The sequence below is a fragment of the Hemicordylus capensis genome, chromosome 11 (genome assembly GCF_027244095.1).
Source record: "Hemicordylus capensis ecotype Gifberg chromosome 11, rHemCap1.1.pri, whole genome shotgun sequence".
NCBI classification, from domain to species: Eukaryota; Metazoa; Chordata; class Lepidosauria; order Squamata; family Cordylidae; genus Hemicordylus; species Hemicordylus capensis.
In genome coordinates this window covers 13,480,120-13,760,531 of record NC_069667.1, presented here as the reverse complement: position 1 = coordinate 13,760,531, position 280,412 = coordinate 13,480,120, and the positions used below count along the sequence as shown (strand labels likewise).

General features: G+C 46.7%; 10 protein-coding genes and 1 long non-coding RNA gene across 29 annotated transcripts; 7 read left to right on the top strand and 4 right to left on the bottom strand.

Annotated features, from left to right (window-relative positions):
* The first annotated feature begins 7,371 nt into the window (after positions 1-7,371).
* Positions 7,372-20,103, top strand: FUNDC2 (FUN14 domain containing 2). Its single transcript, XM_053273561.1, has 5 exons — positions 7,372-7,597; positions 10,843-10,990; positions 12,233-12,308; positions 13,982-14,119; positions 16,495-20,103. The coding sequence occupies exons 1-5, from the start codon at positions 7,411-7,413 to the stop codon at positions 16,570-16,572; spliced, it is 627 nt and encodes a 208-aa protein (XP_053129536.1). The 5' UTR covers positions 7,372-7,410; the 3' UTR covers positions 16,573-20,103.
* A 1,373-nt stretch (positions 20,104-21,476) lies between these two features.
* CMC4 (C-X9-C motif containing 4) lies at positions 21,477-30,885 on the bottom strand. 3 transcript variants are annotated; one of them, XM_053273574.1, is made up of 3 exons: positions 30,755-30,885; positions 24,414-24,481; positions 21,477-22,659 (listed from the first exon to the last, which is right to left on the bottom strand). In XM_053273574.1, the coding sequence occupies exons 2-3, from the start codon at positions 24,469-24,471 to the stop codon at positions 22,493-22,495; spliced, it is 225 nt and encodes a 74-aa protein (XP_053129549.1). In that variant the 5' UTR covers positions 24,472-24,481; positions 30,755-30,885; the 3' UTR covers positions 21,477-22,492. The 3 variants fall into 3 exon arrangements, with proteins under 3 accessions (XP_053129549.1, XP_053129548.1, XP_053129547.1); XM_053273573.1 differs by lacking the exon at positions 30,755-30,885 and adding an exon at positions 30,618-30,741; XM_053273572.1 differs by lacking the exon at positions 30,755-30,885 and adding an exon at positions 26,221-26,355.
* MTCP1 (mature T cell proliferation 1) lies at positions 26,269-30,891 on the bottom strand. Of its 8 annotated transcripts, none has more exons than XM_053273566.1 (5): positions 30,755-30,891; positions 26,953-27,213; positions 26,672-26,842; positions 26,507-26,560; positions 26,269-26,407 (listed from the first exon to the last, which is right to left on the bottom strand). In XM_053273566.1, the coding sequence occupies exons 2-4, from the start codon at positions 27,067-27,069 to the stop codon at positions 26,513-26,515; spliced, it is 336 nt and encodes a 111-aa protein (XP_053129541.1). In that variant the 5' UTR covers positions 27,070-27,213; positions 30,755-30,891; the 3' UTR covers positions 26,269-26,407; positions 26,507-26,512. The 8 variants fall into 8 exon arrangements, with proteins under 8 accessions (XP_053129541.1, XP_053129545.1, XP_053129539.1 ...); XM_053273570.1 differs by having other exon boundaries at positions 26,953-27,133; positions 30,755-30,809; XM_053273564.1 differs by lacking the exon at positions 30,755-30,891 and adding an exon at positions 30,618-30,750 and having other exon boundaries at positions 26,953-27,133.
* Positions 30,892-30,947: 56 nt separating this feature from the next.
* Positions 30,948-38,535, top strand: BRCC3 (BRCA1/BRCA2-containing complex subunit 3). The gene is made up of 8 exons (XM_053273560.1): positions 30,948-31,084; positions 32,982-33,102; positions 33,316-33,402; positions 34,215-34,303; positions 35,697-35,752; positions 36,430-36,561; positions 36,852-36,895; positions 37,943-38,535. The coding sequence occupies exons 1-8, from the start codon at positions 30,980-30,982 to the stop codon at positions 38,092-38,094; spliced, it is 786 nt and encodes a 261-aa protein (XP_053129535.1). The 5' UTR covers positions 30,948-30,979; the 3' UTR covers positions 38,095-38,535.
* Positions 38,536-45,899: 7,364 nt separating this feature from the next.
* LOC128335742 (transmembrane protein 47-like) lies at positions 45,900-58,239 on the top strand. The gene is made up of 3 exons (XM_053274454.1): positions 45,900-46,569; positions 53,550-53,690; positions 57,488-58,239. The coding sequence occupies exons 1-3, from the start codon at positions 46,368-46,370 to the stop codon at positions 57,667-57,669; spliced, it is 525 nt and encodes a 174-aa protein (XP_053130429.1). The 5' UTR covers positions 45,900-46,367; the 3' UTR covers positions 57,670-58,239.
* A 4,258-nt stretch (positions 58,240-62,497) lies between these two features.
* On the top strand, positions 62,498-105,102 carry FAAH2 (fatty acid amide hydrolase 2). The gene is made up of 11 exons (XM_053274043.1): positions 62,498-62,915; positions 76,697-76,779; positions 82,346-82,482; positions 89,527-89,736; positions 94,933-95,052; positions 96,064-96,199; positions 97,512-97,629; positions 101,460-101,579; positions 102,167-102,278; positions 103,015-103,209; positions 103,950-105,102. The coding sequence occupies exons 1-11, from the start codon at positions 62,499-62,501 to the stop codon at positions 104,123-104,125; spliced, it is 1,824 nt and encodes a 607-aa protein (XP_053130018.1). The 5' UTR covers position 62,498; the 3' UTR covers positions 104,126-105,102.
* Positions 71,648-74,387, top strand: LOC128335549 (uncharacterized). Its single transcript, XM_053274044.1, has 2 exons — positions 71,648-73,745; positions 74,206-74,387. Exons 1-2 carry the CDS (start codon positions 72,994-72,996, stop codon positions 74,294-74,296), a joined length of 843 nt encoding a protein of 280 aa, XP_053130019.1. The 5' UTR covers positions 71,648-72,993; the 3' UTR covers positions 74,297-74,387.
* A 17,765-nt stretch (positions 105,103-122,867) lies between the features above and the next one.
* Positions 122,868-142,833, bottom strand: CLIC2 (chloride intracellular channel 2). 2 transcript variants are annotated; one of them, XM_053273920.1, is made up of 7 exons: positions 142,420-142,833; positions 138,389-138,509; positions 135,885-135,994; positions 131,461-131,586; positions 128,973-129,079; positions 127,331-127,512; positions 122,868-126,632 (listed from the first exon to the last, which is right to left on the bottom strand). In XM_053273920.1, the coding sequence occupies exons 3-7, from the start codon at positions 135,938-135,940 to the stop codon at positions 126,471-126,473; spliced, it is 633 nt and encodes a 210-aa protein (XP_053129895.1). In that variant the 5' UTR covers positions 135,941-135,994; positions 138,389-138,509; positions 142,420-142,833; the 3' UTR covers positions 122,868-126,470. The 2 variants fall into 2 exon arrangements, with proteins under 2 accessions (XP_053129895.1, XP_053129894.1); XM_053273919.1 differs by lacking the exon at positions 138,389-138,509.
* A 6,449-nt stretch (positions 142,834-149,282) lies between these two features.
* On the top strand, positions 149,283-163,856 carry LOC128335364 (protein eva-1 homolog C-like). Of its 2 annotated transcripts, XM_053273451.1 has the most exons (8): positions 149,283-149,420; positions 152,578-152,777; positions 154,889-155,012; positions 156,948-157,100; positions 157,247-157,390; positions 158,142-158,216; positions 159,806-159,895; positions 161,861-163,856. In XM_053273451.1, exons 1-8 carry the CDS (start codon positions 149,327-149,329, stop codon positions 162,244-162,246), a joined length of 1,266 nt encoding a protein of 421 aa, XP_053129426.1. In that variant the 5' UTR covers positions 149,283-149,326; the 3' UTR covers positions 162,247-163,856. The 2 variants fall into 2 exon arrangements, with proteins under 2 accessions (XP_053129426.1, XP_053129427.1); XM_053273452.1 differs by lacking the exon at positions 159,806-159,895.
* Positions 149,388-272,827, bottom strand: NHSL2 (NHS like 2). Of its 8 annotated transcripts, none has more exons than XM_053273448.1 (8): positions 246,234-246,829; positions 202,787-202,933; positions 199,670-199,806; positions 198,669-198,864; positions 192,643-192,774; positions 189,077-191,308; positions 187,057-187,189; positions 149,388-149,520 (listed from the first exon to the last, which is right to left on the bottom strand). In XM_053273448.1, exons 1-8 carry the CDS (start codon positions 246,358-246,360, stop codon positions 149,496-149,498), a joined length of 3,129 nt encoding a protein of 1,042 aa, XP_053129423.1. In that variant the 5' UTR covers positions 246,361-246,829; the 3' UTR covers positions 149,388-149,495. The 8 variants fall into 8 exon arrangements, with proteins under 8 accessions (XP_053129423.1, XP_053129424.1, XP_053129422.1 ...); XM_053273447.1 differs by lacking the exon at positions 149,388-149,520 and adding an exon at positions 166,422-169,150; XM_053273443.1 differs by lacking the exons at positions 149,388-149,520; positions 246,234-246,829 and adding exons at positions 183,971-186,102; positions 272,689-272,827.
* On the top strand, positions 219,379-232,356 carry LOC128335365 (uncharacterized). Its single transcript, XR_008311580.1, has 3 exons — positions 219,379-219,654; positions 220,680-220,788; positions 232,187-232,356. It is a non-coding gene; the product is annotated as an uncharacterized LOC128335365 (long non-coding RNA).
* Positions 272,828-280,412: the final 7,585 nt, after the last annotated feature.

Here is a 280,412-nt window from a genome sequence, read left to right as displayed (position 1 = left end):
ATGGCATCTTGTGAAGCAGGTTGTCATACAAAGAATTACCTGCCCATTGTATGAATTTGGCAGCCTGAAACATAAAAAGTATCATATTTACCCAAATAGAAGATGACACTGCATTTAAGACGACCTCCTTGAAAAATAGAGGTTAAATACAGTGTTTACCCAAAGAGAAGACAACTCTGGATTTAAGATGCCACACACACACACCCCTCTTATTTCAAATATCGAAAACCTGGAAAACACCTAATCTTGGATTCAGATAAATACAGTGGTGCCTTAAAATTTCACTGTTTGAAATTCAGCTGAGGGATATTTTTAGACATCTGTCTCAGTGTCAAGGGACCAATGTCTCAAAGACTCCCTCCGCTAAATTTCAAAAAGTGAAATTTAAACATTTTAAGATTTTCAACTTGGCTGAAATCACATTTGTGATTTGGCAGGGGGTGGGGAGGATTTTGAATATTTACCAAAATAATGTAATTTCTGCTGAGTCCTACCTGCCACAGGCCTCCATGTTTCTTCAATGTAAAGCACTAAACCCTTCTATTTTAATTTTTAATGTTTACATTTATACCCTGCTTTTCCTCCAAGGATTCCAGAACAGAATATATGGTTATGTTTATCTACACAACAATCTTGTGAGGTAGGTTAGACTGAGAGAGAAGTGACTGGCCAGTGTCATGAGGCTCTTCTCATGATTAGTTGCTTTTCAGCCTCCCAGTCGGGAGTCTCCATGTGAGTAGCCACAGTACAGAGCCACGCCTCACCACGGCAACTCACGAGCAGAAAAACTGGGTTTGCGGAGCGCTCGCTCTTGTGAAGCAGGGGGCTCGCTCCACAAACCCAGTTTAAGGGGATAGGTAGTTTGCCTGCAAGCCCGGTGGTTCACACGGTCAGGCGAAATCAGGCTAGGCTCCCCTAGCCCAATTTCACCTGATCGTGGAAACAGCCTCAATGAGTTTCATGGCTGAAGAGGGATTTGCACTCGGATCTCCCTGCTCCTCGTCCAACACGCTATCTGTCCCTCTACACCATCACAGCATCCCAGAAGAGTAGGCAAAAGGCCAGGCAGTTAGAGACATCAGAACTGGTAGCATAGCCATTTCTTGCACGTGATTCTGTTTCTTTTGGCACAAGGGCTAAGTGTGTGAGGAGAAAAGTCTTTAAGCAGCACTTACAGCCAAAAGAGCGAAAGTCCCTAGACAACATGTGAAACTGGACTAAACAGACATTGTTTCCAGAAAATGGGGGGAGTGACAGAGAAGAAGAGAGAGAGAGAGAGAGAGAGAGAGAGAGTTTTTCTTGTTCTTTCTTGGTTGGTTCTGCAATTTTCAATTTCATGTGTCTCAGAAGCTTTTCTGGCAAACCACGGAATAGGGAAACCACAGAATAGGGGCTGCCCCTAATAGGATGAGTAAGAAAGACAGAACTGGTCAAACCAAGAAGGGGAATTCAGTCAGTACTGGGGAAGCTACTAATACCCGGGAGTGAAGCAGAATCCTAGTCATAGACACCAGAGCATCGTGAAAGCAGTGAATGCACCAGAACGCGGGCACACTCAAGCCACGATCGCCTCCAGGACTTCAGCACACATGGACCTTGCTTGCGGCTTCTCCTCTGAACTAGCAGGGAGCAACCTGAAGGATGCCCTGGTCAAGGAAGGAGCATGATCCAAGGACAGTGTTACCTCTTTTAAAATTCTGCTTTCTCTACTATCTCACTTTCTGGGGATGGATGGAGAACTATTGCTGGCGGCATGTTAGAAAAGCCATCAGTTGTTTTTATCTGAGATCCAGTCTGCAAAAAAACCTCTGCATTATTCCTGTTTGTTGTGCATGCATTGGCACACCTGCTTCAGCCTGCGCTGGTCTCCATCTGTAATGGGAAGCATTGAAAGAGCCTGTGAATTAGCCATGGGTGTATTTTAAGCTAGCTGCCTTTGGCCTCTTCCTTTCCCCCAGAGGAGGAAATTATATGTGTCTCTTCCATGCAGATAATCACGCAGCTCTCTCTTATGTTTTTCTGTTGTTGCAGCAGGAAGGAAGGCGCAACCCACAGCGCTTGCGAGGATCTGTGGCTGAGCATGTGGGCAAACAGGTGCACTGGCACTTCCTCTTTGGATGCAGTGTGTCTCGTAGCATCATGGTACCAAGAGGAGCTCAGGGCAGAGGGACTGGGCACAGTCTTTGCTTCACCTGGTGGTTCTAAATTGGGACTGCACCCCCCAAAACATACTCCCAGTTTTGCCTTTGCAGCCTTATAATGCTTTTCTGGGCATCATTAAAAGGCTAGATGGAAAACTAATGGAGGTTTGGGGTGGATCTGTCTAGCCTATAACTAGGGGCATGGAATTGCTCACAGACTGGCATACTGAGAGGGGTCGGCTGCATTGCTATGTAGGTCTTTGTAGAGCATTTGAGAAATTGTCCTTCCTGTACAGGCTGACAACTCTGCATGAAGCTGTTCCTGGAGATGTTAGTACCTGAACCAGCTGGGGTGGTCTGTACCATCAGAGGATATGGCTGCTCATTGTGATTTCTGACAAGGTCTGCACCCCTAAAGATGATAACCTTGCAATACTTCCGGCTTTCAGTGTGTTCTCATGCTTTGGTTGTCCTGGCCATTAGGCCTGCAGCGGCCCCATTTGCAATGATAATCTAAAACCTTTAAAACATTTTTTTTAAAAACACAAACCACTATAAAATGTTATCAGTGTTGTCAGAGGACTGGAAATGAAAATTGGAAGGAATGTTCTCCAAAGATTACTCCATGGAGTGAGTACAACCATTTGTTCTTTCTTACCTTAACCTTTTGCTCTGTGCAAAAATGGTTGCAATTTTATCCTAACACCCTAAGAAAGGTGTGTCATCACCCCTTTTTTAAAGGGGTGATAGCACAGAGAAAACTGTAAGTGCAACAATATTATCCCTAATTTCCATCTCTAGGGGGATCAAGGTAAAGTGTGCCGTAAATTGACTCCTGGCGCCCACAGAGCCTTGTGGTTTTCTTTGGTAGAATACAGGAGGGGGTTTACCATTGCCTCCTCCTGCGCAGTATGAGATGATGCCTTTCAGCATCTTCCTATATCGCTGCTGCCCAATATAGTACCAGCAGGGATTCAAACTGGCAACCTTCTCCTTGTTAGTCAAGCGTTCCCCCGCTGCACCATTTAAGGTGGCTTCTAGGGGGATGGAGCTACCAAAAATCACCATGAGCATTCATCCCTTGAGATGGTACCGATTGCCAAAATACTGTTTACTGTTACTGTTAAACAGATTGCCAAAATGTATGGGTCTGTTTCATGAACTAAATTTCTCCCCCTTGCCACCCCCCACCCCCCACCCCCCTGCTAATTTGTCACCAGATCAAGCTATTGAACTCTCTACGATTGAGTTCATGGAGATTCCAGGCCAATGCTGGTGGGTTGGCTACTCTTGGGGATTTATCCCAACAGGAGGGCCCTTTATTGAAACTGCATGAGGGAGCAGAGCAGAATCCAGCCCTGCAGTGTGCTGGAGATTCTAGAACAGGCCTGTTCAACTTCAGCCCTCCTGCAGATGTTGGCCTACAACTCCCATAATCCCTGGCCATTGGCCACTGTGGCTGGGGATTATGCGAGTTGTAGTCCAAACACAGCTGGGGGTGGCAAGGTTGAGCAGGCCTGCTCTAGAAACAGCTTAGGCCGTGCACTTTTTAATTAAGATTCTAAATAAGCATCTCACTTCAGATGTGTATCTACCAACCTGTGCGTGTAGTATTCATGTGTGTGTGTGTGTGTGTGTGTGTGTACACATACACACACTTTAGCCATGCCTCAGTTAAAATCCAGCATATTTTAGCTGAGTTCTTCTAGGCAGTGGGTAATTTCAGCAGAGGAATGAACCAGATTGCCTGTTTCATCTTCTGAAAGCAGAATTTGTAAACGGTTGACGTAAGATGCCAGCTTTTTGCAGACGTAGACTCAATGCTGCAGAACAGGCCAGAATGCAACAAGCATTTTCAACAGGGTGACAAACTGCCGAGGAAAACTGTATCTGTTGAGATTTTGCCTGTTCTACAGCCCTTCCCTTCATCAGTAATAGCCTGGGTTGAAAAAAACTCCAGTTGCGAAGGAGACAAAAACTTCATTTACTTGGAAGTGTGACATCTGGGAATTCTTGATTACATGCAAATATGCTTAGAATTAAATAGCTCCTGTTTTAAGAATGACACCCCCCCCCTGCTTGATTTTCGCAAGTTGTGGTCCATTTCTTATTATGCCATGTCTCCCATTCCCAGGGAGAGGGAATCCCATTGACCATCTGGGGTTAATCCTTCATCGAGACTGTCTCTTTTTTCTGCAGAGAGATGCACAAAAGCGCTCAAGATCCGATGTGAACGGGCTGCTCAGTAGTTGGTGTAGGATCTGTCTGATAATACCAACAGCTACATCTGATTACTGGGTCTCCTGTGGCATCAGGGATTGCAACTATTGGCGCCACCCAATGGAAAAGACTGGAACTGCAATGTGTCCAGGCACAAACCAAATTCCTGGATGAGCCTTGAGTAGATGGCTACAGCCAAAAGTACCAGTTCCTTCCAAGAGCTTGTCAGAGCAACTATTATGTAGGCTAGTCTATCTATGCCAACTTACTTGGAAGTAAATCCCATCCAGTTCTGTAGTCCCAAGAATTCGTGTGTAGAATTGGGACCTTAAACTGTGTTCATAAAAACCAGAAAAGTAGGAACCTGCCATCAGCTGTATCAGATAATTGGTCCATCTAGTTCAATATTGTATACTCTGACTGGCAGTGGCTCTCCAGGGCTTCAGGTAGGACTTTTTCTCAGTCTTACTTGGAGATGCTGCCAGGAATTGAACCAGGGACTTTCTGCAGGCCAAGCAGATGGTCTCCCACTGAGCTACAACCCCATCTCCCAACTGAAACCAACAAATAATAAAGCCATTTCTTTTGCTAGTTAGCTCAATAATAAATAAATCATCTATCGTTAGCTAAACCAACTAGAAATAAAGTGTTAGTCAACTGCTTACTGCCTGATGGTATGCCTAGAGAGGTGATGTATTAATTGCTTTAGTCACTGCATAGCTCAAAAAACTATAGAAGCAGGGTTCAGAGAGTTTTGACCCATTGTCAAATTCTTCAGGGCTTCTCAGTTTGTTGTGCCTTTAACAGCTACTTGACCTGTCAAGTTTTTCAGATGTTGTTGGGTGAAGCTTTTCCTAGCATGGGATTAAAATTAGATGAGGCTTTTCCTGCTAAATATCTGCATGCCAGGCAGCTAGTAAAACACAGGAGCACTGCCAGAACAACCAAAAACAGCAATCCTAGAACATCATATTTTAATTTTAAGCTACTTTGGGGATTTATCTTGGCTGGCAAACAAGCCAGCCAGCCAACAAAAGAAGATATCTGCTTTGCACCCAAGACTCATACCTAAAAAGGCAATGTCTATTGTTGCTTAAAAGTAAAGTTGTAATCTGAAACTGTATTTGTTTGTATGCATGCTTATGTTTCCACACCCTCACTGGTCCAGCAGACAGCTCCTTACTCTGAGCCTTATTCTAAAATCAACTGTCCAGGATTTTGCTAGTCAGGCAGAATTTAATCCTCATGGCTGTTTTCATGAACAAAAGTATCTACATCCAGAAAACTCAAAACACATGTCAGTGCAGGTATTTTAGGGGTCTAGTTACATCTAACCACACAGGGGTGCAGATCCTGCCTAAGCATTTGAGGCAGGGGCATTGCTAGGTACTTAAAAGACCCAGAACCCAATTTTGAGAATTAAATTCAGTAATACCAACACCCTGCCCCCCAGAGAAAAATTACTTTTAAAAAAGTCTCTAATATTATAATACAGCACGTATGAAGATAGAATCAGCAGAGAAGCAGGTGAGGCTAGGAGCTTTTTCCTCTGCTCTGTGCAAGTGTGTCCATGGCTGTAGTTCCTTTCTGGAAGAGTTCATAGAGCAGGGGTGTGGCTGAGATTTGGGGCTCTGAGCAATTCACTGAGGGCCAGTGCCCCATGGGCCACTTCCTAATGATGCACTTGATTTGAGTTCATTCTCCCCTCATTTTACCAAACTTCCCCCACAACAGTCTTTCCTCTCCCATCAAAAAAATTAAATGAGAAGTTGCTCCTCAAGCTTTTCCTCTGTCTGCACCCCTATGCAACATTTCTATATATAATGGCCCTATCCACGCCCAGCACAGTACTTCCAGTGACTGTTGCTGGTGTATATCTTATGTTTCTTTTTAGATTGTGAGCCCTTTGGGGACAGGGATCCATCTTATTTATTTGTTATTTCTCTGTGTAAGCAGACCTGAGCCATTTTTGGAAGCTATTTGGAATTGAATAAATAATTATAATTATAATTATTAATGTGGCTTGGGTGGGACCACTTCACTCACTCAGGAATTTCCAGACCAGTCCACAAAAGATAGAAACGTGCCATTTTCACAGATAGGTTCCAGACCTTGTCCACACTACCAATAATAATAAAAATTAAAAAGCCCAGGAAAATTCATTAATTTCCCAGTAAACATGGGGAAACTCTCCCACTGGAAAAGAATGGGAATGATGCCTTCCAGCAAACTTTTGCAGTGTTCTTTTAGAGCCAGGAAGTTCATATTTTCACAGAATGATAAAGAAACAAACAAGCAATATTGTTTCAATTCACTGGATTGTTCTCCGTGTCAGATTTTCATAAAATGCAATTAAGAAATAGAAAAACACAAAAAAAGTTTGCACTAGATATTTTTGCTCAACTATCTCATTCATTCTCCTAGAATTTGCCTTTTTAGGAGTTCTTGGCAGTGACACTATTACTTGCTCAAAACAAAGCAGCTCATGAACTCCTCCCTGTGAATGGGAGAGTGCATGGCACGGGCCCTGTTGTGGTACAGCAGCAGGAATGCTTGCAAACTGCTAGCCCGCTTTACTAGGATGAACATAGGAGCAAAGCTTCAAATTGTATTTCATCTTTCAAAATGAGCATTCTTTCACAACTGCCTCCCTTGCGGCTTCCCCTCCTACTAGCACACCTGAGGTTCCGAAGTTGGCGAGCGACCTTTGGTCTCAAAAAAAGAGGAATTGAAGAAGAGGAATTGGCCGCCTGTGTTTTGGAGTCACGAATAATATTTATTACTCTGCACGTGTTCAAATGCACTATGTCCTTAGCCAGGCTAAAACAAACAAACAAACGCTGTCTGCTTGTGCTCAGAGGCACGTGCTTCAGAATTTGCACCCCACCCCCGGCCGAGGTTGCTAGGACCAAGAAGCACCTTGGTCCCGCCCGCCATGCGTTTCCTTGGCGATAAGCCCCGCCCCCTCCCCGCCCCTGTGACATAGAGGAGTGGGCGGGAGGCAACAAGCACCTGCAGGTGGCCGTCGGGCCCGCGCTGAGAAACACGCATGCGCATGGGGACGGAGACGCACTGGCCGCCTGCTAACATGGAGGACGAAGAGGAGGAAGAGGAGGGGCCTCTTGTGCCGTCGCCACGCGCCTCCGCGACTCACTCGTGCTCCTCCCTCATCCGCCTGAAGCAGGAGGCCAAGCGCAAGCGGCAGGGGAAGCAGCGCAAGGCCGTAGCTATGCCAGGTGAGGGCCGCCGTTCCAACCCCCCCCCGCGCGCGCGTGTTGCGTCATCCTGCTCGGTGGGGGTGTCTGCTAGCCCCGCCCCTATTAGAAAGGCCCCGCCCGCTCCACCCACTGCTTTATCAGCAGCTCTCTTGTGCTGGGTATTGACCTTGGAGTAAAGCCCCCGGAGTTTGATCCTGCTGCTTTCCCGGGATCTGTACAAGGCCGGGGCCCTCAATCTTGGGCCCCCAGATACGCTTGGACTGCAACTCCCAGCATCCCTAGTCGCAATGGCTGAGTGCTGAGGATGTTGGGAGCTGTAATCCAGCAACACCTTGGGGGACCCTGGCTTCCGAACCTCCGGTGCAAGGGGGTGGAGCCCTTGTATTCCCAGTGTGCTCTTTCCTGGGGGCTGTGGGTGCATAAAACCATTTGCTTGATATTTGCTTGATATTGCCAACGGACAATCACTGGAGCAAAGACCAGCGACTGTGCCAACCCCACTTACCAATAGTGCCCACATGGCCTTTGTTGTTGCCAAGTCAGGGCTGGAAGCGGGGGGGGGCGTGCTCTTGGCATTTTGTTGCTAGGGCTTTGGTGCTTGGGCTTCCCGCTGGATTTGATGGTGCTTGCTTCCAGGTAACTCCCTGGACTCCTGCCCTGAGGGCTCTGGATGTCTCATGACACTTGCTTAGATTAGAGGATTAGGCGAATTCATGCAGGAGAAGAGAGGTCTGTACCTAGTTTGGAGCTACAGGCTTGTAGTTTCCAAGCTATCTTGGTAACACACTTTGGACGTGCGCAGGGCTGTTAAGATTTACCTCCATTGCATGAAGAACATTAGAGTTACAGAGTCATTCTTTGTTTCATTTTACATCAGCTCTCTGGGGCACAAGGTTTCTAAATCAACCCTAGCTATGTGGATTTGTCAGTGTATAGATGTGGCCTATACCTCTACAGGTCTCCCTTCCCTTAGGGGTGTTACAGCCCACTTCACCAGGAATTCCGCTACTTCTGCCACCCTGTCTACCCTGGCGCCACTCACTGACATCTGCATGTGGACATTAATCTCTGCTTGTGTGAGATAAAGTGCCCTCAAGTCGATTTCAACTCCTGGTGCCATAGAGCCCATAGAGTTTACCATTGCCTCCCCCCCACCCACCCCCGTGCAGTCTGAGATGATGCCTTTCAGCATCATCCTATACCGCTGCTGTCTGATTCTAGTACCAGTGGAGATTCGAACCAGCAACCTTCTGCTTGTTATTTCCCCGCTTGACTGCCCTGAGCCATTTTTGGAAGGGTGGTATAGAAATCAAATAAGTAAGTAAAACTATTGTAAATAAAATTTGAAAACATCAAAACATAATCATAAACTAAAAGCCTGATGACACAGGGGTATTTTCAAAAGGCATTTAAAAACAACCAGAGATGAGGAGATTCTAATTTCATTTGGGAGGGTGTTCCAGAGCCTCAGGGCAACTCTAGAGAATGCCTGGTTTGGGGTCTTCTGTTAACAGTGCCTTGCTTTTTACATTGTCTTTATTTGGATTAGATGTGTTGTGTTGCACTTCTAACTTCAAATGGGTGTGACCTTCAACATGCTGTGGAAAAATAATGTAAAGATGGGGGGTGGAGTTTTTGTTCTTTTTTAAAAAAATTGTAGTCTAGCACCTTGTTCTTTTGTTGGACCAGGGAGAGAGAGCCATCCTCACTGGCTGCATGCTTAAAGATCCTTGTCAGTGAAATGTCTTGAACAGCCAAGTGTTGTCTCTGTTTTAGATCCCCTCTGGTTATCTCGGTATCAGAATTGTATATACGAACTCCCAGTTTACATATTCAGCAGAGTCTTTCCCTGACTGAATAACATTGCAGTCAGGGGGAGAGCTGAGGGAATGCCCTGAGGGAATAGGACCACAGCTCAGTGGAAGAGCATCTGCATTCTTGCGTACAGAATGTCCCAGGTTCACTTTCTGGCATCTCCTGTTTTGGTCTAGCTTGGTATAAGGCAGCTTCCTATGTTCCTGCATTAAGCTGCATGTGGAAAGATTGCTGCCTGGCATGCTCACCATGAACAAAACTTCCTGTGTATAGAGACACAGCATCTCAAGAAAAATGTTTGTTTTAGCCTTCTCACCTATGCGCTGTTTTTCTGTGTTCAGGGAGGCTTTATTCATGGAGAGTGTTCAGATGTGTAAATCCTCCCTTGCAGCCTGATATAGTACAGTCCAGGAAGAGCTGTGGAACCTCTTGATTTTTCTGAATATATAACCTGGGCTTCTGCCATGGCTGGATCCTGGGTATCAGTTGCACTACATGTGGCCTTGCTGAAATGTGTCAACCTTCAAAACTGTCCGTTGTACTCAGGGCTCTTAGCAGCCAGAGCTTGCCAAGTGAAGATCGAGGTTTCTGGTTCTTGTTGCTTTCGCTGGGCCTGTAGCCTCTAGGTGTGCTCAGTTAAAACCTCCGTTGTCTGATAAGGAAAATCCAAATAGTTGGTTTGGGTCAGATGTTCTGCACTTAGTTTCTCTTTTGCTTTCCCTTTTGTGGTCGGAATAAACACCTAATATGTTTTTAGACCATAATAATTGTGTGTGTTTCATTGAAACAGAAACAGCCATATTAGGAATTTAAAGTGCCTCTGAGAGCAGTCTTGCAAAAAAGTCCACAAACGTTCCTGGGAATTTTACTAGCACCCCCCTCTCATTGAATTGTTGTCCATGGTCAAAGAGACAGAAACCCAGCAAATCTGTCTGTGTGAGGCCATTTCATATGATACTTTTATTCTTGTAGCATAAAGTACAATGCAGATAAAGGAAGAAAGCTGGTCTTGTGGTAGCAAGCCTGAATTCTCCCCTTTGCTAAGCGGAGTCCACCCTGGTTTGCATTTGTATGGGATACTACATGTGAACACATGTCCCCTAAGGGGATGAGGCTGCTCTGGGAAGAGCACTTGCATGTGGAAGGCTCCAAGTTCCTTTCCTGGCATATCCAGATAGGGCTGGGAGAGATTCCTGCCTCCATCCCTGGAAAAGCTGCTGCCAGCCCGTATAGACAATACTGAGTTAGATGGGCCAGTGGCCTGACTCAGTATATGACAGCTTCCTACGTTCCTATAAACTTAAATATCTGGGTATGTGGTGAGGTATTCAACTGGAGCAATGAAGGATTGCATGCCTGATGTGTTGGTGGGTGACCCTTGTGTTTCCCACTCCTCTTTGGACTCCTGTGTTGATTACTTCCAGTAAATCTGATAAACTTCCTTCCAGTGACCTCAGACAGCGATGACATCCTGGACCTGGCCAAGTTCACTAAGAAGCAGCCCTGGTGGCGCAAGCTGTTCGGGTCCACCTCTGGATCCAACGAGGAAAAGTACAACGTAGCAACCCAGCTGGCCATTGGAGGCGCCATCGGATGGTGAGGCAGTGCTGCATGTCAGCTGTGTTTGGGATAGAGGACAGTGGAGTGGTGGTTTGGAGCCACTGGGGTGCCACAGCCCCTATGCTTCAAGCTGCCTTTTCTTCCTTTTCTGCCTGAAAAGTGTGGCTAGAGAGTCAGGATTCCCACTGCCACTGGGCCAGCTGAGACTGGGAAGGAACAGTGTGGCAGGTAGGGATGTGCACAGAACCGGTTCAAAGGCCGGGGAGATTCGTATTCCCACGGGAAGCGCGTTCCAAAGAAGTTGCCTGTGCGCGCTGCCATGGGCGCACGTACATCATGCACGCATGTGACTTCCGGTCATATCTGGAAGACGAGGGTGGCAGGGAGGTACGCTGCCGCCCCGATGGGCATTAGTAAACATGGATGCCGGCGAGGGGAAAGTGGTAGGAGGGGTAAGTGCACCCTCCCCCGCTCTTAAAGGGAGACCCCCGCCGCCTTTGAACCACCCCACCGTGGTTTCGTGCACAAGTGGCTGGTGCCATTGATACGGGCAAAGGAGCAGGGCAACTCCCTCAAGCTCTCTCTGAGCTTTTTACTGCCCTTAAGCCAATTGTCTCTGGGAAATCTTTGACCAAACCCCTGGTCTGTATTCTGTATTGCAGCAGTTCCGATCCTTGGGTCTCCAGATGTTGTTGAACTACAACTCCCATAATCCATCATTTCATGGTCATGTAGAGCTGGTTTTATGGTAGTGAGCATGAATTGTCCCCTTGGCTAAACAGGGTATGCCTTGGTTTGCATTTGGATGGAAGACGACATGTGAGCTTTGTAGGATATTCCCTTTGGGGGATGGGGCCATAGCCCATTGGAAGAGCTGCTCCTTGCATGCAGAAGCTCCCAGGTTCAATCCCTGGCAGCATCTCCAGGTGGGGCTGGGAAAGACTCGTGCCTGAAACCTTGGAGGGCCACTGTCAGTCAGTGCAGACAATCCTGAGCTAGTTGGACCAATGATCTGACTCGGAATAAGGCAGCTTCCTATGTTCCCAACATCATCTGGAAACCCAGAGATACAGTAACTAAGCCAAAGTACATGTAGGTGAAATAACTGTAGATTCTTCCCCAGCTTATTCCTGATTCCACTTCCCTGTCCTTCCTTGTTGTCTCCCTTAAATTGTTAGCCTACTAGGGCAGGGACCTGTCTTCTCTTTACTTGTAAAGCAATGTGCATTATATGCATAACAGAGATGCTTTCTTGCCCTCTCCCTGTTTAATGTGCAGGTGCACCGGCTTCATCTTCCAGAAGGTTGGAAAACTGGCAGCAACTGCAGTGGGAGGAGGCTTCTTCCTCCTTCAGGTCGGTAATCCCTTCCAGGGCTCGGGAGTGGTTGGCAGGAGATCTCTGCTGTCTTTATTCCCTGCTGTTGCGAGTCATGTTTTGCGGGGCTGATGGCTTAATGGGTTGATTGTGTAGTGTCCACAGTCCAACCCCACCTGGGCTTCGTTTGGCTGTACAACAGCTTCAGGTCTAAGTATTCAGAATATCTTTTTGTCATGCAGAGTCTTGGTAGAGCTTTAATATTCTTTGGGAGTGGCAGCATCAAGTTACATGTCGCTGTGTCTCGTGCTGTCCCTTTAGTACCAAAGCAGGACTTAACACATTTTCTTTGGATGCAGGAGCCAACCCAAAAATTTAGGAGCCTGGCAATGGCCCTTGACAAAATTGCCTGACTTGGTGATGGACATCGGAGGGGGTGGGGGATAGATAGGCTTCTGTTTATCCCCTTTATAAGTAACGGAGCAGAAACAGAGTTGCCTAGGACAATTAAAGATTTAATTAATTGATAAAGAATTGATCATTCTTCCTCTAAATATTCTAGTCTAGGCACCATAATTAAATTTCTAGGCTCTCTGGCACCTGGGATTTATCAAGCCCTGCTCTAAATACTTTGCTGCGTTTATAGATGGAAGTCCTGGGCCCTTGAGAATGCAGATGGAAGCACAAGTATGCATGGAGAATGAGGAGAGTGTAGTGTGCCTGGGGACGATGGGAGTTGAGGTTCAACAACAGCTGGTGAGCCAAAGTTGCCTACCCAGGTTTAGTGGGTAAAGTGCAGGGGTGGCCACCTTGAGACTCTTGTTGGACTACAACTTCCATCATCCTTAGCTTTTGTGGCTGGGGATGATGTGAGTTTTAGTCCAACAGCAGCTAGAGAGTTTTGCAGGAAGGCTTGGGTTCAAATCCCTGATCAGCTGTAAAATTTGCTGGGTGATCTTGGTCTTGAGGAGAATCATGTAAGCCACCTGGAAAGCTTGCTTGCTTGCCCTGCACTGTGATCCATGTTGATGAATGCATTCTAGAGTCACTGTCTGAGCTGCTGTGGGCAAGGCCAGTCAGGAAGGCCTGGATAGTTAGAGGCATGTAGTATATGAGCCAGTTAGGATGACTGGTATCATCTGGGGGGACAAAAGCTTTTTGTGGTGTGTGGTTTTTTTTTAACCAAGTTCTGGACCCTAGAGATGGGGGAAAGGTGATAGCATTGCAATACTTTCAGCTTTCAGTGTGTTGTCGTGTTTTTATTGTCCTGACCACCAGGCCTGCAACAGCCACATTTGTGATGCAGTTTAATTAAAGGCTTTAAAAGTTCTTAAAACACAAAAAATACTATAAATGTTCGTCAATGTTGTCAGACTAATGGAAATGAAAGTTGGCAGGAATGTCCTCCAGAGATTGGAGAGTAACAATTTGTTCATTCTTACCTTAATGCTGAACCTAACCCATTTCTCTGTGCAAGAATGAGGGCAATTTTACTCTAATTATTGGGGGTAGGGATGAAGAAGGGGCGATAACACACAGAAAGCTGTAAGTGCAACAATGATGTTGTCTATTCTCCGTCTCTAGGGGGGTAGACATTGCCAAAACCACTATGAGCATTTGTCCCCTGAAACGGTACCCATGGCCAAGGTTTGTGGGTCTGGCTCATGGACTAATGCCGGGTATGGCTTGAGGAAACCTTTCCCCCACTGCAGATGGCGAACCACACGGGATACATCAAAATTGACTGGAAGATGGTTGAGCGGGACGTGAGCAAGGCCAAGGAGCAGCTGACACTCCAAGGGGGCTCCTCCAAGCAGCTGGCACCAGAGGTGAAGAACCGAGTGAATGAGGTGAGGCAGGCTTCCAGGAGAGCCTTGTACTGCCTGGGGTGTTGGCACGAACTGTGTGCAGTGGAGGGGAGAGAGAAAAAGCATTCAGTGAACGTAGGGAGCTGCTTTCTACCGAGTCAAACCCTTGGTCCATTTAGATCAGTACTGTCTACACTGACTGGTAGTGGCTCTCCAAGGTTACAGGCAGGGATCTCTTCCAGCCCTACCTGGAGATGCTGCCAAGGATTGAATCTGGGGCATTCTGTGTGCAAGCAGATGCTCCACCACTGAGTGATGGCTCCATTGCCTAAGGGGAATATCTTGCAAGGCTCACATGTAGTCTCCTATCTACATGCAAACCCTGCTTAGCAGAGAGGACAACTCATGTTTGGTACCACCAGGCCAGCTGTCTCTTGAAGCAGAGTAGAGAGGGAGCCATCTGGGCACAACTGGCTTGGTTGCAAAGGGTCATACGAACCCCAAGCTGAGAGCCGCTGCAGTATAATAGAGTAGGGATGCACAACTTTGGCCTCCAGCTGTTGTTGGACTTCAACTCCCATCCTCCCTGACTATTGGCCACTGTGGTTGGGAATGATGGGAGTTGCAGTCCAACCACACCTGGAAGGAGATTAGATGAAGAGAACAGGATTTAGCCATGAAGCTTAGTCAGTGAAGTTGGGCCAGTCATGAACTTCAGCCTGACCTACCTCTTGAGGGTGTAGTAAGGATAAAATGAAGAGGTTGGGGGAACCTGGTTCTGCTGCCCTGAGCTCCTTAGAGGAAGGGTGGAAATAGAACCATTAGCAATAAAGTTGTTGAGTGAAAAGGGATCCGCATTATCCATGAAATCTAGAGTCCTCTGTGAACAGTGGAGGCTGAATAGAAACTGCTGAAAGAAAGCTGTGACTCAGTGAAGTTGTCAAAGGGCTTGGTCTGGTCTGATGGTACATTACCAGGGGCTCCCAGCCGGTGATACTCCCAGATGTTAGTTTGTTTTGAAATGTTTATATCCCACCCCTCCAGTCCACTACTGCTCGGGCTGGCTCAAAACACTAATAAAACAGATACAATATAAAATAAGAAGCTGATAAAATTAAACTAAGTTAAACATTTTAAAAGCCCAGGTTAATACAATTACAGGTTTTTTTTAAAAAAAATCTTTCAAAATTATTTTAAAAGCTAAAAATTGAGAGCTATAAAAATTAAAGAACCTACCAGATACAAACAGCTGATAAAACATTTAAGCCTCTTTTTAAAAGATGTGTGTGAAATTGTTTTTTAAAACACTGCGCGGAGGGAACATGGCATTCCAAAACTGAGGAGCCACAACTGAAAAGGCCCTGTCTCTAGTCCCATCCAACCGGATCTCTGTTAGTGGTGGGGTCATGAGCAGCATCTGAGCTGATGAATGGAGGGCCCTGGCAGGGTCATATTGGTGAATGCAGTCTGATGGGTACCCCAGCCCCAAGGCTTTAAAAATCAAGACCAGCACCTTGAATCTAGCCTGGAAGCAGACTGATAACCAGTGAAGATACTGCAGGATGGATGTCACACCATGAAGCAACTTGAGCCATGAGCATCCTTGCTGCTGAAGCTTCTGAGCTGTCTTCAAGGGCAGCCCCATGTCAAGCACAATGCAGTAGTCCAATCTGGATGATACCAAAGCATGTTGTTAAACTACAACTTCAGTCACCCCAGCTACTGTCTATTGTAGATGATGGGAGTTGTAGTTCAGCAACGTCTGCAGTGCCACTTGTTGAGACCCCCTGGTATCTACCAAGGGTTCCCAATCTTGAGTCCTCAGATGTTGGACTACAACTCCTATCATCCACAACCACAATGGCCTTCAGCCAACAACATCTGAGGACCCAAAGTTGGGAACCCCTGGTATATGAGACCAAGCATAACGTCTGGCTCTTTGAATATATGCTGTCCACTAGTGCCTTCTGTGTTCGTCAGGCACTTGGGACACTCCAGGGTTGTGTGTGACCTTTTTGTTGTTGTTTTTTTGTGGGGGGTGGGTATGAGCCCCCAGACAAGACACCTGCAGGCAGTCTCTCAGTAAAAACACCCTGCTTGCTCACTCCTATGATCTCTAGCCCATCTTCCCTATGTGTCTTCCCAGAGTGGATTAGGGGATTGCACTGGCTCAGTGGACCCTTTGACCGGCCATGGGCTCTGAGGAGCTCTCCAGCCAGGCTGGCACTGGCCATATTTGCCAGTTTAGTCCTGCAGGTTGTTAAAAGAGAGCGATGTTTACTCTGGTGCTCAGCCTCGCTTTTCACCACTTTCCCAAGGGAGAGAAACTGTACAGGCATTTGTGTCCACCAATTGTAACAGCAGAAATAGTTGCGCTCAGGCTCCAGATAACAGAAGCCTCTCCTTTCTCTGCCCAGGTGGTTGCCTTTCTGAAGACGAACGTCGTCCTGGCTGGAGGATTTGCAGGTGGTTTCCTGCTTGGCATGGCCTCTTAAGATCCCCCACGTCTGACTGCTCTGCCTTTCCCTGTGCTGCCATCACCTCTTCTTCACTAACTGTTGGCCTCCTCGTTTGGCTGACTTGGCTGCTGGAACATTCCCCTTTCCAGCTTGCCCTCCTCCTTGTACGTACATCAAGGCCTCCAGAAACACTGCTGCTGGCTCCTTTTCTCCCTTCTTAATTCACTTAGCTGATGGGAAGCAGGATTGGTGCAAGAGAGCCAGCTTCCATCAGATTATGTTTTGTCCTTCTCCTGACATGTCTGGCTCTGTAGAATTCCACCGTCCCACCCCTTATGGCCTACACCAATGACCTATACCACTGTAGTCCCCAGGGTAGGAAATCGCCTTTCCTTGCATGCACCATTTGCATTGTGGTGGTTTCCCTCTTGGATGCCAGGCAGCAAGCCTGCACTTCCAACGGAAAAGAGCACAGAAACTCAAAAGGAGAGCTCAGCTGGGCAGGGAATAGCGATGGCAGAGCACATCCCAAAATAACTGGGGCCTAGAATTGGCTCCTTCTGGCTTATACAAACAGATCCTCCTGGCATTTCCTGCCTGGTTTATTTATATTTCTTGCTGGAACCACTGAGCTGGGACAGCCTGTGGAAAATCTGACTGCCGTGTGGGATGCTCTGCCACTCTTCTCCGACTGAAGGTGATAGAAAGGCATCAGAATCCCACTACTCTATAGCTACGTCTCTCGAATACTCTCTGTACTAGTGACAGTTAAAGCTACACGTTGCTTTGCAGGGCGGGCATAGTTCTGAAGCTGGAATTGGCAACGCTGTGTAGGTGAATCTGGTGCCTGGCTTCTGGCAGCAAAGAGTGAATGCTGGGAATGGAACAGTGTGTTCCTTCTCCTCCTCTGTCTTGTGTAGGATTCCAGCCCTAGATGGAAGGCAGAAAGCTATTTCAGGGCTACGTGGTTGGAGATTGGCCTGCTTCTGCAGAAGCTGCCCACTGGACACTGCCCTGTCTCCAGCACCTTTTCCCTCCTGAGCAAGATTCCTCCCCTTGCAAATTCTGGAAGGATAAACGTGATGGTCTTTTCCCGCAAACATGAACTTTCTGCTTTAAAGACTAGCAGGTTTATTGTGGTATACACTTGTATTTGTTTGGTTTGTTAAAAGTTTATGAACTGCCTGTCTGTGTTTGCAGGCATTCAAGATGGTGCACAAGTAGAGGAAAAATAGGGAAAAAAACCAGCCACTCTTGTGGTTGCATTCAGTGCAAGCGGCTTATGCCATTATAAACCTGTTTCTTCAAGGTGTCACAGGACCCTCTCCTGTCTAGTCTTAAATAAGCAGTTGGTAAAGTGGCCTTGGAGCTCCAAAGGGAGCCTGAGCAAGTTGGGTATCCCAAAGAATGGTCCTCCAGCTTTCCTCTTGCCCCTTCCCCCACACACCTGCAGGAAGAGGCCATGGAGGCAAGAACAGCACAGGGGTGCACAACTTTGGCCCTCCTGCAGATGTTGGACTACAGCTCCCATCATTCTTTACTATTGGCTTCTGTAGCTGGGGATCATGGGAGTGGTAGTCCAAAAGCAGCTGGAGGACCAAAGTCGTGCAGGCCTGTTCTAGTAGTGTGGCAGGAACGGTCCTCCCTTTGCTGCCAGGTCATACCCTCTTCCTTTCCCCCCACTGTCTTCTGCAGGCCTTGCTCATGAAGTGGTGGCCGGATACCTTTTAGTGGTTCCTTGGTGGCAGTGTTGGGCTAGAAAAGTGGGCAGGCAGCCAAGCAAGGTCTCAGTCCAGGCAGATGTGACACAGTAGCCTTGCTGAAGCTAGCAGGTCTGGCCAGCCCCTGGATGGGAGACTGCTTGAGGCCCCTGTGTATATTTCCTTAAACTCCATGGTGGAAGAAAGGCAGGATAGAAACTGCTACTTATTCATTCACCTAATCCTGAAGCAAAGGGGGCCTCTTTATTTATTATGTGGGATAGCTAAAAATCACCCTAACCAGGCCGTTCAATATTGGCTATGGGCTAGTCAGTATTCAGCAGTATGGATATTTGGATATTTGGCTAGCCGCCTTTCAACTTTCTGTGTGGCTGAGTAGTTGGAGAACAAGGATCAAGAATTCTGGCCAGCCTTGTTGGTTGCCTTTTATGAGGCAAAGGGCTTACCTAGGTCAATGGCGCTTCACTTAGGCAGCATCTCTTGCACGAGAGTGCATTTTATTTACATATTTAGACCCTGACCAATCCAGTCAACATATCTGAAAGAAGAAAGCTAAGTGGCAAGTCTGTTGTGCTACTGAAGCTTGTACCCGCAAAGGTCCTCAAACTTGTAGTCCAACCACATCTGATCCAGTATACCCACCCACAATGGGAACCTAAGTTTGAGCTCAGCACTCCTCACATAAAATCAGTTATCACCTTCATCTTTAGGGAAGTTGGATTCTTGGCCCTGTGGAGCTATTTCTGTCGGAAATAAGAAAGGTTTCTTGCCGTGTAGACACGGATGTAGTAGAAACAGCATTGTAGAGTTTGTTAATCAGACTGCGCTCAGGCACTGAAACACAGAAAGCTGCCTCTTACTGTGTCAGACCATTAGTCCATCCAGCTCTGTGCTGTCTGCATGGACTAGGAGCAGCTCCCCAACCTTTCAGGCAGGGGTCTTTTCCAGCCCTCCTTGGAGATGCTGCCAGGAATTGAACCTGGAGATTTCTGCATGCAAGCAGATGCTTGACCACTGAGCTATGGCCCCTTAGATGAATATAGCACAGCAGATAGTGTACACATGTCACCCATCCCAGTGCCAAGTAGAGCAGACCCCACTTAGCAAAGGGAACCATTTAAGCTTGCTACTGCAAGACCAGCTCTCCCTGAGGAAAGACATTTGGAGTAGGGAAAGCTTTCTCTAGCATATTGAAATGGCTCCTTTTGCAGGCATTTCCTGCTCCCCAGAAAAATGTCTCCTTTGATAACAGGCGCTTGCTGCTGAAGGTCTCTCTCCTGCCCTTCCAGAAAATGCCCTTTTCTTACAGCATTAAAAACTGGCAACATGTGTGAGCAAAAGCTTACACAAGTGGATAAGAAGAGATGTTTCATGCTTTCTCTTCCCCAGTACCCTGTGGAAATGCTTTTCAGTTTGCAGAAAAAGCTGCTACCAGGCCTTGACACTTGCCCACCAGGTTGATCTCACTTATCCAAAGGATTTGATTACATATAGGAGATGCTTAAAATAGCCACTCTGTGAAGTCAGTCACCACCAGAGGGAGCTGACCCTAGCAAACGCCTCTGGGTTGGAAACAAAAGGTGTGCATTCCCCCCCCCTTTCTTTTTGGCAAAAGGTAGAAAATGCTGCAATAAGAACTATGAACTTTAGAGAAGTACTTTCTTAGAAGAGACTTGGAACATGAACCAAAGTACAGTGCTAATCATGAGTGAGGGTGGGGTTGCAGGAAAACCCTGGCTGCCACCTACACCTGGGCTTGGAAAAGTGCTAAGGATTTTAAATGTTTTTATATGGTATTTAAATGTGTGTTTGAGGTGAGAGTTTAAAATAAACAATTTTTGCTGTATCTCTGGTGACAACAAATATTTACTTACCACTTTCAACAAAAGTTCCCAAATCGGTTTACACAGAGAAATAAAAATAAATAAAATGGCTGTCAGTCTAAAAAGAAACCGACACCAGCAGCCACTGGAGGGATGCTGTGCTGGTGGATGGATAGGGCCAGTTGCTCTCCCCTGCTCAAAGAGAATTGCCACTTTTAAAAGGTGCCTCTTTGCTCAGTTAGAGGTGGTAGTGGGGCTTTGTTTATGCACACTAACCACAGCACTTATGCCCCAAGCATGGATGGGCAATCCTAGTTATAGTAGAGATACATATTTGAAGCAGCAGGCTGTTCCGCCCACTTCTACCACTATTTATATACTGCTTTTCAACAAAAGTTCTCAAAGCAGTTTACATAGGAAAATTAAGTAATAAGTATGACTGTACCCAAAGGGCTCACAGTCTAAAAAGAAATATAAAGTAGGCAACGACCACTGATACTGTACTGAGGTTGGATAGGTCCAGTTGCTCTTCCCCTTCTAAATAGAAGAGAACTGCCATTTTGAAAAGGTGCCTCTTTGCTTAATTAAGAGGAGTCAAACAAATTCTGTCGCAAATCCTAGGTTGGGAGATTGTTCTGAGTAAGAACGTAATAGGTACCTGTGTTAGAATTGGCCTGTTTGCCCAGTCCCAAACTATTTTACTAAACTTTACATAAAAAGCTACCTTATTTCAAGTCATTTTCTGAATGCATGAAGCCTAGTCTCTGTTGCCTGACTGATTGTGACTTCCCAAGGGCTAAGTCACAGCTCTCTCCAGCTCTGCTATCCTTTCACTGGAGATACTTGATCTGGGATTTTCTGTAAGCAAAGCAAAGCTGCTGCCACTAAGCTGCAACCCCCTCCCTTTCAAATCATTACAACAGTAGTGCTTGTGTGTACCTTCTTGAGCTCTTTGGGGAAAGGACAAGATAATATAATGCAACATTGCGGATACATTATCGGCTGACTGGCAGAGATACTGACTTGCCTAAGGCCCTATAACAGGGCTACTCAGCTGGAGATGCTGGGAGCTGTAGTCCAAAAACATCTAGAGGGCTGCAGCTGAGTGGCCCTGCCCTAGAATATGTTTGTGGCAGAGCCAGCATCTTAACTAGGGACATCCTAGTTCACAGCCACCATGACACACTCGGTCTAGAGCAGGGGTAGGCTCTTGGCGTTCCAGCTGTTGCTGAACTACAACTCCCATCATCCCCAGCTACAGTCACCAAACACCTGGGGACCCAAGGTCAAGAACCCCTGTTCTAAAGCTCATTTTAAAGTGAGCTATCTTCTAAAATAAGACCTGATGTTTTTGCCCCATGTATCTTAATGACTACACAGACGGGTTTTTCCCCAATTTCTTCAGATCACATATTTTTTAATTTTTCTCTCTTGCAGCATGGTATTTCAAAAGATTTAACACAGATTAACTTCCACTGACTTTGGTGATACCTGTTTACAATGCACATAGAACATTGCAGTGGCCTTACTCCAACACTGAGAGGTACTAGATTGAACACAAGAGTAGTAAAGAATGCACAAAATCTCCCTGGGGTGTGTACAGCAGGGTCAACTGTGGGAAAGGGGTGCTACAGCCAGATTCCAATTCCCTTCACTGAAATGAGGCTTCACTCACATATTGCAGTGTGTGGGATTTTAAGATCACATCAGTAGCTCTCTGGCTTTCCATAAAGTGACTATTGCTTTAAAAAAAAAAAAAACACCCACACACACACACACACCAACCACCATAGCTATCCCTGAAATCAGCTGCTTTTTCATAACAGCATTCATATTGGTATTGTGCAATTGGATTAGAGTGCTAATAAATCTACAGTTTGGAGGGTGGGTGGTCTTTCTGTTTTGCAAATGAGGAAACTGAGGCACACAGGTAAACTAAGGTGTATTGTCCAGCCGAGAGAGATCACCCTCCCCAAATTCTGAGGCATTAATTGCCCGTGGATTATCTCTACACTGCAAAAGGCAGGGAGGACTCCTCCTGAACAGGCTGACTTCATGGAGAGAACCCTTTCTGCAGCTGAATGATGGACTTATTTACACATAGTGTCTGACAGATTGTCTTAAACTGAATTTGCAGCAAACTGTCCTATAAAAAGACTGCTTGGCTTTCACCTTGCAGTGGAATATTGCTACTCTGGACAATAGATTAGAGAATGTCAAACATTAAACATCAAATTATTCTACCCAAAATCAGATCCACAGTAAGGCGATACTAGTGACACATTTTGATAGCAGAAATGCCAACAGTCTCGTTTCTGGGCATGGTCTCCAGTGCGAGCGGCACATATGAGGTATAGCACAGCTATGTAGTTTTCAGGAGAGGCCTGTGCACACCCAGAGGTGAATGCTTCCTTAGGGCTGTGGGGCACGAGTTCCATGCGAAGCTGATTTCTGCTTCTGCCTCTCTTCCTCCAACTCAAATCCTGAACAACTGGTGGAATGGCCCTTGGGATACCGGGCACAGCATCTTCTCATCTCCTGGATGACAGCTTCACATTTAGATTCCAAATAGTTGTTGGCTGGAAAAAACAGCAGAGCAGATGGTGAGCAAGCCACACAACTGGCAGGTAAACACACATTTGCATCCTGCCAGAGATGAACGAGCCAGGTTTTAAGAGTGAGTGCCTTGGGTCTTTTCTCTGGATCTGCCTACTATATGTTTCAAAGCAACATCTGGAGGGCTGTTGCATAGGAAGGGGAACACACTTGTTCTCTGTTGCTCCTGAGGGCAGGTTGGGAACCAAAGGGTTAGATCAGGCTAGATTGTGGATCAGGCTAGATTGTAGCAGGAATTTCCTTCCTACAAGAGCTGCTCAATAGGGGAACAGTCTGCCTTGTACAGTGGTGGGCTCTCTTTTGCTGGAGGTTTCCAAACAGAGGCTGGATGACCATGTCAGGGATGCTGGAGCAGATTCCTATACTGAGCAATGGGTTTTAAGTCCAAGAGCCAGACCCACAAATTTTGGCCAGAGGTAACATCTCTGGGGACGAATGCTCACAGGGATTTTTGGCAATATCTCCCTTCGAGATGGAAAATAGGCAATAGCATTGTTGAACTTACAGCTTTCTGTGTTTTATCACCCTTCCTTTATCCCTACTTGCAAACAATTAGGGTAAAACTGGGTTATTGAGGACAATCTTTTAGAGGACATTCTGCCTATTTTCATTTTAGTCCGTGAGCAAGTGTACAAAAAGCACATCCTGTGGGATCCATGATGGTACAAGTATAAGAAAGGTATCATTCTTTTTGTTAGAGCATGGAGAATCCAGTTCTGAATGGTGATGGGCACCAAACCCTGGCAGATAAAAGTTATTGCGGTTGGGGGGCAAAATGGAACAAAATGGCAGACAACCCCTGTAAGCAAATGTACATCAGTGGGATCCATGACGGTTAGTCGGATACCATCACCATACATAACTGGATGCTCCATGCTCTAACAAAAAGAATGGTACCCTGCGTATCATCATGGACCCCAAGGATGTACATTTCCTTACAGTCTATTTCCTTTCCTCTGACATTAATAAAATTATACAGTGGTTTTTTGTGTTTTTAATTTTTTAAAAAGCTTTTAGAATACCACTGCAGGTCCAGTGGTCAGGACAATCAAAGCATCATAAGACTCTGAAAGCTGGAAGTACTGCAATGTGGTCATCTCTTTTCCATCTCTAGGGATGTAGACCTTGTCAAAAATCACAATGAGCATTCATTCCCCACCCCCATCAGGGGTGGGCAAACTTGGCCTTCCAGCTGGTGTTGAACTACAACTCCCATCTTCCCCAGTCACAATAAATTGTTGCTGGGGATGATGGGAGTTCTAGTTCAACAACAGCTGGAAGGCCAAGTTTGCTCACCCCTGCCTTGTCCCAGATAGTACTGAACGCCACAGCTTACTCATGTACTAGTTACTAGAAGACTTTGCCTTCAGTTCTTGAGGGCAGCCCTCTACCCTCATCACTGGAGATTAGATAGCTGACTCCTGGAAAGAGGGCCCTCTGGCTCTGTCTGGAATTCCTTCACAGGGAAATCTGCCTGGCACCATCACCTTCACCTTCACGGCGGCTAAGTCTGTTCTGTTCACCCGAGTTGTCATGATTTTAAATAGTATTTTGTAAATTGCTACCACTGTATTCACTTTGCTAAACGTTTTAAAAACTGCTATTCTTGCAGGCCACTTTTAAAACTTTCATGAGGTGGAAAAGACAGACTCGGGTATTTTTTTGTTTTTATTGTTTAAAGAAAGCAAGCCAACAAACACCAGATGATAGAGCATACCTTGCAAGCATTTCTGGATCTCACAGGCAAATTTCTGGCAGGGATCTTTCTGAGGCATCTCCAGAGAACTAAAGAAATAGGAACAGATTACTGTGGTGAGAGTTGGCAGGGCATTTTCTTAGCTCCTTAAAGCTCCTAGAAGTTCCACCCACCCACCACCCACCCACCCCCAAATTACAGTAGTGCAGACTGGAAAAATTAATAAAAATTAAAATTTAAAACTTTATACCCTAAAGTGATAAAATAGGTATTTCCTCCCATCTTCTGCCAAGACTCACTTCTCTCAGAAACATGGGAAGCTGCCTTATACCAAGTCAGACCATTGGTCCATCTACCTTAGTATTAGGAGTGGCTTGCCAAAGTTTCAGACAGCAGACTCTCCCAGCCCTACCTGAAGATGCTGCCAGGGATTGATCCTGGGACCTTCTGATGCAAATAAGATATTCTACCGTGGAGCTACGGCCCCATCCCTTAAGGCAGGGGTTCTCAAACTTTGGTCCCCAGATGTTGTGGGACTAAAATTCCCATCATCCCCAGCCACAATGGCCAAAGAGCTGGAGATGGAGGTTGTAGTCCAACGACATATGTAGGCACAGCAGACAGCACTCACATATAGTAATCCACCCAAATGCAAGCAAGCTTGGACCCTCCTCACCCAAGGGGACAATTCATGCTTGCTTCCCTTCTCATTCAACAAGACCAGCACTCCTCTCTCTTGCAGCACAAGGGGAGACTCCTTTTCAAGCAGAGCCCCCTGGAAATATCCCTCTGCCCCTCCAGAAGGTGTGGCATGGGTGCCTCCTCCCTCTCCCTCCCCTCTTCGCATGCTTAAGTTCCAGCAAAAGATAATACAGGGACAATAAAATGTCTGGAAAGGCTTGTGCAGAGAAATGTCTCTGCACACTGGGGTTCAGTTTGTTTTTCATCCAGCAAACTCCAGCTTCCTTGGAATAATGCTTAGGACACCACAATGATCTATTTGACAACGTTCCCCCTTTGAAAACACCTCCCTGCGCTCCTGCCTCGTAGAAGAACTGACACATTTAAGGGGACTGGATCTGATTGGGAGCAGCAGCTGGCGGTAAACTTTATTAAGGAAGATCCTTTGTGATATAACAGCAGTATGAAGAGTGACACCTTGAAAATCAATTAGGGGGAAACCCTGAAAGAGCGACCTCCCAAAACGGAAGTATTGATGATGATCAGAGACAGGGCTCTCCACTGAGTCAGTGCTCTGTACAACCTGGAAGTGCTGGTTGTAACTCATTGAAGTCCTGCAACAGACTGAATAGGCTAACAAGCTGAACTGGCAGCACTCTGGAAGATTAAACAGCATGGTGCTTTTCAAGAAATCTGGTGCTATAAGATAACTGCTTTGCTAGATTAGACCAAGAGTCTATCTCAGGGCTGCAGTTTCCAGCCCTCCCGTTGGACTCCCATCAGCTCTATTGGCCACTGTGTCCAGGAATGATGGGGGTTGTAGTCCAACAATAGCTGGCACATCCATGTTCAGGCATCCTCCTCCTCCAACACTGACCACCCAGATGCTTCCTATTACTAACAACAGGGAGTGCAGAATAGGGAGTGCAGAACAGGAAGTTCAAACGTTTTCAACAAATGTTCTCAAAGGGGTTCATATAGTAGATAGAACAACAAATACATAAAGAAGATGCTTCCCTGTCCCCAAAGGGCTCACAATCTAGAGTTCTGGGGAGTTCTCAAGGAGAGCTTGCTGGTGACCCTCCGCATCTGGCCATTGGGATTCTGACCAGTTTTCCAATTGGGGGGGAAATGCCAGTCCGCCTACCTAAAACTCCCCCTGTGATTTCAAGTGGCCATGGCTTCTTCACTGCCTGTCCTAAGCTCTTGGGTGCTGCTGCTGTGGGTTGTTAAGAGAGCTGCCTGCCATGATCCACCTCAGAGGCAGCTGCATTTTGGTGCTGAGAGTTACCACATAAAAAACAAACAGGGACATCATCCCAGAGTCACAGCTCCTGAAAGACAAAAGCCAGCATTAAGGAACCACCATGAGCGGACGTGTGAGCACAAGGAGAAAGGGGGGGGGCAGGGTAGTGGGAAACAACAACACTCACTCAGATTTAATCACTTGGCAGGAGTTTCAGGAGCAGCTCCTCCACCCCTGTGATCTGTGACAAACAAAAGAAGCATTCAGCACATCCCAGGAAATACTAGGCCAGTGGTGCCAGTTTTCTTCTAATTCTGCTCAACAAAAGTCTAGGTTTACATGCAAGCCTTACCATTAAATGGTGTTCAATGTCCCAGATGCGGGAGTTGCTGTCCCGGTACCGCTGTCCCTCTGAAAGCTGCCACATGTGGGGCAGCTGGGATGCAGGGAGGTGGCTGGGGCGCACCGCCTCACCCAGGGGGACCCGGACTTTTCGGATCCGGGCCTTCAGTGTACCTGCCTCCTGGAAGGCACGCAATCGGACAAAACAAAACAAAAATCGTGAGCTGTTGCCCAAAGGCCAGTGCTAGCCAAAGCATCAGAACAACAATTGCTAGGAATGTTCTTACTTGCCTCTTCGGATGCCACCAGCCATGTTTTCTGATTCTCATCACAATAAACGCCTATTCGTCGCACCCAGAGGCGGACAGGTGGGCCTCTGGCATCGCCACTGTCTTCTCCTTCTGCCATGCCCTACGACCTGCCTAGGAAGGCCCTCCCTTGGCTCCCATTTTATACATGGTCCCCTTTGTCTCTGAACAAAGATACGGAACGAACTGTTAGTTCTCCAAGGAACCAGTGTTGGGCGCAGGAGCCAGGTGTTATGCCGTTTCCCTGCACCGGGCAAACATGAAAAGGGAGGGGGAAATCAAATTTAGAAGACATATGACTGCCATAGTAGCCTTGTGAGGTTCTCAAGATGAAGTGGACCCCACTGAAAAGGCACATAACACAGGAGCCAGCTGGGGTGTCAGTAGCATCTGGGGTGCCAAATGCTCATTGCGCTCTTTCCAGGGAGTAGTCTTTGAAGGACATTCCTGCCAATTTTCATTTCCCGTTCTCTGGCAACATCAATAACATTTTATAGTAGTTTGTGTGTTTTAAAAGCTTTTAAAGCATAATTGCAAATGCAAGGCCTAACCATCAGGACAATCAAAGCATGATAACACAATGAAAGCTGGAAGTCTTGCAATCACCTCTTTCCAATCTCTAGGGATGTAGATCTTGTCAAAAATCACAGTGGGCATTCTTCCCTCCAGTTGGCTCCGACCACCCCAACTGGCTCACGGACTATGTTCTATTCTGCATCTCACATCTGGTGGCATTGTAATCTAATCCGTCTGAAACCCTGCATTTAGTTGAGACCTTCCCAATATAAGAAGGGGACAACTGACAAAATAGGAGACCTAGGAAACCTAGCCATGGGAAAGTACAGCGCCCAGAAAATGGAACTCCATCCTGCCAATGTTCTGGTTTCACACAGGCCATAGCAGACAGTTGGAGAAAGCACAACTCAGGTCAATAAAATGATTATTTGGTAGTTTAAGAGGAGAAGCCAGAAAGGGTGTGGAAGGAGAGGACCTGTTTTAAGGAAGAAAACACACAATATCTGTGCACTAGAAACACTCTCTTCTCAATGAATTCAACCGTTCAAATACAATGTTTTCTAAACTACTAGGAAGACAAAGGCAGATTCACATGCCAACAGCTGGGAGTATAAAGATAAGGCAGAGGAAAGGGGAAACTGTATGGTTAACCACTTCATTGTCAGCTCCCAAGAGAAAGATCTAGTGTCAGATCACTGCAGAAGCAATAGGACAATGACGAACCTAGGAGGTCCCTTTTCAGAAACGGTCTGGCTAGGAAAAGGCGACACTTAACCAGCACTTTACAGGCCCCTCAGGAATTAAAATTGCTAAGCCTGCTATATACTGTAGGGGGCTCAAACTAGATGGACCAAAAGTCAGCACATAGTAATGCCATGCAATCAGTTTCCAGACAGGAAGCAGCACTCATATCATAAAGATGCAATTTCCACCCTCCCTCAACCCTCATGTTGGGATGCAATCAGGCTATCAACAGAATCAGCCTACCACTGTAAATTCCAACATTTATAGCCTATTTATGGCCAGGAGTACCCAAACCTTTGTTTACAGCAGTAAACTCTGCAGAGCACCCCTTTCCACTTCAGGGCTACATTTGGACTTGACTCAGAGGTAGGGTTGCCATATTTTGGATTTCCAAATCCAGGTGCCTAATTTGCATATTATGTAAATTGTCTTGAAAATAATTTTTCAGCAGAATAGTGACTGCACATTTTGCTCCATAACTCCGCTTCTACAAGGGCTTAGCTTTTTTTTTTTTTTTTTAATGAAAGCTGAAATCCAGGCAAATCTGGGTGGGCTAAGCAATCTGGGTGAAATGCTTAAAATCCAGGTGAAACCCGGAATTTCAAGGGGTATGGCAACTCTACTCAGAGGGGAGAGCACTGTCAACTCATTTTGTTCCAGCATTTTTCCAGTCTAGGCCTTCTCAAGAGGCCTTCTATCCATGCAGTCAGAATCACAGTGCAAAACCAGTGCTGCACCAGAATCACAGTGCTGCACCACTTCCCACAAATGCTATTAATATGATTGGCTCCGCTGTTAGCAATTTTCTTACAAAGAGAATGTGGCTTAAAGATTTCATAGACTTCCTGTTATGCAGAGGAAAAGAGTTGTGGAGAGCAGGCAGTCAACGTTATCACTTCACCACCAAAGTACCCCAGATCTGTGATTTCTATTGCTGTAACACACTCCCACAGGGGATCTCTAATGAAGGTAGCCACGTCTAGAACTGGAAACAGTGCGTCATTTTCCCTAATATTATCATCTCTTGAATCCTACTCAATACAGGAAGCAAGAGTGGTCAAATAGATAGCACAGTGGAATCCTGAGTATGAGACACTGTGCCCCAAAACCATCTCACTGCCTGGAACCTTCAGAAATAACCACTGTTTCGGTGCCAAAAGGTGACTTTGACCTGTAACTATGTCTGTCTTAAGTCTGTTCTGAGGCTCATCTTTTGACAACTTTGATTCTCCCTCCAATCCCCATTTTTCAGGTCCTAACAGTAACTACCAGCATGTAGATCTACCAGTACAGACACATATTTATATCTATATAAAAATGCAGAAAACATATTTTAGAAGAAAAAACATCAGTGATGAGAATGAGGGCAGTAAAGAAATATCTCTGTGAACTGCACTGAAAACCTTGAAGCTACTGCCATAGGAGCAGTTCCCGGCTCCTATAGAGATTAATTATTATAAGTCACATCAAACCAATTGCTAACAAAAAGGAGCACCACAAATGAGGAATAGTCTTCCCTTTTGTTACTGCTCCTGTCCTAAACCATGAAAACAACACCTAGCCTGAAATGTATAAAATTAAAGGCATCTTTCATCCTAACTAGCTTGAGTAGAAAAGTGCCAGAAGGCACTTTCAGGCTCAGAGAGATGCAGAGTCACCCAGCCTGCTACTGAAGCTTGTTCATTATTCTGGATGCCTGAGGAGGGGAAATGGCTCTGTCTGAGCAGCCTAGGATTGGGAAAGAGGATTTGGGGGTCCTCAGGGAGGTGAAGCTCACAGAACAGAACAGGTTTCATCAAGAAAAACGGGGCAGCATTTTCTCAGCACAATGTCAGAGTTAAGAAGGCAGCCCAGGTCTTTGAGAAAGGGCCCTCAATTTGTATTTCCACTGGTAGGACTCCTACATCAACAAATGCAAAAACAGGCAGAAATCCAAAAGACAAATCCTTCTCCATCACTGCAGCCCCATTCTGGGAGAAGCTACATCGGCTGAGCTTCTGCTTAAGTGTGAAGGGCAGGGGAAAGGTGGCCCTAGAGGTGGCGTCTGAACGTGTACCCCCCTCTCCAACTCTCTGCGTTTCAAGCTGCACGCTCCTAATGACGTTCCCCACGCGTTCCCTACAGCAAAAGCAGCTCTAGGAGGTATCGGAAAGAAATTCAACAGGTGCAGTATTCCTTGGGACAAAGGGGGTGTGCCTGCTAAATTTCTGCCTGCAGCTGTACAACGGCACAGGAAAAAGGTCGGAAATCCGCCCCCTCTCCAACACCGGCTCACCAAAAGCCCCCTGTATCCCCCTCCCAATCCTGGAAACGTCTCCATAGCAACAAGCCAGCCCTCTCCCCACTGTAGGGGGCGAATAAGCATTTCCACCGAGAAGGAGGACCCACCCCCTGGCTGAAGAAGGCCCAAGCACCGACGGGCTGCCAGGGAGGGGCCTTTCAGCTCCCTCCTCAGTGGGTCTTTCGTCCCACCCCACCGCTGGCTACACGCAGCACAGCCCAACCCTCCCCCGGGCGGAACCGACCTGGCCCAGCGCTGCTGGCGGAACCTAAGTGCGCTTCGGTCAGCGTCTAGCCGGGCACTTCGGGGAACGGACCGGAAGCTGGCGTTGTCCCGGAGACGCAGGGCCCGGCGGAAGGGTGGCTGGATCTGGCTGGGTCGAGTGTCAGGCCGAGGATCGCTCTTTATTCTTTGTCTCCGAAGCAGCGGCTGCCGCTGCAGTCCTTCCTGAGAAACCGAGCGGTTCAGGATGGCGGTGCAGGCTGCGCACCTGGAGGCCGACGCCTTCCTGGTCTGCCTGAATCACGCGCTGAGCACCGAGAAGGAGGAGGTCATGGGGCTGTGCATTGGGGAGGTAGGCAGGCGGAAGACGCGCGGGGGCGGGGGCGAGGGCGAGCGGGCAGTCGAGGGCAGGGAGGGGTCGGCTGCCCTCCAGCCGCGATGGGCCCAGCCTTCACTTCACTTATTCACCCAAATGGAAGGCTTCGTGCGCCATACCTTTTAACGTAATAAGTATCTGTATAGAATTGTATGCAAAGAACACAATGCTTCTAAAGCGATACCAACACAACCTTTGTGCCATTAATTGTACTAGCACAGGCCGCAGAACCTGGCGTCCTTCTGCTGTGAATGCCCTGAAGCTTTCGTTGCAGGCAGGATACAAATGTACCTTTGAAAAATGAGAGCCCTCTCCCCCCCCCCCCCGCCGCCAATACTGCAACGCTCTGCTGAAAAGCATCCCAGGGCTGCTTGCAAATCTTGCAGAGCCTCCATGGCGCCTAAGCGCATCGTCATCACTGTAGGCCACGATTCCCCCTGGGAGCTGCGTCACTTTAGTGATGACGCGGTGTTCGGGAGGCACGGAGGCTCTGCGCGTTTGCAAGCAGCACCAGCGTGCCTTTTAGCAGGACGTTGCAGCGTGGTGGGGGCTTCTCGCATAGACGCATGTCAGGCTGTGCTGTACATCAGCCAGTGTGAGTACTACTCAGAATCATTTTGGGTGCCACTTTTGGCATGTGTGCCCTGGGCTGCTGACCCTGGTCTTAAGACTCACCTGGCTAAAGGAATTGTAATCAATTAATTCGATTAAATAAGATGACCAGAATCGGATCATCTATGAATGATTTAGCACCAGGTTCCCCACAAACATGCCATGCACTACTGGCAAGAAGTGGCCCCCTTCCGGCTGCACTTGACTCACAAGGCAGATGGCTCTCTGCACTGGGCCAAATGACCCAGCTATCTGAGGCCAACCAAGGCCCCACAGGACTGCTGTATCATTATGTTTAGGGGGGATTCTGACTTCTCAAAATTCAGCAGCTCGACTGGTCTCTGGGATGACCCGGAGAGACCATATTATACCTGTTTTAAAACCGTTGCACTGGCTGCCTATATTTTCTGGGCAAAATACAAAGTGCTGGTTATTACCTTTAAAGCCCTGAATGGCTTAGGTCCAGGTTACCTTAGAGAGTGTCTTCTTCTGCATGATCCCCACTGCACATTAAGGTAATCTGAGGAGGTCCGTCTCCAGTTACCACCAGTACGTCTGATGGCGACTCAGAGGCAGGCCTTCTCTGCAGCTGCCCTTGGACTATGGAATGCACTCCTTGCAGAAATCTGTAGTTTGAGTTCATTGTTGGCCTTCAAGAGAGCCCTTAAACCCTATCTGTTTGAACTGACCTTCCAGGGTTTTTTTAAACTGTTTTAAATATTTTAATTATTAATTGTTTTAAATTGTTTAAAAAATTGTTTTGTATTGATTGTTTTTAAAATGACCGATACACAGTTGTGGTTTTTGCTGCTGTGCAGAGCCGTTTTGGATGGGGCGGTATATACATGTAATAAATAAATAAATAATAAATAAATAAATAAGAGGCGTCCCCATCCCCTCCCCCCGCTTGCTTGCTCTCGCTCTCTCTTGCATGTACACATGGACACACACAGTGCATTATGAATAGTGTATAGTGCAAAATACAAAGTGCTGGTTATTACCTTAAAAAACCCTTAATGTTTTGGGTCCAGGGTATTTAAGAGAACACTTTCTCTGTCATGAACCCTGCTGCCCATTGAGGTCCGATTCCAGTTGCCACCACAGTTTATTTGGTGGTGACTTGGGGCTGGGTGAATGGCAGTCTTACAAGATTTGAAAGCAAGGTTTTAGAAGTTTTTTGCAAGTGCAAGCATACCTGAAATGAATTTTGAAAAGGAAATGAAATGAGTCGCATACCAAGTGACTCTTCCTTTATCCACAGGTTGATACAAGCCGAATTGTTCACATTCACTCTGTGATCATCCTACGCCGCTCAGATAAAAGAAAAGATCGTGTGGAGATTTCTCCAGAGCAGCTTTCAGCTGCTTCAACAGAAGCAGAGATATCCTTTGGGAGAGGTTATGAGAGAATATTGAGTGGGTGGTTTCATGGCACTCCTGAAATGATATAAGTTTTGCAAATGTGACTTTTATCTCTTCGCAAATGTTGGCCTGAAAGGGAAACTTCTTGCAGAGGATCCCTGACCACGGAATATGGTTCCTGTCCACTTAGTGGGAGTTTTTTCTATGTTTTGGAGAAACCTTAACTAGCAAACAGATTGGCTGAACTAACTGGACGGCCCATGAGAGTTGTGGGCTGGTATCACTCTCACCCCCACATAACAGTCTGGCCATCACATGTAGGTAAGAGCTTTATTCAGGGTGAGAAGTATTTCTGTGATCCTGCATGTGCTGGTTTGGAAGTTCTGAAGTAATGCTTAAGATAGTGCTCCTCAAACTGTGAGGTGGACCCCCTTTGGAGGATATGAAACTTCTATGGCAGAGGAATGTAAAGTTCCATGGAGGGATAAGATGAGTGGGGTCTTCCTCCCAGCAGCATTGAATTGAACTCTCCCCGGCTCTCATTAGATTTGTTGGGACTATGTCTCCACTACCCCATTGTTACAGTCTTCTTTGGGAAGAAGAAAACACAAGAAGAAATGGTGCTTCTTTCTAAAATTATACAGAAGGACTTCTGTTCTAGACGTTGGAGAGATCCTCTTGAATGCCACATCCATGGCATTGTACCTGAGAATCTCCACGTACTCATTTGTGGAGCAAATTGTTTGGCAGTCGGGGCAAAGTAGTGGGAGGCTGTAAGGCCTGTAAGTTCAAAAAGTATGAGGAGCAGTGGCTTAAGATATTTATATTCATCTTAGATCTAAGGTTCTCAAGATCACAAGATTGGAACTAGATAAGAAAATATCTCCCAGGACTCTCTTGGCTTGTTTGTAATACTGCTTTTACTGGCTTATAATGTTGCATTATGTTAACCCTTATTTTAGTTTTCAAATGTTGTACATTAGGTCTACTTCTCTCTGGGGCGGCTGCTGCTGGAGAAGAAGGATCTGCATGTTATCTCCTATTCCGGCTTGGAATCTAGTGCTGATGGTCCTGCAGGCATGATCTCTGAAATCCTGACTCTGTCACTCATTTCAACAATGTTTTGTCTACAGATGTTCGCACGCAAGCAATGTATCAGATGATGGACCAAGGTTTTGTGGGACTTATCTTCTCCTGTTTCATTGAAGATAAAAACACAAAGGTAAATTATGCACCAACAAAGGGCACCTTTCCTTATGTCAGGGCAGGTTTCTCGCTATCTGTCCCAATCTGAAATGAGCATTATACTCTTGGGGCAGAATTATACAGACCAGCAGCTGTGCGTTTATGTTTTATGACATGAGTTTGATGCCTATCAGTGCTGTGGTTGGGACCTCAATATCATCAGAGAGGCTTAGTGCTCAGGGACATGGCATTAGAAACAGAATGAGGACTCTGTCTTGCAAAGCCTAGTGCTGCTGCTCTTATTTGTGATCTTGTTTTCAATGGATAAGTAGTGAGGTGAAACAAATACACAAAAAAGGCTTTGCTGGAGCTGATAACTAAAATCCTAGTACTCTGCTCAGCTGCTTGGTATTTGTGTATCAGGAATTCAGATTCCCTAGAAGAACCAAAATAGATTGTGCAAATCAACTGCAGAACTCTGTTTTTGGGAGGCATTGATGTGGGGGACTTAAAGATTTGGAGAGGAGAACTGGTCTTGCGGTATTGAGCATAAATTGCTGGCCAATGCAAGCCAGTGCCTGCCCTGGTTTGCATGTGTTTGGATGACTACATGTGAGTACTGTCTTGTGTAAGATGTTCCCCTTAAGGGATGGGGCCATAGCTCATTCGAGCATCTGTCTGCAATGTAGAAAGTCCCAGCTTCACTCCCTGGCCTGTCCAAGTAGGGCTGGGACAGACTCCTGCTTGAAACTCTGGAGAGCCACAGGCAGTCAGTGTAGAAAGGCAAGATGGACCAATGGTCTGACTCTGTAGAAGGCAGCTTCCCATGTTTCTCTGAGGTTGTGAGAGCACACTGAGGGACAGGGTGATTCACACACCACTTCTCTGTGCTGACTAAGCACAGGCTGGGGTTATGCTGCGGAGACCTCATGCCCTTGTCCAGCCCCTCTAGTTGTTTGGTTTTAGTGGGTACAAAAGTATTTCTGAAGGAGTTTGGCTATAGTTGTTTGCAACCTAAAGAAACCTGAAATGAGAAGTTTGATATGCACCTAATTGTCTAAGGAGGACTTGAGAAGGGAATAAAAGAAAGAGCTTTGTTGTCTAAAATCTCCTCCTGCCTCAGATCAGTCTATAAGATGCCACAGGGTTCTTTGTCCTTTCCCCCTGCCATCAGAGAAATATAGGTGCTCTTTGGGGAATTGGAACTTTAAAGTTAACTATGTTGGACCCCAATTAAAGTTTTCCTCCCACCGTATAGGGGAGCTTCCTGTAGTGGGGTCATGGCACCCACTTGCTCCTGTCAGACAGGCTTATATGAACTTGAGCTTTTTCCAAGACCCCCTGAGAATAGCTCTTCCCAGTTCTGGTCCTGTCTTGCTCCAGACTAAGCCACACTGTCATATCTAACGTGTATCTGCTGATTGCTTCAGACAGGTCGGATTCTATACACCTGTTTCCAGTCCATTCAAGCCCAAAAGAGTTCAGAGTAAGTGCTCTATTGAACAAGAGTGTTCAGCAAGCCCAGTTTCGGGTGAGAATTGCTGAGTGAGTCTCTGTCATTTTTCTTTATTAAACTCTTTCCTCAGTGTTTACTTTTCACATGAAATAGTGCTATTGTGTATTGGTTTTCAGTCTTCATCTTTGGACAGTTGGCAGGGGGAGGAAGTGTTCCAGGGCCTGGCATGAGAGACTTCTCTCTCAGTAAATTGCTGACCACCTCCCGGGCCCCAAACTAAGTCCTCTACCTCTTCCTTATTGCTTGCCAATATCCCATGGGTATGGCCCTTCCTTTTCTTGATATTGTTCTCCTGCAGATTAGCCAGGCTGCCTGCTGGCTATCTGTCTGATGAGTGTACAGATGCTAGAAGCGTCTGTAATACAATCATAGCCTTACTATGCACTTACGATCTTGCCCAGAGGCCATTAATGATCACGTACTGTGATGACTTTTTCAAGGCTGCATTTCTCCGTTGACAAAGATACTTGTGTATGCAGAATGTAACAGATTGCCTCCCTCTGACCTTCTGCTCCAGCTCACTTGTCCAGCCCTGCAGTCGGAATGTGGCTTGTCATGTAAAAAGTGCAGGTTGTGCAGGAATAGGGTTTGTATCTGCAGTTCTCAGTGTGCCAAACAAAAAACCTTGCATATCGTTCCTGTTGTAGGTACGAAAGGATTGAAATCCCTATTCACGTGGTTCCTCACAACACCATTGGGAAAGTATGTTTGGAATCGGCTGTGGAGCTGCCCAAAATCCTGTGTCAAGAGGAGCAAGATGCCTACAGGAAAATCCATAGGTCAGTGACCTTCGCAATTTTTCAGGCAGGGGCCACTTTGGCAAAAGATCTTCCCTGTGAGAGCCATTTCCCACTGTGCTGACCTCCGCACACCTTTTCTTAGTGCTGGAAGGGCCCTTTAAGAGAGACAGAACCCTCTCTTAAGAGCTCCGTGGGGAAAATGCAAGGATGGGCTGCACTTCCTAGCACTCCACTCATGCCTTCTACAGTCATGCAGGCACTCAAGAGGGCTCCTTAGAGGATTTTGTTCATTCCATTTGATAGTTGAGATTGCTCTCTCCCTTCTTTAGCCTTACACATCTGGACTCCATAACCAAGATTCACAATGGCTCAGGTAAGAACTTCCAGACCAAGAGCACAGAACTGAGACATTTGCAAAAGGTGGCCATAGGTGACTGCCCTAAACTGATGGTTCTCAAAGCATACATGAGCCTCTTGGTTGACATGTGAACACTTGCCAGGGGAGCGGAATGATTCTCAGTTTCATCAATTTTCTCTGTGTAGTTTGTCCTTTATACTGGTGATTAGCCAGAGCACTCTGGTGTAACTTTGCACTCTGCAATACAAGTGTCTGCATGTTCTATCCCTTGTAGTGCTCTGCTAGTTATGGAAGTCAGTGAGCCAGCCTCTTTGGCTGTCCCCTGGGCACCTTGAATCAAACTATGTGGATTATCTTTTATTTCCCTTTGATATGCTTGTCCCTGCAGGTCTTACAGCCGGTCCTTATGAAGAGTTAGGCACTCCTAAGCCCATTCATTTCAAAGTCCTATGGTATTCCTAACTCTACATAAGAACAGCCCTGCTGGATCAGGCCCGAGGCCTATCTAGTCCAGCATCCTGTCTCCCACAGTCGTCCCAGATGCCTCTGGGAAGCCAGCAGGCAAGAGATGAAGACATGCCCCTTCTCCTGCTGCTGCTCTCCTGCAACTGCAACCTGGAGGCCATCAAGACTAGTTGCCATTGATAGACCTGTCCTCCATGAATTTGTCTAAGCCCCACTTAAAGCCATCCAAGCTGGTGGCCATCACCCCATGGCAGATAATTCCACTAGTTAAAGTACTTCCTTTTGTCAGTCCTAAATTTCCTGGCAATCAGTTTCATGAGATGACCCTTGGTTCTAGTGTTGTGAGAGAGGGAGAGAAAAAATATCTGTCCACTCTTTCCACACCATACATCATTGTCTAGACCTCTCCTTTGTCATCATTTTGCTCAGCTAAAAAGCCTGCTGAGGATCAGAGTGTTCGCCATTCTCTGAGAGGATAGCAGTGTGCCAGGCCCAAGGCTAGCCTTGTAGGAACGCTGGCCCTCTGCTGCTAGGGTGTGGTGGGAGAGGTGGTGTTCTTTCTTGCTGACTCTGGTCTTGTTTTCCTTCCCATGCCAGTGTTCACGAAGAACCTCTGCAGCCAGATGTCTGCCATCAGTGGCCCTCTGCTGCAGTGGCTGGAAGACCGCCTGGAGCAGAACAAGCAGAGGATGCAGGAGCTGCAGCGGGAGAAAGAAGAACTCCTGGAGGAACTTGCTGCCCTGGAGTGACCTCATGGCCTAGAAAGTGAAGCAAGAGCTACATGTTCAAAAGCTTGGCCCTGTTCTGTGTTGCTGCTGCTTCCCTCCTTCTCCCATCTTGCAGTCAGTGCTGCTAGAAAATGGGAGGAGCCCTGGGCACAAACACGAAGTTGTCAGAGGGGTGGGGAAGAGCAGCAGACCCTGGAGAAGGTTGCAAGGTCCCTTTTGGAGATGGACTTGTTTTTTTCGCACAACAGCCTGGGGAATGAGTAGGGGGTGGGGGTAGAGGTGGGTACCATTGGGACAGATGCCCTTTCCTTGTCACTTACCTGGTAAAAACCAACTAACCCACACTTGTTGGGAAACGCACACTGGCAGGGTTACAGAAATGCATTTCCATGTTTTTTGTCTGAATGAAAAACTGATTTGTGTAATAAAACAATCTACCTAGTGGATGCTTACAGAACAAGAGTTATTGTGCCTGTCGTCTTTGAAACTAAATAAAGTCAAGGGAAAGAGCAGCTGCTTTTGCATTTCTGAGCTCTTCCTCACCTAGTACTCACTGGCACATGTGCTGTCTGCCTGATTTTTTATTATTTATTTATTTAACATATTTTTATAGTGCCCAAAACTTAGTCTCTGGGCGGTTTTCAACAAAAACAGAAAATTTAAAACATTAGTTAAAACAGAAAAATGACAATGAAATTAAAACATTGGTTAAAATAAATGACAACAAAAAGTTTAAAAATTACAACAATTTAAAACCTTAAAACGAGGTTAAAACTATTAAAACGGTATTTAATTAAAAGCCTAGGTGAACAAATGTATCTTTAAAGATTTTTTTTTAAATTGTCAGAGATGGGGAAGCTCTTATTTCAGCAGGGAGCACGTTCCAAAGCATCGGGGCAGCAACGGAGAAGGTCTGTCCCCAAGTAGCCACCGGATGAGCCAGTGGCAACTGCAGACGGACCTCTCCTGATGATCTCAATAGGCGGTGGGGTTCATGCTGAAGAAGACGTTCTCTTAAATACCCAGGGCCCAAGCTGTTTAGGGCTTTATGGGTTCTGACCAGCACTTTGTATTTTGCCCGTACACTTATCGGCAGCCAGTGTAGCTCTTTCTATAAAAGAGTAATATGGTCTCTTCGAGGTGACCCGGAGACCAATCTGGCTGCCGCATTCTGAACCAGCTGTAGTTTCCGAACTGCATACAAAGGCAGACCCGTATAGAATGCATTGCAGTAATACAGTCTGGAGGTGACCAGCATATGTACCACTGTCCTGAGGTCATTTATCTCAAGAAATGGCATACTTCTAATAACAGCATACCTCTCTTCTTTGGACTTACTAAATGATGATCTGACAGATAAATATGGAGAGAAGGCAGAAACAGTTCATAGTATTTAATATCCATAACAATTTGAAACATGCCTTCTGAATAAGATCATCTCCTGAGGCTCTTCTGTTCCTTTTAAGGAGAGATTGAACTTTATGTTCCATGGAGAAAAAAATTTTTAATAGAGGAAGAGCTCTTAAAGCGTTGGGAAGAAAATGATTTGTTCTGGATTAGAGTGAGAATGTTGTAGGCCTAATCAGACACTATGTTGTTCAAGTTTACAGATGTCTGTACTCTCGTACATGTTTTTATGTGAATGACAAAAAGTGTTCATAAGAACATAGGAAGCTGCCATATACTGAGTCAGACCATAGGTCCATTTAGCTTTGTATTGTCTGCACAGACTGGCAGCAGTTTTCCCAAGATTGCAGGCAGGAATCTCTCAGCCCTATCTTGGAGAAGCCAGGGTGGGAACTTGAAACCTTCTGCTCTTCCCAGAGCAGCTCCATCCCCTAAGAAGAATATCTTACAGTGCTCACACTTCTAGTCAGAGCTGTAGTCCAAAAACAGCTGGGGGTGGGGTGGCCTGAGCAGGCCTGCATTAAGGCAGGGATGGGCATAGTTGGCCTTCCAAGTAGTTGTTTGAACTACAACTCCCATCACCCCCAGTCATAATTCTAGGGATGATGGGAGTTGTAGTTCAGCAGCAGTTAGAGGGCCAACTTTACCCAACCTGCTCTAAGGGGATATCTTAGTCCTCACATACAATTTCCTATCTGAATACAAGCCTACAGAACAAACTGAACAATTCATGCTTGCTACCACAAGACCAGCTATCCTCCCTGGAGAGTCTGAGTACAGGTCTTCAGAAATGCAGATACAGATAGGAAGTGTACTGCTGTACCTGAATTCAACGTAACATGTGAAACTACGTGTATACAGATCTGTGCCTGTGTACACTTGCATAGGTGTTGACTGTAGTGTTAATAGGGCATGTGTCACTCTCATATGTTCCTGTCACATATCTCATCCTTGTTTTAGGTATCTTTGATGGGTGTGGCATTCCCAACATCCAATGGCCCAGGTTCACACGTAACTGAACTTCACGGGTCAGGAGAGTGAACATAAGTTCTGAAGAAATGCAGGCTTGCACTCTCGCCTGCTCTTTCATGTGGGAGGAGAGTGATTTATTCCTAAAATGAAAGCAAAAGCTTCCACCTTCCTCTTGTGCCTGAAGGAGAAGGAGCACACAAGCCTGTGGCTCATTCTTCTACAGCAGTGGCCCCCAAGTTTTGTTGGAGATCTTACCCCACCCCGGGACCTCAGACAGACGAAACAACATTCTGGCTGGGATGGTGGGAACTGTAGTCCAGCAACATCTGAGGACCTAAGTTGGAGGACCCCTGCCTTAAGGGGTTGCAAGAAGGGGTTGTTTATCCTTCCCTTTAGTGGGAGACTCAGCCTGCTTACGCTGCTGTTGAGCACTTAACTGAAAGTCCTTCAGGAGCAACTGAAATGATCTCTTTGACCTTCCTTTGTGGCCACCTGCTTCTTGCAGATAAGAGGCTGGTTGACTGTGTCTGGAAAGAGCTGCTGTGGCTGCAATTTCTCAAGGGGAGCAGCATCTCTGACAAGACAGCTCGTGGTGTCTGCTAAACCCTCTTCTGATCCTTTGGGAACTCCTGAAGTGCATCCAAGGCTGGCCAGACTGCCTGTTCTCGGGCTGTTTCGCCCTTTTCTCTGTTTAAATGTGTGTGTGAGTGTGAGAGAGAGCGTGCGCGCTTGTGAATGAAACAACAATCAGTCTTTCTGAAGGTCTTAGAAGTTAACTGATGTACAGCAGTCGCTTCTGTCTCCATCTTCAGGATCAATTCAGTACTTTTCCATTGCAGATGTCAAGAAAACAGTTCATGGATGAGTGATAGGAGACCTGAAAATGGTAAAGCTGCAGCCAATGATGTTCTTTGCAAAGCAAAAACCTGAAATCACCCACAAGGAAGACAGATAAAATAGTGTAGCTCACCCCCTTGGCCACACCTGGAAATTACCTAACCATACAAATAGGGCAGACAAGTGTTAGATAGATAGATAGATAGATAGATAGATAGATAGATAGATAGATAGATAGATAGAGCTTTTCAACAAAAGTTTCCAAAGCAGTTTACAGAGGAAAATAATAAATAAGATGGATTCATGTCCCCAAAGAGTTCACAATCTAAAAAGAAACATAAGATAGACACCAACAGTAGTCACTGGAAGTACTATGCTAGGGGTGGATAGGGCCAGTTACTTTCCTGCTAAATAAAGAGAATCACCATGTTAAAAAGGTGCCTCTTTGCCAGGTTAGCAGGGTTAAGAAGATTGGGCTCAATTGCAAGTTATGGGCTAAGGCAGGGGTTCCTAATCTTTGGTCCCTAAGCAGTGTTGGACTACATCATCCAAAGGCCATTATGACCGGGGGGGTGATGAGAATTGTAGTCCAGCATCAACCTATTGAGCTAATTTGGACCAGTTATTGCTTTCTATGTTTACAAGTTCAGTTTTGCTTCTGGTTCAAGGCTACCAAGGTATGTTAACTTTGTGTTTGGTTCCATTGGCCAGAAAAACATTTCTGAACTGGTTTTGGGGGGTCAGGCTTGGGTTGACTCCCTGCCTGTGAGACAGTAAGGCAGGGGTCTGCAACCTTGGCTCTTCAGGTACTGCTGTTGCTCTACAACTCCCATCATCATCTTCATGGCAGAGCATTCTGAGCATATACCTGTGCCTGAACTGGGCTTCTCAGGGACTAAAGAATTGTTGTCAGCTAGAGGTGACGAGAGATAACGTTCTAAACCATCTGGAAAAATTAAAAATCAACAAATCGCCAGGGCCAGATGGCATCCACCCAAGAGTCCTTAACTCAAATGTGATATTGCCAATCTCCTTGCAAAAATATATAATATCCCTACAATCAGGTGCTGTACTGGAAGAGTGGAATGTAGCCAATGTAACACTGATTTTCAAAAAGGGATCTGGGGCGATCTGGAAAATTACGATCTACCAATGCATGGTGTGGAGAAAGTTTACAGAAATTTTTCTCCCTCTCTCATAACTCTAGAACCAGGGGTCATCCCACAAAACTGATTGCCAAAAAAATTATAATAATAATTATTATTTATTACAAAAAGTAGTACTATGGAATTCTCTGCCACAAGATGTCATAACAGCCAACAGCCGGGATGGGTTTAAGAGGGGTTTAGATAAATTAATGCAGGACAGGTCTATTAATGGCTATTAGTCTGGGGGCTATAGGCCACCTCCAGCCTCAGAGGCATGATGCAGTTTGCAGCGGAGTAGCAGTAGGAGAGAGGGCATGTCCTCAGCTCTTGTCTGTGGGCTTCCCAGAGGCATCAGGTGGGCCGCTGTGTGAAGAAGGATGCCAGACTATAGGCCTTGGTCCTGATCCAGCAGGGCTTTTCTTATATCTTCCATCAATTTATTGTGGCTGGGGATGATGGATTGTAGTTCAACAATAGCTTAGAAGCCAAGGTTGCCTACGCCTGTAGGGAGGGAGGCCTCTAGATCAGTATGTAGAAGATTTTGCTCTGTAGCTGAAGCTTGACCAAGGGTGGGAGAAGGGTAGCCGCCCATTTCCCATGAAGGTCCAGATATAAGCTTCCCTATATCAGGGTAATGTGAGTAGAAATTCTTTCCATTGGAAACTGGATTCTATGATCGGGGTAGAAACTTTATGAGTTTCATAAAGCTGGAACAGCTGGAACTGATGGGAATCCTGTCCTCACCCTTGAGGTCCATTCAACAGGTGACCTCCAGAAATGCACAGGCCTTGTAGTAATCCATCACTTGACAAAATCTGATTAGTTAACTCGAATCTGATGGGTTAATCAAATCATCCCCCCATTTCATTAACTCATCAAATTGATTCATTAACATTTGCTGACAAATGTGTGTAAAACACAGGAAAGGGCATAAGAATGACATGTGCCACTTTTAAAAATAAGGACAGCAGTGAATTTTAGCATGCACAGTGGCCATAAAATTTAAATTGCTAGCACCTATGTTTGGTAGCATAATTGTACTCTTAAAGTGCAGGTAGCACCAAAACCAGTGAAACAGTTTTGTTGGTGAACAGGATTGACCAAGGTGGTCCCAGGGTAAACCATACTTCAGCATTTCTGTCCAGTAAATAAATTGCTATGTTTACTGGGCATAAAAACATGTGCTTTACTCTGGGACCACCTTGCCCAGCCTTTGTCTCAGAAAGGCAAAGACAGAAAAATAGTTTGCAGGCATCTCCTTTTAATCATAGGAAGTGGCAATGATGGGTATGGAATCTCCATTTCTATTCAGTTTCATTGTTTTAGCCATTGTAACAAATTTCACTTCCTAATGACTGTGGATGCTGCTCATTCTCCTCTCTGGTTTCTGAGATGCAACTAAGCACAGCCCTGTTCACATTTTGTATTTTTCCCCATTCACGAGGACTAGAAACTTACTTTTAAAACAATAATAGCCCAGAGCTGAATTCTTCATTCAGTACCAATTTCTGTATTGGTATTGGTGAAATCAGATAATCTAATCAAATATTTATTACAGCCATAGACCAGCATAAAGTATAAGGGGTGATTACATATTAAGAGTAGATGTTAAAAGTCTAGGGGTGCACAATATACTGTAAGACCATTATAAAAGACTATAAAAATCAGAAACAGAAGTAAAATCTAAAATAAAACTATGGCTGTCTAAAACAAAGCAAGACCACAAACTAAATGACCCTTAATGACCAAGGCCTCAAAATTGCAGTTAGCGGTAGTTAAGAATGGTTAAAAATGGGTATAAAGATTTATAAAAGGCATCATAAAGACATCATTTTTTAAAAGGCATAAAAGAGAGAAGCAAGAATTCATTATAAAGTTATATGAAAAATTTGGAGATATAGAAGGACATAAAATCATACAAGGGCTTACTATATACATATACATAATAAGAATTTTATCAATTTAGGGCAAAATAAAAAGCCAAGAAGCTGTAGAGCTGTAGGAACATTGTGCTACCATGGAGCCCTCTGAGGCAGCAGGCAAAAGTGTGCTTGAGTTAGACCATCAAGTTGAGATCAGAGAATCCACACACTCCTGAATTCTTGCCTATACTGAGGGGATGGTCTGCAACCATCACCCTGCCTTCCCCCCCCCCTTGCTCAAAGGAAGAATTTGTTTCCTACACATATGATTGATATCAGCTGGTACGCAGTTGGAAGAACCTGCATTCCAATCTTCTGCCTTCCTGGATAATGTTTCCATAAGTTCATTGAGTTCATGGCTCTTTGGCAGCTGGCTGGGCTATTTATAGAGAGGAGGGCTGAAGGGAGGAAATGGCTAGTGCATAAGACAAGGCAAAGGAGTGCATGTCCTACAATGCAAAGCTAGGATCACACCTGTGTTCCAGAATATTGGCAGCAACTGAGGCATTTGCATTGAGGAAGGGCTATAGCTTAGTTGCAGAGCATCTGCTTTAGCTGCAGAAATTCTTAGCTAGGTTTAGTCTTTAAAGAGCCACTGCCAGTCAGAGCAAATAAGGTTTAACTAGATCGACCAGTAGTCTGACTCAGTATAAGGTGGCTTTGTATGTTCAGAATTAGAAAAATACAGAGCAAGGGAGAAGGTTGGTGAGAAACCTTCTTAAAATATGTGATGACAAAGAACAAACCCAAACTGTTGTTTTTCTGTTTTTGTTTAAACGTATATATACATTATGCCTTCTTTTCCTGAGGTTATGCCTTCTGCTGAACTAAATGGCACGGTAAAATATTAACAGTGAGCTTCCAAACACCTGGCTGCTTTTTAACCATGCAGGTGTTCAGCATTAAAAAAAAGGGATGGCATGGCCAATATATGGTTTAGGTGACTGCAGTTCTCTTGCAAGCACAGGAAGCTGCCTTATATCCTTGGTCCATCTAGTTCAGTATTGTCTACACTGACTGTCAGTAGCTTTCCAAGTTTCAGACAGGAATCTCCCAGCCCAACCAGAAGGTGAACTTGGGACTTTCTGCCTGGAAAGCAGCCGATGCTCTGCCACTGAGGTATGGCCCTCCTCACTGCTCTGCTACTACACATCCATTCCAGCACAGCCCAATCTGATATATATTTCCTTGGGAGTAAATCTCAGTGAATCCAGTAGGACTTGCTTCCTAGTGAGCGTCCGTAGATTTGCATCCTGACTGAGATGATGCTGGAGAAGCAATTGGAATACTTCTCATGTTGACCAGTTGCTAATGTCCTCTTCCTGGGTAAAATGCTTTGAGTCGAGGGTTGCTTGCAACTCCAGACACTTGTAGATGATACTGATCTACATCAGGGGTGGCCAACCTCTGAGGCTTTCCCAGCCATTGTTGGACTACAACTCCCATCATCGCTAGCTGCAAAGGCTATGATGGCTAGGGATGATGATGGGCGTTGTAATCCCACCACGCTTGGAGAGCCGCCCCTCGGGTAGGTTGGGAACTCCTGGTCCAGATCGGCAGTCGCCAACCTGAAGGTCTCCAGCCGCCTGCTGGCCAGGAAGACTACAACTCCCATCATTCCCAGCCACAATAACGCGTGCAGGAGTCTGGGATGATGGGAGTTGCAATCCAACACCATTCGGGCGGGAGTCGGACCCAAAGCTGAGGGAACCTCTGCTTAGGGGGACTGCAGGGCAGCTTCAGCCCCGCCTCCTGGAAAGACCCGGCTGCCTCTAGGATCCGGAGGGTGTCCTCTCGGGCAGTGTGCGGGAAGGCTCTGCCCCTCTGGAGCCCAGCAGGACACGTGCGGCGGCGGCTGCGCTCGCAGGGCAAACTTTGTAGGCTGCAGCCACAGACAACGCGGGGCGGCGCCGGCTGCTTTGCCGGTGCAGACGTGGCTGCTGCCGGCCGGTGCCCACAACCTGCCGCTCGGCGTCTTCTCGGCTGCTGCCAGCCTCCGTTGGGGAAGATGTCGGCCGTGGACGAGCGCAGCGCGCTGCTGCGCCCCTTCAAGCTGATCGCGCTGCTCTGCGCCTTCATCGCGTTCGCTTTGGACGTGGCCGCCTTGCTGAGCCCCGCCTGGATCACGTCGGAGCGCTACTCGCTCCACCTCTGGGAGACCTGCAGCCCAGCGCCGGATGCCTGGCAGTGCCCCGCGGCGCTCCAGACTGGTGAGGACGGGACGGGTGGTCGGGATCGGGGCGCCGCCCCGCCCATGGGTGCATCGGCGGTCCTCAAGCTGGGCTCTCCAGCTAGCCTTGGACTACCGTTCCCAGCATCCCCAGCACTCGGCCACTGTGTCTGGGGAGGAACTATTGAACTTGTAGTCCAACAACATCTGGGGACCCACGCTTGAGGAGCCCTGGGTCCTGGATGTCTCGGTCATGAGCTAGGGCGGTAGGTCCTCAACCTTGGGTCCCAGTCCAGATGTTGTGGAACTGCAACCCCGATCACCTCCAGCCACAAATGTCTAATGCTAGGGGTGTGGTCGTCCAACAGCAGCTGGGAACCTGAAGTTGAGAAGCTCTGAGCTAGGGAACCCTTTGCTACTCTGGGCAGTTTATAGGAAGAGAGATGATGGGTGTTCATCTGTGCTGTGATAAGGTTGTCCCCCGCCCCAACAGCTGGAAAAGCCTCAGCTAATGGATTTCTGCCTGTTAACAATGCAGCTGTTGACAATGTTATGCAACTGTTACATTCACAGGTAAGGGGCTTTCAGCTAAATGTTTGTCTCCATGGCCAGGGGCATGCTGTCTGAATGCCAGTTGTAAGTGGGCAAGGAAGAACATTCAGGCTTTGCTTCTAAAGCCCCTAGAAGCATCAAGCTGCTTTTATGGCAAACTAGAGGGACATGGGTCTGATCCAGCAGGGCTGTTATAATAAAGCTGAGGGCTCTCAAACTGGGGTCCCCAGATCTTGTTGGACTACAACTCCCATCATCCCCAGCGACCATGGCCAGCAAAAGTTGGCATTCTTTGCACTACCACAAGCTCTGTTTTATTGGCAGGAGAGCAGGACATAATAGCCCTGGGGAGGCAGCTGCAGGCCCAGAACAACCACAACAAAAACCCCTTTCCTTTTGCTTTTTGTCAGCAGCAACTCAAGCGTGCCAATCTGAAGGGAGCTGGAAGTCTGTGTCCATTTGTCTTGTGCAGGGAGGACTGTTTAGTCTTTGGAGGAGGGGAGCAACAGATGCGTAGCATTTGCTGCCCGGGCCCCATTCTCAGAGCTCGGGTCTGGGTTTGTGATTTATGGCCGGCTCTGCAGACAACCACCTGCTTCCAAAAATCTTCCACCGACTCCAGACGGAAGCGTGGGAGATTTAGTGGAATTGGCTTCGGAACATAGAAAGTTGCTTTTTACTGAATCAGACCATTGGTCCATCTCGCTCAGTATTGTCTACACTGACTGGTAGCAGCTCTCCAAGGTTCCAAGCAGGAGTCTCTCCCAGCCCTACCTGGAGATGCCGCCAGGGATTGAACCTGGGACCTTCTGCCTGCAAAGCAGAGTCTCTTCCTACAGCCCCATCCCCAAAAGCCATTTGAGCCACGCCCATAGGAAGCTGCCTTGTACCACTGAGCCATCCCTTCCAGTACACCCCTCTTGACAGCTCCTTTCTTAGGAGGTCAGCGCTCTGAGCTACAGCCAAGCTGTATTACGAAGGACTCCTTCACACATGCATTTACATCAGCGTTGTCTTATGGATAGCTTGCGGCAGTATGTTTGAGGTGTATGTATTTATTTTATTTATTGGTTGCATTTATATACTACCCTATATAAAATCTCAGGTTGGTTAACCATTTAAACAATCAGCAACTAAAATCTAAAAATAATACAAAACAGATTAAAATGGCCATAAATAAAACTTTAAAACATATCTGTAAGTCTTTCTGCCTCGAGCTGAGGCTGAAAGGGCGTTTGGGCCACTCTCAAGTATTTGGTCAGTGGTGACTCTTACACATGTGCTAGTTGATGCTGATGCTGCAGTTATCAAGTGATGAATGCAGTTATCAAGGTGATGTTGATGCTGCAGTTATCAAGTGATGAATGTGCTTGTTTGAACTGGTCCAGATTTCTCTCTGTGTGTGAGGGAAATAATATACTGATGGTTTTACAGTGTTTGTGCTGTTATCCTGTAGCAGATGTGCGCAGTGATGTAGTTGCCAATTCAGAAGTGCAGAAGGCGCTCTTCATGACAGCCGCCATGGCCATGCTCACCACCCCAACAGCCAGAGAAGAAGTACCGGTGCTCCGTCCCTGCACATCCCACCTCCAGCACACCCCTGGGTGTGTGTCTCCCTCTGTGTACACACACGTGGCACATGTGTGGATTACATTATGTCAATAGATCATCATGATCTAGTGCAGGGGTGGCAGACCTGAGGCTTAGTCACTCATTTATTGTGATGGGGGATGATGAGTGTTGTAGTCCAACAGTTGCATCTGGGGATGCAGTGAAACAACAGCTGGCTCCTCGGAAAGTCTGAAAGATCTTTTGCCCTGTCTGCATCCTCATTTGGATGGAGACCACATGGCCGATGGGTGCTTGAGGTGAGCTTGATGCTTCTCCCTTGTTTTGATTTATTTCATAGAAGCATAGAATCTTCAAGGTTGAAGGTTCTTTCAGTCTCCAAGGTTGAAAGGGACCTTAGAGGCCTTCTAGTCCAACCCCTTGCTCAGGGATGGAATCTGCTGCAGCATCCTTGGCAGATGGGTGTCTAGCCTGTTTGAAAACCGACACAAATATATGTTTTATGGAGCAGAGCTGGTCTTGTGGAAGCAAACATGAATTGTCCCCTTTGCTAAGCAAGGTATACCTTGGTTTGAATTGGGATGGGTGACTACATGTCAGTCAGGGAGATGGGGCCTTAAGTCAGTGGAAGAGCATCTGCAGGCTTGCATGCATGCAGAAGGCCCCAGGGTCAATCCCTGGCAGCATCTCCAGGTAGGGCTGGGAAAGGACTCCTGCCTGAAACCTTAGAAAGCCTCTGCCAGTCGGTGCAGATAATTCTGAGCTAGATGGACCAATGGTCTGACTTGGTATAAGGCAGCTTCCAGAAACATGCTGGTTGGACATCCTGCCTTGTCTAACCCTAGTTTGCTAACAAATTGTAAATCCTCAATAACATGGACTTGTGGTTTGTTCTTTAAAGTGAACGTGGAAGCATCCATGATCCCCTTGCAGATGATGGGGGCGGAGGAAGGTCCATGCCTGCAGCTCCCTAGAGCTCCCTCACACAGCATGCTGAACACTTATACCCCGCCTCTCAGTTCGAAAAACCTCCCCAAGGTGGCTCTGAGGTGAAGTTCTGGATGCTGCCTTGCCACATCATCCTTGGTTGTGTGTGTCATGTCTCGCTCCGAAATGGAGTCTTGCAAGCGATGAGCTCGACCAGTGGCCCCCTGCCCTGGCTTGATGTGTGGGCCACTGCACAATGTCATAGGCAAGGGGGTGTGGCCACCGGGCAAGTTGGTTGCGCTGCCCTGTTTCACGTTGGACTCGGTGCTTTGCTCCTGTGCTGTTGGGGTCGGAGCAAGTGCGCTCTTTCTCTGCCTGGCTTCGAGCGGAGAGAGAATGCATTTGCCTCAGCCCCAATGGCACAGAAGTGAAGCGCCGTCCAACACGCAAGAGGGCAGCCCTGAGCACACCAGTCTACGGCGAGCCTGGGGGCCCGAAGGTGTGTGTAGGGGAGCTTCTGTCAGCCCCTGGGAGTGCCCGGTGCTGTGGCAGCTGCAGGAAACCACGTGGCTACTTGTGAGCTTTGAAAGTGGCAGTGGGGCCGGGAGAAAGGAAGTCTTCTCTCCTTGTGCTTCTTGTAAGTGTTGCGAGAAGAGAAGAGGAGAGAAGAGAAGAGAAGCTTGCCCTGATGGCACCCCAGTAACCTGCTGCCTGAGGTGACTGCCTCACCTTGCCTCACGAAAGGGGTAATAGCAGCATGTGGGCACACTGTAAACTTGGAGCACACGGTAAACTTGTACTTGGAGTCAAATATCACAGCAGGAACAGAAGATAATGCCAATGTCTCAGCCAGCTTGGACTTGATGCCTCCAGTAGTAACAACTGAGTCCACCCTTCCCCGAACTGAAAAGTACACCTCTTCCTTTTGGCATCCAAAGCGTGACTCTGTCTCCTTTTGGGATGAAGGACGCCTTGTTCTTTCAGTGGCTGGCAAAATGGTGAGAAGTGCTCTGTTTATTCAGGAGCTCTCTGCTGTGACCTTATTTTATGGATCTTGGATCAATTTGGGTCTCCCCTGGCAGAACAGACTAGCAGCTGGGTGGCTGAACCGGCGACTCCGTTCTGCCCTGGGCCAACAGTTCCTGGGAACTTTCCAACAAGATCGGAATGTGCATAATACACGTGATTCAAACAAGAGTCCATTGGGGGAAAGGAGGGGGAGAAGGAATGCAGAGAGGTCTTGTAAACAAAGGACAAGCTTGCCAGAGATCTGGAACTGGGGAGAGGAGCAAAGCTGTTTCATTCCTTGGAAAGCACCCCCTGATGTGCAGGTTTCATTTGGGGGAAACCTGGACTTCATTGTTAGAAAAGTCACTCCTGCAAAAAGCGGGCTCGAGTCAGTGTTGTTTTAAAAAGCAGGGGAGAAATTATAAATATGTAATACATTGGACCAGACTAGAACATGCCATGGCATGAGCAGAAAACCAGCTTGCTCGCCTCAAAAGTAATGCCCCTCTCCCCTTGTCTTGCAGATGTCCGTAAATCCTTGCCTTGCTGTGCCATCTGAGTCAGACACAATTAATTGCTGATTGATAGGAGCTGGGGAAAGTCCTTTGTTATCACAATAGGCAATGAGTGAAAAGGCCAGTGATTCCAGATGCTTCACTTTGTTTGTGGCTCCCAAAAGCCAGAGCTAGTCTAGAATAATTCTGATACTCTCTGTGTGTCTGCACAGAAATCTGTTATTGGCTCTCCTCTGATTTCTGCTTGTGTGGATGAGTGGGCAGACTTATTTTCTGATGAACTTTGGAACATAAGCAGTGGTGTAGTGCTGTAGAGATGCAGTCCCAGTACTTTTTTCCTCTAGGGTTCCAGCAGGGACACAAAGTCCTTCTGCTTTCTAAATGGAAATAATCTTCTACTCTTGCTGTTGCAATAGAATTGTTGCATAATTGAATATTGGACTGCAATTGACTTTATTACCCTTCTTCCTGTCTTCTGTTCCGAGGAGTAGCATCCTGCACACTTCGTGGCTGACAGTCTAGGCTGCTCTTCTGGGTGAAGAACCACATGAGGTTCAAGCTCTGTAGGATTAGGAAACTATCCTTGACTTCTTGTAACAGAATCCCGCAAATGATTGCATTTAACTGGTGTGTGGCTGTCAGGATGGGCGTGGCAGTAGAGGCTGTCATGGAGAGTGGCTGCCCTTCTGAATATGTGGCTATAGCACTGAACAGAAGAGAAGCCCGGCTGGGTCAGGTCCAGGCCCATCCAGTCCAGCTTTCTGCCTCGTTCAGTGGCCAGCCAGGTGCATCTAGGAAGCCCGCAAGTGGGGAAGAGAGGGCAGCAGCCCCCTCCGGTTGGTGTTTCCTAGCCCCTGGTGTTCAGGGGCATGCCCCTCCTCTTCCTGATGGAAGCCACTGATAGCCCTTTCCTCCATGAGGTTGTCCAATCCCCCTTTAAAACTGTCTAGATTGGTGCCACTACCACTTCAGACAGCAACACATTCCGTAGTTTAGCTACACATTGTAAATAAGTACTTCCTTTTTTCTGTCTCGAATCTCCTAGCATTTAGCTTCAATGGGTGACCCTGGGTTCTAATATGAGTGAGTTTAAAAAACAACAACTTCTTTGTATCCACTTGATCCACTTGTACCATCCAGACATGATACACCTGTATTATGTCTCCCCTTACCTGCCTTCTTTCTAACTAAAAAGGCCTAAATGTTGTTGTCTTTTCTCATAGGAGAGTCATGCCAACCTCAAATCATTTTGGTTGCCGACTATAGCCTCTGAAAGTTTTGGCTACTGTGTTAAGTATTTAAGATGCAGCAGAACACTGCGGCCTCTACTCTGAAAGTTGAAGTAAGAAGTGTTCTAGGTTGCCGGCATCTCCCAAGAAAGCAAATAAGCTGCCCAGGGGTTTTCTTTTCACTTGGCCATATGCTGCCTTTTGGGATACCCCTTGGGGTGTTTTTCACACTCCTCTCCAGGGGAACAAAGGATCACAGTGGGCTCTTGCAAGTTGATGGCACTGCCAGCACCTGAAACAAGAGTCCATGGAAAGCAGCACTGAGCAGAGGGCAGCATGCAGGAAACTTTGAAGTGGGGACCCAGTTTGGGGGTAGGAAAATGCAGGAAAACTAGAAGCATGTTAGGAAATATTTCTATTTGGATTTTACTCAGCTTTATCTGATTTCCATCTAAGCCTTAATTGGTATTAGCTGTGTTCAGTGGTGAAGAAGGGTCTCCCAGTAAGGAATATTGAACACCAGGTCCACAGCTGTTGGTTGGATACTGCACATTCAAATGTGGTTTTGTCCACAAACATTTGATCTAAAATGGTGTGTTCTCTCCCTCCCTCTGGGTTCTGCAAGAAATCACCTTGGCAGCTTCTGCCTTGTTCATTAGCTTGCTTCAGACAGGATGTCTTGGTAGAACTCTAGAAAATGTCCATAGCTAGGAACCACTCCATTTGCATGCCCATGCAGGACAAAACTAGGTGCTGCACAGCTTGTTGGCCAGTATAAACAGAAGTTTTCTGCACAAATCTAGCGATTATTTATTCAGTTCCCAGATGTAAATTGCCGCAGTACTGATACTTCTTTGGAATCTGAAACATCACATATCTGGAAACCAGGTTATTGGTTTCCCTTACAGCAGAGGTTCTGAAACTTGGGTCCCCCAGATGATGTTGGACTAGAAGTTCCACTATCCCCTGCAACAAGGGGCTGTTGCATGGGATGATGGGACTTGTAATGCAGCAGCATCTGGGGGTTCAGGTTTTAGAACCTATGCCTTACAGTGAACTGTATTATTGCAAAATGGCAGCAGCTCCAGAGACATGGAAGCGTAGAAATGTTGCTTTCCCTTAATAATGGACATTGAAATAATGGAAAATAAGGAATGAGGCTCTCCCCAGGAACCTTCTTTACTGACAACATCTTGAAGTTCTTCCTTTTACTTTTTCAGACTGGCAAGTAGCTACGTTGGTGTTGATCCTGACTGCAGCCACCATTACTCTATTGTCGTTTCTTATGTCGCTGATTTCCTTCTGCCTAGGAACCTACAAGCGCTATTACCGGATTGTTGCCATCCTCCTCTTTGCGGCAGGTATGCATCCTCTTTTTCACGCCCCCCCTCCTCCCCCACAGTGTGAAATGTGGCTTCTCCGTATACAAAAGTCTCTGGTGATTTTTGAAATTTTTCTGCAATGTCATTGACATTGGGAGAAGGTGGGATGAATGTGGAAGATTGTTTATTTCATAGGAACATAAGGAAGCTGTCAGACCCCTGGTCCCTCTAGCTCAGCATTGTCTACACTGATGAGCAGCAGCTCTTCGATGTTTCAGGCAGGTCTTTCCCAGCCCTACCTGGAGATGCTGCCAGGAATTGAATTAGGGGCCTTCTGCATGCAAATCAGGTGCTCGCCCATTGAGAGAGAGCCCCATTGGGGAGAGTCCCATCCCCAAAAGCCCTTTGAGTAGTGTACTTAGAAAGCTGCCTTATGCCAAGTCAGACCATTGGTCCATCTGTCACCAGCCTACCATCGGGTTAAGGTTGGTTTCGTGGCCACAACCCACCTCTTCAGAGCTGCAGGACCTATTAGGATGGTCCACCCAAGAATGCTATTGAATCCTATAGGTTTCCTCCAAGAGGCCTTGGAGGGTTTTAGAGTTGGTTCTGCTGATGATTCTGTTGATGCCTTGGTGGAGACCTGGAATAGGGAGCTTACCAGAGCAGCTATCGCCTCTAAGCACCTTCTCCATTCTGCTTCAAAACTGGCTCTATGGTATACTGAAGAGCTACGGGAGCTGAAGCGGCAAGGGAGAAGACTAGAGCCTAAGTGGAGGAAGACGCGACTGGAATCTGATAAGATATGGCACAAAGCCCATATGAAGGCTTATTCTGTGGCAATACGTGCAGCAAAGAAGTGACTCTATCCTGCACGTATTGCGTCCACAAGTTCGCGTCCAACAGAGTTGTGAGGGGATTGACTCAGGTTTCCTCTCTCTGAACTTAGACCTGGATTTCTCATTTTCCCACTGTGATGCTTTAAACAACTTTTTTGCTGATAAAATATCATACGAGCCAACTTGGACTCCCAATGATATGGCGGGATCAATTGTAGAGGTGTCCAGTAACCCCTCTAGCTCAATTTGAATAGATTGGTTTCAATTTGTGACTCCTGAGGATGTGGACAAGCTCCTTGGAGCTGCTCCACCTACCTTTTGACCTTTGGACCCATGCCCAACATGGCTTATAACATCTAGCAGGGAGGCTGTTAGAGATGGCTGAGTTGCCATCATGGATGCCTCCATGTTTGAAGGAAGCAATTGTGAGACCTTTTCTTAAGAAGCCTGCCTTAGAACCCTCAGTGATGGATAATTATAGGCCAGTCTCCAGACGCCCCTGGATGGGCAAGATAACTGAGAGGGTGATGGCTGATCAACTCCAGGCAGTTTTGGAAGATCCTGATTATCTAGATCCATTTCAAACTGGTTTTAGAGCAGGCTATGGGGTGGAGACAGCCTTGGTTGGCCTGATGGATGATCTCTACCAGGGAATGGACAGTGTTGGTTCTTTTGGACCTTTCTGCGGCTTTCAGTATTATAGACCAGGGATGCTCAGCTTCAGCCCTCCTGCAGATGTTGGCCTACAATTCCCATAATCCCTGGCTATTGGCCACTGTGGCTGGGGTTATGGGAGATGATGATGATGATTAATTCGATTTCTATACCGCTCTTCCAAAAAATGGCTCAGGGTGGTTTACACAGAGAAATAATAAGAGGGACCCCTATCCCCAAAGGGCTCACATTCTAAAAAGAAACGTAAGATAGACACCAGCAACCGTCACTGGAGGTACTGTGCTGGGGGTGGATAGGGCCAGTTACTCTCCCCCTGCTAAATAAAGAGAATCACCACGTTAAAAGGTGCCTCTTTGCCCAGTTAGCAGGAGATGTCATTCAAAAACAGCTGGGGGGGAGGGGCTAAGTTGAGCAGGCCTGCTATAAACTATGGTATTCTTCTGGATAGTCTGGGGGGATTTGGGAATAGGTGACACTGCTTTGCAGTGGTTCCGTTTCAATCTCTCTGGTAGATTCCAGATGGTGTCACTTGAGATAGCTGCTCTGTGAAATATGAGCTATTGTATGGTGTCCCTCAGGGGTCCATCCTATCTCCAATGCTATTCATTCATTCATTCATTCATTCATTCATTCATTCATTCAATTTCTATACCACCTTTCCAAAAATGGCTCAGGGCAGTTTATACAGAGAAATAATAAACAAGATGGATCCCTGTCCCCAAAGGGCTCACAGTCTAAAAAGAAACATAAGATAGTTAGTTAGTTAGTTGTTTATTTACGATCTTAGATCAAACATCAATAGACACAGAATATACACAGTAAAGAGAGAAAAGAAAAACGGAAACAAAATCTAAAATGTTATCAAGTACATAAAATCAGGAACCTTTGACAGTAACCGCTTGCTGTGCTCTAGCTTCTCTTAGTTTGGTCAAAACATAAGATAGACACCAGCAACAGTCACTGGAGGTACTGTGCGGTGGGTGGATAGAGCCAGTTTCTCTCCCCCTGCTAAATAAAGGAGAATCACCATGTTAAAAGGTGCCTCTTTGCCAAGTTAGCAGGGGTTTTTAACATCTACATGAAACTGCTGGGTGAGATCATCAGGAGATGACATAGCCCCCCTGCCTACAGGCAGTAATGGACTGGATGAGGGATAATAAATTGAAGCTGAATCCAAGCAAGACGGAGGTACTCATTTTAAGGGGTCATACTTCAAGGGATGTGACAGATCTTCCTGTTCTGCATAGGTTTGCACTTCCCCCAAAGGAACAGGTATGTAGCTTGGGAGTGCTTCCAGACCCAGGCCCCACGCTGGTTTCTCAGGTTGAGGTTGAGGCTATGGCCAGGAACACTTTCTGTCAACTTTGGTTGATATGACAGCTGTGTCCATTCCTTGAAGATAGTAATCTTGGAACTGTGGTGCACCCTTTGGTAACCTCTAGGCTTGACTACTGCAATGCGCTCTACGTGGGGCTACCTTTGTATGTAATTCAGAAACTTCAGTTGGTTCAAAATGCAGCGGCTAGATTGGTTTCCGGGGTGTCTCTGAGATATCATATTCTGCCTGTTTTAAAGCAATTGCATTGGCTACCAATAGGTTTCTGGGCAAAATACAAAGTGCTCATGATTACCGTTAAAGCCCTTAATGGCTTAGGACCGGGTTGCCTGGGAGGGTGCTTTCTTCTTCTGCATGATCCGCACCACACATTGAGATAATCAAGAGAGGTCCATCTCTGTATGCTGCTGGGTTGTCTGGTGGTGACTCAGGAGGGGGCCTTCTCTGTAGTCGCTCCTAGGCTGTGGAATATGCTCCCTATAGACATTCGTGATTTAACATCTTTGCCAGCCTTCAAAAAAGCCCTTAAGATGCATTTTTTCAGCCAGGCTTTTAGTAAACTTTGAATGTTTTAAATGATTAAATTGCTGTTTTTAACAGCTTGTTTTGTTTTTCTTGTTTTTATTTTTGTGAACTGCCTAGAGTCTTTGGAGTCAGACAGTATATTGAATAAATAAATAAAATCTTGGTACTGTCTGAGCTTTCCCAAAGTTTCAGGTAGGTCTTTCTCAGCCCTGCTGGAACCTTCTGCATGCAAAGCAGGCTCTACCATTGATCTATGGCCCCATCCCCAAAGGTGGCATACATGAGTCTCCCTTCCAGACCTGACCACACCTGCTTAGCTTCAGAGAACAGGTCCCTGCCCAAAGAGGCTTTCAGTCTAGACCAGATGGCACTCCAGTGTGGCAAATTAGACCTCATGTTGGGTGTGTGACAAGCTTCTCTTCTTGATTCTGGTGGCTTAACAGACCTCTTCCTTGTCCCAGTGGTTCTGCAGGTTTGCGCCTTGATTCTCTATCCCATCAAATTCATTGACAGTAACATGCTGAAGAGCTACCACGAGTTCAACTGGGGATACGGCTTGGGATGGGGCTCCGCCATCTTCATGCTGGGGGCGTCCATCCTTTACTGCCTGCGTACAGATGTGCATGAAGATGCCTACTACTGAGGGAGGCAAGGGGGCATTGGACTGGATTGCTGGACTGATGGGACCACATTAGTAGAGAGAGAGATATTGTGTGGACCACTGGATTCACCAGGGATTATTGGTGTATTTGGTCCTACCAGATATGCAAGACTCCAGCCAATCTTTTGGAAAAAGGACGATGTGAAGATCTCAAGTCTGGATTCTCTTAGTTAGAGGAACTATAGCTATGGATGAGCTATGTTTCTCACCAGAATAACAAGTTTGTGGTCCTTCTCATGTTTCTTTCTCCCTTGTTTTCTATGCAGGAAAAGATTTGTCTTGATTTTTTTAAGAGAAGAGCTCCTACACTTTAGAGAGGCTTGGTTTGCCTTTATGTTGAGGTGTCAAGACCGTAACACAACGAAGGCTTGCAAGGGTTGAGATGAAATGTGTATATATAAATATATTGATGGTAAATCCACTTGATCTTTGGTAAATCAGCCTTTTTAGATTAAAGCACACAGAGGATGGTGGGCATCCCCATTTCTGTCACTGCTTTCCACAGGGGGTGTGTGAATGCCGAGAAGAATAAACCAACCAATTGAAACAAAATCATTGTGTCACATGTTTGTATATGAAGGTTTTGAACCGTTCGGTAATAGACACACTTACTGGAAAAATCAGGGTTAGGGTGACTGCAGGTTTATTTATTTCAGTGAGAAATTGTCAGTGCACAGAGACTGTGCACTGCAGCTTTGTCAGCAGATCTGTGACACTAAATGGATTGAAATCCATGAGATTCATACATTGCAGTCCTATGCGTGTTTACTCAGAAGTAAGCCCCACTGTGTAAATTGAAGCCTACACTTAGGTAAGTATGTAAAGGATTGCAGCCAGGGTGTGTTGATAGCAAAGCAAATGGCTGGTTTTTAGGAATGCAAACTCTCTGCAGGCCTAATTATTACTATTTTAAACAAAGCAACCAGTTACGGTAAATATTCTGAAAGCTGTTTTTAATAGAGCATGTTACCTGTTTTTGTGGGCACAGAAGAACATGTAAAAATGCATTTCCATTAAAGGTGTGGTTAAAGCAGACACAACAACTGCATCACCTCGAAATGTGTATATAGTTCACATTATATCCCTCCAGCTGTTGTTGGAGTACAAATCCCTCTAGCTGCTGTTGGAGTTCAATCTGACTATTGGCCACAGTAGCCAATAGTCAGGGATTTGTAGTTCAACATTGCAGGCTGGCTGGCCAGAGTTGTGCAGCCCTGGGTTAAAGCAAAGGAATCTTGCTCTTTCTGTGCCCTGTAAAACAGTGGGAAAGAAAGGGAAGAGCCAAGTTAATGATGAACCAACCAGCTGCCCTTCTCCAGAAAAGTGCATCCCTTCAGCTATTAAATACTTCACTGTCGTGAAACCAGAGGAGCATTCAGAGGAGCTATTGTGTGTATGGAGCAGTTTTTCCAGTTGATGGCAGTGCTATGAAGCTTCTAACTTACCTACTGTCTACCTACTAAAATTGACACAAATCTGACATTAAAAAACGACAGCTTTCAGAAACTCAGTGGTGAACTGGGTCAGGATAATCTGCTGCTGATTTGAGAGTTGCCATTATTTTATTTATTTTTTGATTTGATTTGATTTATATGCCGCCCTTCCAAAAATGGCTCATTATTAAGCAAGGTTTTATATAGAATGGTCTCAGACTGTATCTTTTGTGTTTCACACATTTTAAAAACTATATCTGTGCTATAATCATGCACACACCCCTACCTCTGTCAAGCTAGGGTAATACTTCATACATCTGGAAGTGGCCTGTAGTTTATGAAAAGAATTTGGTGGTCTTTAAGAAGACTCTTTATCTTTGCTGCAGCAGACATGGCTATCCCTCTGAGGTGCCCCTACCTGAAAAAAATAGATCTGTGCTACTCCAGAAGTTGCTGCCATACTAACATGGTAGATTCCACAAAATCTATAATCCTTAAACTGCTGATTCCTACCCTTGACTTTTGAAATTGGCTCTGTAATCACGATTATAGAACATACCAAGAAAGTAAGTACAAAGTGGAGGAAGAAACTGAGACGATGGTGCCATCGTGTGGTTAGTGTTGGGCTCTGCTCTGCTTACCACAGAGCCCTAGAGAGTTTAATGATGTTTGTAGAAATTGGGAAGAACAGTGGAATGGAGAGTGGTGAAGTCCTGAATGTTTTAAAGAAGCCTTGTAGCCCTAACAAGGCCTCTTTAAGACTTGGAGAGGTGTGGGAGCAGAATGTTCATCTGAGGAGCTCCCACTGGCTGACATACTGCACAAGATTATGCATGCAATAAAACATGGTTAGCACAAAATTGCACAAATGAAGTTGCACAACAGTGCAGTCATTATATATATCTTCCCCACCACCACATTTAATGATAGCAAAAGACAGAGGCATCCTGTTGAAATGTGTTTACTGTATATGCATTGACTGGCTTATTCATACTTCTCAGTGTTTGGGTTGGGATGTTCATTTAAATTAGTGACCTCTCAAGAAATATTCATAACCACAAAAAATATATGGGGAATGGAACTAATTGTTCTGGACTTGCCAACCCTGGAGATTATTTCAGGGGGCATGGGTGGGATCTCATTAGTCAAGAGATGATGGGTGCTTAGAAAATAACTTCAGCATCTAATTAGATGGCAATTGAGGTAATGTTAAACTAGAATTTTTAAGTGAATTAATGAATGGCTGCTGACAGCATAAAATATTAACCTGCTTCATGGAATTATAGAGCTAGTTGCATAAAGCATGATTTAAGGCTCTAAGGCAGGGTTTCTTAACCTCAGGCCCCCAGAGGTTGTTGGACTACAACTCCCAGAATCCCCAGACATGGCCTTTATGGCTGGGGATTCTGGGAGTTGTAGTCCAACATCTGGGGGCCCAAGGTTAAGAAACCCTGCTCTAAGGAAATATGAAGTGACTGCACTGGAGTAACATCACTGCAAAATCAACATGACGTCTCATTTGGAAAGCCTGCTGTGGGGCAGCTACTGATACTTTCCATCCTTTCTGTGCTTCTGAAGCAATTTTTGCAGTTCAGCTGTTAATCTGATTTCACATCAGTGGAGAGTCTGCTTTATACAATTTTTCTTCCACCTGGAATGTTGTGCTGATAAGATTGCTTCTGAGGTAGATTATCCATCTGTGCACTGGTATGGTTTAACTAGGCTTCTGGTATTCCTTCCATTGTGTAGCGATACAGTTAATAAAAACCCACACATTGTGATTATCCCAAGAAAATGCTGTTTGTACTTTGGTTATCTGACTGAAATAGTGGGATGCAAATATTTCTAAAATTCTTTCTCTGTCTACAACAGCTATGACTGTATCTGTTTCTTTCTTCTCTGCCCATGGGCAATGGAAAGACATGTGGTCCTAGATAGCTGGCCTTGTGGTAGCAAGCATTAATCGTCCCCTCTGTTAAGCAGGATCTTTCCTGGTTGCATTTTAATGGAGACTACATGTGAGCACTGTAAGATATTCCCCTTTGGAGATGGGGCTGCTCTGGGAAGAGCAACTGAATGCAGAAGATTCCAAGTTTCCTCCAAGGCAGCATCTCAAGATAGGGCTGAGAGAGATTCCTGCCTGCAACCTTGGAGAAGCTGCTGACAGTCTGTGTAGACAATACTGAGCGAGATGAACCAAGGGTCTGACTCGGTAGAAGGCAAGCTTCCTAAGAACAGAGTAAGGAGTCTGCAGCTAAGCATCTCATGGCCATTGTTCAGGAGCAATAGCGGGTTCCTTCCTTTCTGTTCTGGGACAGTGAAAATACTTTGCAATCCTAGCTGGGAGTGGAATAAGGAGTACACAGCTAGGCAATGGACCACCAAATGGCCCGTAGTTAGAACAGTGCAATGGGAGGAAAGTATTTAAACTGCCGCAATGACCTTATGAGGACTGGGATCTTGAGGAGCAAGATTTCTCAAAGGAGGCAGAAGCAGCCTCAATATAACTGAGATTGTGTCCTGGCTCAGTGTGGTGGAGCAGAAAGTTGCTGGGCTCAATCCCTGGCAGCATCTCCAGGTAAAAGGTAAAGTTGTGCCGTCAAGTCGATGTCCTGGAGACCACAGAGCCATGTGGTTTTCTTTGGCCACTGCCAGTCAAGGGCAGACGACACTGAGCTAGATGGAGCAGTGATCTGACTCAGTAGACCCTAAAATGTTTAAAACATCAACAATTTTTAACAATTTATTTCAAGAAAATTCGTAAACAAGTAATGCATGTATCCATCTTGGTTTCACTGAACACGCTGGTTTGGGGTTTCTCTCTTTTGCTGACAGGGCAAGGAACTCGTCCCCGTGTTTCAAAAGAGCGGTGGGGACGCTTCTTTTTCCTCCTCCAGTCTTGCATGAGTGATGAGTACGTACGTATCTTACGTACTGCAAAATTATGTTCTTGTCCACGAGAAAACAGCACTCGAGAGAGAATGTTACCCACGGCAGTGAAAGTGTGCGGAATGGTTCCTATCCTCAGGCAGCAGGGGCGAAGAAGACCTCACTGAGAGGGGAACAATCGCTTTCTAGTCCATGGAAATACTGTACTACGGGAAACAAAAACCTCGCAGCTCAGAACAAGTTGTTCTAGCAAGAACTAATCTGCCTTCTTCCCTGCACTTGTAGCCAATTTGGTCCAAATCCGCCTCTTGAAGGGGTGTGTGTGGATGACATCACAAACTACGCCATTGAGTTGTCCCTACAACTGTAGCAAATGTGGTTCATATTGGCCCAGGCACTGCGAAGTTGATGCGAGGGGCGGGGAGAGAGAGGCGCGCGCAGTCGGAATGCCGGTGACCTCATAAGCCTACTGGAAAGTCAGCTTTAAAAATGCTGCAATTCCGGCCGATTCAAACTCCGGGAGGAGGAGGAGGAGGAAAGGGGCGGAGGCAGAGGCGGGCCCTCCCCGCTGGAGGGCGGGGCCGGCCCCTGCCGACTTCCTCCCGCTGTCGCCCCTCCTCCCCGTGCCACTTTCACCTGGCCATGGCGCTGTCGTGCGTGGAGCGCTGCCTGGTGCTGGTGCTGCGCTTCCTCTCGCAGGTCCTCCTGGCGCTGCTGGGCCTCGCGGCTCGCGCTTCTTCCCTCGCCGCCGCTTCCTCCTTCTCCTCCTCCCCCCGCGTCCCCTTGGCAACGCCGCCGCCCTTCGCCGCTGCCGCTTCGTGCAAGGCCCGTGGCATCCCGCCGCCGGGCCAAGAGCTGCTGCTCCTCTCCGGGGTCGAGTTGGCGCGGAGAATCCGCTGCAAGGAGGTAACGGCGGCCGGGCGGATGCGGGGAGGGAGACTGGCGTTTAGCCGGCACTGAGAGGTGGGGAAGCTGAGAGCTCTGTCTCGCGAGGGCTGTTGGGAGCTGTAGTTTTCTGGGGTAGGGTGGGAGGGGAGGTGGAGGAGTGATCCCCCCCAGTCCTGGTGGAGAGTGAGTGGCTCTTTCATTCAGAGGCGCTTGAATCCTCTTCTGAATGCCGGTGTGTTGACACCTGGGAGTTGTGAATGCCTGGATATGTATTTATGCATTTATTTGTTAATAAACCGGAACAAATATATTGGAGGAAAAGGGAAATGTATAATTTGGAGACAGCTGAAGGAATTGTGTGTCTTCCACGGAGATCTGTTTGAGGAAAGAAAGAATAGGCTTCTGGAAGCGGGGTAGAGCCATGGCTCTTGCTATTACTATGTGTATGGGTCAATACAGAGTAATGCTTTCCCCAGAACAAGGGAATAACTTCCTGCTTGCATGGATTCCTGCCAATAGCAACATACTCCTAGTTGCTTCTCGATGTGAAAGTTTCAACTTGGAATCAGAATTGGAGTGATCAAGGAATAGTAGAATGGTCCAGTGGTTCAAATGCTGAATATCTTATAAATATTAGTGGATCAATAAAAATGCCTCTGTGTCACATGTGTAAGAGACTATGGACTGACCATTCTTCTGTTTCCAAAGTCTTTTGCAGCTTCTTCCTACACTCTCATGCATACACACAGCTGATTCACTGCCTTGAAAACAACAACTGAACTCTGGTAGCCTTCCCCTCAGATAACACTCTTGATAGCTGCTGTGGATGCTTTCTAGTCTCTGTGTTGCTGCTGAGATTCTTCTGGTCTGTTTAATATAAGGCTTCTTCCTGCATGTACCCGAGTTTCCTTAGACACACCAAGTAGATCTGTTCCTCAGCCATTGGCCACGCATACATCCTTGCAATCTCTCATCTCTACTGCAACCTGTACGTAGGTCACTCTCAGCCAGCTACTGATTTTGAGTTTTGCTGTCTTCCTGGACAAGGGTTGCTACACAGCTGCAACAATTAGTGTAATCATAATTCTCAGGGCCGGCTCTGGGGGATCTGGCACCCAGATGCAATGTTCTGTTGAGTGCCTTTAGTTTTTCAAGCAGGGGCCACTTTGGCAAAACAAAAAACCAAACAAACTTCAATGCGAGAGCCATTTCCCACTGTGCTGACCTACGCGCAATACTGAATTTTTCTCAGCCCTCAAAGGGCCCTTTAAGAGAGATGGAGCCCTCTCTTCAGAGCTCTGTGGGGAAGCACTGGGAAAGGGCTACACTTCCCAGCACTCTGTGCATGCCTTCCAAGATGGTGCAGGGACTCAAGAGGGCTGGATGTGTCCCTTAAGGGAGCCCCTTGGCATTGGGCAAAGCACTGAACAGTGGGAATGAACCCCACATGGTGCTGGGGGGACTGTGCAGAGTATTCAACTTTGACCAGAGCTTCACACGGGCCCCATAAACAATTAGCCCGGGAGCTGTACTTAGGGTTGATGGAAGCTGCCATTGCCCTGGGCTGGACAATGAAGCACACTGTACTAGGCAGTTTTATACAAACTACTCCCTCTCATTCTCAACTCCCCAGCTGCAATATAGGGATAATACTATTTACTTATCTTACAGGGTGGTTATTAAGGAATATATATGAAGGGATATACTTATATATACGAAGGTGTGTGTGTATATATTTACACTTCATCATATATATGAAGTACTATGGACACTTAAAGCACTATCCAAGTGCTAAATATTAATTACTATTCAGACACTTAAGAGCAATTATTTTCCACCAATGAAAATCCAAAGTAGTTCTATCCATGCATGGATAGTTAAAATAATTGAAAGTTAATTGACAATTTTATCAATCAACATTAAAATATCTGAGGTGGCCTTTGGCCATTTGTGTGTTATATGGCCATTTACTGTATAACAAGCTCATATTGCTAGTCCAATAAGTTATAGAGGCAGAGATTCCAAAGAAAGATTCCAATTTCAGCCATTGTGGAGAAGCAACAGCCTTAATAGCCACTTTCACACCACTTGAGTGGACCAGAAGAGAGCCTCTCTCTCTCTCTCTCTCTCTCTCTCTCTCTCACACACACACACACACACACACACACACTCAGAGTTGCAGAAGCTCTATCATTCACACTACTTTAGAAAGTACTCTAGGAGTAATTGGCTCCTGACCGTGTGTTTTCCTTTGGAGTTGTTGTTGTTGTTATTATTATTATTATTTTATTTTTACATTTATATCCCACTCTTCCTCCAAGGAGCCCAGAGCAGTGTACTACATACTTGAGTTTGTCTTTCACAACAGCTCTGGGAAGTAGGTTAGGCTGAGAGAGAAGTGACTGGCCCAGAGTCACCCAGCTAGTTTCATGGCTGAATGGGGATTTGAACTCGGGTCTCCCCGGTCTTAGTCCAGCATTCTAACCACTACACCACGCTGGCTCCTTATTTTCACATAGAGAAAGGGGGTGGGGAACAAAGCTCTGAATGTTTAAATTAAAAGGTTCTCAGGAATTCTGTACTTTGAGAAGTCTGAATCTATTAGCAATTTTGGCACACAATAGTTTGATTCCAATGTGTGCAGAACATATTGGATTCCAGCAGCCATCACATTAAAAGGGCCATTTGACAAGTAATATTAAGAATATGTTTAGCCACTTGTGCAGGTCTGACAGGAAGCCAGATTTATATTAATTGAAAATACTTGATGCATTGCAAATGAATGTGATTATGATGACGTGCATTAGGACCTTCCATGAAACAGAAGTATCTAAATGACAATCTCTTGGCAGGAGGCCCAGCCTTTTTCAATCTAAATTACACCAACGTGCTCAACGATTAGAAGCAGGAGAAGGATTCCAAGTGAACATTCATTATGAAGTTGTGACATTACCGAGGAGTGTGACATTTAAGTTAGCAATTGCTAACACACATCCTCACCATCCCATTAAATGAATTTAGCAAATGCTTCATTTTGTACCTGCTGACACTGAAACACATCAACTTTTATACTTTTCTGATCTTTACACACACACATGGTAAAGCATTCTAAAGCATCCTACAGGAAGGAACCAAAAACATCACAATACAATAGTTATGTACTTGCACTACCCACAAAAGGAGGAAATGCACAAATCATTCAGTGCAACCCTAAGCATGTTTACTCAGAAACAAGTCCCACTGAACTCAGTGAGCCTTACTCTCTGGTAAGCATATTTAGGATTGCAGCTTCAGTTTATCTTTGGACAATTTCCACAGGCATCACAAAATAAAGCTAACGAAGTTGGCAACGCAGCAGTAGTTGAGGAGAGTAAAGGAGTTCACCTTAAATTTGGCAGTTCCTTGAAAAGCAACGATCACAAATTCCCTGTCAATAGCACTAGATACCAAAGGAGGATATAAGTGACCTTGCCCAACAAGACCATAATAATCTCCATCCAAGACCGTAATAATCTCCATCCTTTGAGACTCCTCTTGAGTCTGAGCTACTTCTGGCTTTCTTTTTCCTCTTAAAGGTAGATGTTCACATTCTTTACCCTCTCCCAATCAGTTGGTATGTATATATAGAGCTTGTAAGGAGAATGTTTGATCTGTTTCCAGTGCCAGGGACCAGGCCTAGAGCAAGGGCAAGTCCTTAAAATGCCTTGGGTCTGTGCAGAATTATTTTACCATTAAGTAGCCACAGCCCAGTCCCAAATGGCTGGGATTGGAGGGTAGGCTGGTCAGGGTTCCTTTCTTTTTAGAAACTAAATCCTTTTGCCTGCTGGTGCACAATGAGCCTTGATTAGAGAGCCTAGAAATACAGGATATCTTATCTAATTTTGGTAAAACATTGCAGAGATTGTAGGCAGAGATGTGGGGTTGGGGATGTGGGATTGAACACATTCCATTGAAAACTTTTCAAAACAAAATTTCCCCATACTTTTTCTGTGAAGAAATTTCTATTTCTTAACATGCATTGTTTTAGAAACTGCATAAGGAACAACAAAATCGCTGCCTATGCAATATTAAGCAAGCTTGGCTATTTCAAGGTTGCAATTAATGCTTTTCAAGTTACTATCTCTAGGAAGTGTGTGAGTACATATGCTTTTTCAGTTGGACTGTTCCAATAAAAAACTTTTTTTCACATAAAGTTTTGAATTTGCTTCAGTATAACATTTAAACCACATTAGGTGCCTTTCTTGGTTCCCTGCCTGCCATCACATATTTCAGTTCAGCTACTTAACTATGTGAAAAAAATTGAGATATAGTGTAGGAAATAAATATGGTGAGGTTTTCTAAGAACTAAATATATAGATCAAACAACATGCCAGATCAAATCACAATCTGTTTAGGTAGGGGTCCACAAATTTAAACTTAGCTTGCCAGCCAACCATTACTTGTGGTTGCTACCAATCCCCTCTCTTCTTTTGGATCCTTTTTCTGGCATGAGGCAGGTCTTCTGTCATTTGCACTGGGATATGGAGATGGTACAAAATAGTGGAGAGCCCTCTCCAACAGCTTAGAAAGTCTTACCTTCTCAAAAATGGCAGTGGAAATGAAACCTTTGAGGAGGAGATCTGTGTGGTGTTGGGTGTCCTGCTTCTTGCTGGCAATCTCATTTTTAGATGAGCTGTAGCTTTAAGTTACCTACCCAGTCTTTTATCTATAATCCAGTCATTTTTGGTGGGTCTATTCACTTTTCTGCTTAAAATTTTCCGGTTTTTGTTACTGTGGCAATATATAGAAGTTTTCCGGTTGCTTTCCTATATTGCCCATTGTCTGGAAGAGACTCACTGTTTGCATCGTGCTTCAAGAAGTTAGCTTCCATTGGAGAGCTGACTTCCTTGGCATTCTAAACCCAGACATTCTAAAAGATCTTTTATCTTTTGTTTCTGATTAAGAAAATAACCTTCATCTTGTTCTCTTTCTATTTGAATTCTGGGATAATAGGAAATGTTCTCCAGTTGCTTTACTTCTATTTCTTTATTTAAAGGCTTTACAATCTTACCTTCTCTGTTTTAATCATGAACAAATCATCAACATATGTCAATATATGTCCATCTATTGTTTCTAAATGCTGAATGAGTTGGCTTTTTCTCGAATACACCCTTCTTCAACTAACAACTGATTTAACTTTGTATTCCAGACTCTTGCTACTTGCTTTAGACCAGGGATTCTCAACGTTTGGTCCCCAGATGTTATTGGACTTCAACTCCCATAATCCCCAACCAAAGGCCATTGGGGCTGGGGATTATGGGTGTTGAAGTCCAATAACATCTGGGGATCCAACACTGAGAATCCCTGCTTTAGACCATAAATGCTCATTTGGAGCTTACACTTAAGTTTGTCATTGCCAGGTGCTTTGAACCCTGTTGGTTGCTCCAGGTAAATATCCTCAATATCACCATGTAAAAATGCAGTTTTGACATCTAAATGGAGTACGTACACTTTCTTCACAGCTGCAATACAGAGGAGCGTTCTTATAGAAGAGTGTCTTACTAATTGGTCAAACATTTCATCGTCATCCTCGCCATATTTCTGAGAATATCCTTTAGCTACTAACCTTGCTTTGTAGTATTGGACATCTCCTTTATTGTGCTTCACTTTGAAACCCCATTTGCACTCTGCAGTTTTTCTTCCCATAGGCAGCTCTGTAAGTATCCAAGTATTATTTTTATGTAGATATTGGATCTCTTCTTCTGCAGCTTTTCTCCAATAGCAAACTTCATCAGCAGCTGGCTTTTCTTTTTCATCAAAATACAGTACATTATGCATTTTGACTTTTGAGGATACCATGGACAGCCAGGGAAACAAACAAATGGATCATAGAACAAATCAATCCAGAATTTTCACTCGAGGCACAAATGACCAGGCTCAAACTATCATTCTTTGGACACATTATACAAAGACCCAGATCCCTTGAGAAGTCCATAATGCTGGAAAAAAGTTGAAGGAAAGAGAAGAGGACGACCAGCAGCAAGATGGATGGACTCGATTATGACTACAATGAATGCACCACTGAGAGACCTTAAAGGCCAAGTTGAAGACAGATCATCCTGGAGAGAATCCTTCTATGTGGTTGCTAAGATCAACACCAACTTGACAGCACTTAAAAATCATTCAATGCATTTTTACAGTTTCTGTGGCAAGATCAAGTATTCTATACCCTTTACATCCTGGTACATAGCCAACTTATTATTCTTTCTTTCTGCAACACCATCTTGTTCTGGAGTATACGCCATTGTCATCCCTTTCTCACACCAGCAGTTCAATTTGGTTCTTTTAGAATTTGGTACATAGGCATATATTTTTGAGCCAAAAACTCTCACCCCAAAACTTACTTGTATAGTCCTGCATCCAGCAGCATGTATCTGGCCATTTCTATTAAAGACTGATTCTTTCTTTCTGCAACACCATTTTGTTCTAGAGTATATGCCATTGTCGTTCAGTGCCCTCCATAGTCAGATATCCAGTTCTCATTTCCTGTATATTCACCTCCATTGTCTGATCTCAGAATTTCAGGCTTCCTTCCAAATGTATTGCACATTCTTGCAAGTTATTCCTTCAGTTTTTCAAGTACTTTGTTCTTTTCACTAATTAAGTTTATGTATATCCTGATGAATGTCCATAAATTCAGACATTTTTAATGTGAACATTGCTTTGCAGATTTTGGTCTCTTTATTTATACAATCCACTTCAAATATTCCACTTTCTTGCAACATCCCATTCATAAGTAGCTCACCTTTCCCTGTGATAAAACAGTGTTTTCCTTTGAATTTCACCTAATGACCTTTCTCTGTAGCATATTTAACTGACATTGGTCTGGAATCAAATGTGGGCACAAACAGTGCATCCTCAACAGTCAGTTTCAATATTTCTCCCTTTTGCAGCTTTCAGTGCAGCCTTGCAGAACCTCTTGCCTTCAGCAAACATCTGCTTCTCATCCGTTAGAAAAATTGGGACCTTATAATTTGTGTCCAACTTAGTAAATTTTTCTCTTTCTTTAATCAAATTGCTGGTTGTGCCTCAATCAGTACAAATTCCAGCATTACATTTTGTAGAACTAGCTCTTAATTTTTTCTCTATATTAGCAACACATGTTTTCAGTTTGTCAGACTTATTCTCTCCTTGCTTCCATACATTTTTGTATGCCTACGTGACTCACTCCTCTTGAAATGTGGTTTCACCTTCTATTTAATTGCAAATTCTTTGTTCTGTGGACATTGAGCCTTTATATGTCTGGGACTCCTGCAGACAAATTATTCTTTTGATAATTTTTCAAAGCATTTTCTTCACTCGACTTTAGTTGCTGCCAATTTCCTCTTGCAAATTAAAAGAGGAGCCCCTGGTGGCGCAGTGGTAAAACTGCCGCCCTGTAACCAGAAGGTTACAAGCTCGATCCTGACCAGGGGCTCAAGGTTGACTCAGCCTTCCATCCTTCTGAGGTCGGTAAAATGAGTACCCAGAATGTTGGGGGCAATATGCTAAATCATTGTAAACTGCTTAGAGAGCTCCGGCTATAAAGCGGTATATAAAATGTAGGTGCTAGGTGCTAAGTGCTAAAATATTCCAAGTGGTTTATTACAAACTCCAAACTCAAATCATCTTTGGCTTCTAATACATTTACAATAAGCTCAAAATGCTTAGGAAGGCTGTTCAATAACAATCCAATCTGAACCATATCAGGCAGAATTACTCCCTGTGCTTGCAGCTGTTGTGAAGTCACCAACATCTCATTCACATACTTAGACAGATCTTCTCCTTCCTTTAGTATCTTATTATGCATCTTTATGCATGATAGAGAGGAGAGCTGGTCTTGTGGTAGCAAGCATGACTTGTCCCCATAGCTAAGCAGGGTCTGCCCTGGTTGCATCTGAATGGGAGACCTGATGTGTGAGCACTGCAAGATATTCCCCCTCAGGGGATGAAGCCACTCTGGGAAGAGCATCTAGGTTCCAAGTTCCCTCCCTGGCAGCATCTCCAATATAGGGCTGAGACACATTTCTGCCTACAACCTTGGAGAAGCTGCTGCCAGTCTGTGAAGACAATACTGAGCTAGATAGACCAATAGTCTGACTCAGTATATGGCAGTTTCCTATGTTGCTATGATGCACCTTGGAGACAACTGACTTCCTTTCGTACAACTTCTTTAGGGTCTCCCACATGTCAGGAATTTCAATGGAAGGTGAATATGAACCACATTGCTATGAACCACACCGCCCATTGAGATCATCTGGAGAGGTTCGTCTGCAGTTGCCACTGGCTTGTCTGGTGGCTACTCGGGGACGGGCCTTCTCCATTGTTGCCCCAAGGCTTTGGAACACACTTCCTGCTGAAATAAGAGCCTCCTCATCTCTTACAGCTTCTAAAAGGGCAGTCAAGATGCATTTGTTCACCCAGGCTTTTAATTAGATACTGCTTTAATTGTATTTTAATAGCTTTATCTTTTTAATTTTAATTGTTGAAGTGTTTTAATCTTTTATTGGCTGTTTTTATTGTCCTGTAAACCACCCAGAGAACTTGCATTTTGGGTGTTATATAAATGTATTAATAAAATAAAATAAAATTTACAGTGAACAGTACTTTAAGGGGAAATTGGTACAAAATGTAGCTGTGTTGGTATATCACTCCAGCAATGATTTCAAAGATGGACAATAACCACCCTGGAGACTGTTGGAAGTGTATGGAACAGAAAGGTACTTTCTATCATATGTGGTGGGCATGTAAAACAAAACAAAACCCAAATTTTTGGAAAACAATACATTTTAAGATGCAGCAAACTTTGCATTTAGATTTTCCCTTTCCCTTGGAAACTTTTATGTTAAATTTTACTAAACAGTATATACCTGCAAAATACACTGAACTTTCTTTATATATGATGACAGCAGCAAGAATCCTTTATGCTTCCTGCTGGAAAACAAATCTGATCCTTATTTTAGATGATTGGCAACTCAAATTCTAAGAATATGCATCAATTAGGGATGTGCAAACCAGTTCGAATTTGAACTGGTTTAATAAACAGATAATAAACTACTTACAATAAACTATCTCTAAATACTGTAAACAGCCAACAAGACAGTATGAAGATAGAAAGGAGCAGGGGAAGGGGCACTTCCCAGTGTATTGCACAGAGTGCCACATGTATGACTATTTGCCCCATGGGCAGAAGTCATGGGTGTGTGCTCGGTGCAAGGAGCTCCTGGCCCTCAGGGAACAAATCTGTTCCCTTGAGACCAAGGTGGCAGATCTGGAGAAGCTCACAGAGACAGAGAGGCATGTGGATGAGACCTTTGGGGATGTGATAGAGGCATCCCACTCCAGGGCTGGTTTCTCTGCTTTCAGGGAGAATGAAGGTCTTGGGCAAGGAGGACATCAGTCTGAGGAAGAGGGAAATGCTCCTTTAGAAGGGACCCCTTCCGTGGATGATGAGCCCATATCCTCTCGCACGGGGGATACTCCTCTGGGGGGTGGGGGCCTCCTTGTAGTGGGTGATTCGATCATTAAAGGTATAGAGAGGTGGGTTTGTGACCCGTGTGTTGACCGCATGGTGACTTGCCTGCCTGGTGCGAAGGTTGCGGATATTACGCAGCGTCTAGACAGGCTCCTAGGCAGTGCTGGGGAGGAGACAGCTGTCATGGTGCACGTCGGCACCAACGATGTGGGGAAATGCAGTTGGGAGGTCCTGGAAGCCAAATTTAGGCTGATAGGTAGCATTTTGAAGTCCAGGACCCCCAAGGTAGCATTCTCAGAAATGCTACCTGTTCCATGCGCAGGTACAGTGAGACAGGCAGAGCTGAGGGGTTTCAATGCGTGGATGAGACGTTGGTGCCGGGAGGAGGGGTTTAGATTTGTTAGGCACTGGGATACATTTTGGGGTAAGCAAGGCCTGTACAAAAGGGATGGGCTGCACTTGAACCAAGATGGAACCAGACTGCTGGCGCTTAAAATCAAAAAGGTTGCAGAGCAGCTTTTAAAATGACACCTGGGGAACAGCCGACGGGAGCTGGGCAGTATCCCGTTTGGCAAAAGCCATCCCTTAAAGTGCGAGGGTGCAATGAATTCAGATAAAACAGAAGGGGACAGTGCAGAACCACATAAAGTGCAGACAGGAGCCTGTGCCAGCAGGTCAATGAGTCATAAGAATAGCATACTTCAAGGGAATCAAAACGCCAACAGTGACTGGGAGTTGCAGGAAGAAATCAGGGAGGCGTCAAGGAGAGGCAGGGCTGTAATTATGGGTGACTTCAATTACCCACACATAGACTGGGTAAATTCACAGTCAGGTCAGAACAAAGAGGTCAAATTTCTAGATATACTAAATGACTGTGCCCTAGAACAGTTGGTCATGGAACCGACCAGAGAGAAGGCGACCTTGGACCTAATTCTGAGTGACACCCAGGACCTGGTGCGTGACGTCAGTGTCATCGACCCTTTAGGGAACAGTGACCACAGTGCCATCAAATCCAGCATACATGCGGGGAGGGAATCACCAAGGATCTCTAACACGGATATTTTGAATTTCAGAAGAGGAAGCTTCTCCAAAATGAGGAGTATGGTGAAAAGAAAGCTGAAAGGGAAATCCAGGAGAGTCACTTCGCTCCAGAGTGCATGGAGTTTACTCAAAACCACAATACTAGAAGCCCAGTTAGATTGTATACCCAAAAGGAGGAAAGATACCACTAAGTCTAGGAGGATGCCAGCATGGCTCACGGGTACCGTCAAAGAAGCCATAAAAGGGAAGAAGACTTCCTTCCGAAATTGGAAGGCCTGTCCAAATGAAGAGAACAGAAAGGAACGCAAACTCTGGTAAAAGAAATGGAAGGTGACAATAAAGGAAGCAAAAAGAGAGTTTGAGGAACGTTTAGCCAAAAGTATCAAGGGGAATAACAAAAACTTCTTTAAGTACATCAGAAGCAGGAAACCTGCCAGGGAGGCGGTTGGGCTGTTAGACAATGATGGAGTGAAAGGGATTATTAAAGAGGATATGGAGGTTGCAGAGATGCTAAATGAGTTCTTTGCATCTGTCTTCACGGCAGAGGATACTGAGCATATACAGTACCTGTTCCTGAACCAGGCATTTTAGGGATGGAGGCTAGAGAGCTGAGTCAGATAGTAGTGACAAGAGATGATGTACTAAACTGTCTGGAAAAACTGAAAGCTAACAAATCACCAGGGCCGGATGGCATCCATCCAAGAGTCCTCAAAGAACTCAAATGTGAAATTGCCGACCTCCTTGCTAAAATTTTCAACTTATCCCTGAAATCAGGCGCTGTACCAGAGGACTGGAGAGCAGCAAATGTAACACCGATTTTCAAAAAGGGACCCAGGGGCGATCCAGGAAATTACAGGCCAGTTAGCCTAACGTCCGTTCCAGGCAAATTGATGGAAAGCATCCTCAAGGATAAAATTGTAAAGCACCTAGAAGAACAGGCCCTGCTGGGAGTGAGCCAGCATGGCTTCCGCAAAGGTAAATCTTGCCTCACCAACCTTTTGGACCTCTTTGAGGGTGTCATCGAGTGTGTGGATCAAGGTGATCCAGTTGACATAGCCTACCTGGACTTCCAAAAAGCTTTTGAGAAAGTTCCTCATCAAAGGCCGCCTCCTCAGGCTGTTTTGCAGCCCCCTGCCACCATCCCTTGCCATTCCCCCCCCACAAACTCTCACTCAATGCCACGAACTCTCGCGAGAGTTCCGCTGCCAAATCCTGGGTATGCATGCCGGCTAGGATAATTAAATATATAGATATAGATGTTAGGAGAGGTTATGGTTCCAGATGCCTTTAAAGGAGAGCTGGTCTTGTGGTAGCAAGCATGACTTGACCCCCCTAGCTAAGCAGGGTCCACCCTGGTTGCATTTGAAAGGGAGACCACATGTGGTGTTCTAACCCAGGAAAACATCAGCATGGTCTTCTGCTTGGCCAAGTGGTTTGGAGTAAACTTTTATTTTTAACTAGACCCTTTGAACAGGACTTCTGTGCTCAGGTTCATGGATTTCTGTTCAGATGTATACATTCTTTACATACAGCGCAATCCCCTCCCTTTTCCTTTGTGTTTAAAGTAGTGCTGTCAAGTCGTTGTCAACTCCTGGCGACCACAGAGCCATGTAGTTTTCTTGGGTAGAAAACAGGGGATCCCATTGTCATCTCCCGTGCAGTATGAGATGATGCCTTTCAGCTGCTGCCTGATATAGGTGTTTCCCATAGTCTTGGAAATATACTAGTGGAGATTCGAACTGGCAACCTCTTGCTCTCTAGGCAAGTTATTTCCCTGCTGCGCCATCAGGTGACTAAGTTATACTGTACAAGTACTATATTCCAATCATGTGTTTCATCCCACCAATCTTCATTGACACCTATCGGATCATAGTTACCTTCCTGTATTACGGTTTCAGGTTCATCTTGTTTGTACGTTGGTATATAGAAGTTGTAGACAGTGGGTTTTGCCACCTCCTGGCTTCCCTGCTGTAGTTACTTGTGAATTTCTGTGTACTTCCCCCCCGCCCCCAGGTTGCAAAGATTCCATCAAACGTGTTCCTCCTGATTCTTATGATGCCATTTTCTGCCAGTAGTCTTCGTGCAAAGAACTCTTGGTGTTTTCATATGGTTCAGAACACAGCGGCTAGGCTTCTGACCAGCATGAGTTATATGGATCCTATCTCACCACTGTTGAAACAGCTTCACTAGCTCTCCGTGCATTTCTGAGTGCAATTCAGACTGCTGGTATTGACCTATAGAATCCTATATGTCTTGGGATCTGTGTGCTTCAAGAATGTCTTGCTTCCATACAGATCTTACCAGTCTGCGAACTGGCCTTTTTGGGTTCTCCCATCTATGGTGACTAAGCAGGTAGTGACTGGAAAACATCTTAGTGGTTGTACCTTGTGTCTAGAATGCTGTCTCTGCTTGTGTACTGCTGGCCACTGCACAGATTATCTTCCCATACCAGGCAAAAACATTTTTGTTCATCCGGGTATTCTAGATATACAAGTTCTGAGTTTTATTACATCTGGTTTTGATATCTGTTTAGCTATAGTTCTAGTTTGTTTTTACTTGGTTGTGTGTCACCTGCTGCAGTGTTGGGATAGTGGATTTTTAACCTACTTTAGTTAGTTAGTTAGTTTAGTTAGTTAGATTTATAAGTTGCCCTACTCCCATAAGACTCAGGCAGGCTTACAAACAATAACATATACAGCAACACAATTCTATAAAATACATCTTGCATAATGTCATAACCTCAACCCCATACTTACTTAAGAAAGTAAAGGAACTTAAGGAAAGTAAGCTTATGAGATCACCCGGCATTCTGTGTCTGTGTGTCCCCATCAACTATGCAATGCCTGGACCAATATGAACCATATTGGGTACAATTGCAGGGACACCTCAATGGTATAGTTTGTGATGCCATATACAGAAATTGAAGCTGGCAGATGTGTAAACATTTGGGATTCATTGTGAACCGCGCAGATAGGTAAGCAGGAAGTCAATATTTACTTATGTGTAGAAATGAATGTAATTTGAATGTAAAGCTATTGTAAAAGCCAATAAAAATTTAAAATGGGGGGGGGGACCAAATCAGAGGGTTGTCTTTAAATTCAGAGTCCTCTACCTCTCAGGTAAACATACGTATAGCTTGTTTTTAACTTCTGTTTTTAAGGGGGTTGACTTAAATTCAGAGGAGTCTTCTATTTGGGTAAATATGGTACTTGGTTGTAGGAAAAAACCATTTCATGAAAACAGGCCCTTTCCTGATCTCTTGCAGGTAAAGTGCATTGATGTCATTGAAGCTTATATTAGGAGGATCAAGGAAGTCAACCCTCTGATCAATGCAATGGTCAAGGACAGGTAAGCCCAAGAAAGTCCAGGACCTGGTCTTCAGGAGAGAGAGGGAAGCCAGTGCTCTGCTCTGCTTGGGGTGCTCTGCCATCTCCATCTCTGACCTACTTGTTGAGCTGCTTCTGTATCTGAATTTTTCCAAGTGCTTGCATGGATATGCTTTGTTACACAGTCATAGCAAAAGTAACTAATTTTGCAACATGCCTACATCCAAACAAAGGGAGCTGCAGTTCTGCTCAAAGTACTCCTCAAATTTTCTCACCCTTTTGCTAACTTTGTTCATCTTGCATTCAAGCTAAGAACACGAGAGCTGGCTTGATGAATGGGGGTGGGGGGTGGAGAGAAGTTCCCTTGAATTCAGAACTTGGTCTCCCACAGCGACTGTTCAATGCCCCTCTCACCGGAAGCTTGTAAATGGCATAAGGGGGAGAGCCATTCCCCACAATCAGAAGTGAATGTGATAGTTTTATTCATTCTTGAATGTAGATGTTCTATTCATTTCCCCCCTATCCTGGCTGGCCCAAAATATGCTCATAAGTCTTATTTACAGGTATTATATATTTTTTATTTACTTTTTTATATTGCCCCATCCAAAAGGCTCTGGGCAGTGAGTGAACAGCCGCTGGAAAGATGATTTGTCTAAAGTTTTCCCAGAAAAGCCAAGCTTTCAATTTGGCCATTCCTGTTTCAGCATGTCATCTTCCAGTTTCTGTCAGCCCCTCTCCTTTTTTTTTTTTTTTAAAATAGATCCCCCTCCTCAGTGTTCATTGTCTGGCCTGGGAGCTGGTTGCGCCTCACTTCAATCCTGAGAGCAGCTTCCTAGCTAATTATTTGTTGGGCCTTTGTGAAGCTTCAGCTGAAGGTGAATTCTCTTCACAGTCCCCCTGACACCACACAGAGACTACCATGCCCACTGTGCAGTGCTGCACTTTGCCCAGCACCATGGGACTCCTTTAAGGGAAGTGGTGACCTCTTGAACCCCTGCACAATCTTGGAAGGTGTGCACAGAGTGTGGGGTAGTGTAGACCTTCTCAGTGCTTTTCCCATACAGCTCCTAAGAGAGGGCTTTTTCTTTCTTAAAAGGGCCCTCCCAGCACTGAGGAAAGTGCAGTATCAATCAATTAATCCTCTTTATTATGGTCTGAGACCAGCATAAGATAGTGTGATGCAGTAATTATGAGGAGTACATACATTAGGATAAGACAGATTATGAAGCAATAAAACCATATTACGTTAAAATTACTGTATTAACATCACTGTAAATTATAATTACTATAAAATGCTTTATAAAATTGCTAATTATTATTAGTTGTTATAAACTAGTTACTATAAAATGCTGTTCTGTTGTGAGGAGGACTGTAAAGCTACTACCGCAGCTCAGCTTAAATTTAGTAAAATATATTAAAATAGGGAGAGGACAGAGGCAAAAGTATGAGTACAAAGTCACTACATTTCTATTAAGAGTTTTATGCATTTCTCTATGAGAGGCTAAAACGTGAGATATTTAAACTATAGGATGGGGTGACTAAAATACGTAGGACAAGATAACTAGCTGAGAGTGAAGCAGGCAAGTAAAATAGACAGTGGCTAAAATCAGTACAAGACTCATACATGGTTATGGACTGGCAGTCAGGGCCTAGCAGCTCTTGTATGCTGCCACATAGAACTTGACAGTGTTATACGTGAAGGCTCGGTCTTCAAAAGGAGCCTCCTGGTGTAAGCTTGACTAGGGCGACCAAGGTACTTGGGAGCAGTAGGAGTATAAGTTTGTCACGACTGTCGTCATAAAAGGGGCAAGAAAGGAGTACATTCTCTGTGGTTTCTAAGTGTCACAGGGGCAAAGTCTTTCCGTGATTGGTAGCTTTCTGGATTTGCGTTCTAGCACTGCGGAGGGAAGGGCATGACAGTGGGCAAGGCAGAAGGCCCTTCTGTGGCTTGGGATTTTCAGCTGTTTCAAGTACGCAGCAGGGGGAGACAGTGAACCTAAGTCTTTCAGAGGACAGGAAGCCTGGTGCTCAGTGTCCAAAATCCTCTGTTTGATGGCTGTGTTTGCCTTGTCACAGCCCATAGCAAGTAGGAGGTGCGGGGAGAAGCCCAGTAGTGCCACTTTATTCTGGGCTGCTCAATTCCAGGAGGATTGGAAATGTCCTGTAGGGTCACAGGGGCCAGGCCCCGAGGGCTGAGAGCTAGTTTGAGCCAGTGGTTGAGAACGGTCATCCACACCTTGGCCTCAACTTCTATCATACCAGATTCCACGTGTAGAGTAGCATTGGAGACACAGCAAGGCCCTTGTAGGGCCACTCCTAGGAATTTAGACTGGACACGTTCTAGTGAGGCAAGATTGGAGGGGGGGGGGTCCTGGCTGGGCACCATAGAATAGTTGAGCCGGTGGCTTGGCCTCAAGTAGTTTAAGTGCTGCTAGGACGTAGTGACCACCTCTAGTCCGTAAGAACTTCAGAATGTCAGTGGAGCTTTTCTGTGCAGTGAGGGTGACATGATCACAGTGGGCCTTTCTTGTGCCAGAGGCATGAAGGACCACCCCCAAATATGTGAAGCAAGCGACCTGCTCAATGCTGTGGCCATCAATATTCCAGTGGTGGATCTTGGGTATGCTGGCGAAGGTCATGACCTTATTTTTTTGGTAATTAATTTCAAGTTGTTCACTCTTGCAGAACTGCTCTAGTGTCGCCAATGCCCTTCTGAGGCCTATAGGGGTCCTCAAGAGGATTGTCGCATCATTGGCATATAACAGGATAGAAATGCTTCTTTCAGTCAGCTTGGGTGATGGAAGTTTGGGTTGGTAATGTGGCTCACCATGGCATTGATGTAAAAGCTGAAAAGAAGCGGGGCTAGGATACATCCCTGTTTGATTCCCTTTTGGGTCAGGATATGGTTTGTAAAGTGTCCTTGGAGGCTACACCTCACCCTCAGTGTGTGTCTATGTGAAGGATGCAAATTAGGCAGAGCAGACGTCAATCAATTGAGGAAAATTCCAGTTTCCCCCCTGTCTGGAGTTCATCATGATGGGATCAAATACTGAGCATGCTCGGACAAGGCTGGACGTTCAATTAGAATAGCTCCTCCCACCGCAGGGTGCCTTCCCCAGTTCCGGTCTTGTCTGCTCAGACTTGGCCATGCTTTTTTGCTAGCTCTGCTGGAAGTTTCTATTAGATATTTCTATCCCCCTCCTTGCTCTAATTTCTGAGTGTGCAAGGGGAGGAAGGTACTGCCTATAGGCTTTTGTTCATTTCTTAAAATTTTTTTTAGTGAAACTACTTTTTTATTTACAATTTGGCCATTTGGACTTTTACTTTTATTTTTATTGTTTGCTGTTTTTGCGGCTGGGTATGTTCCCGGTTGGGAACAATGGAGGTAGATCATGCAGGGGAGCTGTTGCATGGCTCCCTCTCTGAAGCTTCAGCAGCCCCAGATCTTGAAACTGAGCAACCGCAGCCCCTTGTGGGCGCACAGACTACCTTGGGGACGGCCATTCCTGCTTCGCCGGCGGCCCATCCCCCTCCGCCGCCCCCCCGTACACCGCAGAAGGCGCCTAAGAAGGCAAAAAATTCCAAAGAAGGCAACGGCAAGCAGCAGAAAAAGAAATTGCTCAAAAAATTCCAAAGAAGGCAACGGCAAGCAGCAGAAAAAGAAATTGCTCAAAAAATTCCAAAGAAGGCAACGGCAAGCAGCAGAAAAAGAAATTGCTCAGAAAATTCCAAAGAAGGCAACGGCAAGCAGCAGAAAAAGAAATTGCTCTTGGAGTCCGTCCGTCTGAGCGAGAGGCTGCTCATACAAGCTGTTTGCAAGCGCTCTCGCAAGGAGCAAAAGGCTAAGTGAGGCAAGGACGACTGGCAGGGAGAATCGGCGTCCATTAGCACCTCTCCAATCCTGGTGATGGGCAGCGAAGCGGCTGGAACACGTTTCCCCCCCGATACACAGCCTGCGTGGGCTTCTACATCTCCTCTCTCTCAGCCCAATGAAGGGCAAGGAGAGCCCTCGCAGGATGCAGCACAGGCACTGCTGGTCGCAGCTCAAACAGGTACTATCTTTCCTGTTAACCCGCCCTCCCTCTCCTCCTGAGGACATGACGGATTGGCTCTGCAGTTTCTTTTTGTCCGAATGCCTCCCTCTTGTCCGCTAACCGCAGTGTGCTCCCGCCACATGCCTCGAGCCTGCTGTCCTCCCGGGTAGATCTTGCCAACGTTTCTCCTCCTTATCACCGGTATCTAGCCCTCGTAGGCAGGCCATCCCTACAGCCGTTTTGCCCCTCGGACTCACGTTCCCCGGCACAAAAGGCGGCGGCCAGTGTCTCCCTCCTCAGAATCCGATTTGGACCCCAGATCCCCTAAGACTCCTAGGGGGCCGGGTGACTTGCCACAGCCTCACCAACCTTTTGGACTTCTTTGAGGTTGTCAACGAGTGTGTGTTGTCTCTATCCAGGCAAGGTTGAAGTAAGGGCCCAACTGTGCACCATATAGTAGCTGCGCCACTACTTTTGCCTCAAATAATTTCAAAACCGCAGGGACATTTCGCCCTCCTTTGGTATGATAGTAGGATATAATGGCCAAGGCACTCCTCTGTGCTACTTGTGAAGCACAATCTAGGTGTGCATGTCTCCGACCTGAAGAATGGAAGGTTATTCCTATTTCCTAGATAGTTAAAACAGTGTACCTGGTCTATTTTGTTGCCTTTGATATGCCAACTATTGTCCTTAACTCTCCTGGCAAAGGAGTTAGCAGGGTTAGTGCAGAATTGTACATCTAATTTGAGAGAGAGAGAAATGGGGCAGCTTCCTTTCGAGAAGGGGCAGAGTTCATGGTTATAGAACTTGTAAGAAGAGCCGAGGATATCAATTAATTCCTTTCAGAAGGTATAGTTATCTACCCTGCTAACTGAGTGAAGAGGTAAATTGCTGATTCTCTTTATTTAGCAGGGGAAGAACAACTGGCCCTATTCAACCGGCCCTATCCAACCTCTGAACAGCATCCCTCCAGTGACTGGTTTCTAGTGTCTATTTTATGTTTTCTTTTTAGATGGTGAACAACCTGGGGACAGGAATATATCTATTTATTTCTCTGTGTAAACCACTTTGGAACTTCTGTTGAAAAGTGGTATTGGTGATGGTGGTGGTGGTAGTAGTAGTATAAACCTGGAGGCGTCAAAACCTATTCCTTGCCATCTTAACTTGTGGCAATGAATGCCATACATTATGTGTTGCATGAAGAAGTTTGTCTATCCTGAATTTCACTAGGTGACTGCAAGTTCTGGTATTATGGGAGAGGGAGGAAAACATCTCTCTCCACTTCTCCACACTGGTCTTAATTTGCACTGCAGCTAGGTGTGGGTCAGATCAGTTTTGAAGTGTTCCTAAGGTGTGATAATTGCAAAAGGTTTGCTCTTGCTCCCTTTAGCCTCTCTGGGGTCGTCCTCTTGCTTCACTGCTGATGCAAGAGTTCTGATCCAAAGCAGAACTCTAGGCTCAATGGGAGTGGGGCAAGGTCAACATGGCTGAGTTGAAGCTCTGTTGAAACTGACCAGTTTTCTCTCTCTCCTTTTATTCAACCATCCTTCTCAGGTTTGAGGCAGCCCTGCAAGAGGCTCACCAGGTCGACAAGCTACTTTCTGAGGGGCATGATGACGAAGGGTCGCTGAAGGAAAAGTTCCCCTTCCTAGGGGTCCCTATCACCATCAAAGAGGCCTTCGCCCTTCATGGTACGCGTTTTGCATTGTTGTTTTCTAGTTGGGAAGCCATTTTATGCAAGTATGAAGAATGATGATTTGATGTGATCATTCCCACTGATTGGATCTCTGGCAAATAAGTAGTCCTGATTGAGTTGGCTCCTGAAAAACAATTCCTGTGATGCATTAGAGTTGCAAGGGAATTGCTCAGCACACTTTTTGAAATTATTTCATGATATGAGCTATCATGGCACGTGGGTGAATATAGTGTCAAATTCCATGTTTTTCAAGGTCAAGGAAACCAGTGGATGTTATGACTGTAACTGTAGTTTGCAGATATAGCTAGGGAGTCTTGAGTTTTATTTCCACCTTTTATACCTGACTAGAATATAGATGCAGATCAGGGTTTTTTTTAAAAAGACACTGGCCAACATCTCCACTGACGTTGTGGAACGTGCATGCAAAGTGCATCAGCAGCATTTAGTAAAACAGAGTCATGCTGCGCACATGGGAGGAGGGACAAGGGGTGCTGTGCTGGGTTGAATAGAGCGATTTGCTCTCTTCCTGCTAAGAGAATTGCCACTTTGAAAGGTGCAGAAGAGAGCAGCCAAAATGATGCAAAGCTACAATATTTGGGGCTTTTTATTAAGGATGTGCACAAAATGATTTTTTTTAAATTCGATTTGTGCCCCAAACAAATTTGTTTTGTATCCAAATCTACCCCCTCCAAATCACCCCAGATTCAATTTGTATTTGCTTTGATTCAATTCTGATTCAGACCACTTAACAAGGTCCTAGGGGCACAAAATTTGGGTGGTGGGTAGGTCCCCAGGGTACCACCTACCATCCAAATTTCAAGGCAGTGGGACACTTGGTTGATATTTAATGATTTTTTTTTTGAGTTTTTACTGATTTTGAACATTTCTGCCATATAAAACAATGGGGATTTGAAGTTGCTGTATCCTAACCCTAAAACGGATCCCCAGCTTTCATTTTTTTAAAAAAGCTAAGCTCTAGCCCTTGTAGAAGTGGAGTTATAGATCAAAATGTGCAGTCATTATTTTTCAAGTGTTTGGATTCTTTGACGTATAATAACTTTTCCTCATAATGAATCCCTATGAGGATTCATTGCACACCTTCATTTCTTCTGTTCATTTTGACTATCATTGGACAGTGCCAACTGTCAACTGCCATGTGTCATCTACACCCCATCCCCACCCCACCCCCCACACACTGGGGTACTCAGTTTATTTTTAGGTATTTTTGAAGTGTTTAGATTCTTTGGTGTCTTCATTACACACCTTCATTTCTTCTGTTCATTTTGACCCCACTGCTTTGCAGGTGAGTGGTGGGGAATTGTGGGGAACCCACAAGCCATTAGGTACTCAGTTTATATTTTAGGAATGTTTGAGGCATTTAGACTCTTTGGTGTGCAATGAATCCTCATAGGGATTCATTATGAGGAAAGGTTATGAGACACCAAAGAGCATAAACACTTGAAAAAAATCCTAGAACATTAGTAACCCACTGCCTTGCAGGTGGGAGTAGGGTGTAGTTGGCACATGGCAGTTGACAGTTGGCACTGTCAAAAAGACAGTCAAAATGAATAGAAGAAATGGTGTGTAATGAATCCTCATAGGGATTCATTGAGAGAAAGTTGTTATACATCAAAGAATCCAAACACTTGAAAAATAGTGACCACACATTTTGCTCCATAACTCCACTTCTACAAGGGCTAGAGCTAGCTTTTTTTTTTTTTAAAGAAAGCTGGGAATCTGGGGGAATTAATAGGAGGGATCCAAATCCCGAATCAATTCAGATTGAATCAAGCGTGATTCAGTTTGTACCCGAATCTAGCCAATAGACCACAGGGGTGATTTGTTTTGTCTCCAAATCACCCAAATCAGCTAGATTCTGGTACTGATTTGTACCCGAATCAATTTGCATATCCCTACTTTTCAGTTTAGAAAAAAGGCAACTCAGGAAGACATGATAGAGGTTTATAAAATTATGCAAGGTGTGGAGAGAGAGGATAGAGAGAGAATTTTCTCCCCTTCTCACAAGACTAGAACCAGGGGTCATCCTATGAAACTTGATTGCCAGGAAATTTAGGACTGGCAAAAGGAAGTACTTTTTTACCCATCGCATAATTAATCTATGTAATTCTGTGCCACGGGATATTTTTAGGCAGGGCTTAGACAAATTCATGGAGGACAGATCTATCAATGGCTACTAGTTCTGATGGCTATAGGCTGCCTTCAGGCTCAGAGGCAGGATGCCTCTGAATACCAGTTTGTTTATTTATCATATTTATACTCCTATATAATAAAATGCTAGGTGTCTGCGTCCGTGTCTTTTTCGGGTGTTCTGGGCATGCGCAGAGCGTGTGCGCAGAACACGCCGAGGGAGACGGACGCAGCCACCGGCCGCCATGTTGGCCAGGTGGAGTAGAAGCGGTGGGCTGAGGAGAAGCGGCCGCCGCCGAAGCCGGGTGGGGGGAGGAGGCGGCGGGGGAAGCCGGCCGAGGCGGCGGCAGAGCTGCGGCCTCAGCCAGAGGAGGTGGAGGGCCAGGCTGCGAGGCGGCGGAGGGCCAGGCCGCGAAGTGGCAGAGGCGGCAGACCAGGCCCCGAGGCGGCGGAGGGCCAGGCCGTGAGGCGGCGGGGGCCGGGGCCGGCCATCCAAGGGGGCCCGGCCGCAGATGAGAGTCCACTTCACGGCCTGGCCCCCTGATGGGGGGGGGGCGGAGAAGGTGGAGGCGGCAGAGGAAGCCAGGCGAGGCGGCGAAGTGCGCGCCTGAAGAAGAGTGGCAAGCAAAACAGGCAGCTCAGCCCGAAGGGGAAACCCCGAGGAGGCGCTCCTTCTGTTGGAGGAGCCAGTGCGGGAGTCCCGGCTGCCCGCAGCAGCATCCTGCTGCTACCGCGCCCACCACCCCGCGCAGGTCTTATGCCACCGGCGGCTCAGCCGTGGCTAGCAGCGAGGCATGGTGGGACTTCCTGGGGGAGGGCAGAGCTTCCTGTGCCCTTTCCAGGGACCACGCTGTAGGGACGCTCTCCTGCTGCAGCCAAGAATCCCCCGACTGGCTGTTCCTCCGGGGCACTGCACCCTCCCCTTCCAGCCTGCGGGAAAGAGGGGAAACCCTCCCCTTCAATCTGGACGCGATGGCAGCCGCTCATTCTTTCGCAGCCCTTCCCAGCCTGCACCTCACAGGCCTTAAAGGCACAGCGAGCTCCGGTCGGCTCTACCTTTTCCTAGCCAATCTGCCAGGCGGCCAAAGGAGGCGGTGGGCCCAGCCAGGAAACCGGAGGAGGCAAGGGCTGCCAATGGCAAGGGCTGCCGTTCTTTAGGCGGGTGGGCGGACGGCCAGGGAGCGTGGACGTAAGATGGTGACGGCGTTGGCGGAGGGGAGGGGAGGGGAGGGGGAGAAGGCGGAGGTGGCGGCCGAGGACAAGCTGCAGAGGGCAGGATCGCTCCTCCGCTGCCAAGTCTGAAGGGAGCTGTGGGAGAAGTTCCTACTAGCGCCCGTTAATTTAATGGGCTGCAAGTTACTAGTCCTTGTACAGTCCCTATGAATTTGGAAGGAGACCAGCACAGCAGTAGCAGCAGTCAGCTAACTGGTTCAGCTGCATTTGTCTGTAGTAGTGTGGGGAGGAACTGAATGAAAAATGGATGAAGCTGAGCAACCGGCTAAACGTGTCTCTCTCAAGGGAAGCAAAACATAAACTCCCCAAGGCGTTTGTTTTATTTGATTTGTTCCCCTTGCTTAAGCTACTTTGTTTCCCTTCCCCCACCCTTTATGGACCGTGTGTGTGCGCAAATGTGAGAGAAGTCTTCCCACTTGAAAATTTCCATTGATGCCATGTGTTTCTTTCCTCCCAGGCTGTATGTGCCTGTGTGCATCTGAAAGGCAATTTGCTTGTGTTTTTTCTTCCACCCCCCATTCGCCTCCCTGGTTTAGACGGGAGAGAGATTGATATTGATTCACCATTAGTAAAGTTTGAAGTCACCAAACTGCTTATAGCTCTAATCTGGTGGTCTGTGGGTTTTTCCCCCTTGTGTCTTTGCCTTAAATGTATTATAAAAAATATTTTATGCAGCCTTTTTAGCAACAAAGTTCTCAAAATGACTTAAATAGCAAAATATATGAGAAAATTGTTCTTCTGCAATACGTTTCTCCTGCAATAAATATTTTATTTTGCTTTGTGCTTGTAACAGTAGTTCATATATAAATAACTTACATATTGTCTTTTTAATCAGCTTGTAATGGACTGAAATACCCCCAGCTTCTTGAAAATGGCTTCACAAATTGCTAAAATGAATATTAAACATTTCTCCCTCCCCCTCCAAAAGTCTACACTTGCTTCATCACAGGAAACCCATTTTAAAAGCTCTTGAAATGCTTGCATGTTTATCAATCCTAAAAAGTTGGGTTAACTCCATATATGACATTCTGCCCTGTGAAGCAAACTTGTGGGGAGGAGAGCAGTGGTCCCTCTAACTTTTTCCATCTCTGTGCAGAATAGGTTTTGCTCTGGGCAGCAGTATCAAGGCAGTGTGCGCTATAGTGGAAACACTACACTCTAGGTTCTTTCTAGGTAGAGGCCAATACCCTTTCCATCAGATTCAAAACACTACTAAATGATGAGAATCTCGACTGGGCCTTCACCTCACACAAACAAAATAGTGGTGACATATTATATAATTCATATCTCTATATTAATATCTAGTCATACATAGGCTCTTGTAAACTGAGCATCTCCCCCCCCCCCGAAGGACCAATCATAGTTTTTCTAGACAAGATACATTATGGTCCCAACTACGCATGTAGGCTCTTCAGAGTACAGTAATCCCATTGTTCATTGTTCTCCCCACACCCCTCCTTATCACACATTCCAAAAATCATCAGTTCATCCTAAACTAACTTTGGTTCACTTTCTCATCAGGGATTTGAGGCTTAGTAGCCCAGATTTCTGCTGCAGTGCACACCTGCATTCAGAATGGGGCCTTCCTGATTCAGCCTCTAAAAAAAACTGAGCGGACATCCAAAAACTTGTGAGCACGTGCACACACCTTAGAGGGAACAGTGGAGGAGAGTGTTAGATATCTTTAGAGAGCATGAAAGGGTTTAATTATGAAAATGTGGGGCGGTTGTGGGCCTCAACCAGGCCCTGGGGGCACAAGCACTGGATTTAAGCCTGCATGCTTGCACACAGAAGGTTCTAAATTCCCTCCTTGGTGTCCCCAAAATAGGGCTAAGAGAGATTCCTGACTTGGAGAAGCTGCTAGCAGTCTGTGTAGACCACGTGTACGCAACTCAAATGTCCCAGGGGGCCAGAAACAACCATGAGGATATATGGGCGGGGTGGGGCAAAGTCAATTTTCACTGCATTGATTATTGCAGTAAAATTAACTCTAAATATACATATTAAAGCAATTACTAGTTAGTTGTGTCCTTTCCTCCCCTCATGGGCCCACAATTTTAACCAAGGATAGTGGACAGAAAATAAGCCCTGTCCTTGCTCAGTCAGTGGGTACCTTTCCAGCTCCACATAATTGCCAAATTTAGGGGTTCCTGCTGGCTACCTGGGCCATGAAAATGTCCCAATGGACCGGATCTGGGCCCTGGGCCTTAGGTTGTACAGGGCTGGTGTGGACAATACTGTGCTAGATGGACCAATGATCTGACTCAGTATATAGCAGCTTCCTATGTTCCTATGTTTATCTTTCTTCAAATTTCTGATATTATTAACTGCCTTGAAAGTTTGAATCAGCTCCCAAATATGGAACAAAAATTTACAAATTAATAAATCTTCAGTTAAGGCCCTTGTTTAACAATCTGACTTTGGCAAGCAGCTAGTTTGGTGATTGGAGCTAAGGCATGTGTTCTCTCCAATCTCCAGGATATTTGGAAAGAAATGGGAAGCCTGGGGCAATTGTATCCAATTGTAGGGGCAACTAACACTCGGGCAATCAACATTTTACAGTGAAGAGCAAGAAAGCAAGGATTAACTCAAATTTAAATAAACAAAACTTAGATAAGTTTTTTAAAATTATTATTTTATAGGCCGCTTTTAACCCCCAATGGCAAATATAATTGCTATTAATATAGAAGATAGATAAATAGAGTTGTAAAGTACACTCCTTTCCTTCCATATTTATGAGGGGTGTGTGTGTTGTATCTATAGTGGCACATAATAATACACATGTGCACACACTACCTTGAAAAAAATTAGGGGGAACACTGACCGGGGGTAACTCTTGTAGCCACTCATAAACCCCATGAATGATGTTGTACAAATAAGGGCTTGCTGTGTTTCCAGAGGTAGTTTTGGAGCAGACATGTTACCATCTTATCCAGGCATTCCAAACCTTGGGTCCCCACAGGTTGTTGAACTGAACTCCCATCAACCCCAGACACAATAGCCAAAGACTGAGGGTCATAGGAGTTGCAGCCCAACATCATCTGGGGAGCCAAGGTTGCGAAGCTCTGCTATGGTCTGCAGAACAAAACCCATATGAATCCTGAAAGTGGTTCAGAATACCTGAAGGATTGTCTTCTGCAGATGAATTTGCTGACATCTTAAAACTATCTGGGGAAGCTCTCCTTAGTGTCCTGCTGACACCTGAATTGTCTGGTTTGGGGGAGAGGCTTCTCTCTGGCCTCATCACGCTCTGCACTCCCTCCCTGGGATGGCCCATTTCATCTTCTCTCTGATAGATTTCTGCAACTGTGAAAAGACCCACCTGCCACCACCACCCACCACCCTGCAGCCAGTTCTTAACCTGCAAAGTGTCCAAGTGTATGTTGTCCTGCATTTGTTTAATTTGGAATCATTTACTTTTAAAATTATATTACATTTTAATTTTGTCTTTTAAATTTTGATAGCTACTTCTTGACATTTTTTATGGAAAGGCAGAATACAAATGCTGATAACCTTCATTATTTCTGTATCGATACAATTCTGTAGTTGAGACATTTGGGGGACATCCACTCCCCTGGCTCTTAACCTCATAGTTCTCTTCATCTACAGGATCTCAGCTAGCATGGAATCTCTGACCCATTTCTCCTTATCATGGCAGGGCTGCCCAACACTGCTGGATTGGTTAACCGTCGGAATGTCATCTCCACATCTGATGCAACAGTCGTCTCGCGGGTCAAACAAGCTGGCACCATCCCACTAGGCGTGACCAACTGCAGCGAGCTGTGCATGTGGTTTGAGTCGAGCAACCGTATCTATGGCCGAACAAACAACCCGTATGACCTGGGGTGCATAGTGGGAGGCAGCTCTGGTGAGTGGACTGTCCCTCTTTGTGAACACAGGCCTCTGCTAAGTGTATAAACTGGCTCTGCAGGCATCTACAAATCCACTTGCCAACTCACCAGTGCTAAGTTTCCCCATCCCTCTGGCAAGCAGGACACCCAGTACCACACAGATCTCTTCACCAGAGGTTTCATTTGCACTGCCACTTTTGCAAAGTTAAGGAGCAGCAGGAATTCTTTCTGAGCAGTAGCAGAGGGCTCCCACTGATTTTTATCCTCACCATCTCCCAGTGCAAATGAGAGAAGACATGCTTCTCTCCTAAGCCCTGTATCTGTGTGCCAGAAAAGGATCTAAGAGAGGGTATTGGTGGCGACCACAAATAATGGCTGGCTCATGAGCTTACATTTGTGGATTGGAGTTTAACTGTCCATGTCATAAACAAGCATGTGCTGTGGAATGATGAAGGGCAGAACTGAACAAGGTTGTTTGGGTTACTGGAAGTCACTTGTAATCAAAACAAACTCATGAGTTAGTAATGTGTTATAGGAACATAGGAATCTGACTTATACTGAGACAGACTATTGGTCCATCTAGCTGCTCATTGTCTAAATTGACTAGCAGCAGACCTCCAAGTTTTCAGGCAGGAGTTTCCCAGCTGTACCTGGAGTTGCTGCCAGGGAGTGAACTTGGGATCTTCTGCATGCAAAGTCAGTGCTCCACCACAAAGCTGCCACCCCATCACACGATTGATGGGGTGAGGAAAGATTGACCTGGGGGGTTGGAAAGCCACCTGGGATAATTTACAAATAAGGTATGCATAGAGCTTCAGTAGTTCTCCTGTTGTGTTGTTCTGGACCCACAAGAATCTGAGGTTAAATAAAGGTTGTGGCACCTTCCCTGAAGTAGGTGCTAGTGTGAAAGCTAGCTATTCTCTGCTGCTACAGTCCAGGGGCATCTCACATTTGGGTTATGCCCCTCCATGTGATTCTGGAAGATAGGACTATGCAACACCTAAACCGCGTTGTGTGCAAAAGGAAGTTTGCATAAAATCCCTTAGATCGGTTGTGGGAGCACTACAACACCTAGATCTCCTTTCCTCCATAGACCTCTGAACATAGGAAGCTGCCGTATACTGAGTCAGACCATTGGTCTGTCTAGCTCACTATTGTCTACACAGACTGGCAGCAGCTTCTCCAAGGTTGCAGGCAAGAATCTCTCTCAGCTCTATCTTGGAGAAGCCAGGGAAGGAACTTGGAACCTTCTGCTCTTCCCAGAGCGGCTCCATCCCCTGATGGGAATATCTTACAGTGCTCACATGTGGTCTCCCATTCAAATGCAACCAGGGTGGACCCTGCTTAGCTAAGGGGACAAGTTGTGCTTGCTACCACAAGACTTCAAGGAGGCATGCCTATACACCAAAACAGCTGCCACTTGCTGTGTTTCCTCTACGTAGGAGTCCATTATCAATACAGGGCTCTCCCATTTGGCCTGTCCTCTGCTCCATGCATATTTACAAAGATCCTCTGTCCAGTGATTGCACAGCTCTACCTCCAAGGTGTGAGAATTTATGCTTACCTGGACGATCTTTTCATAAAGTCTCAGTCAACATAGGCAGCCCAATGGGATCTACAGTCTACTCTACAGGTGCTTGAAAATCACAGCTTACTGATCAACGGGGAAAGAGCCAATTGAGCCTGGCATACCAACTTCTTCACCTGGGCGTCCCCATAGACACACACAACAAGACAAATTGTTCTTGCCATCAGAATGCAGGTGCACATTGGAGGCTGAGGTATGCCAGGCCCTGGTAAAGAGGTCACTGCCCCTTCTTTCCCTGTCTAGGCTAATAGGTCTGATGGTGACAAGTTTGGGGTCAGTTCCATGGGCACGCTTCCACCTGAGCTCCCTTCAATGGTTCCTGCTGCCCTTCCACCCAGAGATAGCAGTAAAGTCTAGCAGGCGGGTGACGCTGACTTGGCCAGTTCTACAATCCCTTGCGTTGATGGATCACCATCCCTTATCTCTCAGAAGGAAAAGAATTCCTCGACCACCCAACAGTCATTGTGACCATGGATGCCAGCAAGAGAGGCTGGGGCGCTCATTGTCTCCAGCAGTCAGCCCAAGGCAGTTGGTCGGTGGAGGAGCATCGATACAGCATCAGCTGGCTGGAGCTCAGGGCAATCCGCATGACTCTTCAGGAGTTCCAGTCCATCGTTCTACATCACCACATCCTCATACACACAGACAACACCACGGCTAAGGCACACGTAAATCGGCAAGGGGAACCCAGTCAAGGTCTCTGCAGGCAGAAGTGGTCCATCTGTTTCTGTGGGCAGCACAACATGTAGGATATCTAGCAGCCCATCATGTGCAGGGGGACCTCAACACAGTGGCAGACTGGCTCAGTCGGTTGGATCTCTTTCCAGGAGAGTGGCAATTGAACCCGGTAATGTTCCGACTGTTAGTAGGAACTATCACTTCAGCCAGCCAGTGGTGGATCTCTTCGTGACACAAGCCAATGCCCAAATTCCCCGCTTCTTCACCAGGTTCCCCTGCCAACAAGTGGAAGAGGTGGACATACTATCATCGCCTTGGCTGACAGGCCCTCTATAATGCCTTCCCACCTCCTGGCCCTGGGTGCTCTAACAACTCAAGATCCTCAAAGATCCTTGTAGCCCCATTCTGGCCAAGAAGACCATGGTTTGCAGAACTTGCCAGTCTAGCCACAGAAGCACATTTGCTACTACCAGTCTCACCGGACCTGCTTCTCCAGGGCCCAGTGTGTCACCCAGATCCCGGCTGGCTAAGATTAGCTGCATGGAAAATGAGCGGCGCATCTTCAAAGAGCACAGCTCCTCTGCCAAGGTGCTTAACACAATGCTCACTTCCAGGTGCCTTTCCACTAACAAGAATTTATCAATATACATGGAGGGCCTTCCTGCGAAGATCTCCACAACATGGAGTACCTCGGGGGTCAGCCACCATGACACATCTCCTACAGTTTCTTCAAGATGGTCTGGACCAAGGCCTATCAGTGAATACCCTCAAGCACCAGGCCACTTCCTTGGTGGGGCTTATCTCAGGGACTTATAAAGGATCCATCCGTCACCCCCACTTAAGATGTTTCCAAAAAGGCACCACTCTCCTCTCACCTTTGGTGGTTCGTTTTCCTACATAGCAACTGCATATGGTCCTGAAAGCACTCCAGGGTCCTCCCTCTAAACCTGTGTCCACTATACCACTCTGCCTACTCTCTTTTAAACTGGTTTTTAGCCTACTTTCCAGTAGGTTTATGAGATCATCCAGCATTCTCTGTGTATGTCCCTCTGCCCATCAACTTTGTAATGCATGGACCAATATGAACCAAACTGGGTGCAGTTGTAGGGACACATAGGGACACCTCAGCGGCATAGTCTATGATGATGTAATCCACCCTGATCCAAGTTGGTGGACACATAAACTTTTGAGGTGCAAGTGGGCTAACTTGTGAACTGCTTAGCCGGTTTGAACCAAATCTGCTACAGCTGTAGGGATGCCCTAATGGCATGGTGTGTGATGATGTCATCCACTCCAATTCAAGATGGCAGCTGCATGAACATCTGAGGCACAAGTGGGCTAACATGTGGACAGTCTAACCCATTTAAACCAAATTTGCTACAGCTGAATGGACACATAGGGATGCTCTAATGGTGTAGCTTGTGATGTCACCCACCCTGATCCAAGATGGCGGATGCATAAACTGTTGAGGTGCAAGTGCACTAACTTGAGGTCTGTCTAACCGATTTGACCCAAATTTGGAACAGCTGTAGTGAGTGACACACAGGGACACCTCAGTGGTGCAGTTTGTAATGATGACATCCACCCCGATCCAAGATGGCGGACATGTGAGTATTTGAGGCACAAGAGATCTAACTTGTGGACCTCAATTTGCACCAAATTTAGTCCAAATGTAGAGATGGTGAAAAGAAAGTAGGCTGATTAGTTCTTACTAGAACAACTTGTTCTTATTGCTATTACCTCGGCCTACCTCTCTGAGCTCAGGACCTTATCTAACCATAAAAACCTGTGTGTTTTTTCCACAGACTCCGTAAAGCTTATTCCAGACACCTTTTTCTGACCTAAGGTGACATCTCCTTTTCATATGTCACAGGACGTTGTTCTCCCTTCCTTTTGCCCTAAGCCGGTTCAACTGGCAGAGAAGTCCTGGCACAAGCTAGTCATCCGGAGGTGCCTTAAAACGTATGTAAAATGCATTAGGGCGCCTGAATCATTTTTTTGTTTCCTTTTTACCTTGCATCATGGTCCAGGCCATCACCCCAGCCACATTGGCTAGGTGGTTAAAGTCATGCATAGCTCTAGCCTATGAATCCCAAAACCTCAGGGCGCCCACTAGGATGTTTGCCCACTCTACCGGAGCTGCAGCTACATCTGTGGCTTTCTCTACGAATGCCCCGGTACAGGACATTTGCAAAGCAGCCACCTGGCAGGCACCATCTACCTTTACTAAACACTACAAGTTGGATGCCTTCTCCTCTGCCCAAGCATCTTTTGGGAGGCCAGTTCTCTAGCAGATTCTCCCTTCAGAGTAGACTCAGGGCTTGGTTAGACTTTAGGACTGTGTTATGTCCCCACATGTGAGATGCCCTTGGACTGCAGCAGCAGAGAATGGAGCATTGGTTACTCACTGTGAAGGCTTCTTCTTGCTGCTGCATCCAAGGGCGTCTCTACCCGCCCTGCAGCACCAGCACCTACTTTACAGGGATACTCTTTTCAGGGGTAATCTCTTTTTGCTTTGACCTGCTCCTGCCTATTTTATAACTTCTTCATCCTATTGGAGCCTAGCCTAGACAGACACAAGTAGTTCCAGTTGGATTCATTGGTCTTTAGTTAATATTGGTTAAAATGTGTTTTCTTCATAGAGGTCCTCTTCTCCTCTGATCTTAAAAGAACTGGGGAGGGTGGGTCATGCTCCTTGCAGCCTTAAAAGCCTAACTTAATTTGCATAGTCCTGCCTTCTAGAGTTACATGGAGCAGCATAACCCACACATGAGACGCCTTTGGATGCAGTAGCAAGAAGAAGCCTTCACAGTGAGTAACCAGTGCTCCAGTCTGCTTTCATCTGTGTATGTCTGTCTCCCCAGAGCAGATTCTGTGGGTGACCCATGTTTATGTTGCTTAGAGCTATCTGTGGTACTATGGCAATCTGGTCTGTTGTTTCATGCAGGGGGAGAGGGCTGCATCCTGGCAGCTGCTGGCTCTGTAATCGGTGTGGGCTCAGACATTGGGGGCAGTATCCGGATGCCTGCTTTCTTCAATGGAGTCTTTGGGCACAAGCCCACCACAGGTATTAACGAGGCATTTTGAATACTAGTAAAATGGTTTGCAGTATGCAAGGATTCCTCCTAGTAAAATGGGCTTGCAGTATGCAAGGATTCCTCCCGTACCACCAAATGACCATGCACTCTCCCATGAATCACTTCTAGTTTATGTCCGGGAGAGTTTATCTATTTAGAACGGCTTCCTATGTTCCTAACACTAAATTCATATCTCTAGCAAGTGCTTTTTATGTTCTGTGATTTCTTAAGTGCTTGCCATGGAAATCCAACACAGATTAAAATGTAATGAACTGGGAAAATATAGCTTGTGGCTTCATAATTCTCCCTCATTGTGTGTGTGTGGGGGGGTACCTCTTCCTGAAGGTCTATCTTATGTACTAAGAGAACCATCATTTTTGAGTTGAGGAAATGTCACACAATAGCCCTATTCAGATATTATGTCTGTACACTTGTACTTTTTGTGAATGGCTGTACCTGGATTTATTTTAAAAGTGAACCTGGGTAGATAGGAAGTGTACTGCTGTACCTGTATTCAAGATAAGATGTGAATAACTGTACCTGTATACACTGTACACTCATTGAACGAGTGCTGAACATAATGTGTACGTAGGGATTATGTTTTACTGAAAATGGTAAGAGTTTGTGTTTGGATCAGATATAGCCTTGAATTCACAGCAGAACTTTTTAAATGACATGTAACTCATGCCCCTGGTGGCGCAGTGGTAAAACTGCCACCCTGTAATCAGAAGGTTGCAAGTTCGATCCTGACCAAGGGCTCAAGGTTGACTCAGCCTTCCATCCTTCCGAGGTCGGTAAAATGAGTACCCAGAAAGTTGGGGGGCAATATGCTAAATCATTGTAAACCGCTTAGAGAGCTTCCAGCTATAGAGCAGTATATAAATGTAAGTGCTATTGCTATGCTCTATCACCGCCACCGCCTCTCCCTGATCAATCAGTTTGTGTTCAGAGGATGTGGTTTGACATGGAAAGCTAAACTTGATGCCTCTGTGTGTTTCTAGGTGTGGTTCCCAACGACGGCCAGTTCCCTAATGCCATGGGTGTGCGGACAAAGTTCCTGTGCACCGGCCCCATGTGCCGTTACGCAGAGGACCTGGAGCCCCTGGTGAGGGTCATGGCTGGGCCAAACATCACTAAGTAAGTGGTTCTCCTTGCTTTGCAGGGTATAAAAGTACTCCTGACCTCTTCCTAGGAAACAGATACTTCTGGTATCTGGCATTGGTTGGCTCTCTTGTCTTACTGTAGGAGATCCTAAAATGAGGACACTGTTTCTACTGGTTTGGGGCTCTCTGTTGCCATGGTGTTCCTCTGAGAGCAGGCAAAAGGAACTAGGTGTACATCAAAAAGCCACTCAAGATTTTAATTAGGCTTTGAATTAGATTTATAGTTTTAATTTTAATGTTGGGTTTTAACTGATTTTAATGTTTAAATGACTTTAATTATAAACTGCCTAGAGACGCAAGTTTTGGGCAGTATAGAAATATGTTAAATAAGTTTTAAAAAATCTATATACTTAATTCTCTTAGCTGGCATGTGTGTCCTGAATTTGGCGGCGGAACTCTCACGACACATTGCGAGAGTTCTGGCCTAGGGGCGAGAGTTGTGGGCAAGAGAAAATGGCGACGGCTGCGGGCCACTGCCCAGCCTGAGGAGGTGGTGGCGGGTGAGGAGGCAGCGGCCTTGGCTGGCCAATGGGAGGTTAAGGCGGCGGGGGGAAGGCCTAGCCTGGCCAGGCTGTCCCGGGTGAGGAGGCAGTGGCCTCGGCTGGCCGCTGAGCGGTGACAGCAGCAGGACGGCCTGGGCGGGACTAGCCCGCTGGGAGGCGGGACGGCGGGACACCCCGGGCAGCGGGGTGTCCCGGGTAAGGTCGCGGCGGCCTTGGCTGGCTGCTGGGAGGCGGCGGTGGCCTTGGCTGGCTGCTGGGAGGCAGAGGCGGTGGGATGGCCTGGCCTGGCCTGGCCAGGCTGTCCTGTGTGAGGAGGAGGAGGTGGCGGCCAGGCCTTGCCACCGGGAGCAGAAGGCAGCGGCGGGATGGCCAGGCACAGGCCTAGGGGAGAGGAGGTGCCAGTGAGAGGGCAAGGGGGTGGGGAAGCGAATGGGGCAGCCTGCAGCGAGAGTGGGAGAGGAGGGCAAGAGAGAGTGGGGCAGGGGGGGGCAAGTGAGAGTGGGGCAGGGGGGAAGGGAGGGGGAGGGGGCAAGAGAGAGTGGGGCAGGGGGGAAGGGAGGGGCAGGAGGAAGGGGGGCATGAGAGAATGGGGCAGGGGGATGAAGCACAAGAGAGAGGGGCCAGGATGGTGGGGAATAGCCAGCTCCAAAGAGTGCACAGATGCTCTGTCAGCTAGTAAATAAATAAAGACTGAAGCCTCCTGTGTGAACCTTAACTGATGCTCCTTTGAGGGAAGATAAGAAGTTGCTTCTGATTATGACTACCTTGTTCTTTCCCCTGCAGACTGAAGCTGGATGAAAAGGTGTCCTTAGAGAACCTAAAATTCTACTTTATGAAGCATGATGGAGGTTCTATTTTTGTTTCTCCAGTGGACAAAGAGATCCTTCAGGCTCAGTGCAAGGTGAGAGGAAGCTACGTCCAGGTATTCAGACATATGCCTTCCCAGTAGCCGCATGTTTACTGTAGTAAGTAGGAGTTTGGGTAAATAGTGGATTAGTAAATTTATGCTAATTTTAAAAGAGGCACCTTTTTAAAGTGGCGGTTTCTATATTTATTAGGGGGGAGAGCAACTGTCCAACCCCTGCACAGCATCCCCTCAGTGGCTGTTGCTGAGGTCTGCCTTATATGTCTTTTTAGATTGTGAGCCCTTTGGGGACAGGGGACCATCTTGTTTGTTTGTTTTTCAGTGTAAACTGCTCTGAGAACTTTTGCTGAAAAGTGGTATGTAAATATTTGTAGTCTTTGTGCATGCTGGTATTTTCAGGCACTATGTTGGCCTGATGCTGATGCTAAGAGTGAGATTCATGTCCCCTTTTAATAGAAACATATTGACAGTCTGATTGGGGTATATGGATGAGATGGTTACTTGGCACTGTAGGGCTGCCAGATTAAAATGGCAAATTTAAGAGGGGTACTATGGAGTTACAATGTCTAAAGTAAGGGATATTTATTTTCTATTCCTTTGTTGTGATGCTTTTGAAAATGAGATCTGCCCCCCTTCCCTCAGTCCATTTCTCAAAGCATCACAGCTAAACCGAGCACAGAACAAGTGTATATCGCTGGACACATCAGGGTAAGCATGGGGCACTGTTTACTTAACACATTCATTCTCGGCTGCTGGGTGAGGACATCTCACATGGGTTATCCTCCCCTCATGCTCCAGAGGGCGGGACAAATCAATCAAGGAAAGCTTTTAAGAGGTGGGAGAGGATAGCCCCCTCCCAGTTTAGTTTGTCCTGCCAGCTCCAGAGAAGGTCATATCCAGCCAGCTTCTCGCTTCTCTCCCTTTCTCTTTCTCCATTTATTGTCTCTTAATTTTATCTCTCCATTTCCAGCATCTTCAATCTTTTTTGCTCTGTTTCACCCTAAAACACAAAAACAGGCCTTTCCCTTCCCTTTTCTCCTCTGCTTCCCTCCTTCCCCATGGAACTGCAGAGGACCGGGATCCTTCATGTCCTCATGCCCAAGGGCAAGAAAGCAATTCAAGGGCATGGTAAGCTACTTCAGCATGCCACCATTGTTCACACTGGCTTCGGGCCAACACAGTCCACATGTCGGTGCCGGAGTCTAGAGGGGGGCAGGGCGCATCTGATCCTTTGGAGGCCTCCGTAGGCTCTTCTTCCACCTCAGTCACCCAAGCCAATCCTGGATCTCAAATACTTAAACAATATAGTAAGATGCAGAAAGTTCCGTACGGAAACGATACCTCAGCACCACACTAGCGATTCTATCCACTCGCAGCTTCCTCGTGAACGTGGCCAAGAGCACCCTGGTTCCTTCCAACTGGATACATCACCTGCCGGTTGTCATAGACACCATCAGCAACTGCCTATTTCTCCCTCCAGGACCACATAGACAAGCTGCAGTCTCTGATCCACCAAGTACCTGACCCCCATACCAGTCCCAGTCCTTGTTCTGGCCCAGCTCCTTGGCCTCATGGTCGCGAAAGCGGTTCCTGGAAGAGGTTCCTTGGACTGGTTTCCACCTCCATCCATTGCAATAATTCCCCACCAAGCATCCATTGCCCGCAGACAACACCTTAAGCTACACCTTTGCCCCATCAGTCAGAGACTCTGGTGGCTGCAGGCCTCTCATCTAACCTGGGACCATCCCTTCCTGGGCCCGCCCCACACCATAGTAACCACATATGCCAGCCTGTCCGGCTGGGAAGCCCAGTGCCTCAACCACTCAGCCCAAGGGATGTGGACTCTGCAGGAAGTCAGGCACAGCATAAACTGGTTGGAGCTGCAGACCATCCGCCTAGCACTCCTTGCCTTCCAAGACAGAATTCTCCATCACATACTTATTTGCACCAACACCACCATGGCCAAGGCACACATCAACCGGCAGGGAGGAACCTGCTCCTATGTCCCTGAGCAGGAGTATCTCTCCTCACCATCACCTCGAGGATGATGACTTAAGGATGGCTGACCTCCACCCAGTGGAATGGAGATTTGACCCGCATGTGTTCCAGATGACCTGTCTTTGTCTGAGACAGCCCAAGGTTGACCTCTTTGCATTCTGGATGAATTCTCAGCTCCCGAGATTCTCCTGCTTCCCGTGCCCCTGAGCAGAAGCAGTGGATGCCATGTCAGCTCCTTGGCCACAGGAGCTCCTGCATGAATTTCCGCTGGTCCCACTTCTCAGTCGCCTACTCTGTTGCATTTGCCTGCTCCAAGCAGAGGTCATCCCAGTGGCTCCCTTTTGGCCACGTAGGCCCTGGTTCACAGAAATTCTACATCTCACGGTGAGGAATCCCTGGTTCCTTCCCATCTCTGAACCTCCTCTCTCAGGGCCCTGTGGTTCACCACAATCCATTGTGGTTCAAGCTTGCTGCCTGGTGACTGAGCACAACCTCCTGAGGCAACATGGTTACACCTCTAGGGTCATGGACACTATTCTAGCACCCAGGAGGGCCTCAACCAACCAGATTTCCCAGTCCACATGGAGGTTATTTCTCTGTTGGTGCTGCCAATGCACGTTCTCTCCAGAAAGCTGCAGAATCTCCCAACTCCTTCTCTTTCTGCAGGATGGGATTGACAGGGCTCTGAAGGCTAACACCTTCAAATGCCATGCAGCCACCCTTGTTAACCTTCTGGCTCCATCCAAAGGGAAGAGTATCCAATCTCATCCTCGACTTCATAGATTTCTGAGAGCGGCCATGTTTTCTTCTCCTCCAGACATCCATCGCTTCCTGTCCTGGGACCTTCACAAGGTGCTCTGAGTCCTGCATGCATCTCCCTTCAAGCCCATAAGGTCAATTCCCTTGCACATACTCTCCTTCAAGCTAATCTTCCTTGTCGCCATTACTTCTGCATGGAGGATTTCTGAGCTCAGGGCATTCTCTTCCAATCCTAGATTCTGCATCCACCACCCCCAAGAAAAAATGCATCTGATCCCAGATTCTTCTATTCTTCTGAAGGTCACTTCGATTTTTCACAGATTCCAGGATGTGGTCCTCCCTTCTTTCTGTTGTAAACTGGCCACAGGCAAAGAAAAGCAGTGGCATAAGTTCAGGCATTGGCGAATGTCAAAGATGAACCTATCTAGGACAGCCTCCTTCAGGTCGACAGAAGTGCTCTTTTTCTCCTTCCTTCCAGCTATCATGGGCCAGCAAGTATCCTTCACAACCCTGGCCCAGTGGATTAAGGCCTGCATCGCTCTGGCGTATTAAGTCTAACACCTGACTATGCCTTTGAGAGTCACTGCCCATTCAACCACCTCAGCAGCCTTCTCCATGAATGCCCCCCTGGATGAAGTCTGTAGAGTAGCTATATGGTCCTCTTCGTCCACATTCACTAGACACTATAAAAATTATTGGTAAGTGTTTCCAAATCTTTTCTTGCCGGTATCTTGTCACATTTGCATGTCTACATTTCCTCTTTACTGTTACTTTCATTCTAGAAGTTTGGCTCGTCCAATTAGAACTAGGAGGGGCTATCCTCTCTTAAGGCTTTCCTTGTTTGATTTGTCCTGCCCTCTGGAACACACGGGACAGTTAACCTACGTGAGATATCAAAACCAACAGCCAGAGGAAGCCTTCACAGTGAGTGACCAATGATCCTCTCTACCAAATCTGAGGCAATTCACAACAGAAATTAAAAAATAATAGCTATAAGATTTTTTTAAAATCCCATAACAAATAAGACCCCAAAATAAGTCTGATGCTGCCAAAAGCCTGACAATTCATTCATATTTATATTCATTCTCTCTCTCTCTCTTGTGTTTAAGGTGGTTGAGCATCTGGAGTCTGAGCTGGGGGTTCAAGTGCAGCATGTGACCATTCGCAAAATGAAGTATTCCTTCCAGATCTGGTCTGTCATGATGTCTTCCAAGGATGATGATGGGCAGGTGTGTAGACACAGATCAGGACAAAAGCCCATGTAGTAGGAAGTGGTCCTATCCATCCCTAGCACAGCATTCTTCCAGAGGCTGTTGCTGGTATCTTATTTTATGTTTCTTTTTTAGATTTGAGCCCTTTGTGGTCAGGGAGCCATTTTTTAAATTTATATCTATGTAAACCACTTTGGGAACTTTTGTTGAAAAGTTGTATATAAATATTCATCGTATTCATATCCTTAAGTCATTGTCCTTGAGGTCATGGTGAGGAGAAATATACCCGGCTTTCACACTTTCTGCCTTCAGAGTGTCCTTTGCATATTGATGTACCAGTTGCGGAACTGTTGGGTGTCTTCCAAAAAAGTTCTGAGCACTTTTAGATCATGAGATATGCCCTAAAGGGCAGTTGCTCCATGCAGTGCATTGTCAAAGTCTGTGAGACCTTGCGGTCATCTTGCATGGAAAGTATACCCTAGAATACAGCCAGTGTTCCCCCTGCAAATGCACATTGAAGGGGACAATATGAGCTTTACTTGCAGAAGATCACAGGCTCAATCTCTTCTGGAATGTTCCAGCTTCTTAATGTGTGTTCCTTACAGGAAGCTCAAGCCTTCACAGACCTGCTCGGAGACCATGGAAAACCAGTGTGGCCATCATGGGAGCTGGTGAAATGGACGATTGGGATGTCTTCACACACCCTTCCAGCCATTGGTAACTTCTCATGTCTTAACTTTGAGTTTTTTGATAACTGAATTTTTTTAATCATCAACCATTATAAAAATGCTAACTTTGGCCAGGCTGTCTTTAGCTATCCCAGAGCTTCTCAAGCTTGAGTTCCCAGAAGTTGCTGGACTACAGTTCCCATCATCCCCAGCCACAATGACCTTTTGCCTTTGTGTTTGGGATTGATGGGAGTTGTAGTACAGCAACATTTGGGGACCCAAGTTTGAGAACTCCTGGGCTACCCCTTGAGTTGGTAGTAATATTGCAGGTAGTAATGTATGGGCCCCAGAAGGTGGCACTATGTCTCCAGAAGTAAGAGACAATTCCGAGTCCCGTAGTCTGTCCAATTATCCTGCCTGGCTGTATCACATAATACTTTCAACCAAAATATTGGTCTATGACCGTAATAAAGTTCTGTTCTGTTCATACAACCAAAGCACTAAGAGAACCAGACTTCTGACACGCACTGAAAGCTGTTTTTAAACCATTGTACATCAGGTCTTGGGCACTGTTCTCTGTAACAGATTGTTAGCTGATGCTCCCATCATCCCCAGCTGCAGTGGCCTTTGGCTGGGGATGATGGGAGCCGTAATCAAGAACATCTAGGAATCCCTGTTACAGGAACACTGGTCTTGGGTCTAACAGATCATTATATAAATGGCCCGGCTTACTGCAGTAACTACTTGTTTTGTTCTGTCTCCCACCTATGGCTCTTTCTTCATAGCCCTAGGAATAACAGAGAAGTTTGTGAAATACACACCCAAGGAGAACGCTAAGCTCGCAAGCATGGCCCAAAGCCTGCAGACTGAGATTGTGGACTTACTGGGGAATGACGGCATCCTTTTATACCCTTCACACCCTGTCGTGGCTCCCAAACACCATGCTCCTTTGGGAATGCCCTTCAATTTTGCCTACACAGGTAAGACGCACCTATCTTGGCTGTAGAGTTAGCATTGCCTTCAAAAGGATGCCGGGACACTGATCACTTAGCAGTCCTTGTCGGCAGAAGAAGTAATACTGTGCTGGCCATGAGATGGGTAGCCAGCCACATCCTGTACCCAGCACAGTATCGAGGCCAGTACACAATCACTTCCCCTCTTCCTACCTCAATGTTTGCCAACACACTATCATTTCTTGGGAGCAAGCACAGGGCTTGGAGCCTGTGAGAACATGCCCATTATATAATGCAGGCATATGCATGCACACCTGTATGTATAATGCATCCAGCCCCCTCCTACCACCTTTAGCGAGTGGTGCAGCTTCTCACTGAGGGCTGCTGTGACCACAGATTGTGGACAAGGAGCTTCTGAGATGTAGATCAGACTTTATCTTGTTTGAGAGGCCCAGTGAGTCGTGATGCCTAATGTAGCTTTGAGGCCTCTCTCTGGCTAAATTCACATCATATTGTACTGTTGTGTCAGTAAAGTGGTTTTCTAAAATAACATCTGACGAATTTCAAATCCAAGGAACGTTTCTAAGCAACAAAAAGTAAACAGTACTGGTGTTCGTTGGGGGGGGGTGGGGTGGAGTGGCAGAGAAATGCTTTGACTCTCTGACTCTCTCTCTCTCTCTCTCTCTCTCTCTCTCTCTCTTTCTTCTTCTTCTTCTTCTTCTTCTTCTTCTTCTTCTTCTTCTTCTTCTTCTTCTTCTTCTTTTTAGCCATCTTCAACATCCTGGGTTTGCCAGTGACTCAGTGCCCATTGGGCTTGAGCAAGGAAGGCCTCCCTCTGGGCATCCAAGTGGTGGCTGGACCCCACAATGACCACTTGACTCTGGCCATGGCACGATACTTGGAGAAGGCATTTGGAGGCTGGGTTTGCCCAGGCACATCCTAATGCTGCTCATCTGAGACTGGCGTGATCAAAAATATGAAGACCATCCTATCAGATCTACTGACAGATGACTGTGTCTGAAACTGGAAGAGGTCCCCATGTGCCCCCTCCTCCCTTGTAGGGAACATAGATGCGGGTTATCCATCCACCATTTAAGATGCTGCCTCCCATGAGACCAAGGCCAATATGGTGAAGGTTCAGCCCTGCATTTTAGCTTTCTCCCTTTTCCATTGCAAACTGAAGGCACGGGGAGAGGATGTTCTGCTTTCTCAGGGAAATCAGGGGTTTTGTAGGGGGGAGGGGACTCTGACCAGAGACAATCATGTTATGTGCAGTTGCAAAGGGCAGCTTTTTGTTTTGGCTGGAGCATTGGTAAAGCAGGCTCTAAATCCCAGGCTTCCATTATTTTGTTTTGGAAGGACATTGGAGAGCTCCACTAGATACTTACTCCTAAATACCTTTGGGATATGGGGGTCCACAGGCTGCTACCACCTTGCAGCTTGCACAAAACACTACCATGCACAGAGCTCCTTGGTAACATCTTCATACATTCCTGTTCACATGGGGCTTCATGGTCATACACTCCCATCCCTGGCACTCTGGCTCATGGTGGAAGATGTGCAAGAACTGTTGTCTTTTGTAAGGCAGAAACTGACAAATCTTGCGAAGTTCCATAGGGGTATGATAGGTAAAAAGCTCCCTGCCTGCCTGTCCATTCATTCGCCTTGAGTCTTTCCTTCACTTTCCTTTTCTGCCCCAAAGAGGGCAGCATCCTTTTAGCTGTGGGGCTCAAGGCATATTTTGTATTGGTGCAGGAGTTTTTTTTCTCTCTCTACCATTGATTGATACTGGAACCCTATTCCACTCTGTGCAATCCTCTTGATTGGGTGCAAAGGAGCTGTGGTCAGTAATCACTTCTCATGGGCCAATATTGCTGCACTGATATTAATGAAAATATAATATATTATCAAGCTCCTGAAGCAATGTGTGTTCTTTTGTGCACGCGTGTGTGTGGAATGTATGGTTTTTCCTTTCACTTCTAAAGCAAATACCTGAGGCCAAATTTTAGAGCTGCTAGTCCTCATGTTCTATGGTTCTAAAATGTACCATATTTATCTCAATCCGATATTAACTTAGAAATAATCTATTTGTTGTTAAAAATTGGCGGCGGGGGGGGGGGAGGTTTCCAAGTAAATACAGATATAACCTGTTTTTAACCTCTATTTTTACAGGGGGTGTCAGAGCTCCTACCAGAGCCAGAGGGGGACAGGGGTGTTCACTGGGGTGAATCCTTGACTGCAAGAGATTTACAGTAGGCTGCCACCATCCACTTTATTTTAATGTGTGACAACCACTATTTCCACATAAGATTGCAGGGGGTGGCTAAAGTGGCAAAACTTTCCTTAGAAGGACTGAACAGTCCTAGGCCTCCAAAGGCATGTAACGAAGGCAGACTCAAAATGAAGAGTAGCACACTTCACCAACAAGGTTTATTAAATTATAAGAGAAACAAGTATGCAATAAAAACATTTGTCTCATCATAAAGCAGATTATAAGAGAGAGAAGTTTAATAAACCAGGCAACTCAGATTGAATGTATTCAATGAAGAATATCTTGAATATCTCCTACAATGAAGGAGAATAACTTCCTTCACACACCTAACTGGATTGGACCCTATCTTATAAGGATGTGCTCGAAGCGCAGTTTGAACACTTGCAGGGAAATTCAAAAGGGGACTTCAAGAAAAAGGAGGGCAGTTGCTTTTAACTGCTCTCCCCCGCCCCTTCCAACTGGGGCTCCATTGGTCCCAAAAAGCCCAGTGTGCCATCAGCATGCCCATGGTGTCATGCATGCACAGATGCCATGTGTGTGCTGATGGCACGCAGGGCTTTTGGGGACCAGTGCCACTGCAGTTGGAAGGGAAGAGGAAGAGCAGATCAGCACCTGCTCTCCTTTTTCTCAAGTCCTCTTTTGAATTTCCCTGCAAGTGCTCAAACTACGTTTTGAGCACATCCCTACTATCTTATTACTTGCAGGCAGGGATCTTCCTGCTTTCTCCAGTCCCCCATACCCCCAGCAGCTTCTCAGCTAGGAGAAGGAGCTCTGTGCTGGTGAGGGTGGACGAAATTCCCAGATATATTTGAGGCTGACTCGGGAAGCCGGCTTGGAGCTGAATCCAGAGAGGATTCCCTTTTACCAGTAAAGAGGCCGGTGGGGGTTGCTTAAGGGTAGATCAGGCAGGAGGAGAGTAAGTACGTACTTAAAAGTGCCTGTGGCCAGGGGGGAGGGGGCACAGCTCCTCACACCCCTGCCAACCTCCCCCAAAGTAGGCAGGGCTGGCAGTGGCCCAGTTTGGGCCTCTGCACATGCTTGGAGGCAACTTTAATTATACCCATTGCAGCCACCTGGTAGCTCAGGGTCAGTGATCCAAGAAGAAGAGGCAGCACAACATCGACTGGTTGGAACCCCGGGTGATCAAAAATGCTCTTCCAGGGTTCCAGCCAGTTCTGATGCATTATCATGTGCTTATCAGAACTGACCTCTTTACCATCTCAGCTAGTAGGACAGCACGATGTCCAGGTCACTGATGTTAGGAGCACAACTGATTTTTAACACGGGCAGCAGTCAATGTGACTTCTTGCAGCCAATCTGCAGGGGGAATTGGATGTGTTAGCAGTCTGGTTAAGCCACAGACAGACCAGGCAGAATGGGCTTTCAGCAGTCAGCCCTTTGCTTGCATAGTGTGCAGGTTCAGTCAGCTGGTGGTGGATTTATTTGCCACCCTGGAGAATGCAAAGCTACTCTGCTTCCTGTCCAGGTTTATGCAGGAGAAGTGGAAGCAAGAGATGCCTTGAGCACCAGCTGACCTCAACAATATGCATTACTTCCAACAGCTATATAGCCCCAAACAATAAGCAGAATCTTGATGGCACCAAACTGGCCACATCCTTTGGATTGTTTTAATGAAAGGTGGTATCCAAATTTAACAATAAATAAAATAAAATAAATAGATCTCTCATGGGAGCCCCCCTGCCACCCGCTCCCAGGCGACAACTCTTGTCTCCTTTTCCAGGGCTTGGCAGTACATCCAGACTTGTACTGTATGAAGCTGTGTGCCTGGACGGCTGAGGGCCAGTGGATACATTCCACAGATTTTAGACACCATTTTGGCAGTGCAAAGGCCTTCCACAAATCGGATATATCAGGCCACATGGAAGGTTTTCATAGCATGGTGCAGGTCTAATAACATTCAACCTCTATTTCCCTCCATAGCGCAAATTCTACAGAAGGGTGTGGATGTGGGGCTGAGACTGAACACTTAAAAAAGGCAGGTGCCATCAGTTCTGCCAGTCTCTTTTAAAATTGTCAGCATACAAAGTGGTGTTCTTAATAGCAATGACTTCTGCCCACAGTGAATCTGAGCAGGGAAGGAATTGTTTCTAATCTATCCTGGTTCTGTTCTGTTAAGGGCAGACCTCACATTTATTCCAAGGATTAATACTTTGTTCTTCGACGTGGTCTCTGTCTTATACACTAATGGGCTATGTGCCTACGCAGAGACTTAATCGGAACCTAACAAGCTCAATTCTCCTGCTTTGTGCGAGAACCTTGCCCCCAGCCACTATATGCGGCTGCACCACTCCTCATCCCCTCAGTCTTTCATCGTCCGTGCTTCAGTGAACATCGTGGAGTCTACAGCTCGGCAACGAGTCGGATCTAACTATCCCCTTATTGTTTTTCTCCCTGCTGCTTTAGTTTCTTCATTTTCTTTCTTTGTTTATTTCTGAAAGAAAATAAACGTAGGAAAATAAACGTACTAGGTGAAATGTAGTAGCAGTTTTTCAATGGCGGTTTGTTTGTTTGTTGACTAGTGGTTTTTCCCTTCCTTGGAGCGCCCATCCCGGCTGGAACGGAGCGTGGTGGCCGGCCAGCCTTCAGCGTTTATGCCAGGCATGACAAACTTTAAAAGAATATATCCGCTGCGGATCTAACATCCCTTCCCCCATGACCCATACCGAGTGTCTCTTGTGCCTGAGGGAATCCCACATTGTCGAGACCTGTCTTCACGGTCGAAGTTTATGAAGTAGACTCGCAAGAATAGGGCTTCTCGCCTGCGCGCAGCCCTGTGGGATCTGGCTTTCCATTCCGCGGAAGCCTTATTGAAGCAGTCCGTAAAAATGGCTTCATAGATACAATCAGAGCGTGTGATGTCTGCTCCTGTGGAGGTTGAGAACCCGACCCCGGTACCAGTTTCGGCACCCCCTTCCACTCAGCCTTCAACAGCTTCAAGTAAACCGGTGTGCTCGGAAGACCTCCCTAAGCGTTCTGTGCCTATGGTTCCAAAGTCCTCCCCAAATCCCTTGGTACTGGTACCAAAGATGAAAAACAGAAGCTGAAGTAGTACTCTGCTTATGTGGCCTGCATGGCTTCGGCCTTGGGCATGAGCCTCAGTACCCAGCAGAAGGGAGAACTCGACCCATTGAGCAGCCTTATTGATTCAGAGGCCAAGGTACCGGCCACTTTGCCACTAAACTCGGCATTGTTGGGGGTCATGTGGGGTCATTGGGAAAAGATGGTGACACTTTCTCAGCCCAACAGATGTTTGGAGAATTTCTACAGGGTACAACTACAGGATAATGTGACCTTTCTGAAAAATCATCCCACCCCATAGTCATGTGCACGGACCGGTTCGGAGGCCATTCTAAAGGCCTCCAGACCGGTCTGGTCACAGGGTGGTTTTGGTTCGGGTGGGGGGTCCCAATTTTAAAAGGGGGAGCTTTACTCACCCCTTCCAGTAAAAAACCGTATTTCTTGTAGTAATTGGGCGGCAGGGTGCCGCCCAATTACTACAAGAAATACGGTTTTTTACTGGAAGGGGTGAGTAAAGCTCCCCCTTTTTAAATTGGAACCCCCCACCCCAGTGCCGGACCGGTTCCGTGCACACCCCTACCACCCCAAATTCGATTGTTGTGGAGGGGTCCTTGCAAAGGACCAGAGGTCACAGCCAGTCGGCACCGAGTGACAATTAAGGCAGAAAATTGGACTCCTTTGGGAGAAGGCTTTATTCAGCCTCGGTCCTCCACTTGAGGGTGGCCAATTATCAGGCTTATAATGCCAGATATAACCACTTTTTGTGGGGAAAGGTGGGTCCTTTCCTGGATCTCCTGCTACAGTACAAGAGGGATCCAGCAAAAGCGTTTTTCCGTGAGACTGTTCAGGTGGCGAAGCAGGAGCTTTATAACAGAAGGCTCTTACGGTTACCCTTACGGTTTTTGAATGGACACCCGTTGGCAACACCCCTTCTTTGCTATTCTATCAGTGCCTAGTAACTGTGGCAAGAGTTTTTTCATTAAATTATTTTTCATAATAATTAAAACTTTTAATTAGTTTCAATAATAATTAACACTTTTAATACACAGTTTTCAAAATTCAAGTTTACTCTGTTCCTTGATTGAACTTTCTTGACACCTTGCTTTCTTGGTGTCTTCTTTCAATCTGTTCACACAAACTATTTTCTTTCCACACTATTTCCACACATCAAAATAGAGCCATTTTAAGAAGCTGCTCCTATTGATTACAGCAAAGAGTTATCAAATCAGATGGTCTCCTTGATAGCTCCTGTATGCTTCACAGGACTGAGTGTCTTCTGGACTTGGGTTGAGTGGATATGAAAGAGGATGGCCCTATCCTCATGTAATGGGAAACCTTATGTCAGATCTTCCTTATGATCTTCTTATGTCAGACGCAAAAGAATGCAGGGGAAAACATGCTACACAGGTGTGAATGACTGTACCTGCGTTCATTTTTAGCCGACTAAGTAAGCTTATTAAATCAACCAGTGTGTTGTGTGTGTGTGTGCACCCCCCACTTCAACTTTGCAATGCCTGGACATTGCAATGCCAATATGGACCGAATTAGGTACAATTTTAGGGACACATGGGAAAATGGATATGCGGATGACTATGTGTAATTTCAGGCACCCCAGTTCAAGATGGCGGACATGTGAACATTTGAGGTGCAAGTGGGAATTAGTTTAAACTAAATTTGGCACAGTTGTAGGGACACCTCAAAGGCATAGTTTGTGATGATATCATCCATCCCAATTCAAGATAAGAACATAAGAACAGCCCTGCTGGATCAGGCTCAAGGCCCATTTAGTCCAGCATCTTGTTTAACACAGTGGCCCACCAGATGCTGCTGGAAGCCACAGGCAGGAGTTGAGGGCATGCCCTCTCTCCTGCTGTTACTCCCCTGCAACTGGTGTTGAACATCATGTGTGAATAACTGCACATCCCTGCAGATCTGTATGTGTGTACACAGATGATTCATGTGTTAAATATACAGTGACATGAATTGTTACAAATAATTTCTCCCTTTCATAATTAATGAATTATGAATCCCCCTCTCATGCTTTGCTTAAAGAAGAACCCAGGTTTTTACCCTGGCTTGGTCTCCAGGTAGAGCCTGAAACCTTAGAGAAGCTGCTGTCAGTACACAGTACTGAGCTGGACCATTGGTCTGACTCAGGATAAGGCAGCTACCTGTGCTCCCATGAGGTAGTCTCGACTCTAGGACCCAGGAGCTCCTATGGGCAGGGTTTATTATTCTAAGCTGCCAACAAACTACCCACACTCCTGCTTCCACACTTTTTGTAACTTAAAGGCTGAGCACCATTGAAATCAATGAGACATTATGAACTGAAGTCCCATTAAGTTCACAGTGTCACTTTTTATATTCCAGTGGTGTTTAGTCACACTGAACTTTTTATTTATGCTGATGGTGTGTTAGGCTGAGAGGGAAGTGACTGGTCCAGCTTTGCCCAATGCGTTTCATTGCTGAAGCTGGCTTTGAACTCCCTTTTCCTAGTCCAACGCTGACTCCCTTTCTCGGGATCTTGTCCAGCGATTGATGGGACACTACCCAGGAATAACAGATGGGAAAGTGTACATCTATCCCACCTCAGGCCTCCACCACCTTCCTTTGCTAGAGCGGAAGAGCTCCATGCCTGTCAAGGATTTTTCATCGGATGTCAAGCAATCTGACAGTCAGAAAATGGGAGCAAATTAAATATGAGACAGGAATGGATGTTGTTAGGGTGAACTCTCTCGTGATAACAGCTCAAGATGGATGAAGGCTCCTAGGTAATCTTTCTCTTTTCATCTCTCTCTGATGAGTAAGGGATTGGTGGCCAAAAGGAAATTGGTTTTGGAGATGAAAAATGAGATTCTAAGCAGGTACTGTGCTTTCTCAAGAATGTCACAGGTGGACTGTTGGTCCTGTTCTGCAACTAGAAGGGTCAGATGAGAAAAAGTATTAGATGATCTATTGATGGTACGTATAGATCCATATAGCAAAAATGCCCATATGGAACCTCCATATCTCCATGTTCCATTATGCTGCGATAATGTGCTTCGTTGGGAGTGATGGCTTGGGAAGGCCATTGACTTCATGTCCCGCTTGTGTCCTTTCTTGTATTTGGTTAGCCACTGTGGGAAATAGGATGTTGTAGATCAGGGCTGCACAACTTCAGCCCTCCTGCAGTAGGGGCGTGCACACCCCACCCACCCCCCAAACCAGGGTTCGGTTCAAATTTGAACTGAACCGAATTGCTCTGAACCAGCTAGTCTAGTCCATTTGATTGAACTGGTTCGGCGGTTCAGGCAGCCAGTGAAGGAGAATCCATTGAGGGGCAGCAAGAGAGGTAAAAAGCTTCATACCCAGCCAGCATGGCTGCCAGCTCTGCAGATCGTCCTCCTGGTACAGCCCCAAGCGCACCCCCCCTTATTTACAAAGCCATGGAGAAACAAGCAGAAATTAGCCGCCACCAAGCCAGCAGCTTGGTAAAGCTGGGGAGCACACTGGGCCATGCCAGGAGGATAAGCTGTGCTGGCTGGGTAAGGAGCTTTTTACCTCTCTTTTTATCCACTCCTTACTGTTACGGAACCGGTTCGCCAGAACTGGGCCTGATTTAGTCACGGACCAAACTGCCCCCCCAGTTTAGACTGCAATGAAACCCACAACCCAGTTCGAGGTGCACCAGTTCCGCTACGAACCCTTCATGCACACCTACAGATGTTGGCCAACAATTTCCATCAACCCTTATTATTAGCCACTGTGTCTGGGAATGTTGTTCAACAGCAGCTGGTGGGCTGAATTTTTGCAGTCCTGGAGTAGAGGGTATCTGATTCAGCATCTGATCATTGGTGATCATTGGGCTGATCACTGTTGGAAACAAGGTGCTGGGCTACAGGATGGAGTATTGGTCTAATCCAGGGGTTTCCAATCTTGGGTCCCCAGATGATGTTGAGCTACAGTGCCCATCATCCTTGGCCACAATTGACTAAGAAACCCATCATACATTTGGCTATTGTGGCTGGGGATGATGATTGGAATCCAACAACATCTGGGGACCCAGCTATAAGATCCAGGTGGTCCGTACCAGCTGGGCTCACTGTGATTTCGGACAAAGTCTGCACTCCTAGAAACGGAAAATAGGCTATGTGATGTTTTCAGTGTGTTTTCAAGCTTGGATTGTCTTGATTATCAGTCTTGCAGTAGACAAATTTACAATGTTACTTTAAATTTTTAAAAAAGTTTTTTTAAAAAACAACACAAAACTACTATAAAAGTTCATCAATTTTTTCATGAAAATTGACAGGAATGTTACTCTATGGGTAAAGTACAATAATTTGTTCATGGTTACTTTGATCTTGACCCCAACCCATTATTTGTGCAAAAATGACTGCAGCTTTACCTCGTTAGGGGTAGGGCTGTTGTAAGTGCAATAATGCCATCATCTATTCTCCATCTCAGACATTGCCAGAATTCACTATGAGCATTTGTCCCCTGAGGTGGTACGGGTGGCCAACATTTGTGGACTACTTGGGAACCTCCGGCCTAATTCAACTCTTCTGGCTGTAAAGCTCTTATTCCAGAATGATATTTGGATCAGTGGGCAATTGGTGATTGACAGAGAGCAGAATGGAGCTGAGACTATCCCAGAAGGGATGGCTCCTCCTCCTGTAGCTTTTGAGTGATGTCGAAGTCATGTGGGATTTGACTATCCCATTCTTGCAGTGCGGATTGGTTCTTGAACCTAGCAAACTTTAGCAGGGAGAAGTGGGCAATTGGATGTGATCCAGGACAGTGGGTGTTTACTTCTAAGAAGAGTCTACCTCTGCAGGACTTTTTTTGGAAAAAGTGGGAGGTGATCTTTGCAAAGAAAGAGGATATAAAAGGAAATGTGGGTTTGCATTTTGCCCATCAGGAAGGTCACATCCGTTTTGCTCTCCATTCTATTGCTCCTGGGCCAAATTTATTGTCAGTTTCATGAGTCCTTGACGTCACAACACTCTGTTTCTCCTCCAGGTTCTCTGGGCCAAAACAAACAGTGATAAACTCTTTGATCCAGTCCAAACATTTGTTAAGGACTACCTGTTCAAGCGATGATAGAAGGGGAGTCTAAAAGGATGATGGTGCAGATGGATGACAAACAATATTGTTTCTCTGCTTTGTCAGGGGGTGGGATGGATGGATGGCTTGGGAGATGAGCATCGCCTGGAGATGATAACATATTGATCTTGCAGAAACAGAGGGATGAGGAAGGTATAAAGGAGGGTCTGCTCTGCCCAGGCAGTCAGGCCATTGCCAGAGGCTCATAGTTTGGCTAAGAGGACAGAGATGCATGCCCAGATGTTGGCATATGCCATGGTGGTTCTTTCAGCAGCCTGCTGCACAGATGCCTACCCTGTTTACCCAGAAATTGAGAGCATGCAAGGTAAGATCTATCAGTAATACAGGATCCTTTGACTAGTGGTTTCAGCGGGAGTTTGTCAATGCTCTTGTGGTGGCTGGGCTGCAAATACCATCAGAAGAGGCATCAGAAATCAACAGGCTTAGACCAAAGGTCCATCTAGGCCACCTTCCCACAGTAGCCAGTTAGATGTCTCCAGAAAGCCCACAAGACAGACAGACAGATGTATTGTACAGGTATGTCTCTACACACTCGTACATGTTGAATGACTGTACCTGTGTTCATTTTCTAAATTTATATTTTATTTATTTATATTTGTGTAATACTTTTCCTCCAAGGAGCTCAAAGGAATGTACATGGTTATGTTTTCCTCACAACAACTCTGTGAGGTAGGTTAGGCTAAGAGAGAAGACTGGCCCAGTCACCCAGTGAGTTTCATGGCTGAATGGGGATTTGAACTCTAGTTCCTCTGATCTTTGTTCATCCTGGCTCTCAAAAGTGGCCATGGGTAAAGGCCCCCTGAAATGCAAAGAGGGGCTGTACAGTGAGAGAGCAGCAGAACAGAACTGTGCCACTGCAGCAGGGAAGCAGTGGCCTTTGATGTCCTCCTCTTTCACAAAAAGCCTTCTGTGCCATGTCCACAGCCCTCGGAGACATATTTTCAGCTGGCCCTGAGGAAGGGAAGACATCATACATGTCTGCTGTTCTCTCACCACACTGGTGCGTCTTTGCTCTGTCTGTCTGCCAGGAAGTGTAGTGTAGTGTTATGCTTGCGTTCAACACAGCATATGAATAACTGACTAAAAGGAGCATTTGGAACCGTTGCTCATGTTATATTTTCTGTGGTTTTTATAGAGAACGCCGTAATAAATCAACTACACCTTTTAAAAGGAATTACCCAAGATGCTCAGATGAGTTTTATGTTTCCTTTTTAGAATTGGATATATTACATATAACACAGCTAAATTTTGTGCACTGGGATGTAGAGTATGATCAGAGTTTGAAATGGGTTTTTAAGGTGGTGCGTATAGTTCTCAGTGTATAAAATGTTTTGTTCTTATTTTCCTGCCTGGTTCTCTTGTACATTATCTTTCTTTTTCTGGTCTTTGACCGTAATAAAGGATCTGGGTACACAGATCTGCACCTGTGTAGCCAGTACATAGACCATCTGCGGGTTGAACAGAGCATGTGAATAGGGCTCCTGTTTGAAGGGAATCATCTGAACATTGTAGTTCCGTTTAACTAATGATAATGAAATTATCATTTAACTAATGATAATGAAATTATCTTCAAAAGAGGTATTTCGCCTTTAAAGCCATCGGAGTGGCCATTGCTACATCTTATGGCAATGAATTCCATATGTTCATTATACTGGAGTCAGTCCTGAATCTACTACTAGTCAATTTCATTGGCTGAACCTGAGTTTATGTGGGAGAATCTACTTTCTCACTGCAGGACTGGAAAGGTCTGAATCTTAGGTCACTGCAACTCCCATCATCCCCAGCCACAATGGCCGAAATGGATATGAGAGCTGTAGTTCAACAACATCTGGGGAGCCAAGGTTGGGAGCCCCAGTTGTAAGCAAAATTACCCCCATATTGCAGGGGAGGCAGCGAGGCTAAAAGGCAGCCTTTTCACTTCTATGCTTCACCAGATGCACAGGAACACAGGCAGCTACCTTCTACCAAGTCCGCCCGTTGGTCCACCTAGCTCAGTGTGTTCCGCACGGACTGACAGCAGCTTCTCCATCGTTTTTGTCAGGAGTCTCTCCTAGCCTTACCCAACATGTAGCCGGGCACTGAACCTGGAGAGCCTTCTGGATGCAAGCAGTTGCTCTGCCCCTGAGCTGCGGCCTAATAATCTCCAAAGAGGAATATCTGAAAGCAAGCAGTGCTTTCAGATTTGGTCAGCCAGCCAAATGCAGACCATGCTCACTACCAGCTCTCCTCCCAGTTCCCTCATGAGGTTTTTGGGGTGACTGTCCCAGAAAGGAATCGATAAGTCTTTTCTGTCTTATTCTGAAATACTTAAGCAAGATACATCATACAAGAAGGCAGGTTTATGTTGAGAGAACTGAGCCCAAATCATCTCTGGACTCTTAACATAGGAACAACCTAGGAAGCTGCCTTCTACCGAGTCAGACCTTTCGTTCATTTAGTTCAGTATTGTCTACCCAGACTGGCTGCAGCTTCTCGAAGGTTACAGGCAGGACGGAGTCTCTATCAGCCCTATCTGGAGATGTTAGGGAGGGAACTTTGGACCTTCTGTATGCAAGCAGGCAGACGCTCTTCCCAGAGCAGCCCTGTCCCCTAAGGGGGGATGTTTTACAGTACTCTTCCATTAAAACGCAAAGCAGGGTGGACCCTGCTTAGCAAAGGGGACCATTCATGCTTGCTACCACAAGACCAGCTCTCTTCCCTAGACCAGCTCCCCTGCCCCCACCCCACAGAGGAAAGAGCATCTGATTATCTCAGGGCTCAACGCAGCAGGGAAATAACTTCACCAGCAAGCCAGAGGTTGCTGGTTCGAATCCCCGCCGGTCTATAGGCATTACCCAGACTATGGGAAACACCTATATAGGGCAGCAGCAATGTAGGAAGATGCTGAAAGGCATCATCTCATACTGCAAGGGAGAAGGCAATGGTAAATCCCTCCTGTACTCTACCAAAGACAGGGATCTGTATTCCAAGGTTGACGTGAGTTCGAGTTATGTACTGGCAGTATTGTAGCCTCTTTCTCCCTGTCCCTCTTCCTCTTCTGCCTGAACAGGAAGAGGGACATTAATAGCAAAGCTTCTATGTTTGGAAATCATTTTCTCATGTTCAATTCAGATTTTGTACCTACGGACTTTAACTTGGTAGATAGCACAATGGGCGTCATGCCTGATGACTCTTCTTCCAATGGACTTCGCCATCTGTCCCGGAACTGGAACTCGGCTCTCTCTGCCCGGGAAGAAGGAATTAATCCATTGCAGAAGGCTGGTAGGTGGAATGGTTAGTGAACACACGTTAGAATACCCTCTTCTCTGTATGTTTTGAATCTTCCCTTTCCTATATTTGTCTCCCTGGTCAGCTCTGTAACTTATCTTGGCTGGAACTAGGCTAAGGTGCTAGAGTTAAGTAGGCCCACAGACAGTAAACCAAATTCCTTCCCTACTGTCTTAGGTGTATAGTTGAGAAAAACATGTTCTTGTCAATTAACTTTTAAACTATGATATGTGTCACTGTTGAAATCGGGAGAGATTGGCCACAGATACAATTAGCAATGTGTAGATTTTAAACTCCATAATATTAAATGTGTGTACTAGAGCACTTTTCTGCATACTCATAGGAAGCTGCCTTAAACGGAATCAGACCTTTAATTCATCAGTAGCAGACCTTTAACTCAGTAGCAGTCAGAGGCGTATCTAGGGAAAATAGCACCTAGGGCAAGCATTGAAATTGCGCCCCCTGTCAAAACATCTGACACCCATCTTTCAGATAACTTTACCATAATATCAGTGGAAAAATACAAATCTGAAGGTCACATAAAAGTCACATATCTGAATATGTGTACAGTGACATATTATATTAATTTTTTTTAAAAAAATTACCTGTAGCCCCTTTGGGGGGCTTCCTAAAGGCTGTGGGGGGGGGTCTGCAAAGGTTCCCCCTCCCCCCTCCTGGCCTCTAGGGCCTCACAGGGACCATTTAAGCATGTGCGGTGGCCATTAAAAAAATTTTTTTAAAGGCAGCTGAAAACAAAATGGCCACCACACATGCTCAAATGGCCTCTGTGAGGCCTAGGGCCTAGGGCCTCACAGAGGCCATTTGAGCATGCGCGGTGGCCATTTTGTTTTCGGCAGCCTTTTTTTTTTTTTTTTTAATTAATTTTAAGAAATGGCGCCCCCCTTCAAGTGGCGCCCGGGGCATGTGCCCTGCTTGCCCCACCCTAGATACACCGCTGGTAGCAGTGTCAGAGTGAGGGGAATGGGAGACTGTGTTTGCTTCCCTCCTTGATGGCCCTGTCAGGTGTGCGCAGCGCACGCACCAATAACACCCCTTGTGTGTGACATCACATGCAAGGGAGGGAGGGAAAGGGAAATTAATGCACAGCAAATGCTGGATGGGAATGAGCTCCAGAGGGCCCACTCTGGACACAGGAGCACTGAGTCAGGCAGCTCGCACCCCTGCGCAGTACTGCCTACACTGATTGGCAGCAGCTCTCCAAGGTTTTGGGCAGGAGTCTTTCCCAGCGCTACTTGGAAACGCTGCCAGTGATTGCACTTGGAAATTTCTGCATGCAGAGTAGATGCTTTGCCACTGAGCTCCCATTGAACTGCATGTCTCCCTGTACAAAATACACTTTGTATGTGCAGTAAAATGAGATAGCTTGCCACGGGAGTAGATCTCATCAATAAATGTTATCTCATCCCCAAAACGCTTGCCACACACACAATTACAGTAATCACATCATTTGTGGCACTGGATACATTCGTGTTTGTGTTTATTTTATCTGTCTTGAATCAATTAATTGGGAGATATTCCATCCTGTCTCTGTTAATGGTGGCATCCCCAGATATTTTTTATCATTTCAGGAGGCAAGGAGCCACTTCCAGATGATGCCACTGATAATCTGGTGAGTGTTAGAAGTATGCCCTCCATATGAATGCCCTTGTGGAGAGAGAGAGAGAGATATATACATACACACACACAAACAATTTTTCAAAACAAAAGTTCTCAAAGTGTTCTCAAATAGGAAAAGGAGGAAGATGGCTTCCAAAGGGCTCACAATTTTAAAAAAGCAAGTCAAGTTAGACACTAGCAACAACCACTGGACAGATGCCAGGCTGGGCTGAAAAGGAACAGTTGCTTACCTGCTGTGAAATATGCAAGAGAACTACGAAAGAGAAAGGTGCCTCTTCCGAAGTTAGCAGGGGCAACTCCTAGACTTAAAAGTTAAGATGTTTTCCTGTGCTTTGGCCCTCCTGCAGATGCTCGTTTACCACTCCCATAATCCTTGACAATTAACCACTGAGAGTGGGGATAATGGTAGTTCAAAAATTGCTGGGGGGTGGGGTGGGGGGCAAAGTTGAGCAGAAAATAAATACAAGGGAGAAACAAAGATACAAGGCAGGGAAATAAATACCAGCGATGGCCACTGAGAGGGATGAGAGCCATGCCATCACTTAAAAGAGTGCCCAGTTAGCAGGGGTGTTATAACACCCTTATTTCTAGATTGCCTAAATAGGTGGCCGACCCAACCTCTCTACAGAGGTCGAAGGCTCTTCTCCATTTCCCACATGTATGATCATGTTGCAATAGCCTCACCTATTCTGCTAACTTCTGAACAGAGCTGGCAACTTTGGAACTGGACCCTTTAGCAAGCAGTTTGAGCTGCAGCAATGAGCATGATCTTTAGATCCCCTGACCTGAAAAATGTCACTTGCTGATTTCTGTATTTAAAAAGCGTCGAGAAAGCGTAGCAGCAGGCTTGAATATGTAACTTGTGAAATCCATGGAACATAGGAAGCTGCCCTATACTGAGTCAGACCATTGGTCCATCTAGCCCAGTATTGTCTACAGTGCACTGACCTGGGGCAGCTCTCCAGGGTTTCAGTCAGATGAAGCTGCCTTAGGTCGTGTCATGTCATATCAGTCCTTTTAGCTCAGGATTGTCTACACCAGAGCGGCCCAACTGGCCATCCAGCTGCTGTTGGATGACAACTCCCATCATCCCCAGCTACAGTGGCCAATAGCAAGGGACGATGTACAGAGTTGTACACTGACTGGCAGTACCTCTCCAAGGTTTCAGGCAAGAGTCTTTCCCAGTCCTACCTGGAGGATGCTGCCACTGAGCTATCGGCCCCCATCTCACAAAACAAAGCAAAGCAAACCTTACGATCAATGCTACCTTGCATTTCAGGTGGAAGATGTCAAGACAATCCTGTGGAAACTGGCAGCAGCAGAGGCGCTCCAGAACCAGGCCTTCATCAAAGCAGACCAGACTCCTCAAAAACCAAGCAAGAGAGGTGAGACGGGGGGGGGGGTCATGTTTTTCAAAGCTACATTAAACTGCTCTCTCTGATGAAATCAGACTTATAAAGAAGTGGGTTGCTTTTTATTTTTTTATTGTGCGGGACTTTCAAAAAGATGACCCATCTTCTGTAGTCTGCAGTGGTTCAGTTCAGAATTCTCCCCAGTCCTACTCCAGCATTCTAGCCACTGCACCATACCGCACTGCACCACTGGCATAAAAAACACAAACTATTTATTGCCACTCATTGTCTTCTTTGTCTACCTTTCCCTCTTCTTTGCCAGCTTGTTTCTGGAAGTACTGTGTCACCAATTGAGGCTGCTTGGGTTTCCCTGCACACCTGCCCATTTTTCAAAGCTCGCCTAGAGAAGACCTTCAAACCCAGCTGGCCAGAAGGTGGACTCCCTGCTTTCAGCTGCCCTTCACTGTGCACCAGCTAACCTACAGCAAGCCATATCATTGTGTTGCACTGTACATGCTTTGCATTGTTGTGAATACAATTGTTCAAGAAGTCACCAACAGAGCCCTTGGGTGGAAAGCAGAAACCCGTAAACAGGCGCAGGCTTTGTTTAAGCAGGGTTTCCTAACCTTGGGTCCCCAGATGTTGATGGACTTCAACTCCCAAGGGTCTTTGGCACTTGCACCAAAGGATGATGGGAGTTGTAGTCCAACCATATCCCAGGAGCCAAGGTTGGGAACCCCTGGTATTAAGCATGTGTGAGAGAAAGCATAATGGATAATAGTAGATGGTCTGGGATATCACATGAAACCATTATTTATTTTAACTGAGGTTATCTAATCTAGCTGAACTGGCAGCATAGACAATTGCTAAATCTTGGGGTTTTTTTGCCCTATGTACTGAATAAATCCTTCAGTATTTATTAGTAGCTCAATCTTCTATTTCTTTAGACTGATCTCTTGACCTTTATTGTCATGGCTGTAAACTTCTGCTACCTTTGGCTGTACATAGAGCAGGGTTGGACATTAGTCAGCTGGTATCTCCTGGGCTCTCCAGGAAGTTTTTCACACCCAGTTTTTAGTTCGCATCTCCTCTGGAATGAAGGTTTGCATCCACATATCAGCCAAATTTATCCCAAAGTCCCTGTGAGCTATCGAGAGCACTTCACACACAATTCGAGTTTTTCATTGCACATTAGACTGTAGCCTAATTTATATCCAAGGTTAAAAAAAACCCACTTTTTGTGTCAAGTGTTTTGTTTTGTTTTGGTTTTTTTTGCGACTTTGGACTCGTAGAAAACCCACAGTAAAGCCTGCTGTCTGGGCAAGCTACAGGAGGTTTTTCACACATGGTTCTATGCCTCAGGGTATCTGAAGAGTGAATCTGCTGAAGCATTTTAATTCGAGGGATTAAATGGACCATTCGCATCAGCACCTCCTTTGCATAGTCATCAGCACCTCCATCAAAGTCCTGTCTGCCCTGGTCCCTGATAGCCTGCAGAGAGGTTGGATTAAATCCAGCGAATATGTGGACTGGCACACTCCAATCAGGATTGGATTCGGGCTGAAAGCTCTGTCTGTAAAACCTCCAGGAGTTTAGGCTTGCTCCACCCTGCCTTTTGGCTTCCAGCCAACACTGCAAAACAGACTGGCTCCCTGAGTGGCCATTTCTGTATGATGTACATTTTTATATAGAAACAGAGGAAGTTGCCTTATACAAGTCAGACACTGGTCCGTATAGCTCAGTGTTGTCTGCACTGACAGTTCTCCAAGGCTTCAGGCAGGTGTCTCTCCCAGCCCTCCCTGGGAGTTATCCCGCACCTGGCTTCATGCTGCGGGGCAAATGTTGAGCGAAGACACTTCGAATCACACTCGCGGCATTGAGGGAAGCAGCCCCTCCCCTCTGCTCTCGGTTTTCATTTTGATGCAAGTTCACATGGCATGCCTCCATGTTTTCCTTCTAGCCAATTGGGGCAGGGCGGGGGGGGAGATGACTAAAGAGCTATATCTGCATTTCTAAAGAAAGTATCCCTCTTATCATGCTAATGATTCTACATCAGTGCCTCTCCCAATTTGCTCTGACATATCCAGAAAAAGTAGCTTAAAATCAGCATTTTAAAAACCCAGAAATACACTCAGATAAGCTAGAATTTTCAAGACAAAACCCAATTTGTGTGTGGAGTGGGTCCAAGGATCTTGAAGAGACTTCAGGGTAAGTATAGCTGGAATGTGGATACACACACACTCTCTTCAGAAGGAGATTCAGAGTAAAGAAAAGCCTCCTGGAGCATTTCCAGACAGCAGGCTTTAATGCAGGTTTACTGTGAGGCTTTACCATGAGTTCAAATCCGCCCAAAAAAACTGATGCAAAAAGTAGATTTGTAAAAATTCTAGATATAAATTGGGCTCCACTTCAATGTGCAATGAAAAACCCGGTATGTGTGTGGTAAATCTGGCCAATATGTGAATGCACACCCTCCATTCCAGAGGAGAAGTGAGCTAAAAGCCCCGTCTGGAAATGCTCCTGGACGTGTTGACAGGGATTGAACCTGGGGCCAGAGTGTTTTGTACAGATGTGTGCAAAGCAGATGCTCTACCATGGAGCTATGGCCTCATCCTTCAACCACTATTTTGTGGTGGTAGCTCTCAAAGATCTAAGGTGTGTGCACATGTATGCGCGCGTGCACACACACACACACACACACACACACACACATGGTCGCTCCTGGGAAGTATTGTGAGGTGCTGCTCTGTTGCTGCACGGGTGTATCTTTGTCAGTTGGAGTCATGAAAAAACACTGGTCTTTGCAGTGTACACCATGTCATCTGGATGTTCTGCAAAGTCACACATAAAAATCAGTGGTCATCTTAGAATAAACCACCGTCTGAACAGATTCTCACTTTGGCTTGTTGCCAGCTAAGGGAAAAAAGCAGAAGAGTGGCCAAACTGTCGACCTCTGGACACCCTGCAGGATGTCTCTCACAGTCACTTCCTTACATAGGTTAAGCTCTAGAAGCTGTATATAAAATAAACTTTACTATTATTACAGCAATACAAAGCCAACTGGCACATCTATAAAAAGTTGTAGGGTTTTTTTTAGTGCAATAAAGAGAAGTTTTTAGAAGCTAAGAAAATTTTAGGAGCGCTAACAATATGACATTTTGCATCACCTGGAAAACTAACATATTTATTGTGGCACAAGCATAAGGGGGCTAGAATCTGCTTCATCAGATACAGGCTCTAGCTCACAGAAGCTTCTGCCAAAACCAGTGTGTTGGTTTCTAAGGTGCCATAAGACTAGGAGAAAGACACTAGCACAGCTACTCCTCTGGAAACTGTATTTAAGGCACTCTTATTTTCCTCCTTTCCAAGATGCATATACTAGATTGTATTACACTAGCGGTGATCAACTTGAGGCTCTCCAGCTGTTGTTAGATTACAACTCCCATCATCCCCCAAATTGTGGCAGAGGATGATGGGAGCTGTAGTCCAACAACAGCTGGAGAACCTCAGGTTGGCCACCTCCATTACAAACATGCCTATTGCCATTATATATGATTAATACCTCTTTTTTTAAAAAACAGAACTTTGAAAAATACTTGTCCACTAGGAGGGGCCATAGCTAAGGCAGAATTGTGTACATCAAGATGGAGCCAAACTGGGTGGGTTATGGTTAGAAAATGGCAGAATCTGGAGAAGGCGGCATTTGATAGGTTAACCACTTATTATCAGTGGCAGAGGTGGCATTTTTGACTTGCCTATAAAAGGCCATGTGATGACCATACTAATATTTCTCAAATGTCCCAGATGATGCTGGACTACAACTCCCATCAAACACAGCCACAACAACTGTCAGCCATTGTGGCTGGGTATGATGAGAGTTGTAGCCAGGGGTGGCCTAAGGTATTGTGGCCCTTGAGGGGAGGCCCCAAATGCTGTGTTGCTCCATCCCACTCAAAACTGCAAGCTTTGAAAGTGGCAGGAGGGTGGGGAGGAGGGAAGGTTGCCAGCAGTTTCCTCTTCTCTCCTTGCGCTTCTTGCAAGCTGCCACCTTGCTGGCACCCCGATCACCCACCTCGCTTCATGAAAGGGCTGCCCATCTGGGGACCCAACCTGGAGAGTCCTTGCCTTATTACACACCAAGATGGACACTTGTCGTATCTCTTTTACAAATATAACTTTGCCACCTGACTGGTTGAACGTGTTCTAGTAGCAGGTCTGTTCAACCAACCCTAGACAAACATGGCCTTGTCAAGGCAGAGCTTGCATGTGCCAAGGCTGAAGAGGCAAGAGAGTGGAAATGGGCCACTCCCTGCATAACAAAGCATCTGGCACACCCATACATTTGTAGTGAGACTCTTGAAAATGTTCCCAACACTCAACTGCTGAGAATTCCAGGGAAGCGAATGCTCTGTGCTGAGCAATGCATCCACCCAGCAGATATCCAACTGACACTGGCATGATTTGGGTGGAAACGTTGTTTCAAGGGGGGAAAAGGGCAAGATAGATGTGATTTCAAGAGGCATTTGCACAGGGGTCAACCTGCTATGGCACACATGCCAAAAGTGGTACCCACACGGCTAATCCAATTAATGGTTCTCAGCTGTGGGTTTCTGCATGCCAGAAATTGGGGGCAGGGGGAATAAGGGCAACCTCCCACAGGGGACCTGTGGGTCTCCTGTGGGGAGTTGCCTCACCCCCACCCCCAGTTTCCAGCATGTAGCCCCTGAAAAACCAGCCCTGGGGCCAAGTCAGAGAGAATTTATCTCAGTCATGGGGGCAGGTTTGAGGTGGTGCATGCTGGAAATGGGGGCAGAAGGTAGAAGGGCAACCCAGAGGCAGGGGGTAGAATGTAGACATTTTGTATTATTGGCACACAGAATCTTCAATCCAAGTGAATAAATGAAGACTTGGTACACTAATTCTGAAAGGTTGCCAACCGCTGCTCTAGCATGTTCTGCATGTTGGAATTGCAACAGCAATGAATTCTTCTGATTTCACAAGTAAATGGTTAACTTTACCATTGCAGGTAGCAGAAGCTCTGGAGTGGGGGGAGTTGCCTAGCAACTTTGGATGTATTAATCTTATGTATACCTGACTTTTCTCTGACCCCCCCCCCTTCCTATCTGCGCAAAATTTTGAGTTATAGCTGCGACTCCACTCTTCAGAACCGGCTCTGCTGACACAACCTCTAGTTGTTTATTACCCTTGATCTCCCGCTGTTCTTCCCCCCTCAATTGTACCCTTCCCACTTTCTAGGTCTACAAATGAATGTTCCATTTTCATGGCCCTAGAAAGGTTAGGACAGCCCTTTCCCTCTTCTGCAAACCTAGAGGGCTCTTCCAGAAGACCAAAGTTTCTCTGGCTGTGGCTGACATGCTTGATACTTTTAATTAGATTTGTATTTTATGTTCCAGTGTAATATTTATATCATTTTAACTGTTTGATAGTTTTGTATTGTTTTTAAATGTTTTGTAAACCACCTTGAGATTAATGAAAGGTGGTATAAAAACCAAATAATAAATAAAATAAATGTTAGGCAAGTAGCTTTCTATTTCAACACCTTCCAGGGCCATACCTGATGAACTTCAGCAGAAGAACTGCATCATCCATCTGCCTCTGGACTTTCTGGACTACCCTGTTTTACAAAAGAAGCAAATCTAGGTCTCATAAGAGAAAAGAGGGATGGACAAGACTTATACTTGGTTGCCATCACATTAGAAGTCTTGAAGGAAAGACACTCTGTACATGCACAGAGATACACTCCTCTCTAGCCAGTGTGAGAGGAAAAAACTTGCCAGCAAATATGAGAAATGGGAGAATTAGATTCTAAGACCCCTACTGAAAAGTGTCTGGTTGATAGAGAAGCTCTCCAATAAAGCACACAGAGCTTTAAGCATCACAGACTCATAAAGGTAAAGTGTGTCGTTAAGTCAATTTTGACTCCTGGTGCCCACAGAGCCCTGTGGTTTTATTTTGGTAGAATATTATTTGGTAGAATATAGGTAGAATATTACCTCCTCCCATGCAATATGAGATGATGCCTTTCAGCATCTTCCTATATTGCTGCTGTCTGATATAGTAGCAGGGGGCAGCCCTGGCAACCTTCTGCTTGTTAGTCAAGCATTTCCCTACTGCACTATTAGCAATAGCACTTACATTTATATACCGCTCTATAGCTGGAAGCTCTCTAAGCGGTTTACAATGATTTAGCATATTGCCCCAACATTCTGGGTACTCATTTTACCGACCTCGGAAGGATGGAAGGCTGAGTCAACCTTGAGGCCCTGGTCAGGATTGAACTTGTAACCTTTTGGTTACAGGGCGGCAGTTTTACCACTGCGCCACCAGGGGCTCTTATTAGGTGGCAGTGAGTTATTATCTCCAAAGTAGCATCATGTATGTATACACAGATTCCTCTTGCTGGAAGGTGTGACCGAAGAGATCACATGCAGGATTATTTTCCAAGGAGTACGGAAGACTCTGGAGTATTCAGAACAAGAGGACCTTTTGAGGCCAACATGGTAAAAGCAGTTTCTTCATGAGGACTTTCTGCTTGGATTGAGGAAATGGACATCTTAGACATCAGTATGAATGCTACCTCCTCAGGAATCTGGTCCTTAGCTCATCTTCTTGGCAACGCTGGCATAGGTGCGTTCAATTTCCTGATCTTCTGGACACGTATGGCTGAACTCATCACGGGCATACGCGTTGTGGAGGTAGCGCCAAACTGCTGTCATTTCCTGAGGAATCTCAAAGTTACGATACTTCTTTGCAGCGATCTAGGATGGATTGGGCAGAGTGGAGAAGATATAGATGAGAGATATAGAAACAACCAAAAAGGAAGATTCATTTCCTCTGAATCGAAACACAAATTGTTGCTGATGCTCAGGACTGAGTGAGCAGATGGAGGGTTAAAGCGGAGGAATTGGCCTCGAGGGAAGCTGAACATGAGCACAATTCAGACGATAATTTAAAAAATGGTTTAGATAATTATGCATGAACCATAGAGAGCCTCAGAATCACACAGTCCCTCTACTGCCCTGGAACCTTTTTGTATAGGGCGGCATACAAATGTACTAAATAAAATGAATAAAGAAAAGAGAAGAGTAAAAGCTTAGAACAAAGCATACTCCCACATTATGTACTAATTTAGGGAAGTGTGTTTAATCTTTACTGGGAACAGCCTATATTCTGCGACGATATCTATAACAACAACAACATTGACAATAAAATCCAGCCATCCCAGGTCCTTGGGAAGGACTCGATGTCTGGATAAAACAAACCAGTCAATAACACCTGTCTGACTGTGTAAACAAGAAATAATAATAATAATAATAATAGCTCATAAGGTATCCAATAAAGTATCAGCATGCAGGCAGCTGATACTTACCAGAAAGGAATAGCTCATAAGGGATCCAAGAAAAGTATTGCCTTTATCTTTGCAAGGGATACTCAGTAGACCAGCAGAATTGCTCACCTTGATGATGTTTAGTTTGGGCAGCAGATTGCAGTCAGCTAATGTCATTCGGTTCCCATCCAGGAACTTCCGCACAGAAACCAACACTTCTTCGGTGCTGTTCTGGTCAATTTCTTCTGGGAGTGGAGTATTTAGATAATCATCCAGTCGCTTGAATTCTCTCAGCAAAGCCTTCTCCAAATCTGAATTGCAAGAGCCAGAACTGAAATGTTTGCCTACTTGCACGGTTTTACCTACCGTTTTCAGTTTACTTTTTACATGGTTTTAGCTTATTTTTTTCATCAATTTTATCTACTGATTAACTTAAAAGTCAGAAAATGTAGAGATCAATAGAGTAATTTTTAAAGGTAGTTTTCTATGGACGATATAAGCCCTTTTCACCCATTATGCTCAATGCATGTACAATATGTGAATGGTATACACACTTACAGATCTGTACACATGTACAGTTATTCAAATATTGTGCTCAGTGCATGTACAGCAGTACACTTTGTATCTGTACCCTGCATTTGAGGGGGCCTGTACCCCTCTTCACTTTTAAAATGGACAGAGGTATAGTAATTCACACAAAGAGACATCTGTAAAAACACACACAATGATGTCTCAGTAATATTTAGTATAAATTGGTTTGTTTTCATTGTAAACTGCCCTGAGACATTTTGGAAGGGTGGTATACAAATCAAATCAAATCAAATCAAATCAAATCAAATCAAATCAAATCAAATCAATCAATCAATAATCTTTTGCCACTTGAGAAAACTTCTTATGACGTTTTAACACAAAACTAAAATAAACTTTCAGTGTAGATAAGTAGGCACTACTGAGGTAATGAGTGTCTGAACAGCACTTTCCCCACGTTTCCTTCTCTCCCCCATGCTTAACCTGCCTTGATTATTATTAATCAAGAGCAAGGATGCACAGGTACAGTGAGAGAGCAGCCTAACAGAACTTCCCAGCTAACTGCACGTTGGGTGCATTGACTTCTGTTGCTCGTTCTGGGGTAGGGGAGTGCGTGAATGAGGCTTCTTTAAACAACAGAGACCACTTAAAAGAATTAAGCCAAGCAATATGACCATAATAACGCTATGACTGTATTGTCTGACACTTTGATGTCAAGTTTCAATCTGATGGACGGGGGAGCGGGAAATTTTTTTTGGGGGGGGGGGGAAGCACCCGTTACCCCTTGGAGAGCCTTGCTCCAAGCAGACTCAAAGCTCAAACTAGCTTAGCCTGCAGCAGGCTAAGTTTCATTGCAGTCCTGGCCATAAGAAGTGTCATTTCTATTGGTGCAATAAAGTGCAAATACACCAATTAAGGGGTTATGTGTAGGATTGCTCTGACCAGGAGCAGGCTGCGTTTCTAAGCACACTTCCTAGAGAGTTTGAACACACTTTGGATCTTGCCCATGGAAACAGGCATTGTACAATTGTTGTGCTGAATAACCGCACGATTAAATACTATGTGGGGAGCCACCTGCAACCTCTTGGTAAGACCCATGTTTTGAGAATTACAGCTGCAATCAACACCAGTCCCCTTTACTTGAGCTTTCTTTTCTGTTTCCTGCCACATTGCCAGGGGAAATGTTGCCACACCACTGGCTCAGCAATCAAATAGGCCTGCGGAGCAAAATTGTTTTTCTTACTCTTGTTTGCTTCCTTCTGGGTGTTCTTGATGTATGCAGAGAACTTGGCAAAGATGTTCCTGCCCACGTCCATGGACTCCTTGTTTTGTGGGCTGAGCTGTGCATACCTTAATGAGAGTTACAGCATTGGTTCAGATATGCAATAAGAGAACTTAGCAAGAGAACTGGGCAAAGAGTGAGAGGTACATTTCAAGGTAGGCGCTCTTACCCCTGCACTTCTGCCCTGGTCAAAGTCCAGGGCCTCCACACCCCCTGGGGGCCTCAAATCCTCTTTAGTCAGTGCTGGGTGGTGTGGTTGGTTCCCTCAAGAACCTACATGTTAAACAAATTATGCTTAACTTGCAGGGGGTGGGGGCTCCAAAAGCCTTTAGGTCCAGGCTCCAACATTACCTAGGTGCACCTCTGCCCAGTCCTACCTGGAGATACTGCTAGGGATTGAACCTTCTTGATGCAAAGCAGATGCTCTACCTCTGAGCTACAGCCCCAAACAAGCATTAGAGAATGCAGCTACAATCTTGCAATACTGTCATTTCCCTTCCTCGTTCTCTCCCTCCCTGGTGCTCTCCAAATTTCTCTCCTCTCCACCCCCTCAATCTGTCTCCTCTATTGATAGAGAACTTCCTCTCATTGTATTTGTCTCTCAGGCCAACTGACTTCCTCTCTGATTGTGGGGAAACAGACGGATCTTGCAAGCTGTTTGCCTCTCACCAGGAGATCAAATAGCAGCTACTATTGCCAGCAAGAGGTTATGATTGATTGGCATGTTCAGTCAATTACATTTCGAAATGACATTGCTGAATATCCAGGCTAGGCTAAAACACGGTTCTGTTCTCTTAAGCAGAGCTGCCTTCTCTCTGGTCTGGCCTAGTTGTTGAATGGCACTAACAATGAACTCCAGAAGCTTAGTGAGGCAAGACTTGCCCTTGCGGAAGCCATGCTGGTGGTTCTTCTATATGTTTATCAATTTTGTTCTGAAGCATACTTTCCATCAATTTAGCCAGCACAGAAGCTAAGCTAACCAGCCTGTAATTTCCCGGATCCCCCCAGAACCCTTTTTGAAAATCAGAGTTACATTAGCTACTTTCCAGTCTTCTGGTACAGAGTCTGATTAAAGAGACAAGTTATATATTTTTGCTAGAAGACCAGCAATTTCATATTTGAGTTCCCTCTGAACACTTGGGTGAATGCCATCTGGCCCTGGAGATTTGTTAATTTTTAGACTGTTTAGAACATCCTTTCTCATCACCTCGAACTGGCCTCAAACTTCAGCCTCCAAGACTGAGAAGCTCAGTTCCAGAGTGAGTATATGGACATGAAGACAGATGCAAACAGTTCATTCAGTTTCTCTGCAATCTCCTTATCCTCCTTAATGATACCCCTGTTGATAAATCCTGTTGATAAATAAATAAATCCTATTGATAAATAAATAAATCCTGTTGATAAATAATCCTGATAAGTAATCCTTGATAAGTAATCTTGTTGATAAATAAATAAATTGATACCCTCATCATCTCAGGGGCCAAGGTTTTCTGCTTCTGATCTATTTAAAGATGTTTTTGTTATTCCTCTTGACACTTCTAGCTATAAGCTCCTCAACCTCTCTTTTTGCACCCTTTATTGTCTCCTTGAACTTCTTTTGCCAGAGTTTATTTTCCTTTATGTTCATTTGGGCAGGACTTCCATTTTCAGAAGCAGTTTGGGTCCATCGTGGTTCAAGTGCACCTGTCCCTTTTGCTTGCCCCCAAATGTATCCCAACGCCTAACAAATCTAAATCCCTCCTCCCAGCACCACCATCTCATCCACGCACAGAGACCCCTTGGTTCTGCCCATCTCGCTGGCCCTGTGGGTGGAAAAGGTAGCATTTAAAAGCATTTCATAGTCCTACTGCATCGTAGGGTGTGTTATAAATAAATCTACTTATAAATGCACGAGAATGAATAGTGGGTATCCAGCAAAGGCAGTGTTGAGTTCTAACGTAAAATTGAAGCAGTTCCAGAAAGTCATAGCCCAAAGTAAAATCATACATTTCAAAGTTCTAACCTGCAGCTAATCGGAATGGCCATGCCAGCAGCTTGAATCACCCCACCCATTGGCAGGATGCATACTTCCAGGGGCAGGCAGTTCTACCCTCCATACTATGTATGATGGATAAAGCCAAGCCCTTGCAATATTAAGCCAGGCACGTGTTCCACACCTCTGACATGGAGATGAGGCTATAGCTCAGTGGTAGGACATCTGCTTTGCATGCAGAAGATCCCAGGTTCAATTCAATTCCTGGCATCTCCAGGTAGGGCTGGGGGAAATGCCTGCCTTAGACTCCGAAGAGCTGCTGCCAGCCGGTGCAGATGATACCGAGCTTGATGGACCAATGGTTTGACTCAGTAGAAGGCAGCTTCCTAGGACATCAGGGGAAAGGGATAACTACTTTTGCAGAGGGAGCTGTGTTTGGAATTTGGAAGGAACACAGAAGATTGAAAGTGGACGTACCTAGGAGGGCCTAAGATTTGCTCCAGGAAGTCCTCAATTTTCAGAAAGTCTGTTTTCAGCTCCCTGTTGAATAGCAAGAAGGGAGGCTTGGTCCCAGGGGCCAGATCTTTCAGCTCCTCAGGTTTCCTAAGCAGTGGTAAATAAGTCAGAAACACACAGACACACAGACACACACACACACACACAACCAAGAAAACAAACCCACTTAGGCTGCAGAGTCTGTAGGTCTTGGTCTTCTTGCCCAACCCTTTTCCTGGGGCTGTCTCCAACTTTTGGGGGGCCCTCACTCAGCAAACTTCACTAGTCCATATCCTCCCCTCAACTTGGGTGGACCTCGAGAGTTACTCCATCACAGAGGTGGCCTCAGAGGCCAGCAATTAATTTAGAGCTGGGGTTCCCAACCTGTGGTCCTCCAGATGTTGCAGAACTACAACTTCCATCATCCCCGGCCACAATAAGTTGGAGCTGGGAATGATCAGAGTTGTAGTTCAGCAACGTATGGAAGACTACAGATTGGGAACCTCTGGTTTAGAGGTTTTAAGTTTAGAAGAAGTGACACTGGATTGGGAGGGACATGTTGGAGATGGAGTTCCAATGCAGCGACCTTTTGCACCAACTATCCTAATGACCACTAGGGGCATTAGGAGTAGAGATAGTGAGTAAGGGTCTCCCTAGCTGTTATATCTGTCTCTACTCTATGAACCCTGATTGGACCCCCTCAGGTAATTCCTGTGAGAGTCAAATTCCCTTCCTTTCCTCTTAGAGAGCAGATGGAAACATCTCCCTCCCTAACTATTCATTATGTAGTTCTATAGATTAGGATTAGGCCTTTCCTATCTGAAGTGTACTTCACCAAGAAATACTTAGAGGCTCTTCTCGTGAGAAGAGCCATGAAGGGGTTAGTGGGGAGAGCAGACTTAGAGCCCAGTGGTTCTCACGGTCAGGTGAAATCGGGCTAGGCTAGGAGGAGAGCTGGTCTTGTGGTAGCAAGCGTGACTTGTCCCTATAGCTAAGCAGGGTCTGTACTGGTTGCATATGAATGGGAGACTTGATGTGTGAGCACTGCAAGATATTCCCCTCAGGGGGTGGAGCCGCTCTGGGGAGAGCAGAAGGTTCCAAGTTCCCTCCCTGGCTTCTCCAAGATAGGGCTGAGAGAGATTCCTGCCTGCAACCTTGGAGAAGTTGCTGCCAGTCTGTGAAGACAATACTGAGCTAGATAGACCAATGGTCTGACTCAGTATATGGCAGTTTCCTATGTTCCTATGTTCGCCTGATCGTGGGAATAGCCTCTTAGTATTTAGTTCTACAAGAATCTCCATGTGTCTTCTCTAAATAGCTGCAACAACTAAACTCTGCATTTTACTCTGTAACTGGAGTATGTAGCTTCTTTAGTGCTCTGATAATTAACTGGGGGTAAAAATTTCAACCCCCAACAGGACATACTGTTGGGATTTGTAATTATTTAGCAAAGCGCCCAAGAAAGCTGCCCACTCTAGTTACAGAGTAGAGTGCTGAGTTTCGTGGCAGATAGTTAAAGAACACTCATGGAGATTGTTGTACAATCTAAACTAAATAGATTTATTGGTGAAGTACATTTGAAATAGGAAAGACCTATCCTATCTATCAGCTGCATAATGAGGCGGTTCCCACAATCAGTGGGAGCCGTCAACACACGATTCAAAAAACCGGGTTTGCGGAACGCTGCCCTGGTTTTAGGGCAGGGGTAGTTTAGTGGGTTAACAGCTTGGAGGCTACCGGGCTCTCACGGTCAGGTGAAATCGGGTTATTATTTATTCTATTTCTATACTGCCCTTCCAAAAATGGCTCAGGGCGGTTTACACGGAGAAATAACAAAACAAATAAGATGGATCCCTGTCCCCAAAGGGCTCACAATATTAAAAAACACATAAGATAGATACCAGCAACAGTCACTGGAGGTACTGTGCTGGGGGTGGATAGGGCCAGTTACTGCTAAAATAAAGCTAAATAAAGAGAATCACCACTGCGAAATAAAGAGAATCACCACATTAAAATGTGTGTCCTAAGATCAGCCACAAGTAATGCCTTGGTGATTCTGGGCCCTAGGGATATTAAACTGCAATCAACGAGAGCCAGAGCCTTCTCAGTGGTGGCCCTGACTCTATGGAATGGTCTCCCGGATAATATCAGAGCTCTCCATGATCTGTTGGCCTTTCGTAAGGCATGTAAGACTGAAATGTTCCGCCAGGTGTTCGGTTGCTGAGATAGCTGCTTGTAGAGTGATCTTGTAATCCATGGTTATTATGTCATGTGGAACGAGTACTGTATGGGGTTGTGGTTTATGAGGTTATGTAAGATATATTTTTATGAAATTGTGTTGCTGTGTGTGTTTTTGCTTGTAAGCCGCCCTGAGTCCTATTGGGGTAGGGCAACATAGAAATCTAACTAACTAACTAACTAAATAAATAAATAAATAAAAGGTGCCTCTTTGCCAAGTTAGCTAGGCTCCCCTAGCCCAATTCTGCCTGATTGCGAGAATAGCCTCAATGAATAGGTGAGGGGGAGAGAGATGTTCCCATCTACTCTCTAGGAAGAAAGGAACAGGACTGACTCACTACAGGAAGTACCTGAGGAGTCAAGGCAGGGGGTCATAGAGCAGAGGCAAGCAGGGACAGGTAAGGAGACCCTCTGCTCCCAGTGCCCCTACTGGTCATTAGGATAGTCAGTGCAAAAGGTCGATGCATTGGAACTCCATCTCCAACACCCCTTCTCATTACCCATCATACCAGCTTACGACTCCCATCTTCTCACGAAGCATCTGGAATCTGTCTCTGGGCAGTGGCTTAGTCATTCCATCTGCCACCATCTCTTCTGTTTGGCAGCACTCCAACTGGACTACCCCTTTTTCTTGCATGTCTCAAGCACAGTGATAGTTCATGGGAATGTGCTTAGTTCCAGGGCTGTTCCTAGAGGGGTGCGGGGCTGGGAGTGAATCAGCACGTGTGGGGACTCCTTAATATTTCATATCATTACAGAATCATACTGATTCAGTGTAAATAGTGTGAGTGAGGTTTTTGGACATGTCCAACCAGCTTGGACATACCATGAATTTCTAAAGAAATAAAAATAAAAAGCACAACACATGCTTCACAGTTCTCAGATCTTCTGGGTTGCAAATCAACTTGAGCATAGTGCATTCATAAACAAACAAACATTTTATATTGTTGCTGCCATGAATTTTCTGCCATGAAACAATCCACTTGTAGGAACTTTTGGGTGGGTTTTTTAAAAAACCCAACCATTTGTCCAATCCACTTCAATTTAAATATACATATTCCTCCCACCCTGCTCTACATCTCTGCTCAATGCCAAAGCCCTATGCCAAGACATTCCAGGTGATCTAAAGGCTAGGGCTTAAAGGGGGGTGTTTTACCCTTTCTATGAAGGCAAAGGGCAGATTCTTCCATATGGGGGTGAAATGATGGTCTAAGGGCGGTGGCACACTTCAGTTACGGAATCATATTCTGCTTCTGTGGATGAGAGCGCAACAAGTGACTGCTTGCGCCTAGCCCAGCTTATTTCTTCACCTCCATACAAGAAGAGGTGTCCACTTGTGGATTTGCTGTCTGTTCTGTCTTCACCCCAATCTGCATCCATGTATCCCACTAGTCTGGGATTGCTGCTTGCTGGAATCTCCAACGCATAGTGTGCAGTGCCTTTTAGATACCTTCCCGGACTTTTGACTGCAATCTGATCATTGTGCACTTACTTTTATTTATTTATTTTCCTTTCAAAAATGGCTTTCCAAAAACTGCTTTCCAAAAATGGCTCAGGGTTTACATCCATCTTTTTCTGCTCAGGATTCCCACTGCTGAGGCAATATCTGGCCTTGTCACTGTGACTATATACAGAGATCAAGTTGCTCTCCATATCAAGAACTAATAGTGCATCCTGGATCAAAATTCTCTCAATCTGTCCACCATATTGCCTGCAATGCAGTTCAGCTGTTCTTCTCCCGGCTGAAAAATTTCTGTTCCCATTAGCAATAAGAATAGGAAATTTGTAATTTTTGTCTAAATCAATAAACAGTTCAGGGGGATTCAGAATATTTTGGGTAGCACCGGAATCAATAATAAAATCATTCCTTTTATCCCTGGTTGGCACATTGAAATTCTTGGCTCTTTGACTGTCCCTTTCTGTGTCCTGTTCCTCAAAGCCAGCATGCAGTTTCTTTCTCCGCCTGTCAGAAACTGCCTGCTCATATTTGGGGTCTTACTCCAAAGACCCTGTGAACTAGCGGGAAGCACTTCACACACAATTTGGGTTTGTAATTGCATGTTAGAGTGTAGCCCAATTTATATCCAGGGCAAAAACAAATCCACTTTTTGCGTTGCCTTTGGGGGGAACTTCTGGGTACCTTGGCTTGGCCTTCTCCTTTCTCTTACCTTGCCATATCAACAGTTGTCACGTTGAATCGGACCCCTTTGAGCCACAACACCATGAAGAGGCTCTGACAGAAGGGGCAGTTCCCAATGTTTTCCCCATCAAAGCCAGCCTGTAGAGAGAAATAAGACAGTGAGGCTCTTCAAACGATTAGTGAGAAGAGCCTGGGGAGGGTTTGTGGGGAGAGCGGGCCACAAATATGAGCAGGCAGTCTGCTCTGGGTGGCCGAAGTGGCCACCCACACGACTGCCGGCTTCGTTTTGGAGCCGGCAGGGGCTGGGAGGATCGGGGGCCGCACGCCCCCTGGAAGCTCAAGCATGCCCTGCGTGAGCATGCAGGGCATGCTGGAGAGACCCTCGAGCCAGGAGGCTGCTTTTCAGCCTCCCTGTTGGGAGTCTCCTCATGAGTAGCCACGGAGCCATGCTGCAGCAACTCACAATTTTAAAAAACAGGCTTGCGGAGCGCTCACTCCACAAACCCGGTTTAAGGGGAGGGGTAGTTTGGCGGGTTAACAGCCTGGAGGCCATCGGGCTCACCTGCAAGCCCAGTGGTTCTCACAGTCCACCAAAATTGGGCTAAGCTCCCCTAGCCCAGTTTTGGTGAACCGTGTGAATAGCCTCAGTGTTAATCCCTTGCAGGGTTGTGCATATTCTATGCTTGTATGACCACACTGTGCAAGCATCTTTCTGTTATGCTGAATTCACAATCCAGAGAAGTTCACCATTTAAAAACCCCTCAGGTGTCTAGCCCTTACTGCTGTGCAGCACTCAGAGAATCTCATCTTTAAAAACAACAAGAAGCAATAATCTACCTCAGGACTGTGCCTGATGGCTCCTTAGAATTCAGAATCCAGAGTGTCCATCATTTCTCTTCTTTCTTTTTAAAGCTCTTATGGATTTGCAGAATTCACAAGGTTATATGCTTTTTTAGAAGTCTTGGGTGTTGTTGTTTTTTAAAAGAAGCTAGTTCTTATAAGGGGGGAAAACATGTTTATGGACAGTTGCTGGAGCTTTTCCACACAGGGATTTTTGCATGCTGAGGGTTGGGGTGTGTTCATATGAGGACAGGATTTAGCTCAAATTCGGTACGGAGACATCAAGGTACAATTCAAATAGCAAGCTGAATTACTCAGGTTTTATCTTTACGATTTGAGCTTAATGTGGAGAATCTGTGTTCAAAAATCGTTGTACTTTCTAAAACGTTTTCCTAGGATTCTCTGTCATTCTGTGGAGTATGATTCTGATGTGTGGAGAGATCCCATAAATAAAGCAGATCAAGATGAGATGGAGGTGTGAACACAGAGGTCAATGGAAAATTAGAAAAAAATCATAAGTTAGGGAGGGCTGGCCTTGGATCTCTGAAGCCAGCTCCAGTTGTAGCACAGGATAGCAGGACTCTGTGCATTAAATTTGAAGCCAATTTTTAATTTAAAAAAAATTAGACAGGGAGGGTATTTCACTCTTTTAGCCTACTTGCAAGTAGGCTTATGAGATCACCCAGCATTCCGTGTGTACGTCTATGTGTGTGCTTCACAGACGCAGATGATGGCTGCTGTCTTAAGCAAAATAAAGGGAAATAAACAAGTTATAGTAAGAACTAATCTGCCTACTTTCCTTTCACTATCCCTACAATTTGATTAAATTTGTTCTAAATTTGTCAGTTAGGCAGTTCACTTGCACCTCAAACATTAATGCATCTTGAACTGGGATGGATGACATCATTACAAACTATGCATTTGGATTGTGTCCTATGTGTCAACTGTACCAAATTTGTTCCAAATTGGCTCTCACTTGCACCTCAAACATTCATGTGTCCACCATCTTGAATCAGGGTGGGTGACATCATTACAAACTATGCCCTTGAGCCATCCCTATGTCTCCCTACACCTGTAGCAAATGTGGTTCCAATCTTGAACTGGGGTGGATGATATCTTCACAAACTACCTGTGGACTGCCTAATTTGAACCAAATATGGCACAGTTTTAGTGAGTGACACACAGGGACACTTCAATGGCATCATTAAGGTGTCCCTGTGTGTCACTCACTACAACTGTACCACATTTGGTTCAAATTAGGCAGTCCACAAGTTAGCCCTCTTGTGCCTCAAATGTTCACGCATCCACTGTATTGGATTGGGGTGGATTACATCATCACAAATTACACCATTGAGGTGTCCCTACATGTGACTCACTACAACTGTACCAAATTTGGTTCAAATTTATTTCAAATCGGTTAGACAGTACATGTTAGCCCACTTGCACCTCAACCATCTATGTGTCCACCATCTTGAACTGGGGTAGATGACATCACCACAAACTATGCCACTGAGGTGTCCCTATGTGTCCCTACAGCTGTAGCAAATTGGGTTCAAATTGGCTAGGTGGTTCACAGTTTAGCTCACTTTCACCTCAAACATTTACACATCTGCCATCTTAAATTGGGGTGGATGACATCATCACAAACTACATCACTGAGGTATCCCTGTGTGTCACTCACTACAACTGTACCAAATCTGAATCAGATCAGAAAGTCCACAGGTTAGCCCACTTGTGCTTCAAATGTTCACGTGTTCACCATCTTGAATCGGAGTGGAAGACATCATCACAAACACCACCGGTGTCCCTACAGCTGTAGCAAATTTGGTTCAAATCAGTATGACGGTTAAGAAGTTAGCCCCCTTGCACCTCAAACATTTACTCATCTGCCATCGTGAAACAGGGTGGATGACATCATCACAAACTACACCACTGAAGTGTCCTTCAGTGTCCTTAGAACTGTACCCAATTTGGTTCATATTGGTCCAGGCATTGTGAAGTTCACATGGACACACACACACACACACAGAATGCCGGGTGATCTCATAAGCCTCCAGGAAAGTAGGTTAAAAAGTGGAACACACTCCCTGTCTAAAATTGCTATTAAAAATTAATCGAATTACAGAGCAGCTTCAAATTTAATACACAGAGTTCTGCTATCCTGTGCTATAACTGTTCCTGGTTTCAGAGAACCGTGGACAGCCCTGCCCAACTTACAATTTTTCCCCTAATTTTCCATTGGCCTCTGGGTTAAAAAAAACCCTGTCGATGGCTATAGAGGCATGTGGCAGCCTTGCACAAGACCCATGGGAATGTTTAAAAAGTCAAAGTTTTATGATTATTTTTAAATCCAAAAGTTCAAAAGAATGCAAGGTATCCACCAGACATGCACACATACCTGCTCCTTTTCTACCTGCACACTTGAATAGAAAGAAGGAGGTGAGGCACCTTCCTTCTTTGCAACCCTATTGGCCCAAAATAGGTCAGAAGGCCGGCAGGGAGAGCATGCAGCATGAACAATCCCTGCTTGGAAAAAATGTCAGGAAACAGAGCCAAACTTCATAAGATATGAAGTTTACCCTGAATTATGCCTAAAAACGTTTATTTCCAATCATTTCCACTTTGACTACTCTCATCCTAAGTAATCTGATATGAGACCATTCCTCCCGCACTAAAGCTCGTGGTGGGGGATGATGGGAGTTGTAGTTAAACATCATCTGTGGACCCAGACTGGAGAACCTCCACCCTAACCAGTTTTAAATAAAAGACTCAGCACTGTGGCAAATGAAGCCCTGGAGATGGTCTTGTGGTAGCAAGCAAGAATTGTCCCCTTGCTAAGCAGGGCCCAACTTGGTTTGCATGTGGATGGGTGACTACATGTGAGCACCGTAAGATATTCTCTTTAGGGGATGGGGTCGTAGCTCAGTGGTAGAAGATCTGCATGCTTGCATGAAGAAGGTCCCAGGCTCAATCCCTAGCAACATTTCCAGGTAGGATGGGGAAAATTCCTGCTTGAAACCTTGGAGAGCCGCTGCCAGTGAATGTAGATGATACTGAGTGAGATGGATTGTTTTTAATGAAAGGCGGTATATAAATGCAAAAATAAATAAATAACCGTTTTTATGCTTGTAGATTTTACATTTGGTTTGTTTTTATCTTTTTAGCTTAATACTTTTATTGTCATTTTATTGTATGTTTTTAAACTTTTGTAAACCGCCTTGCGATTGTTTTTAATGAAAGGCGGTATATAAATGCAAAAATAAATAAATAAATAAATAAATAAATAAATAAAATTAAATAAATGGACCAATGGACTGATTCAGTATAAGGCACCTTCCTATGTTGCTATGTTCTTAGCTGCAAACGGGCACTTTTTTGTCTTTAGAAAGCAAATAGCACATTGTTTCCATTTCCTTAGGTGGGAGTTGGATCAGAAGTGAAAGCAAGATTCAATGCAGCCTTGCTCTTTGCCAGCCTCTTGTGGCCAGCTTTGTCTCTGGCCTGCGATTGTGAGGAACTCGGGAAGTGAGATAAAGAGGAACCAGAACATGCAGTGCTCCTAGGTGGGGAGCCTGGAACGGGACCAGAGTTCTGATATTGTGGACCAAGAGGAAGGGAGGTGGTTCTGCACCAGCCAGGAAAGCCTCACAAGGGAAGTGTTGAGGAAATGCACTCAAGTTTTCCATGAAAACAATCTGACTTGTTTCTGTCTTTTCATGTTCTAAAAGGCTTTAGAGAGAGGCTTGGATTTTCCAGGGATTAAGTCAGCGCCTTCTGTGACACCCTATCCAAACTGCTGCAGAAACCAATCACATGCTTGCATGTGATGTTTTTCTGATCAGAATCCTCCCCTCCTTAAGGGCTAGAAACTTGTTTCAGGGTGAACTAAAACTGAAGAAAAGAACCCTTGAATTGATAACTTCTCAGCTGACTCCTACAGTCACTATGCCAGGGGTTCTCAAAAACCTTGGCCCGCAGAAGTTGCTGGACTACAGTTCTCATCATCCCCAGCAATTGTGGCTAGGGATGATGGGAGTTGTAGTCCAATGAACATCTGGAGACCCAAGGTTTGAGAACCCCTGCACTATGCTATTTCAGGGAAGTCTGGTGTTCGTTCTGTTGTGGTAACTATAATGATTCTTAGTCAAAAGGGGAGACATTCAGCCCCCCATGAAACATGGTTAGATATTTGGATACCTGAGGGAGAAAAACTAGATGGTGCCCCCTTCCTGATGGTATTAAAAAATCAAATCAAATAATTAACCATTTGCTACCCTTGAACAGTACTGAAAAAGTCTTCAACATAGCATTTGTATAGTACTAATACAAATGAAGGCATGTCACATGAGTATGGTCTTCTTGTACTCCTTACAACAGCCCTGCAAGGTAGGGTTTGAGGCTGAAATAAGTACTTCATCTAAGACCACCTACTGGTACATGGCAGGGGTGAGATTTGAACCAGAGACTTCCTGAATCATAGCTTGATTGTACACATTTTTTTTAAACATAGGAAGCAGCCTCATACTGTGTCAGAATCTTGTTCCATCTAGCGCAGGCTTGTCTACTCTGACTGGCAGCAGCTCTCCAGGATTTCGGAGAGGGGTCTCTACCAGGCTGCCAGGTGGGGTTTATCTGGGACCTTCTGCATGCCAAGCAGATGCTTTGCCACTGAGTTATGCTCCTTCCCAATCATAGCTCCGTCCCTCAGCTCCCATGCTGCTATGCCGGTTCACCCTGTCCTAGTTCACTCTGACTTTCTTTAATTAATTTAACGTATATCTTGCCTTTCTTCCATGGAACTGACAGCAGCATACACAGGTGTTGTTTTTCTTTAAAGGAACACCTTCTTATAGCCCATAATAATAAGAAATTCCAAATTTATCCTCATGGTCCAATTTCTATAGGGTTTCCAGGCACTAATATGGCCATGACCTGAGTTTAACCAGACTTTAGACACAATGTTCCAATAAATAATTGTCTAATTTGGAAGGGTGTGGTTTGTTTTTTTAAATTCTTACAATGGCAGTCACGTAGGGACCCTGATCTGGGTCAGGACTGATGAGCAAAAGCAGAAGGTCATAATAACCCTTGAATCCAACACAATGTTCATACTAACAGTGACAATTCTCCCCTCCCCACTGTGGCTGCTATGGGCCTCTGATGATACCATTTTCTGCAATGAAATATTTGAGCTTCTTAGCAACCCTGTGGAATGCAACTGGGCCCCTCACATGGCTGCTATGTTCGAACTAAAAATAAAAAAATTAGAAAAACCCAGACTAGATGATAAGACGTTTTAATGCTCTTAGATTCAGCAAAGTTGCTGCCTCATCTGCTTTCAGACCATGCCTTAGGATTCGAGATTTGGACAGGCGACGTACATGTGTCAAGTGGAATGTTTGGCAGATTAAAATAAAGCATGCAGCCCATTGTGCATGTAAAGCTTGGGAAAAGAGCAGAACCTATCTCTTTAAAGATAAAATACTGTAATATTTTCTGGACACTTGACATCGAGGTCATTCACACAATCAAAAATTGTGTTCTGCCCAGGTTTGAGAACTGTGTGTACTCCCAATTTTTGATTGTGTGGGAGCAAGGTTAGAGGAAATCCCACAGTCTCAGGTCTTGTCAGATGCCCAGTTTCTGCTGATAGACACACCCAAGCACCACACTAAAACGTCACGGGCCAAACAAAGAAGAAATAATATACCTGCCCTCCTCACCTTCACAAACAGCTCAATCTCTGGTTCCTTATATGGGCTTCGCAGTCGGCTTGCCATCTTTGCTTCTTCCACCAGCCGGTCACCACGGATAAAGAGTTCTTCTGATGTGGTCAGCTCCAAAGCCAAGGTGAGAGTCCTGACAGACGCAGTGGCTTCTCTAGAAAAGATGCACCACACCCCAATCCCCTTGTCCGCCAGTGGCCTTTTCGCTGTCCTTCCCTTCAGCGTCCTACACTAGAGTTCATGGTGCGGTGTGTGGAGTGACCTGCTGAAGCCGGGGAGGCCTCCATCCAAGCATGACTCAGCAGTGTGCGCTATCAAAAAGGCACACCAAGGTCTTCTCTGGTGTATCAGACAAACCAGATGTTGCTCCGGCACTCCTGAGAAACATCCCAGAATAGGTTCTCTTATTGTAACTCCACAGAGTTCCTATCACAGGAAATAAGCAGGAAATGTCCCATACCTCAGTGGTTTGAGTCGTTGTTTACCGTACTTAATATGAGGGGGAAATTCCATGGACAGCCCTTGACACATGAAAGCACGTGTTTATTGCTTTGTGGACATCTTTTAAAAAGTAGTGTTTTAGGACTGGGGTGGTTTAGTTCAGCCAACTGGGGGGGGGGGCTGGTAACGTGTGTGTGTGTGGGGGGGGACAAATGCTGATTGTGATTTTTGACAAGGTCTGCACTCCTAGAGATGGAAAAGAGGTGATCGCATTGCAAGACTTTCCGCTCTCAGTGTGTTTTCATGCTTTTCTTGTCTTGACCATCAAGCCTGCAGCAGCCACATTTGCAATGGTGCTTTAAACATTTGTAAAAGTTTTTAAAACACAAAAACAACTGTACAATTTTATCAATGTGGTCAGAGGAATGGAAATGAGGATTGGCAGAAATGTCCTCCAAGGATTCCTCCATGCAGTGAGTACAACAATTTATTCATTCTGACCCTGACCCTAACCCTTTCCTCTGTGCAAAAATGACTGCTATTTTACCCTAATTGTTTAGGGATCAGGATAAAGAAGAGGTGACCACAGATGAAGCTAAAAGTGCAACAATGCTATCGCCTACTTTCCATTTCTATTGGGGGTAACTTTGCCAAAAAATTTTTTTTGGCAAAAATCATTATGAGCATTCATCCCCCAAGATGGTACCGATGGCCTTATACTTGGCCAACCTTTTGATCCATCTCATTCACACAACTCATTAGAACTGGAAGAGGCCTGGGAGGTCTTCTAGCCCAACCCCCTGCAAAGGCAATAGCCTTTGCCAACTGGCAACAGCACTTCAGGGATTCAGACAGGGGCCTTTCCCAGCCCTACCCGAGGAACCTTCTGCGTGCAAACCAGGTGCTCCACTGAACTATGGCCCTGCTCCACAGCTGAAGTAAGGCTTGAGAACTTTGGAAGCTGCCTTTCCTGAGTCAGACGGCCTCGTAGTGATAGACTTGAGGGAGGACTAGGCCTCAGTCTGGAGGGTGTGTTTGGGTTTGTGATTATTTAGCAAAGTGCCAAAAGCTACCCACTCCAGTTACAGAGTAGAGTGCAGAGTTTAGTTGTTGCAGTTATTTAAACAAACATGGAGATTGTTGTACAATCTAGGCGAAATATTATTTATTTATTACATTATGTTTATGTTTGAGGATAACCAAAGTTGTATTCAGATCTCTCAGATGGATCCAGATCTTCACCAATAAATCGATTTATTGGTGAAGTCCATTCTGGATAGTAAGGACTATCTCCCTGTCTGAGAGCTACATAATGGATCGATGGGGAGAGGGAGCGAGATGTTTCCACCTACTCTCCAAGAGGAAAGGAGGTGGACTGACTTCACACAGGAAATACCTGAGAAGTCAAGGCAGGGGTCATAGAGTAGAGGCAAAGCAGGGACAGGTAAGGAGACCCTCACTCACCACCTCCACTCCCAGTGCTGGAATTCCATCTGGAACAGGGTGGGCCTCTCCAAATAATCTCTGTGGCCCAATCCAGAGTGAGGGGCAGGGTTTTGTCTGTGTAGGAGCCAGGAGCTGTCTCAGGGTTTTGTCTGTGTAGGACACGACAAAAAACTGTCTGTCTTTTCTTGGAGCTCAGGCGGGCCCTGATCCGAAACAGGCACGTGAGCTAGCCCTCCTCCTTCTCTTGCGTTGGGTGAGAGGCCCTGAGCAGCCAGATGAGCTTTCTTTCTTCACTGACTTCCCACTCCAAGGAGCCCAGGACAGCATCTATATGGCTATCCTCACAAAAAACCCTGGGAGGTGGATTAGTCTGAGAGAGAAGAGTCACCCAGTGAGGTTCATGGCTGAATTGGGGATTTGGACTCTGGGCTCCCCAGTCCTGGTCTAACACTGTAAGTATACCATGCTGGCTCTCATTTCTCTGGTTGAAGCAGAAATTCCCCGGGTTCTGTGACAGAGACTGACACCAAAGTGAGAGAAAGCAGGTTTATTTATTTGCCGGCAAATGGTCCCAGCGGAATAATTTCCAAAGGCAGAGACCCCGATCACACTGCGGCCTCGCCTTTTATACACATAACAATTTACATATAGTGGGTACAATTCTCATTGGTAAGCATCACTTAATCGTCATCTTAACAATTTCTACCAATCAGAGAATTCTCTACTAAACTATAATTAAGCATTCCCCCCCCCTCCTTCCCTCTACATCTTTCTACAACTATTTCACTATAGCTGTGGCCTTCAGCGAGTGCTGACCAGCAGTTTGTTATCTACAGATAGCAAGGGGGCCTTCTGTCTACATACCAACAAGTGGACAGGAGTTTATCATGCTGCCAGCAAGTTGTAATTAGAGCAGCTTGGTTTATGCAGACTTTCTTTAACCATTTCTTGACCATAAAACTGAGTCTGCCTCATGGTATTGGAGTTCATTTTGGTGTGCAATTGCATCTGAGGTCTCAGGCCAATGGAGTGGGTTTTCCTCTTTTAAAATAATGCTCTTTTAGAAAGAAGAGTCTTCTGTGTTTGAACACACAGTTCTTTTACTGAAAATCTTTTGCTTGCTTCTAACATGAAATCCAACCAGCTTCTGGGGCCTAAGACTCAGCCAGTTCTTCTGAACAATGAAAACAAACAAATTAAAGGGACAGTGTACTATTTCCATAGGGCAGGGCAGGAGCTTTGTTGGATCACCAGATCCCTAGAGCTCCTGGACCCCCCTGTGGGGACTACTGATGGCGGAGTGACAAATTCTGGCTCCCTATTAGGTCTGGGGATCTTGGATGGAGTGTTCTCTTTCTCCTCCAACTGGAGTCAGTTGGGTCCTGAAACCACCTGAAGATGCCAGGAATCTTCAGGTTGCATGCAGAATCTGGGAGCTTCTGCTTGCAAAGCAGGTGCCCTACACTGACCTGCAGCCCCATTGATCTTATATGAGTTAAGACATGCTAAGGCCCATTGAGGAGGAGAGCTGGTTTTGTGGTAGCAAACACGAATTGTCCCTGTTGCTAAGCAGGCTCTGCCCTGGTTTGTATTTGGATGGGTGACTATACATGAGTGCTATAAAATATTCCCTTTAAGGGGAGGGGTCAAGGCTCAGTATTTGCATGCTTGCAGACGATCCCAGGTTCAATCCCTGACAGCATATCCAGGGAGAGATTCCTGCTTGAAACCTTGGAGTGCTGCTACCAGTCAGCATAGAATAATGTGGGGCTTGATGAACCAATAAATACAGTTTGGCAGTTATAATAAGGCAATTTCCTATGTTCTGGATCATTGGGCTTATTTATGTATTTATTTTTACATTTATATACTGCTCTTCCTCCAAGGACCCCAGAGGACTGTTAATTTTTATCCTCACAACAACCCTGTGAAGTAGGTTAGGCTGAGAGAGAAGTGACTGGCCCAGAGTCACGCAGTGAATTTCATGGGTGAATGAGAATTTGAACTCGGGTCTCCCTTAGTCCAACACTCTACCCATTATACTACACTGGCCCCCTATCTGCCTAACTCTGTATATGGTCTGGGTTGCTGCTTTTCTCTGTGTTTATTTCTGTTAGAAGGAAAGCTCTGCAAATTTCTCCCTGAAAGATCAGAAAAGAAATGCAATATGTCCTATCCGTGGATATGATTATGAAAATAGCTTCCAGTGAATCTTGGGCTGGGCATGTTTGAGATTGACAAGGCACAGGAAAAATTGTTTTAAATAACCTTTTAAAAATTTGTGAGCCAACCACAATTAAATACTTTAAAGGTCAATTGATTTTAACAGGAGATTGTTGGGTATGTGCTCCTACTGAGAGCAATGGTATTTAACAGTACTTAGCATTAACTGGTTTGTGTCCTGAAATTATATGTCCAGAAGATAGATCTTAAGTAGCAATTAAATAAATCTACATTGTTTTGTTGTATGAGTTTTAACTGGTTCATTAAGCTACTAAATCTGCAAGTATCTGCATAAGAATAAAACAGTAGTTGTGGAGACAGAAGCATACTTCCTTTTTTTAAGATGGTGCTTGCATATGTCACAGCAGGTACTAGTTAAAGTACTTATATTAAAAATAATGTGCGTGCTTTTAAAAAAACATGTTGCCTAATTAATCTGGGTGCTTTCTTTGTCAATCAAAAGGTTTAACTAATTGATTAAAGACAGCGGCCCTGATATTAAAGCAATCATGTTAAGTACTAATTTATTAAACTCAATACACATTTAAAAAGAATCCTTAAAGCAGTGTTCAGACTATGAGAGAAAGACAAGGCTTTAAATCAGGTTCTCATACTTGGGTCCATGGATGTTGTTGGGCTACAACTCCCATCATCCACATAAGTTGTAGATGTGGATGATGGGAGTTGTAGTCCAATCGCGTTTAGGACCTAAGTTGGAGAATCCTTGCTTTAAAAAACCCCTCACAAATCCAATCCCCTGGCTTTCCCCAAATTTGGGCAAATCAGGGTCCTTCTGTAATTTGGTAAAATCAGTAGCTAGGGGGCCTGCATGAAAGGTAAGGGGGCAGATCCACTCAGTGCTCCACCCACACCTGTATTTTAATTTCAGCAGAATCTTTTGCCCTCATTCTCATAATGATTTGACAAAGCAAAGAAGGTAGAGGGACTTGTGCTGTCTTTTGGAGCAAGCTACAAGCAAACGCATTTTAGAGCAGAAAGAATAGTCCCCTTTCACAGCTCTGTTTAAAGAGACACTGAGACACTTGTGACTTGTTTTTCTGTCCTCGCTGACCTCGTATTTCTAAGCTGATGGATTCTGTGGACAGTGGGCAGATGAGACAAGCTCTGCGGCAATGCTGCCTTCAACCCAATGGATTGATTCATCACTGAGAGGTTAACCTTTTAAAAGCACGACTTCCAAGAGCATAGAATCAGAGTTGGAAGGGGCCCATGAGGTCTTCCAGTCCAACCCTCTGCAAGGGAGAAACTGCTAAAACAGGAACCCCCTGCAGAGCAGGAAACTGCTACAACATCCACTGCCTAACAGCTCATATCCTATCTCCCCTTCGTCTTCTCTTCTCAAGGCTAAAATATGGAGTTCCTTCCACCGTTCCTCATAGGACTTGGTTTCCAAATCCCTCACCATCTTGGCTACACACTCTTCTGAACCCATTCCAGCCTATCGACATCCTTCTTAAAAATGCAGTGCCCAGAACTGAGCACTCTGTTCCAAATGAGGATAGAGATGTGTTAAATAAATAAATAAATAAATAAATAAATAAATAAATAAATAAATAAATAGATAGGTTTTTAAATCCCACTCAATCCTATGCCACTCAGACAATGGATTAAATGTATACTTTTAAAGCATGGGGTTTCACCCGTAGAGCCTTTGATGGGAAAGGTTTGAGTCTTAAGAGAGCCCATTTGGAATAAAGGCCAGCTTTATATAGGAAGCTGCTGAGGCGATTCTCATGGTCATACCAAATCGGGCGAAGGGAGCCTAGCCCGATTTGGTATGCCCGTGAGAACCACCGGGCCCGCAGCCGAGGGTGACCCGTTTGAATACCCCTCCCCTTAGCTGAGGTTAGCGGAGTGAGCGCTCCGCTAACCCGGGCCATTCGATCATGTGTTGCTGCAGCGCAGATCCACGCGGTAGCAACTCATGAGTAGACCCCCAACTGGGAGGCTGACAAGCAGCCTCCCGGCTCGGGAGTCTCTCCAGCATGCCCTGCGTGCTCGTGCAAGGCATGCTGGAGCTTCCGGGGGCCGCACGGCCCCCGATCCCCCCAGCCCCTGCTGGCTCTGTAACAGTTCGGCCGCCCGGAGCAGACTGCTGGGTCATCTATGGGGACAGCGGGCTAAGCCCGCTTTCCCTGCTAACCCTGCTGAGGCGGCTCCCACTGATCGTGGGAACCGCCTCGCTGTCTACTGAGTCAGACTATTGGTCCATCTAACTCAGTACTGACTACTCTGACTGGCAGCAGCTCTTTAAGGTTTCAGGCAGGAATCTCTTTCGGCCCTACCTGAAGATGCCAGAGATTAAACCTGGGACCAAAGCAGATGCTCTACCACTGAGCTAATATGGTCACATCATAAACTGCCATGAAGTAGTCACTTTGGATGGCAGATTCCAGAAGGGGCACCATTTTCTCATCACCATCTCCAATTCCCACCATTGTGTACCATTTTTAAGCAATGAGCATACAAGCAGTTGGAGGGAAATCATTTTGACTTCTTACTTCAGGCGTGAAGATAATTAAGGCCTGCACTGATTGGAGTTATTGGACTCCTTTTAGCTAACACACACACACACACACACACACACACACACACACACACACACACACACACACCCTGCCGACCCTGCAAAGAACCAACTCATTGTTAATGGACAATAGCAGCTTTTCAGCTGTAGCAGTAGCAAGAGATGACTGATTCCTGCAAGGCTGGAGACAGAGTGCTCCTGGGACCCAGACAACTGCTGGAAAATCAGGACTGAGCGTACAATGCAATGCCTGGATCTCACTGGACGAGTTATTTTTTGGTCTTTGGAACGGTGTTCTTCTGCTTCTCAGCATTCCTGAGGGCAGCTCCGGAGTTTTCAGGTGAGTCTGTGAGATGAGCTAATATGGGGTGAGGGAGGGTCTCCTTGCATCCATCTGGTTGCAGCTGCTATCTCCTCACAGGAGGTGCTGAGCTTGGTGCCTGGAAGAGAACTGCCACTAATTATAAGCCCAAGATCTCAGAACCTTTTGTTTCATGCAAAAGATGGGAGCAAAGCAAGGTCATCTGCAGGAAATTGGGGTGGGGGTGGGGGCAGAGATCAGAACAGCAACACCATATGCTTTGAGGAGGGTGGTCTCCCATTTTGACTGATTGTCTGAGGCCTTAAAAAAAAAGTGTGGGTGACATCTTCCTGGTCGCATTTCAAGAATAAACCTGACGTACAATGGAAATTCTCTAGGAGGGGAATTATCCAGTAAAATTTGCTATTTTTGTGTGCGCATGCAAAAAATAAAGGTTGCACATGTTCTCCAAATTAGAATATGTTGCTTTTTTTCAACATGTTCTGGAATTCTTGTCATATGTAAACTTTTTGAGAAAAAAACATGAAGTGCAGAACTTGCACCAGTCCCAAGGCCACATTGGTTGTGCTATCTGGGAACATAGGAAGCTGCCCTCTACCGAATTCGACCATCTAGCTCAGTATGGTCTACACTGGGACCTTCTTCATGCAAAAGCAGATGTTCTGCCACGGAGCTACTGAGATGTTCTACTCCATCCCCAAAAACCTTTTGCGTAGTCTCCGTAGGGAGCTTCCACCTTCTGTGTCAAACCCTTGGTCCATCTAGCTCAGTACTACTGTCTACACCGACTGGCAGCAGCTCTTCAAGGTTTTTGGCAGGAGTCTTTCACAGCGCCACTTGGAGATGCTGCCGGGGCTTGAACCTGGGACCTTCTACATGCAAGGCAGGGGCTCTACCACTGAGCTGCAGCCTCATCCCCTTACATTTTCCATCTATGCATTTTGTGTATGCACAGACCAGGGGCGTAACAAGGCTGGAGTGGGCCCAGAGACAAAATTTTAAAATGGGCCCCTCGCTGATACACACACACTTCACATGTGGCTTGCCTCTGGGGGGACCCTCGAGGCGTGGGGGGCCCCAGGCAGCCGCCTCCCCTTGCCTAATAGTAGTTACGCCCCGGCACAGACACTGAACTACCTGTAAACACAGCCAATGATATGTTGAGCGTCAGGGCAGGGCAATATAGCATTTTGCAATGGGGTGCTTCAAAATTCATTAATTGAAACTGAACTCATGCATATGTTTATTATCTGTCTTGCATTTATTGCTATGTCATTAGTGTTTGTGACTGAATCTTTGGATACATTTGTAGAAAAGTCTACCAATAGTGGAGTGATAAAAGCAATAGGAACTAAGATGACTATTTCCCCATAATGATAAACACAAAGCTTAGTTACCAAAGATCAAGTTGCATGTCAGCCAAAAAACCTCTGGTCCAGTCAGAGGCGTATCTAGGGAAAATAGCACCTAGGGCAAGCACTGAAATTGCACCCCCTGTCCAAACATCTGACACCCATCTTTCAGATAACTTTACCATAGTATCAGCACAAAAATACAAGTCAAACTCATTAATCTTTTAATATTTCAAGAACTATTTAGCAGTGGACGTAGCCAAACCAAAAAATGCTGCAAAAGTATAAACTTTAGTATGCTGGGGCTCATAAAATACCCAAATACTATGTGGAGGTGTACTTGGAAAACTAAACAGAAGTGCCTGTCTAATTCTCTACTATGCATTGTAGCATCACTATTACATAAGTTTTAAAACTCAATGGAGAATTTGACTTTTCCTAGATACTCAGAAAATAATTAAAGGATATGCAGAGTAAACTGTGTCACTGCTTGGAATATATTCTAGCATTTCAGAAAGACAGTTAAAATGAGAGAAAGAGAGCAAGAAACTCCCAGTGGGCCTTAATACTAAGGATTTCACACTGATTCAAAGACAAACTCACTATTAATAGGCATATTATTAAGACATTACATTTAACTCACTTATTACAAGATGCAAAATAAGAGCAAATGAATACAATCCTAGCTCATAAGCATCAGCTCAGTATTCACAAGCCCTGATTCTCCGTACATAGTGCCAAACTGAATATGTGTGCAGTGACTTATACTAAATTTTTAAAAAGTTTTTTTAACCTGTAGCTTCCTAAAGGCCATGGGGTGGGGAGGTCTGCAAAGGTTCCCCCTCCACCTGCTGGCCTCTAGGGCCTCACAGGGACCATATGAGCATGTGCAGTGGCCATTTTGTTTTAAGTGGCCATTTCAAATAATTTTTTTAATTTTTTAAAATGGCGCCCCCCTTTAAGTGGCGCCCGGGGCAGGTGCCCTGCCTGCCCCACCCTAGATACGCCCCTGGGTCCAGTATCATCCTGCTTATTTTCCGAGTGGAATTTGGCTGGTGGTGGATTCCCTGTTTTTAAGTCCCAATGCCCCCCAAATTCCACCTCAGAAGAAACTGGGCTGGAAATCCAGTGATTTTGCTCAGGGTGAAACTGTGCCAGAACAGACTGCGGAGTGGGGATTTACTTACTCAAATTCTGTTGGAACTGGAGTTCCATTGACACTATGGAGTCAGGCCATAGGTCCATCTAGCTCAGTATTTTCTATGCTGACTGGCAGCAGCTTTCCAAGGTTTCAGACAGGAGTCTTTCTCAGCCCTGCCAAGAAATGCTGCCAGGGATTGAACCTGGGATCTTTGGCATGCAAAGCAGATGTTCTACCACTGAGCTACTATGGCCCCATCCCCTAAGGGGAATATCATATAGTGCTCACGTGTAGGAACATAGGAAGCTGTCATGTACCAATTCAGACTATTCGTCCATTCAGCTCAGTATTGTCTTCACAGACTGGCAGCGGCTTCTCCAAGTTGCAGGCAGGAATCTCTCTCAGCCCGATCTTGGAGGTGCCAGAGAGGGAACTTGGGAACTTCTGCATGCAGGTGCTCTTCCCAGGGTGGCCCCATCCCCTCAGGGGAATATCTTGCAGCTCTCACATGTAGTCTCCCATTGAAATGCAAACCAAGGCAAACCCTGCTTAGTAAAGGTCATGCTCTCTAATGCGAGACCAATGCTCTAAGGTCACCTGCAGTTTGGCACTAATTTTAGGAGCAAGTGCAGATTTCACATTGTTGTGACTCTAAAAACTCCTTGCGCTTTGCATTCTTCAGGTTACTTGCAGAAGGTTTTGAAGAACCATACTGCCCATGCCTGCGACGGGGAGCAGTTAACGGTCATTTGCCCGCATAAGACCAGCATCAGCATCCTTTCGGCGTTCTATGGCCGCCGAGTGCCCAGTCAAAACCTTTGCCCATCCTCGGGAGACCTCATGCTGGAGGACACGGATTGTGTGTCTGCTACAGCCCGCCAGGTAAGAGGCCCTTCACACTTGCGGGAAGAGGCTGGCTAGCACTTTGCAGATGAAAACAGGGATACAGGTGCAGCAACCAATTGTCAGAGCCTCCCCCACACACCATGACACATGGCTGAAGACGCGATTCCACCCACTGGATGCTCTACTGCTCAGCATCTCCTTCATATTGTGCACTGATCTGGGTGCACTGCCGTGACAATGACAATGGATATTTATATACTGCTTTTCAACAAATGTTCTCAAAGTGGTTTATACAGAAAAAATGAACAATAAAGAAGATGATGATTACTTTAATTTATAAAAAATAAAGAAAATGATGCACTGCAGCCACGATGCAGCCACCCACCAGTTGGAAATCTCAGTTCTAAAGATATGGAGGAAGAAGCTGAATCCTGACACGTGACAACTTTGTCTCTCTTTTTGAGGCGAGTCTCACGATCAGTGGGAATCACCTCTAGGGGGTTTGCAGGGAGAGTGGGCTTAGTCCGCTCTCCCCACAGACGAGCAGGCAGGAAGCCCTGGGCGGCCAGATCGGCAGCCCACGCAACGGCTGGCTCCATTACGGAGCTGGCGGGCGTTGCGTGGATTGGGGGCCGTGTGGCCCCCGGAAGTTCCAGGATGCCCCGCACAAGCGCACGGGGCATCCTGGAGAGACCCCTGAGCCTCGGAGGCTGCTGGCAGCCTCCTGGCTGGGGGCCTCCTCGTGTGTTGCCGCGGTGTGGAGCTGCGCTGCAGCAACACATGACCAAAACACCCAGGTTAGCGGGCTCTACGATTGTGAGTTGCTGCGGTGCAGCTCCGCGCCATGGCAACTCACGAGTAGACCCCCAACCGGGAGACTGAAAAGCAGCCTCCTGGCTCGGGGGGTCTCTCCAGCATGCCCTGTGTGCTCACACAAGGCGTGCTGGAGCTTCCGGGGGGCCACACGACCCCCAATCTCCCCAGCCCCCTCTGGCTCCATAACGGAGCCGGCAGTCGTGTGGGCGGCCAGTTCGGCCGCCCGGAGCAGACTGACTGCTTGTCTGTGGGGAGAGCGGGCTTAGCCATCCATCCAGGCTCTTCTCACCCATCGTGAGAAGAGCCTCACCATCTTATACTGTGCCGGAGATGGCAATGGTAAACCCCTCCTGTATTCTACCAAACTAAAACCACAGGGCTCTGTGGTCGCCAGGAATCAACACCAACTCCAACTCCAACTTTACCAACTTTATAACCTGCTCTATACATAATCACCAGCTGTGTAAAATGCATAACTTTGGCCTTCCTGCAAATGTTGGAAGCCACTCCCATCACCCCTGACTACTGGCCACTGTGGCTGGGGATGATGGGAGCAGTAGTCCAACTACAGCTGGAGGGCCAGAGCTGTGCAGCCCTCTTGTAAAATAACCTGTATCTCTGTGAGAATAACTCTGCAGTCAGTTCAACATGAAAAATCATGTTGCTGTTGTGATTGACGTCAAAAGAATCATCATAAATCTGGGAGCCTTCTGGAAGAGCATTATCTCCATCTAGTGTTTAGATGCAGATGTACACTGCCGCTTCTCGAAGGATCTGGAGTGCTGGAAGACTAGCTCCATCCTGTCAAATTTCCATTCTTTATACACTAATGTTTTACAGAGCATCCTGATGATGTCCTTGCCAAATCATTGCAGTCCATTTCCCACCCACCCCTGTGCTTTTCCAGTCCCGATCAGTGGAATGTGTTTAGCAATAAAGTGCAGTTGGAGTACCAGCCAGGGTAAACAAGCCCTATTATTGTGGCTTTATTTATTGTGGCTGGGTCTGCTTGGAGTTGCAGTTTAGCAACATGTGGAGGGCCGCAGGTTGGGGGAGCCTGGTCTACACTGACTGGCAGCAGCTCTCCAAGGTTACAGGCAGGAGTCTCTCCCATCTCTCCTTGGAGGTGTCAGGGAGTGAGCCTTCTGCAGGCAGATGCTCTACCACTGAGCTACAGTCCCATCCCCGAAAGGGAATCTCTTACAGCATCCACATGTAGTCACCCATACAAGTGCAAACCAAGGCAGACCCTGCTTAGCCAAGGGGACGATCCGTGCTTGCTCTCAGCTCTCCTCCTCTGTGCCTAACTAAAGCCTGTCCTCCTCTTACAGAAAATGATGGATGAGTGTCAGGACCAGCGGTGGTGTCATTTCTCTGTCCACAGCCATGTGTTTGGGCCAGACCCATGTCCTGGGACACACAAGTACTTGGTGGTGTCCTACAAATGCAGACCAGGTGAGTGAATGTGGTAAGCAAAGTAGCATGCTGGGTAGGTATCATTCATCCTAGCAGCTTGGGCTGATGCTCATAAAAACCCCTCGTCATCTTGTTTAAGTAACCATATCCGTCAGGGCTGCACAGCTTCGAGCCACCAGTGGTTGTTGGACCTCAACTCCCATCATCTCCAGTCACATTGATCAGTAGTCAGGGGTGATGGGCATTGTAGTCCAACCTCTGCAGGCAGGCCAAGTTGTGCAGCACTGATTTAAGTCACAAGAGGCACTGTAATGGAGCTCATCGCTGAGTTGAAGCTTTATGTTTGCAACTCCCCTCAGTTTGGGCTTCGCAAAAGGTTGCAGTCAAAACCTTGGACCCCCTGGCTGCTTTCCAGACTGCACGGGAGGAAGTGGTGTAAAATCCTACGGCTGGATTTGTAGCTGTTTAGAATTGGACGTGGGATTTTGCACCACTTCCTCCCATGCTAAGGCTTTGAGAGAGCGAGATAATGGAGAAGGAAGCTACCCTGCTCTGGTGCTTCCCTGAACAAGAAGAGGAGGAGAGTGGCTGATGTGACCATTTCCCCCCCTACCATCCCCCCTTTGGTGAATTTGCGCAAGAGCAGGGTTTTTTTTTGCGGGGCTCTTGCAAAAATAAAATAAAAATTGGCAATTGCAACGGAAGGAGGGGGAAATAGTCTGCCTCTGTGCAAGCCACACTTCTACAGCTGCAATCCTATGCACTCTTACTTGGGAGGAAGCCCATTGAACTGAATAACTTACTTCTGAGTAAGCCTGCAAACTCTTCTCAAAATGAACAAAAAAATCATCTACTATTTTCTCATGCACATACAACGCTTTAAACCGGAAATGTCAAGATAAGGGACGATGCAGGGACAAAATTAGGTACTGACAAATATGGAACAGAGCAGGCGAGGAGCCAGCTGAATGGTGGTCTGCGTCCGACCCTGACCGGTGGCTCCTCTAGCAATGTCCCACGTCACATGCATGGGGCATGGCTCATGCTCTGGAAGAGCCCCGAGAGAGCTCTCCCACTGTTTGTTGCTCCCTCCAGCGAGGGAGAGAAAGGAAAATAGATGTTGTCCGGCAGCAAGCGCTGCCTAAAATGACAGGGGAGAGCTCGCTTGGGGCTCTCCGGAGCTTGAGGCCATGCCCTCTTTGTGTGGTTACTTTAAAGTGACCAAGTGGTACAGAGCCAAGGTGACAGTCACCCCCTTTGCATGGTCACTGTCCTTTGCCTGAAAAGGACAGGGGAGAGTTCGCTCAGGCTTCTCCGGAGCCTGAGCCATGCCCCCCTGCGGGCTTTGGCAGCCCTTTCCATTGGCTGCCCGGGTTCTTTGAACCCGTTTGCACAATGGTAGCTCCGCCCTTGGAACAGAGACAACCAGGCTGGTGACGATGACAGACCCTTCCTGAGAGTCTGTGGTTATCAAAAGGTTCTTGCAGTAGTGGAAACTCACGAATGAGCTGGGCAGGTTCACACATGGCAGGGAAACTGTGGCTCCCCCAGCCTGAGATATGGAGTGAACTTGAAGTTGGCACTGCAGACGGTTGCTCAGTTTGTTGGAAGTTGCTAAGTTCAAGTGGTATGCCCCTGGATGCTTTGCATTGCCCTTTGACTGGCAAGGCTTCACGATGTCATATGCTTCACCACTCTTGGTCCTGATGGCAAAGGGGGCTGGCTTGCCTGGAACGAATCTGAGCTTCATGAAGCGCATGGGTTCAGATGCAGTTCGGTGCTAAGGTGGAACATCATTAGAGTCAACAAGCCAACTTCATGCTTCTTGGCTGCATGCTCTCTAGGTTTCCTGCCCCAAGGGCACATGTGGTCCCTGTGATAGGATGGGTTCACACAATTGCGGACAACAGGTAAACCAAGATTGCAAGTAGGTTCTGTGTCATGTCTGAACCCACCCATTCTGTTGTTTGCCAGCCAACCATCGCCTGAAGACGGTGTGTGAAAATGAGAAGCTAAGAATGCAGTGCCGGAACAAGTCTGTCCTGGCCATCTACTCTGCCATCTATGGGAGACCTTTGTGGGGGAAGCCAGAGTGTGATTCTGTGAATCGGACAGGACCTGACATAGGTATGTAGGGAACAGAAGACCGGCTCGGCTGGATCAGGCCCGAGGCCCATTTAGTCCAGCATCCTGTTTCCTCTGGGAAGCCCCTAAGCAGGAGATGAAGGCCTGCCCCTCTTGCGGGGAGTGACCATGCTGCATGTTTCTTTTAGAGTGTTTGGCTCCTGATGCTCTAAGGAGAGTTTCCCGGAGATGTCACAGGAAGAGAAACTGCACCATTGTTGCCGACAGCACCACCTTTGGTGACCCCTGCTTCCCCGGAGTCAGGAAACAGCTGCGCGTCTCTTATACTTGTGGTAAGCACAGAACCTGTTTCCTCTGTACTTGAAAATTGATAGCATGGAATAGGAAGGGCAGGAGAATGGGCATTCTCCCCAACAGATCCTAGAATCTTAGGACTGGAGAGTTCAGAATGGCCTTAGAGATCTTCTAGTCCAAGCCCTTCCTCAGTGCAAGAAAGATAGGAGTGTTTACAGTTGAGGCTCCTACTTATAAGAACATGGAGGTTCCATATGTTAATCATTGCTATTAATAAATCTGTCCTCCTTCAGGAATCAATCTAAAATGATCTAGGCTGGTGGCCATCATCACATCTTGCAGCAGGAAGTTCCATACATTAACGAAGCATCATAAGAATTTTCTTTTTTTTAAAAAAATCTGACTTGAATCCGCTGCTGATCAGTTAACTTGTGTGACCCAAACTCTTGTAATGAGAGAGGGAGTAAAAGTCGCCAGATGACCTGATTTATAGTAGTTGCTATATAGCAACCATAACGTATACATGAGTCCTAACAGCATTAGCTGCCAAGAAAAGAGCTGTAGTTCAATGGTAGTGCATATGCTTTGCATATGTAGAAGCATCTGGGTTCAATCTGCCAAATAGGATTGGGAAAGACCCTGAAATTCTAAAGAGCTACTGCCAGTCAGTGTAAACAGTACTGAGTTAGATGGGACAAAGGCCTGACTCAGTAGGCAGCTTCATATATGTTCAAAACTTCAGTTTTCCCCTCTAAATGTCACCCGCAAAGCTTCTCTTTCCTTTTTCAGTGCCAAGGCAGCTGCTGGAGGAAGTGAGCCGCGAATCCCAGGAAGACCCCTTCTCGATTACAGACTACACACATGGTAAATGCTCTGTCTTTAGAATGAGCTGATGGCAGAGAGGAGATTAATTTGCCCTCCTACTGAACAGGCTATCAGATTGACTTATTGTGCTTTTGCAGCCTGTAAGTAAAGTAAAGCTGTGCGGTCGAGTCGGTGTCGACTCCTGGTGACCACAGAGCCATGTGGTTTTCTTTGCTAGAATACAGGAGGAGTTTACCATTGCCTCCTCCCACACAGTATGGGATGATGCCTTTCAGCACCTTCCTATATTGCTGCTGCCTGATATAGGTTTAAAAAAAAAATTCCACTCAGGAGAGTAAAGCTGGAAGGAAGACCACCCAGTGGGGCTGTAGCTATGCGGAAGAGCATCGGCAGAAGATCCCAGGTCCAGTTCTTGGCAGTGTCTTCAGGTAGGGCTGGGAAAGACCTCTGCCCAAAACCTGCTGCCAGTCAGTTTTGACACTACTGAGTTAGATGGGCCAAGAGTCTAAGGCAGCTTCCTGTGTGTGGCAAAAGGAAGTTACTCCAATGATGCCAACAGCTGTTTGGTAACAGAAGCTGAGATTTTCTCTTTTGCAGTGGTACTTACATTATTCAAAGATCTCAGGCCATCCTTTTATGGTTGCCCACCAAGTTTCCTCTGTTCCCAGTCTTTTACCCCATAATTCCTCTCTGTGTCCATCCACCTACACGCCATGTTCTCAGCTCCACCCTGAAGGGGGTCAGTTTTTTTCATAACAATCCTCTCCCTGCTTTTGCTCTCTTGTGACTTGGATTTGCCCTAGATCTTAGGTGGACCCATCAAGCCTCCTTGGGTCTGGAGGGAAATCATTCTCCATAGTCCTTCACTCAAGCAGTTGCCTGGAGAATCGTAAGCTAACAAGTGACCAAATGTCAGTGGGAGGAATGGTATTGAGGAGGCTATTCTGAGGCTTAGCATTGTGGACGATTAATAGCAGCAGCTAGAAGCCAGATCTACTGTAGCGAACATTATCTCAGTTTTGTAACAGTTTATGAGTCTTTGCTAACGGGGCAAAGAGGCACCTTTTTACCGTGGTGATTCTCTTTATTTAGCAGAGGGAGAGTAACTGGCCCTATCCACCCCCAGCACAGTACCTCCAGTGACTGTTGCTGGTGTCTATCTTATGTTTCTTGTAGATTGTGAGCCCTTTGGGGACAGGGATCCATCTTATTTATTTATTATTTCTCTATGTGGGCCGCCCTGAGCCATTTTTGGAAGGGCGGTATAGCAATCAAATAAATAATAATAATTAATAATTAATTGCTTGTTTGTTGACCCATCAAAAGTCTCTGGATGCACAACAAATTTAATAATAAATTTGCACAACAAATTTAAAATTAAATTAAAATTAAATTAAAAATAAATTTGCACAACAAATTTAAAAAGACATAAAAACAAACACCATTTAAAACACCCCAATTAAAACAATATAAAAACAATTCTAAAACGATTCAAAACCATTTAAAGCCAATTAAAATACTTTAAAAATTTTTTTTTAAAAAATGGAGCATTCGCTCTAGATGTGCCTCCCTTGCTTGTTCCCTGAACCTGTGTTGGTAAGAGCATGCTATCCCCTTGTTTGCTGCAGGTGGCTGGTACACTGGGCCGCGGCTGTCCAGGCTCCAAGAGCATCTGATGATATTTACTAGCTCTCTGGAAACCTTTGCCCACATTTGGGGTATGTGCATCTTCCCTGGGGAGGTGAGATGGAGAGAGGGGGACGGCAGGTGGCTTAGGTGCTGGGGGGACTTCCTTCCTGGGCGTTGCCCTAGTGCTGCAAGCAGGGGCAGCCCTTTCATGAGGCAGGGCGAGGGGGTCGTTTTGGGCAGTGGAGCACCGGGGCACCCTAACCCTAACCCTCCCCACCACCTTCGGAGCAGCTTTTCAAGACCAACGAGACCCTTGCAAACCATGCAAGCTGCCCTTTTCCCCGCCTTCCTTGCAGAACTTGCAAGAAGCACGAGGTGAGGCGAGGAGTCTGCCGGCCACCTTCCCTCCTCCTCGCCTCCTCACCGATGCTGCATGATGGGAGTTGTAGTTCAGCTCTCTGATGATGGGAGTTGTAGTTCGGGGCCGAAGTTGTGCAGCCCTGGTGTATATCGTGCAGCTTGACTGCAAGAGATCTCCTGCCCCCACTGCAGCGAAAATGTGAATTAAATAAACCTGGGGATTGTGTCCCTCCCTTTCCTTTGAAAAAGTTCAGGACAGAGCTGAGAATGTGGAGGTACTGAGGGGTCAGTTCTTCATGCGAAGAGAACAGGTTGGACAGCAGAGCTTTCTGTTTCATTGGCCATCGATGAAAGGGGTTATCGTGTAGACTAGAACTGCACAACTCTGGCGCTGCTGCTGGACTACAACTCCCATCAACCCCAGCCATAGTGGCATAGTCACTATGGGAGTTGTAGTTCAGGGCCAAAGTTGTGCAGCCCTTGTGTATATCGTGCAGTTGAAACAACAAGATCAAAAGTTGAGCTCTAGGGTCACCTCTGTGCTAAGAAAATTTAATGTTGCAACCTGCATTAACAATGCAGATTTGCATATATTCCCATTGTTCTGCAAGTTATGAGGCATAGCAAAGACCAGCACAGCACCCTCTGCCATAATTCACATAGTGTGTGAATAACACTACATGTGTGTGCATATATGCGCTGTACGGAGACTGAATGTGCATTGAACATGACAGGTGAATAGGGTTTCTCAGATGGTCGGATTCTGATTCTCATACCACTTTAGCCCTATTCAGATGTTATGCTGTATGAGTGTACAGATATCTGGACGTTTATACGTGTATTTGTGTGAATAACTGTGCCTGTATTCATTTTAAAAATGAATCTGGATAAAGGCCCTTGAAATGCACGGTACAGATAGGAAGTGTACAGCTGTACCTGTGTTCAACATAATGTGTGAATGTATTTGCATTCTGAGCTGTACGTGTGTACATTGTACACTTGTATGAGTATTCAACATGTCTGAATTGGGCTTTTGTGAGTAGTGTAATTGGGGGATCACGTACAACCTTGATCCAGCTACCAGACCACTGGACTGCAACCACTAACCAGACCAAAGAGCAGTCCTAGCAACACTGGATTTGAAATGTATTTGGAATGGAGACCCTCTCTCCCCGCTCTACATCTGGACCTGCAAGGAGGGCAACCAAAGCCCCAAGGCAATGAAGTGTGGGATTTTCAAAACTATAGAATAACTTCCAAGTACAGTCTTACTCTCCATACAGATGCTGCTGCAGGCTTCCCTGCTCTTTCCTAGTGGGATCTCTTACCCTATGTCCACATGCCAAGCAGAAATCACGAGCAAGATTTACAGCGCCATCTGCTGGCCAGCTCTTGCATTTGGAGAACGTGTCCCTTTTCATCACCACTTCTGTAGCAACTGGGGAGAACAGTGCATTCTTCCAGGAATGCAAGAGCTGCCCAGCAGGTGGCACTGCAAAAATTTCATGTGGCCCCTGCTCAACATGTGTAGCGAGGGCAAGATCATGCTAGGAAGGAGCATGGAAAGTTGCAGCAGTGTGTGAACAGGGAGTAAGATCATGCTTGGAACTTGTGCAAAAGCTTTGAATATCTAGCTGGATTTATTCTCACCAACCATGTGCTTTTGTGCTGAGGATTACCTTTTCTTTTCCCAGGTGTTCCTGAGAAAGTGGGCTTCTATTTCCTGTGTGGTGTTTCAGGGGGCTTGATGTTTCTGCTCCTCCTCTTTGCCCCCAAAGTAGCCTTCCTGCAGGACTTGAAGGCAGCCTTCAAAGCCACCGAGTTGAGCAACAGCTTAGAACTGGAGACAGCCAAGTTGCACGTCAAACCGGACGAAGATAACCATGACGACAGCTCTTCGGAGTCCTCCTTCTGCCACCTCACCCGCACCTACCATAACTCCAACAACATATTTGGGCCCGAGCTGACTGCAGCCCTGGAAGGAGCAGCTGACCAGAGAGGCCATGAGGGAGACGAGATCTGGATCCCTAAAGAATCCAGTCCATATGCCATCCACAAAATTAAGTCTGCCACCAAGTGAGCAGGAGGGAGCAGCCGTGGTAGCAGTTGGGGTCAGAAAGTGTTCTTATCTACTGGAAGATGTGTGAGGATGTGAGGAGACCTCCACCCCAATTTTGTGACAGGGGCAACTATGTAAAATAAGTAAGTCAATTAAGGGCAGGGGTATATGAAGAACTGCAGCAGCCAGGATGTGGTCTTCCATCTGCAATGCAACAGCAACATGACATTTTTACAAGCAATGCTAGGACGAATGCTTGCAGTACCTCTTGCACTAGAAACAGAGCAAAAGCATCACTGAGCATATACATCTGAAATCCAGATGTTCTTTCATGTTCTAGAGCCAGGGTTCCCAACTCTGGGCCCCCTGATTTTGTTAGACTACAAATTCCATCATTCCTGGTGACAGCGGCCTTGGACTTGTCTTAACCCTAGTCCCTCAGCCAGGTGCACACATTTTAGCCATTTGTCTCAGGGGACAAATGTTCTTGGCAATTTTTGGCAACATCTACCCCCCTAGAGATGGGGAAATAGGTGATAGCATTGTTGCACTTATAGCTTCCCCTGTGTTATCACTCTTTCTTTCTCTGTACCCCCAAGCAATTTGGGTAAAATTGCACTCATTTTTGCACTGGGGAGGGTTAGGGTCAGAGTAACAATGAAGCAGTGGTTGTACTCACTACAGAGCACGGAGTAACTTACAGAGCACGGAGTAACTTTTGGAGGACATTTCTGCCAATTTTCATTCCCATTCCTCTGACATCAAGAACATTTGTGTTCTTAAAACTTGTTAAAGTTTTTAAAATTTGGCCTCTGCAGGCCCAAATTGGTCAGGACAATATAAGCATGATAAGGCACTGAAAGCTAAAAGTATTGCAGTGCTCATGCCTTTTTCCATCTTTAGAGGTATAGATCTTGTCAAAAATCACAAAAAGCTTTTGTCCCCACAGATGGTATAGAGTATAGCCCACCCCAGCTGGTTCCTATACTATCCAGAGGTTCCCAGTCTTTGACTTGCTTTAATTCAGAGGTTCTCAACCTTGGGTCCCCTGATGATGTTGCAGGCCTGCAATTCCCATCATCCCCAGCCACACTGGCTGATAGAAATTGTAGTCCAGCATCTGGGGATCAAAGGCTGGGAATCCCTGCCTTAATCCATCCTGTGCACACTCAGAGGCGTATCTAGGGAAAATAGCGCCTAGGGCAGGGATGGGGAACCTTGGCACTCCAGCTGTTTTTGAACTACAACTCCCACCATGGGAGTTGTAGTTCAAAAACAGCTGGAGTGCCAAGGTTCCCCATCCCTGGCCTAGGGCAAACACTGAAATTGCGCCCCCTGTCCAAGCATCTGACACCCATCTTTCAGATAACTTTACCATAATATCATCTCAAAAATACAAGTCAGGCTCGTTAATCTTTTAATATTTCAAAAACTATTTTAGCAGTGGACTTAGCCAGACCAAAAAATGCTGGAAAACTACAAATTTCAGTATGCTGGGGCTCATGAAATACCCAAATACTATGTGGAGGTGTACTTGGAAAACTAAACAGAAGTGCCTGTCTAATTCTCTACTATGCATTGTAGCATCACCATTACATAAGTTTTAAAAATAAATGGAGAATTTGACTTTTCCCTGATACTCTGTAAATAATTAAAGGATATGCAGAGTAAACTGTGTCACTGCTTAGAATATATTCTAGTCTTTCAGAAAGACAGTTAAAATGAGAGAAAGAGAGCAAGAAACTCCCAGTAGGCCTTAATACTAAGGATTTCACACTGATTCAAAGACAAACTCATCATTAATAGCCATATTAGCAAGACATCACATTTAACTCACTCATCACAAGAAGCAAAGTAAGAGCAAATGAATACAGTCCTAGCTCATAAGCATCAGCTCAGTATTCACAAGCCCTGATTCTCTGTACATAGTGCCAATCTGAATATGTGTACAGTGACTTATATTATATATTATTATTTTTTTACCTGTAGCCCCTTCGGGGGGCTTCCTAAAGGCTGGAGGGGGGTTTGCAAAGGTTCCTCCTCCCCCCACTGGCCTCTAGGGCCTCGCAGGGACCATTTGAACATGTACAGTGGCCATTTTAAAAAATCTTTTTTAAAAAAATGGCCACTGAAAACAAAATGGCCACCGTGCATGATCAAATGGCCTCTGCAAGGCCTGGCATGACCTAGGGCCTCACAGAGGCCATTTGAGCATGCACGGTGCCCATTTTGTTTTTGGCAGCCTTTTTTAAAAAAAATTAATTTTACAAAATGGCGTCCCCCTTCAAGTGGCGCCCAGGGCACGTGCCCTGCCTGCCCTACCCCTAGATACGCCCCTGCACTCTTGTTTTGTAAGTTTAACACACATCACAAACTGGCTTAGTCCAGAACTCAGAAATACCTGGCAAAAAGACGTGGCTCTTTCCCTAAACAATATGCATATATCACATTTTCTTACTAATGGTTCACAAGGGAAAGGCATTGCAAATTCAGGTGGCTCTCGTTATCCGTGAGAGTTCCATTCTCGCCTATAGGCGCGAATACAGAAATTGTGAATAATGAAGCCTTGAGTCAGTGGGAATTGGGAGCTTAAGTTCCTTGAGCTTAAAAAAAGGTCCAAAAAGCAGAAATAAAGGATAGGGTTGTGTACAAACCAGTTTGGCACTCCTTGTACGGAGTGCCGGACCAGTCTGGCAGTCCAGCGTTCGAGCCGGTTTGGAGGCGGGGGGGGGGCTTCAAAGGGCAGGGAGGATGCCCTTATCTGCCCTTCCGCTTTCTCCCTGACGGTGCTGTGCCCCAAACCCCTGATGCCAGGCTGCAGCGTACCTCTCTGCAGCCCCGGTCAGCATCATACCAGAAGTGGCCGACACACTGAAAATACAATATTTTGAAGTTTGGCTCTATTTTTGAGCTCCAGATTACTTGCTGATGAATGTTAAGACAATGCTATGAACTCAAGGGGGGGGGGATGTCCAACATGGGCTGTTGGTCAGAATTGTGCCTGGGGGTGATGGGAGTTGTAGTCCAACAACATCTAGATAGCGGCCCCAGTTGGAGAACCCCTGCACATTCACTAATGACTGTTGGACTTCAAGAATTTTAATACAGCAGGAAGATCTCCTGGCTGATGAATGGGAACTTTCAGCAGGGCTTAAGTAGGATAATTTCCTACTAGATTATGTCCCCCAAATCCATCCATAACTGCAAACAATGGGGGAAGCATTTAGTTAGACAATATACCTTCAAATGTTTTCAAACAGGAGAACCTGCTTTATCTTTCTCCCAGGTTTTCTGCTTAAAAGGGCCTTTGGTCTTTCACCTCTTCCGATGTTTCTCTTCCTCTTGATATGATTTCTTTCAGCCTTTTTCTCTGCTTGTACAGTCAGTACAGAGTGTTTTAAAGTTACATGTGCATTATTATCATTACCGGTATTATTATTAATTTATTTCGATTTCTATACCGTTGCTGTTTCTCTGATGTGTGGTGTGCCTCCCTCCTTCTGCTCACCATCAACGCTGCCTTCCAGCCCTGCCACCATTTGCCAGCCAGCTTGCAAGCAACCTGAAGCAGAATGGTGCAGAGCAGAATGTTCTAAGGTTCAGCGGTCCTGAGCATGCACTCTTGCTTTGCATCGCATTACCTTCAGGGTGCACCCAAGCACACATGCATGTCTGACCTTTTTGTTGGTTAAAGAGGGAAGATCACCAGGAACTGCTTTACTAATAATGAGCTGCCTTTCTTGGGAATGGACATTACAAGAGGTTAAAGGAGCACCAGTGTAGTGTAGTGGTTAGTGCAGTAGTTCCCACCCTGGGTTTCTCCAGATGAACTACAACTCCCATCACCCCCAGCTACCTACGAAGGTGGAAGCAGCAGAGAGGTAGGTGAGGCCAGGAGCTCTATCCCCTACTCTGTGCAGGTACCGCCTTGCTGGAAGAGGTCCTGCAGGAGGGATCTGGCTGATGAGATTTGGGATTCTGAGCCTGTACCCCATGGGCCACCCCTTATTGATGCCCCCAGATGAGATATTCCCCCTTGGATATGAAATATCTCTTCTGTGAGCTTTCACTATGTGCACATCACCTGAAAACAAGGAAAGGGTGCATTTCCCCCACTTCAGCTATGCTGTTTTGTTAATATGCAAACCTATGTCAATTTAATCAAGTGAATTAATTGATTAATCAACCACAACCCATACAATTAATCAACTAGGATTTCTTTAATGGGGTGTCAGCCCTCGCGTTAGCAGGAACAAACTTCAATTGCAACAGATTACAGGAGAAGCGTGTGAGAGGCCCGCTAAAGGGTCCCAGCGGAGACACACCCCATCTGGCTTTCTTCTCCCAGCCCAACTCCTGGCCACTTGTCTCCCAGCATGCAATGTACCCCATGGGGCTTCCGGCCCCATCTTGCAACCAGTTGGTTGCCAAGAGAGTGCACCACACTTACAGCCAGTTTTCTTAAAGACATTGAGATAGTGTATTACCAAGCTTGCAAGAGTTAAAAAGTACAACATTCAGAAATATAAAAAGGTCTCTATGCATCTCCAAATAACTGTACAGTGGCAAGAAGTGGAGTGCCGGTTCAAGAGAGGGTGACGCACACCCCCAAATCAGATTGGCATTACACACACAAAAGAGTCAAAAATACTTCAGTCTTCTTTGTGACAGGCTCACGAGCAATCTGACTAATACAAATATAGAGATAGCTAGATTATGTATAGGTAGGACTTAGGTTATCTTGACTGTACAGAATCACCCCAGGAGAAAAGGTTGTCAAAATCCACTTAGGTGTAGAGCAAGGAAAATAGATTCCAAAGAGATGCAGGCTTAAAATAAAAAGAAAATTATTTCCTAAGTCAGGGGTTGTCAAGCTTGGGTCCCCAGATGTTGTTGGACTACAACTTCCATCATCCCATTTGATCCCTTCCAGTTCCAGTTGTTGTGGAAGATGGGGGGTTTTAGGTCAACATCTGGGGAACCCCTGACTTAGGTGATTGTGGGAAAGAAACCAAAAGAGCACACATATTCACTAGCAAAAATGAGGATTTTGGTTTTTAAGGACATGGTGTCAGGGTCAAGGATTGTTTTCTATTTCAATGTGGTTTCGGTTAGCAAGAAAACCAAATGAGGTTTCTGAGGTAGCTTTTCACAGAAACCAGTGTATGGCTCTTTTGCTAGCCGGTTTTGGCAGTCTGAACAAAAATCATAAACACAACCAAAGAAACATTTAGCCACAGCAAATATCTCAATTTCACCTCCTTACATTTTTGTTATTTTTTCCTGAGCAGTTCTATGCAACACTATACAAGGTTAATGGCATTTTTATTTCTTCTTGGCCACACATACAGGCAACCATTTCTCTCTGACATGTCTTGGAATTGAGCTGTATAAATGCACCCCAGATTGTGACTCACTTCTCTTTGCATCTTGGGTTTCTGTGTGTGGCCAAATACATTCATGGGATGAATCCTCTTAAGAAAGTGCTTCTTTATAAAACCCTTTGTGGGGGAAATATATCTCATCTATAATATATTTGTTCAGGAATGAGACACCCCACACCACCTCCCAGTGGTGCTGCCTTCAGAGATGACTTGGCTACAAGAAAGAGGACCACAAAGTACATTCGGACTGGTCAACAGTTTGTTTTTTACATGCCTGAAGAAAGGAGATCTCTCAACATTCATTTTGTAGGCCTGAAAATGGGCTCATTCAGACCTCTGCAGCAATTACCAGTATTTCAGTTCCCTTGGAACTGCTGCTGGATTTGTGGTTGGGGCAGCAAAATAAAAGGGTTGACTGGGTAAGGATCAACAGGCCAAAACTGGGGTGGGTGAGTGGCAAATCCTGCCAGAACTTTTGCAAAATCCCTTACCCTATCAAGGGATCATCCAATGGATCAAGAAATCACTCGAGGCTACCTGAGGTTTTACATACATTTAGATATGAAGCTGCCATATACTGAGTCAAACTCTTGGTCCATCTAACTCAGCATTGTCCATTCAAGTTGGCAGCAGCTCTCCAGAGCTTCCAACAGGACCTCTCCCAGTATTAACGCACCAATTCAATACTTTTACATCTTTACAACTTGTTTCCGCCTCTCCTCAGCCATCGGAATCCAACAACATCTATCCTTAGGCAGGGCTGCACAACTTCGGCTGTCCAGCTGTTGGACTACAATTCCCATCAACCTCAGCCACTGGCCAATAGAAGTGATGGGAGTTGTAGTTCAAAAGCACCTGGAAGGCCAAAATTATGCAGGTCTGGTTTAGGGTGTCAGGGGAAAGAGAGATAAGGAGTAAATAAAGGGAAGTGTTTCCATGGAAATTCAAGCTAGGAGGATTCCCTGCCCTCCGCCAATTAATTTAGACTACAGCAGGGTGGCACAACTTGGGTTCTCCAGTTGCTGAACTACTACTCCCATCATCCCAAGGCACAGTAGCCAACAGTCAGGGATGCTGGGAGTTGTAGTCCAACAGCTGGTGTACCCAAGTACACTCAAGTACTGGAGCCCTGCTCCAGCATCAACCCTTAGGTCTATGAGCCCACATGGCACTCGGAAGGGTTCTGCTACCAAGGATCCAAAGGAGAAGAGAAGGTTGACTTGGCAATTGGGTGAGATAAAGACATAGGACGCTGCCATAGACTGAGTCAGACCACTGGTCCATCTAGCTCAGTACACAGACTGGCAGTGGCTTCTCCAAGATTTCACGCAGGAGTCTCTCTCAGCCCTACTTTAACATGCAAGCATGCAGATGCTCTTCCACTGAGTTGTGGCTGTTCCCCTGAGGGGAATAACTTACAGCACTCACATGCAGTCACCCATCCAAAGGTAAACCAAGGCAGACCCTTCTTAGCAAAGGGGACAATTCATGCTTGCTACCACAAGCCCAGCTCTCCTCCTCTGTTCCGGGCACTGTGCCACCTATACGGGAAATGCAAAGGTTTACAGTCATTGGTACGTCAGCACATTCCTGAGTTTTGCTTGAAGGACTTAGTGCAGACAGTTCAGAGACTAGGCAGAGTACAAGTGGCACAGACTGCCCATGTTCTGATCTTGCTTCTCCTGAGAGGGAAGGCAGGCCAAGAAGAGGAGAAAAACCTATTCTGCCGGGTTCATCTTCCCCCTCTCCATCTGCCTCCCCATGTGGGAGAGCTAAAGCTAAAGATGGGTGAGGGTGACACCTGGCCTTCACTTCCTGTTCCCATTTGAAAAGGAATACACAGCCCTCACATTTTTACAGCACAAGGCCTTCTTGTCTGGCATTGGTGTTCAACCTGAAATCAGAGCTGCTGAAAAGACTTCATGGGGAGCAATCCTTTCATGAGGCGAGGTGAGCTGGTTATCTCCAGTGGTGGATTTGGGGGGAACCAGGTGGGCAGCAAGATGTCCTCAACTGTCACTGTTCCCTCACCTGCCTCCCTCTATCTCCACTGCTCTGTGCCACTCTTTGCTGCTCAACAAAAGCCCCATTCAGACATTACATTGTACAAGTGTGCAGATGTCTGTACACTCATACATGTTTTTGTGTGAATGACTGTACCTGCATTTATTTTTAGAAAGAATCCGGGTATAGGCCTCTCAAACGTATGATACAGATAGGAGGTATACGGCTATACCTGTGTTCAACATAACTTGTGAATATGTGTATGTGAAACACATGTGCAGATGTGTACCTGTGTACAAGGTATAATTATCGGAGTGTTGAAAATAATGTCAAGACAATCCTCTGTGGCCATCACTCTTCCTAACCGGGCATGTATTGCCCTCATGCTGAGCTAGCAATGAAAAGGGGAACAGTCTCCCGAATGCAGCCCTGAGGAACACTGCTGTGGTATTTATGTGAGTTGAGGGTGGTGGAACCCAACGGGGGATCCAACCATGGGAAGGAGTCGGCAGGTTCCTGCCTTCCCTTCAGCTCCCTCCACCACCACCCATTTGGTTGTGAGTGTAAAAGATAAATATTGGGACCAGCAAATGACTAGCCCATGCTGATTTGAGGGTACAGTGGGAGAGGGGATACAGTTGAGGAGCTCGGAGCCCACCCATATCCTTCCTCTATTGCCACTGCCTCTCTCCCTCAGCAGTGCAGACCCTGCGATCCTCAGGGCCAACCAAACTCTCTGTCTCCCTGAGAGGCAGCCTTTAATGGTGCTGCAAGGAGTTTCCCTCCATGAGGCCTGACTGCAGCCAAGCCAACCATCACATGCACCACTTACTGCCTGTTTGGGGTCTGGGCAAGAGAAAACAGGATGGAGGCTTCAACCTGAGCAATAACAGAGAGGATGGAGGTAGGGTGGGGCAAGGACAGAGCATACTGAGGAGGAGGAGGAGGAGGAGGAGGAGGAGGAGGAGGAAAGCAAGCCAGAGACTTGCTAGGAGGCAGGCCTTGGCCACGCAATGTCTGCCCAGGGATCTGTGATGTCCTAGGTCCACCTAGGTCTGCCTAGTAGATGGGCCAGCCCTCATACATATAGGTAAAAGTGGGCAAGACTTTTAAACAAACTACTTGCTGTTGAGTAATGGAAACATATTTGCCAGATGAGAGTAAACAAATTCACCAAGTATAGAAATTAAAGGGACTCATTTTAAGACATCGTTACAGTAGTATTATGCCCTTCTTAGATGGAGCGAACCAGGGGCGTAGCAAGGTTGAAGGGGGGCCAGAGACAAGATTTTAAAATGCCTTCCCACTGAAGCTCAGTTCATGAAGTAAAGAAATCTTAAATGAGGCTGAACAGTGGTAACAAAAAGCATAGTAAAAGTGTGTGTGTGTGTGTGTGTGTGTGTGTGTGTGTGTGAGAGAGAGAGAGAGAGAGAGAGAGAGAGAGAGAGAGAGAGAGAGAGAGAGAGAGAGGTAGGTTTTGTAAATTGTGGACGATGCAAGTCGTTTAATGGTATTAGAGAAAGGCATGCTGTTCTGGTAGCTCCAGGTCTTAACACTCACATCAATTTAAGAGGAGGAATACAACTGAAGGTAGTCCGGGCGGGTGTCAGTCATGTGACTTGCCTCTGGGGGGGCCCCCAAGGCAGTGGGCCTCCAGACAACTGCCTCCCCTTGCCCTATGATAGTTACGCCCCTGCAGCGAACGCATTTGATAGAACTGGCTAAATAAGAGCTGCAAAGATTTTCATGCAGGATTTCTTCATATTTCTGTAAAGTAGTTGCACTTTGGGGGACAACACATTTATCTTTGGTAGTTGCACTTTGGGGCAACACATTTATCATCTCACAGGTGATCAAATTGTAATACATTCACAAAGTATTTTGTTTAGAGAAATGAAAAGTTCAGTACAAAAACCAGAATAAATTAATTACTAACGTGCCTCTTAATTTGCTGCAGTGAAAATGTTGTTAGCTAAATAGTGGAGATCAACTTTCCTCCCTTCCCTTGAGGAACGGCAGCGTAAAATTTGGTGGATAATGATAATGGGTACAAGCAGTGCAGTATTAAGATATAAAAATGGAAATAAAAACAAGGCAATGATAGATTTTTAAAATGACTGAAATAAATTTATAATTTATTTATTTAGCAAATTTATTGACTGCCTGACTTCCTTAGACTGTTATTCTTAGATATATGTTTTGGAATAGAAGGTATAATTGCACAAATGTAAACATACAGGTTCTATTATTAATGTGAGGGTTTATTATAAAATATTCAAAATTTATGTTATGTATGAATTTATGAGTAACTGTATTTACCTGAATAGAAGGTGACTCTGAATTTAACATGGCCCCTTAAAAAACCTCAAATACAGGTTATATCTGTTTTTACCTGAAAAGAAGAGGACTCTGAATTTAAGATGACCCCCTACAGTCTTAAATTCACACTTCTAACATCAAAGAACTTGAAAGAAACACAGTCTTGGATTCAGGTAAATACACTAGTTGCCTTTTTAACTATAATCAACTGAGTATGGGAGTTGTATGTATTGACCCTACATATATGGCTGTTATACATGCATGCAATATATAGAGCATATATTTATATGTATATACATTACGGCTCTTTTACAATCATTTCTCCATTTTGTATATGAATAATATTAAAGAAGAGTATTGTCCCTTACAAGCTGAGTTCATGTGCATTATCTTATTGGCTTACGTGTGTGTGTGTGTGATTTGTGTGCTTATATTTTGTTCCTTTTGTTTTTGTATCTTTAACAAATAAAAAATAAAAAATGTAATGCCATCTTCCTGGAAAAATTTAACACCCAGCTGCCTAGCTGAATGTTGAAGTGCATCTTCCGTGCTTGATATAAGCCATTTCAGAACTCACACACTGGAGTAACAGGTCTTGTTCTCAACTCAAGATGGTAAATTTGATTCAGGGTCATACCATTTAGATTGCAGGTGGTGGATTCCAGGAGGAAATATCCATTCCAGCAAATAGGTCAGAAAAAATGAAGGGGGCATTTCGGTACTAACTTTCTGCAAGAACATGTTACGATACAAGCCCCTTCTTGCATTAGGAAGTGGTTTAGCTCAGACTCAGTTTAACCAGCTCTGGGACCCAGGTTGTAGTTCTCAGAGGTGAGAACCAGGTTGTTGATTCTTTCAGGAATTAAAAGTTTGGCAGGGGTTGCTCCCTGTGGGATCCAGTCCTACAGGCCAGGGTTGCTCCCACTTCAGCTTCTGAAGTGTTCAGGTTCTGATCCCCCACTGCAGGATGGGGAAGGGGACGGAAAGAAGCCAGCTCTGTTGATGAGAGGCTAACAGAGGTGTGTCGCCCCTATCAGCAGCTTCCAAACATTTCCAGCCTTGCCAGAGAAGCAGAAAAAACAGCACCGGCAGGAAAGTATCTCATGATCAGTGAAGCGCAGACATTTTTTATGATGTATTTTTACTGAACTTCTGTGCTGGAACATTAATTGTAGTCCTAATTGTGCAAATCCATGGCAACGGATGGAGGAACATGTAATTAAAGCCAAGCAAACAGCGGCAGCGGCTGGAGCTGAGCACATTTTCAAGCAGAATTCCAGTTCATCTAAGCAGAAGGGGCAGGTAACACCTCCAGGGAGACAAAGGAATATTAATAGAAAGGAGGGTGACTGTTTCTTAGGATGACGCTGCCTGCCAGAACACTCTGCTCAGAAAGGGAGTGACTTGCAGAGGAAGGAAAGAAGGTTGAACAACTCTGGCTTCTGCTTCAGTCTATACTGAAAAGAAAAGCCATGAGGAAATGTCTAGAAGCTGCTGTCTACTGAATCAAATCCTTGGCCCATCTAGGTCGGTATGGTCTACTCTGACGGGCAGCAACTTTCTGGGATTTCAGCCAGGAGTCTTTCCCAGCCAATCTGGAGAAGCAGCCTAGGATTGAACCTGGGACCTTCTGCATGAGAAGCCGATGCTCTGACAGCCCCATCCCCCAAGGGAAATCCCTTACACCGCTCACATGTAGTCACCCATCCAAATACAAACCAAGGCAGACCCTGCTAAGTAAAGGAGGCAATTCATTCTTATGAATTCATTCTTACGAATTACAGTGGTGTAATGGGGAAATGACTTGATTAGCAAGCCAGAGGTTGCTGGTTCAAATCCCTGATGGTATGTTTCCCAGGCTATGGGAAACACCTATATTGGGCATCATCATCTCATACTGTGCAGGAGGCAGCAATGGTAAACCCCTCCTGTATTCTACCAAAGACAACTACAGGGCTCTGTGGTCACAAGGAGTTGACATCGACTCAATGGCACCCTTTACCTTACCACAAGACCAGCTCTCCTCCCTGTGAAGTTTACTGGTGAATTTAAACCAGGTGAAGTCATCTTTGATGAACAGATTAGCTGCCAGATGCAGAAGTTTTAGCAATGTGTTTCATCAAGGACATGCATCACACCCTTAATAAGACAGAAAGTTTGAGGAAGAGAAGATGAGAAGAGGAAGCCCTTCAGCACATGTCCTTCTCAGAATGGAAAGTGCAATTCTATCAGAAACACTTCTGCAGTGTTGTACGCTAAAGCTGAGATGGGATGATTGGCGCCTGGGTTTTGCACACAGAAATCCGAAGGTTAACAAAGTGCATTGAGAGGGTGTTTTCTGATGCCCTGCATTTGCTGGTTGTCTGAAAGAGCTGGAAATGTTATTATCCTTCTGAATGCACACCTGCAGCACCTGTGAGTAAGAGGAAGGTGCCAGCAGACTGGGGTAACCTGGAGATACATTAATTACACAAAAATCTGAAGAAAAATACATAAAAAGACTGGTTCGAGGAACACCCATAAGGCTGTGGCTCTATCTTGGAACCTATTTCTACATATCCTGAATCATTTTTGAAGGCTTTTGTAGGCCAAATTCCTGTATATTGGAAGGATACTACATACCTTTTACATTATATAGACAAACTTGAATTCCCTGCTTTCGAACTTATTTTAGTCACGATAGATGCAGTCTCTCTATATACTAATATCCCCCAGGATGAAGCATTGGATGTTACCGAATTAACTTGGAATAAAAGGAGCTTTTTTGGAACCCTCTCCTATGTTTCTCAGAAATCCAGCAGAATTGGCCTTAACAATGCCCGCCCCAAATTTTCTCATAATTATTATTGGCAGATCTTGAGAGTGGCAATGGTTTCCCGTCAAGTGGGCCAATCTTGTAATGGATCATATAGAACAATTACATACTTTGAAGGATCATTGTTTTGTGAAACATATTAGCAGTGGCACTCTTACCCCTGGGGGCCCCCAAATCCTCTTTAGTTTGTCCTGGGTGGTGTGGTCACCACTGGCCTACACTCACTGGGTGGCAAAGTGTGATTGTGACCTGTGCTATGGCTGCTTTAGACACAGAGGGGGGAGTAGGGAAAGTAATATGTGGGATGGGAATATGTTAATAAACAAGCTTTTTATACAGCTAAGAGTTTAGAGAGAAAGACACTGTAATCCTCCAGCTATAATAGTAATAAGAATAATATTTTAGGAAAGATGGTCATTCCCATCACTTTTGATATCCTTATGCACTATTGAACAGATCATTAAAAAACTTTGGTATTTATTACAGGATTGTCCAAAATGTAAAGATCCACCTATGTTTGCCCGCAAACAAAGCCCTAACTTTAGAGATATGTTAGTACATAGTAACATGGAAAATAAGGAACGAGTTAAGAGCAATACTTTAGATGGGATCATGCCTACAAGATATTACAGGATATTTTTGTGGACATTGCTCTGTTTGTAACAATTGTGTTAAACTAAAAAAAAAATAATTAAGAATCCTCCTAAGTTCCAGGAATATACAATTGGATATTTTTTTAATTGTAACACCAAGGGAGTGATATATTTTATACAATGCCCTTGTATGTTGCTGTATGTGGGAAAAACTAGGAATGTTAACACCAGGATTACAGAACACAAAAGCTGTATTGGGAAAGGAAAGATACAGGCACTCTTGGTAAAACACTTTTTGGAATCAAATCATAAAGCGAAGACATACAATTTTGGTGTGTGGAAAATGTTAGGAAACATAAGGATAATATTAATAATATATTACTATGTTGAGAACTTTTATGGATCCACACAAGACCTGGGCCCCCTTTGGATTAAATGAGGAGGTTAATTGGATGTAGAATGCTTAAATAGATTTCTGGATGATGTTAGTGATCTTTTTGAGAAGTATCCACATGGCTCTGTGGTCGCTAGGAGTTGACACCAACTCCACAGCACTACTACAAGCTTTCAATTTAGAAAACATGCAAGTTATTTTCCCAATTTAATTTCAGTTGAGAGAAATTAGGTTACCATCATAAGGCGTATGCATTGTTATTTTAAAATGTTGACAAATATTGATATATAAAGTTCATAGGCTAAGGATCACTGTATTGATTACACTAAGAGCAATTATGATGGATTTTTCTTGGGAGCAATACATTTAGAATTATAGTATTCAATCGGGGTTAGATTTTAAGTGTTTTCAGAATGAGGTTGTTCAAATGTAAATAGGCTTCATGATGTATAGGTGGTTTGAGCACCTGTGATATCTTTCAAAGTATTTAAATCTAATGTGATAGTAGAGAAATCTACATTGAGAAATAATGTTCACAGACACAATTCTTTCCCCCCCGAAGAAAATGTAATGTATTTGTAGTGAGTATATCTATTTTTTCTATACATTTTTAGAACCTTTTATATTGTAGAAACTGGGTTAATATACTACCTGGATTTTGTAAATTATTTTATCACTACTATTATTACTATTACTTGGTGCAAGTGGAATGTTTGCAAACTCAGAGGGCACTTAACAGACAACCAGGTGGCTAATGGGGCTTGGGGTGGGGGAAGGACTTAACAACGAGTGGGAAATTTCTTAGCTTGAAGAGTACTCCCTGAAGACAGTCACAGCCCTTTATGCTTTGGGGGGCGGGGGGGAATGTCTAAAACTTTCACCAAAACTTTAACACATGCACACCAAGGATTTAGGGTTGTTTTTTTCTCCCTCCTATAAGTCCTTCAGGACTGCTCTTGCTGGGGGAGTTTCATTTATCTGCTCTCTTGGGTCAAACCCACATCCACATCCACATCCTGTCCCAAACACTGCATTGCAAAACAAGAATGTCAAACAAGCGTGTGAGAATGGACTTTCCCTGCATTCACACAGGATATTGGAGAATAGAGTGGGGAATAGCAGTCAAATATAAGAAAGCTTCAATAGACAATCTGCTAATGGCTGACCTGGACAACTTCCAGGGCAACTGAGCATCTGAGGTGCCAACACTGAAAAGGTTCTGTAGGTTTCCCAGGGGCCATGGAATGCTGGTAGAATCTCTTGAGGATATCTAAGAAGGTGGGGGAAGGTGAAGCAGAGAGGCTGTAGCAGGGCTGGTGCTAGGGTTTTTGGTACCCTAAATGAAGTTTGACCCTGCCCCCCCCCCCGCACTGAGAAGTGCAGAGCCCTGGTTTTAACTTGAGCCACATCTGGATGACCAGACTAGCACATGCTTGTTTGGAATACAGTCTTTTATGGGGTGGGGGGGGGGAACTCTTCACACTTCAGAGTTGAAAGGATGCTGCTGGAAACCCAGTCTGAGACCATTTCCTTTTGGAAATGAATGCTGAGGCAGGCAATTCATCTTCAAGAGAGCGAGTGTAGCTTAGGAGACTAGTTGATTATTGGGGGCTGTTGTGCAATGAGCAAAAAAAAAGACGTTGGGCTACAGAATGTGCAGGCCATTTGGGGAGCAGAGGGAAGTTGTAAACCGCCCAGAGACGCAAGTTTTGGGTGGTATTAAAATGTTTTAATAAATAATAAGTATTACACACCACATGCGCAGTACTTCAGGGGGGCAATACAAAGAGGGGAGCGAGAAGAAGAGGCAGTGATTCCCCAAGAGTTGCCCTAGGTGAGATCCTAAGTCTCTCTAGTGACCTTGGGCTGCAGAGGATTCCTGGATACGATCTAGTTAGCCAAATATCCCAAAAAAAGTAAGCAGAGTGGTGGCATTACTGCTACTGGCTTAAATCTTGCCCCTTTCCTTGTTTTCACAGTTTGATGATTTCAACTCTGATATGAACTCACTTTATCTTTCTTTAAGAGGCACACTTCTGGTTACATCAGAATAAGAAAGAACCACCATGTTAGTCCATAGCAAAAAGAGACATTTCCCCCATGCCTTTTGAATGCTGTCAAAAGGATAAAGAAAGCAGAGACACTACTTTCTTTAAAAGAAATCCATGCACATTCTGGTCGAGATCTTAACTGGGTTTTATGGCATCCAAGTTTTGCTTGAACAGAATCTGTCAAGTAATCTCTCGGGCCAAATTCTGGATCCTATTTAATTTCAAAACTGCCTCTGGTGTGCAGTCCTTTTTCCAGTGGGGCTCCCTCACGTTTTTTGCACCGCAAAACCAATTTTTCTTCAGACACTTTCAAAATAAAATAGAGAGAGAGGAAGGAGATTTCTAACTTCTCCCCTATCGAAAGAAAGCGTCAGCAACTTTGCAGATCTCAAAAGCAAGCATAGGCTGTGATCTGGGAATTCTCCCAAGCAATTCTTTAATATATGCTTTTCTCAAAGGCTTAGCAGTTCCCAAATTTGGGTGTGTATCCAAGGTTTTGGGCATGCCTAGCCTACTCTCTTCTCAGCTCTCATGGTAGCATCAAACATAATGCAAGATCAGTGCAAGAAATCTATCTTTGTATCTGAATGCCTAGCACTCTTATCCCTTAATACCTTTACTTGGGAGCAAGTCCCTTCATTTAATTATTATTACATTTTTTAAAATATCCCGCTCTTCCTCCAAGGAGCCCAGAGCGGTGTACTACATACTTAAGTTTCTCCTCACAACAACCCCGTGAAGTAGGTTAGGCTGAGAGAGAAGTGACTGGCCCAGAGTCACCCAGCGAGTCTCATGGCTGGATGGGGATTATTTTGAACTAAATTTAATGAAATTTATTTCCATGTCTGCATGTTCAGGATCACAGTCGAAGTGACAAGTTACAAAAAGAACATGTAGTATAGCTCTTCCTGAACTATTCCACTTCAGACTGCAGATGGGGAAACACCATGCTAATTTTTTGTAAAAAAAAAAAAATTCAATTCCCACTATTATCACATCAAGGCAAAGGCTAAGTTAAACCCATTTCCAGGATACACCAGACTTTTATCTTTGTTTTCACATGAATGCAATTCCCTGTATTATAGGCACGGAACAGGAAGGACTTTGCCATACACTTCTTCAGTCTGTCTGCACTTGTGGCCAATACCAAGAGTATGCCAGCCCATTAATGATGCCTGCACGCAAGTTGTGCAACTCACAAATTGTGTCAATGCAAAAATTGTGCCGATGGTGTCAACCAAGAGTAAGCCCATTGGAACTAATAGGCTTACACTCATGTAACATCACTCACACATGTTTTGTGTTTATGCCATTTGTGTGAGTGGCATCTATGCAATGCTACTAGGCTGATATACCCTTTTGTGGTATGTCAGCCTGCAAAGTTACCATTCCCTATTACAGGCGTCTGAGCTTTCCCCCAAATACGCTCTGGGTTCCATCCTCTTATTTTATAAAGCAGTGAATAACGCAAAACTATTTTCTAGCTGGGATCCTGGTTTCATGTTCTTCTAACCAATACGACTCAACAGAATCCTTAGTCTCTGTGCATGACGAATTTAACACACGGTTCACTGTTTAGTTTAGCAGGTTTTCAAGATGGCTATAAGGAAGTAGCAAAGCAACAAACAAAGAAGCAGGTAACCCCTTCCCTTTACACTAGAATTGTCTTCTGCCAAAGATTACCAAGATCTCTGAAGCATGCAACTCTGCGTGGCCTGGTCAGTTTTAATGCTCTGTATTGGTGGAGGTGGCCTTTCCATGGGGCATGGGGAAGGGACCACTGGTAGCAGGTTTCGGGGGCACCAGCAAGGCGACACAATGCCCTTCTGCCCCCTGCTATTAAAAGAGAAGAGGTGGGGGCCAGGAGGGGTCAGCATGGGGTGCAGAGAGGCCCCAAGCTGCCACTGAGTATCCCAGCCCCATACAATGCCAGAGAGAAAGTGAGACGTAAGTTCTTACTACAAGCTAGCATCGGGTCAGATACGCTGGGTTTCAGACAACTGGATTGGCTGTATTGGGATCCATACAAACCTATGCCCCGATACATATTATTTTTCCTTTTAAAACCCCACACCATTTCATTTCCCATAATTGGCAAGTTGCTACCGGCCCTTCTGAGAGCTGGCTGCTATTCTGTTTTGCTAGGGGCACTTTTTGGTAATTAGACATGCAGGCTGTGCCAATCAATGGAAGGAGCAGTGCATGCATCTTCCAGTCCTAGGCAGGCAGTCACTAGGCTCATTCTCATGATGATGGTTGTCCTAGTGCAGGAGCTGTGCATGCTCCCACTATGTGATCACCTGTGAGTTCAAAACAGGGTTGGAGGTGAGGAGCTTGCTCTCATGCAACGTCCCTGCTGGGTAGGACAATATTCTTTTCTGCCATGTTCCAAAGCTAGGGACAAAAACTGGGTAGGGTGTGCTCAGACTTCTCAGCTGGAGCTTAACACATGAGAAAGATTCTCTGACTGGGATTAAACTCAGTGGATCAACACACAGCTCCTGACCTCAGGTAGGAGGCTTCTCCTATCCCAGTACTTGTTGTGAGAATGAGCCTTATGTGTGGTCCTGAGCCATACAATGCGGGGACTGGATTCTACAAAAGAATCGGAGAACCTAAGTTTTGGTGGCTGATGAGATGTGGCAGGGCAAAAAGGGGGCAACTCTTAAAAGGACTGAAGACACCTCCACACAACAGACTTGCTGCACTCTCCCCTGGGAAGTGAAATTCTGTAAAGGACAAATGGTGGCATTCTTATGGCACTGGGTAAACAGAGTGCTATTGAACAGATATATTTGCAATGCCAATAAGACCTTGTTAACACCAGATCCAATCATTGGACTGGATCCAAAGAATGACTTAGGTATGCCTGAAGAATCTTTGGCTTCTCTCTTTTTAAGCAGATGTGACCATGCCACATCATAAGCTGCTTTTCCAACTTTCTTGAGGTTATACAGAACGTCAGGGGTGTTGTGGCCAGCCAATGGTCAGGCCTAACTTTGCCCATGTGGTCAGGGAGGCAGGGCCAGAGAGGAAGTAGCTGGGATGGCTGCAGAAGCAGACAGGTCTGGACTAGAGCTGTGAAGCAGGACAGGGAAGGCGATGGAGCAGGACAGCTGGGGTGCTGAGGAACACTGTGGGTTCTTACGGGAGGACAGGCCATAGGACAAGCAGCAGAGGGGAGGTCAGCCCATCCACTCCTGGCATAAGTGTCCAGGAGGAAGTAGGAGGCAGACGGCTAGAGGTGGCTGCAGAACCTTCCCACTTCTATAGCCTTCCTTGTGGACTGAGGCCCAGAGTCCCCCTTGCATAAGGCCCCCTGGAAAACCCAGAGGTTAGTCATGCAGCCTGGAATTGGGTGGGGGGATATGTATGCAACAAGTCCAAATCTCTCTTGGGCATCTGGAGTTAGATACATGGTTCTTTGGATCCAGACCCCAGTTCAACCGTTCTGTTCAGCAGCACCCGATGCCAGACTACAGAGCAGACTAGAAAAGACTGCAGAACAGGGCTGCAGTACTTTGACCCTCCAGCGGTTGTTGGACTACACCTCCCATCAGCCCTGATCATTGGCCACTGTGGCTGAGGATGATGGGTGCTGCAGTCCACAAACAGCTGGATGGCCAAAGTGGTGCAGTGCTGCTACAGAAGAAGATGAGCCCCAAATCCATGGTCTCAACCATGGTGGTGTTTGAATTGACAGAGTAGAGAAGGCATGAAGTGGCAGAGCTGGGATGAGGACGTGTTTTTAGCTGATAGCTGGGATTTATAGGTGTTGAAACACATCTGATGCCCACTTACTTGTCATGGCTCTAGACTAGAGAATCTGGGAACTGTAGTTCTGTGACAGATCAACACATCCCAGCAATCTCAAACAAAAACTACTACAAATCCCAAGGGCTTGTTGGGGGATACCAAAGATCTTCAGACTAGTTTAAATACTAAGGCCCTGGTCGAAAGAACCATTTAATTTCAGTAGAATGACTCAGGGGTAATTTAATCTATGAGCTCTTGAGTTTAGAACAGGGCTGCACAACTTTTGGACTCCCGTCCACCTTAGCCACAGTGGCCAATAGTCAGGTAAGATGGGAGTTAAAGTCCAACACTTGCAGGAAGTTGGGTCGTCCTGTTTTAGAATGTCTTTTGTGGGGATGGAAAAGACCATGGCCAAAAGCCTACCTCATTTATTCTACACACAAGAGAGAGAGGAAGAATAATGTCCACCTGATGCTTTTTTATCACACTGATAACTTTTTAAACATTCCAACTACCCACACTTGAACAGGAGCCTAAAGTCTGCAGGAGATGCATCAGTGTCATGAAGAGGACCAGACACTTCTAGCATTGTCCATTAGAGGGCAATGCAGGAAGCAGAGAGGGCTGCATCAGCTGGTAGCAACTGGCATTCTTAGAGATGGTCTTTGCATCCAGCTTGGTAAGTTTTGCAAGTATCATTGGTTCTCACTCAGTCAATGGCAACCATGTGCTAGTTCCGTGAGCAGAAGAAGAGGCAGGTTTTTCAAGAGTAAGAACACAGTTCCCGGCATCCAGAGAGAAATCACAGGACCCTGGGAGGTGGGCAGAGGGGGGATTTCAGGTAAGCACCCACCTTTGGGAGTTCACTATAAGGCAGAGGGGAGACTCCAGAGATTGCGTGAGATGACCCCAGTCCTGAGTTTTAGTATGGAGTTTGACCCTGAGGAAAGGGGGAGCAGTCGGGCCAAAAGAGCAAGTCCCAGTCCCAACTCCTGAAACCAGGAGCTGCAAGCCGAGAAACCCTGGAGGTGGAGGACCTCACCTGGTACACACCAGGCCTGAGTAACCTAACCAATCAGTCTCTTCCACACCATGTACCTCACGCTCTCCCAGTCCTGCACTACAATGCCAGCAACCTTGGGCTGGGAGAGACTTGATGGAGTGGAGGATTCCAGAGGGCTGCCCCTTTAAGTCTCTCAGCAATCCAGGCAGGGACGTGAGGAGCCTGGGAGGAGGATGTGGAGCCTGGAGGTATTTAAGACCTCCTTCCACATCTGGCCCTTGTTGCAGCACAGCTGCTCACTGGGAGTTATCCATGGTGTTGCAAGCCTGCCTGCCTTGCCCTTTCCTGATTTAATGGCAGTGCATACACACAAATGCAGTCGGGGTCAGCTGTAAAACAGGCACAGTAAAAAAAGCGTTTCAAAAAGCTGCTGCCAAAGGATACAGCTGCAAAGTTTTAAGCACGAGCAAAATACCCTTCATTATGATGGGCTGGGGATGGCAAGGATTTTACATCACAAGAACTACTGGATGGGGTAATGCCCCACCCTTCATACCCTACACACAGACACACTGCAGCATCTCTGTCACTGAGGACTGGGCCACAAAGCTTCTGGAGTACAGGATAAGTTGTCCTCAGTGACGGCAGGCATGAAGACTAAGACCTGCTTTTTGGTTCTATTCGTTGGTTCCATTGATGGTTCTATTTATTGGTCATGCTAGAGTATGGGTGGGCCAACTTGGCTCTCCAGTTCTTGTGGGACAATTTATTGTGGCTGGGGATGATGGGAGTTGTAGTTCAACAACAGCCAAGGTGGCCTATTCATGCAATAGAATATGATGGAATACTAAGGGACTGTGTCTTGTTTTGTTTTTTTAAATACAGCTAAAATTGATGCTGTAATCCCTGATGCATTTTGAGTGAGAACTCTTTTCCCCAAGGGCCACTTCTTACAAATCCCAAATGCCACAAAATCCAGAAACTATAGTTGTACGTTTGTCATACACAGCAGCTAACTTTGCAAAGCAACCTTCTGCATTTATAATACATGAACCTGGAGAAATAGCTTGCTTGGGTTTTGTTTTGTTTTTAAAGTAAACTTACTGGGAATTAAAACAATATGATTATTCTGCAACTGGTGTCATTTTGTGTTGAATTTTGCTGGTAGCAACTAGGTCTTAGGGGATGGGTTTTTTTTGGGGGGGGCAGACTATAGATTGTCCACAGGCACAGTCAGGGGCGTAGCAAGGTGGGAGTGGGCACAGAGACAAGATTTTAAAATGCCCCCCCCGAAGCTCAGCTCATGAAGTAAAGAAATCTTAAATGAGGCTGAATAGTGGTAACAAAAAGCATAGTTAAATATTATATATATATATATATATATATATATATATATATATATATATAAAAACACTATGTGCCACAATAGAACAGCATCCTAAATAAAGGTTTTGTAAATTGTGGATGATGCAAGTCATTTAATGGTACTAGAGAAAGACATGCTGTTCTGGTAGCTCCAAGTCTTAACACCCACATCAGTTTTGGAGGATGCATACAACTGAAGGAACCCCGGGCGGCTGTGCAGCTGGGGGAGTCAGTCATGTGACTTGCCTCTGGGGGGCCCCCAAGGCAGTGGGCCCCCAGACAACTGTCTCCCCTTGCCCTATGATAGTTACGCCCATGGGCACAGTTCAGACAGTATAACAGGATGTGATGAAGGAAAAGAGTCATCCCTGTGAATTGAGGCAGGGTACATAAGATTTTAGCTGTTCCTCATCTCAGGGCTATATGATCATTACCTAGAATGATCCAAGCAAAGCTACATCCATACCATTCAACCGTTCTAGGAACATCTGGAACAAAGTCTCATGGGGAGAAGGAATCCTGCCAAGACAAAACTATTCCAGCCCTTGTTTAGCTTCAGGACTATGTACTGTTCCCTTAAAGATGTTTGCTCCATTGGTAATCCCACCAAGAGGAGCAGGTACTATTCCAGCATAGGCCACTTTCCAAGTTGGCACCCAGAGACAGATCTATCACTCCAAGCTTTGCGTCCCCAAAAGGGTCTCCATTACATGGACTCTGTCCTTTGTAGAACAAGGCCCTTAAGATACAATTAGCTCAGCAACTTGGTGAGAGTTTCCAGTCAAATTGCTGAATTTAGCCAGCATGCTACTGATAGGGCTGGTCATGTGTTTGAGATTCCTAAAAGAATCCATTTAGAATCAAATTTTTCCAGTGCTAGCCTTTCAGAGCTGAACACATCTTTTAGATTCGTTAGGGGCCAGCAGCAACATTTTAGGTGCTTTCGCTGATAAGACCAACACCTGAGATTGTGCTATGGGTGGATGTCCTCATCACATCATCTTGGAAACAGAGCAGGAGAATGCCCAAATCATAGGCGAACAGGGCACAGTGGAATTTCAGAAAAGTCCCCTAGCCCCACTGCCTGATGATCCTCAACTTTAGTCAAATCACACCACTCCATATCCTTCCAAAAAGAGTTGCTAAGGAGGCCATCCCAAAAGAGGAGGACTACAATTTAAGCACAGACTGTGGAGCCTCTGTGGACCATCTTGAATACTGACCTTGATTCTTCAAGAGTGTTATGTGTTTGCAAAGCACCTGTCCTGCTTTTTAGCTTCAGCTTCTTAAGACTAGCTTGCTACCCACAAAGAACTCTGTAGTCAAAATTAAATGACAGGTCAAATTTGGAGAGGGATATTTTTGAAAAGTGACCACAGCCATAGATATCCCCGAAAACCACTGAATGCACCATGTTTCAAAGAAACTGAACAGTCCCAAGCTAGCTTCATTGCAGACAAGAATCCTCAACAGAAGGGCCCCCAATTTGTACACTCGGGGTGGGGAGAAAGGGGGGTATTCTGCTTTTCATGTGACTGAAAAAGGTACTTGGCTAAAGTTTTACACCCTGTCTTGATAGGAGGTGATAGCCCTCTTTAAGGATATCTGTGTAGGCCCTTCTTCCACCTTGGAAAAGGAAATGAGACTTCCTCCCTTAAGAGCAAAGAGGTGGGTCTGTTTCCAAAGGGGGATGAGTGTGCTCTACATTTAAGACACTTTTCTTGAATCAGGAGTCCCCCAGTAAAAACCAGAAAAAAGTTGGTTGCCAGCAAGTCAACAAAGATGTTGAAAACCCCAAGGAGAGGGGGCTCACCCTGACCTCCCTGGGGGTGGGGGGCAGCTGTTGCATGGAGGGGCGGAGCCTCCTCAAAGCACACTCATGGCTGGGCTTTCGAGCCCTGGATGGTCCCGTCCACTGCAAACTCGGTCATGACCCTCCGGGCCAAAGGGTTGGTGGTCTTGAGAAGTTCGGCTGCGGAAGTGCGGATGCCGGAGGCGCCCTTGCCCCCTTTCTTCTGAAGGAGGGCCTTGAAGTCCTCATTCCTGCTGGAGGTTCTGGGGTGGCCTGTCAGAGGGCACTCGATGCTGAAGGACCCCATTGTATTCTTGGAGGGGACTTGGGCATTCTGCATTCTGCCTTGGCTGCCAAAGGTGTCACTGGGTTCCTTCCAGCCCAGCAGCTTCCGTTTGGACCTGTCAACACACCACACACCACAGAGTTTATTGGGATGAGGCAGCAGGGCATCAGCTGAGGGAGGAGAGCTGGTTTTGTGGTAGCAAGCATGAATCGTTCCCTTTGCTTTTGAATGGGAAGCTACATGTGAACACTGTAAGATTTCCCCCTTAGGGGATGGGGCTGCTCTGGGAAGAGCACCTGCCTGCTTGCGTACAGAAGGCTCCAAGTTCCCTCCCTGGCATCTCCAGATAGGGCTGAGAGAGACTCCTGCCTTCAACCATGGAGAGGCCGTTGTCAGCCTGTGCAGACAATACTGAGCAAGATGGACCAAGGGTCTGACTCAGTAGAAGGCAGCTCCCTATGTTCCTATTCCAAAGGAATAGGGGCAGTAGGGCCTACTAGTGGGACCAATCAAGTTGCCCCACTGAATGGTCAAAGAGGTACCTTTCAAAGTAGTGATTCTCTTATATTCAGCAGGGGGAGAGGAACTGGTTTCATTCAGTCCCAGCACAGCTTTCCTCTAGTGCAGTGGTTCCCAAACTGGGAGCCTCCAGACGTTGCTGGTTACAACTCCCATCAGCCCCAGCTACAATTTAATGTGGCTGGGGATGATGGGAGCTGTAGTTCAACAACATCTGGAGGCTCCCAGTTTGGGAACCACGGCTCTAGTGGCTGTTGCTAGTGTCTACTTTGTGTTTCTTTTTAAATTATCCCCTTTGGGGATGGAGCACCATCTTCTTTCATTTTTGCTGAAAGGTGGCATAACAACTAACAATAAGGAACACCGGACATTATATGCAATTTGCCATCGCCTGTGTATCTGCATCCTCCAACGGCCTGCATGGAGGACCCGCTGACATGGGGTAGTCTGACAAAGTGCGTTGCGATAGGTAGAATGAGCCACCACCACCATCAATGCCTCAGAGGAGCTTTATATGCCCCTTATGCGACACATCGGGATGGGCTCCTACCTGTGAATGACTGTAAATAAGTCCTCTGTTGTCCGGGAGGTCACAAACACGTCATCCTCCTCTTCAGTGATGGACTCAGCTGTTTTGTCACTGACAAAGCTTTTCTCCTCAGCCCTCAAGTCCATAAAATTACCTAAGGGAGGAAACAGAAAGAAAGAGAGAGAGGCTCCTTGCTTCCTGTGAGACTTGGAGAGCAGACAGAAAGTTGGGAGAAATTGAGCATTTCCAAACCAGCCATTAAATGCTTCCTCAAGAGGCTTTGGGAAAAACCAATAATCAGAACTTGGTGCTGTCCTGAGATGACCACTCTTGTCTACTCTTGTCAGACTTTAAAAATCAGTAAAATGGTGCTCTGAGTGATGATGTGTTAGCCCTTCTCTACCTAGCTTCTCTGGGTGTGTGTGTAGAAGAGGCACAGCATCTGCACCTCTCATCTCCTTCCACACCGAGAACAGCAGTTTTGGGGGAAAGAACAAGGGTGGAAAGAACAATAGGAAAAGAACAAGGGTGGAAAACATGGACACCATCTCCCATAGTACCAAGTGGATCCAAGCTTTAAAGCAAGTGCATAGGACAGCTGATGAACTTACATCACACAAAACCAAGGTGTATTTAATCTAACTGTGGCTAGTTGGGGATGATGACAGCTGTAGTCTAACATCTGCGGACAAAAACTTGAGAACCCCTTATGAGAGCAGAATAATCACCACAGGCACCTCTGCACAAGAAGTCAGCTCAGAGGCAGAGCATACGCTTGGCATGCAGAAGGGTCTAGGTTCAACCCCACTCCTGTTCAAGGATTTGGGTCTTGGGTTCTACCCAAAGTTATCTTCCTTCAAGCATGTTTATCCCTACCAAAAGTGCAGTTCTTCTCTGGAAGAATGTGTATCATAATGAGCCGCCCAAGGGGCCAGTGCCCAAATGACTGAGGAAGACCCATGGAGTGTAGGAAAGCCATCTTGGAGAAGAACACAGGAAGCTGCCTTCTACAGAGTCGGATTATTGGTCCATCTACCTCAAGGTTGTCTTTAAACTGACTGGCAGCAGCTCTCCAGGATTTAGACAGCTTCACTCTTGTTGGGAATGGGACCATAGCTCAGTGGAAGAGCATCTGCTTTGCATGCAGAAGGTCCCAGGTTCAATCTTTGGCAGCACCTCCAGGTAGGGCTGGGAGAGACTCCTGCCTGAAATCTTGGATAGGGATGTGTGAATTGATTTGTGGCCGAATTGATTCGACTCTAATCTGGGCAATTCAAGTGATTCTATCTCAAAATGAATCACCCTTGAGGATGCTTACCAGATTCAAGATTGAATAGAATCACCCTCAATTCAAGCTCAAATCTATTCAGCGATTTGAGCCTCCATTTTGACCTCTCCACGCTTCTGCCATCACTGCCAGGGGTGAATTTTTAGGATTTTTTATGTGTGGATTCTTGGTTGTGAAATGACTTCTTCATAGGGATTCTCTATGAAGGGATTCCTATGAATCCTCTGAATCATAGGGATTCTGTGCATTATAGGGGTTCTATCCCTATGAAGAAATCATTTTACAACCAAGAACCGAAAACACTTAAAGATGCCTAAAAATTCATCCCTTTGCCTAATTCCTTTGGTGTTTGGGTGGTAGTTGGCACCCATGGGCCTCTGCCACCCAACTTACTTGGTGCCTTAGCCCTTAAAAATTTGGCCAAATCTATTCAAATCTGATTCAAATCTAATCAAATTTGAATCGAATTGACCCAGATTTGAGGGCAGCAAATTTGAACCTGAAACAAATTAGGCTGATTTTATTCAAACTCAAACCGAATCACAAAAATTTATTAATGCACATCTCTAATCTTGGAGATCTGCTGCCAGTCAGTGTAAACGATCCTGAGCTAGATGGATCAAGGGTCTGACTCGGTATAAGGTAGAGCACTATGTTTTTGTTGAACCTGGGACATTCTGTAGGAAAAGCAGCTGCTCTCCCAATGAGCGAAGGACTCTCCCCATAGTAGAGGTGAAAGGCAAAACTGCTTACCTGAAATGTCTCCCCACGATATGCCTCCGGTGGATGGGCTGCCTGCCTCGTTGACCACAGGAGATGGCAGCTTGCAGACTGCCAGCTCGGAGTAGGCAGAGTCTTCATCCAGCATGATGACGGGGCTGATGGGCAACCTGGGATCTCCAAGGCAGGACCCGGGATGGTGTGGGGAGGTGACCAGTGGCAGGTAAAGCACGCTGGGCTTTTTGGGAACAGGGGGCGGGACTTTGGTTTTGCGGTTATCACCTCCAGGTGTTTTCTCTCTGGGCAGCTTTGCCTTCAGCTGCTCATCCTCCTCCAAGCTGTCCTCAGAGAGCGGCTGTGTGGCAGGAAAAAAGGTCCCTGGAGGGCCCTGGGAGGGAGAGATCATTGCCACGGGAGAGGACGACTCGGGTGGGCTCCAGACCTCTATGTCCCACTGGTGCTCAGGCCTCCTGGTCAGCATATAACTGTTCTCCATGGGGCCCAATCCCTGGGGTGTCAGTGGAGAGGTGGGGGAGCCTGTGGGAGACTCCTCCTGAACTGGTGGTGTCTTGTGTAAGAGCATGGGAGGCCTCCGGCAAAGTGGAGGCTTCTCTGCCACTGCTGGGCGGATCTTCTTGCCAAGTTCTTCAGCGGGCTCCGGGCTGTCCAGATTATCCTCTGTTTCAGAGCGGCTGATGGAGCGCAGGCGGACAGAGCGCAGGTCCAGCTGCGTCACCATGGGCATGGCCGGTTGCACCGGGCTGAGCTTAGGGCCCAGCTTGGCCCCAAAGGTAGAGTCTGAGTGGTGACGGCTCACCTTGGGCTTGCCCTTGAGTGAGATCTTCAACCCCGAGAGGTCCAGGTGGGTTGGCGGGGCAAAGGGCAGGTCAAAGGACAGTCGCGACTTGGGGCTGCGCTCTAAGGGAGAGACTGGGGGCAGCGAGGACTTCCTCTCGGGCACGAGGGGCCTTGCCCGCCCTCCAGAGTGGGGGATATGCCCAAGGACCATGGACGTTGGGATGGTCGGGGTCAGTGTTTCGGACTGGCTGGAGTAGCCACTAGAGGGAGACATCACCCCTGCCGGCCTTCTCGGGGAAGAGGTTTTCAAGTTCACCTCGGCGGAGAGGTGAGAGGGTGTGGTGGCCCGGGAGATGGAGGGGGAGGGCAGAGACTCAGAGCTACCACGGGCCTTGGAGAGCTCCATCACAGTGGCCCCGGTAGCTGAACTGGAGCCAGATAAGGAGCAATATGGGTCCCCAGAACTCCACTCAGGCAAGTACCATTGCTGGGCGTATGGCATGCTCTCTAGGTCCCTGGCTGTATTGCCTTGGCCCTGTGCCTCTGACAACAGACACAGACTTCTCGGCCTCTGCTCCTGGGGCAGGGCCTTGCTGCCAGGCTCTGCTGTGACCCCTGGCCCCTCCTTGATCAAGGAGACGCTCCGGGCGGGCGGGCAGGGCTTCTTCTTGGCCTTCTTCAGAGAGATGCTCTTGATGCGCTGCCTCCGCTGCTGCACCTGCACCTCCTGGTCCACTGCCAGGGACACGTTGTCCGTGCTCGTGCTGCCCTCTGAGCTGGCGCTGGGATAGCTCAGGCCACAGGTTTCGCTGCCCCCGATATCCACAGAGCACAGGGAGGCCGTGTCCGTGGGGACGGAGAGCGACCTCTCCCGGAACTTGCAGATGATTCTCTCCCTCTCCAGCGGAGGGCACCCCTCTTCACCTGGGCTGAGAGGGGTCAAAAGCACCTTGGCTTCTCGTGACCCACACCTTGTGCCTCCTTCGGCATCCCCCAGGGACTCAGGAGAAGCACAGAATGAGCCAGACCCGTGGTTCCCCACCGCATTGTCTTTGCCAATGAAGAAGGAGGCAGGACGGTCAGAGTCTGGGGTTCTCTCAGGGCCACCGGGAGATGAGGGGGTGGCAGTCTCCTCTGCCAGCTCGCTTTGGCTCAGTGAAGGGCTCACGTAGCCAAAAGATGCTGGGCCCCAAGTGGGCATGAAGACAGAGTTGTCCTTCGGGCCGTTGCATGACGGACTGACATACATCACCCCGGGGTTCTCGGTACGCCCAACTGGCCCATGGTAGCCTCGTCCCTGTAGTGCCCCACCGAGGTCACTGAAGGTCTTTCGCAGCTGTGGCCGAGGCTGCGGTGACCGCGTCTGGTGGGTCAGATTCCTCCCATTGGCCACATCAGGGACAAAATGGCAAGAAACTGATTCTGCGGTGGTTGCCGGAGGATTGAGGATGGGGCCGTTGCTGTTGCCTTGACGAAAGAGAGAAACAGATGGGAATGAAGCGGAGATGGCAGCAAGCCTGCATACATAAGCCCCAACAGGAAAGAGGCTGTCTGGGCTTGGCTATGCGGCCTCACAAGAGGTTAAATGAATCGACCTCCCAACACGACACCCAGGACTGGTTCTCACTATCAAAATCAGGGTGGGAGGAGAGCCCAGGCAGGCTCAAAGCCTTATGCACACACCCGAGAAATGGCCACGTTTCGGCAGAAATCTAGGTAGGAGGAGGGGTAGGATCATGCCCTACCTGCGATCTGGGGAAGACAGGATGGGACATGCTTCCCCCCCAGCCTCGATATGATGCTGGGCTAACTATGCAGGTTGGCCATCCCTGTCCCATCTGGATCGCAGCCAGCACGCCCTCACTTTCCCCAGCTCCTACCTTGATTTTTGCCAACACACAGCCAGTTCCTAAGAGGGTGGGCAGGTCATGGAGCCTGACTGCAGGCTCCTCCCCGCCCTGACCCTGAGAGGCAGGCCCACCATGTCATTGCTACGCAGCAGGCATTCAAAGGCATCTTAAGAAGCCAAGCCAACCCACTTCCCGTCACCATACAATACAACACATATCTATAGACTTCTTTTCAACTGAAGTTCCCAAAGTGATTTACACAGATATAAATAAAAGAAATAAAAAGGCTCCCAGTCTCCCAAGGGCTCCTAGTCTAAAAGAGAAAGTGAGACACCAATAAGAGAAGACACCGGCAACAGCCACTGGAAGGATGCTGTGCCTCCAGAGGGCTAGTGGCTCTCCCCCCACTATAGAGAGGGCTAGTGGCTCTCCCCCCACTATAGGCTATGGCTCCAGAGGGCTAGTGCCCCCCCCACTATAGAGCAAGAACCACCACTTTTAAAAGGGGCCTCTTTGCTCAGCAGGGGACTGCTCAGTCTGCAGCAACCAAAGCTCTCAGCTCCTCTTGTGTCGCCAGGGTAAAGCCTGGACTGCCTCACAGGGATGAGAACTAAAGGAGCGAGTAGTGGCCAGCGCTGGTCTTGCTCTGAGTGCCACTGCCAAACAACACGTGACATCGAGGTTCGCCAGCTGCTTTTGGACTACAAGCTCACCATCCCCAGCTGCAATAAACTGCAGTAAACAGCTTGTCCCGTAACTTGCCTGTTAACTGTGCTTGGAGCCCAGCATGAACTTCTGATAGGGAACCCCAAAGAAAAGACCTCCCCCTCCAACTGAATCTTCATCTACTCATGCAAGCTGGATTTAGCAGCTGCTCCTAAGCTCTCCAGCAGCAGCAGCGCCCTCCACCCCACAGTACTGATAGGGGGCAACATATGCTCCATTTGTCACCTGGGTCTCGCAGGGTGAGGTGGGGGAAGCCGATGACCGTCCGTCTCCGTCGCAGCAGGGACTTGGGATTCATGGTGGTCTCCGTATTAAAGAGAGAGTGGCGGCTACTGGCGTGCCTAGAAAACGGCTGCCCTGTAGCCAAAAGAAAGACAATCAGCACCCACGGTGGGCTAGGCTGGACGATGATGGGTGGGGTCTCAATGCTGGGGTAAGAGTGGGGAAATGCTGGGGACACAGAATGGATCAAGACAGCTGGAGGAGCAAGACATTGGGGGCAGGAGGGAAGCCAGGAAGGGTGGAGGAGAGCTGGTCTTGTGGCAGTGAGCATGCACCTTTGCTAAGCAGAGTGCACCTTGGTTTGCATTTAAATAGTAGACTGCACTGTAAGATATTCCACTTAGGAGCTGGGGCAATGATTCGGTGGAAAAGCATCCGTACCCTTGCAGAAGGCCCCCGGTTCAAGCTCTGGAATCTCCTGGTAGGGCTGGGAGACACTGAGTCCTGCCTGAAACCTCAGAGAGCTAGTGAGACCTTACAGAGTTAGTGTAGCTGACCTTTGAGAGCTGCTGCCAATCAGAGTAGACAATACTGAAGCAATGGTCTGACTCAGTATAAGGCAGCTTCCTATGTTCCTAAGGGTGGGGAAATATGTATGGCATGCCTTGATCAGCACAGAGGCAGGCAGTGGAATAAAACAGGCCCAGGAGAAGCAAAGACCAAGGAGGGTTGAGGCCGATTGTGTTAAATCATAATTAAATATTGCAGGAGTTCCCAGACACTGTTGGACTACAACTCCCATCAGCCTTTGGACATTATGGGGATGATGTCAGTTGTCGTCCAACAACATTTGGAGACCCATGGTTGGCAACCCCTGTCTACTGAGTCAGTATTGCATTTGTGACCAGTGCTGAAATTATGAGCAGAAGGTGGAGGGGCCCTCAATGTAACCCCCAAGCCCTTCTCTCCACTTCACCCTCACTCCAGTTTTGTTTATGTCACACACCCCTTCTCAATTGCCTAAAGCGGAAGGTGGCCATCACAAAAGGTGAGGGGGGGGCAGTCCTCCCCCTCCAACCCATTGCAACTCAAATATTGCTTGAAACATCCCCAGCATGCAAGACGAGACAATGTCGCTCTCTTATTGCGAGAAATAAACCACCTTTGCAAACGGTGGACCCACCTCTAAATCATCACAGCACATCAGCTGTGAGTCCTGGGCAGTCAAGACCCAGGGGGGTGAGCTTATCCTCAATACTAAATTAATGCTGCCTACTGAAAAGGCTCTTGCCCTACACACTTAAACAAATTTCAAACTGGCTTCCAAACCCCCTCCCAAACAAGGAGTCCTTGGAACGATCAGTCTAAGCTGGGGGAGCTGTAGCTCAATGGTGGAGCCTTTGCTTTTGCCTGCAGAAATTATATGACTGTCTCTACTGCTGCTGCTGCTACTGCTTTGTATTTTGTAGGGTTATATTGTGCTTGTGTTTTGAAACTTTTTAGTCAGATCTATGTTTTTATATTCTACCTTAATATTTTAATTGTGTAATTTTTATAGTCTTGTTTTAATTTTTCCGTGTGGAAAGAGATTGCTTTAATGAAAGATGGTAGACAAATGTAGTGCTCTCTCTCTCTCTATATATATGTATATATATGTATATATGTGTGTATGTGTGTGTGTGTGTGTGTGTGTGTGTGTGTGTATATATATATATATATATATATATATATATATATATATATATATACACACACACACATATACACACACACACACACACATTTCCTGGCACCTCCAGGCAGGGCTAGGAAAGATCCCTGCCTGAAACCTTGGAAAGCTGCTGGTGGTGAGAGTAGGCAATACTGAGCTGGACGGACCAACTGTTTAACTCGGCAGAAGGCCTATATCCCCATGGAATTTGAGCATCTTTGCAAGCTGCCATTCCCAGGAGTCTTTGGAGGAAACTGGGGGTGCAGCTGAATCAGTTTGAAACTAGTGAAGGTTGCACAGGACGTTTTCCAGATTACACGCTGCTGCCACGTGTCCCATAAGTGCCCCTCCGTTTTGCCAGTGTTTTGACATTGGGCTCACTGCGCTGCCAGCAGGGAGCTGTCCATATTTCTGATGCCTTGTTTCAAATTTTAATGATGCATTATGGCCCTATAACGTGGTAATAGGGTTGCAGGAAAGTAGCTGTATTTTTCTGTGGCAGGGAGGCTTGCAACAGAGTTTATGTGTCGCAGCGTGTGGCAGTATGGACAGTTCTTTGCCTCCACCCACACCCGTGCTAGCTTCCTCCACCTCCTTGCTGCGGGGAGAGAAACAGGCAGGGAGAAATCTTGTCTTTCCCCTCCTTCCCCCCCCCCCCCAGATCCCAAACCCCACACCTTGGAGGGGAGACGGAGACGGGAGGGAGGAGATGGGAGGGTTTTTAAAATTACAGGTTGAGTATGCTTGGGACCAGAAGTGTTCCAGATTTTGGAATATTGGCATAATGAGAGCCAAAACAGGTGCCAAACTGAGCAGGGCGTGGAGGAGGAAGCTTTCTTCCTTTTCCCTCTAGCGCCAAAGCGAGAACATCAAAAACATTAAAAGGCTTCACAATAAAAACAAAGCCACAACTAGAGAGAATTACAGACAAAACCCCTGTCATTAACAGACTTCTGAAATAAGTAAGTTTTGACTGCATGTTTGAAAGCAGCAAAATGGGAATCTGTGAGCGAGTGAGCTGAGGCGTTTTGGTTTTGGTTTTGTTACGGCGTGGTGTCCGGATTTTGGAGCATTCAGGATTTTGGATGTCCGGATACGCAATACTCAACCTGTATTATTTTTTTCCACCTGGGTTTTTTTGTGCCGTCCCGTTTTTTAATTTGCTACTTTGGCCAGAGACTCATACTAGTGCAGCTGAGCAGATTTCTGAATCCAACCTTTTCTAATGCATTTTTACTGAAGTGGAAGACCATTGAACTAAATCATTTACTTCTGTACAATCCCAATTGCTTATTACAAGGCCAAGGACAGGGAGAGAGAACAGACACTTACTTAAAAGAAAGCCCATTGAACTGAATCATGATTCATTTACTTCTGTGCAATCCCACAGCCCTCACTGGAGGAGCACTCACCTCCCCTCGGCCTCCACCCTCCTATTTTATTTATTTCATTTCATTTCATTTCTCTGGATGCGTGCCAGTTCCCTTCCCCCTTCCTGGCTCACCACGGGATTCCCATTCGTTCACACACACCCCAATAAGCAGTTCCCTTGTTTTGTCACTCCAAATGATCTCCTCACGTACCACACTCCCCCTTAAAAAAATTAAAATCCCCGGTTATTGCTTGCGCAAAACTGGAATGATGCAAGACAAAGTTAGATTTTTGTTTTGGAACGGCACTTCAGATTTGCGCAAGGCAGCCAAGAAGTTACAAAATAAAACAAAATAAATAAACATCAGCACCTCGCCCCCAGCAACTACAGTGGCCCAAATGGAGCAGGAGGAGGGGCAGATAAACGCATTTCAAGGAGAATATGGAGTCCTGCCTTGAAAACATGTTGCAATGGATGGAAAATATGAATGGCCACCAGCCTACAACAAAACAGTGAATAGCGCTTTACTCTCAGTTTTAAACTATTGCACTATTCTGACACACTTTGCAACACTTTACCTGTTGCATATCTTGTAGTCTGGAAAACACCCTGGATTCACTGCAGAGAATTATAGACTAAAAGACTGTTAGAGCTGGAAGATATCTCAGAGGTCATCTAGTCTAGCTCCCAGCTAATCTAGTCTGGCTCCCTGCTACAGTATCTCTAGCAGATGGCTGACCAGCATCTGTTTGAAAATTTCCAGAGCCCACAACTGCAGGGATTCTCAACGGAGTCCCCAGATGTTGTTGGACAACAATCAGTCCAGCTGCAATAGCCAAAGGAATGATGAGAATTTGGGAGCCAAGGTTAAGAAACCCTGCACTATTGCACAAGGCAGACTGTTCCACTGCCAGAAAATTGAGGCAGGGGCAGCGGCATTTGGGCAGGACCAAATGGAGGATGAAGGTGGCTGGTGTGAGAAGCCAGCTAAAGAGGAGGGAGATGGTGCCAGAACCACCCGTCCATTCGTGCAATGCAGAGACAGAAATGGGAGCTTCAGTCAATGACAAGGACAGGAACATGTGGAAACGGAGCCTGGAGGGTGAACACTGAGACCTCCACACTCAGAAGGAGGATACTTCTGAAGATCAGCTGGTATTCAGTAGCACACTGCCTTTGAATGGAGAGACCAGGCTGTCCATTCATGTGATTCTGTACCCGTGGGAAATTTCAGGATGACTTGCAATTAAATATTCATAAACTGGTGGAATTAATTATCGCAGGATGCGGTGATGGCCTCTGGCTTAGAAGTTGTTGGTGTTGTTTTAAGGATTAGATGAATTTGCAGAGGGTAAGTCTATCAGCGGCTGTTTGCCACAGCAGCTAAAAATGGAGCCTCCAAATTTGCAGGCAGTATATCTCAAGAGTGCCAGATGTTAAGAGGACAAACAAGGGACGACCATCACCAGCAGAGCACGGCGCTAGATGGATGAGGGCCTGATCCAGTAACCAGCTCTTACGTTCTGAAGCCTTTAATCAAATCACTCCTTCTCAATGCCCAAATCACTCCTTCTCAATGCCCAAGGAGAGAAGATGTGTTTGTTTTGGCAAATGTAAATAGCAGTTGCTTTGAGATCCCAAACCAGAGCAGGACCACAGATCAGAGGGTGGGGGTGTCCTCTCCCCCAACACCCACCCCCCAGCTCTGGTCCTGAGGGCCACTTTATCTATTTAGCAGGTATCAAAAGCTCGTCCTGGATTTTAAAACTGCTGGTTGCAGCAAGTGAATTTGGGGACAGACACAGATGATAAAGATGGACACGATGTGCTAGGACAGGGGTACCCAACATGTGGGATGGAACTTGGTACTCCAGACGTTGCTGAACTACAACTCCCATCATTCCTAGCCACAATAAACTGTGGTACTCCAAATACCCTGCGTAGGAGAAACAATGTGACAATAGGACCTAAGGGTGAACTTTGAATCCATTAAGAGATGAAGACAAGACTGGACTCACAAAATAATATGAACATTTTAAGAAGTTAGCTGCGATAAGGCTAACTAGCGCGCACACACACACACACACACACACGTTGGAGAAGAGCCAGCCATTTGGGGAAGGACTTTAGCTCAGTGGTAGCGCATCTGCGTTGCATACAGAAGGTCTCAAGTTCAATCCCGGGCAGCATCTCCAGGTAGGGCTGGGAAAAACCCCTGAGCCTGAAATCCCGGAGAGCCACTGCCAGTCAGTGTAGACAATAAGGAACTAGATAAACCAATGTCTGACTCAGTAGAAGGCAGCTTCTGCTGTTCATCAATCTTGCTTCAGCCTTAGGGAGGTGCCACAGCTCAGGAGCACCTGAGGGGCATCAGGGGCATCTGCTTTACATGCAGAAGGTTCCTGGTTCACTCCCTAACTCCAGGTAGGGCTAGGAAAAGACCCTTGCCCAACAGGGGTCTTTCCCCAGCCTACCCGGAGATGCTGCCCAGGATTGAACCTGGGACCTTCTGCACACAAAGCAAGGGCCTTACAACTGAGCTACTGCTCCTCCTCACTGACTTACAAAGGTGAATCTAGCTCAGGACTGTCTGTACTTCTAACTGGCAGCAGCTCTCCAAATAAAGCATGCAAAATGGGATTCTGCACATACCAGCCGACACGAGTCCTGATGTGCAAACTTTCAGCTAAGCTTCCATGTTTCATGTTCCTAAACTCTGTTCTGCACGTCTCCCACTCATCCCACATTCCTGTGACATATGGTTTAAGCCAGGGGTTCTCCAACGTGGGTCCCAGATGATGCAGGACTACAACTCCCATCATCACCAGCAACACTGTGGCTGGGGATGATGAGAGTTGTATTCCAATATAATCTGGGAACCCAAGCTGGAGAACCCCCAAGTTAAGCAACTGCCCTTCAGGGCCCGACACACACCATGGACCCTACCAGAGACGTTGATGGGGACAATGTTTGCTTGGGTTGAACAGGGCTGGTGCAATTTCTTCTCCTCCATGGGGGTCAAGGGAGCAGCTTTAGTCCAGCTGGTGTGCTTATCCGGGGTTGCTGGCAGGCTGATGGATGGCTCAGGGGCTCTCACCCCCAACGTGTTCATCTCATTTTCCTTCACTTGCTGGCTTGCAGGCTGTCGGGAAGCAGACAAAAGCAACAGATCAACAGTGCGGGGTTCCGGGGGGAGGCAGTTTAACAGTTAGGTATCTGGCACAGATACACTGCCTCAGATACATGTGGAGGTTCTCTTTTTATCTGCCGCAGCTAAGAACCTCTGACAGACCTGTTCTCTGTGAATTAATCCTGTGGATCAGGTCCCAATTCCTTATTTCCTGTACCACTGGTCAGAGGAGGGAGCCTACAGGCATCACAAAATCTTAACACCTGCACAGGATTCAGGTGATCCCGGAAAGCTGATCCTGTGCTGCTGCCCATTATAAAGCTCCCAGGATCCACTGCACTCCCTTAATCTAGGAAATAAGTCTAGTTTTATTTATTTATTATATTTATATATACCACCTGATATGTGTCTCTCTAGGTGGTATCATGAATTATATTGATCTTGTATATTTTTAAAGGAAGGGGAGTTTTATACCTTTTTTGTTCCCGTCATTTGTTTTTTTGTTATTGAGATAAATAGTTTGTTTTGAATATGAAGATCAGGAGAGAGGGTGTGTGTGTTTCCTTTTTTTTTTTAAGATCACCTGTGGATTTTAGTTGTATTACTTATTATCTGAAATTTTAAAAATGAGAAATCTGCCATGCAAATAAGACCTAACCACTGTGTTTCTAGACTGCCACCCCTTCTGCTTCAGGCAGTGGCTACCTTGCACTTGCCAGAATTTGGGTGATAGATGCCAGACATGACTCTGTATCAAAGCTGGTACATCCCTCTTCTTCACTGCAAAGCATTGGCTCTGGGAAGCGACCACACTCACCATGAGCACAAACTCCAGACGCTTGGCAGGTGGGGCCCGGGGGCTGCAGTCGAGGGGTCTGTCCGCAGAGAGGGGGCTGGTGTAGCGGAAGGTCTGGCCACTGACCCTGGCATCTGCATATGGTTCCTCATACTCCTCTGGAAAGAAAGAAGCCCAATCAGCACTCCATCCACCTCCCCCCGCCTATGTGACAGGTAGGGGTGCTGTTCTGTTTCCCCATATTTTTCTTCTCAATTTTACCAGTCATTGAGGCCACTGGTTTCTAAAGGTGGCAGGGTGGGGGGAAAGCAATGTGGAAAAGTGGAATTTCAAAAGGAAAACTGGAAACTTGCCCATTTTGAATTCCAAAATTTTGCCCACCTTTGCCCAGGCTGCTAGAACGCCAAAGGTTTCATGCTGCTTACTGCACTCTGAGGATCTCTGAAGAATAGGGATGTGCATGGAACCACAGAAGCGTGGGCCGAAACTGGGTGTGTGTGTGTCTTTAAGGGGGGGGCGATAGTACTTACCCCCCCGCCGCTCTTCCCCTTCCGGCACTGGAGTTGGCAAAAACATTCTTGGGGCGGCAGAGTTCCTCCCTGCCGCCCCTGCCCCGTCGTTGTATTAAACTAGAAAGGGTTAAACTAGAAAGAGCTGGCGGTGCGCGCACTCATCTCCGTCGCTGGCGCACGCGTGCTGTAGCGCGCGCGCCAGCAGCAAGGACAAACGCACGTGCCGCAAAGGGCACATGCGCGCCACCAGCTCTTTCTAGTTTAACCCTTACAGACAACGATGGGGGCAGGGAGGAACTCTGCCGCCCCAAGAACATTTTTGCCAACTCCAGCGCCGGAGGGGGAAGAGCGGTGGGGGGGGGAGTACTACCGCCCCCCCAAAGACACATTCCCCCGCCCTGCTGAACCGCCGGAATTCCGGACCGGTCCGGAGGCCTTTTCTATGGCCCCGGACTGGTCCATGCACACCACTACTGAAGAAGGACTATATGAAGCTGCCTCCTACTGAGTCTGACCACTTGGTAATAAGAACTTAAGAACAGCCTTGCTGTATCAGGCCCAAGGCCTATCTAGTCCAGCATCTTGTTTCACCAGATGCTTCCGAGAAGCCCACAAGCAATAGCTATAGCAATAGCACTTACATTTATATACCGCTCTATAGCTGGAAGCTCTCTAAGCGGTTTACAATGATTTAGCATATTGCCCCCAACATTCTGGGTACTCATTTTACCGACCTCGGAAGGATGGAAGGCTGAGTCAACCTTGAGCCCCTGGTCAGGATCGAACTTGTAACCTTCTGGTTACAGGGCGGCAGTTTTACCACTGCGCCACCAGGGGCTCTTCTCCTCATAGGTATGAACATACCCTCAACCATGCTGTTGCTTTCCTGCAACTGGTATTGAGAGGCCTATAGCCACCAGCCATTGATAGACCTGCCCTCCATGAATTTGTCTAAGCCCTTTTAAAACCATCCAAGCTAGTGGCCATCCCCACATCCCATGACAAAGAATTCCATATATTAATTATGCACTGTGTGAAAAAGTACTTCCTCTTGACAGTCCTAAATTCCCTGACCTTCCATTTCATGGGATGACCTCTGGTTCTAGTGTTGTAAGAGAGAAAAATTTCTCTCTGTCCACTCTCTCCACTACATGCATAATTTTATACATCTTGAACGTGTCTCCCCTTAGTTGCCTCTTTTCCAAGGTAAAGATGCTAGATGCTGTAGTCTAGACTCACAAGGAAGGTACTCTAGGCCTCTGAACATCTTGGTTTCCCTCTTCTGTACCTTTTCCAGTTCTACAATATCCTTCTTAATGGTGACCAAAGTACGCAGTACTCCAGATATGGCTGTGCCATAGAATTAGCCTTTTTCACAGCTGCTGCACTCTGAGTCAACACTTTCAATGAGCTGTCCACCATGACCACAAGATCTCTCTCCTGGTCAGTCACTGACAGCTTAGATCCCATCAGTGTATATGTGAAGTTGGGGTTTTTTGCCCCAATATGCATCACTTTACACTTGCTTACATTGAACCACATTTGCCATTTAGTCGCCCAGTCCCCCAGTTTGGAGAGATCTTTCTGGAGTTCCTTACAACCTGTTGTGGATTTCACTACCCTAATTAGTTTGGTGTCATCTGAAAATTTGGCCCAACTTCTAGATAATTTATGAACAAGTTAAAGAGCACTGGTCCCAGTATCGATCCCTGGGGGACTTCCTACCCACCTCCCGAAAACTGTCCATTTATTCCTACCCTTTGTTTCCTGTCCTTCAACCAGTTACCGATCCACACATGAACCTGTCCCCTTATCCCATGACTGCTAAGTTTACTCAAGAGCTTTTGGTGAGGAACTTTGTCAAAAGCTTTTTGCAAGTCCAGATATACTATGTCAACCAGATCACCTTAATCCACATGCCTGTAGACACTCTCAAAGAACTCCAAAAGGTTAGTAAGCTGGTTCTACTTCATCAAGGCCTTTTCTTCTATACGTTTAACAATTTTGTTAACGTATGCGTTCCATCAATTCACCCGGTACCAAAGTTAAGCTGACCAGCCTGTGATTTCCCAGATCCCCCCTGGATCCCTTTCTGAAAATCGGAGTTACATTGGCTACTTTCTAGTCCTCTGGTACAGAGCCTGATCATAGGGACAAGTCACATATTTTTGCTAGGAGAGCAGCGATTTCACATTTGAGTTCCTTCAGAACTCTTGGGTGGATGCCATCTGGCCCTGGCGATTTGTTAATTTTTAGTTTTTCAAGACAGTTTAGAACATCCTCTCTTGTCACCTCAAATTGAACATCATAAATGACTAACTCTGGCTGAAAAAAAGAACCACTCTTCATAACTTGGACCTTCTGCAGGCAAAGCAAGGGCTCTACCACTATGGCCCCAGGGTCGTGAGCTATATTGCCCCAGGAGCTCAGCAAGCCTCAGGCTAGGGTTAGGCAACCTTAATTTGCCAGCTGTTATTGAACTGCAACTCCCCTCAATAAATTGTGGCAAGGGAGGATGGGAGTTGTAGTTCAATAGACTATGCGTTTCCCAGTTCACAATGACACAATGACACCCTCTGGACAATGGGGAAAAGCTCACTCCTCTTTCCCAGTTTCCCCCGAATACCTTGGAGCAAACTCTGGAGATTGAGTTCAGCTTCATGGTGCAACTCCTCTACGCCGACAGGCCTGGCCAAGAAGATGTTCACCGGCTGATGCCATAGCAGTTTGGGTGGGGCAGGCTTCTTAGTATCCAAGTCTAAATTAGAGGTGGCTAAGGAGAGAAGATGGAGATAGTGAAGCACAACACCAGTTGGGAGGGGTGAGATCAAGGGTGGGAGGCAGGCATCAAAGACAGCAAGAGGTCTTGGGGCACCTTCATAGTACAGATACAACAAATATTTATATACTGCTTTTCAACAAAAGTTCCCAAAGTGGTTTACTTAGATATAAATTAAAAAAAATTAATGGCTCCCTGTCTCCAAAGGGCTCACAATCTATAAAGGAAATATAAGACAGACACCAGCAACAGCCACTGGAGGGATGCTGTGCTGAGGTTGGATAGGGCCAGTTGCTCTCCCCCTGCTAAATATAAGAGAATCGCCACTTTTTAAAGGTGCCTCTTTGCTCTGTTAGCAGGGGACTACAAGAGTACAGTACCCCAGTGCACCAGGGAAAGGCAACTATTAATGCTCTTCTAGTATTAATAGTACAAGTGATTTCCACGCACTAGGACTCAGAACACCTGAGGAAGAACAATAAACATCAACACCATACTTCTTATCACCACCTCCATTTCAGCTATCCTTATCTCAATTAACTTCTGACTCTCACAAATAACCCCTGACCGCGAAAAACGTTCACCATATGAATGTGGATTCGATCCAATAGGAATAGCACATTTATATTTATTTTTTTTATTTTTGCATTTTTATACCGCCTTTCGTTAAAAGATAGCCCCAAGGCGGTTTACAAAAGTTAAAAACATACAATAAAAACACAATAAAAACATCATGCTAAAGGTATAAAAACATATAAAAACAGGCATAAAACAATACAACATCTCCCACATCTCCCGTTTTCTCTACGATTCTTTCTTGCTGCAATCCTTTTCTTATTGTTCGACCTGGAAATTGCCCTCCTCCTCCTCCTCACACCCTGACACCCACAGCCTGCTCACCCCTATCACTACAATAACCTGGGTATCCGCCATTCTCGTATTACTTACACTAGGCCTTATCTATGAGTGACAAAAGGGTGGCCTAGAGTGAGCCAAATTAGGGACTAGTCTAATTACTAATTACTAATTTTTACCCTGTGTTACCCTAATTTTTACCCCTGTGTTTTACTCTGTGATTGCTAATTTCGACTTAGTTGATCCTGTCAAATATACCAGGGACCCTAAATGAACACAACAGCCTTCATACTAGTCGTAGCCTTTATATTGAGCACAATCAGCCTATCTCTCCACTGAACTCACTTTGTCTCAGCCCTATCATGCACTGAAGGCATAATACTCACAATTTTTCTATTTTTGTCTTTACTTACAGCGACCCATCAAACCCCTCTTACCGCAACAAGTCCAATCATCCTCTTAGCCTTTTCTGCTTGCGAAGTGGGAGCGGGCCTAGCACTACTAGTTGCAACATCGCACACGCACGCTACAGATCACCTAAAAAACTTTAACCTTCTACAATGCTAAAAATCATTATTCCAACGGCTCTCTGGCTGTTGTTGAACACAATAAATGGTGTCTGGGGAGGATGGGAGTTGTAATTCTACCATAGCTGGTGTGCCAAGGTTGCTTACCCCTGTCTGCACGACACTTTTAAACCAGTTTCAAACCTGTTCAACTGTCATGGCTCCCCAGCCAGAATTCTGCAGAATTGACTTAGTGGCACAAGTCTCGTTCACCTGGGACACTTCTACTTTACACATCAGCTTCAAACCAGTTTTAATTCATGACTCTCACGCGGAGCTCAAAGGAACTTCAGTAAAGGGGCTAGGAATCTCTAACCAAGAAATCTCTCTTTTTTTAAAATTAATTTTTTATTAATTTTAACAATAATCTTAACATTAACATTCACAACAAATAAACAGATATGGACTTCCCGCTCACACCTCCTCGTGAATCATCAGTTATAGAGTTAACCCTTGCTATAATAATAATTCAAAACATAAATTTAAACCTTACAAACACGATTTTAATCTACCCAACCTGCACTTATTAAGGAATCTCTAACCAAGAAATCTCAGCACCAGAGATTCCAGAGTAGTTAAAGAAAAACTACAATTCCTAGAGTGATTCGGCAGGGAGGGGGATAACAGTTTTAAACTGGTTTTAAATATATAATATGGAGATACGATTGCTACTGCCCACTTTTTCCATCATTCCAGGCTGGATAGATCTTGATTTGCATTCTGTACCAAGAAACCAAAATTCAGCACCAAGGAAAGCAGAATTCTGCAGCCTGTACATATTATGCAAATCAGGCCTAATGGTACTTATGTTGTTTCTGTTAGAACAGAATTATGTTGCTCCTGCTAGGGCAGAGTTAAGAGGCTTGTTCTCATGATTGGGAATGGAGTAGGAGAAGCCTTTGATTCTAATTCGGGAGCCAGATGAGCTCCTGACTGGCCATTGTGAGAATTCTTCAAGCAATGTTGGAGGAAGAGGAGGAAATGCATATCTCTGGGCCGGGAACTGAGGCGGGCAGCAGTGGCAAGCCCAAAACTTGGACCCAGCTCTACAGTGAGGCTGGAGGGAAGGCACTCCCTGTGCCTCTGGCCTCCATACCCAGCTCACAGATGGCCATTTCTCCCTCTTCCTCCTTTCTTGTAGAATTCTCATTATGGCCAGTTGGAAGATTAGGTCCCAAATTAGGATCGGAGGTTTCTCCTACCCTATTCCTAGTCGTGAGTCCAGCCCTGAGGCAAGCCCTTAGTGTAGGATATAGGTTACAGAAACCTTACCTTGGAATGTTGGACATCCTATTGAGTCCCTCTCTACCTTTTGAAATTTCACTTTCAAAGCTCTGTTTCACAGTCATGAGGACTAGAAAACTTTGTGGAGTATAGGAACAAGCACCACCCTTGTGTTAACCCTGAAACTGGACTATCACAGCTGTGGCATCTGAGCAGAGCTTGGCTATCACAGAAACATAGGAAGCTGCCTACCAAGTCAAACCGTTAGCCCATCTAACTCCGCATTGCCTGAACAGACTGGCAGCGGCTTCTCCAAGGTTGCAGGCAGGACTCTCTCTCAGCCCTATCTTGGAGATGCTGCCAGGGAGGGAATTTGGAACCTAGATGCTCTTCCCAGAGTGGCTCCATCCCCTAAGGGGTGTATCTTCCAATGCTCATAGGTAGTCTCCCATTCAGAGGCAAACCAGGGTAAACCTCAGCAAAGATTCATGCTTGTATGACCAGCTCTCCTCCCCACAGTGGAGGGCTCCACTCCCCACCTGTCCTCTCCTGATACTGTCTGCTTGTTGTTCTCCCAGAAGAAAAGACGTGCTCATTTTCCACCTGGCTAATGGGTTTCTTTCGTTGTGGGGTCCTTGAACAACCTTGCAAATGTGCGGTATGAGTTGGTCATAATTGCACTCTTTCAGCAATGGTGGGAGTGTACAACTGTATCTTTCTTCAAAGCGCTTAGGGAAAAAAAGGGGGAAAAAAGAAAAAGAAAAAAGACAGAGTGCATGACAGATAAGTAAACACCCACCTACAAATCCCCCAGGGGCACCTTGGCATAGCTTGTGGGGTGTCAGCAGAGCCAAGGAAGTTCAGTTCAGAAGGAGGGAAGAGGCAGAATCAGAGGCGCACCTTACGCGCTATATTATGCAAGCCAAGTCAGAACTGCACCAGCGTGAAAGGCAGTTCTGCCAACAGGCATGGAAACTGGCTGCCCGAAAGTCAAAGCATATGGGCACTCTGTGTGTGACTTGGCACCATCTCCCCTGTCCAGAGAGCATCGAGTCTATGGCAGCCGACCTTTGCTATGCAGCTGAAGTGCGATTTCACAGCCAGAAACACTGCAGGCATTTCCTGCCTGCACTCCCTGCCCCTTGCAGCCAGCAGGGGGCGCCATCAGCAGCCACAGAGGTGAACTTCCTCACCAAGTCTTAACACCACACCCAGCCCATGGCAGTCCCTGGCCCAGGGTTAGCCTGATGACTTCAAAGTCATACTCAGCCCTTCTTTCAAGTGAGAAGGAAAAGGAGTTCTGCACATGCCCAGAGGCACTCCCTCCTTTACTGCTTCCTAGCAGAGTGACTGCCAGATTACAAAAATCTTAAGGAGATCAATCATATGAGGTTTAGTTGGTTGATCAATCAATCAATCAATCAATCAATCAATCAAAATCTGCATAAGAAGAAAAACAGTAATTCTGAAAAAGAGGGAAAAAACCACATTTTTTTTCAATGCAGTGTGCATGTCCTCATCTCAGGTCAAACTATATTTAATGCGCCACTGATGGGCTTAGTTTTTCTTTAGTTAATAGCAGCTGGGATGGGGTGGGGGAATTGTGGCCTTGGAGAGGTTTAGCATTTTGTCTCCATTTGCAATCTTGGTCCAAAACCTTGCCCTTTGGGCAGCTACTGCCCAAACCATCATCCACATCCATAATGGCCAAGGCTGGAGTTTTGCAAGGTTTTGCAAAACCATCATATATTCTGTAGGAGGAAGCTGCCTCCTACTGAGGCAAACCATGGGACCATTAAGCTCTGTTAACGCCAGAGGCACTTTTAGAAGTGGTGATTCCCTCATATTTAGCAAGGGGAGAGCAACTGGACCTATCCATCCTCAGCACAACATCCCTCCAGGAATGCTGCTGCTGTCTACCTCTACTTTACATTTAGTTTTAGCCTGCAAGTCCTTTTGGGACAGGCAAAGACCTGATTTTTTTAAATTATGTAAATCGCTTAGAGAACTCTTTTTGTTGAAAAGTGGAATATACATTTTTGTAATCATGATTAACCCTACCTCATTATTGTTCTCCAGGATTTCAGGCAGGAGTCTTTCCCGGCCCTACCTGGGACTTTTACACACTGCAGACTTTACTGCAAATTTACTGGGAGGCTTTACTGCGAACTCGAAGTTGTCAATAAACCCCACAAATAGTGGATTTTTTAAAACTCTGGATATAATTGGGCTACAAATGTGCTGTGGAAAATCCAAATTGTGTGTGAAGTGCTCCCAATAGCTCACGGGGACTTCGGGGTTAATCTGGGCACCCCCTCCATTGCGGAGGAGATATAAAGCCCTGTGTGAAAAACTTCCTGGAGATGCCTTCTGCATGCAAAGCAGATGCTCTTCCACTGAGCTACTGGCCATTATGGCTATGGATGACGAGGAACAACATCTGGGGACTCAGCTTTGAGAACCCCTTTCCTTTTCCGCAAAAGGAAAGTTCTTTCCTTTCACCCTGGCTAATGACAAATTTTTAATTAATTTATTTATTTTTACATTTATATCCCGCTCTTCCTCCAAGGAGCCCAGAGCGGTGTACTACATACTTGAGTTTCTCTTTCACAACAACCCTGTGAAGTAGGTGAGGCGGAGAGAGAAGTGACTGGCCCAGAGTCACCCAGCTAGTTTTCATGGCTGAATGGGGATTTGAACTCGGGTCTCCCCGGTCCTAGTCCAGCACTCTAACCACTACACCACGCTGGCACATATAGTCACATATAGCTGTCACATATAGTTCAACACTTGACATGCATCAGGGAAGCTCTTCTAAAATGGCACTTGCCAGTTTGTATTTACAGGGATCCAAAACACATTTACAGGGATGCAAAAATTTACACTTAGCTCACCAGCGAGCCATTATTTGTGGTCACTGCCAGTCCTCTTTCTTCCCTCTCATCTTTTTCTGGCACACAGGCTGGGGGCTTAGGATGGCAGCGGAAATGGGTCCTCAGCTGAGGAGATCTGTGTGGTGCCGGGTATCCTTCTCACCACTGGCTGGGAGCTGGCAGCTGGATGTAAATATGTTTGCTCTGTGTGTGTGTGTGCGCACACACACACACGCTACCCAATAAAGGGCACCTTCTTGGTAGATCAAAAGGGTTTTAATCAATCAGCCTAATCAAGTTATCCATTAAACACTGAGGCCTTCCTTTCAACTGAGCCCCTGCAAGGGAATTCTGGCCAAATATCTTGCTCTGTCCTCCCTCCCAGCCAGTGGCCTTGCAGCAAGGGACCTTGAAAAACCGTTTCACTGCTGAGAAAAGACAAAGAGGCAAAGAGGATTTCCGGCTGCAAATGGTTTCCTGCCTGTTTTTCACAGAGAAATGGCCCAGAGGATGGTGTGGTGTGGGGGAAAGAGGGGCCGGCCGCTCTGGCCTTCCCTCTGCCAGGAGATAGGCCAGGGTTCAGCTCCCAGGTGACTAATTAGTAGAAAGGGACTTTGCTGTCTTTTGCACAAGCTGCCATGAAGCACCATGAAGAGAAGCAGCATATGTGCCAACTCACAAAAGGCACACCAGCAACCCACAAAACGACAGGGGCTTTGTAATGCCTCAAAGGGGTTTCTTAGGAATACAGGAAGCTGCTTCATACCAAAACAGACCCTTGGTCCATCTAGCTCAGTATTGTCCGCACAGACTGGCAGTGGCTTTGCCAAGGTTGCAGGCAGGAGTCTCTCTCAGCTCTATTTTGGAGACACTGCCGGGGAGGGAACTTGGAACCTTCTGCATGCAAGCAAGCAGGTGCTCTTCCCAGAGCAGCCCCATCTCCTAAGGGGAATATCTTACAGTGCTCACACATTTAGTCTCCCATTCAAATTAGGGTGGACCCTGCTAAGCAAAGGGGACAATTCATGCTTGCTACCACAAGGATTGCTACCACCTTAAGTGGCGCAGCAGGGAAATCCTTGACTAACAAGCAGAAGGTTGCCAGTTTGAATCCCGGCTGGTATGTTTCCCAGACTATGGGAAACGCCTATATCAGGCAGCAGCGATATAGGGAGATTCTGAAAGGCATCATCTCATACTGTGCACGAGGTGGCAATGGTAAACCCCTCCTGCATTCTACCAAAGACAACCACAGGGCTCTGTGGTCGCCAGGAGTCCACACCGACTCGATGGCACACTTTACTTTATCACAAGATCAGCTCTCCTCCCTGAGACCAGATCTCCTCCCTTACGCTTAAAACTTCCTCTTTACAGTCCAGGTAGGTACATAACACCTCCCCATAGGTCCACTTTCTACTAAACTAGTCTTCTGGGAGCTGAACCCTGGCAGAAGGTCGAAGTTGCACATTTCCACAAGAGCCATCCCAAACCCCAGTTCTACAGAGTCTTATAATGAGTCAGACCCTCAGTATTGCTTACACTGACTGGCGGTGGCTCTCCAGATTTCAGGCAGAAGTCTTTCCCAGCCCTACCTGGAGATGCCGCCAGGGATGTTTACTTAAAGGTATGCTAGGAAAAGGTAAATTAAGCTGCACCCTGTTAGGCACACAGGAGCATGGCAAGCTGACTGGCAGCAGCTCTCGAAGGTTTCAGGCAGGAGTCTCTCCCAGCCCTACCTGAAGATGCCTCCAGGGAGTGGGGATCTTCAGTACGCAAGCATCATGCACAAGGGCGTAAGTACCATTGGGCAAGGGGAAACAAATGTCTGTAGGCCCACAGGGCTTGGAGGGGTCCCCAAGGCCCCTTGGCTAGCCCCCCTTGCATACTGGTGCCCTCTCCTGCTAGCCCTCCTGCTCTGGCCAGGGGAGAGAAGCAACCTGCAAGCTGCTGCAGCCCTTTCAGTCTCCACCTCTCAGCTGTTTGGTGGGTGGGCAGGCCTCACTGTAGCCGGAATTCGAGTGCCGGCAGGCAGCAAGGAAGGAAGGAGGGAGGGAGGCAGAGTGGCCATAGCTGGCTGCCCTTGCCCACCACAGCTCTGCCCAGCTTTTGACTCCTCAGGCTTAGTAATTGAGGTAGGATGTGATTTCCTTTTTGTGGTTATTCCCGCCCCCTTGGATATTTAGGGATTGCTTGCCATAGAACTTTAATATAAGGTGGGGGGATGTAGGGCAGATTGAAATGACTCTGAATATTTAATTCAGAGATTGAGGGATTTGCTGGTTTAAATTTTTTTAATTTTTTTTTAAAAAAACTGTTTTTAAAAAAGTAGTTCCACCCCCAATATGGAAGAATCTGCCCTTTGCCTTCATAAAAAAACAACCCCATTTCAGCCCCAGCCTTTAGATCACCCGGAATGACTGGGCATAGTGCTTTGGTTTTGAGCAGAGAGATGTGGGAGGAATATGTATATTTAAATTGAAGTGGATTGGACAAATGGTTGGTTTTTAATATTTTTTAAATTAAAAAAACCATTTTAAAAAGTCTTATAAGTGGCTTGTTTTGTGACAAAAATTACAAAGTCCTTTAGGTTTAAGGAAATGTACTTCCAGCTAAATGTGGTTAGATTTGCTGCCTGAGGCTGCAATTCTCTACACATTTACCTGGAAGCAAACTGAACTGAATTTGTTAGGATTTATGAGAAAACATACATAGGATCGCATTGCATGGTTGAAAGTCTTCTTTGTTAATCAGCAGTGAGAGGCCCATTTTAAAATTTCACCCCCCAGCCCACTCCAACCTAGCTACGCCCCTGATCATGCAGATGCTCTTCCACTGAGTTACGGCCCCATCTCCTAAGCGGAATAAGGGCAAAAAGGGGGCAGCGATCTCCTAGGGACAGGTTCCATAAGACAGGGGATGCCCCTAGGAAATCAGGACAATTGGAGTGCATGCAATTCCCAGAATGGGAACATGCAATTCTCATTCCTGGAATGGGCATATGCAGTTCCCAGCAATTTCCAGAATGGGCATATACAATTACCGGCATGGGAATATGCAATTTCCATTCTGATCTTCCCCCAAACTGGTGGTGCACACAAATCCATTGACTAGCGTTACTGTGCCAATGTATGCTGTTCAAGCTGTTTGTTTAACTGTGCTCACTCTCCACAAGGCACACCTAAAAATCAATTCCATGGCCCTAATGTAGTCTATGGAGCAGAGCGCAAGCCTGCATACCCGAGATCGCTTTAAAAAGAAACCTGAAATAAATAAGACTAAAACAGTAAGAATGAAGTCACTGACCACTGGCCAATCTTTAACAACAGCCCAAGATCCACTGCCAGGGATGACCACCAGCTCTGCCTCATTGTAAAGCTTGCTTTCCTTATCCTCTAAAGTTATTTTCATGAATGATGTCGGAATGAAGGGGGGGATCTTTCAGACTGCCATTCCTCCCAACACCACCATACTATGACTCATATGCTTAGACGACACAAACATCAAAATACAGTGGTAGATTAAAGTGTATCTCTTCAGGCAAGGAACACATTCTTTTTCTCCCCTGTGCAAAGAAAAACAATCTCCCTGCAAGTAGATAGTCTACACAGCAAGGAGCTTTCCTCCCTGAAAAATCTGCCTCATACAGCAGTGGGATCTTCTTCTCGAGAGATTTTTAAAGACTGGACAGCCATTCATCCATATCCCGCTGGGATTCAGAGGTCCCCTTTGTCAGGGGAAGGAGGGTTCCTATACCTTAAGAGCAATTTGACAGCCGTTTTTTCTAGCACAGAGATGCAAGAAAGGAGCACCTGTTGAATTTCTGCCCAGTACACTGCTCCTGCAAGGGAAACAATTACTCCCAATGCAGTGTGTGACCTCTGACTTGAGCAGTGGTGGGCACAAGGCAGACTGTCAAAATCTTCGTTGGATATTTCCCAACAGACTGTGCAGTCACTCTTCAGATCCTACTGGGACTTGGGGGTTCCTATTTTTAGGGGGGGGGAGGGTTCCTTTACCTTGAGAACAATTCAGTGGTGGCAGTTTTGTCTAGCACAGTGATGCTGGGAAGCAGCACCTGTTGAATTTATTCCCAGTACACAGCCCCCGCTAAGAGACAGATGGCTCCCATGGCAGTGTATGGACAGAGTGTGCGACCTTTATCTTATGCAGTAGTCACCTCCAGCAGTTCCTGGAGGTTTTCCAACAGAGCCGGGGTGGCCGTCTGTCCAGGATGGCCATAGCAGATTCCTGCACTGAGCTGGGTTTGCTCTAGAAGACCCCCAAGGTACCTTCCATCTCTAAACTTTGCTGGTCCTATGAGACATCCCAAGGCATTTGTTCAGGACCCAATTGTGCCTTGGCGGAAATTTTTGTTAGCTTCTTTCATGGATGGATTTCCCACTACTGAATGATGCTCCGATTCTTTGACAGACACACCAAGTGTCCCTGGGCGCTGTTTGAGACACTTTCGCCTTCACTGCAGGAAGATCTCGAGGCTGCCTGCCCCCCATCTCCCTGAAAGGCGACTGGAACGAGGATATTTGCACCAACTCACAGTCCAGAAGGAAGTGTTCTGCCTCCTGCACCCACTTGCTGTTTGAATGCACATTGCCATGGTAACCTAACATAATGGAAGACTCCCCCCCTTTAAATAATTTGACTTGTTGCCATGCCGACAGAGGGAAGGGCATTGAAGCAGAGCTTTCACTGGGTGCCTGCATCCCCTTACTTTAAGCATCATTCCGCAAGCACGGACCAAACTCAAGTGGGAATGGGCAGTCAGTGTAGATAAGGACTGCACAACTTCCACCCTCCTGCAGATGTTGGACTACAACTCCCATCACCCCTGGCCATTGGCCATTTTGGCTGGAGATGATGGAAACTATAGTCCAAAAACAGCTGGAGGGCTGAAGTTGTGCACTCCTGAAGTAGATGAAGTAGTTATTGGAAAACCAAAGAATTACAATTGCAAACAGTGAGACCCTTAGGTATGTCATGAGTTCTCCAAATTCTGACTTTGTATGACACAGGCGGAAAAGCAATTAACACACATTTTTCACTGGCAGCATGAAAGTCCATCAACAGAAGCGAGCAAGACTTTGAAAACTGTACCCCAACACTTCATGAATAATTCTTTTTCATGACTGATGTGCAACATCCCACTTCAAAATATCCTCTAAGATGTGGAACTCTCTGCCTCAGGAAAAGTCTAGTCTATCTTTCAGCAGCCGTTAAAGCTCTGGCTCTTCCAGCAGGCCTTTGTGTTTATATTTTTGCCGACTCTTGTGCTGTGATTTGCTTTTTACTGCTGCATTTTATATCATTGCTTTCCAGTACTTTGATCCATGGTGGTGGTTCTTAAAGTCTCTGTAAGCTTTAACCTTACCTGCTTGACAGGTAAGGCAAGTTATGAATTCTCTAAAAGCAAATGAATTTCCTGCCAGAATTTTCATAACACGCTCCCGAGAGTGCCATGGTTCCTCAAAAGCAGAGGCGTAAATATAGGGGGGGCAGGGGGGGCACGTGCCCCGGGCGCCATCTTTTCTGGTCACGTGGGGGGCGCCGCCATGACCAAATTTTGTAAAAAAAAATTTAAAATTTTTTGTTAATACAAATGTTTCCTGCTCAGTGCAGCAGCGCTGCAGCAGTCAAGGGAGCGCGTCGGTGTCCCCTTCCCCACGAGCGGTCCCTTCCGTGCTGCCTGCGCCCCCCCCCCCCCATTGCTTTGCTGGCACCTGGCAGCCAGTCAGTGGCCTGGCTTGGCGGCGGCGGGCACTTGTGAGGAAAAACCTAAGTATAATGTAGTATGTGGGGGGGGGGTGGGGGGTGCGCGTGGGGGGCGCCATTTCAGTGCTTGCCCCGGGCGCCGTTTTCCCTAGTTACGCCTCTGCTCAAAAGCTTATTGGAGTTTCCTCTGCAAGATCAGTAACCTTGGTGACTTTTCTGTAGCATTGCTGAATTTGTGCTGCAAACATGAAGTTGGGTGGTGGTGTGTTCAGTCTAGCAGATGCAATGCCTAGAAGGCACCCCACATATATAGGAATGTAAGGAGCTACTTTCTACTGAGTCAGATGATTGTTCAATCCTGTCTGCTCTGACCGGCAGCAGTTCTCAAGGGTTTCAGGCAGGAATCTCTCCCAGCCCTACTTGGAGATGCTGCCAGGGATTGAACCTGGGACCTTCTGCATGCAAAGCAGATGCTCCACCACTGAGCTATGGCCCCTTCCCCTAATGGGAATTTCTTATAGTGCTCACAGGTAATCACCCTTCCAGACCCTGCTTTGCCATGGGAACAATTCATGCTTGTTACCGCAAGACTAGCTCTCCTCCCTAGAATTCCGCCTCCCCCCATGATGGGCCGGATGATCTGTGGGGGGCAGCAAAGCCTCATGCGAGCCCCCACTCTGGTGCCTCCTTCTGGAGGTGAGAGAGACAAAAGCTTGTGTTGAGGGTGGACTTTCAATAGATTGCATCAAGGTAGCTATTCTGCTACACATGAAACCCTAACCCAGAATAAGGCCACCTATGAATGATTTAGCACCAGGTTCCCCATGAACATGCAGTGCACTACAGGCAAGAGGCAGCCCCCTTGGTTGGGTAGGGCTTGTTCTGGAGCAACCCAGCCATCTATGCAATAGAGTGTCTTCTCTTTGCCAAGTTCCAATCCTGAATCCAAGTAGGTCTGCCACTGGTCCCAGCCTGGCCCTGACAACACAGCATCTTAGCTTGCTTTGATTGAGCAGCAGCACTTCCCAAGTAATTTCTCGAAGTATCCTAAACAGAGGATACTCTTCCATAATTACCTCTCTTATTGTGCAGTCACTGGGAAAAATGAGTATGCACTCAAAAGGTGTTGATATATTTATAGCAGCTAGATCCCAATACATATAACAGAGAGCCTGCCACCATGATGGCTAGGGGTTTGGGCAGGGGGAGCAATGCATGAATGTAGTGATCAGCTACCCCAGCCCTAAAGAGATAACCGGAAATGAACCCTGTCCTGACAGACAGGCTGGTGAACTTGAGGGGTCAGCCAATCAGCACGCCAGGTGGGTGGGACCTAGAGAGCCACTGGGAGGAAAGAGAGGCTCTTTGTTGGAAGAAGCAGGCTAGGGGTGCAGAGAGGAACATGTGTGGCCAGGAAGAATGGCTGCTGGAGGATGACTGCAGTTCTTGGAAGATAGGAATGCAGCGGCTTGAATTCCCATCCAGGATTCGGTGAGTTCAAGACAAAGGAAGCCAGGGCTTTGGCTTTGGGAAGTTTAGTCTAGGAAAGTTTGTTTAGTCAGATTTTGCATTAGACTTTCTGTTTCTTTGGCGTGTGTTTTGTATATCCCTGATACTGGTCTATTATTGCTTACCTATAATGTAATTAAACTAAGAAACACTAGCCTTCACCCATTCAGCCATGGCATTGCAAAAAGACTCTGTAAGCTTTTAAAGGTGCTTTTGTATTTTCCTGCGTACCTGTTCCTTACACCTGGGTAACCAACATTTTTAAAGCATGCTGCCGCAACATCATTTATCGTCCTTTTTGAAGTATTCTTGTAACCTATTGAGTATTTTTACCTATAACTAAAAGCTGAGAAAGCCTCAGAAGGAAGTAGTCTGTGGTACTTGAATAAAGCTGTTTTTCTTTTTGTTCTTTTCTTTTACAAGTCTCTCCGAGTGGGTTTTTGGAAGTGGGGGCTGAAAGGAGGGATTTATCTGGTGCTAACACATCTCCTCAGGCAGTCAACAGCTATCAGTTTTCTCACCATGTGTAGGCTTGCATGGGAAAGACTTTTGTATTTTTCCAGTAACAAAAGAAAGAGAGCACTCCCTGGGAATTCCACCCCAAGCCCAGGGACGTTCAAGCTCTGTAATAAAGAGGGGTGGTGGTTGCAGCCATTTTTGAACCTACCAAAAATACAGGAAAGTTTTAGGAATAGCCTTTGCCAGAAAGCTCAGCAGGGATGATTCAGCATTTTTCATTCCCCTCACGGGAGCTTGCTCTGAGACAGAGGCTTTAATCTACTACATGGTACACAGCGGTGGGATTAAACAGCCACCAGAGGGCACCAGAGACCCGTTTCCCCCCCCTCTTTCTGCTTGTCTTTTGTGTCCAGAGTGAGAAAGCAGAGGGAGTTTGAGTTTTTGATATATTTTGTACTAGGAAGCCTAATTGTTTTGGCTGTGAACAAAAAGGGATTGCAAGCACACACACGGTTATTTTAATGTTTAGCTGTCGGTTCGTCAAATAGCTAGGCCAGAATAGAGAGTGGAGAGGCGCCACTGCATGTTTTTGTGAGCTGGCAGGGAAACTCTGCACACTAACCCTGCAAACAAGGCCACAGGAAAAAAGATGTCACAAGCGGGGAGGAAGTGGGACCTGCCAGTGGGAGGGGCAGAGGCAAACCCACAGGACTTAGTTTTATGGCAGATTAAGCTGGAATATAAAAAGATGGAGTTGGAAGCCCAAAAGCTGTAGAGGGCTGAGAAGGAGAGAGAAAAAGACAGACAATAAGTGCTGGAAATTAAAATACTGGAAAAGGAGGAGCAGGAAAAAGGGAGGGAGCTGGGGCACAAAAGAATGGAGCTCACCCATGAGGCTGAGATGGCCAGGATAAATAAAGGGCAACCAGAACCAGCTGCCTCGGCTAACTCCTGCTACCTCAACCACTCTAGGGGAAAAACTCAAATCCCCAAAGTTCAGGGAAGGTGAGGATCCAGACCATTTCCTCTCCAATTCTGAAAGGACCCTCCAGGCTATAGCATTAAGGAGGAGCTGTAGATGAAGTACTTGAGTCCTCACTTGACTGGTTCCCTTCTGGCAGCGTCAGCAGAAATGTCAGTCGATGACATGGAGGACTATGGGCTGTTCAAAGACATGGTCAAGTCCAGGCTAGGATTTACCCAGAAAATGCCAGGCGTCACTTCAGAGGTCTGAGGAAGAAAGTTGCCGAGTCTTATCAGACCTATGCCCACAAGTTAAAGAAGGCATTGCACTCATGGCTGGAACGGGCGGGGGTGAAGACAGTTGAGGATATCACAGAACTGGTGATATCCAGATACTGAGCAGTTCTTGACCCAACTGCCAGCTCATCTCTTTGAGCAGGTCTTTGTTCAGGAGCCCAAGGCCAAGACCATCGAGGCAGCTAGAGAGCTGGCCCAGAGGATGGCTGATGCCAGAGTTAGGGGGACAACAGAGGCACCTCAATGGGGCCGACCCAAGTTTGTCCCAAGGTGGGAGGAGCCTCAGCATCCACCCAAGAAGGAGTCCAGGGCTCCAAGTTGAGCCCAGGTGATGCAAGTCAAACCCCACCTGCTACACCACAAGGGGGCAGATAGACGGAGCAGGCCAGCCCCAGATGCTTTAAGTGTTGGGAAGCGGGGCACTTCAAGAGGGACTGCCCCAAGGCTAAAGACCGACTGAACTAAAGAACACACTGAAAGAGACCCTGTCCCTTCTGCAGCAGAACCTGTGGGAGGCCCAGACTGAGCGTGTCTTTGACCCCGGAGAACAGGTGCTGGTCCTCAGGCCAGCTGGGGCAAATAAGCCTGATGTGGGGGGGGGGGAGTGTCAAACTGCTTTAGAGGCCTCGAAAGCAGCCCTCAGTAAAAAACCCCACCCTCCAAGTCCCAGACTTTAAAAGAACTGTCACTCTGCCCACTGATACTTCTAGGCAGGGGCCAGGGGGGGCACTGAGGCAGAGATGATGCCAGTTGGCCCAGGCTGGGCTCCACACAAGAAAAAGAAAAGGAACACAGTGACAGGAGCCAGACCTGAGCTTCCAGTTCCACTGGAACTGGGGCTCCCACCCTTAGGTCCTGAAATGTTGCTGAACTACAACTCCCATCATCCCCATCCTTCGGCCATTGTGGCTAGTAGGGACGGTGGAAGTTGCATTCCAACAGCACCTGGAGACACACCGTTTGGAACTGCTGCACTAGAGGATAAGAGGGGCACCCCAGAAGCCCTGCACAAGGCAAAGAGACGGAAACCTCAAACTGGCTACTTAGAAACCAACCCTCTCAACATAATACTTTTTAGATCATTACATTACATAGGAAGTTGCCACTGGTCCATCTAGCTCAGTATTGTCGGCAGAGACTGGTAGCAGATTTCCAAGGTTTCTGGCAGGAGTCTCTCTTGGAGATGCTGTAGGGACTGAACCTGGGACCTTTCGCTCTTCCACTGAGCTACAGCCCCATCCCCAAAGGTAGCACACAAGGGTCTCCCATCCAGACAATGACCACAGCTTAGCTTCAGAAAGGTGGCTGTACTATGTGCCCTTGGACCATGCTCTAGGACCCGTAAGTAACTTAGAAACATAGGAAGCTGCCTTATACTGAGTTAGACCACTGGTCCACCTAGCTCGGTTTTGTCTACACTGACTGGCAGTGGCACCTTCAAGGTTACAGGTAGGAGGTTCTCCCAGCCCTACATGGAGACGCTGGAAGGGATTGAGCCTGGGACCTTCTGCATGCAAGCAGATGCTCCACCTCTGAGCCATGGCCCCATCTCCTAAGGGGCCATCTTACAGCAGACTGCGCTCACATGTAGTCACCCGTCCAAATGCAAACCAGGGCAGACCCTGCTTAGCACAGGGGAAATCCATGCCCACTACCACAAGCCCAGCTCTCTTCCCCAAATGTCAAATCATTGCTTGGCACTCTAACTGTTTGGAGGGGAACAAGTGAAAGTTCAAATTTCTCTCCGCATGCTCCTTGTTTAGAGGAACAGAAGCACCACCTGGAGGTTGGTTCAGTGTATCCCAGTACACCAGATTAACTCTGCCTTGGCAAACTCTATGAAATCTGTCAACTCAAGATGGATATTCCTGTTCCCACAAGAAGAAGAGAACATTGCTGTCTCCATGGAGACAGAGTGTCTTGTCCACACCGCTGCTCAGAATCTCAGAATAACACGATCAGGGCAGTGGGGGGGGGGACCCTCCATTGAGATGAATGCAGCTTCACAGAGGATCGCCAGATAGGCAGAGGCAAGGCAGGCTGGGTGGAGGCAGTGGAGGGCAATTTTCTCCCTGTCAGAATTTTTCTGCTTTTAACAGCTGTGTGATAGGCAGCACAGGAAGTATTCCTTGTCACTGCACCTTAATGCTTGGGAATAGATTCTCTTGTTGGATTTCTGCCTGTCAGACAACTGCCAAAGGCATTGAAACCCTGTCAGGAACAGATAACGACCTTATTGGAGGTGAATTGTTGTTGTATATTTTTTGCTATGTTATGTTTGAGAATTTTTTGTTTAAGTGGCATATGCATATTGTCAAAATAACAATACCTACAATAATCATCAACATGTAGCCCTGAAACCAGATTTCTATCTCCAAATCACAACACATGCAGTTGTCTTATTCGGATCAGACCATCAGCTGCCTTTTACCAAGTCAGACCCTTGGTCCCTCTAGCTCAGTATTGTCTACACTGACTGGCAGTAGCTCTCCAAGAGCTAGGAGAGGTGAGGAGACTCAGGTTCAAATCCCCACTCAGCATAAAGCTCACTGACTCTAAGCCAGTCCTTTCACTCTCTTCCTTGCCTACCTCATAGGCTTGTTGTGAAGATTTTTAAAAAGCCATGTGCACTGCTCTGAGTTCCAGTTTGGAGGAAGAGTGTGATAGAAATATTATAATAACTAGCTGAGCCCGCTCAGAGCATCTGTGCCACGCTTTCCCCTTCCCTCTTCCTCCTGCTCCACTCTTCCTCCTGCTCCACTCTTCCGCTTCCCTCCAGCCCCGTACTCTCTAGCCCTCCTCCCCTCCCATTCTTCCCCACACACAGAGCCTCACCGGGTGGCGGGTAGCCAAGAAGGGCCCCGCTGCGGCTGTTTTTAATCCCTCCTGCCCGCCCGCCCGCCGGAGCTATTCCCCTTTCCTGCTGCTTTCTTTCTCTTGTCGCCTACACCAGGCTCCCCCCTTGGGTCCCCATTGGACTACAACTCCCATCATCCCCTGCCACAATGTCAATGGACTGCAACTCCCATCACCCCCTACCACAACGGCCAAAGGCTGTGGATGTTGGGAGTCATAGACCAACAACATCTTGGGGCCCAGTGCTGGGAACCCCTGGCTGATATATCTCACCAAGATCTGGAGTCAGGGACAGCCCTATCCTACCAACCACCTGAAACCTGATATGCAAACAGGTAACTTGTTCTCACCTTCAGATTGTCCCTCAATCTGCTGGCACCTAATATCCAACTGTGCAATCCCTCCTTTCAGGTCAGCTGCCGAATTCAGGAAATCACCAAATTTCAGCAGCCAGTTCTGAGGCTCACCACCAAGAATCTGGGGGAGGACACTTGGGGCTGCTTGCCAAGAACTGCAAAAGGTAAGTGCCCACTGTGCCCATGTGAACCTGAGTGGCATGGGCCAAACACACGGAAGGGTGATAACTGTAGAATCCAAGGGGGGAAGTTGTGATATGCAAGGACAAGGCAGTGGAGGGAAATCATCAGGAATATCAACAGTTTAATGAAATAGAGATTCTGTACAAAGAGGCAAAAGCAGGCTGCTTTTCTGTGTTCTTGCAGCTCTGCCTCAATTCCAGGACTAGAATACAAGTAACTAAAGCCCCACTCAAAAGCTGGCCTGGATTAAGGAATGGAATAACCAAAAACACCACAATAACATCATCAGCATGTACAGGTTTGCCAAGTCTCCCCAGATTAGGGAGAGAAAACAGCACCAGTCAGAAAATTCTCCAGTACATCCAAATAAGAACCCAAGAACAGCTCTGCAGGATCAGGCCCAAGGCCCATCCAGTCCAGCATCCTGTTTCACACAGTGGCCCACCAGACGCCTCTGAGAAGCCCACAGGCAATAGGTTTGTGCAAGCCCTCTCTCCTGCTGTTGCTCTCCTGCAACTGCTATTGAGAGGCAGGCATCTTGCCTCTGAGGCTGGAGGTGGCCTATAGCCATCAGACTAGTAGCCATTGATAGACTTGTTCTCTATGAATTTGTCTAAGCCCCTTTGAAAGCCATCCAAACTAGTGGCCATCATCACATCCCATGGCAGAGAAGCCCATAGATTAATTAGGCACGGTATGATTTGAGACCCATCACCAGCAGGGTTCAGCAGAGGGCCTTATGGCACTTCTCTTAGCATAGGTCCAACATACATGACCTCTGCCAGACCACTGGGCCATCTAGCTCTGCAACGACTAGACAGCCATCCGTCCGATTCCTACACTGTAGCTTTCCACACTGAAGCAGCGGGGAGCAGATCCCTATAGCAGGTCCTTGCACTGATCAGGGGGTTGGACTAGAAGACCTCCACGGCCCCTTCCAGCACGGACATGCTAGGATCCTGTGACTGGCAGCAGCTCTGTCACGGAGCCATGGTCCCCTTCTCACCTGGTGTGCGAAACATAACCTTCATAAGCAATCCTGTCACTGCTGCTATCCCAGAGCCAAAGCAAAATCTGCATGGAAGATCATGATTGGGTGGGGTGTTGGCTTGGAGGCGGAGCATCTGTTTGCCATGCAGAAGAGCCCGGTTCAACCCCTGGCAGCATCTCCAGGTAGGGCTAGGAGAGGCTCCTGCCTGAAGGGCAAGAGAGGACGGAGCTCTATTAACCTATCCCAGCCAGCTTGATCTGCTCACAACAGCTGGACTACGGGAGATTTAAACGATGCTATGCCCGAGTCACTCTCCAGATTCCAGGCAGGGGTCTTTCCCCAGCCCTACCGGGAGATGCTGCCAGGGGTTGAACCCGGGACCTTCTGCACACAAAGCGGGTGCTCTGCCATTGAACTACAGCCCCAACCCCAAAAGCCTCTTGAGTGGTATATGTAGGAAGCTGCTTTCTATGGAGCCAGGCTATCGGTCCATCTCGCGCAGGATCCTGGCTGGCAGCAGCTCTCCGAGGCTTCAAGGAGGAGTCGTGCCCAGCCCTACCTACCTGGGACTGGACCCTGGCTGGCAGCAGCTCTCCGAGGCTTCAAGGAGGAGTCGTGCCCAGCCCTACCTACCTGGGACTGAACCTGGAGCAGATGCTCTACCACCGCCCGATGGCTCCTCTTTAAAGACTGGGCACCAGCACAGTGTTTAATCTAGCTCAGCACTGTTTGCGCTTCTGGCAGCAGCCCTTCTCTAGGGAGAGCACTTGGCCATGCGTGCCAAGGGTCCCAGGTCCCAACTCTGGCCGCATCTCCCGCAAGGGCTGGGAAAGATGCCCGCCTGAAGCCTTGGAGATGTGCTGCTAGTCAGTGCAGACAACCCTGAGCTAGAAAGACCAAAGGTCTGACTCAGAAGGCGGCGGCGGTGGCAGCTCTCTGTGACCCCACCATTTCCTGGTGCGGCTTCTATATTTTTAAATTCTGAAGCAGCTGCAGGGGGCTCCATCAGGGGAGCAGCGCTGGGGAGGGGGGTGTTCCCCTTGCTGCTGTTTCCCTGGTCTGAGTCATCTCCAGAAGCTGCAATTTAAGTCCTGATGGGGGGGAAAGGTACAAATGCCTATATTGTGCCTGCATCCATTCTGCCAACAGCTGTGTGTGTGGGGGGGTGGATGACAAGGAAGAAAGGATTCACTCCCCCACCCCCCACCCCGTGCAGTGCCGTAGTTCTGGAAAAATGGGAACCTCAGGGATGTACTGATAGGAAGTGGACTACTGTAGCCAGGGGCGTAACTACTATTGGGCAAGGGGAGGCAGCTGCCTGGGGGCCTCCCCCCCCAGAGGCAAGTCACATGACCCCCCAAACCCGCAGAGCTTCCTTCATTATGACCCTTCCTTCGTATTTCTTCCTTCGACCTGGCTAGTATCTCTCTCTCTGTCTCTGGACCCTCCCTCCCTGCCTCCTTCCTTGCCTCCCTTCTTGTGTGTGTGTATCAGCGAGGGGCCCATTTTAAAATTTTGTCTCTGGGCCCACTCCAGCCTTGTTACGCCCCTGACTGTCGCTGCATGAACTATAACATGTACTCCGTGTTTGACAAATCCCAATGGCCAGGGAGCCCTGGCACCGAGGCTGGGATATTCAGAGGCAGAGTGATTCAAGCAAATCTGTATTTGCCCTGTTTCTGTTCTAAGTGTGTTACTTGGGAAAGGGTTAAAGAGCAGTCCTCCACAAGGACTAAATTCAATAATTTCCCACTGTCTGGCTCCTAAAGTTTTGGCCTGGCTCCTAGAGCCAAAGAAAATTGATCAAGGCCGGCCACAGCTGCTTTTAAGTGAGTGTGTGTGTGGTGAGGAGCTGGGGAGCACTGACAGCAGATTTCCCCCATCATGCCCATGAGGGTCCCTAGTGACAGTTTAGTGTTTCCCTCCCTGCACCCCAACTCACAGAAATAACCTCGATGCAGGAGTCCGGATCTCTACAGCTCTCTCCCTCTTCTGCACCTCTTTGCTGTCCGGCAGACCCGGGAAGGGGAGCAGTCTCTCTAAGACCCTGGCTTAGGTGTCCGTCAGCGTCGAGTGCCAATTTCAGAAAACGTTTGGCTGGTGCAGCAGCTGGTTGGAAGGGAACCCCACCCTCTCTGCTAGGCCAGCCACCCGTTTGCCATGGTGAGCAAACCACAATGTTGCAAATCAAATTTGTGAAATGGGAACTGTAAGGAGGAAGGAGAGCTTCTGACACCCAGGAGGGGAGGAGGAGCGGTGGTGGCTGAGTTGTCACCTTTCCCCTTCCTTTAAAAAAATAAAGGACTGTGGCAAAGAACTGTGTAAGAAGTTGGATTTTTTTCCTGGCATGGAGATGCAGAAATGGAACACAGAGCATAGAAAGCCAGACCATTGGTCCATCTAGTGCAGCAGTGTCTACAGTGAATTGTAGCAGCTTTCCAAGGTTTTGGGCAGGAGTCTCTCTCAGCCCTACCTGGAGATGCTGCCAGGGACTGAACCCAGAACCTTCTGCATGCAAGCAGATGCTCTATTACTGAGCTACAGCCCCATCCCTAAGGGGACTATCTTATAATGTTCACATGTAGTCACCCTTCCAAATGCAAACCAGGGCAGACCCTGCTTAGATAAGGGGACAATGCATGTTCTCTACCACAAGACCAGTTCTCCTCCCCTAACTCCTTCACCTGTTCATTTCTGTCTGTAGTACAACTGTCAAAAAAGCATGACACCCCGTCTATAGGGTTAGCCCAGGCCTGCTCAACTTTGGCCCCCCTGCAGATGTTGGCCTACAATTCCCATAATTCCTGGCTATTGGCTGCTGTGGCTGAGAATTATGGGAGTTGTAGTCCAAAAACAGCTGGGGGGTCTAAGTTGAGCAGGCCTGGGTTAGCCAAAGAAGTGACGTTAAGTACCCCCATTTCACTAGAAGAGGACCTGGAGCAGCCTTGCTTTGGTGCTGGTCCAGATTAGGAGGCCTGCCACTCTCTTGCAAGGACTGGAGAGTAACCAGGAAGCGTGCCCGAGCCACACACCATGTGCCCACTTGAAAATCCACCTCTACCCCCAAACCTCTGGTTTAATTCGGCTGCCACCTCCTCCTAATTTTCTTTACTCTTCTTGTAGACCCAAGATGGCCTCAGTGAGGGGCAGTCATGACCACCTTAACCAAGAGATTTCTTCCCAGTGTGTTGACTGGGAAGGAAATCTTTTGGGTTAGGGTGACCACAACCAGAGTTCCCTGTAACAGAGATCCCCAGATGTTGCTGACGACAATTCCCATCACCCCCACCAGCAATGGCCAAAGGCCATTGAAGCTGGAGGTGCTGGGAGTTCTAGCCAATAACATCTGGGGATCCCAGTTACAGGGAACTCTGGCCACAACGAAACTTACTTAAGGCCACCTTCTTGGGCCTGGAGAGGAGTAAGGAGGCGGTCAGGAAGCGGCAGCTAAATGAAGCCAGAAGTTTGAGGAAGGAGGTGAGTGTTGCAAGCAGCTCCGGAGAACCCACTTCCTCTACTGCAATAGCAATAGGATGTGTGCAAACGGGATTCAGCCCACTGTGACAATCCAGCCGCTTGCAAGCTGCATGCTCTCATTCGACACAGAGGCCTTTCCCAACCTGGCTATCAAAGATGTTTATAACAGGAGAGGCCAAGTCCTGAAGTCATACCCTGCATTCCACGATGGAACTCAAGGGCAAGGAGGAGAGCTGGTAGAAAGCATGAATTGTCCCCCTTTGCTAAGCAGGATCCACCCTGGTTTGTGTCCAGATGGGTGACTACACAGGAGCACCGCTCTTCCCCTTAGGGATGGGGCCATGGCTCAGTGGTAGAGTATAGGTTTGCCTGCAGAACGGCCCAGGTTCAATCCCTGGCAGCATCTCCAGGTAGGGCTGAGGGAGACTCCTCTTACCTGAAACCCTGGAGAGCAGCTGCCAGCCTGTGCAGACGCTACTGAGCTAGATGGACCAACTGTTGGACTCAGTATAAGGTGACTTCCTATGTTCCTATGTACTTGCTTATCTTCAAGGAGGTGGCTGCATCTCGTGCCACAGCTCAGTACATTCTTATTCTCTTATAGATGGTTGTGGCCTATGCAGTCTCACTCACCACATTTTCTGCCCACCGCAACCAAGTGGTGGCTGGCCATGGTCCTCTGAACTACCATATCTCAGTGGCAGAGCCCCTGCTTTGCATCTACAAGGCCCCAGCTTCAATCCCTGGCAGCATCTCCGGGTAGGGGTGGGAGAGACTCCTGCCTGAAACCCTGGAGAGCCGCGGCCAGTCAGTGTAGACAATCCTGAGCGAGATGCATCGAGGGTCTGACTCCACATAAGACCGTTTCCTACGTTCAAGAAGGGCAGCATGCATGTGCACTTTCGTGATGATGTGCTCTTCACTCCCTTCCATAGGTGGACACCCCATCAGGGCAGCCCAAGGTATTGTAGCACCTGAGGCCAGGTGGCAAATGCTGCCGTGCCCCTGATGGGGGCCAACCTCCTCTCAAAACTGACCCTTGCAAGCTTTGCAACTGCATGGAAGGCAGCGGAGAGAGAACTTGCCAGCCGCCGCCTCTGCTCTCCTCGTGCTTCTTGCAAGCTTTGCAAAGAGTGTGAAGAGTGGCACTCCTTGCAACGCTTGCAGTGGGCTCCAAAGAACTACTCTAGTGGCAGTGGCGGGGGGGGGGCATCTGGCTGGCCTGCTGATGCCCCTTAACCTGCCACCCAAGGCCCTTTCATGAGGCCTCCCCTTGCCTCATGAAAGGGCCACCCTTGCACCCAAGTAATACAACGATGACCTGGCGATGCCTGGCAGACGAGGAGAGAAGGAGCAACTCTTTGTCATGCAGAAGGAAGAGTCTGCCCACGTCCGGTGCTTGAGAAAGGGCTGAACACTGGGACAGAAACAGATGAGGGAAATGGTGGAAGAAAAGAGCCGTATCAGCACTTCCTCCCTTGACTGCCATGAAGTTGCTCTTCTCCTGCCTAAACACTTCACAAAACCAAGCACAGAAGAGACAAGAATTCTATGCACAGCACCCCCAACTCCAACTCCAACTCCTTTCCTTTCCTATAGACACTTCCTTTCTGTGGGCCACAGGTAATGTTAGCCCAACTTCTCCCCCAAAGCAGCACAACCTTGCAGGTTGCTAGCAGAACGTGGTGCTCTCACATGTGCAGGCACAGAGGCATGTGAGAGAAGAACGCCTGCCTGCAGAGCGTGGGGGAGGCGCATCTCCCTTCGGCACATGGCGTTGAAGCTCAGCTGGGGGCAGTGGGCCAGGGAGCCTGGCAAAAGCCTGGCAGGGTGGCCTGGGGGGGTTCCACCTGCCGGCTGCAGAAGCCACCGCAGCCAAAGGGAAAGCCGAAAGGAGCTGTGCTGCTGCAACACCCGCGGAGGACACAAGGGGGCAGAGCAGGGCTCGGGCCCACAACCTGGAGCAAAGCCTAGTACAGGGAGTGGGCGAGGGAGGGAGGGAGAAAGCGAGCATATGGGAGGTGATAGCGCTGTGCCAGCCGGCTAGACCTTTGCAGAACAGACCTCCTGTGACACCCACAAAAGGGGTGAAGCTGCTCTTCCTGGGTTGCTAAGCAACTCAGCCTCTGCCCCCAGGACTGCTGCTCAACCAATGGTGAACTGTTCCAGTGACATTATGAGCTTCACTAGCTGGCCTGTGCCTGGCTGAATTTTCTCGGCAAGGTGGAAAGGAATTCAAAAACCAGGCAACTGCTCTGCAGAGCTGCTGGACTTGCATATCTTCAGACCCGGGGTGGCAGAATTCCTTTTGTACCATCCTAAAGCACACTGCCCGCCCCTGGAAATACATCAATCCTGCTCCTAAAGACGACAGACTCGTTGTTCAATGCACTGCTTCATTCAGATTTTGGAGGCTTCGGGAGACGCTTTTCCGGGTTACTGCAAATCAGGGCTGCACAACTTCGGGCCTCCAGCTGTTGGAAGACCGAAGTTGTCCCCACAACTCCCATCAAACCCAGCCACAATGCCAAAGGGATGATGAGAATTTTAGAGTTTGAGAACCCATGTATATTTATTTGATTGATTGATTGATTGATTGATTGATTGACTGATTGATTTCTATACCTCCCAGGGTGGTTTATACAGAGAAATAATAAATAAATAAGATGGATCCTTGTCCCCAAAGGGCTCACAATATAAAAAGAAACATAAGATAAACACCAGCAACAGTCACTGGAGGTCCTGTGCTGGGGGTGGAGAGGGCCAGTTACTCTCCCCCTGCTAGATAAAGAGAATCACCATGGTAAAAGGTGCCTCTTTGCCAAGTTAGCAGGGGTTGTGGATCATTTTCCATCTCCAAACTACACTGGGCTATACTGAGAGCTACTTTGCACAGTATAAGACTACAACTCCCATCACCCACAGCCACAATGGTCAAAGGGATGATGGGAGTTGTATTACAATAACATATGGGGATTCAAGGAGTAACCTATGTATGTTGTATGTTATTTCCCATCAGCACACTGAGCTTGCACACTGAATTCTATGGAGAGCAACTTTGTAAAGTAGAACAATAAAGCAAGGTTGTGCCGTCGAGTCGGTGTTGACTCCTGGTGACCACAGAGCCCTGTGGTTGTCTTTGGTAGAATACAGGAGGAGTTTACCATTGCCTCCTCCCACGCAGTATGAGATGATGCCTTTCAGCATCTTCCTATATCACTGCTGCCCAAAATAGGTGTTTCCCATAGTCTGGGGAACATACCGGCGGGGATTCAAACTGGCAACTTCTTGCTCTCTAGGCAAGTTACTTCCCTGCTGCGAACAATACATAGTTTAAAACGCTTATTTGGGTGAACAGCAATTTCCACCTTCACCCAATAAAACTGTGTCCCCTTCCTCTCTTGGTTACCAGTGAAAAGGAACTCCTATATTCTACAAACCCTTCGATTATGTAGTGATAGTCAGGCTTAAGGGGGAACTAGGCCTCAATCAGAATAACTGCTTGGAAGGTGGGCCTCTCCAAATAAGCCCAGGTGAATCAAATTCCTGTGGCCCAATCCAGAGCGAAGGGCAGGGTTTATAGGGGTGTGTGAGAGAGAGTTCAGTTCTTCCCTAGATGCCTCTGAAGGAGGTCTGATCAGCAACTACTGTAAGGAAAGGGGAGACTAATAGCCTTGGGCTGGGAATCAACTGGAAGTTCCTTATTTGGAAGCAATTCAAAGCTATTATCTTACACCACACCAGCTAGAACCTTGTGAACAGGGCTGTAGCTCCATGGCAGAGCATCTGCTTTGCTCGCAGAGCTTGCTTTGCAAGGTCCCAGGCTCAACCCCCAGCCTCACCTCCAGGTAGGGCTGAAAGAGACTCCTGCTTGAAACTTTGGAGAGCTGCTGCCAGTCAGTGTAGACAACACTGAGCTAGATGGATCAAGGATCTGACCTGGTTTAAGGCAGTTTCCTATGTTTTGGGAATGGGCCATAGCTCCATGGCAGAACATCTGCTTCATATGCAGATGGCCTCAGGTTTACTCCTTGGCAGCATCTCCAGGTAAGGCTGGGAAAGATTCCTGCCTGAAACCTTAGAGAGCTGCTGTCAGTCAGTGAAGACCGTACTGAGCTAGATGGACCAAAGGTCTGACTCGATAAAAAGCAGCTTCCCATGTTCCTAGAATTGCTTCATTCAAATATGCTCTCCAAATCCCATGACTTGAAATACCTCATTGCAGTTAAATGGAGGTGGGGGGGGAGAGTAGCAGTCTTAAGACTCTGGGATCTAGGCTTGTCCTTTGGGTAGGGCAACCAGGGTGATCACCCCAAGCCCCATGGCCAGGCTCAACCACCCCATGCCCCCTTTCCCCCCGCTCCTCCCCCCCCGCACCATTCAGCATCCAACTTGCACAGCACCAAGGAGGTCTGTTGCCTCCCTCCTTGTTCAAGTGACAAGAGAGGCGAGTGAACTTCCCACCACCGTTGCAAGAGCTGGATACTAAATGAGGGGTGTGTGTGCCCTGATTAGACAGCAAGGCATACGAGCACCTGTCATTTAGTATTAGCTCCTTAGCACTGCACGAGCTGGGGACTGGGGGGAGGTCGAGCAGCAGCAGCGAAAGAGGAGTGTGGATGAGGGGAGTGCCAGTTATTCCCGGCCCCACACTTTTCCAGGGATAGCCCTGCTGGGATCTTAAGAACCTTAAGATCTGGGATCTTGTAGCTCAATATAAGGTCAGAACCTATCAAGATCAACCTAAATCCTAGCCATAGTGATATACTTTTCTAGTAACATGGCTCCCATTTTTGAATCGTCATATCAGAAGCAGAAAGCAGTCCATAAAGACTGCAGGCTATAATCTGCAAGACTGTTCAAAACCGGGTTTTGTTTATGAATCAGATGCAGTTCTTGATTTAATGGGATAAAGAAAAATTACATAACATTGCATAGACATGTAGGTTGTCCAAAATAGTCATGGTTTCTGTTTATCTGGTTATCTGTAATCTTTAAAGTTTAAAGTTTATTTATTTGTATATTTACCCCTCGCTCTTCCTCCAAGCAGCCCAGAGTGATGCATATGGTTATATTTATCTTCACAACAACTCTGCAAGGGAGGTAGGCCGAGAGACAAGTGGCTGGCCCAGAGTCACCCAGAGAGTTTCGTGGCTGAATAGAGATTTGAACAAGTCTCCCCAGACCTAGTCCAACACTCTAACCACTACACTACACTGGCTCTCACCACATGGGCTTTATTTATGGGGGATCATTTTTTAATGTTGTTTTAATTATATTTGTCTAATTGTTTTTTTGGGGAAATGATGTTTCATAAAGAGCATGCATGAATTTAAAGAGCTAGCATTGCGTTTGCAGGGGATAAGCAGAAGGGTTATCCTGAGCACAGAAAAGCTGAGATCATGGGCGATGCACAAGAATGCTGGCAGAAGCTGTTCAGACCTGAGGGCTAGTCACTGTGCCTTGCTGCTGCTCCCCACCCTCTCTGCCACCCAGCCACCTCTGCTGTGACCCTCCAAGCACAATGTGAGGAAATAAAGCCAGCAAGGGAGGAAGGAGGCCCAGGGCACAGTCTGAGGGGCCAGACCCAATGCAGAGAGGAAGCCCAGTGGCACGGCCAGGCAGGCGTCTGCCCCAATGACTTCATCGGTGCTGCTGGCATCCAGGGCTGCCTTCCGTCTGTGTGACGCAAGGCTGGCCGGAAGACAGCAGCAACAAACCTTCATCAACTCAGACACAGAACAAGCCAGCCAGCCTGCAGGGAATTCCTCCAGGGAAGAAATCAAGGCAGGGGATCAGGAAAGGGAAGGCTCGCACAGACTGGGCACAGGAAACGACATCCCGATGAAGAGAGCATCGGAAGCTGCCTTATCCCGAGTCAGACCACTGGTCCATCTAGCTCAGTATTTTCTACACTGTCTGGTAGTGGCTCTCTAAGGTTTTGGGCAGGAGTCTCTCCCAGCCCTACCTGGAGATGTTGCCTGGGACCTTCCGCATGCAAGTAGATGCTCAACCTCTGAGCTATGGCCCAGTCCCCAAGGGGAATCTCTTGCAGCACTCACATGTCGTCGCCCATCCAAATGCAAACCAAGGAAGGCCCCGGTTAGCAAAGGGGCCAATTCATGCTTGCCACCACAGGGCCATCCCTCCCCCCCACCCCCAACAAAATATGAGCTTTGTTTCAGTGGGACAGCAGAGGTTCTTAAACCTGAGGTTGTTGGGCTGCAACTTCAAGGACCCAAGTTCAAGAACCGCTGCCCTAAATTACTTCTGGGTGCTTTCCAGATTAAACCCTTCAACAGGGTCACTACACTATCTGCTAAGCGTGCTTCCGTGCTGCCTGTGTTTCGACATCGCAGTCCCTGCGCTGACAGCAAGCTGCCACTCACATTTCCGACGCCTTATTTTGGATTTTATCTTTGCATTATAGTGCTACAATGTTGCAGGTGAGTTCCAGAAAAATAGCTGTATTTCCCCGTTGTATGAGTTTGAGATTCTGGGGGTCGTTTTCAATACGACTCCACCAAGCCGAAGCATTTTATCCCTTGCAGCACGTCATCTGGAAAGCGCCCTGGCCCATCAAGGTAGCCTTTATTGAGCGTTGCTATGGGCTCAAAAATTAATCTAACTTTTTAAAAAAAGTTTTCATATCAACTAAAGACGTATTCTGAACTCACTGAGTAGCAGATTCTTTGATTATTATTTTTTTAAATACAACTTCTTAGTCCACTACAAGCACAGATATCTTTCCCCTTCTTGCTCACACAGAGGAATGCCCTTTCTAAGATGATGCCTCTGAGGACAGACAAGTATGCTTTTCATTTCAGAACTGTTGTTTCAACACATATGCAGATAGCGGGAAATTTAATCAGTTAATGATTAATCAGCTAATACTGTATTTCTTTCCTCAGGCTACAGCCCTAAACAGAATCTATTGTGGAAGTGGGCTGAAGCCACCCACCTGCCCTCAGGTCTGTGCCAGAAGGAAAAGGCTGAGTTGTTTGAGTCTGGACACACACACACACAGAAAGAAACATTTATGTTTTAAAGTATGTTTGATCTAAGATCGTAAATAAACAACTAACTAACTATGTTTTAAAGACCTGGCTAGCAAGAAGCAGTCGAAGCTGCCTTTGGGGGCGATGGCCTGCATGTTGGTTTGCTTCCCACCTACTCAATTAATGAAGCTATTCTCACATGCACCGGAAACTGGGCTAAGGGAACCCAGCCCAGTTTCCAGTGCATGTGTGAACCACCAGGAGGCATGCAGCTCCCAGCCTGTTGAATCCCCTCCCTTAAATGAGGTTAGTGGAGCAAGCGCACCACTAACCCCGTTTGTCTGATCATGTGCTGCCTCGACACAGCTCCACACTGCGATGACTCATGAGGAGAACCATGGCTGAGAGACTACAACAAGCCTCCCGGCATCGGGAGGCTCCGAGAATGCCCCAAACACTGACATGGGGCATTCTGGGACTCCTAGGGGCCAGGAGGCCCCCCGATCCCCACCACCCCAACCCCGGCTCCATGATGGCCACCTAGGGCAAGCTGACTGCTGGTGTGTGGGAAGACTGCGTCAAGCCCGCTCTCCCAGCAAACCTCCTGCAGGCTCGCCACACTGCTCGCATGGAGAACCTCTGTGTATTTTGGAATGTGAATATAAAAGTATGGAGTCGCAACAAAATGTTGCAGTCGAGCCCGCGTGAGCATGTATTTACCTGAGCCTGTCACTGAGGGTAGTGAAAACCCAAAAGTTAGCAACAAGGATAGGAGTCCTTGAGTAACTGGAGTACTCCAGATGCAGAAATATGCATCCAGGGGCAGAGCTACCGTTGTGCAAGCAGGTTCAAAGTACCCGGGCCGCCAATGAGAGGGACTGTCAAAGCCCGCAGGCGGGCATGGCTCAGGCTCCATAAGAGTCCCGAGCAAACTGCCCCCGCCCACCTCCCAGGCTCCAGCAAGCCCCGAGTCAGCTCTGCCCTGTCATTTCAGGCAGCGTTTGCTGTCTGAAAGCCTCTTTCCCCCTTTCTCTCCCTCCATCGAGGGAGAGAGAGGGAAATAGCGACTTCCAGGCAGCAAGTGCTGCCTGAAATGACAGGGCAGAGCTGGCTTGGACTCTCTGGAGCTCAAGGCCACGCCGGGCGTGTGAAATGGCTGGTGAGAAAACCCAGAGTTTTACACACCTTTCCCCCTCAGAAGCAGAAGGGTTTGTGACTGCCTTGCGGGAGCATTCTTTAAGCTGAGAATTTCCCCACTCATTTTGTCCAAGTGCTCCTCCGTCTCTTCTTAATAGGGAGTTCCATTAGCTCCACCCAGCTGCCTGTCTGTTAACTACACTCTGCGTTCATGAACATGTTAGTTTTGACTAACACGGGGGAAGTTTTGTTGTTTGCAAGGGCAAAGCCACAACTGAGCGGACGGGTTCGAAGAACCCGGGCCGCCTCCCCTTAAGGGCTGCCCCTTGTGCCCCAGACACACACCTCCATCGGATGTCAGACACGGGGGGTGATCTAGCTCTCAAATGGGGCCACACAGCCCCATTTCTGAGCTAAATCGGCCAACGCTGCATTCGCTAAACCATGCCCCCGCACCCAACGTCAGATGCAGGGGCATGGCTGAATGCTCCCTGTGTCTGACATCAGATGCAAGGGGTGGGGCTAGGGGGCCACAGCGGCAGCAGAACCCAGACCGCCGCTGGCCTCCCTCTGCTCCTGGTTGTTTGCCACCCCTTCCTATTTTAACCTTCAGATTTTTTTTCTGCTGCTACACACAGAAAATTTTTTTTCTGGCACAATTTTACTTTACCTCCCATTTGCCAGCAGGCATGCCAGTTAAAAGCATACATGAGGACCATAACATTTTCAGTCCTTTCAGAAACAGATGTAAGGTGACAAAACATCAACAGGACTCAAGCAAACAGACTCTGCAAACTTTCCACCACCCAGAAAAGTGGGGTGCACGATGGCATCCTTTCCCAGATGTATGTATCTATCAATGCCTGGGAACTTCCATGGCTGAGCATTGGAGCATCTGTCCATCAGCACATCTAGAGCAGGGCTGCACAGTTTCCATCCTCCAGCTGTTGTTGGGCTACAACACACACACCATCTTCAGCCACAGTGGCTGGAGGGGACAGGAACTGTAGTTCAACATCTGTGGGAGGGACGAAGTCGGGCAGCTTTCATCAAGAGCAGCCTTCCTCATCGCCCCTTCCAAACATACAGCAGGGAATCTGCCAGCAATCTGGGCTCACCACCCAGCCATGACATGTCAAAATCCAAGCTCTCCTCCCACTCTGGAGACAAGTTCAAGACAACATCCTAGCGCGCCCTCCTTACAGAACTGATTGCAGATCTTCACCTGTTGCCCAGAAAATGGTCGCAGAAACCACTTTTGTAATCTGTGCCACCTTGATGCACGACTGATACAGAACATGGCCAATGACACCCATGGCGGCTGCTGTGCTGGCCTGCACAAACAAGATATTCATGTCATATCATATGTCACAGGAACATAGTAGGTCATTGGTCCATCTAGCTCAGTACTGCCTACACTGTCTGGCAGTGGCTCTCCAAGGTTTCAGGCTTCCAGGGATCTTGGGATCTTAAGCATGCAGATGCTCTTCCACTGAGTTACAGACCCATCTCCTAAGGGGAATATCTTATGGTGCTCACCTATCCAAATGAAAACCAAGACAGACCCTGCTTAACAAAGGGGGCGATTCATGCTCGCTACTGCAAGACCAGGGCTCCTCCCCGTCATCATCAGCAACTCATTCCCCAAGATTGCCACTCCACTCCACCAACAGGTGCTCCTTACCTGCCCTGTGCAAAGATAGGAGCAAGGATCCGGCCCTCTCCATGATCACTGGCCCTGCTACATGCAGCACGGGTGGCCTCAAAGTGTCTGCAGAAACATCCACACGAGCAATCCTGGGTGCCCAGAGGCTGTCACAACAGCCTGCCTCATACAGGCTCCTCGCTGCCTTTCGAGCTAGCCTGGATCCTAAAGCAGAGGCGAAGATATCCACAAAGCGACCCCCCTGTTCCAGATGGGGGTCACCAACTCAGGACTGGTGCAGGAAGGGTGCCGCCCCTATTGTTCCTAGTGAGTCCTCCCAAAGCTCAACTTCCTCCTCCACTTTCTTCAGCCCCGAGAGGGAGAGGAAATCACCAGGAATTGGCTGTTTGACTCAGCTCCTGCTGGGCCATTGTCGTTGGCTGGTCCCCTCTTCCTTCCTTTCCGCAAGGCGGTGGGAACAGAAATAGTGTTGCGCCTGTGTGTGTGTGTGTGTGTGTGTCTGTCTGTCTGTCTGTCTCTGTGTGTGTAGACAAAGTGAGACCTTGTTTTCGCAACTTTCTCTTGTAGGGCCTGGGCCAGGAGTTCCCAGCCGTTTTCAAACAAGTGTGCTTCTTCTGGCACGAACCTTCAGCTTAGGTACTCCACAGAGATTTTTACAGTGTGTAACAATTTCAATGTTACAGTCTTTAGACAGGTTATTCCCTGTCTATGGGACCACATCCACTGGCTTACATCCAGATTAAATTACTCACGAGTACTCCCACTGACATTAATAGCACAAGTAAACCTTTCCCATTAATTTCAGTAAGACTCATTATGAGTAAATTAATCTGTAAGCCAGTGACTAGAGCAGCCCACCTCATAACTAACATTTACGTGTGTGTGCGCGCACACACACACACACACACACACACACACACATCTATTATATATTTTGAAGAACTGGTTGGTTGGTTGGTTTGTGCTAAATTATTATTTACATTTATATCCCACTCTTCCTCCAAAGAGCCCAGAGAGGTATACTACATACTTGAGTTTCTCTTTCACAACAACCCTGTGAAGTAGGTTAGGCTGAGAGAGAAGTGACTGGCCCAGAATCACCCAGCTAGTTTCATGGCTGAATGGGGATTTGAACCCGGGTCTCCCCGGTCCTAGTCCAGCACTCTAACCACTACACCACTCTGGCTCTCAGTGACCAATGACCTAGATACCAAATCTTAGTGGCAATCCTGCCACTTAAATTAGCTGAATGCACTACTTTTTACTCTAGAATACACTCAGGGAAAATTTAAATACATTTTTGGAGTATTTTTTCTAGAAGAAATTCTGAATATAATACTTCCCGGCTACCTACAAATACCAAATTTTGCATAAATAATTCTGCCACACAAATTAGCTGAATGCACTACTTTTTACAGCAGAATATGCTAGGGTAAAAGTTTAAATTTTATTTGTATATTTTAGAATAAATTCTGAATATAATCATATTTTAACTGTTAATTATTCTCTACAGGTTTTTTTAACACTCAATAATCAGATCAATAATTCTAAAACGATATCATCCCCAAGAGAAGCAGAAGATTTTTCTCGGATTCAAATTTAGTAGGATTCAAATTTACCATACGTGGCAATTACTCAATCAAGTGAATACTGTTTGCAATTGAAATCTTACACATTTCAATCGGTTCTTTTACTTCCCTTTTGCCAGCACATTAACAAAAAAATCGATGACATACAGGTGGCCCTCAAACAGCAGTCTCACCCATTCATGGGCCACCTCGAACTATTCCAATCTAGTTATCATGGGCGGCGGCGGAGAGGAGGTAGTTCTGGTCATTCACAGTCTTCCACCCTGCCAACTAAACTGGTATACCGTTTAAATAGCCACTGTACCCGCTTCTCAACTGGTGCACAGGGAGTAAACCCACTCTCTGCCCCTTGCACTGCTTCTTTAAATCTCAGTGTAAGCTGAGAAGCAGGAAGAATGGTTATTTAAACTTTAAACCTCTTTCTCAGCTGATGCATGGGGAGGTTTAAAGTTTAAATAACCAATCTGCCCACACACCTCACTCCATTTTTATTTTTTTATTTTTTGCTCAGGCCTCCAATATTGCAGTTTCCTACCCCTGATTGAAGGCAGCTCAGAGGACACTTTCAAGACTGAAAACACACCGGTTAGCCGGTAGTTTTATCAGACTACCTGGTGGGAAAGGTAAAGCATTTGTCCAGCTGCCCCAATCCATGTGACAGAGTTTTTGGAGCTGGAAGGGACCTTGGAGGCCTGGACTCCATAAAGTGCTGCTAAACCTTCTCCCCGCACCTCCCCAGTTATTTCTCTACTTCAACTCCCCAAGTGGGCTCCCCCTAATCCCACCAATGGGTTCAAAATATCTGGTTTTCTACACTTGGAACCCCTGTGGAGGAACAGAGTGGGTGGGTGGGTTTATGGTCTGCAGCAGAGACGTGGCGGCGGGGGCGGGGGGGAGGGGTGCTGCATCCTCCTCCCCCTGCGACTTCTCCCCTCAAAATACTCCCCCCCTCTCCTCCTTTAAAACACGCACCAGTGCAGGAGTTGCATTACAGGATGTGCAGTCAGTGCTTCAGGACTCAAACTCAAGATAGCATCCTATCTGTTTCCGTCAGATAGCCCCTCAGAGCTTCTCTGAGTCATCACAGGCTGAAGGAAGAGAAAGCTCCCTATGTGTTAGAATATACAAATTGCCTTGATGATCCAAAACTCGGTTTCCAGCTTGCTTGCTTGCTTTAGTGGTAGATTAGGCAGATTAGGACTTCGGCGGTGGTTAACTGGGGCACCCTTGGTCGATCTAGCTCAGTTTCATCTACACTGACTGGCAGCAGCACCTTCAAGGTTTCTGCCAGGGAGTGAATTATTCTTCTGCATGCAAGCAAATGCTCTAACACTGAGCTATGGCCCCATCGCCTAAAGGAAATATCTTACTGCAGAGAGTGCTCACACGCAGTCACCCAACTAAATGAAAACCATTGCAGACCCTGCTTAGCAAAAGGGACAATTCATGCTCACTACTGGTGAGGAGGAGGAGAGCTGGTCTTGTGGTAGCAAGCATGACTTGTCCCCATAGCTAAGCAGGGTCTGCCCTGGTTGCATCTGAATGGGAGACTTGATGTGTGAGCACTGCAAGATATTCCCCTCAGGGGATGACGCCGCTCTGGGAAGAGCAGAAGGTTTCAAAGTTCCCTCTCTGGCTTCTCCAAGATAGGGGTGAGAGAGATTCCTGCCTGCAACCTTGGAGAAGCCGCTGCCAGTCTGTGAAGACAATACTGAGCTAGATAGACCAATGGTCTGACTCACTATATGGCAGTTTCCTATGTTCCTATGTTCCTAAGACCAGCTCTCCTCCCCAAAGCATTATTAGTTTTCATTTACAGTTTTAAAGTTTCAGTTTTTAATTGTATTTTAAATTGTTTTAATTATGTTAATGTTTGAATGGTTTTTATACTGTGAACTGCCCAGGGAGATTGTATATAGGGCAGTATATACGTGCATGATATACTGACAGACAGACAAGACAGACAGACAGAAAAACAGATAAATAGTAAAAGGAACATAGGAAGCTGCCTTCTACCGAATCAGACTGTTGGTCCATCTAGCTCGGTACTGTCTACTCAGTATTGTCCACAGTATTGTCTGTGGTAGTCTTTGGTAGAATACAGGTGCGGGGACGGGGGGGCGGTTACCATTGCCATCTTCCGTGCAGTAGGAGATGATGCCTTTCAGCATCTTTCCTATATCACTGCTACCCGATATAGGTGTTTCCCATAGTCTGGGGAACACACCAGCGGGGATTCGAACCAGCAACATCTTGCTCCCTATGCAAGTTACTTCCCTACTGTGCCGCTAGGTGGTCTCTGGAGGATCATGCCAGCGGCTAATTCTAGGACCTGATTAGGCCTTTCCAGAGTCTTGCAAGCAGACTTTGCTAGACTGAGCAAATCTGCAGGTTGTTGTTTAATCTGCAGGTCACTCAATTTCTCAGATTCTTTCGTGCAATAAAAATGCAACCATTTCAAAAGGAGCCCGGCTGGAGACAAGACAGACTCCTCATAGCTGCATAGTAATTGCGCATAACCTCAGGGTTCATATTTGAGCTGGTTTACAGGCAGAAATGAGCTTTAATAGAACGGAAATACAGTATCTGCTCAAGCAATGTCAGGGTTGTTTGGCTGCAGACACACATGTTGAGCTCTTCCTTCTCTCTGGCATCCCACCCTGCACATCCCTTTCCCAATGCATCAGAAAGCTTTCTTAGCTGAAGAATACCCGTACTCCTGGTTTCCAAGATTTCACCAGAATTCTCACACACTTTCAGGTTCATTTTCCAAACCACAAGGTCTAGCAGCTGGGATTTTTTGGGGTTTTGTTGTTGTTGTTTTTTTGCAAAAGTTAAAATGAGCTGCAAGATTCTCTGGATGTTGAATTTTGCACCCAAAACTTTTGCACTCAGTGCCTCAGAATATACTCAGCCCTACTTAATGCAGGGACAATGTTAGGGGGAGGCCAATGGGGCACGGGCCCCCAGCTCAGAGCCCCACATCTCCTCCGTCCTCCATGAGCCATTCCAGAAAGGAAGTGCAACAATGCATGCACCCAGGAGAGCACTCCTAGCCTCACCCAGCTATCTGCTGCTTCCACTTTCACAGGTGCTGCTGTGAAGAGACTTAAATATTAGAGACTTTTAAAAATATGTAATTATTCTTGGAGGGGGGTATACGATTGAGTTTAATTATCCAAGTGGGGGGCGGGTTGTGGGCCTGAGACTCAGATCTTTTAAGTACCCAGCAACATTCCTGCTTAACATGCTTGGATTTTCTTTTTCCAAATCCCTTTACACCCAGAAGTCATGTCGGTTCTGGCCAGGGCATGCACAGGGCAACTATCAACATCCAGAGGTGTAACTATAGGGGGGGCAGGGGGGGCACGTGCCCCGGGCGCCATCTTTTCTGGTCACGTGGGGGGCACCGCTATGACCAATTTTTTTTTAAAAAAATTTGTTAATACAAATGTTTCCTGCTCAGTGCAGCAGCGCTGCAGCAGTCAAGGAAGCGCGTCGGTGCCCCCTTCCCCACGAGCGGTCCCTTCCACGCCGCCTGCGCCCCCCCCCCATTGCTTTGCTGGCACCTGGCGGCCAGTCAGTGGCCTGGCTTGGCGGTGGCGGCGGGCGCTTGTGAGGAAAAACCTAAGTATAATGTAGTATGTTGGGGGGGGGGGCGCGGTGGGGGGGGGCACCATTTCAGTGCTTGCCCCGGGCGCCGTTTTCCCTAGTTATGCCTCTGTCAACATCCTATCAATGTTTAAAGACTCTGAGGATTCCTTCAGTCCGTCCTTCCTTTCTTTTTGTGCCTCGAAAATATCTTGAAAACGGAAAGTGAAATGAAAATGATTTCCTAAACTTGGAGCCCTGCACTGGGACTCCAAGCGGCTCTTGCTTAGTGCTGGTGACCTAGAGGAGCATTTCCAGACAGCAGGCTTTACTGCAAACTTTACTATGAATTAAAATTTGCACCAAAAAAACCAACGCAAAAAGTGGATCCCACACCCTGCAGATAAAAATTGGGCTACATGCAATGAAAAACCCAAATCGTGTCTCGACTGCTCCTCGATCGCTCACAGAGACTTCAGAGTAAATCTGGCTGATATGTGAATGCAACCCCTCCATTCCAGAGGAGAAGAGAACTAAAAGGCCCGTCTGGAAATGCTCCAGGTGATGGGGCTGTAGCTCAGTGGCAGAGCATCTGCCCTGCATGCAGAAGGTCCCAGGTTCCATCCCAGGCGGCAGCATCTCCAGACAGAGCCTGGAGTGACTTGGAGAGCTGCTGCCAGTCAGTGTAGATGACACTGAGTTAGATGGACCAAGAGTCTGACTCGGCATATAAGGCAGCACACTTATATCAATATCATCATCATCATCATCATCATCATCATCATCTAATAATAATAATAATAATAATAATATAGTAATAAAATGTAAACAGCATGTATTTAATAATCAGTTTTTCTAAATTTGTGCTAAAATTCTGTTTAATTATAGGCCCTGTTGTGCAGATATTTTAGTGCTTTTCAAAAACCACAGATGAAAAGGCATTTTAGTGCAAATTTAAAGGAGGAGTAAGAAATCCTTCCATTCTTTTACTTTTAAAAGTCAGGCAGTCTGAAAGGAGATGGATGAAGGCTGGGGGAAATGCAGGAGAATGAACTGATAACATAGGAAGCTGCCTTATACTAAATCAGACCCTTGGTCCATCTAGCTCAGAATTATCTACACTGACTGGCAGCGGCTTCTCCAAGATTCAGGTAGGAACCCTTCCCTACCCTACCCGGAGATGCTGCCAGGGACTGACCCTGGGACGCCCTTCTGCACACCAAGTAGATGCTCTGCCAATGTTATGTTCTTCCACTGTTATGCAGATGCCCACGAAAAACTGAACGAACAATTCCAGAATAAATGCCTGCACAGAAGTACCATTGCACCTTGTTTTTGCTCTAGATCCGATTAAGCACATATTTTGACGACTGAGATCCCCGATCAATGTGATCTTTAAATCTTCTGCCTGTGATGGATGCTCTACCACCTGTAGTGCCAAGAAAACCTACCACCTCCATCCCTTTTCCAGCCAATCAGTTCCCGTCAACCTGCCTCCAACATCTTTGCATTTGCTGCCTCCAACAGCTAATTACCAAGCTAAAAGCAATCACCTGGGTGCCATGGCAACAATTTACAATTCCTTTTAATGCCCATTCGTCTATGGAACTAGTTTCCAGGGGCAGCTTCATAAATGCACCACCTGTCTGTCTCTTGTGGAAAGAGCAAGGGGAAATGCAGATAGTGACAGATGCTTGCAGAATACCCCACTCCCATTTTCCTGCTCAGAAAAGCTTTGCGGAGGGGATCCTGCACAGGTATATAGGTCAGAGCAAAGCAAAGACCACCTGACGACATAGAAACAAGCTGCCTACTGAGTCAGACCCTTGGTCCATTCAGCTCAGTACTGCCTACACTGACTGGCAGTGGCTCAGCAAGGTTTCAGGCAGGAGTCCTTGCCAGTCCTACTTGGAGTTTCCAGGGATTGGACCCAGGACCTTCTGCATGCAAAGCAGATGTTCTTCCATTGAGCTACAGCCCCAGCCCCAAATACTTTGAGCCCAATACACCAATGCCTCTGCATTCTTCAGCCTTGGTGATTACATAGTTAGCTGCCTTATACAGAGTCAGACCCTTTGTCCATCCAGCTCAGTATTGTCCACACTGACTGGCAGCATCCCTCCAAGGTTTCAGGCAGGAGTCTCTCCCAGCCCTACCTGGAGATGCCGCCTGGGAGTGAACCTGGGACCTTCTGCCTGCAAAGCAGATGCTCTTCCACTGAGCTATGGTCCTTCTCCATACCTCGAGCTTTGGGTGGTCACTGAAATCAAGGATAATCTATACCTTATTAAAGGTATTGCACTAAAGAGAATATATGAATTCATAAGGGACAGGAGAGAAAAACTGTACATGTTGAAGCTTCCTTAATTGTACACCACCCAGAGCCTCTGGATGGGGCGGTTTATAAATAAATAAATAAATAAATAAATAAATAAATAAATAAATAAATAACACAGTCATAAAGTTCTAGTCCTAGAAGGCAGAGCCCTGTTAAGTTCAACACACACCCATACCTGTAGTCACACATTATGTTCAGGGCAAGTCCAGTCATATACTTCATATCCGTACCCTGCATTGGGTACAGATATGCTCTCATGGTGATTGTTCACAATGGGTGTACCCACTGGTCTCCTTGGACATGTGACCATTCATAAGTGCAGTGTGTGTGTGTGTGTGTGTGTGTGTGTGTGTGAGAGAGAGAGAGAGAGAGAGAGAGAGAGAGAGAGAGAGAGAGAGCGGGAGGAGAAAGAGAGAGAAATTTGGAGTGACAAGAGCCACAATGTTGCATTCAACACTCTTACAATCTGTGTCCACAGGTACAGATCTGTACACAGGTACAGTTATTCACATGTTATGTTCAATGCATGTACAGCAGTACACTTTCTGTGTGTATCCTGGTGCCATTTTTAAATGAACACAGGGCTAGTCATTCACACAAAAACAGTACACACCTGTACACACAAAAAACATAATGTCTTAACGGGGTTTAGGGGGCTGGCATATGTGTGGTCTCTTACATTTTCTCCTGGTCACTCTAGGAACACACCAGGGTGTTTCTACTCACACAGGGGGTTGGAATAAATGACCTTCAGGTGACCATCCACCTTATGCTATAATTGCTACATGGATGACGTTGTAAGACCCACGATAGCCTCATGACAGTTGCATCCTCCAAACAGTGCATTCTCATGCTCAATCAAAATATGAACCTAATTGATACCATTGGATCATCTTGCTGACTATACTCTATAAGAGTTCCCAGCCTTGGATCCCCAGATGTTGTTGGACTACAACTCTCATAATTTATTTGGTCATGGTGGTTGGGGTCATTTTCAGCTCTACTAAGAGATGCCATAATTTGAACATCTGCATGCTCAGTCTCCTTGCCATTCACATCAAGTTTGGGGTTACTCCCTACCCCTGGGGAAACATAAGAAGCTGCCAAATACTGAGTCACACCATTGGTCCATCCAGCTCAGCATTGTCTTCACAGATTGGCAGCGGCTTCTCCAAGGTTGCAGGCAGGAATCCCTCCCAGCCCTATCTTGGAGATGCTGCCAGGGAGGGAGACTGCAAGCATGCAGATGAGTGGTTCCATCCCCTGAGGGGAAACTCTGGCAGTGCTCACACCTGTAGCCTCCTATTCAAATGCAAACCACCAGGTCAGAACCTGGAGACAATTCATGCTTCCTTCCACAAGACCAGTTCTCCTCCCATAAAGGAGGAGATAGCTGGTGATACCAGGTGATGGCTGGTATTTGGGGTGTAAGCTTGCGTAGGAAAGGAAGGAATTGATGTCAGAGGGAACATCCAGTGTGACAACACCTAAGCTCAGGTAGAGTGAATGGTACAGGAGGCATGCAAGGGGGTGGGGGGAGGGCAAGTGTGTGTGTGGGAGAAAAGGAGGAAGCGAAGGCCATCCTGTCTCTGTATGCCTACTCAGAGGTAAGTCCTACACCATTCAGTGAAGTTTACTCCCAAGTAACTCTGCACAGAATTGAAACCTGAATACATCTTCCTCCGACTTGTGCCTTTCAGCCTGATCCTGTGGATGTTTATTTGGAAGTAAGCCCCACTGAATTCAGTGGGACTCATCTCCCAGGTAACTGTGCACAGGATTGCAGCGTTTGTGAGATTTGACACAGGCACATCAGGGCATGGTCCCGCATGTGAGAAACAGCCCTCTGAAGGGACAGACAAGAGCTTTCATATCAGCTGCTCTTTGATGTGGCCAGTTCACATGTTCAGCTGCAGATTATCAAAAGATAAGCCCTCCAAGATGTAAGGGGGTGGCGTGGGGAGAGAAGTGGAATCTGACGTGAACATCTTTCTGACCCACAACCATCATTGTGCAGGTCTAAAATGCACAATATCTTCCATGCATTATTGAGAGAACTAGCAGAACCTGCGTGTTCAAGATCTGTGCAAACCTTTCTGATATTTTCTTTTCCATTCCCTGCCTGTGTCAATTCAGAAAAGAGTAAGGAATTCATCAGCATCCCAGCTGCAGCCTACTGCACAGGATCCAGACCTCAGCTAACATGGACAGGAAATTATGGAAACCACCCTCAATGAGAGGAGTGTCTCCTTCTCCCCCTTCCTTTCTCTCTCCATTGCCATGAGGGCTGTATCAGTCAGAAAAAGCACTTCTGTGTTAGTAAAGCAGATAACACATGTATTTTAGCCCTATTCAGACATTATGTTGTACCTGCATTCAGGTGTCTGTATACATGTGCTTGTTATTGTGTGAATGACTGTATCTGTGTTCATTTAAAAAGTGACCCAGGGTATAGATACCGTGTTTCCCCAAAAATAAGACAGTGTCTTATATTAATTTTAGCCCCAAAAATGCACTAGGGCAATTAGTGGTACATCAGAAATTACTGCTAGGTCTTACTTTCGGGGTAGGTCTTACTTTCGGGGTAGGTCTTACTTTCGGGGAAACAGGGTAGGAAGTGTATTGCTGTACATGAATTGAACATAACATGTGAAAAACTGTACTTGTGTACAGATCTGTACCTGTGGACACAGATTATACGAGTATTGAATGTAATGTGCGAACAGGGCTCCTGCCACTCCAATTTTTCTTAACCCCTCCCCCTTTCACACACACACACTGCACTTCCTTTGACAGGTGTCCAAGGAAGCCAGTGGGTGCACACATTGCATGTGTGAACAATCACCAAGAGAGCAAATTGCATGCAATGCATGTGCAGACACAGATAGAGAGAACCAGAGATGCAGGCAGAGGGAACCCTGCAACAGCAGCTCCTCACTTTTTTGGGGGGTGGGGAGAGAATACACTTCGGGGGGCAAGAAATTGAAGATATGGGTTATTAGGTTTGATGGAGGGAGATGACAAAAAAAAAAACAACCCTCAGATGTTGGTGGGGGGGTTTCTGCCCCCTCCCCCCTATTCAGAACCCCCTTTCCCCTAGAAATTTGATTTCATCTGAAATGCCCCCAGCATAGTTCTGGGCAGATCCCCCACTAAACACTTGTGAAATCCCCCCCAGCTAGGGGAGAGGGGGCCGTGTGAGTGAGGGAGAGGAAGAAAAACAGGGAGGGGTGGAGCTGGGCCCCCCTCAGGCGCTGGGGTTCCTTGAACCCCTTTGCTCAATTATAGCGAGACCCCGGATCCCCCCCCTCATTTTTCTGCACTCCCCTTGCCCAACCTAAACCACCCCCTCCCATGTTCCCCACCCCCCAAAACAATTCTGAAAAATCAAGTGAGGCGTTGCTGCTCCTCCGGCTCGCCCGCCATCTGCACCCTGCTTCTGGACTGCATCGGCTTCTTGCTCGGCGAACAGCTGATTTGCAGGGGTGAGAAGAAGAATGGCGGCGGGGGGGGGGGGGGGCGCGCGGATTCTGCAGCATCTCTGCCTCCTCGTCCGTCGACAGAGGGGAGACGAGAAGGGGTGCCCTTCCCGGGCCCCATGGCTGGCCCCGATCCGAGGAGCCGTGGCCCCGCTCCTACCTGTTGCCGGCTGCGCGTGGGAAGAGGCAGAGGCGGCGGTGGCGCAGGACGGAGAGACGGCAGCGGTGCGCGGAGCCCGTTTGCTGCGGGGCGCCTTGCCCAGCATCACCGGCGGGGAGTTGCCCATCTCGGCACGCTGCTGCTGGGGCCTCCGGGGCGCAGGAGAGCATCGCCCGGGCGGGAGCCGCGCAGCCGGGCCAGAGGGAGCCTCAGACACGGCCAGGCGTCGCTCCTGCTGCTCGGGAGCCTCGGCGGCGGCGGCGGCTGCTGTCGCGCTCTTGAGCCGCCGCTCCGGTCCTTGGCAGCATCCTTGCCGTCGTCGTCGCCACCTGCCCCCGCCCGCGGGCGGGCTGTGAAGGGAGGGAGGGAAGGAAGGAGCGGGGAGCAAGGAGAGAGAGAGAGATGGAAAGGTGGCGGGGGGGGGGATGAATCTCCTCCTCGCGTCTCTCAGGCGCACGTGCTGTGACAAGGGAACAGGCGCCAGTGCGCCCACGCGTGTGCCAGCAGCCACGCACCCGCAGGGCCAGAGCCGACCACCAGCCGGCAAGCCCGGCCAGCTTCAGAAAGCCCCTTGCAACCGCAGGGCTCGGCCCCAGGAGACGTCATCCCGAGGAGGGGTCGCCAGAGCATGTGCAGAGTGCTGCAAGGGCACAGACAAAGGGAAAGCTTTGAGCAGCCTCAGGGTTTTTTTTGTTTTGTTTTTTGTTTTGCAGGGGGAAGAAGAAAGAGACCTCTGGGGTGATTAGATTTGGTAGGGGAAGGTCAATAATTTGAGGTGGGGGCTCTTCAAATGTTTGCGGGGGGGGGGGGAAGCGGCACTCCTCAACTGCCTTAGGAACACATGAGAGCCTTGGTCCATCAAGCTCAGAATCCTCTGCTCTGACTCTTCTGAGTTCTTCTGAATTCCAGGCAGGGAGTCTCTCCCAGTCCTACCTGGAGGCTTTTCAGACAGCTGGTCTCCTGCATGGACTTCGGGATAAATATGGCCAATATGTGAAGGCACACCCACCCTCCCAAAGTAAAGTTGCAGTAAAGTCACCTCTGAAAAAGCTGGAGATGCTGCCAGGGATTGAACCTTGGCCCTTCTGCATCCAAAGCAGATAACTCTACCATTCAGTGCCTCCTCCTCACTTAAATGTTTTTGGGAAAGAGGAGAGGAGAGATGGATTATTAGGTTTTGTGGGGGAGGGGAGAGGTCATAGATGGGGGGGCTCTTCAAATGCTTGGGGTTTAGCTGGCCCCCTAGAGTGCCTTGGAAGAAGAAACTGCCTTATACTGAGTCAGACCACTGGTCCATGGTGCTTTCCAGTTTACCCGCTCAACAGCAGCAAAATGCTTTGATTCTGGCAAATTGCATTCAAAACGTAAATAGCAAAGTGCCCAGCAGGGGGAGCAGTCTCGCAAAAACTAACAACCAGAAAATACAGCAACCTTTTTGCGCCAACATACAACATTATAGCAATAAATTGCAGTGAGTAATCCAAAACAAGGCATGGGGAATGTGAACGGCACCCTGCTGTCAGCATCGGGACTGTGGTGTCACAACACAGGGAGTGTGGAAGCACACTTCAGAGATACGTCCTGACCCCATTGCAGGGTCTAATCTGGAAAGTGCCCTTCTAGTCCAGATGTTCCCAGCCTTGAGTCCCCAGATGCTTTTGGACTACAGTTCCCATCATCCCCTGCCATGATGGCTGAGTAGAAGATGGACACTGTAGCCCAACAACACCAGAGAATCCAAGGTGGCGAACCCCTGATCAGTGGTCCCTCTCATTTTTCCCCATCTCTGTGCGGAATGAGTTTTGTTCTAGGTTTGAGTTTTGTTTAAGATTCAACTTGAGCGGGATCTAAAATTAACTGAGTAGACATCAAAAAACCGTGTGCATGCCCCTGATCCAGTTTAATCTTGTCTACTCTGACTAATAGAATTTCTCCTGCTTGACTAACAAGAAGAAGGTTGCCGGTTCGAATCCCCACTGGTATGTCTCCCAGACTATATCGGGCAGCAACGACATAGGAAGATGCTGAAAGGCATCATCTCATACTGCGCAGGAGGAGGCAACGGTAAACCCCTCCTGCATTCTACCAAAGAAAACCACAGGGCTCTGTCAGCACCAGGAGTCGAAATCAACTTGACGGCACACTTTGCCTCTACTGACAGAGTAAAGTAGAAATGAACAATCCCTTGGTCATTCACCTGTAATGGCCGGGACTGGGAAAGGGATTTGCATAGCTCCTGTACAGTTTGCCAGTGTTGTGCTGATTCAGCATCCTTGACATCGGACACCCAGAACAACCCTTGGCCCAGAAGCAGATAGCTGTGTGGACTGGGCCAAAGGTGTGGCCCTGCACCCAGAAAACAAGGGTGCGAGATTAAGAGTGGGGCTACAAGACTCAGTGTGGGATTGCAAGGGTAAGTTGTAGAAGGAGAAGGGAGGGGAGACCAGCAAGCCATCTATTTATCCTGGGCTTACAGACCTCCCCATTTTGTCAATCATTAAAATTCATCAAATCATTTTTCAGTCTCCCAAATTCACTCTGTGACAACCTGGCTGCAAGTGAGGCAGAGAAGACTTTGGCATATACTGGAGGAAATCAGAGGGAGAGATGAGGTAGAAATCCCCCTTCGGTAGGAGAGCTTAGCAGGGTCTGGCCTGGGTCTTTGAGAAAAGTTATTTTTGCACTGCCTGAGCCCAGCTGTCTCTCGGAAAAAGCAGAGCTTTTGTGCTTTGCTAGCAGAGGCCGATTCCTCCCCCCCCCCTCTGTGTTAAGATGATGGAGTACCAGAAAGCACTAGGAAGTTGCTATGGAAACAGGAGCAAGTTGGATCAGTACTCTGCATCCTCCAGCAAAGCAGCTTCCTCATTGACGGCTACAGGAGCCCATCTCTCTCTCTCTCTCTCTCTCTCTCTCTCTCTCTCTCTCTCTCCCTCTCTCTCCCTCTCCCCCAGCCTAGCCACCAGCCAGGCAGCAGTGACAGAAAAATCTGCAAAATTGGCAGGCATCTGCAAGGCCACCGCAATAGGCTTTGGATACATTAAAAGTTGTGCCGTCAAGTTGGTGTCAACTCCTGGCGACCACAGAGCCCTGTGGTTGTCTTTGGTAGAATACAGGAGGGGTTTACCATTGCCTCCTCCTGCGCAGTAGGAGATGATGCCTTTCAGCATCTTCCTATATCGCTGCTGCCCGATATAGACATTTCTCATAGTCTGGGGAACACACCAGCAGGGAATCTAACCAGCAACCTCTTGCTCCCTAGGCAAGTTACTTCCCCACCGCGCTTCTTGGAAGGTGACTTCTTGGATACATTTAAAGGTAAAGTGAGCCATCAAGTCGATTTCGACTCCGAGCGCCCACAGAGCCTTGTGGTTTTCTTTGGTAGATTACAGGAGGGGTTGACCATTGCCATCTCCCGTGCAGTATTAGATGATGCCTTTCAGCATCTTCCTATATCGCTGCTGCCCGATCAGAGGCGTATCTAGGGAAAATAGCACCCAGGTAAACACTGAAATTGCGCCCCCTGTCCAAACATCTGACACCCATCTTTCAGATAACTACACCATAACACGAGCTGAAAAATACAAGTCAAGCTTGTTAATCTTTTAATCTTTCAAAAACTATTTAGCAGTGGACATAGTCAGACCAAAAAATGCTGGAAAACTACTAATTTCAGTATTCTGGGGGTCATGAAATACCCAAATACTATGTGGAGGTGTACTTGGAAAACTAAACAGAAGTGCCTGTCTAATTCTCTACTATGCATTGTAGCATCACCATTACATAAGTTTTAAAGATCAATGGAGAATTTGACTTTTCCCAGATACTCTGTAAATAATTAAAGGATATGCAGAGTAAACTGTGTCACTGCTTGGAATATATTCTAGTATTTCAGAAAGACAGTTAAAATGAGAGAAAGAGAGCAAGAAACTCCCAGTGGGCCTTAATAATATGGATTTCACACTGATTCAGAGACAAACTCACTATTAATAGGCATATTATTAAGACATCACATTTAACTCACTTATCACAAGAAGCAAAGTAAGAGCAAATGAATACAATCCTAGCTCATAAGCTTCAGCTCGGTATTCACAAGCCCTGATTCTCTGCCGATCTGAATATGTGTACAGTGTCTTATATTATATTAATTTTTTTTTACCTGTAGCCCCTTCAGGGGGCTTCCTAAAGGCCGTGTGGGGTCTGCCCTCCCGCCGCTGGCCTCTAGGGCCTCGCAGGGACCAATTGAGCATATTTGGTAGCCATTTTTTAAAATAATCTTTTTTTTAAAAAAATGGCCGCTGAAAACAAAATGGCCACAGTGCATGCTCAAATGACCTCTGCAAGGCCTGGCATGGCCTAGGGCCTCACAGAGGCCATCTGAGCATGCACAGCGGCCATTTTGTTTTTGGCAGCCTTAAAAAAAAATTCTACAAAATGGCACCCCCCTTCGAGTGGCGCCCAGGGCACGTGCCCTGCCTGCCCTACCCTAGATACGCCCCTGTGCCCAATATAGATATTTCCCATAATCTGGGAAACATATCCACGGTGATTCGAACCGGAAAACTTCTGCTTGTTAGTCAAGCATTTTCCCAGTGCACCACTTAGGGTGACTGAATACATGTAGGCCCTCTATAATACTTATGGCAGGAGTCCTCATACATGGGTCCTCAGATACTGTGGGACAACAACTCCCATCATCACCTGCTGCCATGGCTGTTGTCTGTAGCCCAAGTCTCAGGACCCCTAGCTAAGATGCAAGAAAGCCAAGCAGCATCCATGTAACACAGACATCACACCCTTGCCGTCTGTGTTTGGACCAGGGGGCCCACCACAAGGTCTTTGGAAGCCCTGGAGACAGAAATTTCATTGGGTTCAGATGGCATCAAAGAGGTGACTTGAATTGCCACCTTTTTTCCTTGCAAGGCCCCTGTGCCTTTAGCATCAACATACTGGGCAGAAATTAGTAGGTGCTGCTTTCCCCAACACATCTGTGTACAGGATCTTTCCCAGCCCTACCTGGAGATGCTGCCAGGGAGCAAACCTGGGGCCCTCTGCATGCAAAGCAGATGCTCTTCCACTCAGCTTTGGCCACATCCCCTAATGCAGCAGCATGGAAGGCTTCATCCCTATTCAAACTTTATGTTGTATGAGTGTACACCTGCATGCAGGTATATGTTTTTGTGTGAACAACTGTACCTGCATTCGTTTTTAAAACAAATCTGGTTACGGGCCTCTCAAATGCATGATACAGATAGGAGGTGTACTGCTGTACACAACATGACACATGGATCACAGTACCCGTGTACAGATCTGTACCTGTGTGAACTGTACACTCAGTGTACTCAGAGTAGTAAACATCATGTCTGAACTGGGCTTTCCTCTATTGAATTTCTACCTGTCAATCAAACAGCTGTTATGTCATAAGGCAGTTGTTCTCCTGTGGCCACAGGCCATTGTGCCAGGGGGTGATGGGAGTTGTAGTCCCACAACATCAGGGGACCTAAGACTAAGAATCCCCATGTTAATTACACATTATGTGAAAAAGCTATTTTCTTTGTTGTAAATCTTCTGTTAATCAAGTACATTGGACAACCCAGGTCTCTAGTACGACTATTAGAAGAAGAAAGTTCTCTCTACCCATTTTCTCCACACTTCTTAGCTGTCTTTTGTCTATATTAAAAAAAAAACCCCAAATGCTGCAACCTTTCTTTGTAGGTAGACTGGTATTGCCTAGGGCAGTGATCTTTATTTTTTTCACTATTTCACTATTTTCACTATTTCACTATTTCCTCCCACTATTTCACTAGTGATCGTCACTATTTTTCACTATTTTCTTCATTATTTTTTTCAATAGTGGCCACTTTGGCAAAAAGCCACCAGTGTGGGAGCCATTTCCCACTGTGCCGACTTCCACACAGTCCTGTGCCTTGTGCTGGGAGGGCCCTTTAAGAGGGGTGGCACCAGACTACCCCCAGATTTTTCTTTTATGCAAACCACTACTTTGTCTTCAAAAGCTTTTGCGGACCTCCATGTACGCAAGCTGTTTTAAACATGTTTAATAGGGCCTATGGCTGACGGGAGACAAACATATATCAAGTGGTATTAAAAAAGCAGCTCTTTCTAATAATGTATTATGCTCACTCACAAACATGTTGCATTCGTCCCAATATATTTACTTGCAGTAGGCCTACCAGTGGGGAAAAGATAGCACTTACCTAATGAGAACTTTGATGTTAATTACAGTGGTCCCTCGACTTATGAACTACTCGACATAAGTATTTTTCGAGTTACAAACGGCAGTTTTAGATCCGGTTTTAGATGCGGTTTTTTCGACTTACAAATTTTTAGATGGGGTTTCCTCGACTAACGAATTTTACATGCGGTTTCCTTGACTTGCCTGCCTGTTTACTGCCTGTTTATTCTTGAAAAGAAATGTTCCTGTGCAGTTTGCAAGCCTTACTGGGGGTCTGGGTCTTTTTTCTAGGCTCCGGAACGCATTAATCCGTTCCCAATGCATTCCTATGGGAAACCGCTTTTCGACTTACGAACTTTTCGACTTACAAATGTGCATTCAGAACGGATTAATTTCGTAAGTAGAGGGACCACTGTATTATTACATTATATCTCCCCACACCCACACAGACCACCTGCAGTACCCTCACAGACCACCAGTGGTCCACAGGCTACAAGTTGGGAACCACTGCTCTAGGCGAAAAGCTCCGGGAAGGGCTATACTTCCCATCAGAGGTGCTCTTACCCTTGGACTTCCAGGCCGAAGTCCAGGGCCTCCACAGCCCCTGGGGCCCCACAAATCTTCTTTAGTCTGTCCCAGATAGTGTGGTCGCCCAGCCAAGCATGATGATGCTTAATTTGAGAGCCAGCGTGGTGTAGTGGTTAGAGTGTTGGACTAGGACCGGGGAGACCCGAGTTCAAATCCCCATTCAGCCATAAAACTAGCTGGGTGACTCGATGTCTGGATAAAACAAACCAGTCAATAACACCTGTCTGACTGTGTAAAATAATAATAATAATAATAATAATAATAATAATAATAATAATAATAATAATAGCAAGAGGTGCAGTTCCAAGTAATTATAGACCGATAACCTGCCTGCCAACCATGTCCAAATTATTAACTGGAATAATAGCAGATAAAGTGATGCAACACTTATTAACTAACAAACAGCTTCCAGTTGAACAGAAAGGAAATTGCCCAAACACCAGAGGCACAAAAGACCAGCTGCTGATTGACAAAATGATTTTTAGAAAACTGCAAGAGAAGAAAAACAAATCTAAGTGTTGCATGGATTGATACAAGAAAGCCTTCGATTCATTGCCTCACACATGGATACTACAATGTTTAGAAACAACTGGTGTCAGCAAAAACATTCAGATATTTATTTAAAAAACAATGAGCATGTGGAGTACACAGTTAACAATCAATGGCGAGACACTTGGACAGGTTAGCATTAGAAGAGGTATTTTCCAAGGGGACTCACTATCCCCTCTGTTGTTTGTAATCGCCATGACTCCACTTTCACAAATACCAAACAAAACAGGCCTCGGATACAAAACATCTAAAACATCAAGTAAAATAAACCATCTGCTGTACATGGACGATCTGAAGTTGTATGGAAAGTCCCAGTCAGAAATCAAATCACTGCTAAACACTGTCCGTATATTCAGTAGCTATATAGCAATGGAGTTTGGACTAGACAAGTGTGCTGCATTAATAATGAAAAGAGGAAAAATAACAAAAACAGAATGAATAGAACTGCCCAATGGAAGCAACATAAAGAACCTGGAAGAGAAAGAACGTTACAAATACTTGGGCATTCTCCAGGCTGATAACATCGCACACACTGAAGTTAAAAGAAAAATGGGAAGTGAATACGTCAGGAGAGTTAGAAAAATCCTCAAGTCCAAACTCAATGGCGGGAACACCATACAAGCCATAAACACCTGGGCTATACCTGTTATCAGATACACTGCAGGAATAATAGACTGGACCCAAGCAGAGCTAGATCGTACGACCAGGAAAATCATGACCATCAATCATGCTCTGCACCCCACTGTCCTATATAAAGGACAGTGAAGAAGATGCACTTAAAATGGTCAAGAATGAGAAACTATTCAACACCAATGAAACAAAGCAGGCCTATAAGAAAGAACAAGTCAAGAACCGAGCAGAAAAATGGAGAAATAAGCCCCTGCATGGTCAATATTTACACAATATAACTGGAAAATCAGACATCACCAAGACCTGGCAATGGCTTAAGAATGGCAACTTGAAGAAAGAAACAGAGGGTTTAATACTGGCTGCGCAAGAACAGGCACTAAGAACAAATGCAATAAGAGCAAAAGTCGAAAAATCCACAACAAACAGCAAGTGCCGCCTTTGTAAAGAAGCAGATGAAACAGTGGACCACCTAATCAGCTGTTGTAAAAAGATCGCACAGACTGACTACAAACAAAGGCATGACAAGGTAGCAGGGATGATACACTGGAACATCTGCAAAAAATACAAGCTACCTGTAGCCAAGAATTGGTGGGACCATAAAATTGAAAAAGTTGAAGAAAATGAAGATGTAAAAATATTATGGGACTTCCGACTACAAACAGACAAACATCTGCCACACAATACACCAGATATAACTGTAGTCGAGAAGAAAGAAAAACAAGTCAAAATAATTGACATAGCAATACCAGGGGATAGCAGAATAGAAGAAAAAGGAAGAGAAAAAATCACCAAATACAAAGATCTACAAATTGAAATTGAAAGGCTGTGGCAGAAAAAGACCAAAATAATCCCAGTGGTCATTGGCACCCTGGGTGCAGTTCCAAAAGACCTTGAAGAGCACCTCAACACCATAGGGGCCACAGAAATCACCATCAGCCAATTACAAAAACCAACTTTACTGGGAACAGCCTATATTTTGTGACGATATCTATAATAACCAACAGCATTGATGATAAAATTCAGCCATCCCAAGTCCTTGGGAAGGACTCGATGTCTGGATAAAACAAACCAGTCAATAATTCCTGTCTGACTGTGTAAACAAGAAATAATAATAATAATAATAATAATAATAATAATAATAATAATAATAATAATAATGGAAGGGGGGCTCTAAAGGCCTTTAGGTCCAGGCTCCAAAATTACCTAGGTGCAACTCTGCTTTCCAGCACTCTATGCAAACCTTCCAAGATGGTGGAGGGCTCCGTTTCCCTTAAAGCCCCACACCCTGGCACTGGGCAAAGCACAGCACAATGAGAATGGTCTTCTCTGCATGATGCCAGGGGACCATGCAAAAGCTTTGGCTGAAGCTTCAAGTTCAGACAGGCACAGTCAGGGAGCTGCACTTAAGGTTGATTAAGCCCATACCATTGATGCCTGGGCCTTACAATGAAGCACACTGGTCTAGGGCCTCACCATTGCTCCAGGCTGGGAAATGAGCACACACCCTGAAAGGCCAGCAATTGCAGGCTAGTTGTGTTTCAGGGAAGTTTGCCCCACCACTACTGACCTCCTCCTTGAAGATCCCTTGAAAAGCTTCCAAGGAGGCTGAAGGATTCCCCACATCACTGTTTGAAACTTCCTGCATTGGAGAAAGGCATGTAGAACTAACCCGGAGCTCCACATGTATACAGCTGAGCATCCGCCCCCTCCTCATCCCATTTGGCAGCTTAACCTCAGTTCTACACTCCCCCTTCGATGCAGCACTTAGGAACATGTTTACAGTCAGTCCAAACAGAATTTTATTTGTCAAGACCCAGGATTCAAATAGAAGTGAGGACTGGAAACAGATGGTTACAGAGAGAGGGAGGAGGAGGAGGAGGAGGAGGAGGAGGAGGAGGAGGAGAAGCCTCCATATTTTAGTATGTGCTTTTTAACACTGTCTTTGCCTAAGGTCCTCTTTCTCTTGCAAATCACCAGTTCAAGACAAACTGGAATGTCTTGGATGCAGAAATACAGATTCAGAGGCAGAAATGTGGATTTTGCAAGCCTTTCAGACAGAAGGTACTTTCCACCCCACCTAAACACCCCCAGTCATGGAAGAAGAAGAAAATCACTCTTGTACAATTTATATGGAAGTCTTGTGGACTCACTTCTCGGAACTAGAAGGTTTATTGTAGCTCAAGATAAGCCCACAGTCTCCAACCTGAGTTCTCAAAGCATACAAACTTTGGTTTAGAACAGCAGTTCTCAGCCTTGGGTCCCCAGATGTTGTTGGAGTACAACTCCCATCATCCCCTGTCAAAATGGAGATCTCAAGGCTGAGAACCCCTGGTTTAGGACTGTGCAACTGTGTAACCCACTTTCAGAACCTGTCTTATCTAATGCCAGTTTTCATTCCCCATAATAGCTATGAGTTACCAGCAACGGGTAGGAGACAGATATGCTGGTCCCTACACTACCACAGTGATGCTTTTAATGAGTTTTTTGTGGATAAAATATCTTGTATTTGGGCTGACTTAAGACTCAGATCCCACAATCATTGTGGAGTCTAATGCAGAGGTATCCAGCAACTCCTCTTAGATGGTTAGGCTGGATCACTTTCAGTTGGTGACTCCAGAGGATGTGGATAAGCTGCTCAGAACAGCGTGGTCTACCAGCGTGGTTCTCTTGACCCTTGTCTGGCATGGCTTATACTATCTGGCAGGGGGGCTGTTATATAAGGCCTGGTAGAGATAATAAATGCTTCTAATGATTGCCTTCTTAAGAGAGGAAGGTATCCTGTCCTCCCTCAGAGGGCAGGATACCTTCTTCTCTCAAGAAGGCAATTATTAGACCTCTTCTGAACAAGAAGCCTGCATTGGATCCCTCAGAGTTAAGCAAATATAGCCCTCGGTAGTGGAGCGAGGACGTCGGTGGCCTCTGTTCAGCCTGCCGTTGGCAGGCCCTACCCAGCCCCTGCGTCTGACATAAGATGCACAGTGTATGGCAATGTTAGCAAATGGGGCTACATGCCCCGTTTGCGAGTAAACTTTGGCCGGCACTACATTTGCAGTGTGGCCGGGAGCGCTTCTCCTCCCTGCTTGCAAAAGCAGAGAGCCATGTTCCAGCCAGGCTGGGAACCCAGTCTGGCTGAAGCTTCTCAAAAATGGAGCCGTGCAGCTTCGTGTGCTAATGTGGCCACACTCCCTGAATCTGACATCAGACACAGGGGGCACGGCTTGAGCACCAGGCACAGCCCCTGAGCATGGCAGCCTGGGTTCTTTGAGCCCCCCAGCGCAATGGTGGCTCCGCCTCTGGTAGGCCTGTCTCCAACCTTCCATGGTTGGGCAAGGTAATTGAGAGGGTGGTGGCCTCTAAGCTCCAGGCAGTCTTGGAGGAAATGGATTGTCTAGACCCATTTCAAACTGGCTTAGCTTTGGCTAAGGGGTGGAGAATGCCTTGGTTGGGAGTTGGTCCTTTTGGGTCTCTCAGCAGCTTTTGATACTGTCAACCATCATATCCTTCTGGACCATCTGAGAGGGTTGGGATTGGGAGTCACTGCTTTGCAGTGGTTCCACTCCTACCTCTTGGGCAGATTCCAGATGGTGTCTCTTGGAGACTCTTGTTCTTTCAAATGTGAACTTTTCTATGGCGTCCCCCAGGGTCCCACGCTGTCTCCAATGCTCTAACATCTACATGAAACCACTGGGAGAGATCATCAGGAGATCTGAACATCTTCAGGAGAAGGCATAACCTCCTTAAATGCCTGCCTGGAGGCAGTGAGGAGCTGGGATGAGGGATAATAAACTGAGACTGAATCCAAATAAGATGAAGGTACTTCTTGTATGGGGTCAGAACTCCGGAGACATTTTTCATCTGCCAGTTCTGGATGGGATCACACTTCCCCAGAAGGAACAGATAACAGTCTGGGAGTGCTTCTGGATCCAAACCTCAGGTTGAGGCAGTGGCCAGAAGTGCTTTTTATCAGATTCAGCTAATATGCCAGCTGCATCCACTTCTTGAGATAAATGACCTCAGAACAGTAGTAAATATTTATTATTATTATTTCTTTAACATATTTATATATCATTTGTTTTAATTTTTCATTTGTTTCAATTTGTTTTCTGTTGCTGCAAACCTCCCAGAGATGGAAGTTTGGGGCAGTGCACACATATAACAAACAAAACAATAAATAAAATAATAAATAATAAAAAGCATAAGCAACACTTTCAGCTAGGATTGCTCTCTTTTCTTGTGACTGACTCCTATGCTTTTAAGAGTTAAGCAACATGCAAAGGTTCAAACCAGCACAGATTTCCACAGTAGTAACTATCTCTATCAGGAAATGCTGCTTCCATTGACAGGATGTCATGCAGCCTGACCACATGAGAAGAAAAAAAGCTGGGGGAGAGAAGAAGAAGAAATCAGCAGCACCCATTTTTCTTTCTCCAGGAATTAGTTCATCCAATTGCCACCCTTTCCTTTGCACAAATGTACATTCAAACCCTGGCTCCACATGTTCTCAAGATTACTTGAAACCAGATGAGCCCATGTGCTCTAAATACCCTTTTATAAGGACACACTCAAGGTGTTTCAAGCACATCTGATGAATGGGCTGCATCCCCTTTTTTGTAAAGATATATGTCTTTTGTTCCAGATTAATTGGATGAGAGAGTTCTCACCATCACTAGGAAAGCATTTATTTACAATCCCCACTCAAACCTTTGTATTGCTTGTTGGAGGATCTGAAAAAGTCCACCTCTATCATTTGACAACCCTGAATGTAAGAATAAGCCATTTATCACAGCAGGGAAAGAGATATTACCAGCACTAAGAGATCTGGTTAAATAATCATAGGAACATAGGAAGCTGCCTTTGAATGAGTCAGACCATTGGTCCATCTAGCTCAGTACCCAGTATTGTCTCCACAGTAACTGGCAGGGGCTCTCCAAGATTTCAGGCAGGAATCTCGTAGTCCCACCTGGAGATGATACCAAGGATTGAACCTGGGACCTTCTGCATGCAAGGATGCAGATGCAATTCCACTGAGCTATGGCTCCATCCCCTTAGTGGCTGGGGATGATGGGAGTTGAACAGGGGTGTAGCAAGGTTGGAGTGGGCCCAGAGAAAAGATTTTAAAATGCCCCCCCCCCACTGAAGCTCAGCTCATGAAGTAAAGAAATCTTAAATGAGACTGAACAGTGGTAACAAGACGCATAGTAAAATTATATATTTAATAATTGTAAATTGTGGACTCACAAGTAGTCTCCCATCCAAATACAAACCAAGGTAGAATCTGCTTGGCAAAGGGGCAATTCATGCTTGCTACTACAAGGCCAGCGCTCTTCCTCTAGCCTGAGGTCTGAAGGTTGTTTCCAGACACCTGGGAAGGGAATACACCCATATGCCCTATTTTATTTAACCGATCTGCAATTAGCCAAATGTGTCCAAGAACAACTAGTCTGGACTGAATGGTCTTGGAAACACGCCTGCCGCCCTCCAACCATCCTTTCCCCTTTAATGCAGTGGCTCCGTGGGGTGGGCCCCACTGGAGGGCACAGGTTTTCAAGCAGGGAGGGGCATAGGGAGCTGAGGATGAAGTCCTGCTGATGGCTACCCCCTCCCCAAGCCATGCCCCATGCATCTGTCACGGGGGGGGGGCTGTTTAGATCCTCTCCCATCCTCCCCAGGAAGCACTGCATTGAAAGGCTGGCTGGCTGGGCTTCCCCCTCACAACCCAGACAGCCTTTCAATGAAACACTGGCTGGAGAGGAGAAGGGTCCCAGCTCACGCTCCCAGCGAGTGAGCCCTTCATTTGCCATCTGGGTGTGGGAGGGGGCAAGGGGGTGCCCTGGCTGAGGGTGAGGAGGTGCCTTGGTACCCCCCAGACCCTGGCGGCCAAGGGTCGGTTATCCCCCCCTTGCTCCACTGTCCCCCACACCCCTAGTTTCAAGGAAGATAGGATCGTAACACAAGAGGAGCCAAATCTGGAGGGGGGGTTGAATATGTCCTGCCAGAGGGACCCTCCCCACTAGATGGACAGGTGCAATTGTCCTAATTCCAACATGATGCCAGAAGAAGAGAAGCCCTGTTCACATGTTATGTTCAAAACTTGGACAACCTGTGTGCAGGTGTACATGGGTACAAATCTGTGCACAGGTACAGCTATTCACATGTTATGTTGATCACAGGTACAGCAGTACACTTCCTATCTGCATTCTGCATTTTCCGGGTCTGTACCCAGATTTGCCTTCAAAATTAATGCAGGTAGAGTCATCCACACACAAAAATATGTATGCTTGTACAGACATATATTACATCGCAGGTGCAACGTAATGTCTGAACACGGCTAGGAAGAGGTGCTACTCTTCTAATGAGAGTATGGCTCCATATGGCTTTTGGTGGGGGAAGAAGAGAGAGACAGTCCTGGCCTGTTCCTGTTCTAATGCCAGCACTGAAATAGCATCCCAGATCACACATCATCTAGAGCAGGCTTCTGTACATGAGAATCTCACATTTACCTCTGGAACTGATTACGGGGGGGGGGGGGGAGGTAGTATATGTTCTGAAATGACAGCCCAGTTCTTAAAAAGTTTGAGAAACAGGGCTTCAATTCTCCAGTGGTTCCAAGGTTCTGAATGGGACAGAGTGTAAATAAGTCCACTCTGTACCCCTGCCCACCAACTACCCCTCCTTTCCAGGGCATCCTCTCCACCGATGCACACACACACACCCTTTTCTTTCTTCCAGATGTCACCCTTGGAAGATCAGAACTGAGGGCTTTGTTGCGAGTTGGGATTCCCCAGAGCTGCTGATCCCAGAACCACCGTTCCAGGGCTGGAGGGAGTAATAACAAGATTGCATCTGAACATACACAGAGTGCACTTCTCTAATGCAAGCACAAATCCCTGGCTAGCTGCAGATTTGGGAAGGGCAGGCTTCCACATGACTGGGGTGCAAATTCCACTCAGTATGGGGGGCAAATGCCACGCTGGCTTTGCTCCCGACAGCTTTCACTGGAGATCTTAGCCACTGCCGAACCTGGCTGAGCTCGCATGCAGCCTGTCTCAGGGCAGAGACACTCTGCAGCACCCGCTTTTCCTTACCCCTCCCGCCAGGGCGCAGTGTCCTGCAGCTGCCTACTGGAAGGCCACCAGACAACACAGAAGGGATGCACGGCACAACACAGAAGGCACACACTTTACCTACTTGACTGCAGCTGCAGCTCTGGAGATGTCAGGCAGCCCGGCAGCCCCAGCTCCTGTCCTGCTCCCAAGTGGGTCACCACTAGCTCCAGTTGGAGGAACCCCAGCCAGCAGTTCCCAGGCCGGCCTCTGCCCACTCGGAGCAGGCTGCTGCCTGGGCTTTGGAGAGGACTGGAGCAGCTCCCCCCTCCCCTTCCACGGGCTTCCTAACTCAAGCCAGATTTGCTTCAGGCAGAGCCGGCTGCTGCGGAGTCTCCCAGCCCCAGCCGGGCCCTTCTTAAAGGCACAGGCCCTAAAACTGGCAGGCAAAGGCAGCCGCACTGGACGATGGGCTTCGGCCCTGCTCCAAGAGCCCAGGCAGGCTGGGGAAGGGCTGCCGAGCTGGGGCAGAGCCTCTGTCTTGCATGCAGAAGGCGGAGGTCCCAGATCTGAACCTCAGCAGCACCTCCAGGGAGGGGCTGGGAAAGACGCCGGCCTGAAGAGCTGCTGCCATAGACAGTGCTGGGGGGCGCGTGGTGTGGACCCAGCATCTGACTCAGTCGACGGCAGCGATTTCCCTGCCAGAAAATCTGCACTTAGTCCAGGGATGGGGCTGGAGCTCTGTGGTACAGCATCTGCTTTGCATGCAGCGGGGCCCAAGTTCAAACTTCAGACACTCCGGCCTCAAGCCGCAAGGAGCTGCTGCCAGTCCGTGCAGGCAATACTGAGCTGAAGGTAGCAAGGGTCTGACTCAGTCGGCGGCAGCTTCCTATGCTGGAGATGAGGCCATAGCTCAGTAGTAGAGCCCTTCCTTGCCACGCAGGAGGTAGGGCTGGGAAAGAAAGACTCCCGCCTGAAATCTTGGAGAAGCTGCTGCCCAGGGGCGTAACAAGGCCGGAGTGGGCCCAGAGACAAAATTTTAAAATGGGCCCCTCGCTGATACATACACACACACACACACTTCACATGTGACTTGCCTCGGGGGGGGCCTCGAGGCGTGGGGGCCCTCAGGCAGCCACATCCCCTTGCCTAATAGTAGTTACGCCCCTGCCACTGCCGGTCAGAGAAGGCAGCCATGAGTCAAATGGACCAAGGCTGGCAGAGGCCTGTGTGCGGCGGCCACCATGGCCCCCTGGCCCTGCCCCTAGGTCTGACGTCAGACGCGCCCCGATAGCAACGCCCCTGCATCTGACGTCAGACGCGGGTGCGTGGTCTCCCAAAGGGGGTGGTGGTGGCCCCATTTGGAAAGGAGAGTGGCCTGCGCTGAGTCCGGCAGTGTGGGCCGGAGCAACTCTCCCTGCCTTAAAGGCCGATGCAGCGCGGGCCGATTCCGGCTTCAAACCAGGCTGCACAGCCTCGTTTGGGACCGAAATAACGGCCCCGTGTCTGATGTCAGACCCGGGGTGGGGGGCATGTCTGGGGCCGCGCTCACGGCGCCTGACTGGAGGGTGGCCCGGGTTCTTTGAACCCTTTCGCCCAGTGGTGGCTCTGCCCTTGGGACCAATGGCCGGACTCGGTAGAAGGCACCTTCCTATGTAATCATTGCTCCGTCTCCAAATGCACAGGGGAAGAAAGCAGAAGAGGGCCTGGGGCTAATCCCTGGAGCCGTGGAATATAAATGTAGGCTGCAGGCCACACCTACCCCACACAAGCCCTGTCCAAACTATTGCCAGCCCTTCTTTATTGGCCCTCCTCGTGTGCTTTTTGACAGGCAGAAATTTAGCAGGTGAGGCCTTTTCCCAGCACCAAGCTGTAGTGAAGCGGAAATCTTCACTGACTTAAAAGCTGCAGGACTGGAAACAATTTTTTTAAAAAAAGAAAAAGTTGGCAGCACTATTGCATGAGCGTTCCAGTCCTCTTCCTAAGCAAGGCCTGCCTTGGTTTGCATTTGGATGGGAGACTACATGTGAGTGCTTTAAGCTATTTCCCTTAGGGGTTGGGGCTTTAGATCACCGGTAGAGCATGTGTCCCAGGTTCAAATCCCTGGCAGCATTTTCAGGTAGGGCTGGGAAAGACTCCTGCCTGGAACTTTGGAGAGCTGCTGCCAGTTGGTGTAGCCAAGACTAAGCTAGACAGAGCAATGGCCTGAATAAGGCAGCTTCCTAGAATGTCCCCCTAGCCCTCCAGATATTTCTGGGCTGCTGCAACTCACACGTGCCTTCTCTGCTGCCACCCGGAGGCTTTGGAATGCGCTCCCTGGTGAAGGAAGAGCTTCCCCATCCCTGGCAGTTTTTAAGACGTTGCTTAAAACACACAGAAATTCACCCAGATTCGATTTTAATGTGATTTTAAAATCACATTAAAAGGATTTAATTGTTTAATTGTAAAATGTTTGTTTTATCATGCTGTATTTATTAAGTTTTATTTATCGTAAACCACCCAGAGAGATGGAAGTTTGGGGTGGTATGGACATACACGAAATGAATGAATAAAATCAATCAACAAACTCCCATCACCCCGCCCGCGCCCCCCCAGCCTCAGTCATGGATGAAACAGCAACTAAAGAGACTTGATACTGCCATACTGCAAGCGTGAAAACACAAATTCAGACATTTCAGTCTCCCTTTCTAATTGGCACACACAGCTAACCTCTTGTAAGGAACTCTGCCTTGACATACATCTTTTCTGGCCTTTTGGCTCTGGTTCTTCCTCCCAACTTGAGACTCCCCCCCCCCCCGTCCCGCTATTCTATTCTCCTCCTTCAGGATTTCCTGCTATGGCTTGTAACCCTCCTCCATCGGAGAGGAAGTTGCCCAAAAGCTTCCCTTGGGGAAGGAAAGGGACCAAGCCACCACTCAAGTGCTGTGTGGCCAAGGATTGATTCTGGATATGCTTTGCATATGCTGACGAGATGAGAGCCAGACAAGTGCAACGCCTCTCAAACCCCAGACATCGTTCCCCTCCCCTCCACATGTATATATACACCCACCAGCCAGAAAGGCAGAATCCCAGTCCCACAAACACACTTTAGCTCTGAGCCCAGACGCAAAACACACAACAGACAGACAGAGCACTTAGCTGCAAAGTTATCGTGCTGTTCTCTGAACTGGCAGGCCCTGGGTTCCAATCCTGATGTCCCCTGCATAACCTTGCAGATGATATGAGAAGACATGGTGCTGTGCACCGTAAATGAGCACTCCTTTTGCCTTCTTGGCACTCCCACATAAAAGGGCATGCAAATCTTCTAGAATTGATTGCATCTGCTCTCAAGGCACTTCGCAGCATGGCAAAGAAGAATGCAGATCTCTGCCCTGCAGAGCTTACAATTGCAGACACAGAAGAGGCTATAACAAGAGAAGAGGAAAGGCGAGGTGGATCTAGGCAGAAATCAGTGGCGTAGGGAGGACACAGGCGGCACGTGTTCTCATGGGCAGCTCCTAAGGTGGCGGCAGTACGCTCTGACCTTGCTGGTGGCACAAGTTCCTGGGACCCATGTGCCCTATTATACTTTGGCCCTGGCAGAAATCTTGCCCTGTGCCTCTCTTCCAGAGTAGCAGACAAGAAGGCAGAGTAAGCCCTGCACTGTAAGCCCTGAGGAGCTTACAATGCAACATTTGTCACAGACAAGCGTGGGAAAAGATGGAGGTAAATCTGGGCAGAGGTCTTGCACTGCCCATCTAGGGCTGCAAAGCTGACTGAAGGGCAGCAGATGTTAATATATATAACTCTCTATATAACTATATATAACTCTCTCTCTCTCTCTCTCTCTCTCTCTCTCTCTCTCTCTCTCTCTCTATATATATATATGAGAGAATGAATATGATGTTAATATAAGGTATATAATACAAGCATTTATAAATGTTTCAGATGGCAAGAACCATCTTAAAAGAGAGGCATTCCCCTTTCTCACATAAAGAAAGAATACCGTGGCACTTTCCAGCTTAGCTGCTCAACAGCAGCAAAATGCTTTCATTCAGGCAAATTGCATTCAAAACGTAAACAGCAGGGGGAGCAGTCTCGCGGAAACTAACTACCCGGGAAAAAAACAGCAACCTTTTTATGCCGGATACATGATGTCATAGCAATATATAATAGTGATTAAATTTGAAACAATGCACACTTCCAAGATCCCGCACGAACAATGCTGTGACTCCGTTGCAAGGTGTAATCTGAAAAGCGCCCTCTTCTAGGAAGATCATGCACAGCATATCTGTTTGGCTTATGGCCGGCCCGTAAATAAAATTATTCTGATTCTGATGATGCACAGCATATAAAAATGAAGCACCCATTTTGCTTTAGAACTACTGCTTTTGTGCACATGCAACTGTATGCACATGGAATTAATCAACTCATACTCAAATGATTAACCAACGTTGGTTTCTAAATTGAGAGAGAGCCCTCTCTCTTTCCAGCCATGGTCTCTTCCTTCTGTAATGAATGTATGTGTTCTTACACTTATTCAGTCATTGGCAGAACTTTGTTCATCTCTTCTGCGACTTGTGTGAAGAGAAACCAACAATTCTGTGATGAGAAGGAAGATGCATGATTGCATGGGAAATGCATGCAAGTCTAGCAGCAAGGAACAAAAGGAGTTTGATTGTTGCAGCCTCTATATAGCACAAGACAGCAGTGCTTCCGTTTTCTCTCTCCACACACTTCACCTTACCATGTTCGGATCAGAGAAGAGGGCCAAAAATCATTCTGCTTTATTTTTCATTATGAAATCCACTTTCAGCTTCTCTGCCTAGGCAACCAACCATAAATGAACCCTCCCCTCCAAGGTGGGGTCAGGGGCTCTGTCCTAAACTATACAAATTTTCCAGAGCATACATGCAAGAATTCACAGCTGCAGAAACCCACCCGAGATAAAGCAATCACAACAAGAGAACAAGTTAACAAGATAAAAACAATAATAAACGTTAAATAAGAACAACCTGAGAATAAAACAAACACAGCTATGTCCTAAAAAGAGAGCTGGGGAGGGGGGGGCACTCATTCGCCTGGATATAAAGGGCAGTCTTCACTTAGCCAGGAGCAAGTTCTACATCCTGGGGGCAAGCACCAAGAAGGCCTTGTCCTACATGCTCAACCTCAGTAGATGTCTGCATGCGGAACAGAGCCCTGTCAGTCACTGATCTAGTCAGGTAGGTCGATTCAGCTTGGAGCAGGTGGACCCTACGGTACCTGTTTAGGGCTTTAAAAGCAATAACCACCAACTTGGGGATTATAATTCAGAGGCAGCCCCTCTGGGATGCAAAACCATCTGCATTTTACACAGTGTAAACCTGAACAGTGAAAAAAGTTTTTAACTCTTATCCCCTAACCCTAAACTCTAACCCATAGGGCATGGGCCCCCAGTGCTCAGCTCAGAGCTCCAGATGTGATCAGGCACCTCCCTCCTCTCTGACCTATTCCAGAAAGGAAGTGCAGCCATGGAGGAACCTGCACAGACTCCCTTGGCTCTCTGCTGCTTCCAACTTAATAGATCCTATATTATAATATTAAGAGTCTTTAAAAAGCATACCTAATTATTCTTGGCAGGGTGTGGAGGAATGACGGCATTTGATTATCAGAAGTGGGGGCTGAGTGGATCCAGGCCCCAGATGTTTTCAGGACCTAGCAGCACCCCTGACCCTACACATGAGGAAGTCCGACTGGCTTCTTGGTGACCCACCTCTTAGTCCAGGACTTCACAACTGCAGCCCTCCGGTGCTGTTGGGTTACAACCTCCATCATCCCCTGCCACCGTGGCCAATAGCCAGGGATGATGAAAGCTGGAGTTCAACATCTGCAGAGGGTCCAAGCTGTGCAGTCCTGCTTAGTCAACGGGTTTTGACTGTAGTCCCCATTCCTCAAAAGCAGCCCCAACATGGTTCACTTCTCCCAGGCAGCATCTCTTCTGGCAGTGAGATTAGCTCCTCTCTCATTGTCAAGGTTTCCATTACACACACACACACACACACACACACACACACACACACACACACACCACTTCTGCTCCCTTGCTTCTCTCCATGTGGACGTCACTGTGTCCAGCACCACAGACCCCTTCATGCTTTGCGTTTGCTTGGGGCTAGAGGGTGAGAACCATTCATGGATGAATCCCCTCTCTCGTCCTCAAATTTCCAGTCATCTTCCACAATGGTAAAACATCCCCACTGCATTCTCTCCCACCCACTCCCATCCTCACGTCCCCCACGACAATAAAATTCATCCGGAATCAGAAAACTCCTCTCCACCCATGCTCTTGTTTAGTACACTCGAAAGAATGGAAGAACATAAGAACAGCATTTACTGAATCAGACCAGAAGTCCATCTAGTTCAATATTCCAGGTGCTCTCAAACTAAGCACCCCCCCCAGATGATGCTGGACTATAACTCCCAACATCCATCGTGGGAGAGGAGAGCTGGTCTTGTGGTAGCAAGCGTGACTTGTCCTCATAGCTAAGCAGGATCTACCCTGGTTGCATCTGAATGGGAGACTTGATGCGTGAGCACTGCAAGATATTCCCCTCAGGGGATGGAGCCGCTCTGAGAAGAGCAGAAGGTTTCAAGTTCCCTCCCTGGCAGCATCTCCAAGACAGGGCTGAGAGAGATTCCTGCCTGCAACCTTGGAGAAGCCACTGCCAGTCTATGAAGACAATACTGAGCTATATAGACCAATGGTCTGACTCAGTATATGGCAGTTTCCTATGTTCCTATGTGGGGGTGATGGGAGTTGTAGTCCAATATCATCTGGGCACACCACTTTGTGAAGTCCTGCATTAAGCAACTAGGTTAGCAACTAGGCACCACCAGGCCCAATGCACCCTCCCTTAGTCATATTGCTTGGCCCATACTTAGCTGCCAGTTTCTGACTTCCCTCCTCCCCAACACCTTTCCATGAACACACATTTTTGAGCAGGGAAGCGAGAAAGAAGGATAGCAAAAGAGGAACAGGATGGCAGGTCTAAAAGCAGCCCTCGATCATGTTGGAGGGGTGGGGGTTAGGGGGTTTCCTCCAACTCTCACACAACCCCTCCCAAAATCTGTCCCCTGCAGAGACCATCTATCAAAAGAAGACCAACTACCATATTTACCTGAATCCGATTAGGTTTCCCCCCAAGTTCTTCTATGTTAGAAATTGGGTGGTCAGAGTCCTAAATTCAGAGTCCTCTCCCTTTGGAGTAAATACAGGTATAACCTGCATTTCACTTCTATATTTTAAGGGGGTCGTCAAATTCAGAGTCTTCTATTTGGGTAAATATGGTACTTTTATGTACATCCTGTGGGAATGGTATTGCAGGATTTGCAGTGCTTGCACCCTTTAAAAAGTGGGAGGTAAAGGTCATTCTGGAGCACTTCTTACCCCACTGCCCCCCAGAGTGTTAACTCCAGTTTCTGCTGGGACAGGCAAGGTGGTGCAGAACCTCTGGCTGAGAGACCATTTGATGCTGGAGTCAGACAAGATACTTCTCTTGCAGCGCCACCTGCAGGCATTTAGGACAAATTGCAGCTTCAAATCCCTTCCCACCCAGTTTCTCAAGACACCATCGGGGAGAACCGTTTTGGAAGCGAGGCTTAGGGGAGGCCCTTTCATGAGGTGCGATGACACAGTCTCCACGGATGCCAGCAGGATGGTGAGATGTCCTCCACCCCTGCCATCAGAGCTGCTCTTCGGGACCGATCTGGCCCTCGCAAGCTTTGCAAGGAGCAGGAGGGGAGAAGAAGAGGCTGCTGGCCACCTTCCCTCCTCCACGCCCTCCCAAAGCTTGCAAGGGGGCTGGGGCTGGCCCCCCCAGGGGTGTGGGGCCAGGCAATTTGGCACCTTGATTCAGGCACCTCCATACCTTGAGGGTGAGTAGAGTCACATCCCTAACAAGCAATACAATAACATACTTCCCAAGGCCTTAGTAGTGGTGGCTTATGCTGTGTTCACTGAAGTCTCCAAAGAGTGGGTATTATTTATCAGAAAGGGGTGTCTGCAGAAATACTGGCACCTAGGGTTGAGTGCTTCTGAGCATACACAGAAGCACTCTCCTTTCCCCAAGGAGAAAGAAGAGCCTAACATGATCTGAAGCTTCACCAATGCACCCTACGAAATTGTGCCAGCTGTCCCCATGATTAATAAGGGGTGCCCTTGAAGGACACAGACAGAGCTAGATTTAGATCCAGTCGATGTTTAGGTCTCTCTCTCGTCTACTAGGGCATGGCCATTACCAGAGCAAAAAGAGACAAGCCACTGCAATATATTATGGTTCTTCACCCTGACACAATCCAGCGCCTCCACGTTTGCACTCACAACACACAGCTATCGCAGTCCACACATGTGGACCAAAGCACATATGCAGCCCCTACCACCAAGTGATGCTTTAATGAAGAGGTGTGCATTAGGATAACACATTCATAGAATCAGAATGTTAGGATGGGAAGGCACCTTGGAGGGCTTCCAGTTCATCTCCGGCATGCTCAGTCCAGGAAACGGCTACACCATCCCTGACTGATGGCCAGCCTCTGTTATAAAACTGTCAGCTCACTACTTCATGAAGCAGGCTGTTCCACTGCCAAACAGCTCTTACGGTTAGGGAGTTAGGCAAGGCTTTATATTGACCCCATTGCTATTTAATCTTTATATTAACTCCCTTGCTCCCCATGTGAATAAATTAGAGCATCATCCTCCCAAATTAGTGAACAAGCACCTTTCAGCCCTTCTGTACACAGATGGCTCTGTTATTCTCTCACGAACTCAAGTAGGCTGAAGAAGAGCCTTGCACTTGCTAGATGCCTCCTGTAAGATGAATTCTTTAGAAATCAATTGTAGTAAAACAAAGATAATGGTATTAAACTGTTTGATGCCAAGGTCCGTGCACAATTATTGTAAGGAGTACAGCTGGGTATGTATGCTAGTTTTAATAGAGGCAGTTCAATCTAATTTTCTAAAAAAAAAATTTCAGGTACCCAGCTTTGCACCTAGAGCAGTTCTTCGGCTCGAAGCAGAGATGATTAAACTGGGGGCTAGGGCTTGGATTTCTATCTTTGGATATTGGCTCGGATATTTAACCCTATTGGTTTAACCCTATTAGTATTACAAGATTCATATCAGTCAAGATGGGAGAAAAGAGTGGAGGAGAGACTATGCTATTATGGTTCCCCCCCCCCTTGCAGTTATTACAACCTTAAGATAAGATACTGCCAGAGTCAAGCGAAGAGAAAGAATCTTTGATATGGAGCGACAGATTGATCAGGGCGCTATTCCAACTGATGTTTTGCTGGGAAGTCAGAACATGAGATATTGTTAGAGGTTGTTGATTTTTACCCACAACAGGTAAAACAGCAGAGCACTAAGGAATGAGCACACACTCCAGTTACAGAGTAGGAAGCAGAGGATGGTTTGGATATTGCCGCTATTTAGAGAAAAGACATGGAGATCCTTGTATGACAAAACACTAAACATTTATTGGTTAAATACACTTAGAGAGGAAAGACCTATCTCTAATCTAAAGGACTACGTAGTGGATAGGTAAGGAGAGAGAGAGAGAGAGAGAGAGAGAGAGAGAGAGAGAGAGAGAGAGAGAGAGAGAGAGAGAGAGAGATGTTTCCATCTGTTCTCTAGGAGGAAAGGAAGGATTGTGACTAAGCACAGGAAGTGCTGCAGAGTCCGTTCAGGGGTCATAGAGTAGGGACAGATAGGGAGATCCTGACTCACTGCCTCTACTCCCAATGCCCCTAGTGGTCATTAGGACCGTGGGTGCAAAAGGCCGATGCACTGGAAGTTCTTCTCCAACAGATATTCCCCTGCAAATCACCTGTCCCAGCTTACTGTCCCTAAACCTTGAGCCCTGACTCCAGCTCGCTGTAATGCCATGCGTAGGGCAATCTTAGAAGGAAGATATCATTATATTCCTTTTGAAGAACGTGTTTGCCCTTGTGGTACAGGGGAGGTTGAAACTACATATTCTGTACTGTCAACTTTACAGAGACATTAGGCTTAAGTTTATTTCTCCAGAACTCATTTCATATCCAGGACTCGCTGATAGTGCCTACCTAAATTTCCTTTTAGCAGATCAAAATGAAGCTAGGTTATATAAGGTTGCCAGGTTCTGTTATGTTGCTAGTAGGATTCGATTCGAAGTGACAAACAATCAATAGATAGATTGTCACCTGTGATCTTGATACTGTACATTGCTATTATAGTTAGCTGGCCATTTAAAATTGTATTATCTTGTTAGCTTAGTTTATTATTATTGCTCTCTGTATGTATTTAAATGCTTTTACTTATTTCCTGGTCAATGATCGTCATAAAGATTGCCTGACTGACCGAGTTCTTCCTCACGCCTAGCCTCAATCTGCTTCCTTGTCATTTCCACGCACTGGCTCCGGTCCCAGCCTCAAGAGCAGCCGAGAACCCTCCTCCTTTCAAGTGCACGCTTACAATAATGGGTTGGCTGAATTTTCTCCCCAGCCTCCCATATTCCAGTTCAGACAACTGAGGAGAAAGTTAACATTTGGATTGGACCAATACAATGCAGAAACCCAAACATAGCTTTGATTAATGAATACTGAGAATAAAGACTTGTTTGTGCTAGGCAGTGCTTTTGTGAGGCTTTGGGGCATGGGGCTATATGCCATTGACTGCGGTGACACATTCCAGAGGGGTGGATCTAACAGTTAGCCTGTTAGGGTAAGCACAAAAGAGGGTCTTGTGGCCCCTGACAGACTAACAAATTTATGGTGGCAGAAGCATTCAGAGCTCACGTAACGTGAAAGCATTCAGAGAAGCTGAATGCTTCAGAGAAGGCAGAAGCATTCAGAGCTCACGTCACCAGTTGGTTTGCATGTTGGTTTCAGACAGAAGCGGGGGGAATGCGATTACAATGTGAGGCCAGGCATCCCAGGCAATGCCATGTCCAAGGCATCCAGTAGGTGGCAGCAGAGGCTTATGGCCAGCAGCGGGAGGGACCGGGACTTCGCTCACCCTCACTTGGAACAAATATTTCCATATTATTTAGTCGTTCATTCTAACTTTTGCTGACTTGAATCCATTTATGCTCTGCCTTTCTCAGTATAAGATGACAACTCAAACACCTAAATAAAAGAAATAAAAGCCACACACCCTTAACAAGGGAGATCCAATGATCAGTAAGAGGACATAGACACATACATAACACAGACTCCCATGTAGAGGCTTGCCGCCACTCCTGTGCCTTTAACAGCTGCACAAGAGGCCAAAATCCAGCAGGGGCAGCTTTCCAGGGGCACAATGACCTGCAAGGCTTCCCCTGTTGAATTACTGCCTCTTGTGTAGTGATTAAAAGGCACAGGCACCCTGTCAGAAGAAAAAGTGGCAATACACATGTGTGCGCATACACACACACACACACACACACACACACACACACACACACACACACTGTACCGTCACCACAAAGGCTGCCAAGATGCTCCTTGCCTGCCAGCATCCCCGCGGAAAACTTCTTCCCCTGCTAGATCCGCCTAGGAGGCAGCTGCCACCCCTGGCTGCCATGGGCCAGTGTCCATTCCATTGGGACCCTGCTTCAGCCTCGTCCCAGCTCCCTACGGGGTGTATCTTCAGCAAAGATCGCTGTTCCGGTCTGTGCGATGAGACCCCCCAGAGGGAGGGACCTCTGCATACCAGGCGTGCAGTGCACAAACTCCCCTGCACAAAGGGGTGGTGGCGGGGGCCAACTCTCCAGGGAAGTACACTCAGCTCATTCAGCGAGGCAGAATTCAGGGGAACGTTCCCGGCAGCTTCCACGCCCCACACTGAAGCCACACTTTGTGCCCTGTGTGTGTGTGTGTGTGTGTGCAGCCCTCGCCGGCTGCCTGGTGCCCTGCCAAGGGGCGCACTGTACTTGGTACTTTGGGGAAACGTTGCCAGGAACCGTGCGGGGGTGGAGGAGTGGGGTGGGAAGGCCTAGAAAGAGAGCAAGTCTCACTGGATCCTGCTGTGATGGGCCTGAATTGAGCCCTTCTCCTTTCCATGCCTGGGCTTTGCCTTCAGGGAGGACATGGGGCTGGGAGCCCATCTTGGAGGGCATCAAACAGAGGCTTGATTCTAGCAGAAGCTCTTAGAGCACAGTGTGGATTGAAATATCTAGAAGACAAACATTTCATTAGGGACTGTGAGAATCCCTAATGATATTGTGCTGGGGTTGAATAGGGATAAATGCTCTCTCTCCCTCCTAAATATAAGAGAATCGCTGATTTGAAAAGTGTCTTTTTGCACAGTTAGCGGTGGGGGAAGGGGAGGGAGGTGAAATGAAATTCCTACCAACGGTGTTGGATTTTTGATGGCCCATTCACATGTGCAGGTCGTCACTTAACATTTGCACTCATCAAGGGATGAATATGCATGTGCAAAACAGATGTTCGCTTCCCAGCGGACATCCCAGTTCCTGTTTCCGCTCAGTTCAAGGGAACTTTTTGCCATGAGTCCTACACAGTTGGGATTGGCTCCCAGCCCAGGACACTGGGAGGCTACGAGGCTCCCAAATAGACCCTGCCTGGTTATACTGCATCTGTAGCCTGTCCCAAACCAAGGGCCCTTGTGTAAACCCTTGACATGCACCATGGATGGCACAAGTCCACTACATGCAAGATAGGAATGTAAAGAGAGAGACCACCCATTAGAAGGGATTTGCAGAAGGGATTTCTGGCAGGGCCCTCAGCTCTTGGCACAGACTATTTCTGCATCAAATGATGCAAACTTTTCTGTTTCATAGCTCTTTCTTTTTTCTTTGGCAGCCGAGTTGAATCCCTTCCCCAACCACCTTCCTTTCATATTATCAGAATATTTTAAAAAGTGAAGGGAAAGTGGATTTTTCTTACTTTTCCAATCAGCAACAGGGGAACTTGTGAGTACACCTGTATAATTCTAATCTGCTGGCACTTCTTCAGGATTAAAACATACAGGGGAATTACTGTAGTAGCAATAAAGCAAAAAGAATATATATGGATATGTTCTGTAGAATGGATATTTTAGCTTCAAATACATCAGGCAAGATTCTCAGATGAATGGATTCTCAAATGAAAGAAGAACGTTTGGAATTCATTTTCACAAAAACTGGGGTTTCTTCCTTTTCCCCACTTTTGCTTTTCAAGATTACCACCAAAAAGATTTTGGTTTTTAAGCCCTACATTGGAGCTCTATTCAGATGTTCTGTTCAACGTGCGTACAATCTGTGTACAATGTCCACAAATACAGATCTGCATGTGTGTTCAGTTATTCACAGGTTATATTCAACACGTGTTGAATGCTGTACACTTCCTATCTGCACCCTGCATTTGAGGGGGCCTGTTCACTTTTTTGAGGGGGCCCAAGTTCACTTTTTAAACGAATGCACGTACAGTCATTCACACAAAATAATGTACATGTGCACAGACACCTGAATGCCTGCACAGAATAATCTCTGAACAGGGCAAAAGCAGGGATAGGCAACCTTTGGCACTCCAGTTGTTGCTAAACTACAACTTCCATCATCCCCAGCCACAACACATTGTTGATGAGGATGATGGGAGTTGTTGCAGCTGGAATGCCAAAGGCTGCCTACTTCTAACTGAAGTAGCACTAAAATTGCGGAACAGATGGGATAAAGAAGGATTTCAGTCATGTCACACAGACCTCACCCACCAGGGGACTCAGATGAGTGCACCAGCTTGGCAGGTTTACCTGTGTTTCATGGCATCCATCCCTGGCAAAAGCAGGTACTGATGAGATACCCAAGTTTCATGACGGTGGCATAGGCATCCGGAGAGAGGAGCAAGGGGGCAACTTGGATTGAGCCAGTCTCACTGAATTCATAGGAACATAGGAAACTGCCTTCACACCAATGGTCCATCTAGTTCAGTATTGTCTACCCAGACTGGCAGAGGCTTCTCCAAGATTGCAGGTCAGAGTTTTTCTCAGTCCTGTCTTGGAGATGCCAAGGAGGGAACCTGGAACCTTCTGCATGGAAGCATGCAGATGAACTTCCCAGAGCAGCCCCATCCCCTCAGGGATGGGCAGATGCTGCAATCCTATATGCACGTACTTGGGAGTAAGCCCCATTTAATCTTACAGTGCTCACATGGAGTCTCCCATTCAAATGCAAACCAGGATGGATCCTGCTTAGCAAAGGGGGCATTTCATGCTTGCCACCACAAGATCAGCTCTCAGTGAATTCAACGGGGCTTACTCCGAAGTATGTGCATATAGGATTGCAGCCTTTGCCCAACCCCATGGGAAAAGGTCATCTGGATACCCATGGAGGATAGCTGATGAAGGAGCTCCTTGTGCAGTTATACCTTACTTTTCAGCCACCCACTCCGGTCAGGAAGAAGAAAAGAATGTGGGGAAAGAGGGAGCCAAGGAAGTTGGCGGGAGGGGGGGAGGTGCCAAGCCAAGCCACAAAGGAATGTAGCAAGCTACCTTATCCTGAGTCAGAGCATTGGAAACCACTTCGCTCAGTACTGTCCACTTTGACTGCCAGCGGCTCTCCAAGGTTTCAGGCAGGAATCTCTCCCAGCCCTACCTGGAGATGCTGCCAGGGATTGAACTTGGGACCTTCTGCATACCAAGCAGCTGCTCAAGCACTGAGTTATGGCCTCATAAGAATCACCCTTTGGGATTATACAGGTGAAACTCGGAAAATTAGAATATTGTACAAAAGTCCATTAATTTCAGTAATGCAAATTAAAAGGTGAAACTGATATATGAGACAGACGCATTACATGCAAAGCGAGATAAGTCAAGCCTTAATTTGTTATAATTGTGATGATCATTTGGGGTTTTCATGAGCTGTACGCCATGATCATCACAATTATAACAAATCACCTTTTAATTTGCATTACTGAAATTAATGGACTTTTGCACGATATTCTAATTTTCCGAGTTTCACCTGTAGATTCCATAGGAAGCTGCCTTATACAGAGTCAGATTCTTGGTCCACCTAGCTCAGTTTTGTCTACTCTGACTGGCAGCAGCTCTCCAAGGTTTCTGGCAGGAGTCTTTCCCTTCTACCTGCCTGGTAGTCTGGTACGGAGGGGGAAATCACACCACAGATCAAAATATTTGTGCTTCAAGTAGAAACAGCCTATTTGCAATCCTCTTTTTATGAGCTGTGCACAATTTTATAGCCTCAGTTCAGTGGTCTTTTATTTACGAAACCTTAGTAGAACAACAATGCACAAACCCGTGTGTTTATCACTGTTCATGACAAGGACAAAAGAAAGAAGACAGACACTATCTTACAGAACATGTGTTTGAATCAATATGAAGACTTCCGACATTCAGCAAGAGGTCACCAACGGTTTCTAACCGTTTCTGTTTGCTGTCCTCCTCTAAGTTTCCCCATTTCAGCAAAGTTAATTTTGGTTATGGACTAAATCTTATTTAGCCACTCCTTAATGGTGGGAGTTTTGGGGATCCCCAATATTTTGCTGTGGCTATTCCCCCCTGCAATTAGTAAGTCACACAGGAGTGTTAAAGGGGAGTGTAAAGGATAAACACTTTTTGTTTGTTTCAACACTCCTTTAACACTCCTAGGCCACCTAATGGCGCAGCAGGGAAGCAAACTGCCTAGAGAGCAGGAGGTTGCTGGTTCGAATCCCCGCTGGTGTGTTCCCCAGACTATGGGAAACACCTCTATCGGGCAGCAGTGATATAGGAAGATGCTGAAAGGCATCATCTCATACTGCGCGGGAGATGGCAATGGGAAACCCCTCCTGTCTTCTACCAAAGACAACCACAGGGCTCTGTGGGCACCAGGATTCGACACTGACTCAACAGCACCACCTTTCCTTTCGTTTCAGCCATCCTACAACCCAGCGGGGAGGCAACCTTGGCCCCCCCCCCCGATCCCATTTCTGTAGCTTTGTAATTTTCAGAAGTGACCCTCAAAGAGCAACAGTCAGATCTCAGAAAATATATTCAGATTTCAGGAAAGCCCCTCCAGAGCTCATTCCCCCAATCTCTCCAGAGGCAGAATCTTGCATTGTAGAATCTTGATAAAAGTTCATTCAGTATCGCTTAGGGTGCAGCAACTCCACACATTTCAAACTGCAAAAGTATTTCCACCTCCCCGGTAAGCATGAGGGCTGGAAACCTGAATGTGCCGGGCGTACCGAGTTATGCAGCGTACAAAGAGGAATGCAAAGGAGCGGAGTGTGTCACAGCAGAGGAGGGAAAAGCCAGACTTTAGGAACAGAAGAAGTGGCCTTGTACTAAGTCAGACCCTTGGTCCATCTAGCTCACTACTGTCTGCACTGTCTACATGAGAGCAGTGGCTCTCCGTGGTTTCAAGGAGGAGTCTTTTCCAGGCCGACTTAGAGATGCTGGAAATTGAACCTGGGGTCTTCTGCATGCAAATCAGACATTCTATCACTGAGCTATGGCCCCATCCCCTGTGAAAGTTCATAGATACATACAAAACTGCCAGATATTGAGTCAGACTCTTGGTCCATCGAGCTCAGTATTGTCCACACTGACTGGCAGCATCCCTCCAAGGTTTCAGGCAGGAGTCTCTCCCAGCCCCACCTGGAGGATGCTGCCAGGGATTGAATCTGGGACCTTCTGCATGCAAAGCTGCAGCTCCACCACTGAGCTACAGTTCTGAGCATACCGCCTCGAGAAAGAAGGAAGGGGTCACACACTGCAGGCATAACCTTCAGCCCAAAGCTCATGACGCACAGGAGGCCCTTCCCTGCAGGGGCAAGCAACCCTACATGTGGGCCAGAGCGGCGCATTTGCTGTCTACGGGCCAAGACACACTTTTTCTATGCCAAAATCCACACCCTGGGCTGCCCACTGGATCCGAGCCTGCAATCTGGAAGTGATTTCCCTCTTGGTGCAGCCTGGCCTGTTGGGAAGCGAAAGAGGCCTCTGGCCCCATCAGCTCCGCTTGGAAGCGGCTTCTAAACTAGGCTCTTGTCCCCCACCCCTGCCCCGATCTCAACCTGTCCATCCCATCTCACTTTCGTTTGCACAGCTGCTGTCCATGAACAGACACCCTCACTGCCTCGTCAGCCTCTGCCTTAGAGAATGCACAGGAAGTCTCAGGAACTGCGAGGGATCTTGGGCACAATTGAATTATAACATGTTACGGTTGCAGGGGACCTTAGAGGTCTTCTCGCCTACACCCCAGCTCAGTGCAAAAAACGGTTACAGCATCCCTGACTGATGATCAATCTGTCTCTGTTTGAAGAACTCCAGCAAAGGAGAACCCACCACTGAATGAGGCAGACAGGAATGGGGCCGTAGCTCAGTGGTGGAGCATCTGTTTTGCATGCAGGAGGTCCCAGTTCATTCCCTGGCAGCATCTCCAGGCAGGACTGGGAAAGACTCCTGACTGATAACTTGGGGAGCAGCTGCCAGTCAGTGTAGACAATCCCGATCTAGATGGACCAATGGTCTGGCTTGGTATAAGGTAGCTTTCTGTATCCTGGACCTTGTGCTGCTATAATGGTAGGTGTTTTGCAGAAGAAAGCTAGTCTTGTGACAGTGAGCATGAATTGTCTCCTTTGCTAAGCAGGTTCTGCCTTGGTTTGCATTTGGAGGGTGACTACAATTTCACAGTATAAGACATTCCCCTTAGGGGATGGGGCCATATCTCCGTGGTAGGACATCTGATTTGCATCCCGAAGGTTCAAGCCCCGGTAACGTCTCCAGGTAGGGTTGGGAAAGACTCCTGTCTGAAACCTTGGAAAGCTGCTGCCAGTCAGCATAGAAAATACTGAGCTAGATGGACCTGTGGCCTGACTCCGTACAGAGCAGCTTCCTATGTGTCGATGGAACTCTAGTTCCAGCAGAATTGGAGTAAGTCCCCACTCCCCAGTCTGTTCTGGCACAGTTCCACCCTGAGCAGAATCACAGATTTCCAGCCCAGTTTCTTCTATGGTGGAATTTGGTGGCATCTTGACTTTAAAACATTGGCATCCACCATTCTGCCTTGGTTTGCATGTGGAGAGTGACTACATGTCAGCAGTGTAAGATCTTCCCCGGGGGGGGTGGGCTAGCTCAATGGAAGAGCCTCCGCTTGCATGCAGAACATCCCAGGTTCACTCCCTGGCAGTATCTCCAGGTAGGGCTGGGGGAGACGCCTGTCTGAAACCTTGGAGAACTGCTACCAATCAGTGTATGCAATACAATACAATACAATACAATACAATACAATACAATACAATACAATACAATACAATACAATAGGCTGACTCCAATAAGGCAGCCTCCTACGATTTGACCCATGGCTCTTAGGACATCCTTGCTAAAACCTGCTTCCTCCTAGTTTCAACTCACTGGTTCTAGTCCTGTCCTCAGGAGCAACAGGGAACAAGTCTGCCCTTCTTGCAACAGGACAGCACTTCAGATATTTGAAGAGGGTTATCATACAGACCTAACCCCTGGGGTGCAGCTGGAAAGCCATGCCCTGTGAGCCATAGCTGCCTTTGGGCCCTGCTGTGGTTAAGCCTCAGCCATTCGGCCAGGTAAAGGGGGCAGGGGACACGTTTGTGAGTGTGTGGGGCCGGGAGGTGAGGCATTTGGTGCTTTGCTTTCAGCACCAACAGCTCTTGGACCTCTACTGCCTACTGCCTAAAAGATAAAAGGTAGATGCCAGGATGCTTTAGAATACAGCCTCCAATGATGACCTCAGCAATACAGGAGAAGACAATTTTAGGAACACAGGAAGCTGCCTTATACTGAGTTTTCAATGGCAACAACTGGAGTGCCAAAGGTTGCCTATCCCTGCTTTTGCCCTGTTCAGAGATTATTCTGTGCAGGCATTTATCCCAAAGGCAATTTAATCTTCCCTAAGAAAGGAACATGAATCTCACCATCCTCACACCCAGGAACATAGGGAGCTGTTTTCTACCAAGTCAGACCCTTGGTCCATCTAGCTCAAACTGGCAGTGGCTTCTCCAAGGCTGTAGACAGAAGTCTCTCTCAGCTCTATCTGGAGAACCTGAGACCTTCTTGCTCTTCCCAGAGTGTCCCCATCACCTAAGGGGAATTTCTTGCAGTGCCCACATGTAGTCTCCCATTCAAATGCAAGCCAGGACAGACCTTGCTTAGCAAAGAGGTCAATTCATGCTCGCTACCACAAGACCAATTCTCCTCCCCTGCAAAGCACTCTGGCTTGATCTAGC

What these genes read in the sequence shown, in the direction of transcription:
- FUNDC2 (XM_053273561.1), top strand. Translation starts at nt 7,411, where the DNA reads ATGCGCATGGGGACGGAGACGCACTGGCCGCCTGCTAACATGGAGGAC. An exon ending in CAAGGCCGTAGCTATGCCAG is followed by an intron (nt 7,598 to 10,842) that starts GTGAGGGCCGCC and finishes ACTTCCTTCCAG; the next exon opens with TGACCTCAGACAGCGATGAC. An exon ending in ATTGGAGGCGCCATCGGATG is followed by an intron (nt 10,991 to 12,232) that starts GTGAGGCAGTGC and finishes TTTAATGTGCAG; the next exon opens with GTGCACCGGCTTCATCTTCC.
- CMC4 (XM_053273574.1), bottom strand. Translation starts at nt 24,471, where the DNA reads ATGCCTCAGAAAGATCCCTGCCAGAAATTTGCCTGTGAGATCCAGAAA. An exon ending in GATCCAGAAATGCTTGCAAG is followed by an intron (nt 22,660 to 24,413) that starts GTATGCTCTATC and finishes TGTTTTTTCCAG; the next exon opens with CCAACAACTATTTGGAATCT.
- MTCP1 (XM_053273566.1), bottom strand. Translation starts at nt 27,069, where the DNA reads ATGGCAGAAGGAGAAGACAGTGGCGATGCCAGAGGCCCACCTGTCCGC. An exon ending in GGCTGGTGGCATCCGAAGAG is followed by an intron (nt 26,843 to 26,952) that starts GCAAGTAAGAAC and finishes CGTGCCTTCCAG; the next exon opens with GAGGCAGGTACACTGAAGGC. An exon ending in ACATTGAACACCATTTAATG is followed by an intron (nt 26,561 to 26,671) that starts GTAAGGCTTGCA and finishes TGTTTGTCACAG; the next exon opens with ATCACAGGGGTGGAGGAGCT.
- BRCC3 (XM_053273560.1), top strand. Translation starts at nt 30,980, where the DNA reads ATGGCGGTGCAGGCTGCGCACCTGGAGGCCGACGCCTTCCTGGTCTGC. An exon ending in TGCTTCAACAGAAGCAGAGA is followed by an intron (nt 33,103 to 33,315) that starts TATCCTTTGGGA and finishes AACTAGCAAACA; the next exon opens with GATTGGCTGAACTAACTGGA. An exon ending in CAAGCCCAAAAGAGTTCAGA is followed by an intron (nt 35,753 to 36,429) that starts GTAAGTGCTCTA and finishes TTCCTGTTGTAG; the next exon opens with GTACGAAAGGATTGAAATCC.
- LOC128335742 (XM_053274454.1), top strand. Translation starts at nt 46,368, where the DNA reads ATGTCGGCCGTGGACGAGCGCAGCGCGCTGCTGCGCCCCTTCAAGCTG. An exon ending in CCCCGCGGCGCTCCAGACTG is followed by an intron (nt 46,570 to 53,549) that starts GTGAGGACGGGA and finishes TTACTTTTTCAG; the next exon opens with ACTGGCAAGTAGCTACGTTG. An exon ending in CATCCTCCTCTTTGCGGCAG is followed by an intron (nt 53,691 to 57,487) that starts GTATGCATCCTC and finishes TCCTTGTCCCAG; the next exon opens with TGGTTCTGCAGGTTTGCGCC.
- FAAH2 (XM_053274043.1), top strand. Translation starts at nt 62,499, where the DNA reads ATGCTGCAATTCCGGCCGATTCAAACTCCGGGAGGAGGAGGAGGAGGA. An exon ending in TCCTTCAGGCTCAGTGCAAG is followed by an intron (nt 97,630 to 101,459) that starts GTGAGAGGAAGC and finishes CTTGTGTTTAAG; the next exon opens with GTGGTTGAGCATCTGGAGTC. An exon ending in CTTCAATTTTGCCTACACAG is followed by an intron (nt 103,210 to 103,949) that starts GTAAGACGCACC and finishes TCTTCTTTTTAG; the next exon opens with CCATCTTCAACATCCTGGGT.
- LOC128335549 (XM_053274044.1), top strand. Translation starts at nt 72,994, where the DNA reads ATGAATTCAGATAAAACAGAAGGGGACAGTGCAGAACCACATAAAGTG. An exon ending in AGAAAGGAACGCAAACTCTG is followed by an intron (nt 73,746 to 74,205) that starts GTAAAAGAAATG and finishes CCCTGAAATCAG; the next exon opens with GCGCTGTACCAGAGGACTGG.
- CLIC2 (XM_053273919.1), bottom strand. Translation starts at nt 142,476, where the DNA reads ATGGCAAGCCGACTGCGAAGCCCATATAAGGAACCAGAGATTGAGCTG. An exon ending in ACAACTGTTGATATGGCAAG is followed by an intron (nt 131,587 to 135,884) that starts GTAAGAGAAAGG and finishes ACCACTGCTTAG; the next exon opens with GAAACCTGAGGAGCTGAAAG. An exon ending in CCAAACTAAACATCATCAAG is followed by an intron (nt 126,633 to 127,330) that starts GTGAGCAATTCT and finishes AATCCATCCTAG; the next exon opens with ATCGCTGCAAAGAAGTATCG.
- LOC128335364 (XM_053273451.1), top strand. Translation starts at nt 149,327, where the DNA reads ATGCCTGGATCTCACTGGACGAGTTATTTTTTGGTCTTTGGAACGGTG. An exon ending in TGTCTGCTACAGCCCGCCAG is followed by an intron (nt 152,778 to 154,888) that starts GTAAGAGGCCCT and finishes CTCCTCTTACAG; the next exon opens with AAAATGATGGATGAGTGTCA. An exon ending in GTCCTACAAATGCAGACCAG is followed by an intron (nt 155,013 to 156,947) that starts GTGAGTGAATGT and finishes GTTGTTTGCCAG; the next exon opens with CCAACCATCGCCTGAAGACG.
- NHSL2 (XM_053273442.1), bottom strand. Translation starts at nt 246,360, where the DNA reads ATGGGCAACTCCCCGCCGGTGATGCTGGGCAAGGCGCCCCGCAGCAAA. An exon ending in TGTCCCCATCAACGTCTCTG is followed by an intron (nt 192,775 to 198,668) that starts GTAGGGTCCATG and finishes TTTTGGCTACAG; the next exon opens with GGCAGCCGTTTTCTAGGCAC. An exon ending in ATCGTGGGGAGACATTTCAG is followed by an intron (nt 187,190 to 189,076) that starts GTAAGCAGTTTT and finishes TTCCTCCCTTAG; the next exon opens with GTAATTTTATGGACTTGAGG.